This window comes from Myiozetetes cayanensis, unplaced genomic scaffold, assembly GCF_022539395.1.
Source record: "Myiozetetes cayanensis isolate MyiCay16 unplaced genomic scaffold, myiCay2020 scf48, whole genome shotgun sequence".
NCBI lineage: Eukaryota > Metazoa > Chordata > Aves > Passeriformes > Tyrannidae > Myiozetetes > Myiozetetes cayanensis.
The window spans coordinates 5,018-282,015 of record NW_026087720.1 but is presented as its reverse complement, the minus strand read 5'-3'; the positions used below and the strand labels follow the sequence as shown (position 1 = coordinate 282,015).

The window sequence follows — 276,998 nt, the reverse complement described above, 5'->3', positions numbered from 1 at the left end:
GACCGTGGGGCAGTGACGAGGGGGAGGGATGTGGGGCAGGACAGAGCTCCTGCTGGGCAGCTGGGGCGGGGCTGAGGGCTCTGCTCCCCACGTGAGGAGGGTGCCCAGGTCTGTGCCATGCGGACGTGCTGGCTGCCTTTGCTATTCAGGGTGAATGGGGTGAGGGGGGCGGCCCTGGGCAGATTCAGAACAGATGCCACAGGTCTCTGTTCAATCAGGGCTTTGTGTGGGATCACCTGAACCTGCCAGACCGGTCCTGGGAGCGCCGGGAGCCTCTCTCCTGCAAACCCACAATCCTGGGAGGCTCTGAGCCACTGCAGGAGCGGGTTCTGAGGGGAGGGTCCCCGGGACACTGCTCCCAGGTCTCTGCCTGGGCTGTGTGGTGGCTGCCATGGCACAGGAATGAGCCACTGCTGTCCAGGGGGGTCTGAGGAGGCCCCAGGTGGCCCTCTGTATGGCCTCCAGATGGGGGAACAATGGGGGGACACTGGCAAGGCCAAGACTCTCTCCCTGTGCCATCCAGGGCTGAGCACCCGCAGACCCCACAATGCTCTCGGTCAGGGGGGCTGTGCCGTGGACGACCTGGAGGTGGGAGACTCTTGGGGCCACACTCACCCTGGGCAGGGATGGGGACAGGGTGCCCAGCTCACCTCCTGGAAGCGACTCTTGGCAACCGTGACCCAGGACTTGATGGTGATGACAGAGTCGGGGTGGCAGGTGGTGAGGATCTCCTCCCCCAGCGAGGTGATGCACTCCAGCTCCAGCTGCTGGCACTGCAGGGACTGCATCAGCTCCTGGGGGGGCACGGACCATGGTACTGCCAGGTGTCAGCCCCCTGCATCCTGTCCGACCAGCCTCCACCCAGCTGTGGTGTTTGAGATGCCAAAACTCCCCACCCTGGGGTGTTTGGGGCCCCAAACCCCATGTTCTTGGTGTAGTGGGACCCAACATCCCACATCTCGCTCTGGGGACCCCACACCCCAACAGGGCCTGTCAAGGGCCAGCTGACCCCAGTGATGGGGTGTCCTTGGGCAAGGCTGGAACCACCCAGAGGTGGGGGCCAGTGGGGCCTGTTGGGGGCTGGCACCAACCTGTAGCTGGCTCTGGCACTCTTGCACAGCCGCCTCCTCCTCGGGGAAGACGCCGTACTTGAGGGTCTTCTCCGACTCGGAGAGGCGCCCCAGGAAGGAGTGCACCAGGGTGTGGAACTCCTCTGCCTGCCACGACAGTAGGGACCTGCTCAGCACCCTCCCTGTGGTCTCAGGTCCTGTCCTGAGTTCCCTGGCTGCTCAGACCCCTGGACAGACCCTGAGTCCTGCACCTGCTGCTCCTGCCTGAGGCTGGACAAACTGTGGCACAGGCCCTGGCACCACACTGTGCCTGGGGAGAGCTGCTGCCAGCCTTGCTCAGCCCTCCTGAGGGCACATCCCACACCAGGCTTGGTGCCTGGACACAATTGCCTCCAAGCCCCCCAGCGCCTCCCTGTGCCACGCAGCCCCCTGCCCCAGGCACCCTGTGCCACACGGGCACACCTGAAACAGGTTCCTGCAGCACCCAGCCTGGCACCTGGCCATGGCACCTCGTGACACAGCCACACAGAGCCCCACAGGCCCACACATCACCCGCAGTGCAGCCACACACCGAGCCAGGGCACCCCATGGAGAAGCCCGAAATGCACGGCCGCCCACCGAGCCTGGGAACCTCGTGGAGGACCCTGGAGCATGGCCATGCCAAGCCTGGGCACCCCACAGCGAGTGAGCCCCCAAACACACAGCCACCCACCAACGAGGGACCCCATAGAGAACCCCCAAACGCACAGCCACCCACCAAGAACCCCATGGAGCACCCTGAAGCTCAACCACCCACTGCCTGGATACCCCACACCCCTACGGCTGCCTCAGCCTTCCCATACGGGTGCAACAAAGGGTTCCCTTGCTGTTCTTACTGTCCCCCCCGCCCCCAGCCCCAACCTGTCACAGCAGACCCCAAACCCAGTGGTTCCCCTGCTGCCCCCCAAGACCCCTCCGTCACAACAGGCCCCAACCTGGGGTTTCTCCTCTCACCCCCCCAGCCCTCACCTGCCGCAGTGCAGCCTCCAGCCGGGCCTGCTTGGACAGGGAGAGTTTGCAGACCAGGTCCCAGCGGGTGCTGAGCTCCTCCACCTGCCTCTGCAGCCACTGCGAGTCCACGCTGCTGCTACCACGCGTCAGATCCCGCACCGAGCGCTTCAGCAGTCTTGATGCAGCTGGCACGCTTGCCCAGCTCCTTCTGGAACACCTGGCAGGGAGCACGGGAGGGTTGGGGGGTGCCGGGGGGTCCCAGAACCCTGCCTGGACCTTGTAACTGAGTAGGGTTCCTGCGCACCCCAAACCTCACAGTGGCGAGCACCAGGGTTCCTGCACCCCAAACCTCACAGTGGCGAGCACCAGGGTTTCCCTGCACCCCAAACCTCACAGTAGTGAGCACCAGGGTTTCCCTGCACCCCAAACCTGACAGCAGCGAGCACCAGGGTTTCCCTGCACCCCAAACCTCACAGTGGCGAGCACCAGGGTTTTCCTGCACCCCAAACCTCCCAGCAAGCGAGCACCAGGGTTTCCCTGCACCCCAAACCCTCCCAGCAGCAGGTACAGGGCTCCCATGTAGCCCAAACCCTCCCAGCAGTTGGGTACACAGGGCCCCCCAATGCTGACCCAAGATAGGGGGCACAATAGCTGAGGTCAAACAAGGACTGCTCTGGGTGAGTAAAGCCCTGTCCTGTGCCTGGGTCCGGTCCTGTCCCAGATGGAGGGTGGGCACAGCAGGAACAGAGCCCAGGGCTCCCTGAGGGCTAACACCAGGCAGAGCCCTCCCACACACCCTGGGACACCCACCTTGTGCTTGTCCATGAGGTCCCCGACCAGGTCCCGGTCCCCTCCGACAGGCACGTCCTCGCTGAGCTGCGGCTCGGCACGGTACAGCCAGTCCATGAGGGCCTGCAGCGCGTCCGTGAACTTGCCCGAGAAGAGCAGATTCTCCTCCAGCTTGTGCTGCCTGCCAGGGGGGCACAGGAGATATCACAGTGCTCCAGGGGTCACCCACAGAGCTGGATATGGCCATCCCATCACACCAGCTGGCAGTGCCATTATGGACAGGGAGAGATCCCAGCAGTGCCATTATGGACAAGGACAAGTGCTGGCAGTGCCATTAGGGACAGGGATAGGCCCTGGCAGTGCCCTTATGGGACAGGGCCTGGCTGCACCTCAGTGGCAGCAATGCTGGGTGTGGGGGTCCCAGAGCAGGGAGTGGGATGATCAGGGAGGAAGGGCAGTGCCATGTCCTTGCCTGAGACCCCCAGAGCAAGCAGAGAACACACCCATTTCATCCTGTGCCATTCCCCTCCCATCGCATTTGCATCCCAACCCCCTCCCCATCCCATGACCATTCCAACCCATGTCCATCCCCATCCCATTCCCACCTCTCTGCAGCACGGCTGCACAGCGCATCCCAGCGCTCCTTGAGCTCTCCCAGCAACTCCTCCAGAGGCTGCAGGTCCTGGGGGAGCCGGGCCCCCTCCCGCAGCGCCCGCCCGCTCCGCAGGGTCGCCTCATACACCGGCCGCTTCGCCCGCAGCACCTTCTGGAACGCCTGGGGGGCCCCATGGGCAGGTGCTGAGTCCTCCAGCTAGGGAGAGACTCCCCCTGCTCCTCCGAGTGCTGCAGGGGGGTTGGGGTCCCTTCCGGGTCTCCCCACTTTGCAGAATAGCCCTAGGAAGGTATCTGACACCCCTACCCCCTGGCTCCAGGGGATTTCCCACAGGGCGCCCATCTGGAGCCCCCAGCCACCCAGCTCTGCTCCCCACAGCCCTCCTGGAACCCCTTTGTGCCTGGGAGCAGGGCAGCCTCACCTTGTGCTCAGCCAGCTGGCACTTGATCTCCTCCTGGCTGGTGGGAGCATCCTGTGGCACCTCCAGGCTCTGCTCCACCTCATCCATCCAGTCCAGGAGCAGCCGCCGGGACTCGCTGAACTGCAAGGAGGGGAGGTTTGGGGAGGGCTGCAGAGGGCTGGGGGAGCAAAGTGTGGCTGGGGCAACCCAGGCAGGAGCCACGGAGCCACACAAGGGAGTGGCCCAGCCCTGGCACCACTTTGGGGCAAACCATGGGCCAGTACGGCACGGTGACAGCACCAGAGCCTGCTCCCAGCAGGACCTGTGTCATGGAATCATCAGGCCCAGGATGGTTTGGGTTGGAAGGACCTTAAAGCTCATCCAGTGCCACCCCCTCCCATGGGCAGGGACACCTTCTGTTATCCCAGGTTGCTCCAAGCCCCATCCAACGTGGCCTTGAACACTTCCAGGGATGGGGCAGCCACAGTTTCTCTGGGCAACCTGTGCCAGGGCCTCCCCACCCTCACAGCCAAGAATTTCCTCCCAGTATCCCATCTAACCCTGCTCTCTGGCAGTGGGAAGCGATTCCCCCTTGCTCTGGCACTCCAGGCCCTTGTCCAAAGCAAACCAAGGGGCAGAGTCCACTCCCAACCCATAGGGGCAGCGGCCCGTGTCCATGGTACCTGTTTGCTGCGCTTTCGTGCCTCCTCCAGTGCTGCCCCCCTCTCAGCTGCCCTCTGCAGCACCTTGCCCAGGCGCTCCCGTGCTGCCAGCACCAGGTTCTGGATGACAGCACCATCCTGCTTGCGGCTGAAATCCTTCAGGCGTGCGGCCACGGCCTCCAAGCCACCCAGCTTCTCCCCATAGGCATTCGCCTCCTTCACCAGGGCCTGCAGGGAGGGGGCAGCTGTGGGTGGGTGGTCCTAGGGCAGGTGGGGAGCCCCTGGGAACAGCTGATGCCGGGATGGGACACAGAGCCCCCAGGCACAGCTTGCACGGGGATGGGACACAGAGCCCACTCACTCCACTGCTTTCAGGGATAGATGTCCCACCCGCAGCCCAGAGATCTCTCTGTGGGTGCCACATGGGACCCCCCTTTGGGGAGACCCCAGCCCCATGAACCAGCCTGAGGGAGATCTGTCTGCCAGTGCCAGTGCCACACGGGAGATCTCTGTGCAGACCCCAGCCCCGTGAATCAGTCGGGGGAGGATCTCCCTGCGGTTGCTCTCCGGGCAGACTCCAGCTCCATGAATCAGCCCCCAGAGCACCACACCGGCTCCTCCCTCTCTTGCCTTGTGCTCCTGGATCTGGGCGGTGACGGTGTCGAAGACGAAGCTGGGCGGTGCCGGGGACTCCAGCAGCTCCTCGGCGTGGGCCACCCAGCGCAGCAGCTCCTGGGCAGAGCCGTGGAATTCGGTGGTGACCGTCAGCCCCTCGGCCAGGCGCTCCTGCGGGGGAAACAGGCGCTGACGGGAGCGGCCACCCACCGCCCCGGGGCCGGGACCGGTCAGTGTGAGCCCGCCCCCGGGGTCGGAGCCCCCACCCCACACACCTTCCTCTCCTGGGCCTCGGCCTGGACGCTCTCCCACTTCTGCTCCAGGAGCCGCAGGCTGTGCTCGGTGCTGCAGGGCCGCCCGGCGCGGCACGACTCCAGCAGCCGCTGCAGCCGCTCCCGCAGCCCCCGGTACGACACCGCCCGCGCCTCCAGCTCCCGGCACAGCTCCTGCCGGGCACACCGGGCACTCCGGGTCAGTGCCCGCCGCGGGGCCGGCGTGGGAACAGGCACAGGGAACAGGGAACGGGATGAGGACGGGGATAGGGACGAGGAAGGGGTCAGCGACAGTAAACAGGGGACGGGGACAGAGACTGGGATGGGGACGGGAAAAGGGTCAGGAACAGGGAACAAAGACAGCTCCTGCTCTGTCTCAGGGAGCTGGAGGAGAGTGGAGAGGGATACCAGGCTCTGCCTGGTCAGGGAGAGGAGGCAGCAGAGAAGGGTCTTGGCCCCTCATTGTGGAGAGGGGGGGATTTGGGGGACACATCCCCCTGAGGGACCTCGAGGCACAGCCCTGGCAGCAGGGCCCGGCCCACTGCCGCTGCTCACCAGGTGTGCATTGAGCTTCTCTTTGGTGGCATCCGGGTGGCCCCAGGCCGGTTTGGAGCAGAAGAGCTGCAACTCCACCTGCTCCAGCCACTGCAGCAGCTCCGTGATCTCCAGTGTGATGTCCTGCACCTGGGGGTGAGGAGGGGCTCAGCAACAGCCCCACCGTCCAGCAGCGCCGCAGCCCCACTCCCGTACCTGGCTGAGGTTGTTCTCCAGCTCCAGCTGCCGGCTCTCGGTCTCACTGCGCACCAGGTCCCAGTGCTGGCCCAGCTGCTGGAGGCTGCGCTGCAGCCCCTCCACGCTCTCCCCCAGGCTGGACAGCAGCAGCCCCTGCCCGGCCTCGGTCACTGACTGCACCGTGCGGGCGTGGGACATCACATCTGTCCGCAGCACCTGCAGAGGGACAGTGGGGTCACGGCTGGGACCGCAGCAGGGACACCCCATACCCCACCAGCTGTGCTGCACAAAGCCCTTTGCTCTGAGTGTCTGGGACACCTCTGCCATTCATGTCATTACTGCCACCGTGGTGATGGAGTCTGGGGGTGCCACACAGAGGGAGGACAACACCTAGGGGTGCCCCTGACTCTTGCTCTCAGCAGGGCATGGGGCTGAGGTGCCAGATTTGCCGATTCATAGCAGAGGGTTGGCCAAGACAGGCATAGAGGTGACAGGGTACCCTCTGCACAGCATCCCCTGGTGCAGGGCTAGCCTGGCCCTCGCAGAACCTCGCCTGCGTCAGGCACGAGCGTGCCCAGGCAAGGGACCGCGGCACTGGGATGGCACAGAGACAGCTCATTCCTTCCATGGTGTCACTGAGGGAGGGGACGCCTCCTCATGCCACAGCCTGCCCGGCCTGGCCACCACTGCAGCAGCCCAAGGAGGGGCTGGGCAGCACCCTGCAGCCAGGACACACACCCTGGCGGGGGCACCATGGCCAGGACCCCCAGGACCCTCAGCAACAGTCCCAGGCTGGCTCCCCACAGCGGGGTTGTGCTGTGTGTGCCCTGGGCCACGGCCCAGCCTCACCTTGTGCTTGGCCAGCTCGATCTCGCAGCTCTGCAGGTCAGGGCGCAGGGGCGCGGGGCCGCGCAGCTGCTCCCCGGTGCAGCTCAGCCACTGCAGCAGCTCGGCCAGTTGGTGCTGGAACTGCCCCAGCCCCAGCAGCGCCGCCTCCAGCTGGTGCTGCCGAGGGGAAGAGGCACTGTCAGGGGGAATGACAGCAGCCCCAGCCCCATGTCCAGCACCCACATGGACCCTTGCACCCACCTAGCACCCATTCAGTGCCCACATGGCCCCACACACCCAGTGTGCCCAGCACCTGCATGGGCACCTGGCACCACAGGGCACTCTGTGTCCAACAACTCCACTGCCTCATGCACCCTCCCAGCACCACACCCAGCACCCATGTAGAACCCCCTTGAACCCTGCCACGAAACCCTCCAGACCCACATGGCACCCACCACACCCACCCAGCCCCACACAGCCAGTACCCTCATGGAACACCCTGCACCCACCCAGCTACCTCCTGTCACCCCATGCAACCCTCTGCCCCTTGCCCCCTCCCACCTGTCGGCTGACGATCTCCTCCTCCAGGTGGTCCCAGCGCTGGCGGAAGTCACTGAGTGCAGCTGGGGGGTCCCCCTGCCCTGTGCCCCCGTGGTGCCGCAGGCTCTCCACATCCACCTTGCACTGGTACAGCTCCCGCTTGAACTCCTGGGGGCCAGCACCGGTGGGTGACCCCGGCTCCATACCCCAGGATGGGGTCTGCCTGCCACCAGGCACTGCAATGGCACGGCACGCGCCCCTGGGCACAGGGCTGCTCTTCGCAGAGAGCCGACACCCAACCTGCCCAGGGACCTTGTAGAGGGCAGGACTTGACCTCCCAGCACCCACCATGGAGGCACCAGCACCGTACAACCTGCCACCCCTCCGTTCCACTGCTGTCTAGAGCACCCCGCTGTCCCCTGCCTGCCCCATCCAGCGGCACAGGATGGCTCAGCACAACACGGCACGACATGGCACATCACGGCACCTTGAGCTCTGCCAGTTGCTGCTGCACCATGTCCAGGTCCCCGCCGACCAGGAACTCCTCAGCAATGCGCAGCTCAGCCGTGTCCAGCCACTCCAGCAGCCGCTGGGGATGAGGGGAGATGGGAGATCAGGATTGAGGGGTCCCATGGTGGCCTCACAGCCCCTTGTGCCCCTCAGCGGGGATGGGAGGGTGACTCAGCTCCCTCCGTGGGGGAGGTCTGCTGGAGAGCCCCTGCACCCACCTGCATCGTGTCCTGGTAGCTGAGGGCGGCCTGAAGCTGCTCCTCAAGGCGCCCATTCCGCTCCGTCCACACTCGGCTCAGGCTGTGCCAGGAGGAGTAGAGCTGCGGCCGGGCACAGGGTCAGCAGTGCCATGGGGGGGACAGGGTATGGGGTCTGGGGTATGGGGGTGGCACCATACAGGCATCCAGGCATGGGGGACAGTGGCACTGTACAGGGGCCTGGGTGTGAAGGTCAGTGGTGCTGTGCAGGGATCAGTGGCACTGCCCAGGGTCAGGGGACACCCCATCCCCTCAGCCCCAGGACCTCATCCCTCACTGAACCAAACCCCAGGGGCACTCACATCGTCCAGGCTCTTGGTGACATCAGGCTTGTCAGGGTCTCCGCAGGAGGCCATCAACTCCACGCCCAGGCTGCCCAGCGTGTCCAGCTCGCCCTGCAGGGCATCGATCTCTTCCCGCAGCGCCTGCACATGGCATGGGGATCAGGACCCTGGAATGAGGACTGCCTGTGCCGGGGGACTGCCTATGCCACAGCGCTGCCACCCAGGTCCCCACCCCAGCCGTACCTGCATGGTGCGCAGCCGTGTGCGGATGGCCTCGGGCTCCCCGTCAGCCTCCTCCAGCCCCAGCACCAGCTGCTGGGTGTCACTGAGTGCCAGCACCAGCTCGGACAGGCCGTGCCAGAAGCGCTCAGCCAGTGCCAGCAGCTCCCGCAGCCACCGCTCCTGCTCCTGGCAGCGGCCGCGCAGGGAGCCCCACTGCAACAGCAGCTGCTCTGTGCGCTCCTGGATCCCTGCAGGGCACGAGGAGGCGGGGATCAGGGTGCTCTGAGGGACCCAGCACCCCCACACAGCCCCGACAGGGACACAGACAACCACCTGCCGGTGGGGCCACGCTCACCCCTCTGTGCCGATACCTTTGGCTGCGGCGTCGGAGCTGACTGCCTGCATGGTGGCCAGCAGCTCTCTGCCCTGCTCCTGGATGCCCTCCAAGGCCACCCCTAGCTTCTCCAGCTCGCCCAGGGCCAGGCTGTTCTCCCGGATCTGCTCCCGCAGGTGGGCCGCATCCCCGCGGACGGGGGGCTGGCTCTGCAGCCGGCTCTGCAGCCGCTCCAGGCACTCCAGCAGCAGGTCCATGCGCTCTGTCAGCTGGGGACCAGCCCAGTCACTCAAGGGGACACCCGTGGGGACACTCCCCACCCCGGTGCCAGCCCCATACCTGGCTGTATCGCGGCAGGGCATCCTCCAGCAGAGCCGCTGCCTGGCGCACACGCTCGCGGATGCAGCCGTACTGCTCCTCAGCCTCCTGCCAGCGCCGCTGGAACGGGGCTCCCTGCTCTGGGCTCAGCTCCACCAGCTGCGCTGACACGCGCTGAAGCTTCCCCACCAGCGGCCGGTGCTCAGCGATGGCCTCCCGCAGACTCTGGGAGTGAGGAGCGGCCATGGGGCCCCATTGGGGTGGCATGTGCCCCATGGGGATTCATCCCATGGGACCACGTGCTGGTGCACCCTAGTGCTGCTCCCAGCAGACTCATGCTCAGCAAGTGCCCCAGCCCGGTGGGCCCCCGGTGATGCCGCCTCATCCCGTCACCTCTCCGCTCCCAACCCCACGGGACAGCCGAGCACGTCCCTCCATGTCCCTGCCCCTGTCCCTGCCTGCACCTGCAGCAGTGCCTGCTGCTCCTTGAAGGCCTCATAGCTGATGGCACTGGGGGAGAGCTGCACCCCCAGGGCCTGTGTCTCCTCCAGCCAGGGCAGCAGCTCCTCGAGTGCTTCAGAGAACTGGGTGAGCAGGGACTGGGCATGCTCCAGCTGCACGGCACAGGCGCCGCTGCGCAGGGAGAGCTGCTCCGTGCGCTCCCGCAGCGCCTGCACTGATGGCTGTAGAGACAGGGGGTCAGCAGGGGATGTGGGGCATGGCCATCCCCAGACGCTGGCAGCATCCCCTCTGGCAACTGCCCGACTCACCTGGAGGCGCTGCCGCAGGGGCTCAGGGCAACAGTGCAGCAGTGGGTCTGAGATCCCCAGCAGACGCTCAACCAGGCCCCGGCAGTGCAGGACCTCAGCAGAGAGCAGCTGGAACGGAGCAGCAGGTGGGTGCCAGGTCCTGGGGGTCAGTGTCGGGCCCAGCAGAATGGGGATGCCAAGCCAGTGTCCCTGGGACCCCTGGGCACCGCTGCAGACCCACCTTCTGCTCGGAGAGCTGTGAGCTGAGAGCCTCGGAGTCCAGCTGCACACGGCCGATCTCCTCCAGCCGCTCACCCAGCCCAGTCACACGGGCAAGCTGAGACTCCAGCACCTGCTCAAACTACGGCAGAGGGACAGATGTCAGACGGGCAGAGTGGGCACACACTGGGGCAGCTGCTCCAGGACAGAGACTCTTGACGCATCCCAGTCCCACAGGACTGTCTCCCATAACCCAGAGTATCCCACTCAGACCCAACTCCACCATCTCCCACTGCAGAGAGATGCCAGGAATGGTAAAGGGAGGCAGAGGGTGACAGTCCCCAAAGTGCCACGTCCCGCACCTTCTCCCTGTCACCGGCGCTGACCAGGGGCTCCTGACCATCATCCTGGCTCTCCCGCTTGCCCAGCTCCTTCTCCATGCGGCCCAGCCATAGCGCCAGGTCCTCAGGGGCCGTGCCCAGGAGGGATGAGGCCTCCAGGGTCTGCCCCAGCCGATGTGCAGTGTCGGTGCTGCTCTGGCCCACGATGAGGTACCGCATCCTCAGCGACTCCATCTTCTCCTGTACCAGCTGGGCCTCCTCCCCTGCGGCCACGCCACACCAGCATCAGCGCCTCCATCCCAGCATCCCCAGGCACACCATCAGCCACACTGACAGTTTCCATTGCTGTGATGGTCACTCTGTCCTGACCTTTCTCCTCTCCTGCTGCTCCCAGAGCTGGATCTGGCCCCTCATCCCACTGCCAGCAAAATCCACCTTCCCAGTTTCCCCTCACCATGGCTGCACCCTGTCCCACCATGGCCTTGACCCTCAGGTTCTGCCCTGGCCACTCTCCATCCCATGGAATGCTGTGCCTCATCGCACCACCCCACAGCTCCCAGTGGGGAGCAACACATTCCAAGGACCCCCAGTGCCCAGGGGTGCCATCACTGGGCTGGGCTGCTGCACTCCGTGCTCATCCCATCCCACACTCCACAGTCCCAACCCCGTGGCCGCCACTCCTGGCCATTGCCACTCACCTGTCACCATCTCCAGGACCTGCTGCCCTCTCTCCAGGGCACTGTCCAGCTCTCCCAGCCGCCCGCGGATCTCCTCACAGAGGGCCTGGGCAAGAAGGTCCCGTGGCAGTGACCGACAGTGACATAGGTGCCTGTGCCCACCCTGTGCCCACCTTGGTCTCACCTGGGTCTGCCGGTGGGCATCCTGCACACGGCTGACGCAGCCATCGGTACGCCAGAGCTGGGCCAGCTGTCGCTCCGTGGCACTGAGCCACTCCTGAAAGGCATCCACAGCCTCCTGGAAGCCCTGAGCTGCCGGCAGGATCCGCTCCAGGTGGCCATATCTGTGTCAGGAGGGCTGGGTGAGTCCAGGGGTGATAGTCTCTGAGGCTGGACTGGCTGCAGAGCCCCAGACCAACTGCCCCTGCGCAGCCCTGGCATGTGGCATGGGGATGGTTCCTCTGCCATGGTGGCCCTGATGTCAGCAGGGCAGGGCACAGGAGGACATCAGTGTGTCATGGTGACACAGCTGGTGAGGACATCAGTGGCTGGAGCCTGTGCCTGCCCACTGACAAGGGCCTGGACCCTGACCCACCTGGCTTCAGCCTCCTGCATCAGCTTGTCCCACCTCTCCCTGAGGTCGAAGAGGCTGGCACTGTCCTCAGGCACCGCCGTGCTGGTGCCACGCGCCCTCAGTCTGTCCGACAGTCTGTCCTGCAGGACGAGCTCCACACGTGGCCTTCGCTCCTCCAGCAGCCGCTTCAGGAGCTGCAAGGCAGGGGGCACTGCGCTGTGCCGGGGACCCCGCCCTGTCCCCGCCACCTTGGCACAGCCCCGGGCGGCGGCTCCAACCCCGGCCTCCTAATCCCCAGCCGGAGCGCGTGGGCGGGACGCGCCAGCCGGCCCTGCTGACCTTCTGCTCCTCCAGCTGCGCCTTCGCCACCTTCGCCTCCGCCGACGGCGGCTTCTGGTTGCTCACCAGCTCCTCCATGTCGGCCACCCAGGCCAGCAAGCCGCTCTAGCGTCTCCTGGGCCCGCTCCGCGCCCGCCATCTCCTCTGGGACAGGGACGGCCCGCGGGGACACCTGTGGGTAGAGAAGTGGCTGAGCCGCCCAAGTGGGCGGGCAGGGGTCAGCCGTGGGGCTGGGCTGCGACCCCACACTGTGCCCTGTCCGGGAGGTGTCGTCGGGGACAGTGAGACCCTGCCCAGCCCATGGGGTCCTCCCCGGCGTCCCTCGCAGGGCTCTCCAAAGCAGGGCCTGTGCACTCTGGACACACGATCCGCGCCAGCCGCGAGAACGGAGGGGACTCGCTGTCCTACGGCACCGGGCTGGGTGCCCAGCACCGGGGGTGCCACCAGCACCAGGGCACAGACCCCGGTGACCCTGCATGAGCCCCGGCCATGGGAGAGGAAGGGCAAGAGTCGCTGCCGAGAGAACCATGCCAGAGGGCAGCCCCGTGGTGCAGGGTTGGCACAGTGTCCTCCCGGCGAGGGTCCCTGACCGACAGTCACCTCGGTGGCATCCGCATGTCCGGCGCAGCCGGCGGCAGCGAGCTCCCCCACACGCTCCGTCAGCACGGTGACCGTCCGGGTGACCACGGGCTCGCCGCCCTTCTCGCCCACCGGATACTCGGTAACCTCCACGATCTCGGTCACGATGGTCTCAGTCACCTCCGTCACCTCCGTCACTTCCCGGGTGGTGACAGGCTTCCAGGACCAGGTGCTGCGGGGGACGCCAGCCCGGGGGGGTGTCCAGGCCGCGCCCCCCACCTGCCCCTTCACCGGAACGCCGGCCGTGCCCCCGTTCTGCACCGCCACCTCAGACTGGCTGCGCCTCAGCACCGGGCTGCCCGGCCGGCTCCGAATGGCACCGGGTACAGGGCTCCACCCGTTCTCCACCGGCACCGGCGCCTTCTCCGGCAGCCCTGGACAGGCCTCCGTGACGCCTCCAGCGGGCGGCTGCCCCTCATCCAGCCCCGGCTCCCGGCACGGCGGCTCCCGCAGGAGCTCCTCCGGCCGTCGGCTCTTCTCGCCCAGGCAGCTGGGCCGGCTCACCGAGTTCCCCATGGCGCGGCCGCCGGGCCCCCGCCTCAAATCCCGGCCTGCAACAAGCCAGGGGACACGCGCGTTGCCGGGGCCACCGCGGGGCCCCGGACTCCGTCCTGCGCCCGGGTCACCCCTCCCGCCCCCCTGCGCTGCCGGGTCTGCCTGACCTCCCGCTCCGGTGTGGGGGGGAGTTCTGGCCGCGCAGCAAAGGGCTGACAAGAGCCAGGGCACAGGGAAGGGAGGACGGGACGCTGACCGTCACCGAGGCCTGGCGGAGGGAAAAGAGTCCCCCGGGCAGTGCCCGGGTGCCCGTCCTGTGTGTCTCGGCAGCAGACGCGGCAGTAGCGGCAGCGCCAGGCACTGGGGACAGGAGGATGCTCCCGCCCTATGTCGCCTTGTGCCGTTGGATTAACGAGGGCGGCGGAGCCGGGAGAGGAGCATCTGTCCGGGGGGACGGGGGGCTGGGAGTGGCCGGGTGCACCCAGCGACGGGTGGGCAGGCAGGGGGCAGGCAGGGGACAGGCAGGTGGCCTCCCACCCTGCCAGCACTGCCGCAGCCATAAATCGCCCAGCGTGACCCGGCAGGACCCTCCCCCGGCAGCCCCCCTGCCAGCCCCCCCTGCTGCAGCTGCAGCGCTCCCGGTCCCTGGCCCCACATTCGGCCCTCCGGCTCGGCCCCGGGCACACGCCCCTGTGCACGTGGGTAAACACACACCCCCACACGTGTGTACACACACACACTCACACTCCCATACATGTGCACACACACCCCGACATGCACACCCTGCGCTCTCACTCCCGTGCAGGGGGCAGCGGCAGGACCCCCGCGCCTTTGTGAACCGTGACATGAAACGCACCTGCGACAGCCCCGCACACGCGTGGGGAGCGCATGTGCACCCACACGCACCCGCCCTGGCCGTGTGCCCCGGGGTGTCCCGGCCGTGGGCACCGAGCCCCCACGCCGTGAAACACGCCACGGGCACGGTCCCCGTGCACAGTCACCGCACACACACCCACAGCGGAGTCCCAACACTCGCACCCGAGGGGCATCACACACCCAAATCGTCCCCCCTCCCCGTGTATCGGGGTCCCTTGGGACCGCACGAGTGGGAGCACCACGACGCGGCGTGACTCGAGGGAACCCCTCTCCGCGCCCCTGCTTCGGGGGTGCTGCGGGGACACAGACCCCGCCCGGACCCGCGCTCCCGGACCCGCGCGAAACCCGCGCCCCACACTCACCCCTCTGCGGCTCCGGGCGTCCATGGGGCCGGGCTGGGACCGCCGCCGTTACCGGTCGGGGGGGACCCGGCCTGTGCGGGAGAGCGGGGTGGGGGCAGCGGGGTGGTTCGGTCCCCGTTACCGCCGCCCCGGCCCCGCTGCCTTTGTGCGCCGCACCCGCGGCGCGGGGGGGAGCGCAGAGAGCGGGGGGTACCGGCGAGGACCCTCGCACCGGCCTCGGCCCAGCTCGGCGGGGCTGGTCTGACCCCGGCCACGCCGCCGCCCCCGTTAACCCTCCGGGCGCCGATCGCCGCCGTTACCGGGGAAACCCCCGGGGCCTCGCAGCTATCCCGCGGGGGAGGGGCGGCGCCGGCCCACCGCCCGCCCCGCGCCGGCCGGGGGGGCGACACCCCGCACGGGCACCGGCCTTGACACCGACACCAGCACCTGCTCCTCCACCGCGCTGACACCGGCACCAGTCACCACCCGCACGGGCACCAGCATTGGCACCTGCCCCTGTCCCTGCACCATTACAGACACCAGCACCTTCCCCGGCACCAGCAGTTGCCCCGGCACCAACGCCGACACTTACAGTAGCTGCCACCTACACCAACACCAGCATCAGCACCGGCACTGACACCGGCACCTGCCCCCCCACTGCACCGACAGCAGCATCGACACCGCCCCACAGTGTCACAGCTCCTCCAGCTCCTCTCCCCCAGAGAGCACTGAGCCCCCACCGGCTCTGGCCCCCCGGCTCCAGCCCCAGGCAGCAGATGCTTTGGTCACCGAGGGGCTCGGCCCGTTCCTCAGGGCTCTGCGGGTGCGAGGGCTTTTGAGCCAGAGGCTGGGGGGACTCAATTGAGCAGGGGAGGCTCAGTGAAGCAAAGCACGGCTGGGAGGCCCAGGCTGGGCTGCCAAGATGCTGTGGTGAAGCCCACCCTAAAAGCCGGGGTGCCGCAGACCTGAGGCTCCAGGATGCCTTCCCGCTGCCACCCTGGGTGCTGGAGGAATCTGGGGGCTGCCGGAGGTGCCGGGGTACGGGTTGCTCCTGCCCGCGGTGTGAGCCCGCTCCCCACTCTGCTCGGACCCAGCTCCGTGGCCTCCCAGCCAGCGAGAGCCCCCCAGGGCAGGGGTCCTGACACACAGTGCTGCACGGGTGGCCCTCGCTGGGCCCCAGGAGCCGGGGGGCCGCTGCGGGCGCGTCGGCCGCGCTGATGGATGGCGCTGCCCGGGGTCTCCTGGGAGCGGCGGGCGGCGGGGCCGGGGGCTTTGTCTGCTGCCAGAGACGCTGCCGGGAATTAGCATCTGCCAGGGCCTCGGCGGCTCTACACCGTCCTGTGGCGGCTCCGCACCATCTTCCCCACCCAGCTCTGGAGCCTTCCACTGTTGGCACCAAGCGGCTCGGCACCCACCATGGGGCTGAGCCCCATGGCACCCCAAGCACCTCACAGCACCCCACGGGGCCCAGGCGGGACCCGCCAGGCAGGACCTGGCCAAGGGGTGACGATCCGCCGAGCTGTCTGCCGGCAGCTTGCCCGGCACGCTCCGCAGCCCCAGGTACCGGGCTCGGGGTGGCACGGGCGCCCCGGGCAGGGGAGCCCGGCGCGGGGCACCGGGCGGGAGCGGTCGGCTGGAATCCGCAGCCTCAGATCCCGGGAGCCGGGTGGGTTTCTGCGCGGCCTCGGCTTTGTCTGCTCCGAGGCCGGGATGAATGGCCCTTTCAGTTTGTGCCGTCATGTGTGCCGAGGGAGCCCGTGTGCCGGCCAGGCTCCGAACAAAAGGAGCCGGCGAGGGGCTGCGCGGAGGGGCCGCCGGCAGCCCCCACCGCGGCTCCTCGCCTGGGCAGGGGCACAGCGGGCACGGCCGCACAGCCCGTGCTTGGCCGCGCATCCCTCGTGCACAGCCCAACACCCCTCTCACAGCCGCACCCCCGTGCCCAGGCAGTGGTGCCCGGAGCCGCAGCTGAGCCCGGTGCAGTCGGTGGCCCTGCGGCCAGCGGGGCTCCGAGGCAGCGATGCTGCGGGTACTGGTAGGGCCACGGGGCCCACGGGCTCCGAGCCAACAGCACCGCCAGGCTGGGGAGCAGGAGCCGGGGACGGATGGCCTGACACCGGCTCGTTGTGGGGACGAGCCTAGGGGTCTCCCAGCCGGCCGTGGGGCTGTGCCGAAGGGTCTCCCAGCCGGCTATGACCGGGACTAAGCCTTCCAGGGACTAAGACCTCACCGGCCTCGGTACAGACGTGAACTGGTCCTGCCCAGCTCCGCGCGACCCGGCTGCAGCCCAGGGCCAGACGTTACCTGTGGGGCCGTGCCGGGCTCCGGCAGAATCGTCAGCCGCTTCTCCACTGCGTCCAGCCAGTGCCGCAGGGCCAGCAGCTGCTCCTGCACCTCCAGATTCCGTTCTGACCGCGGCCGGGCTCTGGGGAGAGAGCGGGGACACTAATACAGAGTAGGGGACATGGCTGCTGTCCCACCTGCCCACACCACGCTGAGCCCCGGCCTCACTGCGCACTCACAGAAGACCCTGCCAAGGGCGTCAAGGCCACACCAGCGCTCACGGCTGCGCCCGTTCCCACCCTGCTCTCCAGGGCAAAGCCGAACCGCGCCCTCCCCATCCCGGCGCTGACCCAGACCTCTGGGCGATGCAGGTTCCTCTCAGCTCCCCCGTCACGGTGTAGGCACCCAGGCACACCCACAGGCCCCGATACGGTGTGTTCAATGGTGCCCAGTGGTGCCCGTACCTCTCTATGTCCTCCCCATCCGGTGATGACCCCTGCACGCTCTCCCCGGCGAGCCTGGTGTCCCTCGCAGTGCGGTGCGTCTGCAGGGAGAGCAGAGGGACGGTGGGGATGGGACACCCAGGACTCGTCAGGGGACGAGGCTCCACAGCCTTCCCCCCTGGAACACCAGAGGTGCGGAGGTCTTGCAGCGTCGCTGTGTTTCCCCAGGGACGGCCCGTCCTCACCCGCCGGGGCAAAGCTCCCCTGCCTGAGACCTCTGACCTCTGTCCTTGCTCCAGCCGTCACCGGTACCTGCGGGTTTGGGCTCTGCTCCGCTTCCTCTGCATTCCTGCAGCGCTCCCCAATTTCCCGACCCTTTTTCACCCGGGATCACTCCCAGATCTCACCCTGCAGCCCTTGGGCTCCATCTGGTCCCCAGAGTCCCTACACCTGCTCTGTGCACTGCAGAGTCACGGTCCGGTGCCTGGCTGAGCCCAAACCAAGCCACGGCAAATTGACCCATGGCAACTTGAACAATGGAAAACTGATCCGCGACAAACCCACCCATGGAAAATCCACTGCACTGACACGGAGCGCTGACACCCACACCAGCCGCTGCCGGCTTCGGTGCTGCGAGCACGGTCGCTTTTCCGCAACGTGTGGGAGGTGACAGCGGGCAAACACCGAGATCTAAAACCCAGCAACACCTCGGCGCAGTTACAGAGACGGGGCATGAACAAGCAGCACCTACTCCGTGCCCCTGCGGAGGGTGGGGCTAGCAGGAGGAATCGCACCGCCCCCGCTCCCAAATCTGAGGACAATGCTGCTCCCGAGAGCACAGGGAGCCCTGCAATTAACTCGTCGTTAACCTAGGTGATTAATTAAGCCAGATCACCTGGCCGAGCACAACGAGGGGGAGATGCGTCTGGGGATAACAGGAGGGAAACGGGGCACAGTCATCCACAGACTTGCTGTGGGTGTGTGCTGGATGCGGCTGTTTCGGAAGGAGCCGCGGGCAGGGTCTGGTCAGGAACCCCCGCAGGAGCAGTAGGGAATTCCTGGAACGAGGGGAAGCGGCATCAGATAGGTGTTAGGTGCCGGTGCCGCAGCAGTCCCGCGTGGTCGGAGTGCCGGCAGGGCTCGGTCCCTTCGGAGACGCTCCGGGACTGCGCATTCACGGCTGACCCTGCGGGCACGATGCCATCAGCCACGGCAGGGTCCCCCCGCCCGACACGCTCTCAGTGTGGCCACCTGCCCTCGGCACTGGCACCCCCGCCAGTGCTCCCCCGCCAACTGGTCAAGCCACCACCAGCATCCTGCTTCCTGGTTCCGTGTGCCCCACTGTGAGTCCTCATCCCAGGACAGGACCGCGGTGCCCTGCTACAAGAGGTTGGGCACAGGGAACCGGGGAGCTGGAGGATGCTGCCGCAGGTGGGCAGACGACAACAGCATCTGCAGTGGGAAACGTTCTTCCAGCCCAAACTCAGTCCAAGTTGGCAGAGATGGAGCCGAGGATGAAGCCCCGGCGATCGCTGCGAGCCTGTCCCAGACACGGCGCCGGCGCGGCTGCACCGGCCGCTCCGATCCTGGGGACGTGCCAAAAGACCATGAGGAGCCCCGAACCCCAAACAGGCGCCGGGACACCGAGGTGCTGAGTGCGGCACGTGCCTGAGAGGGTTCCGCAGCCGCCGCCTGCCCCGGCACGCTGGCGGTGGGTCCGGAGCAGCCCCCAGCCCTGGCTCGGGCATCAGATACCTCGGGCTGCGCCGTTCGCCCGGGGACAAGACGGCAGGAACAAACAGATCTGGAGCTGCCCGTCAGCAGCTCCACAGTGCCGCGGAGGGAGGCAGGTCCCCGTACCGCGCTGCCCACACGGCACCGCCGCTGTCCCCACCGCGTCACCCTGGCCCTGTGCCCAGCCTGGGGGCTTCCGGTACCCCGCAGGACGTGGTGGCTGCAGCCCTGGGGGCAGAACCGTCCCCACTCGCACCCCTGAGCCCCGCGCCACGGACGGGGGGATTCACCGGCCCTGCCAACGCCGGTGAATCCAGCACAGACCCGACGGGCCACAGAGTTGCCGGTGACTACGCGAGGCAGAGCTGCCCTTGGCCAACGCAGCCGGGCTCCGAGCCCCAGCGGCGCGGCCGGGGGGTCTCAGGGTCCCTGCCCATGAGGAGGTTCAGCGCCCCGGCGACGGGGGGGCGTGGGAGAGGCCTTTCCAGCTTTGTGGAGGAGCTGTACAGAGCGTTCCCGGCGCGGCGGGGGCCGAGCCAGCAGTGCCCGGGGCGGTGGCACAGAGAGCTGGCAGCCGAGCCGACTGCCGCGGCCACGCTTGGGACGACGGCCACGGGTCCCAAGCACCGGACCGCGGCCAGGACGGGGCAGTGCTGCCGCTCGCACCGTGACGGGCGGGCGGCCTATGCCGATGTGCGCCGGGCGGGGGGCGACGGACCCCTCCAGGGCTGATCGGCACCACGGCCAGGGCCGCACTCGGTGCCTCACATGCTATGGCCCTCGGTGTTAATGCTGAGGGATGGTTTAGCTCGAGGGGGGCGAGGAGGGTGAGCTCCGAGCCGCACGGCAGCGGGACGGGATGAACTGCAGGCCATTAAAATCGGGAATGTCATGGAGTTCTCCATCGTGACAAGCTTGGCCCGGTTACACACCAGCCTGGTCACTCACAGCACGTGGTGCTGAAGGGGCTTTAAGAGTGATGGGGAGGTCTCAGGGCACAGGACGAGCCAATGGAGAAGGTCCATGGAAAAAAGACACTATGCTGGGTTGGGAGTTGCATGCTCACCCCACGGCACTTGGGAGCAGACAGCCCAGATCTCGGGGCATCCCCATCTCCTGTGCCCGTTTGCCAGACAAGGTGGAAGGATCCCAGCACCCCGGGCACACAGGGGAGGGTCCCCATGCCAGGGGCACAGGGCTGAGGGGGTGTGGGAAAGGGTGCGTAGGGGGTGGGATCTCCTCTGTCATGTGGATGCAGGTCCCGTGGTGGGGCCCAGGATTGGGGGCGTCTCTCACCAGGGACCAGAGCTGAACCCCACCAGTGTCAAGTGGTGACGTGGGCCTGGGCCATGGGGCTTAGCACTGGGCCAGAAGAGGGCTCTTGATGGCCTCATGAGCTTTGGGAGGGGTGACTGGCTGGGGAGCGGAGTAGGAGAAGAGGATCAGGAAGGTGCGGGGAGTAGGGAACGTTTGGGGGAGCAGGAAAGGTCCGGGGGACACAGGGAATATCTGGAGTGAAATGTGGTGTGGTCCTGGGCAGCCCACGACACCTCAGGGAATGTCATTGCTGCCCTGGGATCCCTCCTGAGCCTGCAAGCCCCCCTGTCCCCCTGGCCCTGCTGTGCCCAACAGCCACATCCCACTGCCGGTGGGGACAGATGTGGTTAATTGCAGACGGACAATGCAATTAACGTCCTCCCAGCCATCGCCATCTGTCCTGGACAGCCCGGCCTCCCCCTTCAGGGCTGCTGCCAGGGTGGACATGCTCAGCTGCTGCTGGCACAGTGAGACCTCACCGGCCCCTGGACATCACAGTGGTCCCGCAAGGGCCTGGACAGCTCCAGCACTCCCAGTGTGGTGCCCAGTGCTCCTGGCACTGCCACAGGATGAGCTTCCTGCTCAGGGAGCCCCAGCCTGGGCAGAGGGTGACACCTGGCTCACCAGGCTGGACAGAGGGTGACACCTGGCCCACCTTGAGCCACCCACACCTGCGCTGGCAGCTGCACTAACATTTCCTGGTTTGTTGGGGTTGTCCCTCCCAAGTGCTGCTGCCCTGTTAGCCGCCAGCACACCCTGATCCCCTCCAGCCCCTCATCCTCACAGCAAACTGCTGCCATCTGCCCACAACAGCTCACTGCCTGAAAAGGGAGGGCACAGCCTGCACTGGGCAGAGGCCATGGGACCAGTGGGTACAGCCCTCGACTAGCAGTGGTAACGGCACCCACGGGCACAAGGAAGAGTGCCATGGGGGGCAGTGTCCCTGCCGTGCCCAGAGCCCCACTGATGGGGCCGGAAGGGGTCTGTCCCCATGGGAGAGATGCAGCCTCGGAAGCCCCTACAGCCCTCACAGTCCCAGCAGTGCTCACTCCCCAAAACCAGGGATCTCCTGGCCAGGGGCTGCATCCACACTCACCTCCTGGCAGTGCCGGCTGTGCCACCAGCCCGGGACAGCCCTGGGGACACCCCTGCGGCCCTGCTCCGTGCCCGGTAGCACTGTGGGGATACCGAGGCCCAGCCCACAGGTGAAGCACCTGTGCCAGGAGCCAGTCAGACCCACTGTTCCCCCGCACATTCCACCATGACCCACGGCAGCACCAGCAGCCCACGGCACAAAGCCACAGAAGGCAGCGGACACCCCCAGCCCACAGCCACGGTGGCAAGGCTGGAGGGGCAAACAGACCACGCAGAGCTGCCAGCTGGTTTCAGAGGATTCTCCTTTACTGCCCTTGCAGGGGAGCCCTGGGTCCACACTGCTCCTTTTACAGACACTTTGCGGTATGTACAGGTCAGGATTTTAGTGTTTTGCCCCCAAAACACTGGTTTGGGTAATCGATGGGCCCCCGATGCCCTGATGAGTGATGGTCGGGGCATGGGGGGCCCCAGGGAGCAGGGAGCATCCCGGAGCCGCGTGCAGCAGCGCTTCATGCAAAGCCAAACGGGATAATGAGAGCAATAACGACACCGGAGGCGGAGGGTAACATGACTGGATTTACAGGGGGCAGATGAGAGCAGGGGGGAAGAAGGAGATGCCGTGGAGATCCGCGGTGAGCCCAGCACCGCGCCGGGAGGCTGTCCCTGGGGAGGAGGGGATGTGCAGGGCGAGGAGGGATTGAGTGACCCCGCGGGTGCCTCTTGGGCCGCTGGCTGCCCAGGCATTGCAGCCCCAGTCTCTGCCCGGGGACTCTGGCAAGTGCAAAGGGCGAGGGAGCACATCCCCGTGTCCTCAGGCGCGGTCCAACAGGCCCCGGGGCAGGGGACAGGCTCTGTGGCAGCGATGAGGGGAGGTGAGATGGACATCCAGCCACACTACAACAAAGCGAACAGAAAAGATGGGATGAGACAGGGAGAACGATCCATGAGATGACCCGGCCAGCAGGACCGCTGCAGGACCGGGACAGAGCGGGGAGCTTGGCATTACCTGTGCCGGTGAGCGCGGCCGAGCAGCTGCAGCCACCCAGGCTCCCTTCGAGCCCATCCACGACCTGCTGATGTCGGAGACCCAGCTCAGGAGCTCACCCAGCGGCACCGGGACATCTTTGGTGGGACTGGAAAAAGACGTCTGCCAGAGAGAGAGTGCGTTACTGCAGGCGCAGGGAGAGCCGGGGACAGGGGGTTGGAATTACCGTGAGGAAGGAAGAGGAGGCTGCTTTTACAGAATTTCACCATTTTCTAACAAAAGCATGTTCCGGGCTGCTGCAGCATCCCACGGCCCACCCCATGTTCCAGGGGTCCTGGGGCCCCCGCACCTCTCATAGGGTCGGGAAAGTCCCCATGGCCAGGGGGGCTCTGGGCACAGGAGCCACATGGAACCGGGCTGGGGTGTGGGTTCCGGTGGACACCTGCCAACGGGGCATGGAGCCACATCAGCATGAGGAAATCAACCTCGAGTGGAAGCACTTCCCAGATACACGGAGAGACAGACAGACAGACTGGCCGGCCACGGCGGGAGAGTCCCGGAGGGCGGGTGAGCGGGTGGGCTGGCGGAGGCAGGCGCGCAGCGAAGCCCCTCGGCGGGCGAAGCGGCGGAGCGGAGGCAGGTCCCCCCGCGTGGCGCAGAAGCACCGGGCAGCACCAGCGCGGCACTTACGGTCAGGGCACCGGCTCCGCGGTGCAGTGGCGGGACGTGCCGGGAGGCCAAGGCAGGGAGATGGGGCAGCTGGGGGGCTGGGCGCAGAGCCCCTCCTCGCCACGCTGAGGGTGGGTGGAAGGGGTCCAGGCAGCAGCTCCAGGGCCGGCGTGGTGTGTCTGGCTGTCTGGTGCCGGGGAGCCCGCGATGTCCTCCTCCGGCATGCCAGCTGCAGTGTGGTGCACCATGAAGCCAGGGTCATCTCCTCCTTTGGGGTGCGGGGGTTGAAGCCGGCAGGATAATTACAAAAGAGTGCTAAGTGGTTAGATCCAAACAGGGAACTGTTTTCCTGGTGTCCGGCTCGACCGCACCGTGTGTGAGCGGCAGCGGAGGCTGCGCAGCCGGGGCCTGGAATGGCATTCAGCTCCCAGGGCACAGGACAGGGAGGGTGGTAGTGTGTGTTTTGTCTTATCTCTTAATATACAAACACTGTCAGCACATTCGCATATATTAATTTATTAGTCTTGTCTTTTTGGTTAAACTCGAGGCACTGCTTTGGGAGAAGAGTGGAGGTTCAAAATTAAAAAATATACTAGTGATTAGCCAGCAGCGTTACCACATGCGGAGCGGGTGAGGCAGCGCCTCAGGGAGCTGGCAGGTCTCAGGCCACGTGGAGTGGAGGCCCACACACCCCGGGGTGCTCCCCGCTCGCCTCCTGCCCACAGCTCCCAGATGCAGCCAGGGTGAGGGCAAGGGCTAGAGCAGCTGCCTCCACAGCGCCCTGGGGACCCACGGCATATCTGCGCCCGAAGCTTGAGGAGGAGTAGGATGAGGAAGAGAAGGTCATAGAGAAGCCGGAGCTGGTGGCATCGAAGCTGCCGCGCCGGGAGCCTGAGCGGGAGCCGGTGCGGGAGCCTGAGCGGGATCCAGAGGTGGAGCCGGCACTGCTGACATTGTAGGGGCTGTAGTAGCCCTTGCTGGACTGGGAGGAGGCCTCCAGCAGCCGCAGGCCGGTCCCATCCTCGATCATGCTCCGGTCCATGGCGTCCTTGTAGGAGATCTTGAGCTTGGTCTTAGGGCAGGTGAGGTACTTGGAGTAGGTATTGACATCCCGCAGCTTCTGGGCGGTGCGTGCATCAATGGTGCCCTTCTGCAGTGCCTCATCCAGGGAGACACGGCCCGCAGTGTCGGGCTCGATCAGGCCCCCTGTCAGGTACTGCACCTCCAGGAACCGCTGCCCAGCCTCATAGTACAGCCAGCCCTTCTTCAGCGCCTGTGCCGCCGACATCTTCGTCTTGGTCCGCGGGTCCTCGAAGCCATAGAAGGCCTTCTGTGCCAGGTTGATGCGGTCCACCATGATCTTGTCAACCAGGCCCTTGTTGACTGCGTCAGCGACGGAGCACTTGTCGCCAGTGCTGGGGTCGATGATGCCCCCAGTGCAGGCCTGGGCCTCCAGCAGCCGCTGCCCCGTGATGTTGTCTACCAGGTTGCGGCGCATCGCCTCTGTGATGGACACCTTCTCGAGAGTGTCTGTGTCCAGGATGCCCGCCACTGGCCCGGTCTCCTCAGTTGGGTCGGTCCACATGGAGATCTGGGTCCGTGTCAGGGCTGGGCTGACAGTAGTGTAGGAGGAGGAGGATCCCACTGAGGATGACCGCGACCGGAAGCCACCCATGTTGCCGGAGAGCATGTCAGCAAACTCGGTGATGGAGAGGGTGCCTGAGCGGTACTGGTCCAGGGCCGACTGGTCAATCAGGCCCTTGCTGATGGCATCGTCGATGTCATACTGGCGCCCTGAGCGCCTGTCAATGATCATTGACTTCACCACACCATCGGAGGAGGAGGTGGTGATTTCTTCCCATTCGCACTCCTGCTCTGACAGCTCCAGGTAGGTCTGGTGGTCAATGAGGCCCTTGCGATAGGCTTCATAGACAGACATCTCCTTGCCCGTCTCCGGGTCGACGATCACCACCCGACGCTTGCGGACGGAGGACTTGGAAGAAGTCTTTCTCTCCCGCTTCTTCTCCTTCAGGGGCAGGAGGCAGAGGCCGGTCTCTGGGTCAGTGATGCACCGCTCCATGAGCTGCAGGTAGGTGAGGTTCTCCTCTGTGTTGGGGTCAAAGAAGCCCTTGGTGTCATCGCTGGGGTCCAGCAGGATCTCATTCATCTCCTCGTCAAAGAGGCCCCTCTTGTAGGCCACCTCCACGGGCAGACGGTGGCTCTCCTCGGGGTCAATGATGCCTCCCGTGGCGATCTGCGCCTCCAGCAAGCGGATCCCGTGGTCCTTCAGGATCAGACCCTTCTTCATGGCCTGGAAGAGGGAGATAAGCTTTCCAGTGTAAGGGTCCCGGTAGCCGGTGACGGCCCTCTCGGCAGAGAGCAGCTTGTCCTTAAACTCGGGGCCCACGATGCCCATCCGCACAGCTTCCTCCACTGTCAGCTTGAGGCCCTTGATGGGGTCGATCACATAGCCCGTGGCTGCCTGCGCCTCCAGGAGCTCGAAGGCAGTGCCAGGCCGGATGATCCCCTTCTTCATGGCCTGGTAGACAGACAGACGCTCCTTTGTAGAGTCCACAAAGACGCCAGCAATGCAGCTGGTGCCCTCCAGGAACTTCTTGAGGTTCTTGGAGACCTCCTCAACGGAGGTGAGGCCCTCTTGAAGGCGCTGGGCTGTGGCTTCATCCATCACCTGCGAACGGACAAGCTCCTCCACAGTGATCTGCTTCCGCAGCCCCCGGAAGGTGAGTTTCCGTGTGTCACAGAGCGGGAGCAGGAGGAGCCTGGAGTTCTCATCCTTCCGGCAGCGCTTCAGCAGCTGTGTGTAGCTGAGCTTCTCATCCGTGGAAGGGTCCACGTAGCTGCGCACCTCGCTGGGCTCCGAGAGCATGTCGTACGTCTCCTTGTTGATGAAGCCCCGCTGGTAGGCCACCTCCAGGGGCAGGTGGAAGCCCAGGTGTGGGTCGATGACACCGCCAGTCGCGATCTGGGCGTCCAGGAGCTTGAGGGCCTCTTCGCTGGGAATGAGATCCTTCTTCATGGCCTGGAAGAGGGAGATCTTCTGTTCGCTGTAGGGATCCCTGTAGCCGGTCACAGCTCTCTCTGCAGACAGGAGCCGGTCGTGGATCTCAGGCCCCACCACGCCCTTCCTGACTGCCTCATCGACCGTCAGCATCTCATTCTTCACTGGGTCGATCATGAAGCCGGTGGCTGCCTGGGCCTCCAGGAGAGAGCGGGCCACTTCAGAGTTGATCAGCCCTTTCCTCAGTGCCTGGTAGATGCTGAGTGTCTGCTTGGAGGAGGGGATGTAGATGCCAGCCACACAGCCTGACCCATAGAGGTATTTCCAGACAGTCTCCACTTCCAGGAGCTCCCGGAAGGTTTTGGAGCCCTGCTTCAGCAGGTTGTAAATGTCCTGAGAGATAATCTTGGCCTCGTAGAGGTCCTCAGCCGTGATGCGGCGCCGGACGTAGTCATAGGACATGAGGTTCTGCTGCCGGATGATCTCAGTCTTCTCGATGATCTCGATGATGATGATGATCATGCGCTCCTTGGACACGCGGCCTGACTGGAACTCCTCCATGAGCTGTTTCCGCTGCTCCTCGGGCAGCAGGTCCGAGTGCATGATCTCCCACAGCGACATGGAGGAGCCCGCCCGGCTCCCCACAGGGATGTCCACCTGCGTCTCCTCAAACACCTTCCGTGTCTCTGCCTCTGTGTAAAGCTGGGTGGTCTCCACCACTTTTGGCTTCTCGGGCTCCCGCAGAGGCAGCAGGTACAGGCCCGTCTCGGGATCCTCGATGCACCTCTCCTTCAGCTGCAGATAGGTGAGGTTCTCCTGAGTGTTGGGGTCAAAGAAGCCCTTGGTGTCATCAGTGGGGTCGGAGAGCGTCCGGTTCATCTCCTCATCGAAGTAGCCGCGCTGGTAGGCCACCTCCACGGGCAGGCGGTGGCTGTGCACGGGGTCGATGATGCCACCGGTGGCGATCTGGGCCTCGAGCAGGCGGATGCCGTGATCCCTGACAATGAGCCCTTTCTTCATGGCCTGGAAGAGGGAGATGGTGTCGCCCGAGTAGGGGTCCTTGTAGCCGGTGACAGCCTTCTCAGCTGACAGCAGCTTCTCGTGTAGCTCAGGCCCAACAACACCAGCCTTCACCGCCTCGTTGACGTACAGTTTACGGTTCTTCACGGGATCAATCAAGAACCCAGTGGCTGCCTGGGCCTCCAGGAGGACTGCAGCGGTGCTGGGCATCAGCAGGTTTCTCTTCATGGCCTCGTAGATGTTCAGCTTCTCCTTGGTGGCCTCCACATAGACGCCAGCAATGCAGCCACCACCATGCAGGAACCTCCTCACTGCATCTGTCTCAGAGAGGTCCTTCACCGTCTTCTTGCCTTCCTTCAGCTGCTCGTACTGGGCCTTGCTGATAATGCGGGACTCCAGCAGCTCGCTGGCCGGCACTGGCGCCCGCAGACCACTGAACGTCAGCTTCTCCTGCTTTTTGGTCTCCACCTCCTCAATGATGGTGATCACGATCTTGATGATCTTTTCGATGGTCACTTTGCCGGTTTTGTACTGTCGGAGGAGCTCCCGCCTGTGCTCCTCTGTGAAGTACTCAGAGTGGATCAGATCCCAGATGGTCATCGTCCGGCCCTTCATGCTGCCCACTGGCACCTCTATGGTGGTCTTGTCAAAGCACTCCTTGGCCTGGCTGTCTGTGTAGACCTCCTCCTGCTGCGACTGGATGGCCTTGTCAGAGAGGGGCAGCAGGCACAGGCCAGTCTGCTTATCACGGTGGCAGCTCTTCTGCAGCTGGGCATAGGTGAGGTGTTCCTGGGTGTTGGGGCAGTAGAAAGCCTTGGCGTCATCTCGGAGCTCAGTCAGAGCCTCGTTTATCTCCGGGTCGAAGTAGCCGCGCTTGTAGGCGACCTCGAGTGGGAGCCGGTGGCTCTTGACAGGGTCGATGATGCCGCCAGTGGCAAGCTGGACGTCCAGCAGCCGGAGCCCAGTGTCACTGGGGATGAGACCCTTCTTGAGCGCTTGGTAGAGGGAAACCGTCTGGCCTGTGTAGGGATCCTTGTAGCCGGTCACCGCCTTCTCCGCCGACAGCAGCTTCTCGTGGAACTCTGGTCCCACCACCTCAGCCTTCACTGCCTCGTCCACAGAGAAGAGCTTGTTCCCCACGGGGTCAATGATGTAGCCAGTGGCAGCTTGTGCCTCCAGCAGGGAGAGGGCAACCTCTGGCTTCAGCAGGTTTCTCTTCAAGGCCTCATAGAAGGTGAGCTTCTGGCCCGTTGACTCCACCAGGACACCGGCAATGGCATCTGTGCCCTTCAGGTACTGCTGCACAGACTCCATCTCTGCCACATCTTTCACGGATTTCTTGCCCTGGTGCAGTTGGTTGTAGAGGTCCTTGTTGATGATTTTGCTTTCCAGCAGCTCAGCAGCGGGCACGGGCGCCCGCAGGCCCTCAAAGCACATCTGGCTCTTTTTCTCGCTTTCCTCCACAACCGTGATGATGATCTTGATGATCTTCTCCACTGTGATCTTGCCAGTCCTGTACTGCTGGATCAGGTCTCGCCTTTGGTCCTCAGTGAAGTATTCAGAGTTGATGAGCTCCCAGATGGTCATTGTCTTCCCTTGGAACTTGCCAAATGGCGCTGTCACCGTGGCCTTCTTGAAGACGTCCTTGGCTTCCTTGTCAGTGTAGACCAGCTCCCTCGCTTTGGCTGCCTGGTCAGTGAGTGGCAGGAGGCACAGCCCTGTGTCCGGGTCAGTCACACACCGCTCCATGAGCTGCAGGTAGGTGAGGTTCTCCTGAGTGTTGGGATCAAAGAAGCCCTTGGTGTCATCAGTGGGATCAGACAGGACCTGGTTCATCTCCTCATCGAAGTAGCCACGTTTGTAGGCTGCTTCCACGGGCAGGCGGTGGCTGTGCACGGGGTCGATGATGCCACCGGTGGCGATCTGGGCCTCGAGCAGGCGGATGCCATGATCCCTGACGATGAGATCCTTCGTCATGGCCTGGAAGAGGGAGATCTTGTCCCCTGTATATGGATCCTTGTAGCCGGTGACAGCCCGCTCAGCCGACAGCATCTTGTTGTGCAGCTCTGGCCCGATCACACCCTCTCGCACCGCCTCATTCACCGAGAGCCTCACATTCCGCACAGGATCGATGATGAAGCCAGAGGCAGCCTGAGCCTCCAGAAGCACCAGCGCTGTGCCTGGGCTGAGCAGCTTCTTCTTCATGGCTTCGTAGATGCTCATCTTCTGGTTAGTGGGTTTGATCAGCAAACCAGCAATGCTGCTCTTGCCTTGCAGGTACTTCTTGATGTCCTCCCTCTGCGAGAGCTCGCCCACACTCACAGCTCCCTTCGACAACTTGTCCAAGTTCTCTCTGCTCAGAATGCCAGCATCAGCCAGCTTCTCTGCTGACACCTTCTGCCGAATGCCGTCGAAAGCAAACTCTGGCTCCCCATTCTGAGCTAAGCCGTCCATCGCGTCCCGGCCGTTGGGCACAGCCTTCATGTCCAGCAGCTGTGTCGTCGTAACTGCAGCCTCCCCGGGCAGGTCGTCCGTCTGGATCATGATCTCCCGTCTCTGGGCCAGGGCTGCCTTGTACTCCTCCTGCATCTGCTCAAGCCTCTCCCTCAGCTTCTTGTTCTCCTCTTCCAGAAGTTTCTCCTGCTGCTGCCTCTGCCTCTCAAGCTGCTGCAGCTCCTCCTGCTTGTGCCGGACATTTTCCTCAGCTTCTTTTTGATGCTTCTTGGCTTCATCCAACATGGCTTTCAACTGTTGCTTCTCCTGCTCCATCTCCTGCTGCTGCCTCTCCTGCTCTGCCTTCAGGTTCTGGGCTTTGTTCACCTCATCCTTAAAGAGCTTCTCCAGCTTCAATTTCTCCTCCTCAATGAACTTCTCCTTCTGCAGCAGGGCATCCTTCTCCGTCAGGAAGCTCTGCTGGAGGAGCTGTGTCTCCTGACGGAGTTGAGCCTGCTGGGCCACCTGCATCTGGGGTGGGAGAGAGGACAGTGTGGTCAGACACCCAGGAGGGCAGTGGGGAGGACTGAGGGTGGGGGGGATGGGGCATGGGGAGCAGGGGTGGCACCAGGGAACACAGAGTCACCCACACACTCCGCTATATTGGGTAAGAGTTAAAGAGCAGAGCTGGGGTTAGGGAGCCGCACACACAGCACAGGGCAGGACAAACAGGGGGAGGACACAAGGGATCCTCCAGCACCGAGGATGGGAACTGGGCACAGAACATGGCAGGACATACCACGGGACCAAAGAGCCGGCCCGGGTGGTGGGGATCCCCTGTCCACAGCAGGAGATAGGCTGGGGGTCCCGCTCCAACACTGCCTGTGGGGTTTGCTTCAGTGCCCCCAACTGAAGGGGGCATCCTTGACCCTCATAGGGGGTCCTGCCCCACCATCCCCAGTGATGGTCCCTGGGGACCTGGCCAGGGATGGTGTGGGGTGACTGGGGAGAGGGACGGCCTCCCTGTGTACCACCACTGCTAAGGGGGACCCACAGCCCAGTACCTCCTCTGCCTTCTGCTGCAGTAGTGCTGCCTCCTGCTTCAGCTTCTCCTTCTCCTTCTCCAGGTCGGCAATGGCCTTCCGCAGCTTCTCCGCATCCTCATCGCTCTGGTGCCTCTGGATCTCCAGGGTCTGCACCAGCGTCATCTTCTCCTGCGTGGCCAGCTCTGTCTCATGCAGCCTCTCACTGATCTCCTCTGCCTGCTTCTTGAACCGCTTGGCTTCCTCCTCAGCCTTGGCCTGGGCCATGCTCATCTCCGCCACTTGCACTTTGAGGCGCTCAGCCTCAGCCGTGATGTCCAACTGCCGCCGACGCTCGGCCTCCAGTGTCTTCTGGAAGCCTTCGGTCTCCTCAGCCAGGCGCTGCTGCATCTGCTCCTTGTCCTCCTGCAGCCGCTTGGCGTGTTCCTGCGCCAGGTCCTTCTGTTTCTGCAGCACCTCAGCCTCGGCCCGCAGCCGTGTGGCCTCCTGCACCGCCTGCATCTTCTCCTTCAGCATCTTCTCCGCCAGTGCCCGCTGCTGTGCCAGGTCATCCTCAGCCAGCTGCCGCAAGCGGGCGGCCTCCTGCGCCTCCACACTCAGCCGAGCCACCTCCTCTGCCACCTGCTTCATCTTCTCAGCCTCCTCCGCCAGGAACTTCTGTGTGTTGTCCTTGTCCTTGAGGATCAGCAGCTTGTTCTCCTCCTCAATCCGGTTCTTCAGCTTGGCCAGCTCCTCCATCTGCACCCGGACCTTAAAGAGCTCCTCCTCCACCTGGGCCTTCTGCCGGACGGCATCCGTCACCTCCTCCTTCAGCCGCTGCAGCTCCTCGTCCAGGATGCCCTTCTGATGGTCTGTCTCATCCAGCTGCAGTTTCACCTTGGTCAGCTCCTGCTCCACCTGCGCCTTCTGCCGCAGCGTCTGCTCAGCAAATTTCTTGTGCTTCTCCATCTCGGCGTCGGCCAGCTGCTTCTGCCGCAGGGCCGCCTGCTCCGCCTGCGCCCGCTTCGCTGCCTCCAGCTCAGCCTCCTTCCGAAGCTTCTCTGCGTCCGCCTGTGCCTGCGCCTTGGCCTGTGCCTCCTCCTCTGCCCGCTGCTTCAGCCGCTCGGCTTCCTCCACACGCTGCCGGGACAGGCTGGCGTCCTGCTCGGCCTTGCCACGGGCAAACTCAGCCTCCTCGGCAGCCCGCCGGGCCCGTTCGGCCTCCTCACGCAGCCGGTCCAGGAGGCTCTGCTCCTGCTGCCGCGTCTGCAGCAGCTCCTGCTCCTTCTGCTGCACGGCGGCCAGGTGAGCCTTCTCCTCCGCCGCGATCCGCTTCTGCGCCGCCTCCCGTGCCAGTTGGATCTGCCGCTCCGACTCCTTCTCGGCCAGCTCCTTCTGCCGCCGCGCCTCTTCCACCATGGCCCGCAACCGCTCCACCTCCTCCAAGGCCAATCGCCGCTGCCGCCCAGCCTCCTCCTCAGCCGCCAGGATGGCCTGAACCTTCTCCTCGGCCTCGCGCCGCCGGCCTTCCTCCTCCAGTGCCAGTGCCCGCTGCCTCTCAGCCTCCCGCTCCGCCTGCTCCCGGCTGCGCTGCACCTCCTCCGCCTCCCCACGGATGCGGTTTAGCTCCCGCTCTAGCTCGCTCTTTCCAGCTGACGCCCTTTCGAAGCTGGCCTTAAGTGCGCGGATCTCCTCCTCCACCTGCCTCCGCTGCCGCAGCGTGTCCTCCACCAGCCCCTTCTGCCGCTCCAGCTCACTCTCGGAGGAGCGCTTCAGCAAGGCGATCTTCTCCTCGATGTCCTGCTTGTGCTGAGCCGCCTGCTCCTCCAGCAGCTTGCGCTGGTAGGCCTCGTCCTCCGCCAGCCGCCGCAGACGCTCGTTCTCCGCCTCCTTCTCCTTCAGCGCAATCTCTGCCTCCGCTTTCAGCCGTGAAGCCTCATTGATGGCCGCCAGCTTCTCCTTCAGGATGCGCTCGGCCTCGGCCCGCTGCCGGCCGGCCTCTTCCTCTGCCAGCTGTCGCTGCCGCTTGGCTTCCTCAGAGAGGGCACGCAGGCGGGCGGCCTCCTCAGCCAGCTCCCGCAACTTGCTGGCCTCCGCCTCCAGCCGCTGCTTTGTCTTCTCACTGCTGGAGCGCGACTCCTCCTCTGTCTTGGCCTTGCTCTCCAGTAGGACCTCCATCTCGGCCCGCAGCTTGGCCAGCTCCTCCTCCAGCTCCTTCCTCCTCTGGATGGCCTCGTTCACCTCGCTCTTCAGCCGCGAGAGCTCTTCCTCCAGGAGCAGGCGCTGCTGTTCCCCATTCTCCATCTCTGCCTTCAGTCGGATCAGCTCCTGCTCCGCCGCCAGCTTCTGCTGGGCCGTGCCCTCCGCCAGCTCCCGCTGCTTCTCCAGTTCCTCCTCCGCCAGCTCCTTCTGCCGCAGGGCCGCCTCCTCCGCCTTGGCGCGCTTGCGGGCCTCGCGCTCCGCGTCCTCCTTCTGCTTCTCAGCCTCTTCCTGCGCCAGCGACTTCTTGTGGGCCACCTCCTCGGCCTGCAGCCGCAGGCGCAGTGCCTCGTTGGCCTTCTGCCGCCAATGCTCCAGCTCCTTCTCAGCCTCCTCCCGCGAGCGCTCAGCCTCCAGCTGCTGCCTCTTCAGCCGCTCGGCCTCCTCCTGCAGTTGGGCCACCGCATCGTGCTCCTGCTGCAGCGACAGCTCCAGCTGCGCCGTCTTCTCAGCAAAGGAGAGCCGCTTGCTCTGCAGCTCGGCCTCGGCGCTGCGCTGGGCCACCTCCTGGGCCACCTGGATCTGCCGCTCCTTCTCGGCCTCCGCCTGCCGCATGCGCCGCTCGGCCTCCTCCGCCTGCAGCCGAGCTGCTCCAGGTCCGCCACCGCCTTCTGCTTCTCCCGCGCCGCCTCACGCTCGGCCTGCACCTTGCGCTTCAGCTCCTCTTCTGCCTCCCGCTTCTTCTGACTCTCCTCCTTCACCTGGCGGCGCAGGCGCTCGGCCTCCTCCTGCGCCTGTCGCTTCTGCCGCTCAGCCTCCTCGGCGCGTGCCCGCAGCTCCTGCAGCTCCGTCTCAGCACTCTCCCGCTGTCTCTCAGTGCTCTCCAGCTGCAGGCGGATGAGGCGGATCTCCTCCTCGACCTTCTTGCGGTTGTACTCAGCCTCCTCAATCAGCTTCACCTTAGACTTGATCTGGTGGTCTGAGTTTTGCCGCAGCTGCATCAGCTCCTGTTGGATATTCTGCTTCTGCTGCTCAGCATCCACGGCCACCACCTCCCGCCGGGTGACCTCCTCCTGCATGCGGAGCTGCAGCTCCTGTGCCTCCGCCTCCGCCTGGGCCTTGGCTTTGGCGTGGGCCTCGGCCAGCTGCCGCTGCTTCTCCAGCTGCGCCTCCACCTCCGCCAGCCGCTTCCTCTCCTCCTCCTTCAGCTTCTCGGCGGCTTTCTGGAGGGGAAAGAGGGTACAGGGGACAGAGAGGGGAGAGAGAGACAAATCACAAGGGATGCGATCGCGCCGCGGCATTGGTGCCGGCCAAGCCACGCCCACTGAGCCAGTGGAGGGCTGGAGCATGTACGTGGAAGGGCTTTGGCCCCTGGGCCGCCCCACGAGATGGCGGCAGCTTCCAGAAGACATGGCATGACAGGGGACACACAACAGCGCAGGCAGACAGGCGACAGGAGCCAGACAGCAGCATGGGAAGCAGGCGGCCACGTACCAGAGAGAAGGGACAGAGGGCAAGCGGAGCCCAAGCGATGGAGACAGATGCGAACAGCGTGCACGCCACCACCACGGCTCCCTGTGCCAGGGGGCCGGCACAGACAGCGCCCACCGTGGGCGAAGAAGAAGAGACGGCCCGAGTGCCAAGAGTAGGAGAAAGGGCAGCCGTGCAAGGGCGATGCCAACAGAGGTTTCCCTGCCGGGAAAGCCTCGATGATGGAGAGAGCAATCCAACTGGTTCAAACCCCTCCCAGCCTCTTCCAGGTGCGAGCACAGTGCTCACACCACATGCACCACGAGAGAGGCAGCCGCACGCTCCGCAGGGCCTGGGCACAGGCAGCTCACATGCAAGGGAGTCAGACCCCTGAGCCAGACCCCCAATCCCAGGAGCAGCACAGAGGCTGAGAAGGGACAGAGGAGGACAGGGTGAGCTATGGGGAAGGCAGGGGGTGCCGCAGGGAGGGGGCATGCGCAGAGTGAGTACCTGGTGCAGGGCTGCCAGAGTCATCCTGGTTTTTTACCCTCCATTAGATCCCCACCAACACAAACATCCCCAAAGAAAAAGCACCGGCAAAGCGGCTCCGAGGGCAGAAACCAAGAGTTAGAGAGGTTACCCCGCGCCAGACCCCGCAGGCCGGCGCCCAGCACAGCGGCATGCGCAGGCGGGTGCTGACTGCACTACGTGTATCTGGGAAGTGCCTCCTACCACCAGTCACACCAGAGCCCCCGGTGACCAGAGCAGGCTCGGCTCTAAGACCCTCCAGAGCCAGTGGCCTCACTCCCGGGAACCCAGCAGGGAGCAGTTAGAGGCTGTGGGCCAGTGTTAGTGATGTGGCCAGAGTCACAGCCATGGGCCAGTGCCAGTGATGGGGCTGGGGCCAGAGCCATGGCTGTGGGCCAGTGTTAGTGATGGGGCCAAAGTCACAGCCATAGGCCAGCATTATTGATAGGTCCAGGGCTGGAGTCATGGCCATGGGCTAGTGTTAGTGATCAGGGCTGGGGCCAGAGTCACAGCCCTGGGCTGATGATAGTAATGAGTCCAGAGCTGGAGTCACAGCCATGGGGCAGCATTAGTCATGGGGCCAGAGCTGGAGTCATGGCCGGGGGCCAGTGTAAGTGATGAGGCCAGGGCCAGAGTCACAGCCATAGGCTGGTGTTAGTGGTGGGGCTGGAGCCCCCGTGAACCGCGCTCCCTGCAGTTACACAGCCGGCCATGCCGCCCCACGCTGCTCCCTACCTCCTCCTCTTCCAGCCGCCGGAGTGTCTCGGTGATGAACTTGATGTACTGGGTGGTGAGTGTGGTCAGCTCACTGTATTGCGTCCGCAGGTCCACATACTGCAGAGACAGAGGGTCAGAGGAAGGGAGGGGAGTACACCCATGGTCCTCTGGTCCCTCAGCAATGGTGGGCCAGACGGAGGTGAGTCTGCACAGCAGCTCCCCAAGCCCACCCCTCCATGATCATGGGGCACCCCAGGCCCATAGCACTGGGATCCCACTCACCTCCTGGATGATGCTGTCAGACGCCGACTGCACTTTGGGCTTCTTGGCTGGCGAAGCCATTGGCTCCACCTGCGCCTTGAAGCTCACTAGCTGCAGCTCATAGTCCTGCCAGGGAGAGGGTGCCCTGGTGAGACCCCCAGCCCTGACACTGTACCCCCGAGTCCCCCAAGGGATACTGTACTGCCTGTCCAGCCTCCCCCCAGCCCCGGCTCCCTGGGCAGCAGGCGCACCTTGATGGCATCGATGTACTGCTTGGCGTAACGCTGGCACTCCTCCACCTTCTCCTTGTGCTGCTCACATTCCTCCAGCAGTTTCTGGGGAGATGTGTGAGGGTGAGCCCAGGCACCCCACGGCCACCTGAGAGTGCCCCCAGCACATCCCAGCCACGCCACAGGTAGGAATGGCCAGTAGCACCCCTCAGCCTCCTGGGGATGGCCAAGAGCACCCCTTGCCCTGACACAGAGCCAGGGACAGACAAGAGCATCCCTCATCCCACCACAGCCACCCAAAAGCCCTCCCCACCCCACTGCAGCAGGGACAGCTGACAGCACCCCTGACCCCATCGGGGCTGGGTTTGGCCAGGTGCGCTCCTTGCCCTGTCAGGTATGGCCAGACACACACTCTGCACCACCAGGGATGGCCGGGTGCACCCCTCATCCCGCTGGGCATGACCAGGAGCACTCCTTGCCCCACAGCGACCAGGGATGGCCAGGCACACCCCTTGTCCCGCCTCTGCCTCTACCTTCTCCTTCAGGAGCTGCTCGCGCACGGCCTGGGTGTCGGTGATGGGCACGGCCTGGATGGCCTCCTGGCGCTGCCGGGCGTCGCAGATCCACTGGCGCAGGGCATCGCAGCTCTGCCGGTAGTAGCGCAGCTGGCGGCCCAGCTGGTCCAGCTCACGCTGGCGCAGGTCAGCCTGGCCCAGCACGGCCTGCCAGCGCTCCAGCAGCTGCTGCACCCGCTCCCGGTACCGCTCCAGGTCCACGTCCCTCTCGCTGTGGCCGCGGACCATCCGCTCGTTGACATCCTTGGCCTTGCCAAGGTCAGTTTCCAGGGTGCTGAAGAAGGGCTGGTGCCCCTCGGCCTGTGCTCGCAGCCGCTGTGGCAGATGGGCAGGGGTCAGTGCCAGCCCCAGCTCCCCGAGCTCCCCCTGGCACTCCCCAGAACACCCCAGTACCTTCAGCTCAGCCTTGCTGGCCTCCAGCTCAGCCAGGTCAGCTGGCACTGCCTGCACGTCCTTCAGCTGCTCCTCGTACTTGCGGAGCAGCTCCTCAGCCCCCTGCGTGCTCCGGATCACCAGCCCGATGGTCTTCAGCCTGTGGCAGGAGGAGAGATCAGCCAGGGGCAGGACAGGAGTGGGATGGCAGTGGGACAGGAGTGGGATGGCAGTGGGACAGGAGTGGGATGGCAGTGGGACAGGAGTGGGATGGCAGTGGGACAGGAGTGGGATGGGCTCAGCTGAGAGCGGGACAGCTCAGCTAGGGTGGCAGCACAGAGACACGAGGGAAGGAAAAGGGAAATAAAAGGGAGAAAGAAGAAGGGAAGGGCAGAGGGCAAGGCAAGGCAAGGCAAAGGAAGGAAAGAAGATGGAAACAGGGAACAGAAACAAAGAGGGAAATGAAGAGGAAACAGGGAAGGAAAGGACACGCTGGCTTCCCCCAAGTCCAGAGCCCCACCCAGGTGCCCAAGCCCATTCCCAGCCCAGGGTTCCAAGAAGCTGCACAGTGCCAGGGCTGGGATCACACTCACTTCTCCAGGTAGATGCTGGAGAGGCTGTACACCTGCTCCATCTTCCGCAGGGTGACCTCCAGCTCGGAGCGCAGGACAGGGGCTGAGCCCGCCTGTTCTGGCTGCGCCAGCACCTGCTCCGTCTTCTCACTGACCTTGGCCAGGTTCTTCTGGATGCCCTCCAGCTCCAGGTGGGTTTGCTGTAGGGAGGGAGTCCCTCAGTTCCTGCCGGCTGTGGGTCAGGGTGAACCCCCACCAAATGCTCCCCTGCTCCCCCTGGACCCGAGGAGGAGCCAATCAGGGGAAGGGTCTGCAGCCCACCAGAACAAGTGGGCAGGGGAGGTTTACATGGGATACTGGGAACAATTCCTTCTGAAAAAGGGCTGTACAGCCCTGGCACAGGCTGCCCAGGGCAGGGGTAGAGTCCCCATCCCTGGGGGGATTTAACAGCTGTGTGGATGTGGCACGTGGGGACACGGTTTAGTGGTTGACCTGGCAGTGCTGGGAGTGCAGTTGGGCTCAATGGGCTCAGAGGCTTTTCCAAACTAAACCATTCTGAGATTCCATGTCAGCCCCCAGCCCTGTCCTGGAGCCGAGGTCCGGATCCATGCATGCTGCACGCACGTCACACGCCTGCACACACGTGTCACACACCTGCTGCTCGGCCTGGCGCTGGGCACACTCGCGCAGTGGGTCGGTGTCCAGGGGCAGGCGCAGACGGTGCACGGTGCGGCTCTCACAGCTCTCCAGCTGCAGCCGGATGTCCTTCAGCTGCGAGATGTAGCTCTTGCACAGAGACTCATCCTGCTCTCCTGGGGGAACACAGGGATGGCTCAACACCGTGGGACACCACAGGGATGCCCTGGGGAGCTGAAGTGGGGAGGGGGCACCCTGGGGATGGCTCAGTGCCCCAGTGACACCCCAGAGAACCGTGGCAGGGAAGGGGGACAGGGAGACAGCTCAGCACCTGGGGACACCCTGGGGACACTGCAGGGACCCACAGCAGGGAGGGGACACCCACCTTTCTCCTGGCTACGCAGCAGCAGCTCGTATTTGTGGGTGCAGGCGTTGTAGTCACGCTCCACTTGCAGCCGGTCATCAGGCTGGAAGCTCTGGGCGTCTTGGCTGTCCCGCAGGAACTCCTGGTAGTGGCTCTCCAGGCTGCGCAGGACCTGCCGCACCTCCTCTGCCGGCAGCGTGCGGAACTGGGGGGGCACGGCCACGTCAGCCCCCGCCAGAACCCCCGGGACCCCCGTGCCGCCCTGGGACCCCTGGGGACTCACCGTGATGTGTGTCCAGGACTGGATCTGCTGGATGTCCCGGGTCAGGTACTGCCAGGCGCGGAGGCTGCGCAGGTCCTGGTACAGCTGCTGCCACAGCCCCAGTAGCTGCTGGTGGGTGGTCTCCAGCCTGCGGGGACACAGAGTTAGTGGGGAGGATCACAGGGCTGCCCGGGGAGGGGCGTGGGGTCACTGTCCCCACCTGTGCACGGCATCCAGAGCCTCCTTGTTGGGCGGTGGCAGGAGGAAGCAGACCGAGGGCACGACGGCCTCGCTGCCACCGGCGCTCAGCACCCGCCACTGCTGCGGCTGCGCGTGGTTCAGCAGGGCACACATGTCGTTCTTGTGCACCGTCACCTGCAGGGCAGAGGGTGAGAGTGGGGTACCCTGCATCCCCCCGTGTCCCCCTCTATGCCCCTCTGTCCCCACTGTATTCCTCTGTGTCCCCCCATGGAGCTGGAATGGTGTCAGACTGGGGTGAGGGACCCCTGTGTCCCCCACCATGTCCCCCCACGGGGCTGGGGCAGAGTTAGAGCAGGGTGAGGCTCCTCCATGTGCATTTCTATGTCCCCCGACATTCCCCTATGTCTTCCCATATTCCTCCATGTCACCCCCGTGGGGTGGGGGACCTCCAGTGTCCCCCTCCGATGTCCACCCCTGCGTCCCCCCATGGGGCTGGGGCAGCACCAGATAGGGGAGTCCTGACGGCCCCTCATATTTCCCAGTGTCCTTCCATAGCACCAGGGTGGTCTCAGACTGGGGTGGGTGGCCCCCAGTGTTCACCCTAAAGCATCCAATGGGGCTGGGATGGCATTAGAAGGGAGTGGGGGGCCCCCTTTTTCCCACTCTGTGTCCCTTCATGGGACTGGCGCAGAATGAAAGCAGGGTGGGGGTCCCCCCATATCTCCCTATGCCCCCCAGACTGGTGTCAGACCAGTGTGTGGATCATCCCATGTTCCCCTGTGTCCCCTCATGGACCCCACATCAGACTGGGGTGCTGGTCCCACCATATGCCCCCACGCATCTTCCCACCTCCCACCTGCACCAACCCAGCCCCTGTAAGTGCCCCACCTCCATTTGTTTGTAGTCACAGACGGCCTGGATGGGGGGGCGGCCCTGCAGGGGCGTCCCAGGGCTCCGCGGCTTCAGCTGCACAATGGTCCTGGCACGGCGGGCGAGACCCCCTAGTTGGGTCCCCAACTCTGCCAGCTGCTCCTTTTGCTCCTGTGGGAACACGTTTGGGGCACCTCAGGATTTTGGAAATCCCATGGTTTGTAAGGGCATCAAAATTTTAAGGGGATACCTGGTGTTTTAGGGGAGTTCAGGAATATTGGGGGGGTTACCCCAGGGATCTTGTGAGGGTCACCTGGGGGGATCCCCCCAGGGTCTGGGGGTCTCTGTGGGGGTGCCCCCCGGGGTCTGGGAGTCCCCTTGGGGGTGCCAGGCAAGCCCTCACCGCGAGGTCCTGCAGCAGGTCCTCGAGGCGTGTGGCCGTGGTGCCGCGGTCGCAGCTGAACTTGCGCCGCATCGTCTCCTCCGTCTTGCGCAGCAGCTCCTCGGTCTCTCGCACCTCGCTGAAGAACTGGGGGGGGATGGGGCAGGGGTCAGCACTGGGGTCACCCCCTCCCTCCAACCCCCCCAACCCTCCCCTAGCCCCCCTGTACCTGGAAGTAGTTGGTGTTTTCCTTCAGGTGGGTCTCGATGCAGCAGCAGAGCTGGAGCATCCAGCTCCACTGGGTCTGCAGAGCTGCCAGGAATGCCTGGAGGGGGTGGAGGAGCAGGGTGGGGACACATCAGGGCTGGCACTGAAGGCACCTGCACTGCTACAGGCACCCACATCTGCACCCTCATCTGTACCTGCACCCACATTGGTACAGGCACTTGCACCCGCACCCACACCCATACCAGTGCCACCCAGTACCCAGGCCTCCCTGATCCCCCTCCCTGAGCCACCAGGACCCCCAGGCCCCCCAGATTCTCCCAGCCCTCCCAGGTCCCTCAAACTCACCAAGACTCCCAGGTCCCCTCCATATTCCCCCCACCTTCCAGATCCAGATCCCCCAGACTCTGCAGCTCCCCATCCTCCTGTGCCCCCACCCACTTCCCTGTACCCCTCTAGCCCCACGCCCACCTCCAGTGCCTGCATACCAGGGTGTTCCTTGTGCAGCAACTGCTCCCCCAAAGCCTCCACCACAATGCCCCCCCATTATCTCCCTGTGCCCACCTCCAGTGTCTGTGCCCCGGGGTGCTCCTCACGCAGCAGCCGCTCCCCTGAGCTCCGCAGCTCCTGGATCCGACGCTCCCGCAGCTCCAGTTCCCTCATCAGCGCCTGGGGGGGAAGTCAGGGCTCACACACGTGCACAGCTGCAGCGTCAGGGCTCACACACGTGTACACATCTGGGGGTCCAAGGCTCACACATGTGTGCATGGGCTGAGGGGAGGGCGCTGTGCATGGTTCTGTGTGTGCATGAAGGGATTTCTGGGCATAGGGGTGGGCAGAGCAGCCACAAGGGCACAGGTGGGAGAGCAGGGGACAAGGGAGCTCAGCACTGTGGAGCAGGGATGGCACCATGTGGCACAGACATGTGTGTGTGCACATCTGGGTCCATGTCCATGTCCATGTCCGAGCAAGGATGGCACACGTTTCCACATCCATGTGTAGGTCCATGTGCGTGTCTGTGTGCACGTGCATGTGCAGCAGCTCTCCTCCATGTGTGCATGTCCATGTGCACATCTGTGTCTCACCTGTGCCCATCTCTGTGCCCATGTCCACGTACACCCCTGTGCCCATGCCCATCTCCATGCCTGTGTTCATGTCCATGTCCATCCCTGTGCCTGTGTACATGTCCATGTTCCCCCCCCGTCCATGCCCACCCCTGTGCCCATATCCATGCCCATGTGCCACCCCGCTGTGCCCATACCGAGTAACTCTCCTTCTTGGCAGCCATGGCAGGGTTGTGGTGGCTCCAGTCAAAGGCCACCTCCTCCTCCTCACGCTCACTCAGCCACAGCAGCTCCTTGGTGGCAGCGCTCACAAAGCCGTGGAGGCTCTCCAGGTGCCGCAGCCGTGACTTGGAGGAGTTCTGGGGGGACACGGTGGCGCTGCAGCCATGTCCTACCCTGCACAGCCACCCCTCCCCACCCTCATCCCCATGTGTGCCCCCCACCCCGTCCTGCATCCTCCTGCCAACACGTTCCCCCACTCACCATCCTCCTCCCCACAGCCCTCACACACCTCCCTGGCAGGCCACCCCCACCATCACCCCCTCCCACGTCACATCCACCCTACCAGGTCCCCACCATGTCATGTCCCCCGACCCCCAGGTCACACCTCCCCAGCAGGTCCCCACCATGGGCCCCCCTGTCACCTCCCAGGCCTCACCAGCAGCTTGGCGTACTGCAGCTCCAGCTTGCCCAGGCACTCCCTGTAGGCACCGCGGGGGCCAGGGGACAGCTGGGTCTGGGGAGGACACACCATCAGTGCCAGTACCCCACAAAGGACAGCAGCACCCCAGGAGCCCCCCTGCACCCCGCAATGGGGGTGATGGCAGAGGGGCACACGGGGAGGGCAGCAAAGGAGACAGACCAGGGGTGCAGGCGGTGGAGGGACCAGGGGATGCCCCCCAACCTCACAGGGCACCCTGGGGCACAGTGGGGGGCTCCAGAGCGGGGGCAGAGCCAGGATGGGCTGCTCTCCCCAGAGTCCCCCCCACCCTGCAGGGACCCCCAGGAGCAGGAAGAGGGGCAGCCATGGTGCTTTGGGGACTCCCAGGTGCAGAGCGGGGGCAGCCCCACCTGGGGCAACCCCATGGGAAATGCTCAGGAACACAGGGGTAGGGGCAGGCCCAGAGGTCCCCCAGGACCGGGGGATCTGCAGCACCCCATGGGGCTCATCTCATCAGCCCCAGGACTTGTGGGGCCCCAGGACTGGGGGCTCAACCCACTGGCCCCAGGACCAGGGGGACCTCAGGACTGGAGGGTCCCCAAAGCTGGGGGGTCCCCCACACCCCAGGGGTCTCACCCCAAGGACAGGGGGTTTCCAGCACCCTGAGGGTCTCACCTCGTCAGCCCGCGCCCGCTCCACCTTGGCGCGGAACTCCTCGATGGCGCGGTGCAGCCCACGGTGGGCGCCCAGGTGGGTCTCCACAGTGGGCAGGTCCGCGCCCCACTCAGCCGTGGCCACGCGCCGCTGGTTCTCCTCCACCCAGGCCAGCAGGTCCTGCAGGTACCGCAGTGGCGCCTCGTCCGGCTCTGGCCGCCGCTGCCCCGACGCCACAGGCACAGTCGTCACCGCCGTCACCGGGGCCCCCGACTTGAGCCGCAGGTTGTACTCGGTGCGGATGGACACCAGGCGCTCGTGCAGCCGGTACACCCTGCGGGGTGGGGGGTGTCAGTGGGCACAGAGGACATGGAGGGCACAGGGAGCTTTGGGAGCATGGGAGGTTTTGGGGTCACAGGAGCCACGGGGGGTTTTTGGAGGAGCAAGGGCTGTAGAAGGTTTGGAGCACTTTGAGGGGTAAAGGGGATATAGGGGACATGAGGGACACGGGAAACATGGAGGGCAGAGGAGTCACAGGGAGATTTGTGGGGCACAGGGGATATGGGGGACTTTGGGGGTGCAAGGAGCATGTGGGGTATGGGCAGCATGGTGGTCTTTGGGATGCTTCAAGGGGTACAAAGGAGATGGGGGACACAGAGTACGTGGAGGTCTTTGGAGGACATGCAGGGCTTTGGGGACATGGGGGCAGGGAAAAAAAGGGAGATATGGGGGACATGGAGGGCTCTGGGGGGCACAGGGCCGTGGGGACAGGCTGTGGGAACCTCCCCAACCCCCCGCCACGGGCCGCACCAGTGGTACATCTGCTCACCCTGGGGTGCCCTGCAAGCCCTGATGAACCCCCCACCCTGGGCCGTACCGGCGGTACATCTGCTCGCCCTGCGGGTGCCGCCCGTCCTTGAGGCTCTGGACATCATTGAAGAGCAGCCGGATCATGGCATCCGCCTTGTCCAGGTCCCGCTCCACCTCAGCCGCCTTCTGTGGTGCCTTCCCTGCTGCCAGCAGCCGCACGTCCTGCAGGAGGGGAGCATGGGGTCAGGGCTCGGGGCATGGCCAGGCTCAGGGTCCTGGCGGGGGTCCTGCCAGGCCCCCCCCACCCCAGTGCCATCATCACTCACCGCCTGCAGCAGAGCGTCTGCCTGGTTCAGCTGCTCCTCGCAGATCCCCGACTCCATCTGCAGCTTGGTGACCACACGCTGCAGCCGCTCCAGCCTGTGGAAACACGGGAGACACGGGAGACACAGTCAGCAGAGACTGGGTCCTCCTTGAGGGGCACCTGTCCTAGCCATGCACAGCATCAGTTCTGTCCCACTCTGCATCCTGCTCCCTGTCCCACTCCCCATCCTCATCATGCCCCCCATCCCACTCCATATTCACACCTTGATCCCCATCTCCTTCTTGCTTCCTGTCCCTTTCCTGCCCCCAATCCCAATCACAGTGCCACCCCATCCCCTTCCCAGTCCCTAACCCTCATCCTGATCCCAGTCTCCATCCCATCTCACCCCCATCCTGCCCCCCATCGCACTCCTCACTCTGCTTCCTATCCCTATCCCACCCCACTCCCCATTGCTCCCCCTCCCCATTCCCCCGTCCCGCTCCCGCCGTGCCTGCTGCACTCGAGGCCAGCAGCCGCGCTGGATTCTCAGTGAGAGATGACTCACGGCCCTGTGGTTCCCCCTCGGCAGAACTGGGACACCCCACCCCGGCCCAGCCCCGTGGTTTGGCAGCGGGAAGGGGGTGTAGGTGCCAGCACAGCCCTGCCCGCAACCCCCCCGCTTCCTCCGAGTCCCCTGGCCCCCCCTACTTGCCTCTCGAACTCTGCCCGCAGCAGCTTCTCCCGCTCCAGCACAGCCACGTGCAGCCTCCCCCACTCCTTCTCCACGTCCAGCGGGTGGTACCCGGGGGGCACCTTCAGCTGCCCCGACTGCACCGCACCCTGTGCCCCCCAAATGTCAGACACTGCCCGTGACCCCCGGGGGGTATGCTGGGGGCTGCCGTGGGACAGCCAGTATCCCGAGGCCCCAGGCACCCAGGACCATCATTCCCTTGGGACCCCTGGCACCCCAGGATGATCATCTCCTTAGGACCCACTCCCAGCCTCCCAACACCCCTGGCTCCCCAGGATCCCCAGCCCCCACAGGACCATCGCCGCCTTGGGACCCATCCCCAGCTCCTCAACACCCCCAGTTCCTCAAGACCCCCAGCCCCAAAGGACCCCAGCCCCAAAGGACCCCCAGCCCTCAGGAACCCAGCCCCAGAGCTCCCATCCCTTGGGATCCCAGCCCCCCAGAACCTCAAGCTGCAGGGCCCCTACCCTCAGGCCCCCCACCCCGTGGATCCCAGACACCCAGGATCCCCAACCCTTGGAAGCCCCCCAAGACCCCAGCGCACACACCTCCAGTGCCTGGAAGATGGCCTTGGAGCGGTTCTTGTCGGCCTCCCGGGCCGGCAGCTCCGTCTCCTTGAACTTGAGGAACTGGCGCCAGAGGATCTGCCGGAGTGGGGGGGCAGCTGAGCAGGGACCCCCGGCCAATGTTGACCTCTCCCTGGGAATCCGCTCCCCCCTCCAATTTTCCATGCGTGCAGAGCCGGTGGGAAGGAAGTGGCTGTGCCGGGCTTTGCCAGCGGTGACTCACAGCATAGCCAGGGAGGGTGAGTCAGGGAGGCCCCCCCCGACCAGACACCCAGCTCTGCCACGGCTCTGAGCCCCTGTGCCCAGCTCCACGGCCACGAACTGGTCTCCCAGTGACCCACAGCACAGCACAGCCGGCCATGTGCCAGCAAAGGGGCTGCCAGCCAGACACAAACTACCCCCAGTGGGGCCACAGGCCAGCTGGGACCCCACCATTTGCTGCCCCAGGCACTGCTGGTTCCTGGGGCCAGTCACCCCTGTGAGAGCACCGTCCCTGTCTCTGTCCCCAGTCCCCATGCCTGTGCCCCCCACTGACAGCAGCAGCGCTGTCCCACTCCATCCCCATGCCCGTGCCGTGCCAGCAGCACCAGCCCTGTTCTGTGTCCCCCTGCCCATGCTGTGCTGGTGACCTCACCTCAATCTCCTCGTAGCTGGCGGGGAGGCGACGCTCCTCGAAGAGCGTCGAGTGCTGCCGGCTCCACTGCAGCAGTCCTGTCACCACCTCGTAGTACTCCTGCCAGCGCAGCTGCAGCTCCTGGGAACGGGAACACGTGTGGGGCCAGGGCTCACACCGTGGGGGGTGGCAGCAGTGGTGACCTCCCCGGCTCCCCACTTGCCCAACTCACGTTGGCCTTGACGCCGTCCTGCACCTCAGGCACGCGTGGCATGGCATCATACAGTGAGGACACATAAGTGATGATGGACTTCTCGTCTGGCTGCGCCACATCCACATCTGCAGAGAGGGAGGGGTCAAATGGGAGTGCCCCGTGGCAGGGAGGGATGCGGGCTCTCTTGGGGGACCCCTGGTTCACCCCAGCCCGTACCTTCGGGGTCCAGCAGCCGCGTCACACCCAGGTCCCGCTCGGCCACGGTGAAGGCCTGGTCCAGGTTCTCCAGGTTGCTCTGACGATACACCCGGCTCATGTCGATCAGCATCGGCCTGTGGGCAGCAGGTCAGCGGGGGTCAGCAGGGCCATGGGGACCCCAAAACCCCAGGACAGCAGGTCCCTCCCCTCCCTGAGGCTGCCTTCACCCCTGCCTTGCCACCTCATGCCCCACACACCCACACTGGGGGCACAGCAGCAGTTGAGACTCGCACACCTGGCAAGGGGCACTGGGAGCTGGGGACACCCTGCAGTCCCCAGCAGGGACCCCAGCGCAGGTAGAACCCACATGGCCTGTGGGATGGGCACCTCAACCCCTCATGAGACTGACTCCCCAGTCCCCCATGGGACAGACACCCCAACCCCCTGTGGGGCTGACACCCCAGTCCTCTGTGGGTCTGACACTCCAATCCCCTATAGGGCAGACATCCCAATCCCCTGTAAGACTGACACCCCCATACCCTCTGGGGCAGACACCTCAGCCCCTCCTCGTGGCTCCAGGGGGTACCAAGTTAGGCGTGGCAGCGGCTCAGTGCAGAGCATGGCACAGATGTGACGTGGCACATAGAGGCTGCCTCCCCCCATCTGGCACAGGCCTGCACATATTTTCGCTCCCCAAAATCCCACAGCAGTCCAGGCAGGACCCATGGGGACCTGCCTGCCCATGCCCCAGCACGCCATGGTAGGCACGGCACCACCGACACGGGCCAATGGACTGGGGCTCTTTGGGAGCACATGCCCACATCACCCCGAGTGGGATCACCGGCCAGCCCTGCTGAACACACGCCTGCCCACAGGATCGATGTGGCTCATCCCAGTGAGCACACCCCACCCACAGGATCGATGTGGCTGATCTCAGTGAGCACACCCCACCCACAGGATTGATGTGGCTCATCCTAGTGAGCACACCCCACCCACAGGATCGATGTGGCTGACCCTGGTGAACACACACCTGCCCATATGTCATGTGGCATCACCGTGGCACTCACCTGTGCCGGTGGATGATGGCGTTGAAGAGGCGCCCGTCCCGCCAGCTGGTGGTGAAATTGTCGCAGCGAAGGCCCTGGTAATCCTCCACCATCCGCTGTGACCACAGCAGCAGCTTCTCCTTGGCCGTCATGTCCTCAGACTGCCCTGTCACCTGGATGTCTGAGATCTGCCAGGACATGACTGTTAGTCCAGGGACAGGCACCAGCACTGAACCAGCACCAACAAAGGTACACTCGCTCCACGGCAGCTCCCAGTGACACCACTCCTGCCCCACACAGGGACCAGACTGGCACCACAGAACCCCAGCCCCCTGGCATCACTGTCCCCATCCCCACCCCACCGGGCTCACCTGGAAGTGGAGGATGATGGTCCAGATGAGCCCCAGCGTAAGCTTGGGGTTGCCATCAGCGATGTCATCGTTCCGGATGTTCACCAGCTTCACCTGTGGCACGGGACACACATGGTTCAGGGGTGGGAGAGCATGGCACAGCCCCGGGGGTCCTGGGCATCCAGGGGGTCCCACCCCCTTCTCACCTGCCGATGCTTCAGGTAGTTGAGGGCAATCTGGACGTTCTGCAGCTTGTGGAAGCGCATCCGGCCTTTCTCCCGGGGCTGGGGGAGAGAGGGGCAGTGAGTGCAGCTGCTGTGGACACAGCCCTGCTGTGTCCTGCCACCTCGGCCTCCCGCCACGGCCCCACTGCGATGCCACGGTACAGACCCGGCCCGCTCCCCAGCCATGGCCCTGCCACGCCACCACGATGCTGTTCCGCCACGCCGCCCCCCCCTCCCAGCCCCTCCCGGCGCCACACATGCCGATGGCACCCGCCCTCGCACTTTGCCCCTGCAGGGGTGGGGACGCTCCCCATGCTCCCCCCGCGAGCCTGCCGGCACAGACTGTTCCCACCCCACACCTGCCAGTGCCGGGGCCACTGCGGCCATCCTGGGGGCAGCCAAGTACCCAGCATGTGGGCACAGCAGCCACTGCCCAGGCAGGACCAGTGCCAGCCTCAGTGCCACAACACCACGGTCCTGGCAGCGCCACACAGTCCCTCACCATGCAGCTCCTCAGCACACTCCAGTGTCCCCCCTCAGCAGGACCAGGCACTGCTGAGCTGGGTGAGCACCCCCAAAACTTGCAGGTCCCAGCTGGGGTCCCCTGGGCAGGTCCTGCCTGGACAGACGCCCCACACCTGCTGGCCCCACTATCTGAGCCTGGCTTCTACTGCTGGGAAAGCTGGGGAGCCCCCAAACCTCCCCATGCCGCTCAGCAATGGACCAGGGTTCCTCCCATCCCACAGCTGGGAGTCACCAAGGACCCACAGCCTGTCAAGGCCAGGATCAACCCTGGCAGGAGAGCCCGGGGCTGCTGCCCACAGAACCATCCCCCTTGCCAGCCACCCCAGGGAGCCAGTAGTACATCCTCTGTGGTGCTGGGAGCCAAAATCTAACTCCAGCCCAGTGGAACCTAGTGCAGTGGGATCCCTCCCAGTGATGCCATGCTTCTCTACTCACTACTCATGCTCACTACTTCACTGCCACCAACGTCTGGCCCAGGGAAACTCACTCCCATGGCACTTGGCATCGGATGGGGCACCGGGACAGGCACAGCATGCAGCCAGAGAACCAGGATGGCACAGCACACGGCACACGGATGGAACCCCAGGCCCCACGGACGGAGCCTCGGCACGCGCTGGCACTGCTCCGTGCCAGTATTGCAGTGTCGGTCGCCATGCAGGGCCATGCCGAAAGCTGACAGCAGAACCACTCACCAACCGCAAGGTCCGCAGGACGTCGCGCTCCCGGGGCTGCCCCGGCCGAGCAGAGCGGAGAGGAGCAGAGAGAGGAAGGAGAAGGAGGAGGCAAAGGCGGTGGTGGGCCGGGGCCGGCGCCGGGAAGCAGAGAGGGCACCAAAGCAAAGAGAGGTTAGAGGCGGGGGCGCGGGAACTTGGGGTCACCGGGACGGACCGACGGCCAGGCGGGAAGAGAGGGAGCAGAGGCGGGCAGCGAGGACGAGGACAAGGACGGTTGGCAGAGGGGTGCCGGCACGCGGCAGGGAGCAGGGGCAGCACGGGGCAGGGGCAGCGCGGCACCTACCAGCGTGTCCCCCGAGAGCACCTCCAGCAGCGAGATGAGGTTGTGCCCATCCCGCAGGTCCTCGTACAGGTCGTTGACGTGGCGCTGCGCCTGAGGGGACAGCGACGGTGTCAGGGGGGCTGGGGACAACCGAGCGCCCCCCATCCCTGCCAGTCAGCACTGGGGTGGGCGCCCAGTGACCACTCAGTGCAGCGGGCGCTCACACACGGCCCCAAGCACAGCTGGTGCCCCCAGTGCCACATCCCCCCAAACACACACAGCAACTCCCCCCACGGTGCCAGGATGGATCCACTATTGTTCTGGCATCACTCCAGCATCACTCTGGCATGCACAGGGTCCTGCTGCCCACCATGCTGGGTTGGACCTGCTGCCCACCACGCTGGCAGCCCCAGGGATCCATCCCCAGTGAGGGAAGTGGAAGGTGTGTGAAGAGGAAGAGCACGGTGGGACACACAGAGAGGAAGGACCTACCTCTGCTCGCCAATGCTGCACAGGGCAGAGAGAAGACAGCAGTTACGACAGAGCAAAGAGAGGACCCAGGGTGGACTGGGGGTGGTGGCATTGTGGTGGCACTGTGGGGCTGGGGACATGTGGAGGCACGTCACCACGGGGGCTGCAGGACATCCCAGTATGTGCTGAGTGCTAAGGTGGGGCTCTGCCCACCACACTGTAGGGATGGGCACCGGCACGATGGCAGGGAACGGGGACCACATGAGTGGGACAGAACCAAGGGTGTCAAAGCCCAGGACACATTCCCACATGCCAGGGGCACCATCCCCTCCTGGAACACATGGGAGGACAGCAGGGGGGCAGCTCCTGCCTGCAAGGACAGACCCCCACCATGGAGGCAGCCGAGAGGCCTCGACTACTGGTGAGGCACAAAAGAACTTGCACTGGCACGGGGTACCCTCCGCTGCCCACGTCCTTGGCAATGCCAGCACGGGGGGCTGCAACTGGGGGTGCTTCCAGGGCTAAGGTCTGGGGTCTGCTGGGGCAGCGGTGCCCACTGGACTGGCAGCGCCTGTACCTTGATGAGGTGCTTGTTGACCCATTTGGTGAAAGTTTTCTTCTGGACACGATCTCGCTCATCTGCAAGAGAGGAGAGGGACAGGTGAGCTGGCGGCACCTGGATCACAGCACAGCAAGAACCAGGCCCCGCTGGCGGCACCGCAGGGCACAGCTGGTGCAGGAAACGATGAACCAAGAGCTCTGGGGAACCACGGTGAGTCACGGGGTGTGGGGGAAGGAAACAGCTAACGGGGATCGGCCCCAGCGTGCCAGCACTGTGCCAGCACCCGCCAGCACCTATCAGTGCCCATCAGCAGCCACCAGCACCAGAGAGAGCATGGGGTACCCACCCAGCCCTGAGACTCTGGCACCACAGTGGGGAGGGAGCCCCAGCGCTGCCCTGGGCTCTCTAGGCACTGACCAAGTGGGAAAGGTACAGCATAGGGACAAGGCCATGGCATGTCTGTCCTGGCACAGCCCCAGCACAGCCCCAGCCCCATGGGCAGGGCCCTGCTGGGATGTGCCTGGGACCAGTATGAGCCCACGCACTGTCTGCACTGCCAGAGCCACAGGACACCCCGGGACACCCTACACCCCCGGGACACCCCTTGCCACGGGCACAGGGCCAACGGGGCCACAGTGAGTCATGGCACTCCCTGCCCGCTGCCTTGTCATTAGGGGATGGGATAGGAATGGTGACGCATCAGGATGGGCACCCAGGATTGCACTGGACCCAACCCCTCAGCACCCGCTACCGGCACCCACTGCCCTGCACCTCACTAACCCACCCACTGCCCTGCACCCTGCTAACCCACCCACCGCCCTGCACCCCACTAACAAACCCACCCCCCATGCCCCTCTACCAGCACCCATCCTTCTGTTCCCGCTGCCCCCTGGCCCCCAGTGTCACCACCAGCACCAGACCCAGTTTGGTGCCCGGGAGAGGTCGGTGACCAGAGGGGACACTCCGTGCATGTGGGGCAATGCCACCAACCCCCTGGCCGCCGGGACGCCCCCCTGCCCACACCACCGCAAGCCAGGTGCCGCGTGCCGGGTCTTGCCCTGCCGGAGCGTGCTGGGATCTGCCCACGCGGCACCCAGCACCCCACAGCCAACACCCCCCACCCGGGCGAGCACCTGGGGACGCCGCGCACCCAGAATTGCCCCACGGGCCCGAGGACGCTCAGCAGCTCAGCAGCACAGTAGCACAGCCAGGGCGTGCCGGGCCGGGAGTGGCCGCGGTGTGAGAGAAAGGAAGGAAGGAAGCGTGGGGCACACTGCGCACCGAGCGGGGGGCACTCGCACCGCGCCCCGGCACCCTCGCCGGGAACACTGACACCCAGAGGGTCCCCACGGCGGTGCCCACTCCACGGCAGCGGCGGAGCGACCGCCGCAGCCAGGCCACAGCGGCTGGGCAGGGCGTGGCAGGAAGAGACCGACGGGCACCGGGGATGGGGATGGGCGGCGGCGTGGGGGTCTGACCCACAGTCTGCCCCACAGCCCGCCCCAGGGACACTGTCCCAGCATGACAGGGGTCTGCCCCACGGCCTGCCGGGGACACCATCCCAGCCTGGGGGTCTGACCCACAGCCTGCCCCATAGGCTGCCCTGGGGACACTAATCTGGGGACACTGCCCCGGCGTGGGGGTCTGCCCCAGGGACACCGCCCTGGTGTGAGAGCTTGCCCCATAGCCAAGCCCCACAGCCTACCTGGGGGCACACCTCCCCAGGGACACTGTCCCAGCATGAGGGTCTCCCCCCGGGACACGGCCCTGGTATGGGAGTCCGTCCCACAGCCTGCCCTGGGGACACCGCCCCAGGTGAGGGATGCAATGGTGGGGCGGCTTCCCCCCCCACGCCTCGGCGCGGTACCTTTGCGGCCCTCGGCCGCCCGCAGCACAGCCAGGTACAGGTTGTCCTCGGAGCCCGTTCGGGTGGCCGCCACCGGAGCCTCCTCCGGGTTGCGCCGCTGTCGAGACATGGCTGAGCCCCGACACAGCTCGTCTCACCTCCCGCTCCCTTGCCGGTCCCGCCGCGAGTGGGGCGGCCGGGGGAGGAGACGGGACTCCATCCCCCCGCCCCATGCCCCGACCCTGCCCACAGGAAACTCCCAAGCCCACGGCGCCGCTTTAACCCTTCCCTTCCCGCGCCGGCAGCCGGAATGGGGCACAGATCCGTGGATCTGCCATGGGGCACCCCACGGGAAGCCGGCATCCCCCGCCGAACGTCCGGGGTCGCAGGACCTCCAGCTCTGCGAGAGCGGGGGGTGGGACCACCGGTCCTGAAGCTCGCGGTGCTCAGAAACCTTTATCCTCACAGCCGGAGCTGCTAGACCCTCTGCCCCACACCCCGGGACCTTGGGAACCCCAGGTCCGCAAGCCCGGGGTTTGGGACCCCCAACACACACACACCCTAGGGCTTCGGGACCCCTAGGTCAACAAGCCCTGAGGGTTTGGGACCCCCAACACCACAGCCCAGTGATGTCAGACCCCCAGTCCCCACATCTTGAGATCCCAAGATTTACAAGCCCCAGAGGCCCAGGATCCTACGTTCCCAACTCAGGACTCTTCCGGCCCCATACTGAGGGTTCCCAAAACCCCTCTGGCCCCATGGTCAGGGTTACCCGGCCTCTCAGCTCCCAGCTGGGACCCCCAGCTCCTCTGAGGGCCATGGCACCACCTCCTTCCCCAGCCCAGGGACCTCCCAGCAACCCCAGACCATGCCCTGGTACCAGAGGACTCCTGCTCCCCCACCCTCGGGCTCAGGCCCCAAAAGTTTGCCAGGTCCAGGTCTTGTGCTTGGGGGGCTCAGAGTCCCAGGGCCCCTCCTGAGGGGTTCACGGTCCCAATCCCCTGGGCTGCCAAGACCCTGAAAATGGAGAGGCTGAGCCCCACGGACCCACCAGGTGCCCCCTGCTCACACCAGTGGCTGCTCCCACCCCTGCCAGTGGTTCCACCCACACCAAGCACCCCAGGACAGCACCCAACACCCCACTCTGTGCCCCGTGGCACCCACGGGTGCTCACGTTGGGCAGGGGTATTGGCATCACTGGAGGAATGCCCCTCCCCAGGGACCCATCTCCCACTGCATTCCCCTGACAGGGTGACACTGCTGGCCATGGGAACCACAGGGGGATTTTGGGTGTTGCACCCCACTAGGTGCTGTATCCCCCTGGGACGTCCCTCCTTGGGGCTTTCAGAGTTGGGGATCCCCAGAGGAGCTGGCACAGGATGGGAGTCCCCAGCCCCTCAGAGCAGCACGGGGCTGACAGCTCTGCTGATGGCAGCACCCACGGCACCCATGTCATCCATGTCACCAATGTCACCCACATCACCCATAGCAGGGGTGGCAGCTGCTGGGGAAAGTACAGCCTCAGGCACCCTGAGCACTGCCAGCCTGACACAGCCTGGGCCCCAGCACCCACATCTGCACCCCAGCTCCCAGGTCTGTACCCCAACATACACAGCAGTGCCCCGAGGCCTATGTTCTGCACCCCAACATCTACACCTACACCCCAACACCCACGTCAGTTTCCACACCCGACACCGGTGTGGAGTCCAAGGACACGGGACCGCGGCTCCGTCTCACCGTGACTCACGGTCCAACCACGCGCCCGCGGCGCCACGGGGAGCCTCGCCAGCACCCGCCCACCGGTGACACCCCCTGTGACACCCACCCGTGACACCCCGTGGGTGGGGGGGCCCGTCAGGGAGCGGCAACCAGTGCCGGCCCAGTGCCCGCTGGGGAAGAGCCAGCGCGGCCGCCGCGGAATGCGGGCGGCACCGGCCCTGCCCGCCCCGGCCCCGGCCCCGGCACGCACATTTTTCCGCCGAGAGCGCATCTGGCACAGGCGCATCTGGCACAAGCACATCTGGCACAGGCACATCGGGCGTCCGGAGCACGATGGGAGCGCGGCTGACGCACGTCAGGGTGGACAGGGGCACCCGGGAGCCGCAGCTACGGCAGCCCATGGGCATCAGGACGCGAAGGGCGCAGGGCGGCAGAGGGACAGGGCAGTGGCCGTGGTACTGCCAGGGCGGTGATACAGGCGGCACCGCGCCGGATTGGTACCTTGCTCACACCGGCTGAGCTGCTCCGACGTGCCGAGCCGGGGCCGGAGGGTTCCACGGCGCGGCCGAGAGCCCGGGACCGCGCCGGGGTGAGGGGCGGGACGGCACCGCCGCTCTGGCACCCCCGGCACCGGCATTCCCTCGGCTCCGGCACCCTGGCACCGGCAGGTACCGACCGGAGGGACGAGGCGGGGGCGGGGCAGGCGCTTTGAAGACCTGACGGGGCGGCTCTTGGCACCGGCCTCCGCGGCTCCCAGGGCAGGCGGCTCCCGGCTCCCGGCCCCGGCGGCTCCCACCCCCGGCGGCTCCCAGGCCAGCCGGGCCGGCCGGGCAGGAGCACCACAGTCTCGCCCGCGGGTGCCGACGCCGCCGGGCCGGCCCGGCTCCCTCCCACGGCGTCTCCCGTCCGCCGGGCTCCGAAGGAGCCCCCGGGACCCGCTGAGCCTCCCTCACCTAGGCACCGTGCCGAGCACCCGCACCCTGCGGCACCCGCGGCCGCGGGCGGGGAACGGGAGCTGCCGGCAGCGGGGCGACAGCACCAGTTGCCTGGCGTCGGGCCCAAGCAGCACCGCCACGAACCCAGACGGGGCAACAGGGCAGCGGGGCACAGTGGGGACTCCTGGCACCGGTCCGGGAAGCCGCCGGCACCAGCGGGGCCTCGGGGTGTCAGCACCGTGGGGGGAGGTCAGCACCGGGGGAAAGGTGTCAGCACTGGGGGAGGGGGTCACCACCGGGATTACCCGTGGTGACAGGTGTGCAAGTGTCCTGATGAGGGAGAAATGGCACATGGGGCAGCGTGGATCCACACAAGTCCATGGGACCAGAGGGGATCCATCCTAGGGTGATGAGGGAGCTGGCAGAAGAGCTCACCAAGCCGCTCTCCATTATTTACCAACGGTCCTGGCTCTCTGGGGAGGTCCCAGACGACTGGAAGTTGGTGAATGTCACACTGATCTACAAAAAGGGCTGCAAGGAGGACCTGGGAAACTCCAGGCCTGTCAGCCTGACCTCAGTGCCTGGCAAGGTTATGGAGCAGATCATCCTGAGTGCAATCACACAGCACCTACAGGATGGACAAGGGATCAGAGCCAGCCAGCACAGGTTTAGGAGGGGCAGGTCCTGTCTGACCAACCTGATCTCCTTTTACGATCAGGTGACCCGCCTGGTGGATGAGGGGAAGGCTGTAGATGTGGTCTATATGGATTTCAGCAAAGCCTTTGACACTGTCTCCCATAATATACTCCTGGAAAAGCTGGCAACCCACGGCTTGGACAGGGCACTCTGTGCTGGGTTAAGAGCTGGCTGGATGGCTGGGCCCAGAGAGTGGTGGGGAATGGGACTGCATCCAGTTGGGATCCAGTCACCAGTGTGTCCCCCAGGGATCAGTGCTGGGCCCAGTCCTGTTTAACATCTTTATCGATGATTTAGATGAGGGGATTGAGTCCATCATTAGCAAATTTGCAGACGACATTAAGTTGGGAGGGAGTGTCAATCTGCTGGAAGGCAGGAGGGCTCTGCAGAGAGACCTGGATAGTCTGGAGAGTCGGGCTGATTCCAGTGGGATGAAGTTCAACAAGGCCAAGTGCCGAGTCCTGCACTTTGGCCACAACAACCCCTGCAGCGCTACAGGCTGGGCACAGAGTGGCTGGAGAGGAGCCAGGTGGAAAGGGACCTGGGGGTGCTGATTGACAGGAGGCTGAACATGAGCCAGCAGTGTGCCCAGGTGGCCAAGAAGGCCAATGGCATCCTGAACTGCATCAAGAACAGTCTGGCCAGCAGGAGCAGGGCAGTGATCCTTCCCCTGTACTCAGTGCTGGTGAGGCCACACCTTGAGTATTGTGTTCAGTTCTGGGCCCCTGAGTTCAGGAAGGACATTGAGGTGCTGGAGCAGGTCCAGAGAAGAGCAACTAGGCTGGTGAAGGGACTTGAGCACAGGTCCCCTGAGGAGAGGCTGAGGGAGCTGGGGTTGTTTAGTCTGGAAAAGAGGAGGCTCAGGGGTGACCTCATCACTCTCTACAACTACCTGAGAGGAGGTTGTAGCCAGGTGGGGGATGTTTTCTTCTCCCAGGCAATCAGCAATAGGACAAGAGGGCACAGATTTAAACTCTGCCAGGGGAGGTTTAGGTTGGACATTAGAAAGAAGTTCTTTACAGAGAGAGTGATCAGGCATTGGAATGGTGTGCCCAGAGAGGTGGTGATTCACCATCCCTGGAGGTTTTTAAGATGAGTCTGGATGTGGCACTGAGTGCCATGACCTAGTAATCACAGTGGGGTTGAATCAAGGTTTGGACTTGATAATCTTGGAGGTCTGTCTCTTCCAACCCAGTTAATTCTATGATTCTATGACACAGAGGCACCCCACTGGGGGGGGGGGCACCCCATTGGCGTGTGCACCCCATTGGCGAGGGCACGGGGGAGCCAGGCGTGTGCACACCCACGGACACACACATGCATGTGCAGCATCACACACAGACTCACACACATGTGCACACACACACTCACATGCATGCTCACATGTGCACAGGCACACACAGGTGCATACACTCCCCCATCACCCCCACACATGTATGCAGGGGCACACACACAGGTGCTCATATACACACCTGCACAGACACACACGGGTGCACTTACACACACAGAGACACATGGATGTGTCAGCACACAAATGTGCACACACTCACATTCAGTGGAGTACATACACATCACTGCTCCCAGATATGTGTGCAGGGGCATACACATGTACACACACACGTGTGCACAGATATACACAAGTACATACATGTACAGTCCCACCCACAGGTGCACACACACATGTGCAGGCATGCAGCAGCACACACACACACACACACACACACACACGCTCACACCCACAGGTACACACAGAACAACACACACACTAACACACGCACTCACATCCTCCCGGCTGAGCCCGTCCCAACTCAGCGCAGCTCAGCACGGCCCCGGGGCTCTGGGGGCGGGGTCACAGAGGAGGAGTGGCACAAATGCTCCGGGAGACCCCGCCCCTCCCCGTTTTCCCCCGCTGGCCCCACCGCTCCTGTGTCCCCCCGTCCCGCCGCTCCCGCGCTCTCGCCGCGAGTTACCCCCCGCCTCCCCACCCCGGGACACACCCTGGCCGCCCCCACCCTCTCTCGGCCCCGCTCCCCCTCGGTCACCGGTGCAGCAGAGCCGGGCGCTCAGGAACCGCCGCCGCTCGGGCTCGGAGCCGCCGCTCAGCCAGTCCCCGCCGGGACCGGGACCCGACATGGCCGCGCCGCTCCACCGGACGGGACAGGACGCACTGACCACTGACCAACCGACGGACCCACCGCCGGGACCGACCGGCGGCACCGGGCGGACGGGACGGGCGGGGGGGGAGGGACGGGCGGCACCCGCCCCGTTTCGCCCCGCCCCCCGTGGTCCCGGCTGCGCCACCACCCGCAGCACCCGGGGAGACCGGGGGTACCCGGGGGTGACACTCCACCCTGCACCCGAGGGAGACACCCCACTAAGCAAACCGGGAGAGCTGGGGGCGCACTCCGTCCCTGCTACCCCCGGGGGTACACCCCATCCCTAAAACCCGGAGGGACCTGGAGGGAAACCCCACCCCACACCCCGGGGCGATCTCCGGTCAGGACCTCTCCTTCTGCACTCGGGCCCCCGGTGCTGGAACCCTGCGCCCCCGCCTGCACCCTTCTGCCCCGTGCCCCCAGGACCACCCAGTACTGCAGACACGGGGCACCCCGACGTCTCCAGCACCCACATCCCGACCCCCTACCCACACACAGAGCTCCCGGGGGGTGGGGGCAGCTCATGCCCCCCAGCACCCAAACCTCACTTCAGCACCCATCCCTTCCGGCTTCCTCTCCCCATAGGCCCTACAAAGGGTCCCTGTGCCGAGGGGAGCCCTCAGTGTGTTTTCCAGTGGATCCCCACAGCACCAACAACCCCCGAGCAGCAGGGACCCCGTGCGCCCCATGCCGCATCCTACCATCCCTGCCCCGAGGCCAGATGAGACCCCCGGCACACGCCGGGCCGGACCGAGCTGTGCCGGGAAGGCGTCTGCGACAGGGAAGGGGGTTCTGGGGGACGCCAAGGTGGAAACACCGCCTTCCGACCCCCCGGCCCGCAGGTCACCTGTTCCTGGCCCGCAGCAGCACCCACAGCAGAGTGCAAAGCCCATCGCGCGTCCCGGCCTCGGCGCCCCCCCGCCCTGCTCGGCGTCCGGCCGCGTCTGGTGGGAGCGCGGCGGGATCTGTGCCTGGAGCGCGGCCGGAGCCACGGCCAGTGACTCACTCAGCCCACGGCCTCCGCCAGCCCGGCTCCTCCTGCTCCCAGGCAACGTGGAGCCCACCCACAGCTGCTGCACTGGGAACCCCCCGAGCCGGCACGGCCACAGGCAGAGCACAACAGGCAGCTAGGACAAAGCCAGAGGGGCTCGGACCACGAGCCATGGGCACAGGCACGGCATGGGCATGGCACAGTACAGGCATGCCATGGCACAGGAACCCTGGTCAGGGAGACACCCAAGTGGTTCAGAGTCGGTTGCAACCCCTGTCATCACCCGGAGTGCTGGAGGGCTCTTAGAGCTGGGCACATCCCTGCCAGAGGGAGCAAAGGGGTCTCAGAGGGCCTCGGGGGTCTTGTGTCAAAACCCAGCACGGCAAAAACCAGCCAGAATGAGCCAGGCCAGCAGCAAGGCCCAGGTGTGGGGGCTGGGCACGGCAGATCACGGCATGGCACAGTGCCGACCCACGGCTCAGCCCCACGGCAGTGGCCACATCCCATCTGTGCTGCAGAGATAAGGAGCTGCGGGCAGCAGGGGGAACCCGAGCCAGAGCGATAGCGCCCGGCGAGCGGGGAACACCGCCTGGAACAGGACACGTGTCCCGCGGGATGTGCGTGCCGCACCCGCCACGCTTCCCGCACGCTGCCACGGCTCCGACACGCTTCCCACGGCTCCAACATGCTTCCCACGGCTCCACCATGGAGAATGTGGGACAGTAGCAGGAAGAGCCTCCCCAAGGATGCCAGAGGCGGTGCCGGGGGGACCGTGCCGGGGATGCCCGTGGTTGCCAGCCACGGCCCCTCGAGGCCGGTGAGTCATGGCTGCGGCCAGCAGCAGCATCCGATCCTCCCGACCTGGCACAGCCAGAGCTGCCAGCACAGTGGAAAAGCTGAGTGGAGCGGAAAGGGGGGACAAAGGGGGGTTCCCAAACCTCTGGGGGCCCCCTCCGCCCACTGCCGCCACGTCTCTGGCAGCCTTGGAAACCGGAGCGGGGCCAAACAAACAGCGGCATCCTGCTGCCAAAACCAGCCGGCGCCGTCACCAGCCCGCTAAGCTCTGCCACGGCTCCCCCGCCCCTCCAGCCTTTTGGCCCCCAGCCCCACAGGCACGGGGACAGAGACACAGACAGGAGCTCTGGCTGGGCCGTGATGTCCCTTGAAAACATCTGCCCTGACAATGTGCCGAAACCGCCACCAAGAGCGCCTGGTACAGCCCCTCATTGCACCGGGCAGCACCCTGCGGCCACCAGGCAGCCCCCATGGGTACTGGGCAGCCCCCTCGCAGGTATCAGGCAACCTGTCGTGATCACCGATCAGCCTCCCGCGGGCACCGGGCAGCCCCTTGTTGGCACCCGGCAATCCCCATCCCGACCCCTCCACGGGTTCCAGGAACAATGTTCAAACAACCCCACTGCCCTGGCGAGGAGCAACCCAGCATAGAGACCACCGGTGGAAATCCCCCCGAGGGATCGCAGAGGTGCAGACCCCGGCACCACCGAGAGCGGCCAGTACTGCCGGAGCCTCCTGGCATCCCCCAGCTGGTGGGGGGGGGCTCGGCGCGGCGGGATGATGGGCCTCAGCAGGTGCGACCTTGGGGGTGCCCTTCGGACTGGGCCGGCGCCAGGGACAGCGACCCCCCCGGCAGGGAGCAGCGAGGGCTCCAGCCCAGCCAAGGTGCCCTGCCCGCCTTATCTGGCACCGGCACCGGCAGCGGCCGCGGCCTCCGCGTCTCCCACCGGCCGTGGGCCCAGCAGTGGTTTCCCAGCGTGGCGGCCGCGGGAGCGGAGCCGTCCCGGCACGGCGGCGGCCGCGTGACTGTGCCCAGTGCCGAACACAGATCTACGGAAACCGCAGCCAACGCCCTGGAAAGTACCGGGAGGGGGGGCCGCGGCCACTGCCAGCGCCCCGACCGCAGGGATGGATGCAGGTGGCTGGGTTCGCGCCGGCAGAGGGTGTGGGGGGGTCTCATGGAACCCCCAGACACCAGCACCCGCTCGGCCCTTCCCGGGCCCCCCTGTCACCAGATCCCTCTCCCAAAAAATAATAGGCACCTTCACATCTCGGGATGGGGATGCAGGGGGAGGGTTTGGGCAGCCACCTCCGCGCTGAGGGGCTGCTGCCGAGTTGCCCACTCCTAATGGTATCGCTGGGGGGAGGGATGTCACGCTTCATCAATGCTGAGTCACTTCTGGGTACCACCTAGTGCTGCATCCCGCCCCCCCATCGGGATGCTCCCCCAAGGCATGCTCCCCCATGGCAGGTGAAGCTCCCCAGAACCCAGGGCAGTAGGTCTCTTCCCTCGTCCCTCCCCGCACGGGCGGTGAGTCCCCCCTCAGGACCCCCACCCACTCAGGACGCAGCGGAGCTGCAGGTGTCGTGCCGCACCCCCCCTCCCCACGGCGGGTGGGCGGGGCGAGGGGCCGAGCCGAGCGGAGCCGGGGGAGGACTGAGGGGAGTCGAACTCACCGGTGCCCCCCGGCTCGTCCCGCCGCCGCCGCCAGTACCAGACCAGGGCGAGGGATGCTGCATGTCCCGCCGCCACCAGCGACGGGAACAGGGACCCGGTGTCCTCCATGCGGGACACGGGACGGGCACGGAACCGGCTGGGCTCGGCGGGGCAGGGACGGACCAGCGCCCGCCCCCCCGGGGCAGCGCCCGCTCCGCCTTAACCCCTCCCGGGCCGCGACGCGGAGGCGCCTCCTGCCCGCCGCACCGGCACGGCCCCCTCGCGTTCTCCCCGTGCCGTGTCCCCCCCCGCGTCGTGTTCCCCCCATCCTGGCTTTTTATATCCCGGGACAAGCGCCCCGGCGGCGCCAGCCCCCCGTCCCCGTCCTTTCCGCAGTCCCCCCGGTCTCACCCACCCGGTACGACCTTCATGGGCAAGGCAGGGTGCGGGCAGGTGCGAGCAGGGTGCGGACAGGTGCGGAGCGCGGAGCGAGGGCACAGCGCGGCTCCGCCGGTGGCGGCGGGGGCGGGGGGGCAGGCAGGGAGCGGGCGCCGATATAAATAACCAGGGCCCGTCACCGAGCCCGAGTTAGAACATGACACGGGTGGGGGCGGGACGGGGCGGCCGCGGCGGCACCCTGGGACCCCCGGGCCCCCCAGCACCGGTGGGGAGGGGTCACCCTACCGCCACCTCTGGGGACGTCGTGACACCGGGACTAAGGGACCCGGCATGCCCCCGCCATGAAGGAGGCTGCCCCGTCCCCCGAGCCGGGGAAAAAAGGGGGTGCCGGAGGGGCACCGGGATCCGCTCTGCCCCGCGGGGACCCCGCAGCCCCGCGCCGCAGCGACCCCGTCCCCGCCAGCCGGCAATCCAGGCCGGATTTTCCGGCAGCGCCTCGCCGGGCGGAGGGAAAACCCGGATCCGGATCAGCTGGCACGGAAGGACTGGACGGGACGGCCGAGGCTGCAGGATCGCGCCCCACCCGGGGGTCGGGCAGCGACCGCAGCCTCGGAGCCCGACGCGGGGTGCGACCCACGGGACAGAGCTCGGGGGAACTCCTCTGTCCCCGCGGGACGTGGGTACTGCCCGCGCAGGACCCGCACCTACGGGGCAGCAGCGCCGCGGGCCCGGCCCCCCCTCTGGCCGGTGACTCACGGCGCTGGCAGGGACCAGGCTCGGCGCCTCCGGGCTGGAAACTTGGACCGGCGGCGGCTGCCCACGGCCACGGGCTGACTCACAGCCCGGGGTGTGCGGGGGGGCCCTCACCACCGCCTCGGGGCGCCGCCGCAGCTGCCCCGCCCGGGGGGGGGGAAGGGGTGTGGGATACGGAACGCCCCGCACCCCCGCCGGGTCCAGCTGCCGCCGATCGTGTGTCGGGATCGCGTGTCGCGGGGGAGGCGGGGTTGGGGACCCCCCGCAGTCGCAGCCCCCTCCCCACCAGCCCTGCCCGCCCCAGCTGCTGCCGTCTCTCCAACCCACCCTGGGCACAGCAGGGGGCCTTGGAGGTGCAGAGTCCCCACGCACGGCCCCCCACAGCCCAGTTTCCCCATGACACTGTCCCCTCCCCACCATGGAGAGACCGGGGGGGGAGGCGGCAGCAGTGACACTCCTGCAGCATGCAGGGTCCCTAGCACCCCACCAACCTCTTGGGGACCCCAGGGAGTCACCTCACTGCACCCCGGTCCTCCCAGCGCCCAGGGACCATTCCAGCCCACAAGGTCCCCGTGGGCTCAGGGAGGCACAGCGAGGAGCCCCCCAGCACCCTCCTCCTTCCCCAGGCAGCAATGGAGTTGCAGGTGTCCCCCACCCCATCTTTGGCCGGGCACCAGGGGGCCACAGCCATCCCTGGAAGCAGAGGGGCTCAGGTGCCCCCACCCACAAGAGCACAGGCGGCACCCCAGGGTTCTGGTCAGTACCTGCGGCCAGGTTGGGCTGCAGGGACAGCTGGGACACCCCCTGCCCTGCAGCAACAGTGACGGGCTCCACGTGCTGCTCGCCCTCATCCTTCCTGCGGTAGAGCCGGTCGCTGCCGGTGGGACGTGCCCGGTGGGTGCCAGTGCCAGTGCTGGTGGTTGCACGGCGGGTGTCGGGGCGTGGGGCGGCGGGGCGTGGGATGCGCTGCAGGGAGCGCGGGACAACGTCGGGCGGCAGGCGCAGGTACTGGCGCAGGTGGGCGATGCCAGCGTCGGTCAGGTACCAGTAGAGGTGTCGCCAGGCAGCCGTTTGGCGCACGAGGCCGCGGGAGTGCAGCGAGGCCATGGCGCGCCGAACCTCCACATTGGCCACGCCGGGCAGCTGCGGGTGGGTGCGCCGGGGGCACCCGTCCCGCTCTCCCACCAGAACGCCCTCGCGGAACAGCAGCTCCAGGATGGAGCGGAGCCGCTCCAGCGGCATCAGCATCCCTGCCACCATGGCACGGGTGGCACAGCAGAGGGCACCGCACAGGGGACAGGGCTCAGTTACGCCTCACCGCTGTTCAGTATGGTCCGGTAGAGCTCCGTATGGTACAGCCCAGTACGGCCCAGCTCAGCCTAACCCAGTATGATCCAGTACAGTCCAGTACAGTCCAATACTGCTCAGTACGGTCCAGTCCAGCCCAGTACGGTCCAGTTCGTCTCGGTATGGCCTGGCACAGCCCAGTACGGTCCAGTACAGCTGAGTATGGCCCGGCACGTCCTGGCGCGATCCGGCACGGCGCAGCGCTGGCTGCCGGCACAGTCGGAACGGCGGCAGCTCCACCCCCGTTCGGGGGGGTCAGGGAGGCCGGGGGGGCCCCAGGCCCAGCCCTGACTCACCACCGGCCCCTCCCCGGCCTCGGCTTCCGCCCGGGGGGGGGATGGCCGGACCCGCCCCCACTTCTCCCCCCCCGCCCCGACCCACCCGGCCGGTTCCTGCGTGGGAATCCCTGCGGGTCCCGCCCCGCCTCCGCCCCAGGACCAGCCCCACGGAGCTCCCAGGGAGACCCTGAGCCGGGGGGGACCCTGAGCCCGGGAGGGGGACCCTGAGCCAGGAGACCCTGACCGGGGACAGCCCTCAGCTCGGGGAGGTCTCTGAACAAGGAGGGGGGAGCACCCTGAGCCCGGAGGATCCCTGAGCCCGGGGGAGAGCCCTAAGCCCGGGGGGAGCCCTGAGCCGGGGACGTGGCGCCCACGCCCCGCCCGAGCATCGCGCACCACCGGGCTGCAGGCAGAGCTGCAGGTAGGGGTCGGGCAGGGGGACGGTCAGGCGTATAGGCAGGGGCACAGGCAGGGCTGGGCGGCCACATCCTGCCACGTCGATGTTTGCTCTGCTCCTGCCCCTGTTTATACCAGGGGAGCAGCCCCAGGGGGATCCCACATCGCCCCCATATTCCCCAGCAGTGACACAGGCGTGGCAGTGGCACAGCTGTCCCCCACCACGCCCCCCGGGTGGCAGATGGGGACGAGGCAGCTGCCCCCTGCAGCCACCCTCTGAGCCCCCCCCCGGCAAGGACAACTGCCCAACACCCCCTCAGCGCCACCTGGCACGGCCCTTGGCACAGCAGTGGGACCCCCAAGCTCCATCGTGGGAAGAGATTCGGCACTGGGGACCCCCCATGGGCACACCCAGGCTCCGTGTGAGGTAGGAGTGAGTGTCAGCACTCACATCATGGAGCAGGAGGGACTCTGGGACGAACTGAGGTGCCAGGGGTTCCCCCTGCTGGGGGCTGCCCCATGCCAGGGAGATCCCAGCCCCACAGCCCCCAAAAGGGGATTAACCCCCCCAGGGCTCCTCTGGCCCAGCATGCTGAGGCTGGGGCACAGGGACAGTACAAGACTGCAGGAGCCCCCTGGCATGGGGGGGGAGGGGGGAATGCTGTGGTCCTTGAGAACACCATCCCTGGCACCTCAGTCCCTGCCAACGGCACTACTGGGACTGGCAAATGGGGTTCACTGGGACTTACTGGCGGGGGAGCAGTGACCTGAGCATGGCCCACCCCAGAGCTGACAGGCCACAGGGACACCAAACTCACAGATGGGTGATGCAACCACGCTGGCATCATGGAGGAGGGGGCCTACAAAGACTTGTGCAACTTCCTCAACTCCCGATCCCGGGGGCCAAAGGAGGGTGGGGGAACAGGACCCCCGTTGCTGAGGGCCCTCAACACCGGGCACCCCTGCTACAGCTGGTGCAGTGGCCAGGGGCACCAGGGACACTGGGGTGCCCATCTCCCCAAATGGAATCCCCTGGAAGAGCATCAATCAACTGCCTGAACCCCCACAAGCATGTCTGGCACCACAGAGCACCCCCCCAGCCCCATGGTACCCCAGAACCCCAGCAGGGAATAGATGGGGAAAGCAAGGGGGCAGCAAGAGGGGGCAGAGACGGGTGGAACAGAGATGGTGCAGCAATAGGAGAGTGTTGGGGAAATGATGGGGAACAGAGATGGGGCAGTGATGGGAGGAGTGCTGGGGGAGTGATGAGAGGCAGAGATGGGGGTGAATGATGGGGGGAGTGATAGAGGGCTGAGATGGGGCAGTGATGGAAGGCAGGAATGGGGCAGAGATGTGGGAGTGTTCTGAGGCAGAGATGAGGGATTGTTGGGGAAGTGATGGGGGGCAGCAATGGGGGGCAGCAGGAGCGTGTCCCCCCCAGCCGTGGCCCCGCACCCCCTGCCCGCAACGGGGTCACGGCCGCGCCGGCGGCTGCCACTGGGAAGTGCCGCGTCAGCGCCCGCCGCCCGCCGTGATCCAACGCGATGTGACAGTGAGGCCATCGCCAGCGTCCCACCGCTGCCCCGCTCCGGGCAGGGTGCCGGCACCCCTCTGCACCCACTGGGAAAGAGTCCCTCACGCTCTGCTCCACGCTGCCAGCGCCCCCGCACCGGCCCCACAGCTCCGCGTCCCGACAGCGTCGCACCTCAGGGGGGGCAGGGGACATCGGCTGCCGGCACGCGGCACTGGGGGCACCCCCATGCAATCCTGTGCACGCCCCGTGCCCCCCGAGCCTCCGGCCCACGGCGCCCTCGGGCAGCCCAGCGGGGGCAGCCCCCCAGATCTGGGGCGGGCAGTGGCTCCTGGCCACGGGCCCGGCGCTGCCCTCCCGGAGCCAGCACCGGTGCCGGTGCCAGTGCCGGGGTCTGGCGAGGCCGCAGGGCTCCCCATGGCCAGCGGAACAAAGCCGCGGCTGTTTGCGGAGGGCACCGCGGCCAGAGACCGGCTCTTAATGAGGCCGGGGCCGGCGGGGGTCCCAGCACTGGCGTAGGTCCCGGTGCCGGCGGGTGTCCCGTGGTTCCGACGGTTCTCACCATAAATCAACCTCATAGCAGCCCCGGCTCTGCGGGAGCGGACATCGCCTGGCATCCCCCCCGCGGGGCCTGCGGCTCCGCCGCGGCTGTCGGGTGCCACGACTCTCCCGGGGTCCATCCCATCCCGATTCTCCCGGGGTCCATCCCTACCCTCGCCGGGTCCATCCCCACCCTCGCTGGGTCCATCCCCACCTTCCCGGGGTCCATCCCTACCCTCGCCGGGTCCATCCTCACCCTCGCGTAGTCCACCCTCACCCTCACCGGGCTCCGTTCCAGCCCGACCCCGGCTCGGTGGCTCGCTGCGGTGCCGGGTGCCGGGCCCGCGGTGGCTCTCTGCCCGCTGCGGTGACACAGGAGCCAGTGGCCGCCAGCAGCCCCGTGACCGGCATCCACCGGAGCCCGTTACTCACGCCCCAGCGCCCCGGCTCTGCGGCGCGGCGTGGTAACACGGCCCGGCACTCTCATGGTAACACGGCACGTTAACGCGGCACGGTAACACGGCAGTGCCCCGGAGCCCGGCCCGGTGGTGCCTGGCAGGGCCTCCGTGATAGCGAGTGATGCTTGTGACACCGGGTAACACTGCGTGATGCCGGTGATGGCCCAGTGACACCCGCTCTCCTGTCCGCGCTGCGACACACGCACAGGAGGGATGCAGCGCGACTGGAGCCTCCCGGGACGCGGAACCCTCCCCGGCTCGCGGAGCCCCCGCTGGTCCCCTTGGGCTTGGCCCTGGGACTCCCCCCGTGTCCCCTCACCCCGGTACCTTTGAGGGAGGCGATCTCGTGGTGGATGCCCCGCGCCCCCTCCATGGCCGCCCCTGCTCCCACACGCTGCCGGCCGGTCCCGCAGCCCCGGGGCGGGTCCGTCCCGCCCCCGGCCCCGGCCCCGCCTCGCCCCCGCCCCCGCCGCAGCCCCCCGCCCCTGCGGCACCGACACCGCCCCCCCACACGCACACACGTCGGTTGGGACAGGCCCCGCAGCCCCCTCAGCACGGCCCAGAGCCCCAGCAGCACGGCCCGCCCAGACCCCTCATTACAGCAGAGATCCCCACATCAGCATAGACCCCCCAAAAGAACAGCTCCTCCGGCCCCACCAATACGGCCCCTCCACCAGCATAGACCCCTCACCCACTATCCAGCACACACAGCAGCCCCTCCATGACCAATACCCTCCATCCAGTACAGACCCCCATGCTCACCCATCCCCCTCCCCCCTGCCACTGGGGCCCATCCCCAGGGACTGGGGCACCAGTCCAGTTCTGCCCAGGGCAGGGATGCAGATCCCTTCTGACAGTAGTGCGATGGGTGCTTCTGTCCTTGAGGGGGGCAGGGTTGCCCCACAGCCCCCTGATTCCCCCACTGGCACCATTACCACAGGCTGGGGGTGCTGGCAGGAGCCCCTGGCATGGTGCCAAGCAGCAGTGCCAGGCCTCAGCCTCAGCTCTGCATGGCCACAGCAGCCCCCAGTCCTGCCAGGAATGGCCGTCGCACTGCAGCCACCGGCCATCCTTGGGGACCAGGAGGGACCCAGCACGGCCACCACACTGCAGCCACAAGCCACCCCCCCAAGCCCTAGGGACAGCAGAAGGGACTGCGGCATGGCCACCATGCTGCGGCCACTGTGGCCACCAGCCAGCCTAGGGACAGTGGGAGGGATCCAGCACGGCCACCAAACTGCAGCCACAAGCCACCCTCCAAGCCCTAGGGACAGCAGAAGGGACTGCGGCATGGCCACCACGCTGTGGCCACTGTGGCCACCAGCCAGCCCAGGAACATCAGGAGGGACCCAGCATGGCCATCAAACCACAGCTACCAGCCACCCCTTGAGCCCCAGGGACACTGGGAGAGATCCAGCATGGCAACCATACTGTGGCCATTGGCCACCACACCACAGCCACCCCCAGAGCCCCAGGGACACTGGGAGGGCCTCTGACCCTGCCACCACACTGCAGCCAGCCCCTGAGCCCTGGGGACACTGGGAGGGACCATGGCATGGACACCATACTGTGCCACCATGGCCACCACACTGAGGACACTGGACAGCCCTTAAACCCCAGGGACATAGGGACTCCAGCATGACCTCTGCCCTGTGGCCACTGTGGCCACTGGCCACCCATCAAGCCCTAGGGACACCAGGGAAGGACCCAGGCATAGCCATCACACTGTGGCCACTGGCCATCTTCTGAGCCCCAGGGACACCAGGACTGTGGCACCATACTGCAGTCACTGTGGCCACCATCTAGCCCCAGGGTCACCAGGAGGGTCCCCAGCACGGCCACTGTACTGTGGCCACCATGACCACCAGCCAGCTCCAGGGACACTGGGAGGGACCCTGGCATGGCCACCACACTGCCACCCCAGTGAAGGGCTGGGTGCTTCTGGGGGCCCAGCTGACCCCTGACAGGGAACAGCCTGTGTGGATGAGCACTGTGCTGAGCCCTGGGGAACAGCCCTGGCTGCCATGGTGGTAGCTGTGATGGTGCCAGGGGTGACAGTGTCCCCCAGCCTGGTTTCCCCCACTGGGCACTGTGCTACAATAACAGCTAATAGAGAAGTCACGAGGCATCCGGCAAACACCCCAACAGCCACTTCACCTGGGGATCCCAGCACCCTCAGTACACCAGTACCAGGTCCTGTTCCAGGGTCACCAACAGTTCCACCAGCCCCTGGCCTACAGACAGTGGCAAGCACCAGCCTGTGCCCCCCAGCACATCCCTGGCAGAGCAGGTGCCACATCCCTCTGGGCTCTGAGCCTCAGGGCTGGCTCATGCCAGTGTCACTGGCAGGTATCACCAGCCCCAACAGGTTCTGCACCCACCATCACCATGTCACTGCATGTGGCAGAGCCCAAGGCCAGCTGACACTTCCCAGCTGCCACAGTTCAGCCCTAACATCATTGTCCCCTCCAGGCCAACTGCTGTCCAGCCGTGATGGCACACACACCCACCCCATGGGCCATGGCTCCAAACCTGCCAACACCTGGCAAGGGGTGACCAACCCCAAAATTACATCAACCCTCACTCTGGGACCCATGGCATCACACCAGCACTCACCAAGCTGGCACCAAACCCACTGGTACCCAGTGAGGGGTGACTGCACAGTAACATTAAATCCACTCTATATCCCAGAGCACCAAACCCGCCAGCAGCCAGCAAGGTGGTAATCCCAAACCTGCCAGCACCCGACAAGGTGTGACTACCCAGTGACACCAAACACCTGCCTGGGGGCCCATGACACCAAACCCTCTGGCACACAGTGAGGTGGGACCACATGGTGACACTGAACCTTCCAGCACCTGGTGAGGTGAGATCATGTTGACACCAAACTCTCAGCCCAGACCCCATGTCACTAAACCCACCAGCACTCGGAAAGGTGGGACTACATGGTGACAACAAACCTGGCAGCACCCAGCAAGGTGGGACCACACAGTGATACCGAACCCCTGCCATTTGCCCAGGACCACCAGCCAAGCCACACTGACCAGTCCCCTGGTGCCCTGGCACCACTGAGGGATACCGGGTCCCAAACTGTGTGCCATCCCTGCCAGTGGTGGCACCCAGACCGTGGTGGGACCTACCAGGGTCAGACGTATTGAGCTCCTCCCAAAACAGCACCGGCTGCACTGGGGTCTCTCCCAGGGGACACCTGAGCTGTGGCACAACTGGTGGTGGCACCAAATGGGCTGCAGGCTGAGGGTACCCATTCCCATCACCCCAGAACTGGTGTCCTGCCCTGGCGGGAGCAGACACAACACCTCATCCCAAGGACCCTGCAGCGGGATCAGCCGGGACTCCCCCGGTGCCGGGAAGAGGAGGGGAGGGCTGCCCCCCCGCAGGCAGTACCCGCTCCCATGTAAGGGCATGGCTGCGGGCACTGCCGGCCCCACGCCGGGGCACCGGAGCCCCCTCGGCCACACGCAGGCACCGGGGGGCACTGTGGACAGTGGGGTTTGACCCACCACCCAGCGTGGGCCTTTACCCCCAGATGCCATGATACCACCACCAATGCCACTGACGAGCGTTGGAGCTCCGCTGCCCACAGCCGCCGGCCCCCCACCGCCCGTGCCCACTCTCCACCGGCCCCAGCCCCCCGGCAACACCCCCTGTCCTCAGCCCTCCCAACGGGACCCCCCTGCCCCACCACTGACCCCGGGGGGCGGCGGGCACAGCCCCCTGCCAGTCCGCGGGCACCGAGTCCCCGGTGGGGGCAGCGGTCGGGGGGGCTCCCCTCGGGGTCCGAGGTGCCACTCCGTGTCCCTCGGCCCCCCTCACCCCCCCGGTCGCGCCGGGGCTGGCGGCGCCCGTCGTGCCCAATTATGGGAATGAGCGGCCGCGCTCCCCCGCAGCCCCCCCGCGCCCGGCGCCCCACGGCGCCCCCCCGGCCGGCCCGCGGTGGGGTGGGGGTCCCGTACCCTTGTAGCGCTCCCGCACGTCCTCGTAGGCCTGGATGAAGTCCTGCTCTTCGGGAGCAGGGGGACCGGCGGCGGCCATGGCGGCGGGGGCGGCGGCGGGGGGCAAGAGCAGGGGGCCGGGGCCGGGGTCCGGCGTGCCCGGCGTGCCCGGCGTGTCCGGTGTGTCCGGCAGCTTGGCGGCCCCGCACCCCGCGGCTGGGCACGGGCACAGGACGGGACAAGGGACGGGACAGGGGACGGGACATGCCCCCGCCCAGCCCTTTAAAGGAACCGCCGGACACCGCCCCGACGCGCGCCAGACCACAGGGCAGGGCACCCACGACACGGCACCCCATGGAGCACGGACACGCTATGGGGCGCAGCACCCCATGGGGGATGGGGCAGGTGGAACCCTCTGCACCTCCCAAACAGGTCACACAGTGCTGGGGACACAGCACTGCCCGAACCCCGACACCACCAGCCCCGGCTGTGGAGCACCCACGGGTGCCCAGAGGAGCACAGGAGATCAGGGGTGAGTGATAAGGGACGGGGGTCGCAGTGATGGGGAACACTGGGGAGTGGGGGGCGCAGATGATAAGGGACGGGATGGAAGGGTGCCTGGTGGACCCCACAGCTGGCACAGGGACTCCTTTGACTTGCACTCTGACCTCCCCACCCTCGCTCGAGAGGCAGATGAGATGCCCCCTCTCCTAGTGAATGGTCAGCCCCTCAAAGTGATCCCTGGGTGCCCCCAGCCGGTGAGGACAGAGACGTCATGGCCCCCCCGGGGCCCCCACAGCAGCCCCATGAGCACCGGGGGATTTTTAAAGTTCCATCTCCCAGTGCCACCATCCCTGTGTGGCACTGGGGGGGGCCCACAGCGTCCCCCACCAACCCCCACCGGAGCCCAGTCACAGCCGTGGGCGAGCTGGGGGGGCGTGTGACACTGGCCCCGTGGGACAGGGCCTCGTCATCCCTAAAAATAGAGATTAAAGCCCCGAAACCCGAGCGAAGGGGGATGGGGGGAAGGAATGGCGAGGAAAGGACAGGGAGGTGTAACGGAAATAGCCCGGGAGGGGGGGCTGAGTGCTGTATGGGGGGGACACGCTGAGCGCTGTGAAAGCACACTGGGTGCCCCATGGTGATGCACTGGAAGCCGTATGGGCACGGCTTTATTTGGCTCAGCTTAACACAACACAGTACTGATCGGCCCAGCACAGCCCAGCACGGCACGTCTTGGCTCGGCACAGCATGGCAGGGCTACGTTCGGCTCGGCTCGGACCGGACCAGCATGAGCTCAGCTCGGCACGGTACTGGCACGGCTCGGCTCAGCACGACTCGGCACGGCATCCTGCATGGCGGTACCCCTGCCCCAGCCCCGGCACAGCTCCCAGCCCCAGTATCACCCTTCGGTCCCTCGGCCTAGCACGGAGCTCCCACATCACCCCACGGCATCGCCTCACGGTCCTCCGGACACCTCCGGCCCCTTCATCCCACTGCGCTGGAACCCCCTGAGCATGCTGAGACCCCCAGAAACGTCCCGGCCCCCCGGTCCCGGCTGTACCTGCGATGCGGATGACGGCTCTCTCGGCGGGGTCCAGCACTGTCCCGTTGCCCGCAGCAGCCTTGGCGCGCTGGGAGCGCTGGTGCTTTCCCAGGTTCCAGGGCAGCGTGTCCCCGGCGCCGGGCGAGCCGCTGCTACCACTCGAGCTCTCCTCCGCCATCGCCGCCGGCTCCCGGCTGCCCGCCGACCCCGGCTCCTGCGGCAGAGGGATCGCGTTAGGGACCGCCGGCACTGAGACCCCCGGCATCACCACCGCCCTCCTTCGGGCGTCAGGGACCCCCGGCACCGGAACCCCCGGCACCTGGCAGCACCGACAGCCCCCTCACGCTCCAGCCCCGCGGCAGAGCCGGGACCCCCCGGGATAGCTCCAGGGAAGCGGGGTCTATGCCGAGCCGTGCCGGGCAGTGTCGCTAGGGCCACGGTCAGCACGGGGCCACCGCGGCCAAGGGACAGGCAGGGAGCCGTGGTGATGACCGGTCCGGCACCGGGACGGCCGCGGGGGCACCGAGAACTCGTCCGTGGGACTCCCTTGCCGGTGCCGCCGCAGCCAGTGCGGGCACCCGCAGAACAACCAGATCGAAGCCGTACGGGACAAGACCGCACTGGCACCGTGGCAGCGGCCGGGCCGGCTCCGTTTCCGGGAGCGGCTGCCGAGGTTCGGCCGGGCCGGCAGCTGCCGAGGTTCGGCCGGGCCGGTGCCGGTCGCAGCCCCTCAGTGCCAGGAACGCTCCCGGGGGAGCGGGATGGAGAATGCTGGCAGTGGCGGGGATGGCTCCGTGATCCCGGCACCTCCGTGATCCTGCGCTCGCCACACGAGCACCTCCGCCATCCCGGCACCTCCGCCATCCCGCCTCCATCATCCCGGCACCTCCGTGATCCCGCCCCTGCCATCCCAGCACCTCCGCCATCCCGCTGCCTCCGCCATCCTGGCACCTCCGTGATCCTGCCTCCGGCATTCCGGCACCTCCGCGATCCCGACAACTCCGCGACCCCACCTCCGCCCCGGCCCTGCCGCAGCCGTGACATCGGCTCGGGCTCGTTCCCGCGGGAGCCGGCAGCACCGGGCGTTTGCCGAGGCGCCATTTGCAGAAGCTCCGAACACGGCAGAGCCACCGGCCCCGGCATCGCCAGTATCACCTGACATCACCGGTCCCGGCCCTCCTGGTACCCCCGGACCCCGACATCACCGGCGCCGGCATCACCGGCACCACAGGCATCACCGCACCGGCACCCCCGGCAGTGGGGTGGCAGGCGGGGCGTGGGCGTGGGGAAAAGATGGGGGGCAGCTGGAGGGAGCAGGTGAGGGGCGGGCTTGGTGCGGCCGTGGGGGCAGGTGAGGGGCGGGAGTGGGGGACAGGTGAGGCGGGCGTGGGGGCAGCGCGCGCGCGCCGGTGCCAAGCCTGAGTCACCGGCTCCATCGCCCACGTCCCCCCGCAGCCCGCCCCCGAACCTGACGCGCCGCCTCCCCCCACCCACAGAGGCACCCATAGGGACCCCGCCGCCCCTCGAGCTCTCCCCGCCCCGGGGACTGGAGCCTCAGCCGCCAAACGCCCCTCGCACCCCCAGCACAGCACCCCCCGCACCCCAAGTCCCCGTAACAATCCTCCACGCCGCAACCCCCAGCCCCCAAGGCTCCTGCAGCCCCCTCCACCCCCGCCCTGCAGCATCCCCGCAGCCCCCTCCTGGAGCTCTCACGCCGCTCCCGGCCCCACGGGAGGGTGGGTGAGGAGGGTTCTACGCGCGGGGACTCACCGTGCGCCGCGATGTCCGCCGGGGCGCGGCAGGGGGGCATGACCGGGGGGGGAAACGGCACCGGCAACGACGGTGATTCCAGGGGGGATGCGGCACGGGGTGGGAGCAGCGGCACCGGTACCGCGGAGGCTCCAGGGGGTGAACGGCCCCAGGGGCTCCGCCCGCACCGACACCGGCCCCGGCTCCGCGGCAGGGGCGGGGCGGGGGCGGGGAGCGGGGGGCCTTATCTCGCCGCCCCACCCTCCGCACTCAACGCACCCCGCGGGAGGGGGCACCCCCATGGGGCACCCGGTGCAGGAAGTGTTAACCCTGACCGGCGCACCCATCATCGGGGGTAACCCTGACCAGTGCTCCCAGTGCAGCCAGTATGGAAAGGGCTAACCTCGACCAGTGCTCCCAGTACAGCCAGCAACAGGGCCCGACCCTCACCGGTGCTCCCATTACACCCAGCATGGTTAGCTGTGACCAGTGCACCCAGTACACCCATATGCAGAGGGTTAACCCTCACCAGTGCTCCCAGTACATGGAGCATACAGAAGTTAACTGACCAGTGCACCCAGTACATCTAATATGGAGAGAGTTAACCCTCACCACTGCAACCACTGAGAGAGGGTGAATCCCACCCAGTGTTCCAAGCAAAGCTGGTCCCATCCTGCGCTCCCACAAGTGAGTCCCTGGCACTCCGGCACTCCTGGTGCTCCCGGCACTGCTCAGGGACACCCAGGACATCCCACCCAGGAGGCACCGAGGCGTGACCAGCTCCAGCTCCCCACCAGCTTCAGCTAGGCACACAAGTGCGTGCACATCACCAGCACATCACAGGGACACCACAGGCATATCACTGGCACATCACCAAAACACCGTGGATGCATCACCAGCACATCACCAGGACACTGCAGGCACACCACTGGCATATCACTGGCACACCATGGGCACATCGGAGGCACATCACTGGCACACCAGCCTGGGCAGCATAATGTTTGCTTGTGGCACGGGCTACCTCCAGCTGCTGCATCCAGAGCCCCAGCAGAGCCACTGTGGCAGAGGGAAGAGACAGGAGCCCTGGAATGGGCCTTGCACAGCTCTGGCAGGGTCCTGGCACAGCTCGGGCGTGGCTCCAGCATGGAGCTCACAACCTTACTGGCCACTGGCCTTTCCCCTGGCCACAAGACAAAGCTTGGCTCCAGCCACTGGTGCTGCAGGAGGGACCCAGTCTGGCAGCTGGGGAGGCATTGGGAGCCAAGGGGCCCCTGGGTGGATGGGGAGCTGAGAACAGGAGCCAGTGCTGGGAACCAGTGTCAGGAACCAGAGCCAGTGCCTTGATCCAGAGGCAGTGCTGAGAACTGGAGTTAGAGTTGTGCATTGGTGCCAGGAACCAGAGCCAGTGCCGGGAAATGGAGCTGATGCCTTGAACCAGAACCTGTGCCGTGAACCAAAGCCAATGCTGGGAACTGGAGCCAGTGACAGGAACTGGAGCTAGTGCCGTAACCAAAGCTGGTGCTGAGAACCAGAGTGGTACCAGGAACTGGAGCTGGTACCAGGAACCATAACCAGTGTTGGGAGCCGGAGCTGCTCTGGGAACTGGAGCCGATGCTGAGAACCGGAGTTGGTGCTGCCTGCTGGCCCCAGCCTTGTGATGCCCAGGAACCCTCCAGTGCGAGTGCCACAGGACAGAGTCATCAGCTTCCAGGTGCCCGATGGCATGGATAGGTGTGGATGCCCACGCAGACGTGTGTGCGCTCTCCTGCAGGTACACACCTGTGCATACACCCATGCACCAACCTGCATATGTTCCCAGGCACTCACACACACACACCCCCCCCGAATGTGCACACACCCATCTACCCCACCCACCCTACACACAAGTCACACACGTGCCTGAACGCACAGATGTGAGTGTGCATACATGCCTGCCCAAACGTGTGTGCAACCCCCCGCTGCACATGCACTCTTGGGTGTGAACACGGGTGAACAAGTATGTGCCCAGACCAGCCCCACCCTTTAGGCACACATGGCACACACCAGCACAAACATAGCTGTGTGCACACGCATAGGAACACACGTGCACGCGCGCACTCACGCGCAGACACACACACGCACACACGTACTGGGGGGGCTCGGGGGCTTTGATGTCTCCCGGTGCCTCCCGATGCCTCCTGCTGCCTCCCTCCCCATCCAACCGCTAGCGCGGCATCGCACGGGACAGCCGCCCCAGCCCCAGCCCATCGGGGGCAGAGCGTGCCAAACTGCCCCGGCGCAGTCGCATCCACCGAGGACCGCAGACTGGAGTGGCGTGAAGACCCCCAGGGACCCCAGACCAGGGCAGTGTGATGTCGCACCTAATGTGCCGAGGTCGGGGTCCCCTCCCAGCTCGACAGGACCCCAGCTCAGACCCCCCAGTCTGCTCTGGCTGCATCCATACCGGAGCTGCCGCTCGCTCCGTCCGTCCGGTCCGGATCCGGTGCTGGCGCAGCCGCTCTTGCCGCGATCATGTGCCCGTCCAGACTCGGGCGCAGGGAGCGAATCCCCCGGCCAAAGCCGGACAAAGGGCCCCTTTCAGTTCCACTGGGCCCCGAGGGCCCCTCGGCGCCAAGGGACAAAGGTCCGGCACGCTTGGCACCGGCAGCGCCGGGCGCTCCCAGCCCGGGTCACCCGCGGGGCGGGGGGCGCTGGGCCCCACCGGGGGGTGGGTGCGTGGCCAGGACCCCTTCTGCACTCCTCGTCCCTCTCACCTCTGTCCGCTGGCGGCTCCCCCTGGAGCGGGCTCGGCGCCACGTGCGCGGGGCTGGCACGGCTGGCACGGTGCCCCCGGGGATCCCAGAGCTGGCACACGTCAGCGGGGCTGGCACACGCCGGCGCGGTGCCACGGCCGGCCCTGCCCCGGAGCCGCCCGTGCCTGCGGGGCCGGAGCCGCTGGTGTCACACTCGTGCCCACTCTGTGTGGGCTTCCCAAATGGGTGCGGGTGCCACCAAGAACCCCAGTCCCGCAATTGCCCACCTGTGACCTGGGGCAAAACAGGCACGTGGAGATGCCTGGGGGAGCTGTGTCCCCCCCTACCCCCCTGCTGCCTGCCTGAGGGTCCTGCTCAATGGGCACCATAACTGCCCATGGCAGGGGCCCTGCCCACACCCGCAGGGTGGGCACCCGGGTATCCCCCAGCACAGCTCGGGGGGTAGCCTGCGGGACAGGGGAGAAGGCAGGGAGCAGGATGCACGCAGCAAGTGGGGAGCAGGCAGCAGGCAGGGAAAAGGCAGGATGCAGAGAGCAGGAAGCAGGTAGGGGTGCAGGAGGCACCCAGTCCAGCCCTGGGGTGGCCCAGAGTGACCACCCAATCCAGCCACCCCACGGGGGAACACAGCATCCCCACACAGCCCATGCCTCACCCCACCTCCCAGTGCTCCCAGCTGAGACTGGGACCCCATTCAACCTAATCCCAGTGATCCTGGTTGGGACTGATAACCTCCCCTAATCCAGTGCTCCCAGCCAGGACTGGAACCCCCACACAGAGTCTCCCCTCAGTCTCAGCTATATAAAAGGCTCCATTTTATTCCCAGTTTTATTTGCAGTTCTATTCCCAATTTTGCTGGCATCACACTGGTGATCCCAAGTCCTCCTGCCGGACTCCTGCCCTGGTATGAGGGCACCCAGGAGTGTGCCCAGGTAGGGACCCCCCCGCTCTGAGTCCCCGAGCAGGGCAGGAATCCCCTTGCACCCTGAGCCCCCATGGCAGGCACTCCTTGAGCACCTGGTGTGGGGGTGGACACTGAAACCCCCATGGTGGCACTGGTGCCAGGGGGCTCTAGAGGGTTGGGGGGGACCACATGGCAGAGCTGCAGCTAGACAGCTCAGGAGGTGCCCCCTTGGCAGAGCCAGTTCCAGGGGCAAGGACAGTGCCAGGAGGTCAAAGGAGGCCCCTGTAGCAGAGCTGGTGTTGGGGGGGCTCAAGAGGTGCCCCCTTGGCAGAGCCAGTGCCAGGTGGCTCAGAGGGGTAAAAGAGGACCCCCCCGGCACAACCAGTGCTCAGGGAGGTCAGAGGGGATCCCTGCGGCGGCAGGTGATCAGATACTGGGGGTAGGCCTGGGTGTCGTTGAAGATGACAAAGATGTCGGGCCGCTGGGGGTTGTCCACGACACTATGGTAGCGCTGGGGGCCCTTGGCCCCCTCCCGCAGTGGAGGTGCCCGCAGCCCCCGCCGCCCAGCCGCAAACATTCCAGTCAGAACTTTGGCCACGAAGATGAACTTGGTGCCGTCAGCGCTGGGTGGCGAGTACTGATCCCGCGCTGAGATGGCTGCACGCGCTGCGAAGTACACGCCGCGGCCGTAGAGCGTGGCTGTGGGGACAGGGCTCAGCTGGGGCACCAGGGACGTGTGCTGGCAGTGCCATGCATGGAGCAACACCCCATTTCAGCACTGATGGCACCGTGCCCACTTTGACCCTGCATTCCAATTCCCATGCTGATGGCACCACACTCCCAGGATCACCCCATTCCTGCACCGATGGCACCACGCCCGCCTCAGCACTCTGTTTCCATGCCAATAGCACCGTGCCCCCATTGTCACCCTGTTTCCATGCTGTGTCCCATTCCCACACCAATGTCACCATGCCTGGATCAGCACTCCATTCCCATGCCAACGGTGCCTGCGCCCTATTCCCATGCTGTCAGCACAATGCCCACACTGGCACCCTGTTCTCATGCCAATGACACCGTGCCCCCCTTGGTGCCCTGTTCTCATGCTGATGGCTCTGTTTCCACCTTGGTGCCCCATTCCCAGGCTGACACCATCCCACCCACATCAGCACCCTGTTCCCATGTTGATGGTTCCCTTTGGCGCTCTGTTCCCATGCCAAGGGCACTGTGCCCACATCGTCATCCCACATCTGCCCAGCACTCACCGTTCTTGCCGCAGAAGCTGCGGTTGAAGCCGTGCAGGCAGATCTCACGGCTGGAGGCCTTGGTGGTGCCGTGGAAGAGAATGCGCTCCGCGGTGGTGCCATCGGCACATGCCCGCTCCACGCTGCCCTTCTTCAGCTGGTACTGCTTATACAGCAGCGGGTGGATCAGCTTCTGCACCTGCCAGGCACCGCAGCGTCATTGCTCTGCCATGGGGGCACCCTAAGGAGTCCCATGTCCCCAAACCCACCTGCACAACGCTGATCCGGCTGTGCAGCTCCTCCAGTGTCCCATAGAAATGGTGCACAGTGTCAGCAAACTCCTCCGAGTCCTCGGCCAGTGGCATCAGCCGCACCTCCTCCTCCAGCCCTGGCACCTCCAGCCCTGCTGGATACAGCCATGGTGAACATGGGCGCAGCACAGGACAGGGCCAGGCCCACAGCACCGGCACGTACCAAGCAGGCAGCGGGCACTCTCAGTTGGGGGCTGGCTGCGGCAGACAGGCACAGCGCGGGCACTGCCGATGTCGTACTCCTCCATGCGCTCCAAGTCCACAGTGAAGGGCCGCCCGTCCAGCACCAGGTCCAGCCGGCGCTCCCGGCGCAGCCAGGCCTGCTCCAGCAACGCTGCCGCCTCAGGGGCGTAGGGGACAACAGTGCCGGAGGGGTCCCAGCGCACCCAGTGTGCGGCACCAGCGGTGGCAGTGGTGACAGCAGTGGCACTGTGCTCCACCAGCGGCCGGCGCCGCAGCAGCACGTCGAGGTCGCGGGCAGCAGCGGCTGTGTACTTGGCGAAGCCGTGCAGCGTGGCGGTGCTGCCGCGCAGGCTGAGGTGCACGGCATGCCGGCGCTGCAGCAGGGCCAGTGCGTGGTGGCCGGCGGCCGGCAGTGTCCGCAGCCGCTCACTCTCCACCTCCTGCACCCGCAGGTGCCCCGCCAGCGCCCGCTCCAGCTCCTGCGGCACCTCCGACACATCCCGCCTCAAAGGAGCAGAACACTGTCACCTGCGTCGTGTCTGCCGCCACCAGTGCCTCCTCCAGCGAGGCCTCCAGCGCGGCCAGCAGCCCAGCATCCTCCTCCACCTGCTCCTGCTCCCGGCAGTAGGAGCGCAGGGAGAGAGCAGTGGCGCGTGCTAGCTCCTCCTCCTCACGCCGCATGTTTTCCATGGAATACTGGATGGCCAAAGCCATCTCCGCCTCCTCCTCCACCCCAGTGCCCAACAGCGGCTCCCCGGCACCCTTCCCATCAGCTGTGTCAGGGAACTTGGCATCAGGGTCCCACTCGCTGCTGAGGACGGCACCAGGCCACACTCTGGGGTCCCCGTGGTCGTCGGCCTCGTCAGGGCGCAACACTGCCAGCAGCTCCCTGATCTCCTCTGTGGGAGCAGCAGGGCATCAACTGTGAGACCCCACCACGGCCTCGGGGAGAGCCATCCATGGCCCCTGAGCCCCACCATGGTACAGGGGGAGTGGGCATTGGAGCAGTCCCCCCGCCTCTCACCTATGCTGGAGTGAAACTTATCACTGTCACCATCATCATCAGCAGCAGCAGCATCACCGCCCTCAGGCAGGTCCTGGTGCCAGGGGTGTTGCGCTGAGGGCTGGGGGTCCCAGTGGTGGCTCAGGGGCAGCAGCTCCTCCAGTTCCTGCTGTAGAGACCAAGAGATGGCATCACCGGCACTGCTCTGGCATAGCAGGGACCGGCACAACAGCACCCGCCTGCCAACCCCACGAGGCTGCACCTGTGGGTCTGCGGGGCTCCAGGGGTCACCATCCAGGTGGATGACACACTGGAAGCGGCTCTCCAGCTGCTGGAGGAGGCTCTGCCCATCCAGGTCCCACAGGAAGCGGGCAACACCGGGGAAGTGCAGCATCACGGGTTGCGAGGCCACAGAGCCCAGCAGGCTCTGAAGGAAATCCGCTGCTGCCTGGCACCGGCCCAGCTCCCCGCTTACCTGTCAGGAGGTGATCAGAAGGATGGAGGGTTCAGCACCTGGGCACTGGCACCTGGTTGGCTCCCCACTCACTGGCCAGAAGTGCAGGCAGTGCAGTTATCACCATGGGGCCGGCAGCCACCACCAGAATGCGCCATGAGCACGGGGAGGTGGGAGCACCGCATGGAGCCCTGCCCACACCACACCTGCACCCCTGCCCACACCACACCTGCACCCCTGCCCACACTTTCCCATACCCCTGTCCAGATCCCTGCTTGCAGCTCACCCGGAATCCAGCGATGTCCCCTCCCTCCAGAGGCAGCAGGGACACTTCAGGGATGCTGCCAAGCAGGTCCTGGTAGTGCCACTGCAGGTACTGCAGTGCTCCTGGCTCTGCTGGCACCAGCACCTCATCCTGCGCCAGCAGCGCTGGCACTGGCACCGGCGCAGCCACCAACTCTGGGGCCACCACTGACACTGGCTCCAGGCCCTGGTCCTGGTTAGTCACGGCCTCAAGCCCCTCCATGTCCTTGTCCCTGCTGGGGAAGGCGGCTGATGGCTGCACTGGCACTGGGTGCGACGTCCGCAGCTCTGCTGGTGCTGCTGGCTCTGGGACTGTGGGGGCTGTGTCTGGTGCAGGGTCTGTGTCTGGTGCAGGGTCTGTGTCTGGTGGGGAATTTCTGTCCAGCAGAGGGGCTGTGTCCAGAGGGGAAGCTGTGTCCAGGGGGTGGGGGTCCATGTCCAGGGGAGGGTCTGTGTCCCCCTCCAGCAGCTCCAGGAAGGGATAGTAGGGGGTGAGCTCCAGCACTGCATCCTGCAGCCGGTGTGGCCTCTGCAGCACCCGCTCAGCGGCTGCAGGGAGACGGATAGATGGGTAGGCAGTGACCCAGCCGGGCCCCCCAACTCCCCCTGGCACCAGCAGGGGTTCCTTGCCTGCTCACCTGCCAGCTCCTGGAAGGTGACGATGGCCCTGTGCCCGCCCGGCAGCAGCTGCACCTCCTGCACAGAGCCACCGCCACTGCGCCGGTTCTCAAAGTAGAGCTCGAGCAGGTCCCGGCTCAGCGCCGGCCCCGCCGCCCGCACCAGCACTGCGGGGGTCTGCGGCACCCGTAGCAGCACCAGCCCCCGGCGCTGCGCCCGCTGCTCTGCCAACGCCAGCTCTGCGGCATGAGCAGCACTGGCACCACAGGACAACAGGGACCCCACGGCAGTGCCACCGCCCCCACAGTAGCGTCTGGGCGCTGGGTGCCCCGCAGACCACACACACCAAAATACCACCCTGGTGCTCTCAGATGCCCAGCCGATCGCCCCCCTGCCCACCAGTACTGCCACCCCATTGCATCCCCAACCTCCTGGGACCCCCACCCCATTGCCCCCCCTCCGGCAAACCCACCACATCACCTTGGCCCTCTGTGCCCCCACCCCCAGCATACCCACCCCATTACCCCCCCAAGCCCTGGTGTCCCCCCATGAGCTCTGGTCCCACCTTGCGGGGTGAGGGGGTCCCGCAGGTGCAGCAGCCCCCAGTCAGATGTGCGGCCCTGGCACAGTGTGACAGTGCCAGGGGAGACCCCCAGCACGGTCTCCAGGAGGAGGTCCAGGTGCTCGGGGGGGGTCCTGGGGTGGAGGCTACGCAGCAGCAGGCGGGTGGGGTCCCAGGGGGGGGCCAGGCGCACCCCTAGCTTTTCCCCCCCCAGCTGGTGGCTGCCATGGGTCAGCACGTTCTGTGCATCTGGGAGGGAATGTGGGGGTCACTGGGGTGGGGGGGCATCACCAGAGCCCACCCAGCATCCCTGGGGACACAGCACTGCTCACCAGTGCTCCCAGTGGGACTGAGATCCCCCAAATCCCATCCCAGTGCCCGCAGTGGGGCTGGGACCCCCAAAAACAATCCCAGTGCTCCCAGTGGGGCTGGAATCCCCCACAGCCCACCTCAGTGCTGCCAGTTGGGACTGGGACTGCCAAACACCCCGATTCCAATGCACCCAGCTGGGACTGGGACCCCTCACAGATCCCATCTTAGAGCTCCCAGTTGGGACTGCGAATCCCTTACAGCCCATCCCGGTGCTTCCAATTGGGTCTGGAATCCCCCACCCCATCCCAGCGCTCCCACTTATAACTGTGACCTCCACACACCCCATCCCAGTGCTCTCAGTTGTGACTGTGATCCCTCATACCCCATCCCAGTGCTCCCAGTTGGGACTGACTCCCCACACCACATCCCAGTGCTCCCAGATAGAACTGGGACCCTCCCTGTACTTACCCTGGGGGTCCTCGAAGGTGAGGAAGAAGAGGGGGCCGAGGCGCTGGCAGCTCTGCACAGGGCCACCTCCAGAGCGCCGCTGGCTCTCGAAGTACAGGACCAGCAGCTCCTCTGGGGTGTCCGGAGGGACTCCCTGCACCTCCAGCACCCCCCCTGCCATCCTGGGACACCCACACGTTGTGGGGGGGGATAGAATCCCCTTCAGCTGCTCTACCCACTCTGTTCCCACTCCCCTCAGCACTGATGTGACTCCCCGGACCAAGGACACCCCCTGCACCCACGCGTGACCTCAACCCCTCCCCAAACCTCACATCCGCATCCTTCCCCCGCACCTTCGTAGCACGGACACCCCAAGCCCTGCACCCCCCGGGGGCGGGACCCCCCTACAGCCCCGGACAGGACCCCTCCAGCCCCGGGGCGTCCCCCCGGGCAAAGCCCCCACCCCCATAACCCCGGCAACCCCTCACGGCCCCGGGCAGGACCCCACCTCTCCGGGGCAGGACCTCACCCCAGGCCCCCGGGGCAGGACCCCCACGCACCGGACGTCGCGCGGCCCCGCCCTGGCAGCGAAACGAAACTGAAACGGGGCGGGAAGGGGAAGGGGAAGGGCGGGGGGCGGGAACAGGGTGGGGACACGGGGCCGTACCCACGGGGACACGGGGACACGTGGTCGTCGCCCGCGCCTGACCAGCGGGCACGGAACCGGCCCCACGCGTGATAGTGGGACACTGGGCTTGTCCGATGCGTGACGGGGAGTACACGGAGCCGGCCCCACGCGTAACGAGGGAAACACGGGACCGGTCCCAAGTGCAACATGGTGACATGTTACCGGCCCCACGCGTGACCGGGGAACACAAGACCATCCCCTGCGCGACAGGGGGACACGAGACCACCCCCGTGTGTGACCTGGGAACACGGGAACAGTCCCACGCAGAACACGGGAAGACGGGAACGGCCCCACAGATGACGTGGGGACATGGTACTTTCCCACGTGTGATATGGGGACGCAGGACCAGCTCCAGATATGACCAGAGCCGGCCCCACGCGTGACAGAGAACACATGACCATCACCTGCACGCGACCACGGGACAGGGAACCGGCCCCAGACGTGACCATGGGGCACAGAACCGGCCCCACGCGTGACACAAGGACACGGAACTGACGCCAGACGGGACCAGGGAACATGGGGACAGCCCCACGGCTGACTTGGGTACACGGGACCGTTGGCTCTCGAAGTACAGGACCAGCAGCTCCTCTGGGGTGTCCGGAGGGACTCCCTGCACCTCCAGCACCCCCCTGCCATCCTGGGACACCCACACGTTGTGGAGGGGATAGAATCCCCTTCAGCTGCTCTACCCACTCTGTTCCCACTCCCCTCAGCACTGATGTGACTCCCCGGACCAAGGACACCCCTGCACCCACGCGTGACCTCAACCCCTCCCCAAACCTCACATCCGCATCCTTCCCCGCACCTTCGTAGCATCGGACACCCCAAGCCCTGCACCCCCCGAGGTCGGGACCCCCTACAGCCCCGGACAGGACCCCTCCAGCCCCGGGGCGTCCCCCAGGCAAAGCCCCCACCCCCATAACCCCGGCAACCCCTCACGGCCCCGGGCAGGACCCCCACCTCTCCGGGGCAGGACCCACCCCAGGCCCCCGGGGCAGGACCCCCCACGCACCGGACGCCGCGCGGCCCCGCCCTGGCAGCGAAACGAAACTGAAACGGGGCGGGAAGGGGAAGGGGAAGGGCGGGGGCGGGAACGGGGTGGGGACACGGGGCCGTACCCACGGGGGACACGGGGACACGTGGTCGTCGCCCGCGCCTGACCAGCGGGCACGGAACCGGCCCCACGCGTGATAGTGGGACACTGGGCTTGTCCGATGCGTGACGGGGGTACACGGAGCCGGCCCCACGCGTAACGGGGGGAAACACGGGACCGGTCCCAAGTGCAACATGGTGACATGTTACCGGCCCCACGCGTGACCGGGGAACACAAGACCATCCCCTGCGCGACAGGGGGACACGAGACCACCCCCGTGTGTGACCTGGGAACACGGGAACAGTCCCACGCAGAACACGGGAAGACGGGAACGGCCCCACAGATGACGTGGGGACATGGTACTTTCCCACGTGTGATATGGGGACGCAGGACCAGCTCCAGATATGACCAGAGCCGGCCCCACGCGTGACAGAGAACACATGACCATCACCTGCACGCGACCACGGGACAGGGAACCGGCCCCAGACGTGACCATGGGGCACAGAACCGGCCCCACGCGTGACACAAGGACACGGAACTGACCCCAGACGGGACCAGGGAACATGGGGACAGCCCCACGGCTGACTTGGGTACACGGGACCGTACCGAAGAGTGACACAGGGATACGTGACCAGCCCCACGGGTCACCAGAGGACACCGGACCGGCCCCCGCGCGTGATCGGGAGACACGTGATTGACACCTCGTATGACCGGGGAACACGTGATCGGCCCCAGAGGTTTCCAGGGGACCACGGACCGGCCCCGCGCGTGACCGGAGGACGCGTGGCTGGCCTCGGGAGTCTCCAGGGGACCCTGGACCGGCCCCACGCGTGACACGGCGGGGCAGGGCGGGTGACGCCGCTCTGCCGCCACAGGGGGGCGCTCTGCCGCCAGGCCCCGCCCCTCCCACGCGTCACGCCCCCAGACCACGCCCTCCATCAAGTCCCGCCCTATCCTACGCGGGGAGCGGCGGGTCCAGCGCACCATCTGCCTTGCTCCTCTCCAGGCCCCGCCCCGCCCTGGCCCCGCCCCTCGGCGCGCAGTAAGCGGACCCCTCGCAGCTCGGCCGGGCCGGTGAGCGGGGGGCGTGGGGGTCCTGGGGCTCCGGCGGGGGGCGGGCGGTGGGAGGGGGCGCAGAGACCCCGGCGCCGCCCCCCAGCATGGGTCTCCCTGCCACCCCGCGCTGCCGCATTACGCAGCGCACGGGTTCCGTGCGGAGAGCGGTGGGGGATGGGGGTGTAACAGGAGGGGGGAGCGGGGAGCGGGGCCGAGGGGGACCCCGCGGGCACGGGCACAGGGGAGGGGTCCCCTGGGAGCCCCTCCGCGGCAGCGCTCGGGGATTAGGCTCGCTGCTGCCGTAAATAGGCCGTGCCAGGGCTTTACCGACCGTCAGGGCAAAGCGGCTTACGGGGCTCCGGGAGAACCGGCGGGGGGGCGGGCGGCGGCACCCCCGCAACCCGTGATGCGGGAGTACCTGCACCCCCGCCCGCCTCCACCTCCCGCAGCCCGTGCTGCGGGCACCCCCGCAACCCCTGCTGCGGGCACCCCTACACCTCTAGAACCCCCCAGACCCCGTGCTGCGGGCACCACTGCACCTCCCGCATCCCCGGCACCCCTTGCAATCCGTGATGCGGCCACCCTTGCACACCGTGCCCCCTGCACACCGTGCCCCTCGCGCTCCCGCAACCTGTGATGTAAACACCCCCTGCACCCACGGTACCCTGTACTGCGGGCCCCCGCACCCTGTGCCTCCCCCAACACGAGCTGTGGACACCCCTGTACCCCCCCTAGCACCGCATGCAGCGTGCTCCCCATAGTGCCTGAACCCCATGCCCCCCGGGGTATCCCCCCACAACACGGTGCGCCTCCTGCCCCCTGCTCAGGGTGCCCCCCGTGCCGCGCACATCGAGTGTCTCCCGCACACCCCGCGCCTCACGGGGGAGCCCCCATGCCTCCTACACACCGTGCTCCCCCAGGGGAGCCGCCCAGGCTCCCTCTGCCCCCCTGCACTTTGTCCCCGGTGCCGCCCCCGCGGTGCCGCAGGGCCGAGCCCCCCCGTTCCCCGCCGCCCGCCCGGGGCGCGGGGCCGTCACGCGGCGGCTGCGGTTGGCGCTGCCCGTTGGTCGGGCCCGGGGCCTGCGGCACCGCACGGCCCCGCGACAGCAGCGGCACCGCACTGGTACCCCACGGGCCCGGTACCGCTGACTGCCAGGCCGCGGCACCGCATCGGTACCGCACCGGCGAGTGCGCGGTCCCTGCTTAGGGCGCAGCCGCCGCTCCCGCACTGCCCGGTTTTGTAACTGGGCCCCGGGAGCGGGGGCGGCCCCGGGGCTGCGGCGTAGCCCCCGCCCGGCCCCGATGAATGTGGGGCTGGGGCGAGGGCTGGCCGGACCCCACGGCTCCCGATGCCGGCTTGGGGGGGGGCAATGGGGCAGCGCCGGGGCTCCCCCGCACCGCTTCCGGCAACCGCGGCAGACCCCGGCCCCGCACAACGGCCCCTTCGCCATGGCCGGGTCCCCCAACCCCGCACACCGACCCCCGCCATGCCTGGGCCCCCGAATCCCGCACAGCGGCCCCGCACATCACCCCTCCCCGTCTGAGGGTGTGTTGTCATGGCAACGGCCCCGCCGCCATCTTGTGCGGGCCTGGGGTGGAGGGGGGCGGGATGTGACCCCCCATCCCGGGGCATTGCTGGGGACAGGGACTCCCACATTGTGGTGCTGAACTGGCTGGGGACCCCCAGGGCTGCCTGAAGGGCGAGCTGAGGGGTTGCAGGTGCGGGGGGGGTGATTGGGAAAGGGGGTGACAGCCATGTGGGGGTGATCTGGAGGGGGTAATGGCCATTGGGGGTGACAGCCATGAGGGGCTTATGGCCGTGGGTGTGAGGAGGAGTGGGATGGTGGCTATGGCGGGGCAACGCCATGGGGGTGGTGATGCGGAGGGGGGTGATAGCTGTGGGGGTTTGATGTCTGTTGGGAAGTGATGGGGAGAGGGGTGATGACTGTGAGGAGGAGGTGATGGCTGGGGAGGGTGGTGGGGGTGGGGGATGATGGCTGTGGGGAAGTGATAGCCATAGTGGGGTGATGACTGTGGGGGCTGAGGAGGAGGACAGTGACAGCCACAGGGGCTGATGACGCTGACTCTGATCCCCTCTTCCCCCTCCCCAGCACAAAGGCGGCCGCAGCCTGCGGGACAAGATGTCCCACGAGAAGAGTTTCCTGGTGACGAGTGACGGCTTCGCGGGGCAGCAGCCGACAGCCCCCCCAGCCTACGCGCAGCCCCCCTACCCTGTCGCCCCGTACCCCCAGCCCCAGTTCGCCCCTGCGCCCTACCCCCAGCCAGGCTTCACGCAGGGGCCAGGGCCATATCCGCCACCAGGGCCGTACCCCCCCGCCGGGCCATACCCTTCAGGGCCATACCCACCACCTGGGCCGTACCCCCAGGGCCCCTACGGGCAGCCGCCCTATGCCCAGCCCCAGCCCATGGTCCCCGGCGACCAGGACTGTAAGTACCAGGGAAGGAAGGGGGGAGTGGGGGCAGGGGGTATGCTCCAGGCTGGGGGACTCCAAATGAGTGTGTGGCTCATGCCTGGGGGCTCCCCATTTGGATTCCCTACGGGGTACTCCCAGGGGGGTGTACAACTGCCCCGGCTCCTTGCTGGGGGGCTCTGAATGGCATATACAATCCTCCCCTCTGGCTCCTGTTGGAGTTTGTGGGTTCCAGGTGTGTGGGCACTGACGGCAGCCCTGGCGGCTCCCCTGCAGGAGGGACCCGTTTTGGCAGCACTGTCCCTGTTGTGGCTCAGCTGTGTGGATGCTGAGGGTGGGTCTGGCAGGTCACACAGCTCAGGGGTCCTGAGTGGAGCAACAGGGGATTCCCCTAGAAATCCTGGCTCCTGCCCCACGTGTCCTGGGGGGCACTTGGGGTGGGCCCTGCCCACTGGGGATGGTGCTAGCCATGACCCTGGGTAGGGAGACACTGCCCGGAGCCATGTCAGCTGTGGCGCCTGGCTTTGAAGGGCACAGAGCCCTGCTCCCCATGGCCCCTGGGATGCCCCTGGGACCTCCAGCCCCACTCAGTGGTGTCCCTCCCTCCCTCCCCACAGCCCCCCTGCACAGCACCTACCACGAGGACGGGCCCCCCTCCTACTATGACAACCAGGACTTCCCGTCAGCGCACTGGGATGACAAGAGCATCCGACAGGCCTTCATCCGCAAGGTGGGACATGGGGAGCTCTAGGGGGGAGCACAGGGTGATGGGGGCCCCCTGTGACCTGCCCCTGTCCCCAGGTGTTCCTGGTGCTCACGCTGCAGCTGACCGTCACCTTCGCCTTCGTGACCGTCTTCACCTTCGTCAAAGGCGTGCGGGGCTTCGTGCAGCGCAATGTGTGGACGTACTACGTGTCCTATGCCGTGTTCTTTATCTCCCTCATTGTCCTCAGCTGCTGCGGCGACTTCCGCCGCAAGCACCCCTGGAACCTCGTGTCCCTGGTGAGCTGGGGGCTGGCCCAGGGGGGCACATGGCGGGTCTGGGGGTGCCGAGTTTGGAGGCACATGGTGGGGTGTGTGTGTGGGGGGCATACGGCAGGGTGGGTTTGGGGGTGCTGAGCTGGGGGGGTCAGCGGGGCAGGTTTGGGGATGATGAGCTGGGGGGAGTCGGTGGAGCAGGTTTGGGGATGATGAGCTGGGGGGGGGTCAGCGGGGCAGGTTTGGGGATGATGAGCTGCGGGGCACATGGCAGGTTTGGGGATGCCAGACTGGAGAGCACAGGGTGGGTTTGAGGGTGCCAGGCTGGGGTCAGTTTGGGGGTGCTGAGCCCAGGGCACATGGTGGGTTTGGGGATGCTAGGCCAAGGTGGGTGGCAGAATATGTTTGGGGGTGCTGACCAGCCTGACGGGTTCCCCCTTACCCCCAGTCCATCCTGACTGTCAGCCTGTCCTACATGGTGGGGATGATCGCCAGCTTCTACGACACTGACGCCGTCATCATGGCCGTCGGCATCACCGTTGTCGTCTGCTTCACCGTCGTCATCTTCTCCCTGCAGGTCAGTGCCAGGGCTGCCCTTGGCTGGGTGGCTCTAAACTGGGGTTACAACCCCCCTGCTTCCTGGCTGGGGTTCTCCAGGCAGTGGGTATGACCCTCCTGGCTCCCAGCTGGGGGTTCCCAGCGGGGTGTACAAGCCCCCATCAACTCCCTGCTGGCTCATGAGGGGCTCTGAATGGGGTGTATGATCCCCCATTCAGCTTCCTGCTGGGTCTGGGGACTCCAAACTGCGGTCTGACCCCTCTGCTGACCCCCTCTCCCCACAGACCAAGTATGACTTCACCTCATGCCGGGGCGTCCTCATCATCTGCCTCGTCGTGCTCATTCTCTTCTCTATCCTCTGCATCTTCATCCGGAACCGCATCGTGGACATCATCTACGCCTCGCTGGGGGCCCTGCTCTTCACCTGCGTGAGTTGAGGGGGCAGGATCCCCCATTCCGGGGGGCCAGTGCCACCAGGACCCCTGGGTGCTCTGGTTTGGTGGGGACTCAGAATGTGAGCGCAGCTGTGGGGACAGGTGGTGCAGGATGTGCTCAGGGGGTGCCTGGCTGGTTTGTGGGGGGAACTGGGGGACTGCTGGTGCCTCCCAGCTCCGGGCTCCCTCCAACACCCCCTTTTCCACAGTTCCTGGCGGTGGACACGCAGCTGATCCTGGGGAACAAGCAGCTGGCTCTGAGCCCTGAGGAGTACATCTTCGCCGCGCTCAACCTCTACACTGACATCATCAACATCTTCCTCTACATCCTCGCCATCATCGGCAGGGCCAAGGAGTAGCTTCCCCCGGCCCCTTCTGCCCCGTGCAGCCTCCTGGGTTTGAGCCCCCCCTCCCTGTAGCCGGTTTTGTTGCTGTTCTCATTGTGCCCCCCCAGTGGTTCTGCGTGGCCCCGGTTCCTGCCCCACGGGGCTCACTGGGACAGGGGTTGTCACCACACCCCCCCCAGTTCCCCACTCTCCCTGCTGTGAATACGATTCTTCCCCTCCCCCCGTTGCGTTGAACGTGGACTGGAAGCACTTTGAAGCCCCCTCCGTCCTGTCCTGCCCCCCTGCCACACTGCCCCCCCTCCTCGTGCCCCCATCACCCCTACGGCCGCGCAGGCAGGGGCAGCGCCAGCGCCAGCAGCTCTCCAGACCCCCCTTGAGCCACTGTCCCTGCCTGTCCCCACCCCCAGACCCCCTAAACCACACCCCTGCCCGTGGCACCTCCAGGCTCTTCCTGAGCCACTATCCTTGTCTGTCCCCCCGCCCGGACCTGCTCAAGCCACTGTCCCTGCCCGTCCCCAGATGCCACCAGCCACCATGCCTGCCTGCCCTACCCCCAGGAACCGCAGTCCCTGCCCGTGGCACCCCCAGACCCCCCTGTCCCCTCCCCACGTGGCTGAGGCCCTGTCCTGGTCCTGCTGTTAATAAACCGTTTCGTTCATCTCCCATGGCTCCGGCTCTGGCCTGTGCTTTAGGGGGACCCTCTAGGGATGGGCTGTCCCAATGTCACCTATCTCTTGGTGTCCCCATGTCCCGGTGTCCCCAGTACAATGCAGCTGGGGGTCAGGCCCTGGCGACATGGGGGTTGAAGTTGCTGGGGGGACTCAGCCTGAGGACAAGGAGTGAGGAGCAGGGCAGGACCCCAGAGGGACAGGAGGGGGCAGCCAGGTGGGGTCAGGCACTGCTCCCAGGTAACATGTGTCAGAACAAGAGGAAACAGCCTCAAGTTGTGCCAGGGAAGGTGTAGGTTTGATACTGGGAAAATTCCTCCTGAGAAAGGCTGTCCAGCCCGGCACAGGCTGCCCGGAGTAGGGCTGGAGTCATCATCCCTGGGGGGATTTAACAGCCACGTGGATGTGGCACTTGGGTTGTGGCGGCCTTGGCAGTGCTGGGGAGCGGTTGGACTCAGTGGACTCAGAGGCTTCTCCAACCCAAATGATTCCATGATTCCATGATGCCCAGTCCATCCCGGCACACTTGGCATGCTTCTTGGCAGCTGCCAGACTTTGCCAATGCTTCCGTCTCTCCGTGTTCTCCTGAACACCCTGAGAAACATTCCCTGCTCTTCCTTTGCTGCTCCCAGGGCTTCTCATCCCACAGTTTCTCAGTCGGAGCTCCTGTTATGAATGAGAGTTTTAAGGTGGCTCAAACCCTCGGTGATGACACTGACAGAAGGAAGTTTTGTGTAAAAGCCAAAATCAACCCAAAAATTATCTACATGGAATGAGGGGGTTGAAGGATAAGGATAGGAAAGAGTAAGGATACAAAGGAATAAGAGAGACCCTCCCATTTAAGGGTCAGAGGGAACTCCCTTGCTAAACTGGGCCCTGGACTTGAATGACATTTCAGGCCTAAAGATTTCACAGCACTTCAGCTTAACAGCACTGAACCAACAGCTTAAGCTAAACCATTTAACAAAGGATTCATATAGAATTTCCTGTAGCACAACAGCAACTCATGTAGGGGCCTGACTTAGGAATCGAAAGGACTTAAGAGTCTGAGAGCAATATTTCTGGGACATTTGCTGTAGCACATTCACACTCACACACACACAGAGCTAAAGACTTTGTACAAGGTGTGTACAGGTGTGTGTACAGGTGCTCATACAGGTGCACATGCAGGTGTATGTACAGCGCATGTACAAGGTATATTTATACCTGTGAAAAATCCCCCTTGAGCTTAGGGAAGGGCTCACATTGGTGCCTTTGCATCTTCTCAAGGGGTGAAAGGCTGAGCCTCGAGGAGTGGGGGATCAGCCCAGGCTCCTGCCTTGGTCCTCCCAGTGCAGCAAACGGGAGTGTTCGCTGGCTCTGAGAGGCTCTGCTCCAAGGGAGCTGCTGGGCACTGAGGTACAGAAGAGCTCCAAGGGTCTCCCTCAGGATGGCTGTTTACAAGAGAGAGGACTTTATCGTTGTGATTTTCCATCCTGGCCACAATTCGGGGCAGGAACTTTCTTTCGAAGTTCAATAACGAAAATGTTGTTGCACTTGGGTTGTTCTTCAGGCAGCAAAAATCAGTTCCCAAGGCTGTTTGTTAAAGCAGGAGCTCATTATCCAGCATGAGTTCCTGGGAGCAGACAGTGTTCCTGATAAGCTCAAGAGAAGCTCGGCACAGGTGCTGTTTGTCAAGGTCTGATGAGCATTTCTGAGATCACAGAACAGCCCAAGAGGAGTGGGGGGATAAAGCCCTGCAGCTTCATGTCCCACAGCTCCCAGGGCTCCATCTCTGGCTATTCCTCTCCTGGACTCCCCAGTTTTCTCTCACCTGCTCCTGATTCACAGAGCAGTCGCTGGCTCCAGTGCCTGTTCCCAGGGAACAGAGCTGCCCCTGGCAGCTTCCCCTCTCTTCTGCCCTCAGAATTCCATCCCACTGCCTCAGTTGTTTATTTTTGTAAATCCCTCCCCAGCACCTGTCACGCTACTGCTGTCCCTGTGCCATCCCTGAGGCCATGTGTGTGACTGACACAGTGATCCCCAGAGGCTGAGGCCGGAGCCACTGGAGCCACCTGGGTGCCCCATGAGGGGTGCTGGTGCCAGGATGGGAGCAGTGCAGGGACTGAGCCACTCCCACCATGAGACATTCCCACCTGGAGCACTGGGCCCCTAGCACAAAAAAACGTGCATCCAGAGGAGGCCACAAAGATGTTGTGAGAGTTTGAGCCTCTCTGCTCTGGAAACAGGCTGGGAAAACTGGGGGTGTTCCATCTGGAGAAAGCTCTGGGGAGAACTTAAAACCCCTTTCAGTGCCTAAAGGGGACTCAAGAGAGCTGGGGAGATACTTTGGGCAAGGGCCTGGAGTGCCAGGACAAGGGGAAATCGCTTCCCACTGCCAGAGGACAGGGTTAGATGGGATATTGGGAAGAAATCCTTCCCTGGGAGGGTGGGCAGGCCCTGGCACAGGTTGCCCAGAGCAGCTGTGGCTGCCCCTGGATTCCCGGCAGTGTCCAAGGCCAGGTTGGGCAGCACTTGGAGCTCCCCGGGCTGGTGGGAGGTGTCCCTGCCCATGGCAGGGCTGGGCCCGGCTGTGCTTTCCTGTGCCTCTCCCCCAGGCCGTGCCCGGACCCCCCCGGTGCCGGGACGGGGCGGACGCTCCGCAGCGGGATCAGCCCGCGCTGCCTCCTGGCCTCGACCCTCGCAGCTGCAGCCGCGGGAGGCGCGGCCGCCGCCTCGCTGCTTTCCCTGCGCCATTCCCGCCCCGCCACTCCACGGGAGCCACGGGCACGTGCGGGCTACAGGGGAAACCTGCCCCGGTTTGAAAGAGAAGGGGTTTCCTGAGGGAAAGACGAGGCTTGCCCAGAAAGAAATGTGCGGCGGTGCCTCCCTCCGTCCCTCCCCCGCGGGCCGCTCCGTGAGCTCCCAAATGCTCGTCAGCCCTTGACGAGCAGCACCTGTGCCGAGCTGCTCTCGAGCTTATCGGGATCTCGTGCTGGATAACGAGCTCCTGCTTTAATGAACAGCCTTGGGAAGTGATTTTTGCTGCCTTAAAAACAACAATATTTTCGTTATTGAACTCTGAAAGAAAGTTCCTGACCCGAATTGTGGCCGGGGTGGAAAATGACAACAAATAAACTCCTCTTTCTTGTGACCCTGTAAACAGCCATCCTGAGGGAGACCCTTGAAGCTCTTCTGGACCTCTGCGGGCTCTGCTCAGCATCTTCCTTGGAGCGGGGCCTCTCAGAGACCCTCAGAGCACTCCTGAACCTCCAGGGGCTGTGCCCAGCCCAGCAGCTCCCTCAGATTGGGGACTCTCAGAGCCAGCGAACGATCCCATTTGCTGCACTGGAAGGACCAAGGCAGGAGCCTGAGCTGATCCCCTACTCAGAATCATAGAATATGCTGAGCTGGAAGGGACCCGCAAGGACCATCGAGTCCAACCCGTGGCCCTGCACAAGACCCTCCCCAAGGGTCACACCATGCGCCTGAGAGATCATCCAAACACTTCTTGAGCTTTGGCAGACTTGTGCTGTGACCAGTGCCCTGGGAAGCCTGTTCGCCTTCTCCAGCTCACTTTCCGCTATCACATCACCCACACCTGGGGACTAAGACAAACAAGGTGAATTTTTAGTACTTTTCCTCAAAGCTTCCGTCTGCAGGCAGCAGCTCCCCGGCCATCGGCTGGCCCGCCTCCTACGGCTCCTGCTGCCGACCGGCACCGGCCGTGAGAGAGAAGCCGGGGAAATCCGCTAATCTCCCCGGGATGGAAAACTCCTTTCGGGCGAGATGGGAGCGAGGGAGGGCGCTGGGGCCGAGCGGCCACTCCCGCTGGGCCGGCCCCCAGCGTCTGGCAGTGTGAGGCGACGAGGCTCTGGTTGCCTTTCCCGAGGTACTTCCATTCATTCTCGTCCATGTTCTCCACTTCCATGCCCGGCCCGGGCCATGCCGTGCCGAGGGAGCAGCCGCCGATACGGCCGCCTCACACAGCCCTCGAGGCTGAGCCCTTCGCCCCTTGGGAAGATGCAAAGGCACTGACGTGAGTCCTTCCCTAAGCTCAGGGGGATTTTTCACAGGTATAAACCTGTACACACCTTGTACGTACACTGTACATACACCTACGTACCTTGTACATACACTGTACACACACCTCTACATATACCTGTATGTACACTGTACATACACCTGCACACACCTGTCCATACCTCGGTACATACAGCCCTATACACCCTGCACACACACCTGGACACACACCTGGACATTCCTTGGAGAAACTCTTTAGCTTTCTGTGCACACGAGAGTGAAGTGCTGCAGCAAATGTCCCAGGGATGTTGCTCTCAGGTTCTTGAATCATTTGGATTAATGACTTTCTTTCCCTAAGAAAGTCAGGCTGGCTTGATTTTGGGTTTAGATTGATAGATTTTAGATTTTCTTTTGCTTTTTCTCTGCGTACTTTGACCATCCAGTGAGTAGCAGAGTGACCTTTGCCAATGAACCTGGTCATGCTTTCGCTTTTGTTTCAAACCTGCTTTTGATGATGCATCAGCCAGTGGTTCTGTAAGTCCCCTCAGAACTCTCATTCACCACAAAACGTTAAATTGTGACATATGAACCACTTGTGGCTATACCAGCAGTTCCTGGCTGGGAATCCTTGACTACACTGGTAAATTGAAATGTTTTTGTAAATTGTCTCTTTTACCACCATTGGGGGATTAAAAATTTTGCTGATAAGGAAACCCTTGAGGTATTATATAGCTGAAATGATTCAGTGACGTTCCCGTGAGTTGTAGGTACAGCTGATGATGGACCTCAGCAGGGGAAGGAGCTCTATGGGGAAGCAAGCAGTAGCAGGAGGAAAATGCTTCAAATTTGCCTCATTTACTCCAGATTTTAAAATTCGTCCAGGTTTTTTTGTGAAGCACAAGAAAGATTCCCTAGTTGTGCTGCTGGACTTTAGTTCTTCATTGCAATCAGGGTAATGGAAGCTGTGGCCGAAGGAGTTACAGAATCATCTCATCTGTGGTGTTTAAATATTTTCAATTACTGGGATTTAAATATTATAAATTACTGGAAGTTTTTGTCAGCTGTCCAGGCCTGGTTTGCACTGGAAAGTATTTGTCAGTGGCATCATTTCAGTGAAGGAATTTCAAACAAAACATAATTCTGGGGTTTTTCATCACAGGATGTGAAACAGTCCGATCTGATGCTGAAAGAGGAGATCTGAGACAAAAGAAGAGAATAATGGCTAATCCCAGATTTCTTTTCCTGAGGCCAAAAGTCAATCCATTCTAGCAGCTTGGGTAGGACTCTGTCATTTTTGGGAAATGCCCATAAGCCTAGGACTTTATTTCTGTCACACAAAGTCTTCTGAAGAAAAGAGTTCCTGCCTGAAGGTTGGCTTCCTCTTTTAGTCAGTTTTTGGGAGAGCAGTGGAAAAACAAGATCCCTTTGCTTCAACAGAAATACCCAACACCATGGAGTGCAAACAAGGCTGTATAGGGAGAACTTGGTGGGTTTCAGTAAAGCTTTGTATCCTGTCTCTCCCAGGATCCTTCTGGACAAGCTGTCCAGCCCACAGCTGGCTGAACACATCATGGGGTGGGTGAGCAATTGGCTCACGGGTTGGACAAAGGGTGACAGGGAATAGGGGGACATCAGGCTGGCACTGTCACTAGTGGGGTTCCAGGGCTCCATCTTAGGCACAGAGCTCTTCAACACCTTCATGCGTGACAGTTTACTGTCCCCCCCAGTGCCCAGAGGAGCCACTGCCACTTCTGGCCCCAGGAACAGGCAGGAACCCCCCAGTAAACCCCCTCTGCTCCCACCTGGGTGTGGTGGGCTGAGATAACTGGACAAAAACAGCAGTAAAACTGAAAGGTTGCACAAGGAAAGTGAAAACCGAAAGCTTTATTCTGTAATTGCATTTAGCAGAAGATGTCCACCCCCTTCCCAGAAAGTGGGGCTCCAGCACGTGGAACCATTGCTCCAGAAAGCAAAGATTTGTAAATAATGAATTCCTATTCAAGTAATCCCATTCCTTCTCCTTTTCTGAGCTTCTGTGAGTGCAGGTCCTACAGCCTGGGATGTCCCTGGGGTCACTTGGGGTCAGTTGTCCTGGCTGTGTCCCCTCCCAAGCCCTTGCCCAGCCCCTGCTGATGGGGGTTGGGTTGTTGGGGACACAGCACTGGTGCGGTGCCATCCCTACTCAGCAGCACCACAGCACAGGTGTGTTATTGGCACCTTTCCAGGCCCCACTGCAGAGCCCAGGGCTGTGGGGACTGCCAGGGGAGCAGGAATTGCAGCTCAGCCGCACCAAACACACCAGGGTGAGGGAAGGTCCTGGCATGGGGCCAAGGGACAGCAGGAGAGACAGACGGATGGGACAGAGCCCGGGTAGGGCTGGGGCTGGATCTGGGTGTCCCCCAGGCACTAACCCTGTCCCCAGGCTCAGTCTCACAGCCTGGGTGAGTTTAAGGCAGCAGAATCCTTTGAAGGTCTCAACAGTTATTGATTAACTTGAATTTAGGCTCTGCAGAAGGATCAGGACAGGGCCAGGATTGATGGGCCCAAGACCCCAACAATGCCCATCCCCCAGTGCTGGCACTGCTGGGGCACCTCCAGTCCTGGAGGCAGCTTTGGCGTCCCCAGGTACAGGACACTGAGGGGCTGGAGTGTGTCCAGGGAAGGGAACAGAGCTGGGGAAGGGTCTGGAGCACCAGGAGTGGCAGAGGGAGCTGGTGGGGCTCAGCCTGGAGAAAAGGAGGCTCAGGGGGAACTTTCTTGCTCTCTGCAACTCCCTGACAGAAGGGTGGAGCATGGGGGGGTCAGGCATGCACAGATGTAGCTGCTAAGCCACTCTCCAGGATATTTGAAAAGTCCTGGCAGTCAGGGGAAGTCCCAGGTGACTGGAAAAAGGAACTCCATGGGAACTCCTGCCCCATCAACCTTAGCTCTGGGCCTGGGAAGGTCACAGAACAAATCCTTCCAGAGGCTCTGCTAAGGAACATGGAGGACAGGGAGGTGACCGGGGACACCCAGCATGGCTTCACCAAGGGTAAGTCCTGCATGACCAACCCAGTGGCCTTCTAGGATGGGGTGTCTCCCATCAGTGGGCAAGGGAAGGGCTACAGGTGTTATCGATCAGGACTTCTGTAAAACCTTTGCCACAGTGCCACAACAGCCTGCTCTCCAAATTGCAGTGATGAATTCCATGCCAAGAGGGACTGTTGGGTGGATTAGGAATTAGCTGGATGGTCCCATCCAGAGAGCTCAGAATCCCGATGGACATCAGTGACCAGTGGTGCCCCTCAGGAGTCTGTACTGGGACCAGTGTGATTTAATGTCTTCACTAATGACACAGACGAAGGAGTCGAGGGCACCCTCATCAGGTCTGCTGGTGACACCAATCTGAGGGGGCAGGTGACATACCTGAAGGACGGGGCTGTCCAGAGGCACCTGGACAAGCTTGAGAAGTGGCCCACAGGGATCCCATGAGATTCAACAAGTCCAAGTGCTGGTGCTGCACATGGGTCAGGGCAACCCCTGGGACCAGTCCAGACTGGGGATGAACAGATGGAGCAGCCCTGGGAGAAGGACTTGGAGGTGCTGCTGGGTGGGAGGCTGGACATGCCCCATCCCAGACCCAGCCCGTGTACTGGGCTTATCCCCCAGCGCGGGCAGCAGGGTTGGGGAGGTTTCTGCCCCTCTACTCTGCCCCGCCAGACATCGCCTGTGGGTGGGAAGTAGAAAATAAAATTGGGGATTTCATTTTGCTTGTGCAACTTTTGCCTTTGCTTGTGCAACTTTCGCTTTTGCTTCTGCTTCTGCCAAGTTATCTCAACCCACCACAGAGAGATAGGAGCGGAGGGGATTTGCTGGGGGGTTCCTGCGCATCCCTGGGGCCGGAGAGGGCAGCGGCTGCTTCAGGTGCTCTGGGGAGACAGTCAAATTACCTGGGACCAGGAAGGAGGGTCTGGATCCAGGCCCAACCATCCCGGCTATAAAAAGCCGGAGCAGCCCCGTGTCCCCCTCTGCAGGAGCTCAGTGGGGGGGCCAGGAGCAGCACCCAGACCCCACATCCACTGCAGGGCACAGGTAACACTTGAGGCCAGGGTCCCGGGGTGACGCCGTGGGGCTGCGGGGGCCGGGGTGCTGGGCACGGGGGGCGACAGCCCGTGGGACCAGGGTCGGGGTCAGGGCAGTGCTGGGACGTGGCCGGGGGGCTCCTGGCCAGGGGTGCAGGTGGGGGTGTCCCCCTCTCCTGGGGCTGACCCCGCTCCCCCTCCCCACCTCCCCAGGCCCTCACAGAGGAAGTGGCCGCGGCCCCAGCTGCGTCCCCACAGTGCCTGGACGGGTCCTTGGGGAGTCTCTGCCCACCATGGAGCTCCTGCCACTGCTGCTGGTGCTGCTGGCTGTGACCCCAGCCACTGGCATCGAGGAGGTGGCACTGGACATGGCCCCCAATGCCTTCGATGACCAGTACGATGACTGCAGCAATGAAATGGTGGAGGAGCTGCTGGCGATCAACCGCTCTGAGTTTGCCCTGAACAGCAATTACTCCAAGTCCTGGGACGATGCCACTGTCAAATGGCGCAGCCGCCCATCCCTGGGGTCCCTGCGCTGGAAGGAAGAGGCCATTGCCCTCATGGCATACACATTGGAGACAAATCTGTACAAGGACTTCAACAGGGCTGTGCCCATGGCCGGACGCTCCCGCCAGGAATATCTGGACAACTTCCCTTCAAGGTGGTGCATTTCCTGCTGACCGAGGCCCTGGATGACCTGCGGGCTGCCCAGCCCCAGGGCACCTGTCTCCACGTGTACCGGGGGGTCCGAGGTATCCGGTTCACTGCCGAGCCCGGAGATATCGTCCGCTTTGGCCAGTTCACCTCTGCCTCCTTGAACAAAGAGGTGGCCAAGGGGTTTGGCACCGACACCTTCTTCGAGCTGGACACCTGCCACGGCGCTGCAATCTGGGACTTCTCCTTCATGCCCTGGGAGGAGGAAGTCCTCATCCCGCCCTTTGAGACCTTTAATGTCACCAGTGTCACCCGTCAAGGGGCCAAAACCCACATCCAGCTCAGCCCCCACGGCGTGTACAGCAACTACAACTGCACGTGGCTCCGAGGTGACATCCCTGGGGTGGGGACACCTGAGGTCGGGCGCAGGGACAGGGCAGGGGTGGCAGCAGGGCATTGGCTCTTTTGGGACGGGGGGTCAGTAGTGGGGCAGCAGATGGGGGTGGCAGAGCCTTGCGTGTGGCGTTGCACAGCTCCAGCTGCTCTCCTGGCATGGAATGGGATAGGAAGGGATGGGATGGGATGACACAACATGGCATGGTGTGACATGGTGTAGGACAGCTGGGTCTGGCCTGGCACAGACTGGGGGGACACCCCACAACTCCGCTGACCTCTCCTTGGATTCTGCCCACCCTGAGTCCCCCTTTCCCTTGCCCAGCTCCCTCTGACTTTGTTCTCCTGCCCCCACAGGCAGCAGTGTCCCAAGGGACACCCCACACCTCGGGGGCTCCTCCTGGCAGCCCTGGCCCTGGCAGTGGCCACCGGCACCCCCTGAGCCACGAGGACACCGCTGTCACCTCTGCCACCGTGTCCGGCCAAGACGAGGGCTCAGGAACGGAGCCACCGGTGTCACCAGGACGGCAGGACGGGCTGGGGGGCACGGGGACCCCCCGCTGCAGGGGGACACTGGACAAGCCCAGCAGGCGCCCTCCCTGAGCCATGGCTGGGGTGTTGGGGGGCAGCTGAGGGGGGTCATGGAGGGGGGCACAGGGAGGATTTGCTTCTCTTTTGGGCTTTTTTTCTCCCTTCCAATATTTTAACTTTTCTTTGCAGTTATTAAAGTGGTTTTAGCACAACCCATGAGTTTCCTTCTTACTTTAACCCACCTGATCCTGCTCCAGTAACTTTTGTCAAGGGCCTGGAGTGACAGGGCAAGGGGGAATGGCTTCCCATGGACAAGGTTAGATGGAATATTGGGAAGAAATTCTACCCTGGTAGGGTCATGAGGCCCTGGCACAGGTTGCCCAGAGAAGCTGTGGCTGCATCATCCCTGGAAGTGTTCCAGGCCAGGTTGGATGGGGCTTGGAGAAACCTGGGATAGTGGAAGGTGTCCCTGCCCATGGCGTGGAGTGGAACAAGACGAGCTTTTAAGTCCCTCCAACCCAAATCATCCTGAGATTCCACAATTCCATGATAATATGGAAGAAGAAATCCTTTTCAGCTTTTTTTCCATACTTTGATTACTTCTTCCATCCTTTTTTTTAACATCTCTTAGGTTTATTTCCCAGTTTTCTTCCTCATGTTACAACAAACCTCATCTTGATTCCTGCAGATTTTTGCCTCCATCTGTATTAAAGTGAAAATCACTTCTTTTTTTTTCTCAGTATCAACCCACGTTTCTGCACATCCCATTCCCAAGGTATTAAATAAACACTAAAATAATCAGCCAAGAGGCTGCTCAGGATGGGCCTCCACATCTCAGTTCTGCAGCCGAGGGGTCACAAACTCCAGCTTCTCTTCAGTGCAGGGATCTGAAATTCCAGCTCTCCTCAGACTGGGGCCTCCCCGTCGGCCCAGAGGCCTCTCACCGGGGAGGGGAAGCAGCTGCAGTGGAGGTGGGAGAAGTGCCAGACCCCAGAGCCTGGTGCCAGCAGGGCAGGATTGGCTCCAGACTTTTGAGCTCGATCATTTTGGGGGAAAAGGAGCTCAGGGGCTCCTGCTCCTCTGCTGAGACATCTTCTTCCTCCATCAGGACTGCTTCCCTGAAAAACCAGGCTGGAGGTCTTGTCCCCAGTGGATATGATGCTTGAGTGAGCTCAGTCAGGTGTTCCATGATTGCAGGAGACTGAATTCACCTGAAACTGGTTCCAGTGCATTCCTGTAGCTGTCACTCCTGTTTCCCCCCATCCTTCCTGCCCCAGCCTGGAAACGCTTTCTCCCAAGTCCCTTTGGTTGAGATAATCACCAGGTGAAAGCCTGCATCTGGACACCCCACCAGAGCTGCATTCCACTGGCGTTTCCTTTGGCCCAGGGTCTGGATGCTGTTCCTGATCTAGTCCCTGCTGCTGAAAGTGCACAAGCTTAAATTCTGTATGTCCTGTGGATTCCCGGTGCATTCCTGCTTGGTAGATGAGCAGGAAGAGCCCAAATCCCTAGTGAAGCAGCAGCCTGAAGCAAAGCAGCTGCACAAGGAGGTTCCTTGGTGTCTCAGTGGGTGCTTGGACCAACTCTCTGCATCAGCTTCATTCAGGGTCAATGGTTTGACTCGGTGGGAATAACTGAAAATCTTGATTTGCCAGCGTTTTCCAGCGTGTGCTGCCTCGTGTGGAGATCTTCATTTCCGTGACTGTTGGGAGAGGGCTGGGATTGCCAACACAGGTGTGGCTCCCTGTCCTTTCAAAACCCCCTCCATCGGGAGGAGACTCGGCAGCACCGAGTGAGTTTGTGTTGGTGCTCTGGAGAGTCCTTCACCCGCAGCCAAACCTGCAGGGGGGGCTGAAATCACCTGAAATTACAGCCAAGGATGTTGATTTAGGTTTTTTTTGTATGAGCTGATTACCAGCCTTTTTCCTGGCAGGAGTGACCACTGAAGCCTCTGTCATCTGACAATTCCCACCTGGATCTCATCCAGAGTCTGGAGCAGAGCTTCAGCTCTATCCCACCTGTTGCCAATGACATCAGAGGTCTTGGGGATGGTCCTTGGTCCCTCCCTCCTGCAGAGTCCCAGGGCCACTGCTGCAGGCACAGGTCTCTCTCACATGAGCCTTTTGCACTGGGGGTGCCCTAACTTCATGGAATCCTGGAAAGGTTTGGGCTGGAGGGACCATAAAGCCCATCCAGTCTCACCCCCCTGCAGGGGTAGGGACACTTTCCACTATCCCAGGTTACTCCCAGCCCCATCTAACCTGATCTTGAACCCTTCTAGGGATGGGGCCACCACCATCTCCCTGGGAGGGAAGAAGAACATGGATATGGATGTATTCCATGAATATATTTTATGGATCCTTGTGATCAGGGCTCAAACCCCTTCATGCTTCCACTGCTAAAAGGCTTTGGTTGCTTCCGTGTTTATTTTCTCCAGCTCAGGTGGTCTGGGGTCCATGGCCACCCCTGGACAGGAGGGCACAGCAGGTTGTCCCAGCGGCGCCGGGGGCTCCGTGCTGGTGTGACCAGTGCCACCCGCTGGGCACACTGGTTCTCCCGCAGCAGCTGCTCCTGCTGATCCTGCAGCCGGATTTTGGCATCCCTGAGGACCTGGGAGTGTTGGATGAGGCCGAGCAGCTCCTGGCGCAGGCGCCTGTTCTCTGCTTTCACCTGCTCCACGTGCTGGATCAGAGCCCGCAGCGCCACCTCCTCGGCTCTCCAGGTGAGCCGCTGCATCCTCCGGTGCAATTCCCGCTCGCAGTCGGCCTTTTCCTGCAGGAACCTGCTCTTGATGTTGCGGGTTTCCTCGGCACACCGGATCCTGGTGACCAGCAATTCCTTCTCCAGCTCCTTCACCCTCAGCTCTGACTGGGCCAACACGTCCTTGTACGGCTCCAGCTCCTGCAGCTCCGTGTCCAGCTGAGAGGCCTCGGCCTCCGTGTCCCTCAGGGAGCTCGTCAGCTCCTGCTCCTTGCCAGCGTACTGCGGGATCAGCCGCTCCCTCTGCGCCTGGCTTTGGGCCAGATCCTGGCGATTCCGGTCGTTCAGGGTGATGATCAGATCCGGGTGCTCCCGGCTGAGCTTTGCTCCACAGGCCAGGAAAGTCTGGCTCTGCTCCCGAGTCCCCTGGGCTGCCTTTTCCAGGGCTTTGCTTTCCCGCAGGAGCTGCTCTGTTCTGCCCAGGTACGTGTCCAGGTGTTCCGTGAGGATCCTGCATTCCTCCTGCAGGTACAGTTTCCTCTCCTGGGGGAGCTTTTCCAGATCACTTATTTCTGTGGCTGTCTCTCCATCCTTGCTCCTCATTCCTTCCTTGGTTTTCCCAGCAGCCATGGGCTCTTCTTTCCCCTTGGGTTTGGATGCCATATCCCAGTCGATCTCTGGAAAACTGGAACAGAAGGAAAACAGACCAGTTCTGAGGGTGCATTTTCCCCTCAGCCCTCGGGTTTCCAGCTGGTTCTTCTGGCAGCTCAAATGTTTGACTCAGAACTGTACATGTTTGGGCCAGAAATACAGGTGCCACACCTGTATTTGCATTTCCCATCTGAAGTTGCCTCAGGAGAAACCCAAAAATGCACATTTTTAAAGATTTCCCTTTTTTGCTGCATAATGTGGGGATATTCCTGCAGTTTGAAGGAGAAAATCCAGTTCCATCCCATTCCTTCTTCACAGATTCTGGTGTTTAAAGAGGCAGCTGCATCCCAAACCGGTATCTCTCAGTCCAAAACAATATCTCCTGTCTCAATTTCAGGAGATTCGGAGGGGGGTGTGTGTGTTATATTTTTAAGCATTAATTTAATGAGATTTGGGTTTTCAAACATTTTTAAAGCATTTACTTCAGGCTTTTCTGAATTTCTGAATCAATAATTCCAGTGCAGAAGGCTGGAATTCAGGATTTAGAGCCAGAGTCTGACAAGTCTGATGGTTTTCATGAATATTTGCAATTAAAAATTCCTATTTCCCAATACAACTCATGTCAGTTTTTAAGGGAAAATTGCAAAGTTCCAGGAGATGGGTAAAAAACAGAATAAATCCACTAAAATCTCAGCTCAGGCTGCACTGACACTGGAATTTTGGGGGAATGATGAGTTATAAGGCTGTGTGAGGTCCAGAGAATTCCCAAGTCCCTGTGGGAAAAGGAAAAAGTTGTGATTGTACAATATTTGGGATTTTAAGGCACTTACCTTCCCTCCTCTGAGGTTTTCCAGCTGCTGCCCTGGCTCCCAGTTCACTGCTGGCCAGACTCCCAGTGTTTGGGAGCTGCGTCCATAGAGATGGGCACGTGAGGTCACAGGAGGAGTTCTGCAGTGGATCTCATTCTGTGGGAAAGCCTGTGCTGGGATCCCAGCACCAGGGAAGCTCTGGCATCCAGGCAGCTGCTCCCAGGAGCTGGGACACCCACACCCCAAAGCTCCAGCACAGGTGACACCTGGGGGGAGGTGGGGCCAGGGGAAGGTGACATGTCAGGGCAGAGGTGGGCTCAGTCAGGAGCAAGAGTGGAGTAGGGGGCTGGGAGTGGCCAGAGAGACTTTGGACAAGGGCCTGGAGTGCCAGGACAAGAGGGAATGGGTTCCTGTGGACAGAGGGCAGAGTCAGATGGAATACTGGGAAGAAATCCTTCCCTGTGAGGGTGAGGAGGCCGTGGTACAGGTTGCCCAGAGAAGCTGTGGCTGCCCCATCCCTGGAAGTGTTTGGACAGGGCTTGAACCAACCTAGGATAGTGGAAGGTGTCCATGACCGTGGCAAGGGGGTGGCATTAGATGGTCCCTTCCCACCCAAACTATGATTCCATGATTTCCTTTCTGGTCCTCTCAATAAGGAATTCACACACCTTCAGTCTTTCCAGGCTTTCTTTTCACCATGCCTGAATCCTGCCTTTTTCCATCTATTTCTGGGAGAACCAGCCATAAAATCAGCTCTGTGGGAGGGGATTAAAGGTCTATCAGCCCTGGAAACCCATCTCCCATAGGAACTAAGAGCAGGTGGTGTGGAAAACACACAGGAACAGGGTCAGCACTTCTGATTTTTCACCACTTCTCAGAGCCAATTTCAGCTCCAAGAGGCTCCGGAATCTCCAGCCTCAGATGGGTTTTGATGCCTGTCAAGAGCCTGACAGCATTTTGCTGTCACCAACTCACCCAGAGTTTCCCTAAATCCCTATCAAATTGAAATATCTGCGGCACCCAGAGGCAAGGAGTTCTCCAGCTCAGCTGACAGTCCATCACAGCCTCCTTCTCCTTTGGATCTGCTGCTTGTCCTTTGGCTTTGGATAAGAAAATCGATATCTATTGACTCTTTTCATGGAATCATGGAATCAAGAATGGTTTGGGTGAGAAGTGACCTTAAAGCCCATCCAGTGCCACCCCCTGCTATGAGCAGGGACACCTCCCACTGGAGCGGGTTGTGTGGGAACAGGCACTGTGGGAAGAGTCCCCAGTCCTCCAGGACCCACCCAGGAAGCCCCCAGAACCGGCTGCCCCAGGAGAGCATGGACAGAGAAGGACCAGGGGCTCTCGCCCAGCAGCAGGAGCAGGAATGGGGAGTGTGGGGGGGCTGATTCCCATCCCACCCCCTGGGGGCTGAGCCCTCATCTGTGTCCCCAGAGCCCTCCTGATGACCCTGCCTGGCACCCCCAGCACCAATAGCCACTGTCTGTGCTGCCCCCTCAGCTGGGACCACCTGGGGCAACACTGGCACCAGACCACATACCAGCACCCGAGCCCCTCGCTGTGCACTAAATCTGCTCCAGCACCCCCACCCTTGTCTGCCACAATGGCTGTCGTGGTATCACCAGTGCCACCATCACCGCTGCAGCTTCTGCTCAGTGACCCCCTGTGATGGGGCTCTGGTTGGTACTCGTGGTGCTGGGGTGGAGGAGGGTGGAGGAGGTCACACCCTGGTCATGACCATGGTCCTTTTCCTTATGGTTCTAGCCGGGGACACTGGTCAGAGGAAGAAGCAGGAGCTGGCAATTGGCACCAGAGTCACGTGGGGTGGGGGGATCCTCGTCCTGTTCTGTGTCACCCCCCCCCATCCTGTGGCACAATGAGTCAGAGATCAGTGAGGCTCTTGACAAGGCCAGCTGTGACCCTCATACCAGGGGTGCTGGGGAATGCTGTGGGGTTCAGGGACCAGGAAGCTTGTGGCAGAGGGACCGGGGTGCCAGCAGGGAGTGGATCTCTCCCTGCCCATCTGTGGGGCTGCTCACTGCTGATGATGGGAAGTGGTAGCTCAGGGTCAACCCACTCCAGAGGGAAACCACAAGCCATGTCACCCCGTGGCACACCTTGTCACACTGTGTCTCACTGTGGCACACCTTGTCACACCATGTCAAACCATACCAGCAGAACCAGGGCCCCTCAGGTGGAGGTACATGATTGGTGAGGGGGTGGTGTGGACCCCCGTGCTGGGTCTGTGCAAGATGATGTGTGCGTGTGTCAATCCCACGTGTGTCACCCCCATGACAGACGTGCTGTGGCTGCTCTTGCCCCACTCACTCACTGGACCTTGACGTCATGGTTTAAGAAGTGATAGTATTTGCTGTGGAATGTACCACAGAAACTACCTATAGCTAAGCTAAGTGATTTAAAGGGACTAACTCAGTTACTCTATAACCAGGCAAGCAAAGTAAAGAAACAATGAGAAGGGAACTGAGGAAGCCAGCTAATCAAGTGTTAGGATCTGATTATTAAAAGATGCTTCTGCCTGAATTAACATGAAAATGAGACCATATGCCAAAGTCAATAGTATGGATTTTATTTAACTTTAAATATGAAGTAGAGAGAGGGAGGTAGAAATAGGGAGAGAGAGAGAAGAGAGAGACAGATTAAGTAAAAATATATCACCACCACATGGATTCCGACAGTGTCTCACCGGGTCCTTCTTCTGGTCTTCTTAGTGGTGAGGGTCCCAAAGTTGTGCTTCTGGAATACCACTTTTATGCAGTCAAGTCTTGGATATTCACGGGGCCTGTCAGATGTTCCCAAAACTTGAGATGGCATGGGTGAAAGCAGTTGTTTTCTTTCCACAGATTGCACACTGAAATTTTGTCCGGTATGCTAATTTCAAACGTTCATTTAGGTCTGGAATTAATGCTTTCTTTTCTCACAGTTTTCCACAGTGGGAATTTTTGTTTGAGTAGGTTACCCAGAACTGCCTTACTAGGCCAGGTTCCCGTTGTTGTCATCTGCTCTTGTCACAAGCTCCTGTCCTGGTGGCTTATCTTCTGGGAATTTACTTCTCTGACAGTGTTTTGAGAAAATTAACTGCTTTCTTTAAGTCCTGACAGCAACATCCAGTTACTATATAATAACAGGTGCATTGTCTTCCAATGTCTGATTACCCTTTCCATGAATAAATTCTTCCTGATGTCCAGCCTGACCCTCCCCTGGCACAACTTGAGACTGTTTTCTTTTGTCCTGTCCCTTGTTCCCCAGGAGCAGAGCCTGACCCCTCCCCACTGCCCCCGGGTTCCCGTTCCTGTCAGGGAGTTGAAGAGAACAAGAGAACCCTTCTGACCCTTCTTTTCTCCGGGCTGAGACCTCCAGTTCCCTCAGCTGCTCCTGGTGCTCCAGACCCTTCCCCATCCCTGTTCCCTTCCCTGGACACACTCCAACCCCTCAGTGTCCTGTTCCTGGGACCCCACACCTGCCCCCAGGACTGGAGGTGCCCCAGCAGTGCCAGCACAGGGGACGGGCACTGCCCTGGGCCTGTGGCCACACTGTGCCTGCTACAAGCCAGGAGCCATTGGCCTCTTACCCACCTGGGCACACCCAAGCTCATGTTCAGCCACTGTCACCAGCATCCCCATGGCCTTTCCCAGCTTTCCAGCTACGCTGCCCTAAACCTGGAGCATTCCTTGGGGTTGTTGTGATCCAAGGGCAGGACCTGGCACTGGTCTCTGGGCAGTCTGTGTCAGTGCCTCACTTTTCTCACAGGGAAGAATTGCTTCCCAACATCCCATTTAATCCTGCCCTCTATCCATGGGAAGCCATTGCCCCTTGCCCTGTCACTCCAGGCCCTTGGCAAAAGTCACTGGAGCAGGATCAGGTGGGTTAAAATAAGAAGGAAACTCATGGGATGTGCTAAAACCACTTTAATAACTGCAAAGAAAAGTTAAAATATTGGAAGGAAGAAAAAAAGCCCAAAAGAGAAGCAAATCCTCCCTTTGCCCCCCTCCATGACCCCCCTCAGCTGCACCCCAACACCCCAGCCATGGCTCAGGGAGGGCGCCCGCTGGGCTTGTCCAGTGTCCCCCTGCAGCGGGGGGTCCCCGTGCCCCCCAGCCTGTCCTGCCATCCTGGTGACACCGGTGGCTCCGTTCCTGAGCCCTCGTCTTGGCCGGACACGGTGGCAGAGGTGACAGCGGTGTCCTCGTGGCTCAGGGGGTGCCAGTGGCCACTGCCAGGGCCAGGGCTGCCAGGAGGAGCCCAGTGAGGCTTGGGGGTTCCCTGTGGATGCTGCTGCCTGTGGGGGCAAAGGAAGGGAGTCAGGAGGTTACCAATGACTCCCTACTTTCCATGAACAAGAATAAAAAGTAGAAATCCCTCATCTTGGGGTGTGGATTGGCTCTGCCACGGGGAAATGAGCCCATTGTCAGGACAGCACCCTGACATCCCCCCCCGTGCAGTGCCAGGAGAGCAGCTGGAGCTGTGTGATGCCCAAAGCCCCACTACCCCCATCCCCTGCCCCACCACCATTACCCCTGTCCCAGCAGAGCTGGTGCCCTGGTACCACCCCTGCCCTGTCCCACCTGACCGTGGGTGTCCCCACCCCAGGAATGTCACCTCGGAGCCACGCGCAGTTGAATTTGCTGTACACGCCGTGGGAGTGGAGCTGGATGTGGGTTTTGGCCCCTTGGTGGGTGATACTGGTGACGTTAAAGGTCTCAAAGGGCGGGATGAGAACTTCCTCCTCCTCAGGGTAGTTGGAGAAGTTTCGGATGTTGGCGCCATGGCAGGTGTACACCTCAAATGTTGTGTCAGTGCCATAGGAGTCACTGACGTTTCTCAGCAGGGAGCTGGAGGCAAACTGGCCAAAGCGAATGATCCGGCCACGCTCAGTGGTGAAACGGATACCTTCAATACCCCGGTACACCTGGAGGCAGCGGGGGTGGGTCTCCTCATTCCGCAGGACTTCCAGGGCCTCATTCAGGAGGAAATGCACCACCTTGAAGGGGAAGTTGCGCAGGTATTCTTGGCGGGAGCGCCCGGCGCTGCGCACGGCCTTGTTGAACTCCGCATACAGGCCCTCCTCCATCGAGTACGCCATGAGGGCAATGGCCTGTTCCGGCCGCAGCTGGGACCCCACAAACTTGCGGCTGTGCCATTTGACGGTGGCCTTGCCCCAGGCCTCAGCGTAGTCATTGTTGGTGGCAAACTCAGTGCGGTTGAGTGCCCTCAGCGCCTTCGCCATTTTGCCGCGGCAGCGCAAGTACCGGTCATCGAAGGAGTTGGGGGCCATGTTCAGTTCAATCTCCCTAAGGGCACTGTTAAGGTCTGACCAGCGCAGGGGGATGCCAGTGGCTGGGGTCACAGCCAGCAGCACCAGCAGCAGTGGCAGGAGCTCCATGGTGTGCAGAGACTCCCCAAGGACCCGCCCAGGCACTGTGGGGACGCAGCTGGGGCCGCGGCCACTTCCTCTGTGAGGGCCTGGGGAGGTGGGGAGGGGGAGCGGGGTCAGCCCGGGGAGAGGGGGACACTCCCACCTGCACCCCTGGCCAGGAGCCCCCCGGCCACGTCCCAGCACTGCCCTGACCCCGACCCTGGTCCCACGGGCTGTCGGCCCCCGTGCCCAGCACCCCGGCCCCCGCAGCCCCACGGCGTCACCGCGGGACCCCGGCCTCAAGTGTTACCTGTGCCCTGCAGTGGGTGTGGGGTCTGGGTGCTGCTCCTGGACCCCCCACTGAGCTCCTGCAGAGGGGACACGGGGCTGCTCCGGCTTTTTATAGCCGGGATGGTTGGGCCTGGATCCAGACCCTCCTTCCTGGTCCCAGGTAATCTGACTGTCCCCCCACAGGCCCTAGAGAAGCTGCTGCCCCCTCCAGCCCCAGGGACACGTAGGAAGGTCCCTTCCCACCCAAACCAGTCTGTGATTCTATGACTGTGAAAAATTCCTTCCTTGCCTGTTTCACAGCCACTGCCCATTACAGGCAGTGAAACTGAAAGGCCCTTGGACAGCTCTTACCTCCTCCTGTCTGCACAAAGGCCAGTTCCTCACCAGCACCTCACCAGCACTTCAGCAGTGCCTCAGCAGTGCCTTGCGCTCTGGTGTCACTCAGTTACCGGTCACTTTCTTTTCATTTCTGACTCCACAGAAAGAGGGATGCAGAGCACACAGAACCCATGTCTTGCCCTGGGTTGGTGTCCCAGGTGTCCCAGGCTGTTCCCAGGGCACTGGGCTCTGCCCAGTGTCACACAAGTGTGGATGTGAAGGTGCCACTGTCAGGCAGTGAGGAGGGAGCATCTGTTCTCTGAAACATAAATGAGAGAGAAATGAGATAAACAACCACTGTAGGATCTGGTGTGGGGATGAAGAGCTGTATGCAGGGCAAAAGTAGCCAGGACAGAGAATTGTATCTGGAGAGGAGCTGGGTATAAGGGCTGCCTGACAGTGCTGGGCTGGAGCAGGGATGAACTTCAAAAAGCAGGAGAAACTGAGCAAGAAAGAGAAAGAGTGCCAAAGCAACCAGGAAACCGTGAAAGTAGTAGGGGATGGAACAGGGAGGTCCTGAGATAGTTCAGAGGTGGACACTCACTTTGCACTTTGGCTTTTGTCACAAAGCAGTGCCTGGGTGCCGTGTCCCAGAACGGACATATGTGTAGGCTTTGATCTATCTGTTGTGCCCTGCACAGAGAAAAGCGCCAGAGGAAGCTGCTCTTTGTCTCTCCTGTCACAGCACTTGTTTCTTCAGCTCTGCCACATCCCTTTGACTTCTGCTCTATCTGTGGGCATGGCCCAACCTCTGTTCATAAGGACCTGTTTCCTGCTCCTGGTTGCCTTTGTGCACCATCTATGGTCCCACCAGGGTTTTTTGCAAGAGAAATATCGCTGCACCACAGAACTTCACACTGTGGCAGGGGACTGTTGCAAAGTGTTTTCCTAAATCTGGAAAGCAGATTGGCCAGTTACATGTGTCCATGTGTGGGGATTGTAATAGAAGGGTTAACTTTGTTCATAAAATCTTATGTGTATGAAGGAATAAGGGATTTTTGTTATAATTCAACAAGATAAGTTTCATGGACATCCTGTTAATCAAGCAAGCGTCAGTAAAAATAATTGCAGACATCTTGCTAAACAAACAAGTATCAGTATCAGTAAAATTTACAACTGATAAGAAACTGCACCTTTCATCTCTGACAAATGCCAGATGACCACTTAAAAATGAGCTACAAACTCAAGCCTCAACGCAGCCGCATTCAGAACTCGGGACTTGGAAATGTATAAAAAGGAACATTTACTACATTTTGGTGTGTGCCTCGGCAGGGCACTTGCCTTCCAGGCCACCCAGCGCTGTTTTGCTTTATTATCGCTTGCTTAATAAATTTATCAATGTTTAATTGGAATTGAGTTGTCTAAATTCTTATACTAACTTATAACAGGGATCTCTGTGTATGTCTCTGGGCTGTGTCTCTGTGTGTCCATGTGTCTGTGTCTGTGTGCCTCTGTCTGTCTGTTTCTCTGTCTCTGCGTGTGTCTCCGTGTCTGTGAGTTACTGAGGAAATCCCAAGCCCTTGCTGTGCGAACACACTTGGGCTCATTCTTCCCTAGAGGTGTTTTTCCACAGGGATGTTTGGGGGGGGGGCACGCGGCTCCGCTCCATGGCCAGGGTGCCGTTCCAGGCCCTCGGGGCGGGGCGGGAGTGGACTCCATTTCCCAGGGACTCCGTTTCCCAGGGACTCCGTTTCCCAGGGACACTCGCGGGGGGCGGTGCGGCCCCGGGCGCAGGCCGGGAGCGGCTCCGGGAGCGGCACCGGGAGCGGCTCTAGGCCCGGGCGGCGGCGCGGAGGGAGCGGAGCGGGGGTGCAGCCGCCGCGGGAGCGCGGCCGCCGCTCGGTGCAGCCCGGTCCGGCCCCCCCACATCCGGGCGGTCCCGCAGGCCCGTCCCGGGCGCTCTCGGGCGGCTCGGCCCGGCGGCCCGGCCCGGCCCGGCGCGATGCTGCGCTGCATGCCGCCGCTCTGGCGCTGCAACCGGCACGTGGAGGCGCTGGACCGGCGGCACTGCTCGCTGCAGGCCGTGCCCGAGGAGATCTACCGCTACAGCCGCTCGCTCGAGGAGCTGCTGCTGGACGCCAACCAGCTCCGCGAGCTGCCCAAGGTGAGCCCGCGGAGTGGCACCGCCATCCCGTGGCCCTCGGAGCGCGGCTCGGCCCGGCCGGGACCGCCCCGGCCCTCCGCGGCCGCTCGGGCGCTGCCCTGGCCTGCGCGGCCCCGCTCCCGGGGCGGCCTCCGCCGAGCCCGGCATCTTCCCCTTGCTCTGGGGGGCCGGGCCGGGCCCGAGCGCCCCCGCTGCGGGGCGGGGATCGCGGGTGGGATCGTGCACCATGCGAGCACCGATGGCTGTGGGTGCGGTTCGGCCACCCCGGGCCGGGAACACCCCGGCTGAGACCGGGGGATAGAGTGAGGGGGAGAGCCCCCGGCTGTGATGGGGAGCCCCCGGCTAAGGAGGAACCCGCGACTTCGACGCGGTCCTCGGCTGTCCGGTGAGTGGGACAAAGGGGTCTCCTGCCCGCTGGGGTAATCGTCGCCCCTGTGTGTGTCACAGTCACTACCAACCAAAGCGCAGCGTGAATTTTAAAAGTCTGGTTTAATCCATAAATTTCAAAAAGTGTCAAGTAAGAGCATTAAAAACGATAGAACTGCTTTATAGTTATGATCATTGGATTACAGAGATGTTCCAAGGGCTGAAGCCCCTCTGCTCAGGAGACAGGCTGGGAGAGCTGAGGGTGTTCAGCTTGGAGAAGGCTCTGGCGGGACCTTAGAGCCACTTCTAGTGCTTAAAGGGTCTCCAGGAGTGCTGGAGAGGGTTTAGACAAGGTCCTGGAGTGACAGGACAAGGGAGAATGGCTTCTCACTGGGATACTGGGAAGGAATCATTCCCTGTGAGGGTAGGGAAACCCTGGCACAGGTTTCCCAGAGAAGCTGTGACTGCTCGATCCCTGGAAGTGTTCCAGGCCGAGTTGGACTGGACATGGAGCAACCTGGGCTAGTGGAAGGTGTCCCTGCCCATGGATGAGCTTTAAAGGTCCCTTCCCATCTGAAATCATTCCATAGTCTGGGACTCCAGCCTGCACTTGCAGCTTCTGCTGCCATTCTGTTCAGCTGCAGAGGTCTCTGTCCACACAGGGCACACCGGGATAAGCCCTCCATGTGCTGCCCTGTGCCTCTGTGGTTTCTCTGCAGAAGCAGAGGACCAGAGATCTGCTCATCTGCTGGCCCAGTCCAGTGTCTCTGACTCCTAAGGCTTTGCTTTCACAGGGCAGGGGCTGGGGATGGGCTGAGCTCTCGTGTTGGGTTCCCAGCATACCATTCAGCAGGAACCCAAGCCATGATGTCCCTGTTCTCTTGGGTTATCTGGAGCATGGGATGCTGTGGGCAGGAATTCAAACCTGCCTCTCAGGAAGCAAAAGCCTTAAAACAGTCCTGGGCTTTGGGATATTCCAGAGCAGGTTTTACCATGTATCCCTGTGGAAACCGTACCATTTTTAAAAAGTTAGTTAAGTACTGCTGGTACCAGAGAGACAAGGTGTTTGACTGCAGTGTGATGGAGAGATGCTCCTCAGGGAATATGGGCTGAGTTGCCAGTTTGTTAAAAAATTGAGAAATCAGTTATTAGCTTTTGAGTTTTTCATTGCATTACTAGCATGTTATGGAATTTGCCATCAAATGTGGGGAAAAAAACCCAAAACAACTTAGAAAACAAGAACTTGATTTTGATTCAGGCCAAAGTAATTTGGTTCAGTTTTGTTAAAATGTACAGTTTGCACATCTCCACCCAAACAGATTCTCTCGTGTGAAAGTGGCAGGTTCTTGCTCTGATATTTTTGGGTTCTCTCTGTCTTTCCCCTGAATCCCTGTGAGCTGGGCTGCCTGTGGGATTCGGTTGTGATGTTGTTAAGGTATGGAGACACCAGTGTGATACTCTCAGCTCCTTTGTTAGGTAGCTCACTACCTTGTTATATTTTAGGCAGGTAGATTTCCCTGGAAAATGTGTGTTATGGGCAGGTTGGGACGTGGGAATGGGTGTAAGTCCCATCTGCAGAGGAGGGTGATTGTGACACGCCTGCAGAGAACCTGCCAGTCCCTGTGCTCTCGGCTCTGTGTGTCCTGCTGAGCAGTCACAGCCCAGCCTAGTGCTACACTGAACCTCTTGGGACTGGGACAAACTGAGGTTTGTGAGCTTGGAAGACCATCTTTTGGATTATAAATGCAAATTTTATACTGACATTTTATTTAGCCTCTGATCAGGTGGATACAATCCTGCCTGTGATCGAGGTGCTGTGTGTGTGCCCTGAGCACCTTCCTGAGTCACCCAAAGTGTTTGTGTTTCACTCAGCTGTGATTGTTTGGCTTGAGCATTGGAGCTCTTGCTGTGACCTGTCTTGGGCTTATGGGCTCCTCTCTGTTGTTTGAGTTCCTCTTTTACACTCTCTGGCAGAGAATTATTAGAAGAACAAAGAGAACAAACTGATCAGATCCTGGTCCTCAAGTCTCAGGAGATTCAGTAAATCAGGAGGGGGATAGAGAACGAGGAGCAGCAAACGGTGTGACCAGACCCAATATGCAGCAGCTTTTGTACAAGGAAAATGAACATTTTTCAGGACATCTTAGTCTGTCTGGAAAAGGTAGTAAAAGATAGAGACATTTGTCATCCGACAGCAGAGATCTGGAGTGTCACTGATGGCCCAGAGGGAATGGACAGAGAGCAGCTGACCACTGCTGCTGCTTGCAGCAGGCATAGAGTGCATTGGGTGAAATCAAAAAGGGCTCAGTTCAGAGCAAATTAAACTGCATTTTGCATGAAAAATTATTTAACTGAGCTGTGAAACCACTTGCCATATGACACAGTGGTCGTCTAAGTTCATGTGAGCTCAGGAGAGAAGTGAAGCAGTTCATGTAGAAGATGACCAAAAATGAGGATCTGCAGAGATACCATCGTGCCTGTACGGCGTGTCCCAGGAGAGGCTTGGAGGGAGTTTGGCTTTGGACTCTCTGTACTCATACTCTTCCCTCTCAAGCACTGTCTGGAGCTGCCATGGGCTTTCTCTGGCTGTGCTGGTTGTCAACCCAACCCCAGCTAAACCTAAAAGCCCTCACAAGCCAGGTGAGTGTTAATTGCCTGAAGCTGGGGACAGGAGGGGAGACAAGCAGAGCAGCCCTGAGTGCTGCTACTCCTGAGAAGAGCTGGGGGAGTGCTGCCCAGAAGTGCTGAGACCTGGAGACACGTTGGCAGAGGGAGCAGAATCCCCCACCATGGTCTTTCCCTTTTCCAGCCCCTCCCAGGTTCCCTCTGGATGTGCCATGGCTGGTCCAGAGGCAGGTGAGGAGGAGGTCTGCGGTTGGTGGAATGAGGAAGCTGGTTTGATCCACCTGAGGTTGGACCCAGTGTATGTCCTGATGGCTTGTGCTCATGGCACTTCACTGAGCAGTGCCGAGGTGTGTTTGGTCTCAGGCACGCAGGTTGCTGTGGGAAGAGCGTTGTTTGAGGATATTGCTGTGGGTAGGGACAGATACCCAAGGCAGGAGTAGGAATCTATGTGGTGCAATGTGGATATGGGATGAAAATTGAAAATAAACTGCCCTCCAGCAGGGAGAGGGAAGGTGGGAACACTGGGTTTGGGCACATATTGTCCCTGAGAGAGGGTGGTGGGAGAGGTCTTTGGTTGAGTCAGGTGAACATTTTCCAGGTGAGGAGCCCTTCATGGAAACAAGCCTTTTGTGGGAAAGAGATCCTGGGAGGAAGGGTTTGTGCTTACCATGAGGCAAGGTGGGGAAAGGGCAGTATGCTCGTTTCACACGATGGGGCTACACCTGCCTGTTCTGTGGGAGAAGGTTTAAAGGACACAGATGAGTCTGTGGGAGCAGTAAGTGAAGATCTGTCAGAAAAACAGGAACGAGGGAGGATGTACAGCCTTGGACAGCAAGTTTGTGTTTGAGGGCTCAAGCAGGGCTTTTGGGGAAGGCTTCCCTGCGGAGGTGGTTTTTGAGGCAAAAGGATGGAGGGGTCGCTTTTGGAAAGGTCAGACAACTCCCCTGAAAATTCCTGACTTTATTGAGCTCCCCTTCTGAGGGGTGTCTTACCCAGTGCCTGCTGCCAACCCACATCTCTCCAATGGGCTTTTTATGTGTCCTTATCCCACCTGTTCCAGAAACACAGGATCTCTTGCTCTTGCTGTGGCACCATTTTCCTCTGCAGAATTTCCCTAGGCCCCTTTGTGCTGCAGCTTCGCTCTGGATCCAGCAGGATGCTCGCCCTTCTCCTGGCGCTGCCGAGTGGCACCGCTGCGCTTTCCTCACCTCTCCCTTCCCAGCCGTAGGAGTGAACCTGTGTTTCTCTCCATCCTTCTGTGACAGATACTCTTCTGTCTGCTCTTGCTTCTTTTTCACTTGTCCCACGTGGAATCTTGCCTATTTTGAGCCCAGGTTTTATCTTAGAGTGGTTTTCCTCAGGATGTTTGAAGTGATACATTAAATCTACGTGGGAGCATTTGCTGCCCTGTCGCAGGGATTTGCTGCCAGGGTAGTACCGTGTGACTTAATGGAAAACAATAAATTCCCTTTGGTAAGTTGCCTGTGCTCTTCTCTGAATTCCAGAGGTGGAAATGCCTTGTTCTGTGCTGACTTCTGCTCTACCTGTCTTGCACAGAGCCATGACTGAAGGATGTCTGCAGCAGTGGGATGGAGAGCAGGTCCCTCACCAGGGGTGTAGGTTTTTGGGAATACAGTGGGCTAAATCATTGCATCAGAGCTGCACAACACCTGACTCATCCAGGCCACTCCATGAGCACTTGAGAAGCACCAGTCTCACCAGGCAGGAATGAAAAGATTCTGGAATTTGGAGGAGGAACTTGAAAGTGGTGGATGGAGCTGATCACAACCCAGAAGGACCCAGAGGCTCTTGGAGTGCTCTTGGAGGAATGCTCCAGTTTGGAGTATGGGGAGGCAAAAGGGAGAGGTTGGAGGAAACCTGGGTGGAGCACAGCTGGTAGGACCTGGTATAGGAGGACGAGAGGGTGGAGCTGTGTAGGGACTGAAATCCTGAGCAAGTCCATGCAGAGGAGGGAGGAGATCTCAGAGCTCTTCTGTGTCAGCATGAGTGTGCAGAGGGACAGGCTGCTGGAGACCTGTCAGAGGGATGGGGACTGGAAGTGTCTGAGGCTGTGGGTAGGCTGGGGGTTGCACAGAGAGGAAATCCCAGGGCTGGCTGTGATCCCAAGGGTTTGAGCAGTGGTGGTGCCAAAGAGGGGATTTCTAGGCATTTCTAAAGGAGGGGCTGCAGTTCCTCTGCTTTGCTTTCTCCTTACTGCAGTTCCCATGACAAACTGGGCCCAGGGCAGAAAACACTCTTGCCATTGCCCAGTGAGATGATACCCACTTTCACTGGAAATCATGGGAGAGGGACACCAGGGAGAGAAGCCTGTTGATGTCCAGGGCAGGTCCCGCCCTGTTTGGGCTTGTTGCCGATTGCATCATGGTGAGGCCCTTTGAAACAGGACAGGTTGCAGCTGTTCCTCCTGTTTGGCTGTTGTGGCCTGGGGTGAGAGCATCCATGTCCCGTGTCCGGAGCTGGGATCCCACTGCACCAGAGTGAAACCCAAGGCCGTGGTTGTCACTTTCCCAAGGCAAGGTGGGGCCTCACAAAGCTAATTAAGAGCAGCTTTTAATTTCCTAGCATCTGGGGCCTGCAAGGAGGATCTTGGGTTTTATTTACTTCCATGGGGGAGTAAAGCTGCTCCTTCTAATCTCTTGGTGCTAATAGCCCTTCCCTGAGAAAGTCAGGGAGCCAGGAATCCTCTGTGGCTCACGAGCCTCGGAGACTGCCAAGGCTGAGTGTGCAGGAGGCACCTCCTCTGGCTCTGGATGTGATTCTTTCCATCCCAGGCTGTGTCAAAGCTGCAGCTGCATTTGTTTAACAAAACCAGTCAACAAACTGGTTTCACTTGCTGGTTGTGAGACCTGTGTGCAGAGCTGGCAGGGCTCTCTGTGCCTTCCAGGAGCTTAGGAGCCCTGTGGGTTAATGGTACAGCTGGAGGGAGGTTTGTCTCTTCAAAAGCCAGGATTGCTGCTGCCCAGCAGTTGAAATAAGTGCAGGCCATCTCCCCTGCATCTTTTTCTCTCTGAGCAGTAACCAGCTGTCCTATAAACCCTGCGTGGTGATATGGAGGCATGTAGGATCTGTCCTGGGGTGGCAGAAGCCAAGTACAGGCTCAGTCATGGAGGAATGAGCTGATAAAACTCTTGGACATACAATTCTTGGACATGCAATCAGGGGATAGGAAAGAGGAGTGCAGACAAATTTTAGCTTGAGGTCTGCAAATAGGAACTGACTGTTAATATTCAGTTCTCTGAGCTCCGAGATGTGTTCAGCTCCGTGTTGAACAGGTGTGGGTGTGCTGCCCTGCCTGGGTCTCCCCAGTAGCTTGAGTCTTGGAGGAGGTTTAGGTGCATGGAACAGTGAGTTACAGAGGCAGCTGGTCAGCAGAGAGGTTCAGTGAAGCAAAGCATGCATCAAGATTCAGGAGACTGTGGCCAGAATGGTGCTGCCTCTCACCAGACTTTCCTTGGCACTGATTTGGTGGGAGGTCAGTGGTGGAAACACCTGCTCAGTCTTCCCTGGGTTGTTTTAAACCTCTTGGTATGTCTCTGTCAGGTGATTTAGCACCTGCCCTGTCTGTAGGCACATCACTTCCAGCTTGGACTAGGTTTGCTCTTTTGGAGTTCCTGCTGTTCCTCAGTGACAGTTCCCTGTGTCAGTTCCCCGTCCTGTGCCGGCATTCCTGACACAGTCTCTGAAACCTGAACGTGGCATCACAGAGGCCTTGCCTGCACCTCTTACATCTCTCTGATTCCCTTTGGCTGCTGCTGAGTATCTGCCAGGAATGATTTAGTTCATTCATGGTTGGAGGTAGAGGCAGGGCTCGATTAACCTCTTCAGGTCTTCTTTGACCTGCTCTGTGTGTTCCTCTGAGTATTCTTGGATTTTATAACCCTGTTTCGCTGCCCTCCTGGCAGGAACTGAGCTGAGGCAGCAGTGGGAGCATGGTGGATGGAAGGGATGCTGCATACTGAGCTGGGAATGTGGCATCATGTGGGTCTCTGTGGGCTCTGACTTCTTGTTCCATTCATGGTTTGGGGCATTTACTGCTGTGTGTCTGAACTGTCCCTGGGAGTTCCTCTGGCACCTTCTTCCTCGACCTCTTCCTGCTCAGAGGAGATATTTGTGTCTGTATCCTTCCACACAGGGACACTTAACTCTTCTTCGAGACTTCTCTAGTCCCCTAGATGTGCTTCCTTGCATCCCGAGGGTACGGTCTGCCATCAAGTCCCCTGCTCTGGGGGGAGACGAGTTACTGGGCTTGGTCTCACTGGCTTGTCTCAGGTTCCCAGTTTCGGGATTAGAGCTGGTTTACTGGGGTTTTTTTGGTTGGTTGTTTTATTGTGCCTCTCAGTGCTGGAGATACATTGTTGGATAAACTTAGGTGTGATTTCTGCATCAGGAAAACACAATCTGATTGAAAACAATTGGGACAACTCTTGTCATTTTTCCCCTTGCTGATAGCTGTGGCATTGCAGATCAGTCAATTACTTTTTGTAGTTGCAAGTGGACCCTACTTTCCCAAGAAGATGGTTTAGAAGAAGATGGTTTCCCTTGGCTGTATGGGAGGTGATTGCTGAGGTGCTGGTATGCCAGGGAGGGGCCTGGGGGGGAAGAGGTAAATGGTAGAGCAGGTCAGAAAGGGGGAGAGGTCCTTGGGTAGTACTTGGGATATGTTAGGTTTGGCTGCTTTGCCCATAGTTGGGTTGCTTTCCATGAAATGACCTCTGCAGGTCTCTCCAGATTAATGCTTTTGCAGTAGAATCACAGAATCATTGAGGTTGGAAAAGACCTCCAAGACCATCGAGTCCAACCTTTGACCGAATGCCACCTTGTCAACTAAGCCACAGCACTAAATGCCACAATTATTTCATACATCCCAGTATTTCAATGGAAAATGCCCCTGGATGCCCCGTGCCTGCTGCAGGGAGTTCTGGTGGCATTTGTATTTCAGACTCGTCCTGTCCTACTGCACTGGACAAAGGTGGAGGCTGTGTGTACTTGGGTTGTGGTCAGGGCCTCTCTCTTCATGCAGCTGTACACCACTGCTGCTGCCTTGTGTTGAAGATCTGTCTCGGGGCATCGATAGCTCTCCGGTAACCCCCCAGTCCCTCTCAGCTGCGGGGTGTTAATTGTGGTGCCCTGATCTAATTCTGTTTTGGGATTGCCTTTCTGTGGCCCTGGATTGGTTTGTCGTTCCCTCTGGACCAGAGATTCTTCCCTGCTCCCACATGCCGTCCTGGCCCTGTGCTGTGTGCTGGGGGCAGCTGCTGCCCTGGCCCCTCCGGAGGGGACAGGCATTCCTCAGTCCTGCTTCAGTGCCTGGGAAGCAGCAGCTGCTGAGGCTTTGGCTCGGAGACAGCTTGCTTTGTCTTCGCTGGAATGTATTCCCCATGCTTAAGTACTTTTATGTATTTGCAATGCATTCCTCAGGGCCTGATACGGGGTTAAATAGTCGGAAATCCGCTGGTCTGTGCAGGGAGGGATGTGTCTGCGGGCAGGGAGCGACCTCCCTGGTGCTCTCGTCCCTGCGAGGCGCTCGGCCGTGCGCGGGGGCATGTGGGGCCACTCGTGTTCGGTGCCCTCGGCACCCTGCCCTGCCATTCCCCTCGTGCCTCTCCTGGCTGTGGACAGGCGAGGAGTATCCTCCCCTCCTGTGCCCTTTGCTGTGGGTCTGGGTGGAGACCCGAGCGTTGTTGTGCTGGTGCTTGATGTGGCAGCAGCGTCTCTTTGGAACTCAGTGGAGTAGTCACCTTTCAGTTGTTGATAATGTGGCCAGAAAAAGCTGAAGCCAGTTCAGGATCTGGCAGATGCTGAGGAGTGGAGAAGGAGACACTGCAGGAGCCAGCTGGGAAAATCTGGTGTTGGGGGGCAGGTGGTCTGCATCCACTGACTGTGGTCTTGTCCCACACCTGCTGAGGTGGTCAGACTGAGTCCATGGGTAACTAGCACGAGGGTCTACCTGGACAGTGGTTGTGGTGCCATTGCTGTGGCACCAGGGCTGCCCGTGGGGCTGGGGAGCAGCCGCTCCACTGCAGCTCCAAACTGATGTTCCCTCCTCTCAGCAGTGTGATCGCTTGTTTGACCTCTGCTCCCAGTGATCCAGCCTGGTGCTCCCTGGAGGCAGTGGGCTCTGCTGGAAGTGGACCTAGTCCTGCTCTGCTGAGGGAGCTGTGCAGCCTCCAGGGCTGGCATCCTGCCCGTGATACCCAGCCATGGGATACAGGTCTTTCTGGTTCTGTGGCCTCACCTGTGCCATGCTGGCTTTGAGCACGGTGGCTCGGAAGGGCCGAGTTTAACCTTGGAGCCGATCAACTCCCAAGTGTTTTGCTTTGCAGTTGCTGCTTCCAGCTTCCAGACTGGCTTTCCCCACTGGCACAAGTGTCAGAGGTCTTCTCTCAGCACAGGTATGAAAGGGTCTGGTCACACTTCCACTGCCTGTAGGTCTCTAGGCAGGCAAGGTAGGTGTGTGTGCTCCCACATCCCAGTACCTGGCTGTGGAGCAGGCGGAGTTTCTGCTTCCTCCAGGGGCAGGTCCTAGAATGTCAAACCCATGTTTAACTTGGAAAATGGAAGTGAAACACGAGGCTCAAATACATGAGCTGCTTTTACTGGCAGCATTCAAGGTGTGCTGCATTGCCCTTGCTGACGGAGGGAGAGATGGATTGACAGACAACTCCTTCCTGTGGTGCAGGGTTCCGTGCATTTGTCCAGGCCGGAGACAAACACAAAGATCAGCTGGGAGCCCAGCCCATGGTGGCTTGGGAACCAGGCCCTCTTGCTCATGAATCACTAGGAGAATTGTAATTATTTTCCTACTTCACAGTCTGATTCTGCCTTTAATTAAACCTGTGCTGTCCCGCTGGAGGCAGGGACTGTGCTGGCAGGGCTGGACAGTTGGACTTGAAATTCTCTGAAAAGAAATGAGAGGTGAGGAGGACCTGTCCTTAGCACAGGCACTTCCAGGGTTGAAAGGGTTGGCAAGGCCTCCACCTTGAATCCCTTTAGCCTGTGTTGGAGGAACTGTCATGCAGCAGGCATTGCTGGGGTGCTCGGTCCATGCAGCAAAATCATCTACTTCCAGTTCTGCTGTCTCAGGGCTTGTGTTTTGAGGCAAACCTGGGTTGTCATAGGTTGTTTCTGAGGAAGAGGAGGTGCCTAAGCCCTGCTGTTAGGGCAGCAGAGCTGGGAATACTGTGATGGTTTTGGCTGCAGAAACAGGAAGAGTCTGTGCCATTCCAGAGTGAAGATAATGTTTGCAGTGTAGACCTGATTCCTGTTCTCCAGCTGTATCAATCATCACCACCGTGTTTCAGAGCCGTTGACCTGTGTGTAAAATTGTTGTAGCTCTGTGGTTAAGCTGGTGCCCTGACTCCTCTTCCCATGTCCTGCTCCCCTCCAGCAGCACTGCCATGTCTCACCTCAAGGGATGCCCTGTCATTCTGAGGTGATGCACTGAAAGCTGCCTAAAGCCAGCTCAGCTGAGGGGAGGAATGACCCCACGGCCTGGTAGCACTAGGCAGCTGTGCCCCTGCTGCCTGAAGGAGGGGTGCTGGGGCCAAGGCAGTGCCCACGAGCTGTCCGTGCTGAGGACAGCACAGCTCCTTCTCCAGGGAATCTAGTAGAGGAGCCTGGGTGTCCATCTACCTTCCTCCCTCCCTCTTGACACATGGAGATGGCTCTCCTTCAGGTACAGGTGGGAACATGGGGGCTGGCCATCGGAGAAGAGCACAAGATGGTGTTGGGGAATGAAGACTCCCATGTCCTAGCCCTGTTCCCCTGGGATTAGTGCCAGGTGAAGCGGGAGCTGAAGGTCAGCCTCAGGTAGACCAGAAACCCCTTTTTTTATAGCCTCAGGAAAACAAAGAGTTGTGACGCCAACCTGGGAGGGGTGATCAGTCTTCATACAGACATGGTCGGTGTTTTCCAGGTTCCAGGCTCAACAGCCAAATGCTTTCTCTCCTTCCTTGGGAGTGAAGATGCATCTTCCTGCCGGTAAGACAGGAGCTGTAGGACACACGGGCTTGTGTTGCCATCGTGTGCACAGTGGATGGGCACAGGACTCTGGCCTTGTGACTGTGGTTGCTGCAGGCCAGGCGCTGGCATTGTGGGCACCAGCATTCCACACAGGAAGCTCGGTGAGTCTGTGGATCCATCCCCCTGAGCTGCCATGCACGTTCAGACTGCCCGATTGTTCTGGGACTGCAGCCCATTCCCCCCTCCTGTCTGAGCAGGCCCACCATGCCACTGTGGGGGTGGCTGTGGTGACCCAGCGCTGTTGTCCCCAAGCTGGGCTGGCTCTGTCCCTAATCCTGGCTGGGGAATAGTTGGCTTTCCAGCCCTGCCCTCGGGATTTTGTTGTTTCTGGGAAACGGCATAGCTGACTGGTGGCTCAGAGTGTTTGTCCTGATCCTTTTATCCATTGTCCTTTCTCCTTTTTTCATTTTCCACCTCTTGGTCTGACTGAATAAGTGAATGGGGGGAGGACCAAGGCTCTGCCAAGCATCAAACTGCAGCAGAAGGGAGCTGTGGGGGTGGTGTCTGAGTTCCCAGAATCACTATGTGGACACTATGGTTCTCTCAGCTTACTTAAGAGCTCCAGTAACCCTTCATTCATGTCCTGAGGCTCTGCTGCAGCCTCAGCACTAATGCTGGGGCTTCGTTGACATGAACACAGACAGTTAAAGAGGCAGGATTGAGTTTGGAGAACACGTCATGTCAGCAAGCTGGAGAAACACAATTTGGAAGCTTTGTCATGACAGAGAGGGGGATGGAACCTCCTCCAGATGGTTCCTTACACACAGAGGCTGGGCTAAGAGGGCCCCTTGAGAGACTACTGTCTCTGTACATGTCACATGTGACTCTGGTGTGTGACACGTATGTGACTTTGCTGTGTGTGTCTGTACCGCCCTGGATAACCTGCTGTAGCTGACCCTGCTTTGACCAGAGGTTGGACTGGAGGGTCTTGAGAGATCCCTTCCAATCTTAGCTGGACCCACGTCCATGGTGCAGATTACCTTTTGGAGCAAGCTGCTGTACTTAGCAGTCTTAACTCTCACCTGTGTCCCGCTACCTGCCCCTTTGCAGTTTTGGAGCTCTTGGCTCTCCAGAACTTCCCCTGCTTTCTGGATGTGCCTGTTAGCTCTGTGCTGGTGTCTGCAACCTGTGGGATGCCTGCCTGATGCTGTTCCGGGATGGGTGAGGACCGGGGTGGCTGGTGCTGTTCTCTCTGGCAGGGCAGGAGGTGGCTGGTGAAGCCAGGTTTGGAGTAGGACAGTCAGTTCCCCACACGGTGAATGAGGAGGAGTGGAGGGGACCCACTGTCCCTGCTCGGGAGTGGGGCATCTCCCTCTCCTAATGCTGGCCAATGCCACCTCCAGTGCCATCCGTGCTGCTAGGGACTTGTTGTGGCACAGTGGGGACATGAGGCCGGAAGGTCATTTCTGAGTTGGGTGGGTGTCTCCTCCCTCCTGGCAGCCCTCTGCTTTCCCCTGGGCCAGAGCTGGAGCTGTGCCCTGACCTGGCTGAAGTACAGGCTCAACCCTGAGTCCTGAGCTCCCTGGGGTCAAGGACCTTTGTGCTTGTGCCTCTCGCTGGGTGAGAAGCTCTGCAGTGGGTGTCAGGTATCTTTGTGTTATGAGGGGAAATCATGTCTGGGATAAGCAGCTGGACATCAACGTGTGAGGCTCTGGACTGCCCCAGTGCCAAGGTGTTCCAGCTCTTTGGCAGGAGCCAAAGGTGAATCTGCCAATGGAGCTTGTGTTTGCTGCTACCAGTGTGTCTTGTTTCCATAAACCGGCTGAGCCTGTTGCTGTTTCTCTGGGTAACCTCAAATCCAACCACAGTGTGCTGTGTGGGAGTGTTCCTCGGGCAGGACTGACCTCACCACTGAGGATGAGTGAGATACAACCAGGGCGGCTCTGCTCAGCTACTGTGGGGTCTCACTCTGAAGGGGATGTTTTGGGCACAGTTTTGGCTGTCACAGCATGATCCTGCTCTGGCCAAATTGACTTTAAAGGCAATGCTCTGAATCAAGAGGTTCTTTAATAATTGCACAGGGTTTTCATCTTTTCTCACTCCTGCACAGATCAACCAGTTGGAGCGAGGCCAGAGGAGGCCACAGAGATGATTAGAGGGCTGGAGCACATCTCCAGTGAGGAAAGGCTGAGACAATTGGGATGGTTTAGCCTGGAGAAGAGAAGGTTCTGGGGAGACCTTATTGCAGTCTTTCAGTACCTACAGGGGCTCCAGGAGAGCTGGAGAGGGAGCTGGGACAAGGGCCTGGAGTGACAGAACAGGGGGAATGGCTTCACACAGGCAGAGGGCAGGATTAGATGGGGTGCTGGGAAGAAATTTTTCCCTGTGAGGGTGGGGAGGCCCTGGCACGGGTTGCCCAGAGAAGCTTGGCTGCCCCATCCATGGAGGTGTCCAAGACCAGGTTGGACGGGGCTTGGAGCAACCTGGGCTAGTGGAGAGGTGTCCCTGCCCATGGTAGGGATTGGGACTGGGTGGTATTGAAGGTCCCTTCCTTCCAAAATCCTTCTGTGGTTTGGCATCTCAGAAGTGCCATCACATAACTTCCAGTCAAAACAGGGTCCAGCACTGAAAACCCATTAATGGATGTCTCAGTTCTCCAGTTAAGGAAAAAAAGCAGCACAGTAAGGAAAAAGGTGGGTTTGTAGGGGGAAGCTGTGTGACTGGAGGGTGTCACTGGGCAGGGTTTGGCACATCAGGGGCTCCCTAAGTTCTGCTGGTTCCTTCTCTTGGGTGATACTGGCCACACTCAGTATCTACCTGGCAGCAGCAAGGGACATTTACAGGTTTTTATTTGGTTCTGCAGGGGCCTGTGAACCACCGGAGTGGCTTGAGCAACCTGCTCTGACCTCATCCTGACTCTACCTTGGGCAGGAGGTTGGACTGGAGATCTCCCAGGGTTCCTTCCAACCCAAATCATTTCCTGGATCTGTGATAAAGGTCTGTGATGTATAAAGGATTGGAAGGATATTACATCACTGTCCCTTTTGACTAAGAAATCCATGGATCTGTGTTGCCTTTTTTTAAAGACTGAAGTAACTGAATTTCATTTCAGAACTTAGAGAAAACCCTTGAATGACTTCTCCTGTGTTTGCCTACCTTCAGCTCTCAAAGGGCTACTGAGGGAGGGTGTTGAAAACCTGCTGCAGAGCCTGGATTTCCATTTTCTGCCTTTCTTTTTTGCCATGTTGTAATTTTGTGGAGCATTTCTTATCTTTTGGCTCCTGGTGCTTTGCAGGCTCTTTATACCTGTCACTAATTAATGACTAATTACTGTATTACCAGTTAGTTACACTGTGGTTGCTCTGTTCTGGGTATTGTAAGAGTTTATGCCCCTAAATCTTAAATGCAGGACAGTTTTGTAACTGTTTTCTATCTTATCCACCCTGTGAACACTCCCATGCTCCAGCAGTGAATATCCTTGTAATACATCCTTGATTTACAAAGGCTTTTCCCACCAATTACCCAACTACTGTTATATTGGTACACTCCAATCTTTAGCTCTTTTGAATTAGTGATAACTTCCATCACACTCTACGCTGCTGGATTCCATTGTGCTGGAATCTGTCTGTGCTGCTCTGGGATTCCTGTGTGTTGGAATCCTTCTGTGCTGATCCATGTGGGCTTTGGGCTTCTGGGCTGCCAGGAAACAGGGAAAGATTGTACTTAGCTAATTTTCTTCAAACTTCTATTTTTGATCTTCTCTCAGTCCAGTTTCGACTCTGAAGGATCTGGGTCAGGCAGATTTGATGATGTTTTATTTTATATATCAGAAAACGTTGAAGTTATGGGAGTTTCGCCTTACTGGAGACATTCAGTGTGGTGCTAAATCCAGAACTTGTACTTTGCCAGCTCTGGGAAATGGGCTGAACTTTGATTAACGAAAGGGATCATTGCCAGTCTCCAGAGACATAGGCTTAAGGCTTCGCTCTCAGTTCTAGTGAAAATTTTTAAATGAATTTGTTCTAATTTTCCAGTGTCACAAGGGAATCTCCTGTGCAGCCCTTGCTTTGGGAATTGGGCCATTGGGCTGACAAGCTGAAGTCCCCAGTTCACAGAATACTGAGCTATAAATGACGTGGAAATTCGAGTCAGAGACAGCAATTGCAGCTCTTGGTCACATCCTCTTGCCATCTTTGGCAAATATGAAATCTGAATTCAAGCATGAGAACACTGTAATTCTCACATTTGTTTTTTGTGCCCACTACTGATGGCAATTGGCTGGTTTTATTTTTTGTCACATGTAAATATTTTATTCAGGTCCAGTGTAACTGACTCTGGCAGATGGGATGTGGCACTTGTGTCCTCCTCAGTTCCTGCATGGAGAGCTGTACCCAGCTCTGATGACGGTCTGGCAACACTGGGGGGTTTGGGAGCGTTTGGTTATCTTTTTATTTATTTATTTATTTATTTATTTATTTATTTTTTTATTTTTTTTTTTTTTTTTTTTTAAATTATTATTTAAAAAAAAAAAAGGAAAAGAAAAAGCTGGGTGAGAGAAAATACTGTGTGTAAATGTTTCCCAGATATATTGCTGTGCCACATATGGCATGGGTTTATTCCAGCTTATTCTAAATGTTATTTAGAAGTGTGCACATTTGTTCTGAGGCTGCCTGAACCCATAGGCAGAAGCACTGCAGCCTGAGCTGTGGATGTTCTGTCCCCGTGGTTATTTTCCAACATGCAGACTCTGGCAGGTCAGCATGATGTCTTGCCTGGAATTTCCTTGCATTCTAAAATTAGGAGAAGGCTCTAGGAAACAATAGCAAATCAAGTCTCTAAATTCCTGTTCCCCCTGAACCTTTGTTGTCATTTAGACTTTCACCCACTTCCTTCTCACCGAGCTGGTTTGCATTAGATAAACTAAGCTGAACAGAGCCCACAACGGTCAGTGAGGAGAGGGCTTATTTTTCATTTATTTACTCATTATACAATTGTTATGGTACTTTGGGACACCAGGAGTGTGAGTTTCTTATCAGTGCTGTTCGTCCCAGAGCGCTTTCTGTGTAAGGAGCACTGCGGAAGCGGGACAGCCACAGGGCACCAGGGGCTGTCCGTGGTTTGGTGCCCTCAGACACACTTGTGCCCAGCAGCATGTCCTGACTGGGACTTGGAAACTGCAGAGGTTTGGATCTGCAGCAGAAACTTCTCCAGATACACCACCAGGCCCCATGGTTGTCCCTGCTCGAGGGGTCAGCAGTTCGATTGTGCTCTGCACCTTGTGGGGTTTATGTTTGCTCCACCTCTTCATCCTCACCCCTCTCTTGTCTGCTCTGTGCTTGTATTCTCTGCAGTGTTGTGGGGGTCCCACTACCCCACACCTCATGGTACCTCCCAGTTGTTTGTGGGGAGGTCTGTCCCAGCAGCTCTTGTGTAGGTGGATACCTGGAAAGGTATCCCACTTGAGGAGGGAGATTCAGAGGTCACTCTGGTTTGATCCCTCTCAGCGTGTGCTGCATGAACAGCCCTGACTCTGTGTTTCTTGATCCGTGAGTGGTCTTAGGAGTCCCTGTGCTGCTGTGACTCCCTCCCTGCCTCTGCTGAGGGCAGACACAGGGTGATGTGGATTAGAAGTGGCTTCTGTGTGTCACTGCACAGACCTGAGTTTATTTCAGGTCACTTCTTAAACGATCTAATTTTCTGGAAGTGGCCCCAGGTTGTTTGTTTGTTATTCCCAGCGCTCCAAAACAATCCAGGAAATGCAGCAAACACCCCAGCCCTGGTTCCCACACTGTCCAGGTTCTGACCTCTGGCAATAGTCAGAAGCAGCTGCAGGATTTTCTCAGTTGATAATTACAGGCCATTGTGTTTAGAAAACTCACCAGGCCTGGTGGTGTCTTGGAGGAGTGTGATTGATGGATCCTGGAATTTGCCATTTGCAGCTTATGAGAGCCAGGGTAGGTGTGAAGAGGTTAGGTGTTGTGAGGCCCCTTCTAGTCACTGTTCCTATGGCTGTTGTGTTTGTAGAAAGGAATTTTCTTTCCTTCTCTAGTTCTGTGTTACCTGGGCTGTACAGCTTGCCTTGACCTTTTCCATCTGGCACAAGGAGCACAAACAGCCTCCCTGATTGTGAGGGGACCTGCCACTGATGTCCTGACAAAACATCCTGAACAGCAGATGTGTGTGATAGCAGGGGTAACACTTTGGACTGGAAATCTCCCTGTGTTTCTCCCTTGTTGGCTTGCCTGGACCAGACTCAAACTTGAGTCTCTGTCACTCTAGAGCAAGCTGCTTTGGAGTGACTTCCCCGTGGTGCTGGCTTTGAGAGCCTGAGGCGAACTGTTGTTGTAGGAAACAAGGAATGTCCAGTTTGTATCCTACATGGGAGGGAGAAGAAGAGTGGGATAACAAATGGTAAATGAATGATCAAGCTTAACTCATTTATGCCTCTACTCTTTCACCATCGTCCCTTGTAGCCCTTCATGGGAACTCTCATTCATGCAGTGGCTGCCCTGGGAGAGCCCGACCAGGACAGGGGTTATGGGAACAGCCAGGTGTCTCGGGGATGGCTCTGAGGCTTGGCCTGAGGTGGGCAGACGAGTTTCTCTCAGAACTGCTGCTGACCCAGTTGTGTCCTCTCTGTCACAGCCTTTCTTCAGGCTCCTGAACCTGCGCAAGCTGGGCCTGAGTGACAATGAGATCCAGAGGCTTCCCCCTGAGGTGGCCAACTTCATGCAGCTGGTGGAGCTGGACATCTCCCGCAATGGTAAGGCCAGAGCTGGGTGGGAGTGGTGCCCAAGCCCTGCAGTGTTCCTGGTGTCCTCCTGTTGGGAGAGGCAGTGCCCTTTCCACACCCTGCGGAGCGGTCCCCCGGGGATCCTCAGCTGTGACAGTGGGGTTGTCTTACCATGGCTCAGGCTGCCATCAGTACCTGCTGTCCCATTTTCCACATGATAGGCTTTTCTCAAGCCTCTTTTGTTCTTTCACCTATTTTTCCCAGACATTCCAGAAATTCCTGAAAGCATCAAATTCTGCAAATCCTTGGAAATTGCAGACTTCAGTGGGAATCCTCTCTCCAGGTAAGAAGGCATATGTAACCCATTAGTCCAGCTGAGTAGAAGAGTTGTATTTTCCCTGGCTTTCTCTGGTCTTCATCTTGTAACTGTCTTCCTGTGAAGCCAAGGCCTGGGATCGCCCTACCTGTGCCAAACCTGCAGGTGTCTGCTCTCCTAGCAGGTGAAACACTTGGCCCAGGGAGGAGCTGCTGTGTGCTCTTTCCTCTGCAGGGCCTGTGCCTTGGACTGATGAGCCCTTAGTTGTATTGGTGTCAGTGATGAGGACTTTCCCCCTCCTGGAATGAGTTTGTTGCTCCTTCCCCATCTCTTCACTGTGGTCACAAACCAGAATGGACATGGGCTTGTGCTGCTGAGGAGGAAAGGCCTGTGCCCCTCTGCACTGCAGAGGAGGAAGGACCTGCATGCTGTTCTCTCCTTCCTCTCAGCCCCTTTTTCCCTCCCTCTCTTATTCAGAACTGATGACAACCATCTTTTGAACACCATGTTAGGTTGTTTCCCTGATATCTCAGTGCCCCGAGCTGTGCCTGAGTGGGAATCTTTGCCTTGTCTCTCAGTCCTCTGTCTCTACAGTTCTTAATCCATAATGTTTGGGAGTTCACCGTGGCTCCCCTGCCTTGGTGAGCTGTGTTTCCGGGCACTGGTGTTTTGCTGCACTGTCTGCCAGGGTCCCTGCAGGGGCCACTGAGGCCCCAGGTGCCCCCTGGACTTTGTGCCCAGGGCAGGTGCTGCCCAGGTCTTCCTTTAGGCAGATATAACTTTGCTTCCCTCCTGTGGTTCTGGGCACTGCTAGAGTGGGACAATCCAGCACTTCTGCACTAGGTGTTATTTGTCAGAGCCCTTTCCTGGTCCAGGGTTGAGATGAGTGTGGGGAGACACGGGGCCTCCAGAGGCTGCCTGCAAACAGCAAAAGAATTTCTTCCTTCAGGGTTTTTCCCTATTCTGTCACACCTTGGATCTGTTGTGATGGTGCTTGGTCCCAGGGAATGCTGCGGTGAAATATCCTTTGTTGGGCACTTGTAGTGTTTGGGAGCCCTCCCTGCTTCCAGGTGTAAATGATCCCATGGCATGATTTAGTGTGGCATTCATGCTCAGTACTGCAGAGCTGAGTGTGCACACCTGGACAGGTACTGTCTTGTGCAAGGGTTTTTTGTGGTCTTGAAAACAGAGCTTGTCCTGGATCAGCAGCCAGACTCAGTGTTGGTTCCTGCCTGTTTCTTTTCCACGTCTTGATACTACTTGGGAGAAGACTGGCTTAGGGGTAATTTAGGTGTTTGGGGGCATTCAGTGCTTTGTACACAGGATTAATGGAATTTTGTTCGTGTTCTCACAGGCTTCCTGAGGGCTTCACCCAGCTCCGGAGCCTGGGCCACTTGGCCTTGAATGATGTCTCCCTGCAGAGCCTCCCCACTGACATTGGGAAGTGAGTATGGCCCTGTCCTGGCGGGGAGGAGGCTGGGGTGGGGACAACACACTCGTGGGATGGGGACTGGCAGGACCTGGAGGGATGAGCCAGAGGCAGCTTTGCACCAGTGCTGGCAGTGCTGTGTGGACACCTCTGAAGCCTTGGCTTGTTAAAAACCTTTCTACAAAGGTTCCTGTCCAGGCCCCAGCAGCTTCTCTTCCTGTGGTCTGTGGCACAGTAAGGAGGGATCCAGGCTTCTCAAATCCTGCCTTTCCCTATGTTCCTAGTTCCCATTTGCCCCTTTCCAAGCAAATGATGACTTTGGAATTATTTATGCTGCTGAAAAATGGCTCCGTGGGGCTTTGCCCATGGGGTGCAGTGCCCTTCCCATGGGATTTGGCTTTCCACACTTGCAGGATTTTACCTTTCTGGGCAGGCAGTCCTGTTGTGACAACGTGTTCCTTGTCCTGAGTGTGGGCACAGTGTTGTTCCCCATGGCTGCAGCAAGCACTCACCTCCATCAAAGCCATTTCCACCCCTGTTGTTTTTGTTCCCCCGTCTCCATCCACGAGTGCACGCTCATGCATTGTGCAGGACACGAGGGGTCATCCCAGGGGAAGGGAGATGAGCAGCTCCTTTTGTCCCTGAAGCCCTGTCCAGTGAACCTGGCTTTTTCGCTCCCTTTTCTCTTGCAGTTTGGCAAACCTGGTGACATTGGAGCTTCGTGAGAACCTGCTAAAGACTCTCCCCACGTGAGTGTCTGTCTGGGGGCTGTAGGAGGCTCCTGCCTGATCATTCTTGGTGCTTCCTTAGGGACTGAATCTTCAGGCTAGTGCAGGCTCTGGCACTTGGCTTGGGAGGGCATAGTCTGGGCATAAGTCGGCTGCATCTTGCTGAATTTCAGTAAATTGGGGTGAGGAGGGAGAGGATGGTGCAGGGCTGGAGAGCAGGGAAGGATGTTCAGAGCCTCTACTCAGTCTCTGTGTCAGGATTGCTTTGTAATAGACAGGGTTCCCCAAAAAAGCTGCTGGAAATAGTGAGAACCATTTTTCCTGGAGAGGTGGAGCAGACAATGGATTCTTTTGGAAAAAGAGAGAAAACTGTATGGATATGGGTGTAGGAGGAGCTCTGTGCACAGTGAGGTTCATGATTTGAAGAGCAGCAGGATACAGCTGAAGGTATCTTTTGCTTCTGACATCTGTTCTGTTGAGTATCCCTCCTGGTTGTTCTGGATGGGATAACTGCCTTCCCTGCAGCAGACAAAACATAAGCCAGCAAGAGAGAAGAGGTAAGTGTCGTTAAATGTTTCAGAGATAGGAACAGGGATGAGCTCCTGGTAGGGGACCTGGTTAGTGCAGGTGATGCTCTCAGGTAGATGAACGTGGAGAACTAACCAGTCCGTACAATAATCTCTTCTTTGAGCCATGAGAGTCATTTGTTCAGTTTTCTACCCTCCATCAGCTCTGTCAGCTTGTTTCCTGCCTGCTTATCCATCCCACTGATGATTCCCCAGCTTTTCCTGTTGGTAGGGGTTCTGCCTGACCCCTTTTTGAACAGCAATGTGTTTTGGGCCACACAAACTCCTTGGTGAAGGTGTGACACATGCAGCTGTTATCATCTCCTCAGGGCTGTCTTAACTGTTCCTGGTGGGAATTCAGTTCAGCTGCTACTATTTTTCCTCCCTGGCTCCTCTGGTTTATAGAATCATAGAATCATATAGAATCATAGAATAGAATGGGTTGGAAAAGACCTCCAAGATCATCAAGTCCAACCCCTGATCCAACTCTAATTACTATATCATGGCACTAAGGGCCATGTCCAATCTCTTTTTAAAAACTTCCAGGGATGGTGAATCCACCACCTCTCTGGGCAGGCCGTTCCAATGCCTGATCACCCTCTCTGTAAAGAATTTCTTCCTAACATCTAACCTAAACTTCCCCTGGCAGAGCTTGAGCCCATGTCCCCTTGTCCTGTTGTTGGTTGCCTGGGAGAAGAGACCAACCTCCACCTGGCTATAACTTCCCTTCAGGTAGTTGAAGAGAGTGATGAGGTCACCTCTAAGCCTTCTCTTCTCTAGACTAAACAATCCCAGCTCCCTCAGCCTCTCCTCATAGGACTTGTGCTCAAGTCCCTTCACCAGCCTGGTTGCTCTTCTCTGGACCCGCTCCAGCACCTCAACATCCTTCCTGAACTGAGGGGCCCAGAGCTGAACACAATACTCAAGGTGTGGCCTCACCAACGCAGAGTACAGGGGAAGGATCACTTCCCTGCTCCTGCTGGCCACACTGTTCTTGATGCAGGCCAGGATGCCATTGGCCTTCTTGGCCACCTGGGCACACTGCTGGCTCATGTTCAGCCTCCTGTCAATCAGCACCCCCAGGTCCCTTTCCACCTGGCTGCTCTCCAACCACTCTGTCCCCAGCCTGTAGCGCTGCAGGGGTTGTTGTGGCCAAAGTGCAGGACCCGGCACTTGGCCTTGTTATTTGAGGGAGAGGGCAAGGGAGGCAGCTGATGATCCTGTGTTCAGGCATTTGGGGCTTTAGTCTTGGCTGGTGTGATGGCTGTGCCTTCCTCAGAGATGCTGCTTTGATTCGAGCTCATGTTCTTCCCAAGGTTATTTCCCTTTGGGACCTGCAAACACAGGCTTTATGTGGCATCAGTTATATCTGCTTGTAGAATTCTGGGGCAGCTTCGACCCAGAGGACAAGAGCCTTCTAAAAAGAGCTGAAAGGACCTGCCCTCGTCAGCTCTCAGGCCTCAGGTCTGGTGGTTACACCACACAGAAGCACAGATCAGAATCACACGATCACCCTGTCTCTGGTGCCAGAGTCACCGGATCTTTTCTGCACAGAACTTGACAGCAGTGATGCTGTCACAGAAATGTGATAGGAAGGGACCAGCTGAGATGGTCCTGTGTGGAATATCACCACAGGGAGAAAACAAGAGCCAAAGCTCCTTATCATAGCATCCCAGGGTGGTTTAGGATGGGAGGGACTTTAAAACTCATCATGTTCCAAGCTCCCTGCCATAGGCAGGGACACCTTCCACTAGATCAGGTTGCTCCAGGTCCCACCTGGCCTGGCCTTGAATGCTTACTCCAGGCTGAGAGCAAGCAAGCAGGAGGAGTTTGGGTCCCGGTGTTGGGCCCCACTGCTCTCTGGGCCTGTGACTGGGTGTCCATACAGGCAGGTACCACTGCTGGGTTCCACCGTGTCAGTGAAGAGGTACAGTAGCTACATCCAAAGCTGGGCTTTCAAACTGCAGTGAAGATGGTCCCAATGGCTTTTCACCATCTCAGAACCAGCAAGTGTTTGAAGTCTGAGAATCCAGTCTGTGACCTAACCCCTTGGGTTTCCGGGGAGATCTCTCATGCCCAGTGCTCCCATGTTGCCCTATGGTAGATCAGGGTGCTGTGCACCGACATACTTGTTGTGTGCTATAAAGTGTTGGAGTTTTTCACTAGAGTATTAGTCCAGGCTCGATACTCATTCTGCAGTGCAATTCCAGCTTCTTTTCATCTTTCTCTAATTCCCCAAATTTTATTTTGGGATGACTTCCAAAAGTCAAAAACGGATCTTGAAGGCCAAGGCAATTCTGATCAGATCTGTCAGTCAGATACGAGATCGCAGTCAGCAGCCAAAGCCATGTCAGTGGTGCTGTTGGGTTCCCTGCCCATGCCCAAGGCTCTGGTACTTTCTCTGGCTGCACGCTGTGTCCAAGAATGACTCTAAATGAGTCCAGGTGACCTTGCCAAAGAGAAGAATGACTTACCCAAATGGCTGGTGCTTTGTTTTCAAGGTTCCTGAGCCCAGTGGGTAGATGGGCTTCAACACTGAGAATTTGGGATGGCATAATCCATCAATGTGTTTCTGGGGCTTGTTGTTCTGGTTCAGCTACTTGAAAGATTCAGCTTGCAGTGACCTTTACTTGCCAAAATTCCATTTCATTGGTCAGTCTTCTGCTGTTGACTGAGTTCTGAAACAGTTCAGCCTGTACAGCTTGTGATCACCCCTCATCTCTCCCACACAGATGGGACACAACCAGTGACTTGGGAAGGGCGGCTCTCAGCAGTGTGTTCTCAGGGAATAGTGGAGGGTGATCTATACTGAGGCCTTTTGCCAGTCCTCATACATCAGCGTGGATTTCACAGCTCACTTGTCCCTGTTTAGGGAATTCAAGCTGTGAAGGTGCAAAGGGACAGTCAAGGCTGCATCACCTTTAGAAGAGTCAGAATTGACGTACAGTCGTGGTGAGGGAGTGCTGTGTAACAGGATCCTTTGGATGACTCTGTTGATAAACCTTTGCTGGAGTTAATGTAATATCTCAAAGTCCACACTGTGTGCAGTAGGAACTTGCTTTTCCAGCGTAGCCCAAACGGTTTTACAGCCTGGCCCAGGCAAGACAGCTCCCTTTTATTGCAGCCCCAACAGCCTTGGTTTGGGTGGTGTTGACAGGTGGAGCTGTTTCTAGAGATATATGAGGGTTTCTGTTTTGGGACAGTTCCTTAGGAAGAGAATAAAGCTGTTCCCTGCTGGGGGAGTGGGCAGGGCTGGGCTTGCAGCACTGCCCTGGAACACAGTGAAAGACAGCAGCCCCCCTTTGGGGAGGTGGGGTTGGAGCTGATGGGTCAGACTCAGGAATGAGGATACATGAGCACCTGGGGCATGTCAGGAAAACTGTCCCCTGGGTTTGTGGTACTGCAGGTCTTGTCCTTCCCCAGGTGTGACGTGTGGGGTGCTCAGGATGTGTCCATGGGCCACTAGTGGGGACAAGGCTGTAGGTCCTGTTCAGTGTCTTCACAGTGAGCTTCTGTCTGTACATCGTGACCTCACCTGAGACATCATGCCACTGTTGTCTTTCTGTCCTCTTCAGCAGCATAGGCATCCTGTTTGGGGAAACTGGGACTGTTGAATTTGTCATTCCTCCCTGTCCCTGCAGCTGTGCTCCCCTTGCCCCCCAAACATGTCTTGTCTGGTCTCTCCTGTCATCTACTGAGTCCCTCCTGTTACCTGTCAGTCTGTGCCCAGGTCCCTGTCCTTGCTGCAGAAACGGGTAGTGATGTGAAGGTGTGGCTGGTCATCTGTTATGGTTTTGCTCAAAGAGTATTTTGTGGTGGGAGGGGGAGAAGGCAAACTGGTATCAGTGGAACTGGCTGTGCTGGGACTGCTGGTTCCTCTGAACTCAACTCCTTGGGGCCGAGGGTCTGGCTCAGGGAAGGTACTAGCTCCCTAAACTGCTGGGCTCAGAGGGACCGTGAGAAAGGTCAGGGTTGCCCCACCTGCTTTAGGAGTTATTAGAGATCATGCGATTTGTGTGATGTGTGTCATAGATGTTAACCTTCCGCTCTTCATTTCCTGTTTTATCTCTCTCCCCTCTCTGCCCCCTGTGCCTTGCAGTTCACTCTCCTTCCTTGTCAAGTTAGAGCAGTTGGATCTCGGTGGCAATGACCTGGAAGTACTGGTAGGTGAGGGCTGGTGGGGAGGGAATGTGGGTGGTTGGTAGGGGCAGACCCGCGGTGCAAGCAGGTGGGTTTTCACCTGAAATGCAAAGAAATAGACCTGCAGGTTGTTTGGGAAGATTCTGATTTACCCAGCATGGCCCAGTTGTTCTTCCCAGATTAATGTTCTCTTCATGTGTCAGCCCTTGTGTCTTGTGCCCTGTTGGCCTCACACACAGCTCGCTCTGCCTTTTCCAAGTTCTGGGGTGGTAATGCTTCCTGTCTGGCTGCCAAGGATCTTTCCGAGGAGACTCTCTGGTGCTTTCCTTCTCCTCTGTCCTGCACTGCCCCCAGCTGATTTTTCTTCTCATCCAGCTTCCTGCCTTTCTCCTTTCTGATTTGATTTCTGCCCTGTGGAGTCCTGGGCTGTTCTGTGTTGTCCCTGGCAGGAGGGGCAGCCTGGTGTGGGGGTGTCTCCACCCAGTGTGTGGAGAACCAGGGCACAGTCTCAGAATTCATCTTGTCTCGGGCACCCAGTAACATTCTGTAACTTTGCAGCTGTGAATTAAGCTGTTTCTGGATCCTGCTCTTTGTGTTCTGGAATGGGTTTTGGCAGAAAACCATTGAAACTGGGAGGCAAAGGGGTTTGTGCAACTTTGCTATGCAGAGGCTGAACTCACCTGTGAGAACAGGTGTTTGACACGTGAGCCCCACTCCAGTGGAGCAGGAACTCTGATCACTGGGGAGGTTTTTTGGGGTATGAAAATGTGTCTGCCGTGGCTGATGGTGCCGCTGGGTCACGTTGAGTTGGCCAGTGGTACCCAAGTGTTTGTTTCCATGTGTGAGAGGAGGAAGATCGATTTCATCTGTAAGGCCAGAGTTTCCAATCCCCTAGAATCATGGAATCATTTAGGTTGGAAAAGAACTCTGAGACCATGGAGCCCAACTGCTCCCTCAGCACTGCCAAGGCCACCACTGCCCCATGTCCCCAAGTGCCACATCCACATGGCTATTAAATCCCACGCAGGGATGGGGACTCCACCTCTGCCCTGGGCAGCCTGTGCCAGGGGAGGACAGCCCTTTTTGGTAGGAATTTCCCCAATATCCAACCTGAACCTCCCCTGGCACTACCTGAAGCTGTTTCCTCTTGTACTGTCCCTTGTTCCCTGGGAGCAGAGCCTGACCCCCACCTGACTTCACCCTCCTCTCAGGGAGTTGTGGAGACCAGGAAAGTCCCCCCTGAGTCTCCTTTTCTCCAGGCTGAGCTGCCCCAGCTCCCTCAGCTGCTCCCCATCAGACTTGTGCTCCAGATTTAGTTCTTGCCTTGCCCACTGCCAGACAGTTGCCTTCTGTTGCCTTCCATGTTTCCCGTGGGACCTCCTGCAGCCAGTGGGCTGTCCCAGACATTCCCAAACATGTGTGCTTCTATGTTGTAATAAACTATGCAGTGGATGGTCTTGGGAGGTGTGAGAACCAGAACAGTGCTGGCTTTGCAGAGTGTGGTGTATTTTAGTGTCCTCAAACAGCTTCTCCCTGTGGAGGGGACTGATGCTATAGCTGTCCTGTCTCTTACAGCCGGACACTCTGGGTGCGCTCCCAAACTTGCGTGAGCTTTGGCTGGACCGGAACCAGCTCTCGGCCCTGCCTCCGGTGAGTGCCGTTTGAGGCCCTCGTTCACCCCTTTGCCTCTGCCCCAACTGCTTCCTGGAGCTGTGGTGTCTCCTCTCTGATCCAGGAGCTGGGCAACCTCCGCCGCCTGGTCTGTCTGGATGTGTCAGAGAACAAGCTGGAGCAGCTGCCCAATGAGGTCAGTGGGCTGGTGGCACTGACGGACTTGCTGCTGTCACAGAACCTGCTGGAATGCATTCCGGATGGGATTGGTGAGTGTCATGGGATGGGGAGCACTGCGGGACTTCATTACCTGGACAGTGCTTCTGGGGGAGCTTCAGCCAAGAGTGTGTGTGACAGAGAATTAGGGCTCTGTGGACGCAGGCACAGTCACTGAGAGCAGAAGCGGTGGGTGATACAAGTGGGCAGAACTCTCCAGGAGAGTTCAGGTGCTGCTTCTGCATCAGGCATGGGTGAGGCCTGTGAACAGGCCTGATGGGAGGAAAGGCAGCCTGTGTTGTTGGGTTACATGATCCCTGAGGAGATCATGGCCAGGGGAGTGTAGAACAGCATCCTTCCCCTGGCACAGCTCACACCTAACTTCTTGTCCTGGCCAGGTCAGCTGAAGCAGCTCTCCATCCTCAAGGTGGACCAGAACCGGCTGACAGACATGACAGAGTCAATTGGGGACTGTGAAAATCTGTCAGAGCTCATCTTGACCGAGAACATGCTGACGGTGAGCGCAGGGCAGACATCTGCCCCTCCTTTGCTTTCAGTGTAGCCACCTGCCAGGGATCCCTTCCCCTCTTCTGCCCTCTGAGCTGGATTCTTGGGTGTGCTCCAGCTGCTGCCATGTAGAGTTTCACCAAGCTCACAGAGTCTTGGGAAGACCCTGGTGGAAGCTGCTTTCTCTCACTGATTTTTTTTTTCCCTCTGAAAAATTCTTTGGGATAGCTGGGATGCTGGGATAGTCATTCCCAAAGCCCATCCAGGCTGCATTGACAAGGGGGCCATGGGATAGTTTGATTGATAATGACCCTGCTGCAAACTGCCCGTTATTTGATTGGTAAAACACAAGGATTGGGGAATGGGCAGATGAACAGGAGGAAAGTCTTGACCAATGGTGGTCTGAGTGTGGTGTGCTGGGGGGAGGAGTTGGCATGGATCAGACTGTGAGCCCAAGGGAAAACCAGTCCCAAAGTTGTCCTGAAGAGCGTTATCCCAAATGAGTCTGTTTGTTGAGATAGGAGACAGCTTGTTACCCAAACTGTGCCTTTTAGCCTTCCCCAGAGGACTTTGTGCCTTTTACCTCAATTCTGCTGCTCCTTCCTCTTGCAACCACTGACTTGCCTCCTTCCCAGGCCTTGCCCAAGTCCTTGGGCAAACTGGCCAAGCTGACGAACCTGAACGTGGACCGGAACCGTCTGACGTCGCTGCCGGCAGAGATCGGGGGCTGTGCCAACCTCAATGTGCTGTCCCTGCGGGACAACCGGCTGGCTCTGCTGCCCCCTGAGCTTGCCAACACCACTGAGCTCCATGTCCTGGATGTGGCTGGGAACAGGTGAGCAGCAGGAATGTGCAGGCTAACAGGGGTGTTCCTGGGCAGGCTGCTGTGACAGAGATGCTGGATATGTGTGGATCCTGGGATCTGCAGTGTGGAGAAGCCCAGACTGGCTGCCAATGGATCAGCTTTTGCCTGGGCAGCCCTTCTCTGTGTCACCTGAACACAGGGTGGAGATAACACAAAGTGTGAGGGCATTTTGCCACGTGTGAAATAAAGATCAGGGGAAATCCCTGGTTACTGACTTCCTTCCTGCAGATTTTGTGGTCTGTGTCTGCCATCTGTCCCCAGGTGGTCAGTGCCAAAGCCTCATTCATGGTGTGCGGGTACCTGGGAGCTGTTCTGAGTTCTGCAGGTTTGGGCTGCAGTTCTGTTTGCTAGGGCTGGTATTTTTGGGAGCAGCTGGAAGCTGACCAGAGGTTCTGTAGGGAACACTCTGTACTCTGGGCTGTGAAAGCATTGTTTTTCTGCCTCCAAACCCCTCATTTCACACTTCTGTTGGGAGTTGTCCTCAGCTAAAGGCTGGTGAGGGTAGGTTACTGGAGCCCAGTTCACTGCCGTGGCAGAGCCATGGGCAGCACAGATCAGCTGCTCCAGTGGTGCAGGAGTGAGGGATCTGTAGCAGATTGCTCTCTCTCTCTCTGTTGAGATGGGGCAGCCTGGAGCTGAGGTGAGTTCCTTCCTGATGACGTAAGTTTAACCAGCAGTTGTTCTTCTCTTTTGCAGGCTGCAGAACTTGCCCTTTGCTTTGACAAATCTTAATCTGAAAGCCCTGTGGCTGGCAGAAAACCAGTCCCAGCCCATGCTGAAATTCCAAACTGAGGATGATGAAAAGACAGGAGAAAAGGTTCTCACTTGCTACCTGCTCCCTCAGCAGCCCTCTCCTAGCCTGGGTAAGAATCTGTGTCACAAGCACTGGCTGCAGAGACATGTGCTCCAGAGGGGGCTGAGGCCTTGAACCTTCCTCTCTGCTGGATTGGACTGTCCCTTACTGTGATTCCTATAGCAGATCCAGGCTCCTGAACAGCTGGGACACTTTTCCCAGGCAGAGGTCGTTAAAACTGAGGAATTGCTTCTCTGCCAGATGATTAAGAAGCTTCAGCCTTGTCTCTGAGTGTTCTTCTTTGATCTACTGACTGAGCAGTTCATTACCTATCGTCCTATCACCATGATATTCTTGTGTCAATACTACTGATTCCTGCCTTAATCCTACCTTTTTCCTTACTTCTTGAGTAAGGAACACTAGAGCTAAACCATCAGGCCCTTTTGTAGAGGTGGCTGTAGATCTGGTGGGAGATGTACAGAAGGTGACAGGAACTGGAGGTCACAGCCTTTGTCCTCGAGGCCTCTGATGCCAGGGGCAGATCCGGCAGACATGCCCTAATGGGATAAGCACTGGCTTTCATCCAAGCCTGGAACCCTGCCCCTTCTGAAAGGAGCTCCCACTGTGTTCCCTCTCTCCCCAGAGAACCTCCTGCAGAACAGTGTGGATGAGAGCTGGACGGACACCAACTTAAACAGAGTCAGTGTCATCCAGTTCCTGGACGAACCCAGAGGAGATGATGAGGAGGAGTCTGGAGCTGAGAGACGGGTAAGAAGCTCCTGGAGGCTTGCTGGCTCCCTGTGGAAACACAGGCACAAGCTAAGCTTTCCAACTATGGGGAGCCACTGTGGTGTCCGTATTTCACCCTGTGACACTGCTGCGGGCATGTGTGAGATTTTCACAGCCCAAAGGGCATTTGGTGCCCTGAGGAACCAAGCAGGAGTGAAAGGGAATGAATTCCCTGGGAACTGTGGTGCAGGATCTTGTTTGGGTGCTGTCCCATCCATGGGAGTGGAGCTGTGTCACTGAAGTATGCAGAGAGCACTGGGGATGTCCAGAAATCCCAGCAGAGCCCTGTCAGGATAGGGTTTAGCTGACCCCTGTCCTGGGGAAAAGCTGCCCAGCCAAACCCAGTCCATCCCTCTCCCTCCAAGCATAGAGCCAATGCAGTCTGTGCTGTGGGGAATCCTGTTAGTAAAGTACTGAATCCTGTAGGCAGCCTCAAAACCTGCAGGAGATCATTGTGCTTTCAGTGCAGATGCAAAGGGCGGGATAAAAGTTTGTTTTCAGCAAGTGCTCCAGGGGTTTCAGTCTCCTGCAGGATTTTTTTTTTCCTTTTTATCTTGTGGAAAGCCATTTTTGAAATCTGAATCCTTCTAATGAGTGATGTTTGCAGGTGTCCTGGCAGCATGTGTGTGCTGCTGGCTTTGGGAAGTTTGGGGTTTTTTTGATTGTTCTTAACATTTTTATTAATTTTAGAATGCTGATTTTCTTGACTCTTCCCTGGCTAAGCAGCACCAATTCTGGTGCTTTCGGACTTGGCAGACTTGTTAAGTAACTCCAGAGGGATTAGGGAAATATCCCAAGAAGATTTCCCACCTGTGTTCTGGAGGGGTTTCTGTGTCAACGATTTTGCATTTACTAAGCCTGAAGCACCATTTAAAACTTGCTGTCTCCATCATTCCTCCCAGTCCCTCTATCAGATGGAGAGCAGGATGATGTCCAGAGAGAACTGAGTGTTCCCTGCCTCCATCCTTTCCCCTTCCCTCTCAGCTACAGGCTGTGTAAAGCCTGGAGCAGATCCTGCAGCAGGACATCTTGGTCATGTCTGGCTAAGGCTCTGGCTCTCTGATAAAGATGTTAGTTACCTGCAGGGGTTCATTCCTGAGGCCTGGCACGTGCTGCCCAGGCCGGAATCCCTTTCCTGAGGGTTTCCCTTCGGCAGGGCCTGCAACGCCGAGCCACCCCTCACCCCAGCGAGCTGAAGGTGATGAAAAAGGTGATTGAAGTTCGACGCAACGAGGTGAACGCTGCAAAGGCTGATACTGACCTGAACTCTCCTAACTCAGAAGTGAGTACTGGTCACTGGGCAATGGATAACCATAGAAAACATGGAATCATGGAGTGGTTTGGGTAGGAAGAGACCTTACAGACCATCCAGTTCCGCCCCCTGCCATGGGCAGGGACACCTTCCACTAGTGAATCATGTAATGAATCTGGGGAATGGAGAGGCAGAAAGGACTGACTTTTGGGAAAGATTGGGAGGGACTGAGAATAGATTGTCTGGATTCCAAGGGTTGGGAATCTGCCTTGTGGTGTCAGGAGGGGGCATTTTGATAGAGGAGTAGATGGGACCAGGAGACAGAGAACGGTAAAGGGAACTATGTGTGAAGGTGCCACTTTTGTCATAGACACAGGGAGGGAAAGAGAAGACTGATATTCCCAGTAAGGAATGATGGGAATAGAGCACTCAGAGAAGGCACCTTGCTGCCCTGGGATACTGAGATTAATTGCCTACACAGGAGGTGGGCTGAGGTGGGCCCAGATGATATGGAGGAGGCTCAGCAGGGGAAGCCTCGGGCATCCTGAGGGAAAGCTGGTTCTCTTGGTGCTGGCTCATTCCCGCCTCACACCAGTCACACCACATGGCTCCGTTTGCTGCTCTGGGTTCCATCCTGACCATCCCAACTCTTTCCTCAGGAGAAGAGGCTGAGTGCCTCGTCAAATCGCAGTGAGGACTCCCACGTGTCCACCAGCACTGTCTCTGCAGACTGCAGGGCAGAGGAGGGCGACCGGGGCTGGCCCAACGGGCAGGTGCCCAATGCGCGGGACCTGGAGAAGGAGGCAAAGCCCAGAGCAGAAGAGGAGCATAAGGAAGCTGCTGGCCAGGAGGAGGATGATGTGGAAGTGGAATACAATGAGGTAGGAACCTGGGAACTGCAGCAAGGTCATGAGAAAAAGTGGAAGGACATGGAATTTTCAGAATAAGTGGGAAATGGATGTACAGGTAAAGGGGTATGGGATATAGGCATCACTGGAGGCAGATCCAGGGCATGGAAGGCAGCACAAACTGAGATTGGGCAACCTAAGCTGAGACTGAGGCAGCTTGTGGGAGATGGATCCATGGGAAACTGGGCTGGACAGTGCGGGAGCCTGACAGGGGGTATGGGAAAAAGGGAGTGACAGTGACAGGTTTCAGTGTCCTTCATCCCTGGAGCTGACAGAAGCAGGTCTGGGGGAAGGAGTGGATATGGAAAAAGGCAAGGATGGTGCAATATTAATGTGTTTCCTGCATGTCCCTGAGCACACAAGCAGTGAAACTGGCTCTGCCTGATCTGGGAGGGGGGACACATGGACAGCAAGTTCTGCACAGCCACACATCGGTTACCTGAGGCTCACGGCCTGCCTGGGGCTTTGTCATCACAGCCCACTGTACACTTTGCTGAGGACACACTGATACGGAGTGAGGATGAGGATGAAGATGAAGAGCGACCATTCCCAGTGGAGAAGCAGAGGCTCATCCGCAAGGACACGCCCCATTATAAGAAACACTTTAAGATCACTAAACTGCCCAAACCAGAGGCAGTGGTGGCACTTCTGCAGGGGCTGAACAGTGACGGGGTCCCTAAAGAGGAAGAGGAGTTGGGAGGCTGCAATAACAACACAGAGCCCGAGGATCAGGAGGAAGCGTGGGATGAGGATGACAGAAAGAATGGAGCTTTGTCTGCTCAGCCATCTGTGAAGGTAAGGTCTTGTGGGGAGGGGGAAGGTCAGAGGGGTGCAGACCTGCCCTTTCCTCCTTTGACCTGCCAACCAGGCTGATGTGGTCGTGAAGAAACTGCTGGCGAGAGGCTCCAGCACTTGGGGATGTGCTGGGAGTGGGAGAGCTGAAGGTTGTTGTGGGGCTCGTAGGGTTGTCCATTGTTGCTGTTTCTGACACCTTCACTGTATCAGATCCTTGCACCCTCCTTGTTCCGTGTGATGTTCCCTACACTGCAGGAACAGTTCTCTGTCCCATTGCTGATAGGTTCTGCTGTTCCTTCCAGCCACCTCCTCGCTTGCTGGTTGTTGCTCCTCATTCACAGCAGGATGAGCTTTATCCCTGAGTGGACCCAATCTCAGACTGACGTTTGGGCCACTGACACTTGGCTTGCTGCCACAGTGCTTCCAGAGTGTGTGAGGGGAACCCAGAGCATGCCCTTCCCTGTGCTTCCACCTAGGTGGAGCCTGATGGATGCTGTGTTGGGATTTAGGGCAGCTTGTGCTCTGGAGCTTTACCATGAGGCTATGATGGGCCTTCTTGGTCATACTGGGGCTGATGAGGTAGGAGGTCTTTGCTCTGCTCAGCCATTAGGGACACACAGAGGTTCCTGCTTGAGGGAGTTCATCACAATGGAATAGGAATACATGGATAAGGGACACTGCACGAGGTTGGAGCAGTTCTCCCTGAAGCTGGTGTGAGGTGTATTTGGCAGGCAGGGATTAGGATATGGCTGAGTCTCCATCTTAGTGTGACACCAGCAAATCTTGTGGGTGAGATGTGGGTCTCTGGACGTAGAAGCTGCTGGAGTAAAATCTGTTCCTGCTGCAACAGCACATGCTCCAGACTGTCAGGATCACTCCCACCCTCACTGGATTGCCCAGGGGAAAGTCCTTGCCCTCACTTTGCTTTGAAGCCTTACCCTCCGTGGGTGTTTGCCCTGCTCTGCCTGAGCTGATGCAGCTCATCCTGTGTTCCCTAGGGATGAGACGTACAGTTTTCCTGTTGGTGGTGAAGTTCCTCAGAAGGAAAAGGAGTTGCTGCTGCTTGTAGGAATGTGTGAAACTGTCCTGAGTCCCCTTCATCTAAGATCTGCTGTGCTTGGGAATGCCCTCACTCGGAAAGGTTCTTTTAGCCAGGAGGTTCTTTTAGCTGAGGAGGCACCAAAGCGCTGGCAGAGCCCTTGAGACCTGTCTAGGTGTGCTGTACTTGTCAGAAATTACCTTGGATATCAGCTAAGCCTTCTGCCTGGGAATCAGTTCTCCTTTCTGTGAGGCTGGGTTGGATGCCTGCTCCATGAAGGCATTTATTAGCTGCCTCCTGAGCTGCATTCCAAGAGTGGGGATGTGGGGAGCAATGGCTCTGTGCAGGGGAGGCTCAGGTAAGAGGTGATGCATGTGTTGAAGAAGGAGGCAGGACAGGCTGTGCAGGAGGCTGAATCCTTAAACCAGAGTGTTGTGTTGCCAAGACAGTTGATTTTCAGAAGAAATCCTAAGGTTTCCTGCACTTGGGGGCAGGATCCAGGGGGTCTGACAGGATGCGCTGTTTCACCAGAGAAAGGCACTGGTGCAGTTGGGTTTGGGATTGCTTTTTGCTGTGCAGCAGCTGGTGGCACCACAGGCCTCTCTTGGTGCTTTCTCCTATGTTTAACTCTTCCTCCTTCCTGGAATGACCTGGTACAGAGGCAGGGTGAGGTCAGCTGATGGTGGTCAGCTCAGGGGTCATGGCCTTGGTTTACCAGCACGAACAGAACCTGGCCTTAGGGGGTGCCCCGGCCACAAGCACGCTGGCACTTGGCATGCTGGAAGCCCAGGAGCAACCCTGGCACTGCTAAGGTGGTGGGCAGGAGTGGGGGCTGCCCAGATGCTGTGGAGGTCAGGAGTGACTTTGTGAGTGGGTTCAGCTCCAGAGCTGTAGAGGTCAGGAGTGACTCTGTGAGTGGGTTCAGCTCCAGAGCTGTGGTGGGCAGGAGTGACTCTGTGAGTGGGCTCAGCGTGGAGCTGTGGAGGTCAGGAGTGACTCTGTGAGTGGGTTCAGCTCCAGAGCTGTAGAGGTCAGGAGTGGCTCCGTGAGCTGGCTCAGCTCCAGCGCGGCGTGCCCAGGCTGCCAGCGTGGCGTGCGTGTGTTGGGTGGTGGTGGTGGTCGTGGTGGCGGGTTTGGTCGATGCTCCACTAATCCGCATGCCTCTTTGCTGGTTCCTGTCCTAACAGGGGGTGTCGTTTGATCAAGCCAATAATCTGCTGATTGAACCTGCTCGCATTGAGGAGGAAGAGGTCTGTACCACTCCTACTGTTCTCTCTCTGCCAAAAATCATCCAGTCTGCTTGATTTGCTTCCCAGCCTCACCCATTGTTGTAGGGGGAACTGATCTCTCTGGGTCAAGTGGCTTCCAGGCCTGGCTGATCACAAACATGATGATCGTTTCCTTCCTGCTTTCCCCATTTTTCTCCTTTTCCATCCCTGAGGTGAGAGTGGCTGCTGCAGAGCAGGAGTGAAATGGATGTAAAAAACCAAAGGGGCTGAGGGGAAAGTTTCTATTTGCTGTGTGCTGAGGGAGAAGTGAATTAAATAAATGAATATTTCTGGAAGTGTGGGTAACCCTGGAGGAGCAGAGGCCTCAGGAATCAGCCAAGTGCTGTGTGTGACCCTTGGGGATAGGGAGGAGGATCTCACTCATGACACTCTGCCACTGTCTGAGGAAGGGGGACTGGAGACAATGATTTGTGCATCTCCTGCAGCACCTCCAGAACCCCCTCAAGGCTTCACATGCAGCACCTTGGGGCGCCAGAAAGGGGCAGGTGGCACCAGGGTGGCACAAAGTCCCTGGCATGGGGACGGTGTCCGTGTCAAGGGTTAAAGTCCTGTGTCCGGCTGCCTTGGCTTATCCCCTGACTGTGATCAGCTTCCTAGGTTTGTCTCCAGGTTTTCAGTGCCTGCTCTGTGGGGTCAGTGGCTTTCTGAAGGCAGGTTTTCAAGGAGCTGCTGGAAGCAGAGTGCTGCTGCCACTGGCAAGAGGCAGAAACTGTGCCAATGCCACCGGCTCGCACAGAGGTTTCTCCTGAAAGACAGTGCAGGGGCACCAGACCTGTGTGTTACCTGAGTGTGTTACCTGGGACTGCTGGCCTGGGCATGTACAGGAACTTGGTCTGATGCTTCCTCACGTGTAAAATGGAGACTTTTTCCTTGGTTTTGGATAAGGCTTTCTGGGAGGGAGGTGATGAATCCTTTCCACTCAGGCAGAACATGAGTTGGCTCAGGTGTGGTCCCTGTTAGTGGGTCCTAAAGATTTCTCCATCTTTCTCCATCTTTAGGTCCCTGAAAACCACATTAACGTTTCTCGCATTTCCCTTTTGTGTAATCTTCTGTTGCTCAGGTTAAAACTGAGCATAACTTGGTGCTTCCTGATCCCTCCTCCCCCTTCCTTTGGGGAGTCACCGCTTCCAGTCCTTCTCTCCAGTTGTTGGTTGCCCTGTTCCATTTGCAGAGTTTTCCTGCTCCACCTGCATCTGATGGAAGGGCCTAGAACTGGAACTCCTTCCCTGGAGGTGTTCACCATCCCTGGAGGTGTTGGGTGAAACAACTGGACATGGCACTCAGTGCTTTGGTCTAGTTGACAAGATGGTGATCAGTCACAGATCAGACTCAATGATCTTGGAAGTTTTTTCCAACCTAAATGATTCTGTGATCCCTCAGTGTGGCTGGTTGGAGGTCCCAGGTTTGCTCTGGTGTCCCCTCATCACAGTCCCCTTTGCATGGATCTGTTTGTTCTCTGTGAAGAGGAATGTGGCTGTGCAGCTCCCAAGGACCAGCATGCTAGAGAAGCCCCAGACTGATGGTGGTAGCTGAAGTCACCTCAGAGTAGACCAGCTTTGGGAGGTTGATTTGGGACATTTGATTGTCCTGCAGCTTTGGGGAGTGCTTAGCAGGGAATCTTTCACTAGACCAAGTTGCTCCAAGCTTCATCCAGCCTGATCTTGAACACTTCCAAATCACATCTGCCTCATGTGTTCAGGGATGATTCCATGTGCTTGAGAAGAACCAGTGGGCTGCTGGAAACTGAGCAAGGCCACTGCAGAGCAGAGAGCCTGGTGTCCTTGAGCGGCACAGTTTAGGTTCACGATGCTGCTGTCACATTCCTTGTGTAATTTAATGCAGCTCTAAGAGAGAAGGATCTACAGACTGTGTGTTCCTTAAGCCTAAACCATAATCCTGTGCCAGAGACTGATCTTGCCAGAGCAGAACTGGAGACGTGCCCAACTTCTGCCAGCACCCAGCATCGGGGTGTGGGAGCCTGGTGCTGGTGTGCAGCAGGTATCCCCAGAGCTCCTGTAGCTGTTGGTGCCAAGGGGGTTCTGCTGCAGTGGAAGAGTAAGTTTGTTCAAATGTATGATATCCAGTGGTGGATATCTGAATTCCAGTGCTGGCTCTGTTCCTAGTGTTTTGTCTCCATCCCCATCTGCTCTGCAGAAGTGACTGTACTGGGATGTAGGGAGGCTTTGGGAGGAGAAAAGCAGCATGTGGATTGGCTGTCTGATGGTGAGGTTGGACCTGAACTGTTGTCAGGGGAACATTGATGGGGTTTTGTCTTTCCCTCTGCCCTGGACTGCCTGAACATCGAATTCTTTGCTGCTACTGCTCAGGTGTCACTTCCTGTTGGTCCACAGTCAGGAGTGAGTCAAGTCTTCTCCTTATGGAGTCTCATCCTGTGGAAACTGCTCAGGAATGTTGCCATTTGTGTTGGAATGCCAGCCTCAGGCCTGGCACCAATTAGTGTTTGCCAGTGGCAGATGTGACAGCACCGCCTGGTCCTGAAGCATCCTGTGCTCAGGAGTTCAGTTTTGGAGAGGCTGGCACATGTAGTGTGGGGCACTGGGATGTGTCAGGAGCAGTCCTGTCCCTCCTGGAGTATCCCATGCTCGGCAGTTCAGCTGTGGAAAGGGTGGCCCCTTGATGTGCAGTGTTGGGATGCATCAGGAGCCATCCTGTCCCTCCCTGTGGGGCTGCCTGGTGCTGCTGCACATGTGGAGCTCTGCCCCTCGCTCTGGTTTTGTGTTTGCAGGGTGATCGTGGGCTTCACTGGGGCACTGTCAGACTTGGAATTCTTTTGTAGCAAATTTGATTTTCCCACAATGTGACCCATAAATTTTAAACTCGGAAAAGATTAGTAGACTTCTTGTGTAATGCAAAAGAGGTCACATCACCTGTGTTTGCTCACCTGGCTTGACTGGAATATGATAGAGCAGGATCCTTTTGACGTTTGAGAAAGACACAGCACTCACATTTCTCTCAATTTTTAAAATGACGAAAGTTCCCATTGACTAAGAAAAAATGTGCCATATTTTCTGTTTTAATTTGTCTGGCTTTTAATTTCTTGCCATTGGAATGTTTTTGTCTACTAAAGTACTAAAGGGCCCTTTGTGTTCTCTATGGAATCAGAATGGTTTGGGTTGGAAGGGACCTTCTAAAGGTCACCCAGTCCCACTCCCTGCCATGGGCAGGGACACCTTCCACTAGACCAGGTTGCTCCAAGTCCTGTTCAACCTGTCCTTGAACACTTCCAGGAATGGGGCAGCCACAGCTTCTCTGGGCCAGTGCTCTGACACCTTCCTTACTCTGTGACCCTCTGGTTTGGATTGTGATCCCTTCCTTTGGAAGTACAATTTCAAGTTTGGGCGCAATAAGGCACAGTTTGGACCCAAGTTCCCCACAAAATGTTAGAGCTTAATGACTTGTGTGATTGCTGCTTGTTCATCATTGGTCACTGTCTGAGCTGTGAATTCTGTCTGATCTGCAGCTTCTCTAAGGACCAAAAAGCAAACCTGTGGAATGATTTCTTACACAAATGCAGATCTACCTGCAGAGTTTCCTTTACCTGCTCCAAGAGTGGGCCAAAATCATCTGGTTCTGCTCTGTCACACAATAATCTCGTTGGCGTTCTCAGAGAGAAGGAGCAGAAAGCAGCAGAGGAGTGACTGGCAGAGAGAAAATTCCGTGTTTAAACAAAACACTCCACAGCGAATCTGATTTTCCCTTCTGAACTAGGCAAATGCCCAGGATAACAGACATGGGGCTTTGCTGCCTGGGACCAGGATTATGTACAAAATTCAGACAATTAAAGTAACCACTGTAGAAATTGCCAGGACTGAAGCACTTATATGCCTTAAAATGGTCTCTGTTTGCAGCCGTGCGTTCTGAATGTGTCAGTGGAGAAGAAGGGTAACTCCCAGACAGTTCCAAGAATTTGTGATGGAAAACAATCCCCAGCTTGGATCCAGACACTAGATAGAATGAGGCCTGACTGGGATAGGTTGGCATTTCTGGAAGATACGATTGAGCCAAAAAAGGGCTGTGCTCAACTTGGGAACAGCAAGGCTGAGTTCGCAATGAACGTAACACAGAGGATTTGGAAGAAGTCTTGAGGTCAACTCTCCTGTCACCACTGTTTCATAAACAAACTGTTTCATAAGTCAGTCAAACTTTTCATGAGATACAGATTGCTTCCTCCTGTTACAAGACGTGCACACGCACATAGATTTCTCCTCTGGGGAGAAACCCAAAACTTCTCCAGATTTTTGCTTCTGGAATAATTAGAAAGCTTACTTTCAACTGGAACTTTCATTTGTTAGTTCATTGTTTTCATTGTATTTTTTCTTGTCCAGTCTCTTCCCTGCTGGCTGACCCATTGTCTGCTCGTCCTCAGTGTAATTCTACGAACGTCAGCCTGACTCCTTCCAGCCTCCCTTTTGCTGGATTTAGAGAAACCCAGTTCTGGTGTTCTTTGGTAAGAAGGATTTCCATTCCCTTCTTTTCTGGCTGCCTTTTCTTTCACCCGATCTACTTGAACTCAGATTTGGTGACTATGGACAACATGACAGAGTTTATTCAGACTTTAGTTCACTAAATTCCATAGCTGTTTCTCTATTTCAAATGTGGCAGTTCCTGTTCTTGGATGGGAGTTCTCTTTATCCACCTTTATTTGTGCCTTTATTATACTCTTAGCCTTTGTTCCTGTGCCCCTCAGGGTCCTTGGGGAGGTTTGACCTCCAGACAAGGTGTACTTAAGGATGTCTCTTGTAGGTTTTAAAGTGAATGATGCCAGGTTTAGTGCAAGAGTTTTGCGTATATCCCACTGTTCCTTGGACAAACACTCTCATCTTGTGTGGCTTGCCCTTAGCAGAGTCCCCAGTCTTTGCAGTCTTGTAATTATATATTAAATGATGGCCAAAATGTAGAACCCTCTGAAGTGGCTGGGCTGAGAGGAGTCTCCAGTGGCATTTTGTAGTGTAATGGTGCAAAATGAATGACTGCTCCAAGGATTTCACCACAAAATAAGAATAGGAATCAAAGTTCTTTGCTGCTAAAGAAAGGAAGTTGAACATTTTCCCAGTGTTACCCATTCCAGCTGAATCCAGGTATGGGTTTTTGTCCTGTTTCTGGTTCTGAAACAGTTTGAGGCTCAGTGGCTTTGGCCAGGGCTCATTTTGCTTCACTTTAAGCAGTTGAGTGTTTTCATTTCCAAGGGACCCTGTCCTGCTGCATTCCATAGTTTGGCCAGCCCAGATTCTTGCAGGATCCCCTCCTCCATGCCCATGGCAAAGCTGTTTGCCCATGGTGATGGGAGGAAGTACCAGCTTCCTAAATCCCTAGTTCTGGAGTTCATTAATGACATAAGTAATCCTGAATCGTAAACCAGCCTAGGCGCAGGGGACCTCGAAAGGCCCAAGGTTTTGTGGGGAAGGAGCCTTAGTGAGGATATCAGCTCCCCAGACCACCTCATCCAGAAACTCTCCAGGAACGGGACTCGGCACATCCTTGGGGAATTTATCCCAGAGAAGGATTGTTCTCACTGCAAACATTTCTTTTTATATCAAGGTGAAATCATATCTTTCTACAGACATATGTATCGATGTGAATATTTGTATATTCACATGACTCCTCTCCCTGATAGCTGCGTAACCATGGCCATAGAGATTCATATTGAGATTATCTGTAGGAACTTTGCCTCGGGTTTGATTTGTGCTTTGAATGTCACCATAGTTCATATTTTTAAAAGGCATCCTTGCTTCCTCCTCCCTTTGGGAAATGTAATCACTGTCCTGGAGTTTACCTGGGGAGGAATGTGCAGAAGGAGAGCAGAGCCCTGAGTGTGGCAAGTGCCCTGTCCTGTCTGTTCCCAGTGCTGCTGTCACCAGTGGGGCTGTGGCAGGTCCCCAGTCCTGTCTGCTCCTGGTACTGCTGTCAAAGGTCTCTTTTTGGGGCGCTCTGGTTTTTACTGGTCTTGTGGAGGTGTTTAGTGAGAAAACAGTGAAGTGCTTGATTCCTCTGCTGAGTGCTCACCATCTCTGCCCTCCAAGTACCTGTTCCCTTGGGAACTAAACCCACTGAAACAGAGAAAGGAATAACATCAGAATCAGGAAACTTCCAGCCTGTGTCCAGCGGCCGCTCCGCTGCCAGCGCAACTCTTCCCTTTGCGCTCCTTCTCCACTGTCCAGGTTAATTTATCTCTCAGCAGTCACACAGCAATGTCCCACCTCCCCTTTGCTCACCAATATTTTTGGCCCATCCCCTTGTCCTCATAAGCTGTCGCTGACCGAAGCCAGACAGATTTAGCTCTTCTCATCTTTCCTGGTGAGTCAGTGCCTCCAGCTCCTGCTCCTCCATGTCCCAGCTGTGTGCACCCGAGGTGATCAGAATCCTAGAATCATTTAGGGTGGAGAAGACCTCCAAGACCATCAAATCCAACCTCTGGCCAATCCCCACTTTGTCAGTAGGCCAGAGCACTGAGTGCCACATCCAGGCATTTCTTGAACACCAGGGACAGTGACTCCACCTCCCTGGGCAGCCCCTTCTGCTGCCTAGCCACCCTTTCCAGGAAGAAGTTCTTCTGATGTCCAACCTGAACCTCGAGGCTCTAATGTGTCAGTTATGAAGTGACACCTTATATTACATTGACTGAATGTGCTGTCAGTGTAAAGTAATGGAGGAGGAAGGGCTTTCCTTGTGCAGGACCCAAGGATCCTTTCACTGGTGGGTGTCCAGCTCCTGGCAATCTGTGGATCAGGATTTCTGTTTGTGCCAATGTACGAGGCACCATGGAACTACCACCCATGAAGTTGTCTGATTTCTCCCATCCCTTTTATATATTGCAGTTCCACAGAATTTAGTAGCAATAAATTATGTAATTTACTAGAGCTTTATGTTAAAAAGTATTTTTTGCATTAGATATCCTATTAAATTCCATTGAATATCCCTAATTCCTTTGTGGTTACAAACATCATCTTCTATAAAATTATTAATGGAAAGATAATTAAAAGATAAAAAGGGCCTGCCCCACCTCCTCTCATATAGAACTATTTCAATTCTGTCTGATTTGAAATAAGAGCAGGCCTGATGCATCTCGGCAGAACCCAAATAGTTCTTCCCTGATGACTCTTACGTGGTTCCTGGCTTGTGCAATACACACCTGAACCAGCATCAGGCAATGTCAGTGCCAGGTCCTGGATCACAGGTTCCATGTTTCACACAAGTCTGCTTAGTGAATCTTCACTTCATCAGCCAAGTCTGGAGTCTTGTCAGAATAAAATCGTTTGGGCTTTGAGGGACCTGATTTTCATAAAATTCAACTGTTTTTCATGAGAGCTATTTCTGTGCCTGGTAAGAGCACACTTGTTCCTCAGTTACTCCTCTGGAATGGTCCTTGGATGAGGAACTGATGGTTACAGGCATCTGTAGCCTCTCAGTCCCTCACCACAACGTAAGTACTGTCTTGGGGTAGCAAGAGACCAGAATTTTGGAAATGCTCTATAAGCATCTCGGAGATCTCAGGGAGTTGTTGGGTCTCTTGGACACAAGTTGTTCAGTCCTTTTGGATTTTGAAAAGATTACTGATCATTTATAAGTGGATTCTTCAGCTGCTGTTTCAGTGGGAACCCTCACCTTCATGTGATACGTGTCCATCATCACATGTCTGTCCCAACACCAAGCGTTTATTGCAGTTTCCTGTGTCACTGTGACAGTCTCATTTAGTTTCAGGGTCTGTAAATGCAGGGATTGGACATTTAGAGTCATGGAATCATTAAGGTTGGAAAAGACTGTTAAGACCATGAAGTCCAACCATCAACCCAGCACTAAACCATGTCGCCAAGTGCCACATCCCCATGTTCTTGAACACTTCCAGCAAGTGGGGTCTCCAACATTAGCCCTGGGTAGCCTGTGCCAGGACGGGACAGGCCTTTCTGGGAAGGAATTTTCCTCATATCAGACCTAAACCTCCCCAGGTGCAACTTGAGACTGTTTCCTCTTGTGCTGTCCCTTGTTCCCTGGGAGTAGAGCCCAACTCCCACTTGGCTTCCCCCTCCTTGTCAGGATGTTGCAGAGCCAGAAGGTCCCCCCTGAGCCTCCTTTTCTCCAGGCTGAGCCCCCCCAGCTCCCTCAGCTGCTCCTGGTGCTCCAGACCCTTCCCCAGCTCCATTCCCCTCCCTGCCCTCACTCCAGCCCCTCAGTGTCTTTCTTGCCATGAGGGGCCCAACACTGACCCCAGTTACGTGCATCCCCATGTACAATGAGTTACAAATCGATGCCCTCGTTGGCAGAAACTTGCTGTCTTCTCCAGCCCTTGAACCCATGTGTGCATGTGGAGGAAGAACTTGATCTTTCAGCAGCTCTGAATTACAACAGCTCCAAGCTTTGTCTCTTGAGTCCCGGGGATGTGATGTGTCTGCTGTGCCCCTGACAAGTTGCAGGAATCCCCAGCAGGCAGTTGCACAACTGTGAATTTGGACTGTCCCAAGTCTGTTGGGCAACGCCCAGGTGTCCCTGGCTGCTACTGGACAGTGAGTCTGTCCAGATGTGCAACACTTCTGGTGCCTCCAGAGCGGTGTATACAGTTATTCCCTGAAAGGTGGGAAATCTTGCAGGATCAAGTGAATCTGTTAATAGAGAAGCTGTGGCTGCCCCGGCTCTGGAAGCATTTGAGGGCAGGGTGGGCGAGGCTTGGAGCAACCTGTTCTGGTGTAAGGCATCCCTGCCCATGGCAGAGGATGGGACTAGGTGGTTTGGTTTTTGGTCCCTTCCCACACAAACCGTTACATGATTCCATGTAAAAAGACAGCTTTACTAAAAACCATATGCAAACTGGGTTGAGGTGGCCCCAGTCCTTGCTTGATGTGTCCCCAGAGAGACACAGGCAGAGCCACAGGCAGGGGAATTGCTTCCTGGGTCGTGTTTGGTGCCATTGCTGGTGAATGGGTTCCCAGTGGGAGCTCAGGGGAAGGGATGGCAGCGCGAGGCTGATGTGGCAGCTTTTGCAATTTGCCCACTTCTCTCCTCTTGCAGCTGCATTTTTCCGTGGAGGGCTGGACCTTGTCTGTCTGGGGGAACAAGGAATTCAGGGTTCGCTGCCCACTCCATGAAGGTTTGTCCTTTCTCCAGAGGGAAGAGCAGCAAGTTTTGGTGGGGAGCAGCATGGATCAGTTATTACATCTGAGATGGGCTGTGGGTGAATCCCTAGCTTTGGGGGAAAAAAAATAATAATAAATAATGGCCAGTCTTCGCGAGCGAAGATCTGGGGAAGGTCTTTACACCTTCCAGCCTGCGCATTGGATTTTTTAGGTGAGACACAGTGTGCGCGGAACTGAGCCCACCCTTTAATCCTATGGTTCATCTGCTGGGGCCAAGCGAGCTTGGACAGTGGCAGCGAGGTCCTTAGGACGTAGGTGGGTTGCCTTTAAGGGCTAACGAGCCCCACCTGCCCGGGAGTGGCCCTGACCGGGAATCGAACCCGGGTCTCCGCGGTGATAGCGCGGCGCCTTTACCACTAGACCACCAGGGGCTCCAGGGGGAAAAATACACAAAGAGGAAAATGCGCAGGAAAGTCCATGGCAAGAGCGATGGCAGGGAGGGAGCTGCGCTGTCCCTGTTGCGGGGTAGCTCTGTGTTGTGGCTCCAGGGTCAGTCCAATACTGTGGCAGTCCAGGCAGGTCTGGAGCAGCCTTAGGACAGAGGAGCTTTGGAGAATAACTTCTGGGTTCAGTGCAGGAAGCAGACTGGCCTGTAATGTGAAGGGTCAGATAAAATGTGTCCATGGGCAGGATGTGCTCACTGGCCTTCCGGTGGTCATCCTGGGAGAAGGACAGCTCTAATTTCAAACCCAGGCAGATGGAGCTCGCTTAGCCCTGTGAGGCCATCCATCCAAGAGAAGGATACTCTAATTAAACCTATGTCCTGAGGACCTCGCTGTCACCGTCCAAGCTTGCCAGGCCCTGGCAGATGAACCTCAGGGGTAAAGGGTGGGACCAGTTCTGCGCAAGCTGAGCCTCACCTAAAAAATCCACTGCGCAGGCTCGAGGGTTCTACCCACACTTGTAAAGCCCTGCAGCAACAGACGAGGGACAAAATGGCAGGTGATAAAGGTGCACTGGAAGCCGCAGTCCTAACCCTGCGGTTAGGACACAGGCAGTTCAGGACATTGGTTGCCTGAGTCTGACCCCGGAGATGACAGCCTCACTTGGCAGCATCCTGAATGACCAAGCAGCCTTTTTCAAGGAGAGCACTGCTTGCTCCACACGGAGAGGGGCCTAGAAAAGGTGGCCTAACCAAAGCTCATCTCCACCCTTCACCCAATTGGTTAACTGCGGCCAACGAGCTTCTTCTGTTGTGGTCAAATAAAGATTAAGAGTCAAAGGCATACACGTGCCTTCAAAGGTGTACTCAAATTAACACTCGCGTGCTGGAACATCAGAACCATGCTTGATACTGCCGACAGTGGACGTCCTGAGCATCACTCTGCTCTAATTGCCCACGAACTGTCATGACTCAGCATCGACATCGCTGCTCTCAGTGAAGTTTGTCTCCATGAGGAAGGCAGCCTTAGAGAACATGGTGCCAGTTATACACTCTGCTGGTCAGGTAAACCCAGAACTGAAAGGCATCTCTCAGGACTTGGTTCAGCACGCTCATAGCGAGCGTGGGTAGAGCCCTTCTCAAATCTTTGTTCGCAAAGCCTGGCCATGATGATGATACACCGATGGACAGAAGGTTCTTCCCCCTCAGGCCAGTTGGCTTTTCTGGCAGGTTTCCCCATGTTTTCGGTCTGGTTTCCTGAATGTGTGAAATCAGGGAGTTTGTGGTTTATCTTTCAGGTAGTTTACACAGTCAGCTTTCCATGCAGCTGGAAGTGACTTTCTGTGACGAGTGACACTGTACAGTCCTCAATCCTCATCAGGAGTCGTCATCCTGTCCCATGGATTCAGGCACTAAGCAGAACCCATCAGTTGTCTTCCTGGGAAATATCAGGATCCTGCTATTAGACTATTCTGTAATTCTTGCCTGGAGACCTGGTTGTCCATCATCTTTAGAAGTTTTTGTGTTAAATATAGAATCACAGAATCTCCTTATCGCCAGGATCATCAAGTCCAGCTCCTGGCCCTGCACAGGAAAATCCCAAAATCCCACCATGTACCTGAGGATGTTTTCTGAATGTTCCTTGAACAACAGAGATGTGAGTCTTCAGAGCATTTCTAGAATCCAGTGAGTCTGGAAGGAGAAATGTGGATTTTGTCATTAGTTCCTAAAAGACTTGGTCACATAAGAAGTGTTTGTCTGGTCTGGAGCTGGTTTGAGTTGGGCTCTGACACACAGTGCTGTCTCGTCTGTACCCCATTTATGTCTCACCTTGTTAATCCTTGTCTTCCAGTACTTTTATTTACTCAGTCTCTGATGGACTGACAGTGGGTCTGGAACCAGGGATTTCCATGGGAAGATCCCAGAGCATTCTGCTATGCTGTTGACTGGGTGCCAAAGCGACTGGCAGGGCACCTCAGATTGGTTTGTACTTCCTGTAGTGGGTTTTTGGTTTGGGTTTTGGTTTAAACATAGCAGAATGTGAAGCTCCACAGGCTGTTGCTTCTAGCATTGTAGAAGTGAAGGGGGGTCATAAGGGAGGGGTTAAGGAAGGCAAGTCTCCTGCTCCCTTTGCTGCCCATGCTGTGGCCACATGAGCTGACACTGACACTCAACTCCTTTGCAGCAGCCGCTCTCCATCCTGGGCCTTGTTTCCAGAGAGGTGACATCTGGAGGACAGCAAATTTGGTTCTCACCAAGGAGTCTGTGCATGTTTCTGTCCCTTACCTCATCAGCTCCTTGGTCCTTGACCTTGAGAGAGTCCTATCTATCCTGTTCCTCTTCCTATATCCTACCACATGCTCCCTGTCTTCCTTCTCGTGACTGTGGCAATGTGAATGGTTTGTGCTGGTGTCCTGAATAGAAGCAGCTTCAGGTCAAGTTTGACCAACTATTGGCAATGCGCATAACTGGGTATGTAGAGGTGGGAGGTAGGAAGGAGAAGAGACTTCTGGATTGCTCAGCTGTGATCCTGAGCAGCCGGGGCAGAGGAGAGCAGAGGAAGGAGCCCACTGGACAGAGCAGATGGGTTTTTTTGGAGTCATGTGTTGATTCCCATCAATACAGCAAAGCCAAGTATCCAATTCAGAGTACTTTGATGAAGTGCCCTCCTTGTCACTGCACGCTACACCAGGGCGACCTGGAATCCCCCAGTGGTAGATGGAATTACACCTCAAGGGAACCCTGTGGTAGAGCCGGGCTGTGATGTGAACCAGCTGGTTCTGTAATCCAGTCCCAGCCCAAGGCTTTCCAGTTTGCTTTGTGGTGGAGTCTCCTTCCGATGTGTCCACTGTGGGCAAACTGACTGTTTGGTCAGGTCTCAGCCACAGGAAGTGTGTTTCATTTGTTGTGACAGTGGTGCTTCCGAGACGTGCCACGGCTCACCGAGAAGTGCCATGGCTCACCCATGGGTTCCATGGCTGACCCAATGCACAATCAGATCACTTGGGGTTATTATTTATTATTTTAAAAGTCGTCCCTTGCTCTTGGAGATGTTTTGTCCGCTCCCCGCTCTGCACTGACCCATAACCACTGTCCTTCTGCTTCCAGCTGACACTGACCATCGTGCGGCAGACGGGGGGGCTGGGCATCAGCATCGCGGGGGGCAAGGGCTCCACCCCCTATAAGGGGGACGATGAGGTAAGACCTGAGCTGTGTCATTGGTGAGGCACCTGCTTTTGGGGACTGGTTCTCTGTAGCTGGAGGTTGGGTGTCCATATGTGTTGGCTGTGTGGGTTTTAGGGGCCAGGTGGGAGCAGCCCTGGATCCCTCCAAAGCAGGAAGCTGGTGGGACTGGCTGGTCTGACCCGGAGCGGCCATGGGAGCAGCACGTTCCTTCCCACCTGTGTCCTGGGGCACAGGACTCACGGAGCAAAGAGCGAGGGTTTGTTCCACATGTAGCGGCATCAGCTGTGTCACGTTCTGGTCCTGCTTGAAAAGGGTTAACATGTCATTCCCTGTTGTCCTGTGTCATCCTGGGGGTAGCCCTGCAGTGAGTTTCTGTCTCCTCTTCCCAGCTCCTGAACAGGGTGATGTGGCTGCCATGTCCCCACATCCCAGGACTGGCCAGGGACTGACCCTCTCCCCAGAGCTGAGGGGGTGGAAAGGTCTCTGCACTCCAGAGGGTTGAAGAATGGGCTCGACCTCTGACAGGTGATTTTGTTTCCAGGGCATCTTTATTTCCCGTGTGTCCGAAGAGGGTCCTGCGGCTCGTGCAGGGGTCCGTGTTGGGGACAAGCTTCTGGAGGTAAGGGCCTGGCTCCTGTGACAAAGCAAATGCTTCTAGATGACTTGGAGTGGAGGGAGAAGATGTGCATCAACACAAATTTTAGGCCAAATTAAGCATCAGGAGCTGTGCAAGGGCAAAACTGAATTCCTCTGGCTCATAGTTGTTTAATTAATGTTACTGTAAATTTTTTACTGCTTTATAAGGACAGGACAGCTCCTACATTCACTTTCCCCCAGCTCTGGAGTGTTGTGTGATGCAGGTGGGAAGAAACACATCTCCAGTGGGCTGAGCTCTGCACACCTGGAAGGTGCAAAAGTAGACTCTCTAGAATAACTTCTTACCCAGGGAGCCATATGTCTGTCTTCGTAGAATCATGGAATGGTTTGGGTGGGAAGGAACTTTAAAACCCACCCAGTTCCTCCCCCTGCCACGGGTAGGGAAACCTTCCGCTAGACCAGGTTGCTCCAAGCTTTGTCCAACCTGACCTTGAACACTTCCAGGGATGGGGCAGCCACAGGCAGCTTTTCTGAATAACTTGTGCCAGGGCCTCACCATCCTCACGGGAAAGAATTCCTTCCTAATATCCCACCTAACCCTGCCCTCTGTCAGTGGGAAGCCATTCCTCATGATCTGTCGCTCCAGACCCGCGTCCAAAGGTCCCCTCCACCTCTCTTAGAGCCCCATTAAGTACTGGAAGGGGCTCTAAGGTCCTCCCAAGCCTCCTTTATTCCAGGCGGAGACCCCCAGGTCCCTCAACTACTCCTGGTGCTCCAGTCCCTTCCCCAGCTCTGTTCTCTTTCCTGGATACACTCCAGCCCCTCAATGTCCTTCTTTTCATGAGGGGCCCAAAACTGACTCCAGGATTGGAGATGCCTTGGCAGTGCCAGCACAGGAGGACAAGAACTGTCCTGGACCTGTGGCCGTGCTGTGGCTGATACAGGCCAGATGCCATTGGTCTTCTTGCCCACCTAGGCACACGCTGGCTCATGAGCAGCCAGTTTCTCAGGAGAATGTTATGGGACATGGCGTCAAAAGCTTTGCCAAAGTCCAGGCAGACACACCCACCCACAGCCTTTCCCTCACCCATTGAATGGGTCACCTGGTCATAGAAGATCAGGTTGGTCAGGCAGAGCCTGCCTATCACAACCCCAGGCTGACTGGGCCTGATCCTGTGGTTCTCCTGTATGTGACACACATGGCCTTTCCCACATCAAGGGACTGTCACACTGACAGCTCTGCGTGTTTTGGGGTGTGAGCAGGCTGTGGGGAAGGTGAACAAGAAGTTGTGTCAACCCGAGTGGTGCTGAGTTTTATTGGTGGAGATGGTTCTGGGTGGGTGTGTTTGTCTGGGAGCTTGTTGCCTGCAGAGTTGATACAGGTGTAGGGAAGTTGGAGCTCCCTGTGCAGGGAGCATTCCTCTGAAAGGGCCTTTACTGGGCTGGCCTTGAACAGGCAGCAGGTGCTGAGGGAGCGTAGGGAAACTCCTTGGAGGCGTGGGCACACCTGCGGGAACAGGCTGCCAGCCCAACTCTGAGCTGCTGAGCTGCTTCGTGTCAGCAGCAGCGGCTGAGGCTGGAGCTCTGTGTGAGGTGAGGGCTGTCCCTGCTCTGTGCCCAGGTGAACGGCGTGTCCCTGCACTGCGCCGAGCATCACGTGGCCGTGGAAGCGCTGCGGGGGTCGGGAAGCTCTGTCTCCATGACTGTGCTGCGGGAGCGGATGGTGGAGCCTGAGAACGCCATCACAGTCACTCCACTCCGCCCCGAGGACGACTACAGCCCCCGGGAGCGGCGCGGGGGGTTGCGCTTCCCCGAGCGCCCCGAGGGAGCACCTGCCACCGAGAGATATTCCACCTGCCTCATGCGCAACGAGAAGGGCCTCGGCTTCAGCATCGCCGGCGGCAAGGGCTCCACTCCCTACCGGGCTGGGGACACGGTCAGTCCTGATCCCCTGGGATCCCTGGGTCTTCCTCACCTCTGGGTGTGCAGCACTGGCCCTGGGCTAGTGGGCCAGCTGGACTCTGAGAGCCAGGATATGCTCTTAAGTCAGGGAATCATGGAATCCCAGCATGGATTGGGTGGGAAGGGACCTAAAAGCTCACCTTGTTCCACCTCCCTGCCATGGGCAGGGACACCTTCCACTACCCCAACTTGGCCTTGGACACTTCCAGGGATGGGGCAGCCACAGCTTCTCTGGCCAACCTATACCAGGACTTCACCGCCCTCATATGGAGGAATATCTTCCCAATATCCCATCTAACCCTGCCTTCTGTCTGTGTGAAGCCATTTCCTCTTGTCCTGTCACTCCAGGCCCTTGTCCAAAGTCCTTCTCCCTCTTTTTTTATAGAAGGAGAGGGGCTGGGGCTCCTGATCTCTGACAGTGACATCTAATCCTGCTGCTGCCCTCTTGGCACATATTCCAGGCTCTGGGCCATGGGAAGGCTTTGCTGACAGTGGCTCTGGGAGCAGAGGGTTTGTGTGGAGTGGGGAACAAACAGGAAGCACCAGGGGCGGGGAAGGGTCTGTGGAGGGGAGAGGACTGGGACCTGCCTGGCACCCAGGAACAAGTCTGGAGAGCCAGGCCCAGGTGAAGGGAAGCCCAGGCTGTTCTGACCCTCCTGACTGCTCCAGGGGATCTTCATCTCCCGGATCGCAGAGGGTGGTGCAGCCCACCGGGACGGAATCCTGCACGTCGGAGACCGGGTCATCTCGGTGAGTGGATGTGCAGGGAAGGGGCTGACTTGGCTCCATGCCCTCTCTCATGCAGGGGCTGCTTCTCTGGCACTGAAGCTGGATTTTGGGGGGCTGTTTTTTAGCTCCTGAGCCTTTTTGGGACCATTTAATGTGGGTGGTTTTACCTGGTCTGTGACAGTTGGTGGGTGCAGTTACACCTCCTCTTTCCCTAAAGCCTGTGTGTGAGTGCTTCCCCCAGGGATGGCATGGAGAGAGGTGACATGGCAGCACTGCCCCAGCCTGATGTCCCTCCAGAGCTTGGGGGATAGCCCAAGGGGGCTCTGCCTTGGCGAGTGGAAGGGATGGAGCCCTTTCGGGCACAGTGGGGTCAGTGTGAGCTGGAGCAGAGGGGGCTGCCCAAGGATGCTGTGGAGCAGGGCAGGGGTAGCTCAGTGCTTCCCTGCTTCACTCTGGCCCGTTTCCCGTCCTGTCTGGGTCTCACTGCTCTAACCTCATGTCTCTGCCTACTGTCCCTTGCTCCTCTCCTCCAGGGAGCCTCTTCTGAGCCTCCCGACCCTCTTCCCATGCTCACATGCTGCCTCCGAGGGAAAGCTCCTGCATCCTGGTGCTGGTGGTGGGTTTCTGGCCCAGCTGCTGTGGTAAGAGCACGTGTTACCGCAGCGCTGGCGTGAGTAAACACTGATACAGCCTTGTCAGTGCTGGCTTCTGTCTGCTCTATCCCTGGGCTGGGGCTGTGTTGTATTTGCTCAGGCCCAGGTCCTACATTAGTTTCTTGGCAGGAGATTTCAGTTGGTACAGCATCACTCCCTTCTTGCTAGTGCTCCCCACTCCTTCTAAAATCAAGCCCTGACCCTGACTGGTGCCACATAGACTAAATTATTTTGGGTTTGCTTGTGTTTTAATGCTCCCTGGTACAGAGGCAGGACTGAGGCCCAGCATTTGGGGTTGGTTTGCTCTGTCTGTGGCAAGAAGAGAGAAAATCTTAAGAGTCGAAAGTCAAACCTGTCTCCACCCCCCTTCAGCAGCTCTATTTATATCCCTGGGCAGCTTTGTAGGAAAAGCAGATCCAATTCCCTAGTAATAGCTTGCAGTGAATTCCAAGCGGGTCGTGTGGGCTGAAGGCTTACAGGGCTCAGGGCCTGTGCTGGATTTTGATGTGGCTGAGGCCTTGCTGTCATTAGTCCCAACACCCCCAGTGGGGTCCCCTTGGTACCTGTGACAGGTGATTGTGGCCATACAGGTTTGGTGCTGAGCACGAGCTGCAGCCCAGGTCCTGTGCTCAGCCCTGATGAATGCAGGAGCAGGTTACTGCTTTTCAGGAGAACACTCACTGGACTATTCCCATAACTTCTGAGCCTGCTTTCCACACCCTTTTGAAGCACTGGTTGCCCATTTTTGTTGGAAAAGCTCCAGGCTGTGGTGATTCCTGGGATGTGGGTGCAGGCTGCGTGTGTTCCCTGTACCTGCATGGGGAAGGGGAGGACCCTCGCTAGGTACTGGGCTCATGGGTCCCACAGGCAGGGCCTATTTCCAAAGCTGCTGTCCCCTGGGCGTGCCTCAGCTCTGACTTTGCCAAGGATCTGATTTTCTTAGGGAAACAAATACAGCACAGCTTCGTGCTCTTCCCCTGTGCTCTAAACCCTCCTGGACCTTTCCACAAGGGAAGGACCAGAATCGCTCCTTTGCCTTTCCTAAGGGAGCTTTGAGCACATGGACTGAAGAGCCCAGCCTAGGTCTCCTCTCCGAGTTAACACCCCCAAAATTCCCCAGTGAGTGACACTCACTCCCCAGCTTCCCTGTATTCCCGTGTCTCTTGGGAGTCCTTTTGGTGGGGGAAGTCATGGGGCAGGGAGCTGCTGGGGGCAGTGTCAGAGGGTTGGAGTTGTGGGATGGGAATCTAGGAGGGAAGGTGCAGGATTGGGAGCAGTCACTAAAGACATCCGGTTTTTTTGGATGGGACTGGGAGTAGACTGAAGAAAACTGATTCCGGGGAGATTTAGGACAGTGGTAGGTGACACATGGAGTCCTAATGAGGCAGTTTGATCCCTGAGAGATTCGCCAGGATAATATAATTTCCTGTCCCTTCCTCTTGGGCAGTCAGAGAGCTGCACTGCATGGTTGACCTTGCTTTCTAGCTAGATAAAGACCATGGAAAATGAGCTGCCTAAAGGCTGGGAGGGCTCCAGCATTGCCAGGTAATGGAGATTTACTGGGTGAAGTGCATCGAGGGCTGTTACACCTGATACACCTCTAACTCTGGGAGTCCTGTGCCCTGATCCCTGCTCTGGGGAGGTACCTCTGAGCCCTTCTGGTCCAACCCCCTTTGACCACTCTCATTGTGTCAGGGACAGGAAAATAGCAGAGGGGATGTGAGAAGTCAAGAGTGGGTGATGCTGGAGCAGGTCTGTCTGTGGACTATCGTTGTAGAGTCAGAGTCAGAGCAAGGCTTGGGTTGGAAGGGATCTTAAAGATCATCTTGTTCCAGTTCAGTGATTTCGTTGGGCCTTGATCTGGTAATAGAACCCAGAGTCTCTCCTGCATGTCACTTTTGTTAACTATCTGAGGACCCAAGGGATCCTCCCTTCCCACTCCTCTGGACACATGGCTGCCACTTTCCTTGCTCCCAGGTCCAGCCATCAGCAGGGATAAGTGCAGATTCCAAAGGTGGAACACACTGCAGACCTGGCTGGCTCCAGATTCACACAAGCAGGAGGGGGGGGCAGTACCTTTACAGGTGCACACCTGAGCACAAGGAGTCCTCACAGGGCAGGAACAACAGGCAGCTTTCCCCAGGTCCTGCCAGCCAGCTCATTGGGTTTGCTGGTGGAATGTGCACACATTCCCTGCCTCTGTCAGGGAAATGCTCGTGTCTGTAGGTCTCCAGCCTGCGGCCCAAGCATTGAGGTCTTTGAGGCTCTTTGGTCAGACCCTGAGCTTTTCATCCAGCTTCTGGACCAGCTCTTGGCTCTCCCCGCCTTTTGGATTCCTGCTTGCTGGCTAGTCCAGCTTGAATTTTACCAGTAGCTCTCACACATGTACCCAGAACAGCGTGAACTGGCACAGTACATACAGAATGGGGGGAGAAGGCAGAGCAGATGTGGTGATCAGGCCCAGGGCTTGGCCACAGTGGCACTGACAGCAGCCTCTTGTTCTCCACCCTCAGCATTTCCCTGTGCTAGTTCCTCCTCTTTCATCCTGGACCACTCCCCTTTCCTTTTTGGAAAACATTCCATAATAAGTGCTGCACATTCCCACAACCCACCTTAAAGCTTCCTGCAGCCAGCTGACCCTTTCCACAAGAGCTGTGCTGAGATAACCCCTCATAATCTCCACTGCCTCTGTGGATGGATTGCCAAGTTTGGTTGCACTTCTCTAACGTGGGTGATTCCTTCGATGATCCATTCAGGAGTGTTCAAGCCCTGTCTCTGCTACTTGCATTCCATTAAGGTCTGTGCACCTTTGTGGTTAATCTGTTACCTTTCCTGCTTGCTGCCTTGTCACCTGTGCTCAGCAGCCACTACCCAGGTCCTTTTCATCCTTCCTCTTCCTGCGGGCATGTGCCAGCTGCTGCCTTCACATCCTTGTGGTTGGTGCCAGAGGTATCCCATGGGGACAGTCCCCTCAGCAGAGTTGATACCGTGGGGCTCAGATTTTCCAGCACAGCACAGGGTTGCTTGTGGTTCTCCTCCCCTGTCACAGTGGGAGCAGCACCAGTGACTGTGGGTGGGACAGGGCCGGTCGGGTTGAGTGCTGGGGGTGTCTCGGGGTTCTGGACAAAACCCTGTCAGGCTGTGTATGTCAGCTCAGTGCAGGAACTGCTCTCTGGGAAGGAGCTGGGGAGTAACGATTTTTGGGAATCAGGCTGTGAGGAATTGGGCTACAAAGCCCAATTGCTGTGGCTGTTACAGTCATGTTATTTCATGAGATAGTCAAAACCCATCTTGGCAGCTGCTGTTTTCACATCCTCATTCATTTTGGAAAGCTTTTACAGAACCTAATGACCAGAAACCTTTTAATTTTCAGCTTCAGCTTCCTCCTGGCAAGTTTTGTCCTTTTGGCAGTGTTCTTCCAGCTTGGCTCTTGGTTTTCTGCCTCTCATACATTTGTGGAGAACAGTTGCATCCCTCTGGTCCTTTGAGTTTCATGGGAAGCTGTTTTAATTTTGTAGGAAAGGCTCTCTGTGCTTCCTGGTTTCTCTGTACCTGGGGTCACTTTTAATGCCTTAGAGCTGTCATCTCCCCTGGGCTGCCATGACCTTGCCCAGCACAGGTGGCCACCGGTGGCCGGGTGACCAGTGACAGGTCCACCTTTCAGTGCCTGTGTCTGGGCTTTGGGGGGCTGATAAGATCAGGTGGCCCGGTGACAATGCAGCATGTGCTCCAGCACATTGATGTGTTGTGGCATCGTGGCTGAAAATTGCTCTTTTGGCATCTCCCATGTTGAGATGTTTGGCCCCATTCCTTTACTACAGCCTCTTGTCCCAGTGGGAAGCTGGAATGCTGGGAGTGCTGGGTGTTCTCCTGGGTGAGCATAGGCCAGGCCCAGCTGGGTTTGTTGGGGTGTGGGAGGTGGAGCATCACATGTGGCCTGTGGGGTCCCCGGGAGCATCAGTGCTGCAGGGTACCAGCTGCACAGGGAAGGTGGGAAAGGGGCAGGAAAGCTGTCTAGGAAGGGGATTGGGCTCAGGCAGGAATGAGCGGGCACCTGTGTCCCTTCGCCAGGTAGGAGGGAGCGGGATGAGTTACAAGGTGCTTTGGAGCACAGGCATTTGAGCTAGGGCCATGTTCCAGCAGAATGGGGTCCCTCAGGGGCTTGGCTGAGCGCTGGAATGCCGGGAAGTGCCGGGCAATGGACTGACACCGAGTTTGCGGGTTGTTCTAGATCAATGGGGTAGACATGACAGAAGCCAGGCATGATCAGGCCGTAGCGCTGCTTACCGCGGCCTCCCCCACCATCGTGCTGCTGGTAGAGAGAGAGGGCTCGGAGCAGCCCGGCGAGGGAGACTCGCCTGGCGCGCCCCGCGTGCGCATGCACTCCCCCCCGCCACTCCCCGGCCCTGGGAACAGCCCACCCGAGGAGACACCCGCGCCGCAGAGGAACCACCTCTCCAAAGGCCTGGAGGATCAGTACCCCATCGAGGTGAGCCTGGCCTGGGGATATGGGATAGTACAATCCTGGGTGGGTTTCATTTGCAAACGTGGTGTTGGGATGGGAGTTGGCACACTGGGTTCTCAGGGCATGGCGAAGTCATCACAGAAAAGCTTGGGGTGCAAGGGACCTGAAAGCCCATCCATTTCCACCCCCTGCCATGGGCAGGGACACCTTCCACTAGCCCAGATTACTCCAAGTCCCATCCAACCTGGCCTTGAACACTTCCACAGGGATGGGGCAGCCACAGCTTCTCTGGGCAACCTGTGCCAGAGCCTCCCCACCCTCACAGGGAAGAATTTCTCCCCAGTATCCCATCTAACTCTGCCCTCTGTCTGCGTGAAGCCATTCCCCCTTTTCCTGTCACTCCAGGTCCTTGTCCAAAGTCCCTTTCCAGCTCTCTTGGAGCCTCTTCCAGCTCTTCTCCAGGCTGCACTGTCCCACAAGGAGAAACCCCCTTGTCTTGTGGGTGTTCACCCATCAAAATACCCCTAATTCCATGGTTTTAGTGTTTGTGGTCCATATGTGATATCCCTCATCCCCTCTGACTCCTTTTCTTGTTCCCTCAAGGAAATTCACCTGGTGAAAGCAGGTGGTCCCCTGGGCCTCAGCATCGTTGGAGGCAGTGACCATTCCAGCCATCCCTTTGGGATTCATGAGCCAGGAGTCTTCATTTCCAAGGTAGAGTCTAAGGAGAGGTGCCCATCCCTGAGCTGTTGGATTATTGGGGTTAAGGTGAAAGGTTTTGATGCAAGTCCAGAAGTATAGGATGGATTTATGAAATAAAGGGATGGGAGGGGAATGTGTGAAGGGTTGTACTGGATGTGCTGCTGCTGCTGGAACCATCTAAGGGCACATAAAAGCCTCAAACCTGTGTAATCTGTGCTGAACCCTTTGGAGGGATCCCAGTTAGCTTCTGAAATTGCTGAGCTCCTTTTGGCTTTAGTGAGTCGCGAGAAAACGCTGGCATTGCAGACAGCCAGTCATCACTGGTGGGGTGAGTGCAGGGAGACCCAGAACTGCTCTGCTGCACTCAGGCCAATGTCCTTCGACCCCGCGTTCCTGTTCCAGCAGTGACATCAGCTAATGCCATTTAGGGACAGTACACAGGCCAGTCACTGGCTGCAGCCCATTCCCTCACAGTCCTGCACATCCATGCTCCTTAGATTAGGGATGCTGGAGAGGACATCCCTGCCCAGCCCTTTCTGCTTCCAACATCTCTTGTCCGATGGAGATGCTGAATCTGTCTCCTCTGACACCAATGGCTGGGAGTCAGGATTCAGACCTTTTCAAGGGCTGTTAGGAATTCCAGAAGTGATGCCTGCCAGATCCCTTCCTTCATGTGCCCATTGTTCCTCTTGCAGCACTTCAGCAGGTCAGTGGAGCAGGATTTGCTCTTCCCAAAGCCAAACTAACTTTTTCCCACCATCCCTGCTTGCCCACATGCTCACAGATGTCAGCCTTTCCTTGCTGACTCCTTTGTTTTACCAGAAACAGAGGTTTGGTGCTGTGGTTAGTCCCTCTGTAGCTCTCAGGATTCCCTGTAGAGCACTGGGTGAGGGCTGGAGTTGTACTGGTGCTGTCAGTCTTGGTTACAATTACAGACGAAAAAATGGCAAAGCTGGAACAGGTTTGGTTCAGATAAAATTGGGAATATGAGAAATGACCGTTCAAAGGAAACCCCACTTCATTCTTTGCCAGTGTTCACAGATATGTCACCTCCTGGGGAACTTTGGCTGCAGAGGGAGGAGTCAAAACAGACTGGGAGGATGCCCAGGGACACAGTCATATCTCCAAGGAGAGATGGAATTCCCTTCTCCAGTTATACTGATGGTTGTCCACAGGTCATTCCCCGGGGCCTGGCATCCCGCAGCGGGCTCCGTGTCGGGGACAGGATCCTGGAGGTGAACGGCATCGACCTGCGCCATGCCACCCACCAGGAAGCGGTGAACGCTCTGCTCTCCAATGCCCAGGAACTCACCATGGTGGTCCGGAGGGACCCGCCTCCGCCTGGTATGCAGGTGGGTTCTGAGTGAGAGGACTGGGGGCAATCACACAAGGTCACTTCTGGAGGCAGTTTCTTACCTGGCTGGAGGTCTGGGACTGGGACACAACCAGACTTCTGTTTGGAATTTCCTTCTTTGGAAGGATCCAGTCTCCTGTAAGCATATTTCCAGTGGGAGAGTGGTGAGGCTCTCTTGCCTTGCCTGTGGTGACTCTGTCATCAGAGAATGACCAGATTCCATGAAGACCACACCTGAGCAGGGAACAGAAAAGGGCAGAGCCTCACCAAAGAGAACAAACTGCCAGGTGAGGGACGGGATTAATTCAGGACCTCTTCAGGGCATTGAGAATATGGCCACTCCAAGGAGTGTTCCCCCAGCTATCCCAGCACGATCTTGTCCCAGAAACAAGAACACTTTTCTGTGTTTCCAGGAAATATGTATTGAAAAGGCTCCAGGAGAGAAGCTGGGCATCAGCATCCGGGGTGGAGCCAAGGGCCATGCTGGCAATCCATTTGATCCCACCGATGAAGGCATCTTCATTTCCAAGGTACCAGAGCATTAACTCTGCAGGTCGATGCCACGTGAGGACTGCCAGGAGAAGGGTGATCCTTGGGGGATCTGTTGGGTGTGCTCTCTCTGCTTTCACTGTTTCAGCAGTTCTAGAGACTCTTCCTCCACCTAAGGAGGCAAATCCCTGTCCTTTCATATTTCCTCCTCTACAACAGCTACACCATTTCTTCTTCCATTTTCTGTTTGCCTTTATTTTGCCTTGTGTTTTCTCTCACATTTTTTCTGTAATGTGAACCCACACATCCTTCCTTTTCCCCGCATTCCTGTTGCTTCCCACATGCCTGTGGCTTCCTGCCCCCTCTGACGCATGAGCTCTTCCCTCCTTCCATGGGAAATATCAGGAATTACTTCCCTTTTCCTCCTGTGCCATGCACCCTGCGTGCAACTTTGTTCCCTTTGTAAGTGACTGCTTGTGTCACACTTATTTCTCGAATCACTTTTCCCCCCGAAGTAACACATATTTTCTTGTTTTCTTCTTCCTCTTTGCATGTCTGATCCCTGCCTACTTCCTCCTTAGTTTGTCTTCATTTGCATTTCCATTGTGTCTCTCCCCCACCAAACGACGGTTTCCCTTTCTGAGATCTGTCATGATTTGAGAGCTTTTCCTTCTCACCGACTTCACTGGCAAAGCCAAAGTAGTTTGTTTCCTTGGGACAACACACTTCAAATTCACATTCTTTTATCTCCCATAAGAGATTCTTCCACACCTGTTTCCTCTACCAGTCTGTACAGGCTCTTCCTTCCCTGCTCTCTCCATGAGTCTACAGCAGTACTTGCAGATGCTTCTCCTGACTCGTTGTCCCCTCTCGCACTGTCCTCCCAATGGTCCCCGTGCTCTCTGATCTCCTCTGTCACCTCTCCAGTGACATCGTGACTCCCCGGTTTGTTCCAGGTGAGCTCCTCTGGGGCTGCGGCCCGGGATGGCCGCCTGAAGGTGGGAATGCGGATCCTGGAGGTGAATCACCAGAGCCTGCTGGGAATGACGCACACGGAAGCGGTGCAGATCCTCCGAGGGGTGGGCGATGCGCTCCTCGTGCTGGTGTGCGATGGCTTCGACCCCAAGGCTGCAGCTGCCATCGAGGTGAGGACTGGAGTGCAGGTGCTCTTGGAGTGACCAGGATCCCACCACGTGGATCCTGCCTCTTTCTTCACAGAATGCTGGATTTTCCCAACCTTTTGCTGTAGACTTTTTTTGAGGTCCCAGATTTCAAAGTCTGACCTGTGATATGAACCAGAGGTAGTTGCCAGTCCAGAAAAGCAGTGGTCCCTCAGGACTGTCTCGTTCCTGCTGGTTCCAGAGCTGTCCCATGCTAGCACTGCACTGAAATGAAGTTTTCAAGCTCACTTTCCCCAGGCTATTTGTGCCCATTTTTTTTGGCCAATATTTCCTTTACAGTCAGTTGTCTGGCTCTTTATTGTTGTTTGCCTTTCCCTACAGGGTAACTCTTCCCTGGAGCAATCCTGTGCTCTCTCAGATTTCTGTTTTCAAGGCTTAGCTAGTCAGCTTTTATTTCTCCAGGAGAACATGAACCCAATCCCTGCTCACCTCATCCCCTTCTTGCACCTGGGTCCATTTAATCTTTCTTAGATTATGGACCTGGGTCCATTCATCTTTCTTAGACCTCAGGTTCCTTGAGCACTTGTCAGCTGAAATGGCAGAGGTAGAACTGGGTGCTCATGAGGTCCCTTCCAACCCAAACCAGTCTGGCATTCTGTGGAATGAGGTTTCAAATTGTGAAAGAGTTCTGGTTCTCACAATCAGGGATTGTCCTGGTACACCATATCTGGCAGCCCAGGATAGGGAGTTTTTGGAATGGCACTCTGTGGACTTCCACCAAGTGAGATTTGCCTTTTGCTTTGCAGATGTCCCCAGGAATCATTGCAAACCCTTTTGCTGCTGGCATTGGGCGCAAGAACAGCCTAGAGAGCATCTCCTCCATTGACCGGGATTTGAGCCCTGAGGAACTGGAGATCCTGCAGAAGGTGGGTGTCCTGGCTGAACCGGGAGCATGTGAGAGAGTGGAAACAGCTTCTGGAAATCTCTAGTTAGTCTTCCCTTGGTGCATGGAATCTGCAACATAACAGGCACTGGACATGGCGTGGGATCAGCGGGTCCCAGCACTTGGATCAGGAATGCGCTAGGATGAGGCTGTGGTGCCTTCATGAGGTTCCAGGAGGCTCCAGGTGTGGAGAGAGCACTGGTTGAGGCGGCTCTAACTCTGCTCTCTCCTAGGAGATGGAAATGGTGAGAGAAGCAACTCAGTGGGAGAGAGAAGAAATGGAGAAAGTGGTGAGAGATTTTTTGTGTAGCAAAATCTGTTTGTGGCAGTGACTTTGCTGAGCCCGTGAGCCCCAAGGAAGGTGCCACAGGTTATCTCTGTCCCGTTGTCAGTGCCACGGCAGCTCTGGATCTCTGTCTCTTTGTCAGTGCCATGGGCAGCTCTGGGCATTCCCTCTGTAGAGAAGCACTCCATTACCCCAGCTGCTCTTTGGCTTTGCTGTACCTCCCTATGCACCTCTCTGGTGATGCACCTCTGGTATTCAGAGTCCATTCTTGTTACCTGCTGGTGCCTCCTGGCCAAGCTGCAGCTTTGAGAAAAATGGCCAGTGAGCTTGGAAGTCCCAAATTTAATCAATTCTCACTGTCCAGTACCCCATGACTTGACAGAGTTTTTGTGAGCAAAGATGAGAACGCACAGCTCAGAGCTGCCCTGAGTGGAGAAGTGACACTGTTAATTGATCACAGCTTTGTTCTCCTCAGTTCACATGGTCATTTCTCTGCTTTGCTGTGAGCATTTTGTGTTTCTGCCCATTGGTTCAACCTTGCACAGAAACAGAGATAGAATTTCCTGGGAACAGAAGTAGGATTTCCCAGAAATAGATCAACAGACTCGAGCCCCTCAAGGACTTGAGGTTTCCACTCGTCTCTCCTAAAACAGTAATTTATCCAGTCAGCATTTGGAAGAGAGAAAACTGAATTCTTTGGTGTTGTCAGTTGGGAATCTGCTCCTCTGGCAGATGAGTGTGTACATTTTGCAGGTGTTTCATCAGGTTTCCAGTTCAGTCCCACCTGACGTTTCTCTGGGTTCTCTCAGCAGTTGCAATCTCTCAGCCTTTTCACATTTGCTGCCCCACAAGAGTGGGATGGGGTTGGCAGTTCTGATGGAAGTGGAACGACCTTACAGAATAATCTTCAGCCTGATCCCGTGGGAGACTCCCTGCTCATTGCAGGTGCTGGACTAGATGACCCTGAAAAGTCCCTTCCCACCCAAACCATCCTGGGATTCTGTGAATAATTTATGCAGGAGGGACTTCACCAGTGCCCTTGGTTCAGCCCAGAGTGGAGCCAATTTAGATCAATTTAGTTTTTCGTATAAAATGTCTGGTTCCTTGCCTGAGAAGGAACTTAGAGTGGTTCAGCAAACCTGATTTCATTGTGTTTCTGTTGGAGCAAAGGCTTTTCCTGCCAGTTTTATGTTGGCATATTTGAATATGTATTTGAATATGCATATATGGATTTGAATATGGATATATGGAGTTGAATATGCTCCAGGAGACTTCAGGTACTGTGGGGTCAATATCAGAACTTCTAAAACCTGTGAATAAACCAAGTCTGGCCCCAAACTGCTGCTCAGGCTGAGCAGGTGGCATTTGTCCAGGCTCAGGTAAAGAAAGGTTTTGCCAAAGTTTATACTGAGATTACTTAAAAGTACTTGGCCAAAAAAAAAATAGAAAAACCTTTAGAATCGGTGAAGTAGCCTTGGGTATGTCTCATTTTAGAAATGCTGGTATTTTTTGGTACCCCTTCCCTTGGAGTGTCAGGAGGAGGCAGCAATGGATGCTCCAGGCTCCTCAGAGGTCTCGGGATCCATGAACTGAGGCCCATAAGAAAAGACACATTTTGCTGCTGGACCTTTTAATCTGGGATTGTATTGTAAAGCTGTTTCTGATGATAAAATTTATCTCAGGGATGGAGCCAGCACTGTGTGGGGGCCATTGGAATGCTGAAGGAAGTTCCCATCTTGGTGCCACATCCTCAGTAGTTTCTGTCACCATTTTTGGATCTTTTTTCTTGCTCTTCAGTGATTTGTGTTGATTCCTGCACAAGAACAATAGAGACCAAATGTGTCTCCAGCCTACAACCAGTTGTGAACTGAAGAACTGGGAAGAATTTTGATTTTGCTCTACTCACTGTAGAGGTTTTCAAACCCACTTGCTGCAGACATGAGTCCTTGGACTGATTCCTGGTGTATTTGTCTGTCCCAGCTCTGTGGCTCTAGTTATTTTTCTAATCTTAATCTAGATCCTTCCCAGATGTTGTCAGAGATGGACTTTGAGCATTCCACAGCTCCATGTGGGCTGGCTGGTGCTCCTGTTACTTCTCAGAGAAGTACTCCTGTACTCAGAGAAGGGTCATACACCAGATTAGTGTCACCTGGAACACTCACCCTACAGAGAGCTTGTCCAGAACCAAGCATAACTGGATCCAGAATAGACCTTTAACTATCCCTCAATATCCCTTTGGGAGTTGTGATCCTCCAGACCATTAGTGTCTTCTCCTGTGGAGGCTGGGGGCAGTGTGGGACACTGAGCATCTGTAGTGCATGCACGCTGTTGAAGAGAAGGGCCCAGGTGCTCAGCAGAATTTTCAGTTGGCTCCCTGTCAGCTGCTTTCCACCTCTCAGCCTCCCAGCCTTGGGACTTCTGGACCATCTGGTTCCTGCTTGGGAGGAGCAGCCGGGAGGGTTCTGTGGGCAGGAGAAGGGAAGGATGCTGCTGCTGTGTCCCCAGCTCTGGGCAACAAAGCACAGAGGTATCAGCGCCCAGAAATCAGTCAATCAGTCTTTAGGACAAGTCCCACACTGATCCCTTCCTCTTGCAGCCTGGAAGCGAGCCTGTGGCTGGGGCTTTCAGGATTAGTCACTGGTCACTCTGTAGTGTCCCTGTGGTGCTGAGTGACCATGGGCTGATGATCTGTGCTGGGCCTGGCCTTGTGCTAAGACTGATCTGTCCCTCCCTGATGTATTTACATTGCTGTATGTGATGCTATAAGCAGCATGTGAGTTTTAGGCCTTTTTTCCTTGGTGACAGCCAGGTCTGTGCTCTGTAGATTTGTTTTTCCATTCCCTTCCAACCTCCCTTGCTCTGTCAAGGTGTCTCTTCCAGCAATGAACAACCTCCTCCTCTCCCTTAGTGCTCTGTGTGGCTTGTGCTTTCCTTTGCTTTCCCCAGGATTGTCCCTGCTGAGGATCTTGGGGACCTCTGCTCTCCCCCTGCACTGTGGCAGCCTGATCATGTTGTCCGGGGTGTCCCTGTCCATTCTGCTGGTGGTAATCATACGGGTGCAGAATTCCAGCTCCTCTTTCCCTGGACCCAGGATTCATGCTGAATTTCTGCTCCCCCTCTGCTGGTGCTGGCACTGCTCCTCTATCCCCTTGGGAGTTCCTGCCCAGCATGTCTGACCTCTTTCCCTCTCTCTTGTCTCTCTGCTCTGGCTTTGTCCTGTCCCACGGAAGGAGCAGATGCGTAGGGAGCGGGAGGCAGCCACGCAGCAGCTTGAGGAGGAGGTGGAGGTGAGCAGCATGGAGGGAGGGCTGGAGAGTCCCAGAAAAGGGCTACATCTGGACTGGAAGGCTGGAGAAGTCCCCCAAAAGTGTTTGTTCCCTGTAGCCTGTGTTCTCCATTCCCTCCCCTAAAAGGATGTCACTTTGGGGATAGCAAAAGAGATTGGAACTGAAGAAATGTATAAATATATTGAGAGAGGGACGGTGGAAAACAGTGGCTGGTTTGAAACCTGAACTTCTGTTTGGGGTTAGAAAGACAACACATGACAAGATAAATTGAACAAAGTTGTACAGTGAGTGTGAGTTAAGGCTGAGAAAAGAAACTAGAGGAATTGCAGAGTTGTATTCTTCAACATGTCCAGATCCAGACTGGAACTGTTCTGGATGCTCTTGGAGCAAACGGGTAGGTACAGCACATTCTCCTCCCTCCCTGTGAGGGAGTGGATATGGGAGCAAGAGGAGTGAGGGGATCTGAGCAGCAGTGGGTGGCCAGGAGCCCACAGCGACATGTTCTCTGCAGGGTTTCTCAAGCCCAGCCCCTGCCATGGATCCCCATGGTTGTGTTTGGAACAACTCCAGCTCCTTTTCCAGGCAGTGGGAAGTCTGCAGAGTTTGGAGATAAGGCCTTGATTGTTACTGGGGTGGTTCCCTTTTCATTGCTCTTCCTCCTTGACTTAGTTGACTTTGGACCTGACCCATTCCTGGTGTCTGTGGTTTTTTGCTCCTCTCCAGAGCATCCCCAGTGAACCCCTGCGCCTGGACTACCGGACCCTGGCAGCACTGCCCAGCAGCGGCCTGCAGAGAGGCAACCGTGCTGTGAGTGGGGGCTGGGGGGGTCCCTGCAGGGGGGAGGCTATGAGGGCACCGAGGAGGTGGGGATCCTGTGGGGGAGTGGCCACGAGGGAGTTAAGGAGGTGGGGGTCCCTCTGGGGGAGGCACTGAGGAGCTGTGGAGATGGGGATCCCTGCAGGGGAGGCCGTGGTCCTTTCCTTACCTGCCCTTCACCTGTGCCATGCTGTGGGAGGTGACAGCATCCTTTGCAGAGGAAAACAGGGAAGCAGAACTGTGGGGTGCTCTGGCACTGAAACAGGAGGTAGCTGCAAAGAAAAGATGGGAATAAGAAAATGAGGATAGCAAGAGCCAGGTAGTTTTTCTTTTTGGGAAGAGAAGTTGCAAAGTTGCAAAAAACAAAGCCTGGAACAAGGCAGAAAGAATAGCCCAGAAGAAAGAGAAGAAGGGGACATGAGTTGAAGAGTGCAGGGATTTGTTGTGGAAGGAAGCAGCTCCGGAAAGCTGCCAAGGAGAGAGGGAAAGATACTTCCCAACACAGTGCTGACAGTGTTGGGTGCACAGCTCAGCTGTAAATCCATTTTGGGGTGGTGTTTAGAAAGGAGAAAGGCTGAAGATGCTGAGACTGAAAGTATTTTAAAAAGTTCAAGGCCGAGTTGGACCAATCTTGGAGCAACCTGGTCTAAAGGGAGGTGTCCATGCCCATGGCAGGGGTGGGACTGGATGGTCTTCAGGGTCCCTTCCAACCCAAACCATCCTGAGATTCTATGAAAACCAAGATCCCCCAGGCCTGCAGAAGACAAAGTGGCTGTGGTTGTATGTTGTGGCTGAGCCCTGTGGCTCATGTATCGTGTTGTGTGTCGTGACTCCAGCTGTGGATGCTCCTGCCCTGTGCTCTGCCTGCCAGTCCCTCATATGTGGTGGTGAGAAATTCCAGTTTTCACAAACTTTATGGATTACAAACTGATCTCCCTTCTGTGTTGTTTAAATTCTCCCCTTTCCATCTTTGCTTCCTTTTATCTTCCCTGCATCACCCCTATTCCATTGGGCTTCTGTCTGCTTCTTCACACATCCTCAGTCTCCACCTTCCTTTCCTTCTGGTGTGGCAAGACCTCCCTTTGCTCTCATCATCCCACTCCACTGTTTTGGGATCGTCTCTTTTACCTTTCTAGTCTCTATCCCATTCCATGCAAACAGGTCTCTTCTCCTGTTCTCTTTCCTCCCATTTCCAGGCCCTCTTGCTTTCTGCCTCACTCAATGACAGCCTTGCATTGTCCCCAGCTCTGGCTCCTTTTGTTCACATACTTCTCAGCTTTTAGGTTTCCCTCCCGCTGTTCACACAAAAAGCATTATCAGGAAAAGGTTTATTTTTAGCACCTCTGAGTGTAACTTGGTAGCTGGAAGAGGGGGAGAGCCAGCCTCAGGCAGCAGCTGCCTCTGTGCCGGACAACCCAAGTGTGGTCCAGAGCGGAGCAGCCTCTGGGAGCTCGTGCCTTGCAGCCTGTGTCAACCCGGGAACGCCTGGCATGGGAATGTGGGGCTGAGTGTGCCGGAATGCCGGGGTGATGGGCGGCATCTATAAATGTCCTATTTCAGGGAAGGGCCCAAGGGTGCCAATGTGTGGTTTTGTCCAGCTGTCACTGGCCCTGTCTTTGCTCTGGTTGGAAAAGTATGTCTGCCTGGACTGTGGGGACAAGTGAGATTCTGGTGTGGGGATAGGGAGGTTCTGGTGGTCCTTCAGGACAGGCAGGTCAGTGACAGGTCATCCATCTCTGGACAGTCTGACTGCATCCAGATGATCTGTTCTCTTGTCCTGTTCCCATTGTGGTTTTCTCTTTCTCCCTGTCTCCAGCCCAACTCTCTCACCACATACATTCTCCTCTAAAAACAGTGTCTGGGTATCTTTTACTGACAGAGTTCCATGCAAAGGAGCTGTTCCTGTCATTGCTCTGGGATAGGGGGAGCTGTAGGGAGCTGTTCCTATCCTCATCATGGTACACGAGGAGCTATGTGAAACTGTTCCTGTCCTTACTGTGGGGCAGGAGGAGATGCAGGGAACCATTCCTGTCCTGGCTGTGGAGCAAGAAGAGCTGCAGGGAATTGTTCCTGTTCTGATAATGGAGCAAGAGGAGGTGCACATCAATCCTGACCACTGTAACTGAGGGTGGAATTTATCATGAGGATTCTGAGAATGGCCCCTAGAGAAGGGAGCAGGTGATTGTCTGCCTTGGATCAATCTGTGTTGCTGCATCTAGGTCCCTTTGTGAGCAGGATTTAACAAAGGCTGATGATTTGCCTGTTCTGTTTGTCCGCTCTTAAAAGCCCAACTGAAAATTCCCTTCGGAAGCAGCATGGGAATGCTCGTTTGGGCAATGCTCTTTGGCCATGCAGCCAGTGTACTGCAATGTCTGGGTAGAAGCTGTGGCTGCCCCATCTCTGGAAGTGTCCAAGGCCAGGTTGGACAGGGCTTGGAGCAACCTGGTTTAGTGGAAGGTGTCCCTGCCCCTGGCAGGGGAGTGGAATGAGATGAGCTTTAAGGTCCCTTCTCACCTAAACCATCCTGGGATTCTGTGACTCTCTGACAATGCCCTTGCAGGAGTCAAAGAGCTGTTACAGTCTCTGTCATCAAACAGGTGGGAAAGCCAGACCCATGAGGCACTGATCACAGCAAAATGATTTAAGTCTAGCTTTGCCTTCTGGACTATGAGAAGCAGAGAAGAACTGACATGTCTCAGGACCAGGTCACCATGATTAGTTAATTAACAACGTGTACTTTCTTCTCTGAATTTGTTTCTCTTTGGTTTCTTGCCACTGATTCTTTCTCTGTACTTGTTCTGCAGATTTCAGATTAGATTTCTTTCAGTGCCCTGGAGATTGCAGGGTAACACATGCTTGTCCTGTCTGCAGGCTGGGAAAGCTCACTGCATTGCCCAAATCTTTGCTAACCCAAAATAGAAATTGTGGCTTGTCTGACAGAAATAGTTCCTGTGGGGCCAGGGAGTGAGAAATCCCCACCGGGACATGCCACGACAGTGGAAGCTGGAGCTTACAGCTAGGGGCAGATCCTACCCAGTTCCAGTCAGGTCCAAGAACAAAACAGGGATTAAGACTCCCCACGGACTATCAAGCTTGATGGCCCCCTGGGAAAAGGCAGTTGGAATTAGGGTTTTTACACTGGAAAGTCATATAGCCACAATGGCAGGATTCCTCAAGGTAGCACAGACTTTGCTGCTCAGGAAACATGATATGAGCCAGGGCTCTGCCGACCACAGAGGTTGGGTTGGGGGGGTTAGGGGAGGGCCTCCGAAATTCCTGAGCCTCCCAGCTGCCATTGTAGTCACCAGCCCACCCCCAAGAGCTATTTTGGTGACCACTGCCATGACACAGGAGCTGGAGAATGTGTTCTGAACAGGAGAGGTCTTTCTGCTCCCCAGAGACACTTGGATGGAAGGTTTGCTCTTTGCTCTCTGCCTTTCTCTGCTCTCCTGAGGAAGGCTGTGGCTGGGGTAACAAATTTTCTTCTATGGCATTAAGAGGAAGGGTCGGGGCTTTGCCTGGACTGGGTGCAAGCCCTGGTAAAGCTAGGGCTGCCTCAGTCCTGCCATCAGCAAGAGCCACCCAAGGGGTCTGTGCTCCATCAGCTCTACTGAGCTCTAGTACTTTGGGTGAATTATGATGCAGTGGAGCCATAAAACCATGTTCACCTGTACAGGTGTGATGGAAATGCACGGGGTGGGTGTTGTGTGACTATGTGGCAGTGTGACAGCAGAGGCCAGGCCATGGCAGGGGGAGTGTGAATGGTGTGGGAGTTGGACTGGTTGATCTCCAGAGATCCCTTCCAACCTGAGCTGTTCTGTGATTCTGTGTGCTGTGGTGGGCAGGGGGAGGATGTGTGCTCATGCAGGTGTTGGCAGTGAGTTTGGCTGGAGAGCAGCTGGAGAAATGTGTGAGTTGGAGCAGTGCAGGGAGCGCTCGTGCCTTTCAGCTCCCCAGGGTACGTGTGAACAGCAGGGTCCTCTTCTGAAAGTGGCATTGGGGGTCACAGATTGGTGGTAGAGCAGGAGAGAGGGATGGCATGATATGTGGGCATTAGCACTGGAATTCTTCTCTTCCCTGTCCTTCAGCAGCTGCTCTATATTTTCTTCCTCCTCTCCTTTATTCTCTTCTCCTTATTTCTGTCTGATCCTTCTGTTTTCCTCTCAGCCTGTTCAGTGTACTAAGCCCAGCTCCAGCATGGAGGGTGACTGCACGGTGCTGTCCCTGCCCACAGAATGGGACAGCCGGGAAGCGTCCCCGGACCTGGCAGCGGGTGCAACCAGTGGCAGTGTGGCTGGGCCCCCTCAGCACTCCACGTCACCCCATCAGCACACGAGCGGGGCAGAACAACCCTGGGGAGACAAGCAGGACTCCTCAGGGTGTCCCTTGTCCCAGGAGCAGCTTCCAGAAACGCCAGAGCCAGAGTGTCTGATCGACTCACAGCCCATTCCCTTCAGTGAGAACCCCTTTGTGGTGGCCAACCGCAGGGGCAAGGCTGCAGGCACAGCCAGCCTGGGAGGGCCTCCCCTGGGCTACGGCAGCGGGGGCGTGCTGAAGACCAGCCTGTACTGCAAGGCAAGCGGTGTGTGCCATGTGGTGTTTGGCATGTACTCACACAGTCTGGGCTGCCGCCCCCTACTAAACCCCAGCGCCGGGCAGCACGGTGCCCGCGGGCCGGGCCCCCCTAACCCGTGTGCCCCAGCACTGCGTGGGGGGGCTGCTGGTCCCCGAGGGTCGGTGTGTTGTCCTCCAGCCACTAACGCACCCCGGTCATGGCCATGTGTGCGCTGCCGAGCCCCGCTGAGGGGACACAGTGGTATCTGTGACTTCCCTGCTGTCCTTCTGAGGCCAGCTAGGACAGCAGTGTCCCTGCCCACTCAGCTGGCAGCACGCGACTGGCAGGGCTTGTGGGAGATCGGTGCTGGTGCCACCTGGGGCCTGAATGGCCCTTCTTAGAGGTCTGAAAAGCAAGTGGAGAGCAGCTGCCGTGGTTGATCCACAGCCCAGGAGCTGCTCCTCCAAATGACACTTTTTGGTAGGATGAGACTGGGATTTCAAGGGAGAACTTTGCTTTCTGCTTTGGGAAATCTGTTTCTGTTTGACATACTTGCTTGTGCACAGGGAACTTTTGGCAGAGCAGAGACTAGACCCAAAGATGGGTCTAGTCCATCCTCTGAGCTTCACGTTGCTTTTCCCTTCTTGCTTTCTCAGCCTTTTGGGAGGTCTCAAAAGCTAAACAGCCACAGATAAACAGCCCCACACGGAGGAAAAAACAATCAATCAACCAACCCAGCCCCTAGCTGTATTGATCTTGGAGATGTTTTAGGGAATTTCACAGGTGTGTAGGCAGGTCAGCTTAGAGCAAGGCATGTAGTGGAATCTGTGCTCCAGTATGAACTTCAGGTCACTTCAGACTTTGTCAGATTAAACACTGTTGCCCAAGGCTGACTTGAACCAACTGACCAGTGGCTGTGGAATTAGTGACTGGGAACCATAGGTTTGCCTAAACAGTTCTCTAAATTCCAAATGACCTGCTTTCATCTTTAGGCATCTAAAATACTTCTGAGATGTGCTCCTCACTCCTGCAGTCACAGTGCAGGTGGTTCCTGGGACTCTGCTCTCTGTCCAGCTGTTGGGATGGGCTGTCGGCTGGTTCAGCCAAGCGTTGGTGCCAGAGGTTCCTCTGGAATTGAGGAGAGCCCTGTCTCTCCAATGCTACTGGTTCTGCCACCAGGCCAATAGTAATGGATGTGGCTGGGGATGATTCCTGTCTCCTTCCAGTTGGAAATGGCAATTTTTGCTCAGTGTCTGTACAGCAGGAGGTTTGCCTGGACTGTGGCCCTGCCCGTGAGGGCTGTGAGGAGTCAGGGGAGAGGATTCTCAGGGCTTGGTACGAGGCTGAGGCTGTACCTGATCTAGCTGGCCTTGCAGGGTGTTTGGATGTCATCCCAGTTCCAATTCCCTTGCTGTTTCTAGTGCTTTTTGGAGTTTCTGGCACATTCCAGCTGCTGCTGGTCCTGCTAACCCTGCTCCCTGGTGAGAAGCCACGGCTGGATGTCCAGGGTGTCCTATGCCTCCTGGGCTCTACGGACTTTCTCCTGCCATACAGTAACTCTCGAGCTTTGTCTTCTCTCTTTCAGGCTCCTGTGGGCGAGTCTGGGACAGGAAATTCCAGGCGTGAAACCCCCTATTCTCCCAGTAATCTGCAGGTGAGACTGCCCTCTGGATAGGTGATATGGGAAAGGCAGGGAGGCACTTCCAGGGGTGAAATGCAGAGGAAGCTGAGGGCAATTTTCATCCTTCAGTGACACTGTCGAGGTGGAGGGGATCTGTCACAGGATGCAACTAGAGAGCAAGGGAAGAACTCCCTCCTTCAAAATGCCTCAGGGAGCCAGGAGGGTGATTAGCTGGTCATAAATGAGCTCTGAGAGGTGGCTTAATTCCAGGGTGATGATGTACCCGGAGTGGTACAACCTGTAGTTGTCAGTATTTTGGGAATGGCCTCACCAATGCCTTATACAGAGACCCTGGCAACTGGTATGTGGTAAGAAATGGAGGAGTCAGGGTTTGGAGAATAATCTCGGGTCTGTAAACCAGTGCTGCTTGCTCGGAGGTTTTCCTTCTGCAGTGGAAAGTGTCTATTTCTTGTAACTTCTGATTATTTTTTCTTTATGAATATTACCTGTCCTACCTCACTGTTCTTACTCATTATATCAACTCTGATCTTTCCTTCTCAGTCTCTGAGTCTTTGCTCCCACTGTCCATCCTGTGGCAGGAGGTGTCACAGCTCAGTTGAACCTTTTGAAGTTAAATGATCTTAAATGGAATTTTTAATTTCCCTTCACAGCCATTATCTGTAATTGGGTTTTATACTGGGGGCTGGAGTGAACTGCAAGTTGTACTTTGTCTCTGTCTGTAGTCATTTTGGGTCTGTTGTGTTCCTTTTGGAGCTGGACAGCTGCTCTCCAGCTGTTTGAGAGCAGCTGTCCAGCTGCTCTCCCCACTGGCTCTAGCACTTCCCTGATCTTCAGTGGAGCCATTTCAGTTCTCAGAGCTGGAGAGGACTCTTGAGGTGAAGGGCTTTACCTTGGGGTGAGGTGACCAGTGACACGGGCTCAGGAGAAGGATCGAGACCATGTGCTGAAACTGTAGGAGCAGCACTTCAGTCCATCTCCTGCTACTTCTCAGTCTGTCTCGCATCTCCCTCCGTTCTTGGATCCTTTGGAATTGAGTGTCAACACAGCAAGATTAGAAGAGGATGAGATTTGTTATAGCAACACTATTTCAAGGCACTTTGTTCCAACTGCATGTGTTTCTCTATTTGCATTTCTGACAGCAGCTGCAAACTTGGTGAGGGTTGTTTTGGGCTGTTTGTAGTTTTTCCTTTTACCACAATTGCCAGTTTTCTTTGAGATTGGTTTCCATGGATTCCCAGGATGGTTTGGGTGGGAAGTGACCTTCAAGACTATCTCGTTCCACCTCCCTGTCATGGACAGACACACCTTCCACTATCCCAGGTTGCTCCAACCCCTGTCCAACCTGGCCTTGGACACTTCCAGGGATGGGGCAGCCACAGCCTCTCTGGGCAACCTGTGCCAGGGCCTCCCCACCCTCACAGGGAAAAATTTCTTCCCGATATCCCATCTAACCTTGCCCTCTGTCAGTGGGAAGCCATTCCCCTTGCCCTGTCACTCCAGGCCCTTGTCCCAAGTCCCTCTCCAGCTCTCCTGGAGTCCCTTTAGGCACTGCAAGGGGCTTTAAGGTCCCCCCAAGGCCTTCTTCAGGTTGAACACTCCCAGCTCTCTGCTTTTCTGAAGATTCAGGAGTCTTGTTCCTCCAGAGCAGAAGTTCCAAGGAATTGCATCTCTAATTCTTTGGCTTCATCTATTTTTAATGTTAATTCTTTGGTTTCAACATCTTGTAGTCCAGCCAGAATTTATTGGCTTATTTCAGAGAAGTCCTGAGGGAAATGGAATCCTTTGTCCCGAGTTGACGTCGTGCCTCTGTGAGGGGGTTGGGGGAGGCAGGAGGTGTTTGTGGTGGGTCTGTGTGTGTGCTGAGCAGGGCAGAGGGGCTTCCCCCATAGTGGGGACCCCAACAGCTCCAGGTGCTGCAGTCTCTGTGCTTCTCTCCCATGGAAAACCCAGTCTCTCCATTTTCTCTCCCATTCTCTCCCCTGCTGATGCCCCTCTCCAGGTGCCTGCAGCCCCCCGGCCTCCTCACCTGGCCGGCAGGGAGACCCGCTTTGTAAGTGCTGCTGGTGTGCGGTGTGCGCTGCTGCTCCGGCTGCTCCCGCTGCCCACGCCCCGTGCTCCAGCTCCGTGTCCCTGCGGGGCTTGGGGCTCCCCTGGGGCTCGCTGAGGAAGCAGCGCCCTGGTGGCACCTGAGGCACAAGGGGCTGCTCCTTGTGAGCTGCTGCTGTGATGGCACCTGCAAGCGCTTCTGGGGAGGACCTGCGGTGGGATGGCTTTGCTCCGGCTTGGGGGCAAGTGCAGAGGGTGGGAATATGCCCAGGGAATGTGTCCATGGTCCAGGAGCAGAGGATATGCCCAGGGACCAGGACCTGGGGATGTAAGCAGGGAACAGGACCAGGGGCTGTGAGCCGGGGCCAGGAGCAGGGTATTTGCCCATGGGCCAGGACCAGAAGATGTGCCTGTGGGTCAGGACCAGGATCAGCCTAGAGGTCAGAACCTGGATATGTGCAGAGAGCTGAGGGTATCCTCGCATAGCAGAGGAGCTGGGAGGAGCTCTGGCAGATGGGCTCTAGCCTGTCCCCACTCAGAGAAGCAGGTGTGGGGGGTTTCTGTGGCATCTAGGAGTTCTCCACACACGGTAGGCAATGGGGCAGAGGTAAACTAAAGGTTTTCAGGGCAGACTCCAGATTCACACCTGTGTTTCTGTTTGCAGGCTTCCATTAACTTCATTACGTCACAGGATGACAGTAAATCAGTGAGTACAACTCAGTTCTGAGACCTGACTGTGGTGTTCCTGTGCATCCCCTAGCCACGTGGAGCTAGTCTCTTCCTCCTGTGGGTGCTCACTCCCACCCAGACTTGCAGCTCAACTGTTGGCTCCTATTCTATCTCCTTCAGTCCTCCACTGTGCCTCCAGTTTGTACAAATGCACCAAGTTCTTAAATATTATCAATTTGAAAACCCAACACAATTGTTTTAGCAGCTTATATTCCTGTTTCCCCTCGCAGCTTCCACTCCTGGGGTTTTTGCTGGCTTACCCAACTCCTGCTGCCACTCTCTTTAGTGTCCGATGCTCTGTTCAATTCCACACAATATCCAGCAGTGATGATGATGCCTAGGTCAAGTCTTAGACTCTTGCCTCTGCTCCTATAACTGCATTTCTAGTCAGAGCCCTGACTGGGTCTGGTTCACTTCCATCTACAGCTTCTGCCAGTTTCCAGTTCCTGGCTGATGTTTCCCTACTTCCATCCTCAGTGCTCACATTCTCTGAATTTCATCACACTCACACTGACCCTTGTAGCTGCTTCTTGTGTGGCAGATGCTCCCTTGTGTCCTGGCATTCTCCATAACCCACTGGTCCTGCGTGACCCTGACTTGGCTGAATCTCTTCTGGTGGTGGACCCAGGAGCTCTCCCTGCCGGTCTGGGTCTGGTAGCTGGAGCGGGCAGCACAGCTGAGGAATGAAGCTGGGGTGCATGGATTTGCATAGATTTGTTTATTCACCTGCATGGCAGGCACCTTGCTGCCCTAACTGCTCGTTTCTCTTCTCTCTTTCTCCCTCCCCCTCCTCTTCCTCTGCTTTTCTCTGGGGCGCTGACATGAGCAGACCAAGCCTGGCGTCATTCAGCCTCTGTCCCGCGTGCGACAAAGTGCTGCCTCACACACTGCGGAGGAGGGGGACAGCCCCAACCCCTTCCAGCAGCCCGAGCCATGCTTCAGGATCCACAACTCTGTAAGTGGCTTGGGGTTCCTCCCTGAAAGCCATTTCCCTGCCTTAGGTGCCACCTGGCTGGACACCTTCCCAGCAGCCATGGTGTGGTTTGACATCCATGTGCCTGAGCTGAGGCTGGTGGTGTCCATGCACCGGTCTGGGTACCCCAGGGAGGAGCCCTCACTCCTGACAGGCAGGAGTCATCAAAGGTGGTGCATCCCACTTGTTTCTTTGGGCCTCCCCAGCTGCCCTGTGTCTCCCCATCCCAGGAGTCAGCAATGCTGAAGCTGTTGTGGCCAAAATCCCCAGAGCAGGGAAAGGTTTAGAGCCATACTTGTGAGGTGTTAAGTTCTGTGGAGGCATAAATCCTACAGAACCTTTTTCAATGTCTGGCACCTTGGAGCAAGAGTCAATAGCATCCTGCTGATGGATTTTTTGATTTACAGAATTATTATTTTTGAAAAGTTCATATTTTCAGGACCGTTTGTTGATGGGAGAGAAAGATTCAGGTGTTTTGGTCTGTCATGCCAGAAGACTTGTGTCCCTTAAATATGTAAGTGGAAGGAATAGTGAAAGGTGTCCCTGTCCACAGCAGGGGGCTGGGACTGGATGTGGTTTAAGTCCCTTCCCACCCAAACCATCCTGGGATTCCATGGATCCAGCCCTTCTGTCTCTATTGGAGCTTGTACGACATGGTGCCAAAACAGAGGCGTGGTTTGCAGGCAAAGAGCTGTACAGAACCCATGGAATTGGTCATGGTCCACATTTTACAGTCTCTTCGGATTTCACTGTGCTGTCCTTTAGCCTGTGGAGAAGGAGCATGATCAAACAACATAATTTAGCCTCAGTCCAGAACAAAGAAAAACTACAAAGGGCTGGAACTAGGTTAGTGCAGCTGGAGGGTTAGAGTGATGAATAGCAAAAGGGTATTTGTTTTCCAGCAGAAGGAAGGTTGGGATGTCATAGCCTCCCATCCCAATAATTTCTGTGGTGCTTTGAGCAGGTCACCCCAACTCTGCTTCCCCCCAAACATGGCAGGAGGGGTCATGGGGAAGGTGGATGAGGAAAGGACCAGCAAAGACAGTGATGAGCAATAGGAAGGTCCCCTCAGACTTTGTCAGATGTTTCTGAGTAAGTGGAATTCTGCAAAGGAAATATTTGAGATCAGAGGCAGATCTCCTCCCAGGTCACAAATGCTTGAATCAGATCATGGAACCACAGGGTGGTTTGGGTTGGATGGGACCTTAAAGACCATCTTGTTCCACTCCCTGCCATGGGCAGGGACACCTTCCACTAGAAGGAATCTTGTTCAACCCTTAGTAGGGGTCAGAGTCAACCATGTAACTGTCCTGTTCCAGCCCCCAAACCCCTGATTCAGGTAGTCACATGCTGGTTGAATTGGGTGGAAGTCCTCAAGGACTGTGACAGCAATGTGGTCCTTGGCCAGGAGATCCATCACAACATTCTTGTCAGATCAGTGAGGATCTGTGCCACTGCAAGTACCATTCCTCCACCATCCAGGAAATAAAACAGGGCTGTGACCCATGTGCTGCTGTGTGTAGTGTATGTGCAGTGCTTTGCTCCTTGTGTTCCTGCCCAAGGCTCAGGAAACAGCCTTGGCAAGGTTTACATATTCCATTACACATTCTTTTTCATATCCCACTCTTCGAGCTCTGCAGGCCAAGAGTTGGGCTGTGTCTCCCCCGTGTGGGTTTTTTCACACCACCTGTGCTCACCTTTACCTCCTGTCTGTCCCTGTAGCAAAAGCCACCGTCGCCACCCTCCCCTGACGAGGTCCCCATCAATGTCAAGCAGGCCTACAAGACCTTCGCAGCAGTGCCCCTGTCCCACCCGCTGCTCGGGACTCAGGTAACTTGTGTTGCTGGGGGGTTGCTCCAGCAGAGGTGTGAGCAGAGCAGGTGTGAGAAGGGAAGAAGGTGGTGATCTGTTCCCTCCAAAGAAAGCTGCTGTGGAGAAGGGGGATGTTGAGGTCCTGTGGAATTTGGCATCTGTTCACCACGCCTGCAGAGTCCTGTCTGTGAGTGTACCAGGTCCTGGAATCTCACAGCATCATTACTCTCCTTGGACATTGGGATGTTGATGTACCACCAAGCTGTTCTCATACAAAGGAACTCTGAAATTCCAGAGTCCAGGGCCAGGCTAAACTTGCGCTGAGCTATTTTTGAGTGGATTTTGATTTTGAGCTTCACTAGAACTATTTTTTCTCCCCTCCATGTAGCTGAATCATGGAACAGCTCAGGTTAGATGAGGCCTTGGAGGTCATTGCCTTAGTCTCCCATGCAAAGCAGGACAACCTTGAAAGTTAGAATCATTGAATCATGAAATGTCCTGAGTTGGAAGGGACCCACAAGGATCATGAAGTCCAGCTCCTGGCTCTGCACAGGACACCCCCAAGAATCCCACCATGTGCCTGAGAGCATTGTCCAAATGCATCCAAAATTGTAAGAGGTTGCTGAGCCCATCCCCTTGAGTTCTGAATTCCCAAAATCAGAGATTCTGAGGTCACTATGGGCACTCTTGAACCATCTCTGCTGTGAAGAGGTTTTTTTCTGTTTTACTGAATTTCTCTTACCACAGCTTGTGTCTTCTGCTCATCCCTTGCTGGCCATCTCCTGAGGAGCCTGACCTTGGCTCTGTAACTCCTCTAGGGATGCAGGAATTAGATCCCCCTCCCTTGAGCCTCCTCTTCCAGGCTGAACAAGCACAGCTCTCTGAGCCTGCTCTCAAATGTCACCTCCTGCAACCCCTGTGCCATTTTGCTGGCATCCCCTTGATGTGGCATGGTTTGTTGGTGTTATCTCTGTCCCAGGGAGCCCCACACTGGGCTCGCTGCCCTCGAGGTGCCCTGAGCCTGCTGCCTACCCTCCCATACCGTCCTCCCTGCCCATCCTTCCCGAGGAGCCTGTGTCCATGCATGGCAGCTCCATCTGGGTGAGAGCTCTGGAGATGTCTGATGTAGATAGTCATTTAATAAAGGAGCAGAACCCTATGGCAGAACCCCTTTGGTGCTTCGGGGCCCTCTGCTCTTGGAATCACCTCACTGCTTCCCTTTTCCCTGTTCCTGTCTTGTTCTTGCTGGCACATTCTTGCCGCAAATGAGATCCTGTTTCACAGATGGCTTTCTACTGGGGTGTTGCTTCTTCCTTTCCCTTTCCCTTTCCCTTTCCTTCCTTCCTCTCCCTTTCTTTCGTTTTCCATGCTCATGCTGGAAGCTGTGGCTATCCTGCAGTGACCTGTGACAGCCACTTTGTGCCTTCCCTTATCCCCAGCTGCCCTCACCTTGATCTGGTTTGGTACATCAGTAGAGGTCACAGTCTGTCTCTACTGTTTGTAGGCTTGACTTTTGTCCATTTTAGCTTTATTGACTGATTTCCTCAGAGTTAATGACTGTCAGACAACCTCAGGGAAGATGTAGCAAAGCCCAGGATGAACAGGAGGTGGAACTGTCTCTGTTGGCACCTGCCATCCCCAGGTGACCCAAACTTATGGTCAAGTGTGCCTTGTGCACAGAAGCGTTTCCAGCATCACCATCTCCAGCTAATGCATTGCGGGTTGAGGAACAATTTCTGCTCCTGTGGGAGATTACCTGGCAGTTTGCACTTCTGAGGGAAATTCTTTTCATCCTCTTAAATTATTTTTGTTTAATTACATTTGTCCATTGAACTTGGACAGACTGATAACTCCACTGCTCACATTATCTCTGCCTGCTTCTGGATTTTTAGGAATATATCAGCTACTGTTTTAGGCATGAACTTCCACTCAGTTAAAAAGTCCATTAAAAATCCGTGCTTGTCAAATGGGCATTGTCACAAGTCATTCCACTCAGAGTTATTGTGCAGGGATTGTTCTGGTCCTGCACATTTGTGTTGAGTTCTTGGCTTTGCTTCTGTGGTAGCAGCAATAATTCCTGTTTCCAGGCATTTGCTTCTTAGCTAGAAGCTATTTTTTGCCTTTTTTAGCTCCTTCCCTTCTCTCTTATTGTACTCCATATTATACAAAATTAAAACTTCCTATTAGTTTTTGGAGTGTGTTTGGATAAAGCCAAAGGTCATCTTCTTGCTCTGTTATTGTGGGTCCTTTCAATTTGTCTAATTAAAAAACTTACATCTTTTCCATAACTTGTTGGCAGTTCTCAGTTTACCCCTATGGATTCCTCACTCACAGATGGGTTTTGTGGACTCTCTCGTCCCCCTGGAGTTTTAGTCATCCAGTATTCTGTTCTTTATCTTTGTAAAAGTGGTAAATTTTGGGTGGTTTTATCTTTGATGTAAGGAAAGTGTAAGTGAGCCCCTTCCAGCTCCTGTGAACTCCCTCCAGCTCAGCCCCTGCTCCTGTTCTCCACCTGTTTCATGTTTTCATTTTCTGCTCTTTCAGAAGTTGTTACACCTGGTTCTGTTTAACCCTCAATTTAATGTAAATCCTCATTCCTGACTATCGCTGATCTCATCCTGACTTGTTAATTCTGTGCGAATTGCGGGACTGTTTTGGGAGCCTCTGTCAGCTCACATGGCTGGAAGACGGGGGTGGGTGGAAACTTTCCTTTTAAAATGTTGCTGTTTCTCTCTGTCCTTAGGAGTTGTCTGGTCAGAGCAGCACAGAGAACCCCAAAATGGCCTCGGAGGTGAGTTTCGGGCCTGGGGCTGGAAAGAGGGTGGGAGTCAGGAGGATCTGGGAGCTGTGATGAGGAGATGGGCTCACAGCATGGGGGAGCTGGGGAGGAGGAGAAGGGTGTGGAGCAGGTGGCAGAGAAAAGGTTGGGGTGACGTGGGGAGGGTGGTGTGGCTGAGGGGCCCATGGACTGTGGGGGTGTGACTGGGGGGCCTGGGGGCGGTGGTCTTGGTTGGGGGGCCCCATGGGCAGTGGTGATGGGGGTGGAGGGGGCTTGTGGGCAGCATTGTGGCTCTTGCAGGTGGCTCTGCACAGGCCCGGGGGACAGCACAGCCCCGAGCAAAGGTCCTTCCGGGAGAGGCAGAAGTATTTTGAGATCGAAGTGAAGCAACAGCACCTGGACAAGCCTCCTAAGCGTGTGTCCTTGGTGGGGGAGGATGACCTGAAGAAAATGAAAGAGGAGGAAGGTATGTTGGAATCTGTGCACAGAAATTTGGCCTGTTGAGTGATGCCTTTCCCATGGAAATGCAGCACTTCCAGAAGAGAAGCCCATGGGTGGTTATTAAAAGGCCTGGGAATAACTTGAAGTAAGTGAATGTTGAGGAGTTCTGTGGATGGTCCACTGATATTGTGTAGGCTGGTGGAAGTGCTCTGGTGTCAGGGTGTCCTGTGTCACAAACCAGTATGATTTGGATTGGAGGGCCTTAAAGCTCACCCAGTCCCACCCCTGTCGTGGGCAGGGACACCTTCCACTAGCCCAGATTGCTCCAAGCCCCATCCAGCCAGCCCTGGAACACTTCCAGGGATGGGGCAGCCACAGCCTCTCTGGGCAACCTGTGCCAGGGCCTCTCCACCCTCACAGGGAAGGATTCCTTCCCAAAATCCCATCTAACCCTGCCCTCTGGCTGTGGGAAGCCCTTTTCCTGTCACTCCTTGTCCCCATTCCCTCTCCAGCTCTCCTGGAGTCCCTTTAGGCCCTGGAAGGGGCTCTCAGGTCTCCCTGAAGCCTTCTCTTCTCCAGGCTGAACACCCCCAGCTCTCCCAGCCTGGCTCCAGAGCAGAGGGGCTCCAGCCCTCAGAGCATTTCCATGTCCCTCCTCTGGACTAACTTCAGCAGGTCCCTGTCTGCAGTTGGTAAACACTTCAGTAACATGTGATGTGGTGCTGCTGCTCCAGACAATAATTCTGTGCCAGCTGCCCAGATGGGCAGCAGCATGGCACCGTGACACCTACACTGGGTGCAGACTGGCAGCAGAGCTCTTGGAGCTCTCAGTGCTCACCATGCTGCTCTGGGTTTGTAGTAGGAGGTAAATTGCTGCTCTGTTTTTTTATATCACTTCCTCCTGCTTGAGAGTTGTTATAGGAGGTGATGAGGAACAGTGTGAAGTGGAAAAAAGGGCTTTTACTGAATTTTCCAGCCACTCCTCTTCAAATTATACCTGGGCCTAGCATTGCGCTGTCCCAGGTGCAGAACCTGGCATTTACCCATGTTAAATTTCATGCCATTAATGGTTGCTCAATGCTCCAACCTGTCTGGATCCCTCTGCAAGACCTCGTAGCCCTTGAGAGCACCTCTCAGTTTGGCATAATCAGCAAAGTGTTACTGGTGCATTCTGCCCCTGCAGCCAAGTAGAAGTATTAATAAAAACCTTGCCCAGAACTGGCTCCAAGACTGAGCCCTGAGGAACACCCCTGGGGACTGGTCACCTGCAGGACATCTGCCTCAGAGAGCCACCTGCTCTTTGTCTCCTTCTGTCCCTGACCCTCTCATGACCCGATGTTCCCAGGGCCACTGCCCAATGTGTGGGGCCCGTCACCAGGACCCCAGGCCTTGGTTCCTTCAGGAGGCCAGTGGGAAGATGGAGATTCCCAAGACTGTTTTCTCTGGGGAAGGGGCAAAAGAGTCCGTACCCAACGTTCAGTTTGAGGATGGGAACACTGGACATGAGAAGCTGCTGGAAATCTGCCCACAGTGTCCAAGAATGGAAGTTTGGTGGATAAGGAAGGAGGGACTGAGGGAATGGTGTAGAGTTTGTTCCATCTGAAGCATTAGTGGAATGGTGGAGGAACAAAGGTGTCCATTGAGAGGGAATGGACTGAAACCAGCACAGACTTGGAGCGATGGGGAGCTAAAGGCCCTGCCCAGAGGTCGCATCACTGGGGGTTCAGCGAGTGCTCTGTGGTATAAGCTGGCTCCTGTCTTCTTTGGCAGCCCGCAAGCTGCAGCAGCAGCGAGCCCTTCTGTTGGAGGAGGAGGCCGAGGAGGAGGAGGAGGTGAGGCAGGTGCCCGAGGTCGTGCAGTCCAGTGTCATCATCGAGGGTGTCGAGTACAAGGTCGAGAGGCTGAACGGAAGGAGCGTCCAGGCTCCAGCAGCTCGGTAAGACAGGTCTACAGGTAGCTCTGTACCACCTACGTTGTATCAGAGGTGTCCCAGGAATTAAGGAAGAGGATGGGCCAGATTTCTTCTTCAGCACAGAAGGGGGCAACTTTCCAGCTCTGTCTTTTCAGGGGACAGCTCCTTCAACCATGCCAGAGGGTATGAAGCGGTGTTGATTCTTAGAGACAGCTGATTCAAGATAAGCTGAATGCTGAACAAAGTTGAGGGTTTTTTAGGCTTTTGTTTCCCAGTTCTCTGAGTCTTGGCCTCCACATTGTCTTGATGGTACTTTTCTAATTCTTGGGCACAGAACTGAGGAATAAGAAAAGGGTTCTCAAAGGCTCCAGATAAAATAAGGCTGCACTGGAAGGAAGCTGAAGCCGTCCTTATCTCTCTTTGGAGTGTTTGGGAGAGACATTCTCCTCTCCACAAACACTTCCCAGTCACAGTGGCTGAACACATGTACCCTGGCATGTGGAGTCTCATTTCTCTCTATTGTTTCTGCCCAGTCTCAGTTGAGGACCTTCTCACACAATTATGCCCTGAGACTTCCCCCTCCTGTGCTGAGGCAGCTCCAAGGAGGACATCAGCCGTGTGCAGCTCCTTGGCTTTTTGGGAAGTCCCACTTACTCCTGTTTTCATATTGAAATGTGGGAGGCTGAGGAACAGGAAGGCTGGATCCATCAGATGATTTTCAGTTGTTTATTATTTACACTTAAATATGGGGGAGGCAGTGGAAGAGAGTGAATTTGTGTTTCTTGAAATAATTTTTCTCATGTTAGAACAGAAACTGAAATTTAACCAAAATAAACTTGAGAGAAAAAATCAGGGCTGAGTGTCACGATAAACTAAACACCCCCAACTCTCCCAGCCTGGCTCCAGAGCAGAGGGGTTCCAGCTCTTGGAGCAGCTCTGTGGCCCATCTTGTGGAAGAACTTAAAATATATCAAATTAATCTGTAATGAAGGTATGTGCTTCCAAGTTGAATTTCTCTCAGACTCCTCTGTCTGGAATGCCTTTGTGCCACATCTTACAAAGTCAGCTGTGAAGTCCAAGTTCCTGGGACTGAAGGGAGAGATCCAGAGGAAGAGAAAGCCCAACAAATATTTTTATTAAAAAAACTGAGGCAAACATTCTGTGTGTGTCTGTTAGTGGCTGGCTGACCTCCAACTGCAGGAAATGAGCTCTGATGTTAGTGTGGACATTTAGGAGATCCCCATGGGAATGCTCACAGCGATGGTGGAGAAGCTGCTGAGCAAAGCCATGGAGGGCTGTGACTTCACCCTGAACCATTTGTTGCTTTCTGGGGGTGTACCTGTCCCACCCTCTCTAGGTGTGCACCCTGTGGTGCTGCAGCTCACAGGGTTGTTTTCTCCAGGCCTTCAGAGCTCAGCGAGAACAGCAGCTTGCAGAGGAATTCTCTGGAAGAGGGGATCAAACCTGAGCAGGGAACCAACTCCATGTCAGGGTGAGTGGGGCTGCTGGGGCAGCAACTGGATCGTTCTTGCTTTTTAGCAGCCAGAGGCTGCAAGGGAAGGATTTGGTGGAGAGAGGGAAACTGATTGGGACCAATTTCATAGAATCCCAGGATGGGTTGGGTTGGAGAGACCTTCAAGACCGTCTGGTTCCAACCCCCACCATGTAGGGATCGCCAAGGACAGTTGGTCCAAGCCCCATCTAACCTGAAACTCCTTATGAGAAACTCCCCTGTGTCCTCCCAGGGTGATACCCATGGATGTGGCACTGAAGAGGTGATTGGAGTGTCACTCACAGGCAGGTGAGCTGTGTGGACCCCGCCATCCTCCCTCTCACTGCTCCTCTCCCTGCCCAGGCTGAGCCCGTCGTTCCTGGGGGATCCCGGGGCTCCGGTGCGGACAGCCAAGGCCGAGCGGCGGCACCAGGAGCGGCTGCGGATGCAGAGCCCGGAGCTGCTGAGCGGGCAGGAGAAGGAGAAGGAGCTGTCTCCAGCGGAACGCCGGGCTCTGGAGGCCGAGAAACGAGCCATGTGGAGGGCAGCACGGTGAGCCAGAGCCTCCACTGCTCCTGTGCCGGGCTGGAGCACGGAGCGGGAGCTGCTGCATGTCTGGAGCTTACGGGGAATAAAACTAGGGAATACAGGACCCTTCCAAAGGGAGATTATGAAGGATCAGTTCAAGCCATGCAAAGCACCCGCTGAGCTGAGCTGAGCTTGTCTGCTTCCAGGGGGCTCCCAGATTCCCAGAGTGCTTGCACATTCATGGACACAGGGGGGTTCATGACAAACAAGAACACACCCTTGTGTGATGGTGGGTGTGTTCTTTCCCTCAGCACCCAATTCCCACCTCCCGTGTAACCCATGTGCAGTCGTGTTATTGAAGCTGCAAGGTCACATATTCGAAATGAAAAATGGGATTCCACATATCCAGCGGTGCTGGGCTGGAAAACTTGCTGCAGCCAGAACATTAGTAGGATGAGGCCATTTTTAGCCCCGCAAGCTATTCCATCAGCATGAAAGAATGACTAAAAATTCTTCTGGAAGAAGGAAAACTTTCTAGCTCAGAACTTAAGACTTGAAGCTAGTCCAGGCATTTACTGTGTCCTAGAATTCCTTCCAAAGATTAGTCGGGCTGCTCCCATACCTAATGATAGTTTCCTGTAGAAGACATTCAAAGGACAGTCTGAAATGTCTTTTGGGTTTGGACGAGGCTTGAAGAGGAACAGGGCTGCTAGATAAGATACTGGAGGGATCACCGTGAGTTGTGATTCCACTTAGCAGTTCCAGTGTTTGTGCTTAGACATGGGTGATCACAGGGCTGTCCCTGCTGGGGAGGCTCCAGGAATGGACAAATGCCAAGTGGATCCTCAGTCAGAGCTGGACTGCTATTCCAGGGCTTTGAGTGTACAAGCCTCTTTGCGCAAGTTTTCTTTGAGATCGGTTTTCGTAGAATCTCAGGATGGTTTAGGTGGGAAGCGACCTTCAAGACCATCCACTCCCACCCCCTGCCATGAGGCAGGGACACCTTCCACTATCCCAGGTTGCTCCAAGCCCTGTTCAACCTGACCTTGGACACTTCCAGGGATGGGGCAGCCACAGCTTCTCTGGGCAACCTCTACCAGGGCCTCCCCACTCTCACAGGGAAGAATTTCTTCCCAATATCCCATCTATCCCTGCACTCGGTCAGTGGGAAGCCCTTCCCCTTTGTCCTGTCACTCCAGGTCCTTGTTCTCCAGCTCTCTTGGAGCCTCTTTAGGGACTGTCTTGCTCTGCCATATCCTTCCTTATGAGGTTGGAGAGACCACAAAGTCCCTTCTGCTGCAGGTGCTCTGAGAGGGCTGGAATCACACGTCTGTCTCAGGGAAGGCTGTGAGTGTAGAGTAGTGCCAAAAGCAGCTGTCAGTGTGATGCTGTGCCAGCACCACAGTGTCCCCAGGAGCAGACAACCTGCACAGAATCTTTGGACCTAAGAAAAAACTCCACTGTTGTATTTAAGCCAACAAATCAGAAACTGCCTGTCAGGCTTCTCCTGGAAATCCACATCACTGTATTTGGAGAGGGGTAGGGCCTGATTTGCCATCTCTTCCCAATGGGACAGGCAGGAGTTTCACTCCCTTGTGCCTCCATTTTCCAGGCACATTCCTCACATGATGGGGCAGCTTTTGTGAGGTCTGTCAGCTCTGATTCATACCTAAGCATGAATATATACAAGGAATGCTGTAATAGAAGCTTTTTTTTTGAGATGAGTGTCAAAAGGAGAAAGAGGATGTTGCCTGCACAGATCTTTGGAAGCAAAGCAGAGTCCCTGCAGGGACACTGCTCATGTCCCAGATGTGCAGCTCTGGTCTTGGGACTGCTCTTCCAGGAACTTACTGTTGCCAGCAGATAAACCTGAAAAATGCTGGGAGGGGGTAGGATGATTTTAGGACATGATTTGCTCCTAAAACATTACTGTCCATTTGACGTGCTCTTGGGCCAGCTGGAATTTGGCTGGAATTGCTCAGGGCACAGTTCCACATGACACTGTAGGAGAGTTAGTGAGTGTGGAGCACCGTGGGTGCACCTGTGGGTAGGGGAGAGATCCCTCATCCCAAACCTTCAGTCTCTTCTAAGTGTGTTTTGACCATGAAAAAAGAGGCCAGCAAAAGTGGAGCCTTCCAGAGGTGGGAATACCTGGCAAGGACGAGCTGTTTGAGCTGCAAGGTCCAACATTACTGGGTTTAAGTTCTGCAGAACAGGGCCTAAACTCCATTCTACTTCTGATGCTGAGGTGCAGCTTTTTGTGCAGTTCTTGGAGAAGTGCCTGGCTGATGCCTTGGGCAGGAATCAGTCAGTCACTGTAATGTGCTCCTTTTTGTAAGACAAGGAGGGACTGTTCCCTGCTGCCACGGGTCTCCCAGGAGGATCTGGTAGTCTCAGGGTCCCTCTTCCCTAGCTCTGGGGCAGGCACAGCGACATGAGGGCTGGCAGGCTCAGGTCCTGTCTCCAGAGGCCCCTGTGCTGTGGTGGGAGGGGGTTCTGCACAGCCCCACACACAGGCCTCAGCCCCACTAACCCGTGTTCTCTCCAACTGCCGCAGGGTTTGTTCCTCCCTTTCTAATCTCCTGTCTTCTGCTTCTTTCCAGTTATCTACTCTGTGCTGTCAATCATGACCCCATCACTTTGCACCTTCTTGGGCTTTCCCTGTTCTCCCTGTGTCATCAGTGCTCTGCCAGGACGTGTGATGCCCCTCCTTTTCCCCCTGGCATCCCCGTGCTCTTTTGGGATGCACCCAGAGACCCCCATGTTACACACCTGTTGTGGGCACACACAGCCCCTGGCATTGAGTCATGGAATGGTTTGGTTTGGAAAGGACCTTAAAGCTGATCTGGTTCCACCCCTCTGCCATGAGCAGGGTCACCTTCCACTATCCCAGGTTGCTCCAAGCCCTATCCAACATGGCCTTGAACACTTCCAGGGATAGGGCAGCCACAGCTTGTCTGGGCAACCTGTGCCAGGCCTCCCCACCCTCACCAAGAAGATTTTCTTCCTGATATATCATCTGATCTCTTTCAGTGGAGATCCATTCCCCCTTGTCCTGGCACTCCAGGCCTTTGAGCCATGGAGTGAGTGAGGTCCAGAGGCACAGGTACAAGCTGAGGGACAGGTGCCCAGCCATGGCTATGAGCATTTTGGGAGTTTTCCTCCCATACACACACTGGTTTAGGAACTCACTCACCCCTCAGTGACACGTGTCCCAGGGCAAACACCATATGTCACATGCTTAGCCATTTTGTTCCTCTTTTCTATCATCCAACAAAGGTGCCTGGAACAGGTGATCAGGTGCATGTGCAGGTGTACACTGAGAGACCGTCCCATGTGTGGCACACACCCACCCCTGCCCATACGCCTCAGTCTGACACACACACTCTGTGACTGCCTCACAGCCTCTCCCGTGGGTCTGAAGGTGTTCCCAGCCCCCTCCCAGCCCGTGGGGAGGGCAGCTCTGGATATGGGGCCTCTGAGCTGATGCTTCTGGGCACGCTCCCAGATTGCCGCTGGGGGTTCCTGCTGCCTTGACAGTGGCCGAGGTTGAGCAGGATCAGATCTGGAGCCCAGTTTAACCAAGGCTGCCCCTGTGTTAGACCCGTATTTCCCCTCACCAGGGTATGTTCCTGTATCTGTTTCTTTCTTTCCCTGCGCTTGTCCGCTGCGATGTTCATCACCATCATCTCCTCTTCCTCCTCTTCCTTTTCCTCCTCCTCTTCCTTCTCCTCCTCCTCCTCCTCAGATCCTCAGCTCTTGAAGACAGTATTAAACAGTACGAGCAGGATCTGGCCAGGAAGCTGTACCAGTCCCGGCAGTGGGCACCTGCTACCGGGGCCAGGCCAGCTCAGATGTCTAGCCCAGTGCAGAGTCACGCCTCAAGAATCCCTGGGTCAGGAGGCCAATCCAGGTGTGCACAGCCCCCTCCCCACAGCTGCATGCTCCTGTCCGTGTCCCTGTGCCCCAGCTGGGGCCTCCTGGGGCAGAAGGACATGGGAGTGGTCCCTGGTGTCCATTGCCCAGAGAACGAGGGGGGATGCTGGGGCTGTCTGATGGGGAGAAGGGTGCAGACGTCTCTGAGAATCCCAGACTGGTTTGGGTTGGAGGGACCTTAAAGAAAGGTTCACCCCCTGCTATGGGCTGGGACACCTTCCAGCAGACCAGGTTGCTCAGGGTCCCATGCAGCCTGGCCCTTTATGATCTCCTGATGGCTGAGGAGGATTAAGATGCAACACACTGAGCACAGAGGACAGTGAAACCCTGAGAACTGACCCTACTCGTGATCCCTGCAGTTCTGTCCCCAGCTCAGGTCCCTGTCCCATCATGTGGCACCTCTGGGACTGCCTGCAACTTCTCAGTGCATTGATGGGTAGCTTCATGCTCTGTCTGTTTGACACATGGGATAACGTGTGTTTTGGGATGGCAGCCAGCCCAGCTGTCCTGCCCTGCCTCGGGGACCCTCGGGGGCTTCATCCCGCCCATCTGCACTCAGCCCGTGGGCTCGGGCCGGCCACTGGGTGCAGATGGCGTGTGGTCCCTCACCAAGGGGGCAATGGCTGACATTTTTTTCTCACCCCCTCATTCCTGAGGCAGGATGAAATCACTGGAACAGGATGCTCTGAAAGCCCAAATGGTTATTGCCAAGTCCAAGGAAGGGAAGAAACGCAGCACACTGGAGCAGCTGGCAGAGTCACCATCACCCGCTCCGACGCCGTCCCCAACACCGCTGGAAGGTACTGTACAGCTGCCAGTGCCTCCAAAGGACACAGGCAGTGCTCCTTGAGCTTAACCTGCTCAGAAGCAGAGCTGCAGGAAGCAGTTCCTTCCTTCAGCTTGGTTGGAAGGTGCTTGGGGGCATGTGACATCTCTCAGCATAGGGAATGGGCCTGAGCTATAGAACATATGAGAGCACCTGAGGCAGAGGTGAGGTTCCAGGGAAAGCCAGCATCCTGACTTTCTGAATAAGCAGGGAAGAGGTGTTTGTTGGGAAGGCAGAAGGCAGGGCCTGCCCTGAGTGTGATCTCACCACACTGAAATGCTGCTGAGTGGAAGGAGCAGGCTTGGCCGGGGAGGGGAAGGATATTCACACAGCTGGTCACTAACTGTGCTTTTCTGTCACCCCTTGCAGATTGCAGCCCCAGGAACGTCACTTCCCCAGGAAGGCTGGTATGACGTCCTTCTGCTTGCTTTTGTCACCTCACCTTACCTAGATCCTGGGATTTCCTGGTTACTCGGCTGGGTGTGGGCTGTGCTTTGGGCTGTGGGTCCCAATCAGTCCTTGAGCCAGGCCTGGCTGCATGGTCCAGGGAATGCTGAGGAGGGTGGTGGGTGGAGCTGTACTCCTGGCTAGAGGCACCACCTTTATTGCAGCTCCCATGTAACATCTGTGCTTTTTTTTCCCATTTTATTATGTCATCTGTTCTTTGGTTCTTCATGTCCATGTTCAGAAAGCTTTTCACCATAGTCAGGAAGCCTTTCCTCGTGCTCAGAAAGCCCTTTCTTGGTTTCAGAAAGCCTTTCACCACAATCAGAAAGTTTTCCCTGGGTTCAGAAGGCCTTTCCCCATGTTCAGAACTACTTTTCCTGGGTTCAGAAAGCCTTTCACTTTAAGGGACTTTGCCCCATGTTTCCTCAACAGCATAAAACAGACCTTACAGACCTTCAGCTGCAATCAGCATTTTCCTTTTCCTAACCCTTTGTAAATGCCAGGGGACATTGTTGTACAGAACTGTCAGAATTGGTGAGACAGACCAAGGGAAGCGTGGGAGCAGCTGCACAGAGGGGACCTGGTCCTGTCAGGTCACACCATAATCTAGACCAGGATTGGAATCCTGACTGCTCCCCCTGTCAGTTCTGCCGTGAATTTCCCAATGAAAATAGGTTTCCTACCTGACTAGATGTGCATGAGCATTTCACTGCACATGATGTTTCTCCTCTGTGACTTGGAACCCCCCACCCTGACATGAGAACAGCTCCAAAGGCAGTGTCCCAGGGATGCCCCATGTTCCAGACTCTACCCCAGCACTCCTGGCTCTCCCCAAGGATGTCCTCCTGCTTCTGCTCTCCCCAAGGATGTCCTCCTGCTTCTGCTGTGATCTCTGCATAGACTGCTCAGTTTGCTGCTACTTCTCCCTCCATTTCTCTCCCCTTACTTTCTTCTCTGTTTCTTCCCTTCTGCTGTCCCTTCTAGTCCATGTCTGAAAAGAAGTTTGACTACCGGGAATTTGCTGCTATTCCTTCCTCCAAACCTGTTTACGAAATCCAGGTATAAACTGCATGCTGAGCCACCTTTAGATTGGTTAGGGATAGGTTTGAAGGAAGAGTTGAGGCTGAGGGCTTTGGGGAAACCCTTTGCAGAGGCCTTGCCTGTGTGGGGGCAGTGACACCACCCTTGATGAAACCTGAGGGTTTATTGGAGGCTTCAGACAAGTGGAATTGGGAAAAAGTTGGTCTAGATGGTTTTAAAATGAATGACAAAAGCTTTGCAGTTATAAAGCAGCTGCATCTTCACCTGAATGGGTCCCGAAATATTTTTAAGTGAAAGGTGAAAACTAAAAGGGAAGGAAAAGCTATAAAATTATTGCCACCAGAAGGCAAATTGGAGCAGATGTGAACTTCCAGGTGGGTGTGTCTGGCATCCTGCCCAGGAAGCAGCAGGGTGTCAGTTCTCATGTTCTGCTGTTGGTGAGCTGTGGAGGAAACACCCAGTTCCAAGGGTGAGCACCATGGCGAGGTGCTTCTCCTTCCTAAAATAAGCTCATTTAAGCTGCTTTGTCACGGAATCCCAGCTGGAACTACTCATCCAGTGCTGGAAGCTATAACTGCCTGTGTCAGTCAGTCACTGATGGCATTTGTGACACCTGATCTGAGCAGATATCCTGTGTCTAAATGTTTTTAGGTGTTTTTTTAGCTTCATATAAAGACAGTGAAGCAGATACCTGTGTGTGGAGAGCCAGCAAGCACTGCCACTTGGGCTTCAGCTTGCTGTGGGGCACAAAGATTGTTGTTCCAAAGCCAGGCTGGCTCCAGCAGAGCTGTGATTAGAGAATTCTCAGTCAGTTTTACATGATTTGATGTCTATTCTTCGCTGACACTTCTCCCTGGTGGTATTGCTCAGCCCTTGGAAGTCACTCATCTTTTTCTCAGAGTTCCTTCCTTTGGGATGTGACCTTCTCCAGGTTCTGTAGCAGGCAAGTTGGAGGACTGGCTGCTCGAGCCCTGTGGCAGCTCCAGACCACATGAATTACCCCAAGTGCAACAGTGGGTCTTCATAGAGCTGAGAAGGTGCCTCCAAAGGAGGCTGCACCTCCAAATCCTCAGACAGTGCCTGTGGGCCTCTCAGCAGTGCAGGAGTTCGTAGAATCCCAGAATGTTTGGGGTTTGGGGGGACTTTAAAGTTCCTCTCATTCCACACCCCTGTCATGGGCAGGGACACCTTCCATTAGACAAGGTTGCTCCAAGCCCCATCCAACCTGGCCTTGAACACTTCTGAGGCAGCCACAGCTTCTCTGGGCAACCTGTGCCAGGGCCTCTCCACCCTCACAGGGAAGGATTTCTCCCTAATATCCAATATAAATCTCCCCTCTTTCAGCTTAAAGCCTTTTTGTCCATTCTTTACGCTTTCTGTCTTTTGTGTCACTCCCTCTTCTCTCTACACACAGGTCAGGCAGCAGGTGCTTGACCTGGGCACGAGGGGCTCGTTTGGAATCAGGAGCCTTCTCTGAGGGCCATGCCCCAGCTTTGGCAGCACCAGCACCTCTGAGGGCAGCAGGTTCTCCATAGGGTGTTGGAAGGCTGGAGGTGGGGAATTACCTGGCACAAGTGTTACAGGGGTGGGTGGTCACATTTGCCGTTCTCTTCCAGTCGCCTGATGCAGCTGATGACCTCAGATACGTCGACGACCGAAATAATTCAGGTAAGCCCATGGCCAAAGGAGTTGTCTTTGTACTACTTGCTCCCCACCATGGTTCTAGAGGGTTCTCCTTTGCTTGTGGAACCACCCAGAAGACTTCACCTTCTGCTGCTTGACACAATGTCCTGTTTTGTCTGTTCTAGAATGAAAAGTCCACACTCACCACATTCATTTTGGGTAGGATATTTGCATTGTGCTTTAGTGAAGACTAATTTGCCCAGCGTGATGTTTAATAAGCATGCCTGGTTTTCTCCAGATTTGTGTCCTGGAGTAGAGTGGTAGTAGGATGGAGCAGGGAAGTTTTGGCCTCTGTCACCTGCTGGAGGTGAATGATGTCTCTCGTTCAGGGCTGCCTTGTGCCCCTTCTGCTGGAGAGGGAATCATGGAGGTAAATCCATCCTGGTGCAGACTTGGAGCTCTTGCTGCTCCAGTACCTTGATGGCTTGTGCGTCTGTGGGCATAATCACCTCAATCAGCAGGACTTAAAAGCTCTGCAGCTGTATCTCCAGGCTGTCCAGCTAGGGTGTGTCTGTCTGTCCCCAGCCGTAATGCAGAGGTCAGACTACCCCCGGTTCATTCCACTGCCTGTAGCAGCCCTGTGGAGCTCAGCAGAGCCCACCTGCTCTGTAGGAGCACTTCTGTTTCTCCAAAAGTTGGTGCTGGTTTGCTTCTACCTGTTCTGCAGATTTTCCCCCTTTATTTGACACAGGAAACAGTTTCTTGTATCTTGACAAATCCTTCTGAGTACAGGCTGCACCCTGTAGACAGCTGGGCTGCTTCCAGAAGAAGGTTCTGCTGCAGGACTTAACAAATCATACTTTCCTGAGAACAGCAGCTGTTCTTCATCCCTCAGACTCATCCTCTCAGCGCTGGATTATTCTCTTGAGGTCATCCATTCAGTCAGTGCAGGGAACTGGGAGCTCATGGTAGATCTGGGAAATACCAGCCATTGCTCAGGGCCTTCAGACCTCACTGTTGCCTGACACTGCTCTGTTGGGCCCTCAGATGGGATAAAAGCCAGGAAAAAAAGAGTGTGGTGCTCATTGAGAGTTTCTTAACCTGGTCCTTAGTCCTTAAGTAATCTTTAAGTCACCTGTGATATGTGTGAGGCACCAAACAAATGCAAGTTTTCCCAAATCAGCTGTCAAGGATGGCAGGTGAGGATGCAAGTAAACTCTTTTGGGATGGGACAAAGCTCTCCTGTTTTTTATAGATCCCCCCACCCCACCTCACTCTTTTAGGCAGTGCAACATCCCAGCCAACATAATCAGAATTGTTCTTGATCATGGAATTATGGCTTTTTGACTCATAGCAATTCTTAAACTTTGTGTTAGCAAACCATTGTAGCAGGAACTCTGAGGATATCCAACTGCAGGAAAGCGTTGGCATCTCAATCCTCCCAGCACACTCTTGTCCATGCAGAAACAGTTCCCTCCATTCTGGGTCCGACTTTATGGTCATTGTCTCTTAAATGTATTTTAAAACCTTTATTTCAAGGTTTCAGTGGGGCCATGGAGTTAGTGAACTGCAGAACAGCATTTTTAGGGTGGAACCATGCAACGTGCTCGTGTTACGACATAACTTTTCCAGATCACCTGGAGCCAGAGTCTTTTGCTTCCCAGTCCTGTAACTGCCAGGTTCCAGAAATCTCCCTGATAACTGTGTCTTGCACCTGTTACTGGAAACCTGCTTATGGGATGCGAGAAGCTGCTTTTATCCCCGTGGTCTTTGTCCACTCAGGCTGTCTGGTATCTGCAGCAGCTCCCATGGGAACTGTGCCTCATCATCCTACCTGGCCTGTTTGCTGCTGGATAATGAGCTTTGGCAGCTCATACCCACAGGGAAACCAAAAGTGTTCTCTCTGCCCCCTTGTGTCTTTCATTTATTCCCATCCAGACTTTTTAGCCACATCCCTACTCCAAAGACTTGCATCCATGCTTTTCTTCTCCAGACTTCCATTTCACAGATTCTTTCCCACCAAAATGCCAACATTTCACAAAACTGGAATCTCTGGATTCATACCAGTAGCAATGCCTGTGTTCTCCTTCAGTATTTCCTTGTTTCTCTCAGGGTGGGAAGCATGTAAGGGAGGTTTGTACTGGTCCATGACACACCAGGATCCTGTTTGACTGGAAGTTGGCTCTTAGGGTAAGACCAGAAGAAACAGAGAAAATGAGCTTGCATAGATGGATAGTCATGATTTTCTGGAATCACTTATTGCATAGGCATGTCTTAAGCCAGGTGTTGTGTCTGGATCAGCAGTGGAACGAGCCTCTATAAAAACTGTCCAGATATTGTTTACCTTTCATGATACTTCGTTCCATAATGAGGCATTTTGTTTATTTTAATCATTTCTTAATAATTCCCTCAGACCTTCTGGGAAGCAGTGAGTGACTGTGTCTCACTTGCTCTGTCTGTGCCAGTCATGTCAACCAGTATCACAGCAGTTCCCTTCTTTTCAGGCTGAGGAATCCCGTTCCTCTTAGTGAGAGTCGTTCGCACACCCATCTGGACCTTTTTTATTTCGTCTGTTTCTAAGGTAGAGGAGGAGAACTGGGGCTGCCTGCAGTGCTCAGACATAGCTGTGCGGTTTGTGCAGGACGAGAGAGCATTCTAAATTGTGTTCTCCCACCTTTTCCAATACCTGGACCTGAGAAGTGAAATGGGGGGATTGCTGTGAAATTGCCAGTGTCTACAGAAAGCTCTCCCAGTGCCTACAGAACCATCATCTCATTTAAGGATGGTGCAGGTTTTTTATGCAGTCAGGATTCTGTTCCTTTTATTGAGTTTACACATCATTTACATAAGTAAAACTGAACTTACTGAGTCAGCACAGGGCTCTGCCTGATTCTGTAGCTGATCCAGGGTCCAATGGGAGCCACTGGGAATGCCAGAAAAGGACATAAAAGAAGAAAAGCAGGAAGTGGTTCTTTCCAGACCTGCTCCAGGCTGCAGTGATCAGTGGGTTTGCATTTTCTAAGCCAGGGGCTTTGACTTTAGAGTTCTTTCTTTCCTGAATCTATTCACATTTGCAGTAAATTTCCCCTTCCACATCATTTCCCCCTGAACTCTATGGATCCTGATGCACTTGTTATAGCTGAGCTTCATTTGACTCCCTGATAGAGCTTGGTGGCATCAGAAGTTCCTCCCAGCACAGCCTTCATCACTCCTCCTCCTCCTCTTCATTAGTTGCCAGATACTCACCCTGGTAGGGTCCTGGCTGCTGGGTGTTGTGGTGTCAGGTAGCACCTTCCTGCCCTTTTCCTATGGTTTCACCACTGATTTGCCCACCAAAGCTGCCCCATGGAAGCTTGTTTTCAGTAGAGCTTTGCTTGGGGAACAATCCAAGGGTTTTTAAAGCTCAGTGTGCTGCGTGGGGATCACTAAACCTGCATGTTTGGGGGTTCTTTTGGCCAATTCCAGCCTTAGGGGTTCTGAAAGAACTGACTTCCCTCTAAGCCACAGGATTTTCTTCTCCACCCACCACCCACCCACCCAGGCTGGATTTTTCCTGCATGTGCCCATGACTTCCTTTTATATCTGTTTGTCTTGTCTGGGAATCAGTCACCTGCTTCCCAACCCCAGGGTTCTGTCAAGGGGTTGGACAGGCTGGGAGAGCTGAGAGTGTTCACCATGGAGAAGAGAAGGCTCTGAGGAGACCTTAGAGCTTCTTCCAGTGACTAAAGGGGATCCAAGAGAGCTGGAGAGGGACTTTGGACATGGGCCTGGAGAGCCAGGGAAGGGGAAGGGCTTCCCACTGATTGGCCTGGCTCTGGAGCAGAGGGTGGGACACTGGGCAGAGCTCAGCAGACTGAGCCTTTTATCTGACAAATCTTCATTGATTTCTCTATTTGAGGTTCTCTGGTACATCCAGGCTTTAGAGAAGCTTCCCAGGAGCTCATTTGCACTTGAAGCTCATGGATTGCCTATGCCCTGCTGGGTTGTCCCTCCAGCAGATACTGGGGTGGTTAAAGTCCCCCATGAGGCCAGGGCTTGTTAATATGAGGCTGCTCCCATCTGTCTATGGAGACCTCATCCATTCAGTCTTCCTGGTCAGGAATGTCACCTGTTCCTTCAATCCTGACTCATGAGCTCTGGTTGGCTTTTCACCCCTCACCAGGTGCAGTTCCAGCATCCAGCTGGGCACTGACACAGAGTGTGACCCCCCCCACACCTCATCTCCCCTGCCTGTCTGTCCCTAAGAGCCTCCAGTGCTCCAGTCACAGGAACCATCCCACCACATCTCTGTGACGCCAGTAAGTTTAAAGCCCTCCTGACCATCTGGGCCAGTCTGTGACTGAAGATGCTACTCCCCCTCACTGACAGAGGGACTCCCTCATGCCCTGCAGACCTGGGTCAGGGCGGCTCTGTGGTCTGTAGAGCAGAAGCCTTTCAGGACACTCCATTTTTCCTAAGGCTTGGCTCTTCCAGTCATGTTCAGTGAACGGCGGGTGTTGGAGCCTGGTGTCTTCTTACTCATGGGACTTCCTTCCCAGGATCCACAGTGGTCACTACATGACCTACAGGTCACCAGAAAGTTCTGGGCACAAGGTTGCTGTGAGTCACTGAGACTTCTAGCACCTGGAAATACATTGGAACATTCCCTGGAAGTGCCCAAGGCCAGGTTGAATGGGGTGTGGAGCAGCCTGGGCTAGTGGAAGGTGTCCCTGCCCATGGCAGTGGGTGGAATGAGATGAGCTTTAAGGTTCCTTCCCACCCAAACCAGTTTGTGATCCTGTGATACCCTAAACATCTGCATTAACTGTGCCAGTTGAGTGCTGACAGAACCACGGGGTGGTCTGGTTGGGAAAGGACTTGACAAATCACCCAGTCCCACGCCCTGCCCTGAGCAGGGACACCTTGCACTATCCCAGGTTTCTCCAAGCCCTGTCCAACCTGGCCTGGAACACTTCCAGGGATGGGGCAGCTTTTTTGGGCAACCTGTGCCAGGGCCTCCCCATGCTCACAGGGAAGGATTCCTTCCCAGTCAGTATCTTATCTAATTTAACCCAGTGCTTTCTCTTCAAACCTAAACATCTCTTGTCCTTGCAGTTCCCCGGGAGCAGGATGGGCAGCCAGAGGAAGAGGACACGTTAGGACCACAGGATCCATCAGCACCAACTCCCTCAGCCCTGGAGGACATGGCCCTGTACAGCAGCAAGCGCAAGCTCCGACACAGCCGGCGCAGTTTGGAGACCGCTGTCCCCACGTAGGTGACCCGACACACCTGGGCGATGGACGAGCCCGGCACAGCCCTTCTGAGCTTCCTGTGCTCCAGGGACAGCACCGGGCTGCCACCCTGCCACCTCCAGGCTCTGGATGGGACCTGAACACCCTGGGAGCTCTGCGGCCAACTGACTCCTCCGAGGCTGTGAACCACCCTCGTTTCTCACCCAACAGTGCACTGGGGCACGTCCCGAAAATGGGACAACACTGGACTGACTGCTGGCAGATGGAGAGGAGGAGTGGGCAGGACAGTGGGCAGCTCGTTAGCCTGTATATATTGTGTGTGGGGAAGGGTAGGACAGGGAGAACGTAGGAGTGTGAGTGTGTTGGGCTCCAGCTGTTACTGCCTCAACTTGGTTTTTGTAGGGGTTAAAAGAGCTTTTCCTCTGGTGGGAATCGGGAGGGAGGTCCAGCCTGCCTTTACTCCTATTTAATTTTCAGTCTTTTGCCAAAAAGCATCTCCTCCCACCTCCTGCACTGTGTCACCTCACTTCCCTTTGGGAGTGTGTGGGAATGGGAAGCTTGGAGGCAAAAAAAAAAGGTAATAAAAAGGAAAAAAAACCTGCAGAATTCCAGCAAAGTGCCTCCCTCTGCCACTGACACTGTGCTCAAGGAACATGCCAGAGCCTGGGCCAGCTCTGTGCCACCTGCCTCTGTCCTGGTGGGACACTGCTCCTGCTGGAACTCTGTGCAGTCCTAGGGACAGGACCTTCCCTGGATGGACACGTCGCTGTGTGTGACGTGGTGTGAGCAGCTCCACGAGCACACACGTGTCAGAGGAGGCCAGGCTCTGTCTTCTTTAGCACTGGGGCTGAACTGGTGGACTGGGGCAGGAATGGGACGGAACCGACAGCTGTAGCAGGGGTGTAGGGTGTGTGTGACAGCAATGGGGAGCAGGATAGTTGAGGTAGGACACAGTGGCAGAGGTGGGAGGTGTGACTGCAGTACCTTAGTGGGTAGGATTCAGAAACTCGGAATGGGTAGGATGTGGCGTTGCTGGGGTCAGATTGAGAATTACAGGGTCTTACAGGTAGGAATACTGGTGGGGAGTCCACAGTGTCCATGGCTGGCTGTGAGGTGGAGTAGGGTGTCACGGGATGCCTGACATGGGGCTGGCAGGGAGCATTGGGAGCACCACGGAGCAGGACGGGGCTGGCCTGTGCCTTGCAATAACTACACAATTCCACTTTGCCAGCTCGTTGGCTTCAGGCCCCTTTCCGTGGAGAACAGGGACAATGAATGTTTGCCCAAACAAGAGGGGAAAAGGAAAATGAAAAATGAGCAGGGGTGTGAGTCCTGGGTGTGAGTTCTGGTTTCCACATGTGGAACAAGGGCTGCAAGCAGGTTCTGTATCACGTGAGCTCTGCAGATGTGGAGGTCACAGCTGCTGCTCCCAGCTCTGCCATCAACCTCTGCTGCCACTACTTAGGGGAAACAGCCCCCCTTTTATTTTTTATTTTTATTTCACTGCCTCTAACTGGGAGGAAGGTCTGAGCTCGGCCTGATCCCGTTCCCCGTCCATTGGTGCTTTCTGATTCCCCAGCAAGACCAGGGTTGCACCTTGAGCCTCACAGTGGCTGGGCAGCGACAGGCACATCTGCTTGTACATTTGCTGAAGGAAAGAAATGGATGCAGTTTTCTGGGTGCAGTTTTTTGTTGAGCCTCTCCCTTCATGCCAAAATCCAGTGGATCATTTTAACTGGCCCTGTATGCTTTGATTTTACAGATCTGTGAAGGGGGAACTCTGATAATCTCTCATTGCAGCCGGGGCTGCTTCCATCATCAGCAATTTGAGCTTTTCCTTTTTAAATCTAATTTTAGCATTTGCTTTTTAACAACAGCAGTTTTGGAAACAGTCCTGGCTGGGTTTTGGTGACTAACTTGTGATTCTTCTCTCCTTTCCCTGTGCGGTACCTGGTGCCAGGCTCTGGGTTCTTTCCCGTTCTCTTCTGAGAGACTCTGAGGGAAAATTAGCGCATCAAGACTGTAACTAGTGAAATTTGTACAACCAAAGAAATCTATTTTGTGGTTCAAGGATAATAAAGTTTACTTTACATTTTAGAGCCTTTAGTCACTGTGGTTTGCTCTGTGTGAAGTCTGCAATTTCGGTACCAACACTTTGTTGGTGCAGAGATGCTTCTGATTTTCCTGCTTTGGGGATCAGAAATTAATGCTCACTCAAATCAAAGCCAGTAGTGAGAATATCAAAATTCAGAGATGGGAAAAAATCCAATATGAAACACAGGGATACCAGCAAGATCTTCAGCCTCTTGGCATTCCTCACTTGACTCTGTTTAAAAAAACCTGAAACACTATTTTGTTTACATTATTAAGTTTTTAAAAATATAGTTTGACTGGTAAAAACTGACCTTGTTTCCTGTAGCCCAAACAGGTTTTCCTTGGTCTGGCTTAGTGGATGGGCACCATGCTGTGCCAGCCCAAGGAAAGAGGTGCTACCTCAGCAGGGAGAGGGTGGAATTCCTTTTCCTAGAACCAGGGTAGTGCCAGACCTCAGCCTCATTCTCCCACCTGTGCCACAGGTACAGCTGGAGAAGGGACCTTGGCTACACCCTGTGGTACCTCAGGAACAGCCTTGTCCTAGGTCAGCATGGGGGTTTCAGGATCTGAAGTGGAGCCTCACACAGGCTCAATGCACAGGTCCTTTCCCGGGTTTTATGTCTGTTTTCTCCATATTTAGTTTCCTTGGGTCAAATTTACTACCAGGTTTATCTCCTTGTGCATATAATTTATTGGCCACAACTGAACCCTGAGTAGCACATGGGCAGTAGCTACCCCATCAGACAAAGGTAAACACAGGAGTATCATCAGTCGAGATAACTTTTTTAGGGTTTTTATTTAGAGAGATTTATTTAGGAATTATTCATGGAGGGTTGGAACTAGATGGTCTTTAAGGTCCCTTCCAACGCCAACCATGCAATGATTCTATGACTTTGCTATAAATAGGAATAGAAATAACACAGTTAAATATATAGGGAGAATGCAAAGATCTTCAAGGTTGCACAGAGACAGAGCACAACTGGCTGGGTGGAAGGTTTTCAGGAAAGACCCTTACAGCTGAATGTCTTGTGTAGCAGCAGTGACTCACAGACATGTTCTGGGAGTTAGAGGGAAAGGGAATGTCTTACCAGGACACAGCTCTAGGTGTGAACCTGCATAGCCTGCCCCTCAGGTCCTGCTAAATGCAAGTTTTCTTGGTTTCAGGAGTCAATCCCATCTGGTATTGGTGCACAAGGTGAAGGATTGCTGTGTTCCTTCCCTGCATCTCCCTCTATATATAACAGCAGGCAGGTGTCTCGAATACCAATAGGATTCTCTTCAAGGACTGACTGCTGAGAGAGAAGGGGCTGTCATGGAAGCTGCAAACCACAAATTTCCCTGTGTTGTAGTCAGCTCTGTGAAACCTATCCCTTGGAATACCTGGGATAACCGGAGAGTGGAGAACACCGGTTTCCAGCCTTGTTCACCTGCCACCAGCTGCTTCTGGAGACAAATGGCTGGAGGAGATGAAGCTGTGCTTGTAATTCAGTGCCACTTCTGCTGCTGGTACATTTGGTTTTGGTTGAGTCTGCTTACAGTCACCATTAGTGGCACCACGAAAGACCCCAAAGCCAGAGTAGTGCGGGATCCCCCCCCCATGCCGCAGCCATCACCACGGGAGTTCTGTTTGCCCATCTTATTAGGGCCCTGGGCAAAGCCACCTCACTGGCCTCCAGGTCCATGTGTCCTACTGAATCATGTCTTGACAACACAGGAAAGAGCTTGTCCAGATGGGAACAGCCCATGGCTGACTGCACCTGGACACAGAGCAGGTATTGTCCTCCTATGAAAAATGAACCACACACCTAAACCAAAGCTAAAGCCTATTCCAAAGTCTGTACCAGCCCCCAGAGAGCCTTCCTGACTTAATGGAGACCCATAACTCCCTGTGAGACATCCCACAGCCCTTTCTCTAAGGACAAATATCCCCTCCCCACCATAAAGGGCTGATTCTTCGTTTTCTCCAGCCAGAAACCACCTGCCCCCACCCCAACCTCATTCCCTCCCTCCTTTGAGTTTTCCTCTGCTTTTCCTTTTACCCTATGGAGTGACCAAGGCACAAGCTGATTTCACACCTAGCATCAAAGGGAGTAATTAAAGTGTTACTGAAATCAGCCTATTTCACTCTGAAGTGAAAGCAGGCTACAAATAAGTGCTCAGATAATTGGCATCTATATCTTACCTGAGGCAGCACCACAACACATCGGACTGCAACTGCAACAATACTGGAGGATGGAGCCTCCCAATGGTGCCTGTTTCCCACGGGAATGTGTAATCTTACCTCAAATTTCATATGTATAAGAAATCAATAATAGAACAATTACACCTATAAATGAGAGACCTTTCCCCCCACCTCTCCTCCCATGGCACACAAAGAGTTTCCCTTAACAGGGCTGCTGGGAAGGCAGGCTCATGGAGATTCCTTTTCTGGCCATCCCAGTGGTCTTCTCTATATCAGTAATACTGTGACATCTCCTCACCATATACAGATAAAATGACTCCAAACTCACTGTTCATTCCACGGATTTTGTCTCCAGCATCTCCAGCAGCATGTCATTCCTGTTCTGATCACATCTCTCTATGCAGAAACTAGAATTCCATAATCCATACAAAACAGCTGCAATGAAGGTAAATTTGGAGCTCTATTGCAACCCCATATTGCACTCCTGCTCTGGCAGCTGCACCTAAGTATGAACTGACATTTACTGTAACTTCACTATTCCCCCCCCCCTCCTCCCCTGGCCTTTAATTACCCCTTTGGTCCCAGTTTTGCTCATTCATACCTAAATCTGGTCCTTCCAGTTGGGTTTCCTGATCACCTGCCTTTCCACGGTGTCGCACCGATATGGTGACCTGAGAACTTTTGTCCTATTCTGCCCACAAGGTCCCTGGCACCCAGTTATCTGCAGCATCCCTTCTCTGTCCCTCATGGGGTTTCCCTTGAACTCCTGTGGAATCCAGCCACTCCTCCCAGCACTATTTGAGCTTTCCTCAGCTTCTCATCTGCTACCTCCACATCTTGCAATTCCTCACGTCATGTCCTGTGCTGTCTCATGTCCTGATGTCTCAGCCCCTGCATGAGAGAATCAAACGGGTTTTTGATTCATTACTGGGGTTTCTTCTAAGACACAGATCTTATAATCATCACATGCCCTTGTCCATAGTCCCTCTCCAACTCTCTTGGAGCCCCTTTAGGCCCTGGAAGGGGTTCTGAGATCTCCTCAGAGCCTTCCCTTCCTCGAACAAGGGCTGGAGTGACAGGACAAGGGGGAATGGATTCCCACTGCCAGAGGGCAGGGATAGAGGGGATATTGGGAAGAAATTCTTCTCTGTGAGCATGGGGAGGCCCTGGCATAGGTTGCTGAGAGAAGCTGTGGCTGCCCCATCCCTGGAAGTGTTCCAGGCCAGGTTGGACAGGGCTTGGAGAAACCTGGGATAGTGGAAGGTGTCCCTCCTCAGGGCAGGGGGTGGGACTGGATGGGTGTTAAGCTCCCTTTCCACCCAAACCATTCTATGGTTCCATGATTTTGTGATTCTATGAATGATCCACTGAGAGCCGATTTTCCCTTCATTAACTCCAAAATACATATTGTTTATGCACTCACACATGCTAATGAAGCAAAAGCTGCACATGCTTCACTTGTGCGACTAAAGTTGCTCAAACTCCACCTAAACGTGAATTGACATTGACTGTAACTTCATTCAGAGAACACACTATGAACAGACATTCCTACATGGATGTTTTCCTGTATTGGTGTCCTCACCTCACCAATTCCCAAATATTATGAATGTATCCATATCATAACCATGGGAAAGCATCATCACTGAATTAATGGACTGGGCAATCATTATTTGGCCAAAGCAACCTGAGAACTACAGAACTTTCTTTTGGGAGAAATGCGACAGGAGTGGATGGTAACATTTCCCAGGACAGGTTCATAGAATCTCAGAATGGTTTGGGTTGGAGTGACCTTAAAGGTCACCCAGTCCCACCTCCTGCCATAGGCACATTCCACTAGACCAGGTTGCTCCAAGCCCTGTCCAACCTGGCCTTGGACGCTTCCTGGGACAGGGTTGCCACAGCTTCTCTGGGCAGAGGGCAAAGTCCTGTCCAACCAGCTGATAACCAGCTCCATTCCCTCACGTGACCAGCTCTCCCAGCGAGGGGGACTGAGGGGAGCCAGCAGAAGATATTTTTAATTTTAGCAAAGCTTTGGACCCTGTCTCTCCCCGGATCCTTCTGGACAAGCTGCCCAGGGCAGAGCCGGACCATCCATCCTACAGGGAGTGAGCAGCTGCCCGACGGGCTGGGGGGTGACTTCAGGCTGAATGCCACGGCGGGGGGGCCCGGGGTCCATTCCAGGCTCAGCTCGTAAATGTCTTCGGGGTCTGGATGCAGAAATCGACGTTCTTTAACTGAGTCGGCCGACGATCCTGCATTAGGAGCTGTGGCTCCCTGGAGGGCAGAGGCCGTTCGGGCGGTACCGGAGGGCTGGGCGGGCACCGGCAGCGTGTGACTGAACAGCGGCGAGTGCCGGGGCGGTCTGGCTGCCCGGGACGGGCGGGGACGGGGGCACACGCAGGACCGGCCGCGGAGCGGGAAGCGGGGGGGGGCGAGGGGCGGCAGGGAACAGCTGGCAAGGGACGCCACGGGTGACGCGGCGCAGCCGGGAAGGCCTGGCCCGGGGCCGCGGGGCGGGTCCCGGGGGGGATCTTGGCGTGGGGCTTGGGGCGGATCTTGGCGCGGATCCCGGGTCGGATCTTGGCGCGGATCCCGGGGCGGGTCTTGGGGCGGGTCTTGGGGCGGGTCCCGAGGCGGATCCCGGGGCGGGCGGTCTGGCAGCGCTGCGGTCTCGCCGCGGGGCCGCAGTCCCGGCGTGGGGGTAGCGTTTGCTGCCGGCCCATTTAAATGGGTCCCGGGAGCTCCGGGCGGTGCAAGTGGAGGGCCCAGGGCCCGAGCTGCGCCCCCGACAATAAAAAGGTGCAGTTTCTTCGGCTACAGAAGCCATATACTTGCGGTTCTGCCGAATTCTCAACTATTTGATTCCCTTAAACCAGCGTTCTAAACCAGGTCTCGCTGCGCAGCGAGGCTGTTTCTCGTTTCAGGGAGGACAGGAGAGACGCGGTGCATCTGCCAGCAGATGGTTTGTATAAATATATAAATATACAAACCAGTACTGGTTTGTATAAATAATGTCTGGGTTAGAAATGAAAATGTGACTCCTGTGACTGAAGATGGAGGCTCTGCCAGTGGAGGGATGAACTCTGGCCCCGGAGATCCTTGTTCCTGTGGGGAGGCGTTAATTGGCCCAGCCAAACAGATAGGAGTTTTCTCTTAGTTCTTACTGGATGTTCTGAATCCCTCGTCTGCACTGGCGGCTCTCCAGTTTGGTCACAGGTTAAGGCCAGGTGACCTGATCCCAGGGATCTTCCTTAGGTCACTCCTGCGTTTTTCCACAGAAAGGAAAGGATGGCCGTCAGAGCTGAACACTGGTAAGAAAAAAAAAACACTAAACAAACAAACAAAAAAAACCACCAAAACCCAAAACCACCCTCCCCCCTTCCCTGCCGCCCCCATGGTACCCAAGCAGTGCTGCTGTACAAATACAACAGTGACTCTTCTCAGGTTATTCCTCATTGAGCCCATTAATTTAAGGCAGTTTTCATTTAAAAAGTGAACAATTTCTAATAAACTTTGCAAGACCAGGTTTCTGTTCTCACTCCTACAGTTCCATTCAGATGTCACTCCTGCTTGTTATAATAAGATGGGATTTCTCCACAGTTCTTTACAATAAAAAGTCACTGTGAAGAACTGGAGGGGGATGACTCGTGTAACCACTGAAGAGACTTCTCCATTGCTGTCAGCAGAGCAGGGTGTGGGAATCAGGACTCTCTGAGTTCACGAACACACCGAGCATGCGGGCACTGTAGAAAAACTCAGCTCAGTGTCAGTACCTGGGAGTTCCTGATACGGAGTTGCATAAAAACAGGCAGATCATGTTAAACAGCTTCAGAGCAGACAGATAAAGGGAGAAAGCGAAGCTGCACTTAACCCAGTTAATCTGATATCTACAAATGCAGAGCCTGAAAAGATCAAACCTAGAGTGGCAGCCGGGGTGAGTCACCAGTGTGGAGTCAAGGGGAGCATTCACCGCCTTCTCCTCCATTATCCAAGAGCCCAGGGATCTGCACTGCTAAAGAAGCGATTCGAAGAACAAGTTCCTGTTCTCCAGGTCACCTTGTCTCTGTTCATGGCACCATTGGGGCAGGTAATGTGTCTGTTCCTTGTACTCTTGTCAGGGGTCATAAAGGGCTGATGGCTCCATGGTGGATGGAGCCAGGGGCAAAGTGTGATAATCACAGAACCACAGAATGGCTTAGGTGGTAAGAGACCTCAAAGCCCGTTCAGTCCCACCCCTGCCATGTGCAGGGACACCTTCCACTAAACCGCATTGCTCCAAGCCTCATCCAACCTGGCCTGGACTGTAACACTTCCAGGGATGGGGCAGCCACAGCTGCTCTGGGAAACCTGCCTTCTCTGTGCCAGCTCCCATCAGTTCAGATTTCCATGTGTCAGTTTTAGAATCATGGAATCACAGAATCATTAAGGTTGGAAAAGACCTTTAAGATCATAAGTCCAACCACCAACCCAGCACCACCACCGTTAAACCATGTCCTCAAGTGCCATATCCACATGTTTGTTGAATTCTGTGGCACTTGAGGACACAAATTTGTGCAATGCCCTCCTGATTGCTGCTGGGACCTCTCACAGCTCCTGTTCAGGCTGCTGCCAAAACTGGGGGCCACAGCAGTACCCCAGCATGCCCTGACTGATGCCTGAGGGCTGCGTTGGTTCCTGAGGAGAGCAGTGCAGCTGCTGCCCTCCTGTTCAGAGTGTTCACTGCCATGCTCTGCAGGCTCTCTCACAGCTGGAGCAGCTGCCACAATCTGAAATGAGGTCTCACACTCATTCCACGCTCTTTGTTTTATCCCATGTCATTAACCCAGAGATCAGCAATCTAGGGCACGAGTGTCCCTTGTTTGCAGGCCACAGCAGAAGGAGCCTGCTAAGACACTGAGGACAAACAGTAATTACCCAGATTACTGCCCTAATCCAGTGTAACAATGCAGACACACACCGTAATTAGTGAAAACCAAACAAACACCATTGACACATGTACATTACATTTGTGAATGAAGATTCCCTAAAATAACCAATATTATTTTGGAAACAGAACACGAAAATAAGCACAACCAACCTTCAGAATAGAAAACCATCAAAACTTTATTACTGATTCCCAAATGGAAAGATGCAGGTGATCCCATTTTGTTATAGTGTGATGATTAAGGCCCTTTTATTCCCTTGGGAATAGCTTTGAAATCAGCCATTCCAGGCAATTTTCATTCAGGAGAAGGCAAACCTACTCTAATAAAATGTTGGTCAGTTGTGTATACAGCAATATGAAACTGAAAGTAAAAGTGTCCAATTTCATAATCAGATTTGAATGTAAGTTTTGAAAAGCTGGAACAAAAAAGGTTCACGAACATGGTTTAAATGATGGGCAAAAGAGAAAATAAGAGAGTTTTTACATGTTCTCTTTATTTAGTAAAGAAGACTGAAAGGTGATAATTATAGTGACATTACTGAGAAATACTTTAGTCAAATGCAAGTTATGATATTTAATGAGGTAGATTAAATTCTATGTATGGTGGGACATAAAGGTTGAAACACGAGTCTAGGGAGTTGTTCTGACCACAAACTCTGAAGGCAAGTGCATTTTCACTGGAATTTCTCTCAAATAGTAACATCCCAGAATAACATAGGCTCTTGCTGGCTGATAGAATCTAGATCTGAAGTTCACGTGGATTTTAAGTTCCTTTACAGGTCATTTTAGACTATTACAAATCATCGATATTTAAGGAATAAAAGGTCTGTAAAGCCACACACTGAAACCTTGTAGAAAAATTAGTGAAGCAGTTTAGGCTTGACTTTCTGAGGAATTTCACCAATTCACATGTCAATATTGTACAAAGAAAAGCCCCAAACTCATACTGAAACTGACTTTCCTTACAGGCAGGGTTGGTTCAGCTCAGCTGGTCTTGAATCGCAGCTTCAGACCAGGAATGCTGCTTATCCAACCTAAATTATATCTGAGATATCAGATAGATGGTTTGGCTCCCTTGTACCCTGTGAGGTTCAGCCACAGTTCATCTTTTTGGTCTGGAAGATCTGAACTGCACCCATGGACATAGTGACACCATTCCAAAATATATGGCATGCCTGGCCACGATACAGCCATCTCCGTAATCGTCACCAAAGTCTGATAAATCCTGCCTTAAATATCTGTATCATAACCATGGCACTACCAGCAATGTCATCACTTTTGGGGCCTCAAAACAGAGCCTTTGCAGTTTCCTGTTGACAGACAAGGTATTATCTCAAAGATGTACATAATCAAAGACAATACTACATTCCATTAGAGAGCAGAAGTGATCTGTCCACAAGAAGAGAAGCCAAGGAGCTGATGAACTGTTACCACAATTCCAGTGCCTGAAGGGGCTCCCTGAGAGCTGGAGAGGGACTTTGGCCAAGGGCTAAGACAAGGGGCAATTGCTTCCCACTGCCAGAGGGCAGGGTTAGATGGGATATTGGGAAGAAACTCTCCCTGTGACAGTGGTGAGTTCCTGGCACAGGTTGCCCAAAGAGGCTGTGACTGCCCCATCCCTGAAAGTGTTCCAGGCTGGGCTGGACAGGGCTTGGACCAACCTGGTCTAATGGAAGGCATCCCTGCTCAGGGCAGGTAGTGGAATTGGATGGGCTTAAAGGTTCTTTCCAACCCCAACTATTCCATGATTCGATAACTTGATAATGACAAAATCCAGCTGCTCCCACAGCACTGCCAATGCCACAACTAACCCATGTCCCCAGGTGCCACATCCTCATGGCTGTTAAATCCCCCCAGAGACAGGGACTCCACCCCGACCTAGGCAGACTGTTCCAGGGTTGGATAGCCCTTTCTGGGAAGGAATTTTCTCAACGTCCAACCTGACCCTCCCCTTGCACAACTTGAAGCTGTTTTACCTTGTCCTGTCCCTTACTCCCGGGGAGCAGAGCCCGACCTCTCCCCCCCCGCGCCCCTCCGCCGGCTCCCCCCTCCTGTCAGGCGGTTGCAGAGAGCAAGAAGGTCCCCACTAAGCCTCCTTTTCTCCAGGCTGAGCCCCTCCCAGCTCCCTCAGCTGCTCCTGGTGCCCCAGCCCCTTCCCTGGACACGCTCCAGCCCTTCAATATCCTCCTTTTCATGAGGGGCCCAACATTGACCCCAGCGTTCGAGGTGCCTCAGCTGCGCGAACACAAGGGGTTCCTTCTGCCTGCCCGCCCGCCCCTGGGACCCCCGGCCCTGCTCCCTCCCGCCTCCCCGCCATGGCGCCTCCCCCGCCCCCGCCTGAGTCACCGCCGGCCCGGCCCTCACAGCGGCGGCGGCTGCCGGGCGGGACGAGCTGGGACATGAAAGGTGGAACAGGCGCTGCCACGCCCGGGGCTGCGGGGAATCTCGCTTAACCCTTCCCCGCCCGCGGGGCCTCGGCTCCGGGAGCGAGTACAGCGATGGGGGGAGGCAGGTGCTGCCTCACACCCCCTTCTCCGGCACCCCCAGGGACACGGGGGGACAGTCCCGCCGCAGGGTCCCCGTCCCGCCGCTGTGGAGATGCGGCCACAGGGCGCTGCCCCCGACCCCTCCTCTTGCCACCGTGCCATTGCCAGGAACTGCTGCTCGACTGCCGCGAACAGACCCCAGAGTAGAGAAGTGCCCGAGAGCCCAAATCCCCCGTCCCTGGGAGCCGCAGGGCCAAGCCCTGCCCGGGGCTGGGGCCAAGGTCCGTGATCGGGGCTGTGGTGCGGGTCCATGTCAGGGGTCCGTGTCTGGGGCGCTGCTTGGTCCCGCTCCCAGCCCCGAGCTGGTCTGACAGGCTCGGGACAGACGGGAAGGGAGAGGCCTCCGGCGGCTCAGGAATGCGCAGCCCTTATCTCTGGCTCCCTGCGCCTGGGGAGGGAACAAAGCTCCGGAGTTTGCCTTTCTCTCGCTCTTACTCACCCCCGCTCTGCCCTGGGTGGAGCCTCGCTCTCCAGGCTCCCAGGTGAATCAGGTTGCAGGCACGTCCAGGTGAGCAGAGAGTGACCCACCATCTGTCCCGGCTCACCTGGGAAGGCAGGAGAAGGGCAGGGACCTTGCAGGTACCTGCATGGCTGCCTGAGCCAGAGCGACCCACCACCAGCCCGGCTCCCCTGGGAAGGTAGGAGAAGGGCAGATACAGCCGGGGTACCTGCATGGCTGCGTGAGGTGGAGGGCAAGGGCTGGGGAGGGCCTGCCTTGCTTCTCTGCACAGGGCTGGGCATCTGGGATCTGGGACAGGCAATTCTGCAGGCATTCCATGGGCAGGAGATGGCTGCTTCTACGCAGGAAGGCTCCAGTGGCAGGAGCTCCCAGTCATGCCGTGATGGGGAGAAGGGAGAGACACAGGAGGAGAAGAGAGAGGCAAGTGGGGAGGAAAAATGTCCCAGCACTGGCAGCAGGGACTGGGGATCGCAAGGGAAGGGATCCAGAATGTCCCAGTAGTGGCAGCAGGGATTGGGGATGGGAAGGGACCCATCTGTCCTCAGATCAAAACTGCTCAGTGAACACTTCACACAACTGTGTCCCATCCCTTTGAGAAATCCCCAAGGAGTGGGTATTCCCAAACTCAGCCTCAGTCTTTGGGAAGAGTCTTACAGCCTGACTCAGCTCCCCATGACAGAGCCCGAGTTGGCCTCTTTCTTGGATCAGGAATGCAGTAGGGACGTGGTCAGGAGGTTGGGACAGAGGGGACATCATCGGTGGTCATGCTGGGAGGTCTGAGGTCTGCTGTGTGCAAGGAGCTGGGAAGCAGTTCCAAGGCTCCTGCTCTCCACACGCATGAGTTGGGTGTGCAGCCGAGCACCGACACAGCCCGCGAGCCCTGACATAGTCGTGCACGTCCAGGCAGGAGCACGGACGGATGTGCGTGGACACGCGTGCACAAGCACATGTACCGACACTCAGTGAGTTTTCCACAAGTGTGAGCCTGACAGACCTCAGGATTTGTGTGTGAGCAGAGGAAGGGGACGGTCCTGTGTTCCTCACTCTAAATTGGCTGAGGTCAATAGGGGTCAATTATGGCTCTTGCCTGGCCTGAGGACCAGGTTCTCCATCTTCTAGAACAATTAGAGAGGGAAGAGGCACCTGCGAAGGGACAGAAGTGCTGATCAAATCCTTCTGCTACTGAAAACATCTAATTTTTGGAAGCTGCAATAAGCTCAGCTGTGAGAGAGGCCAAAAATATGTCAGTAACAGCACAGTACCCCAGAGCAGAGCAGTGACAGTGGCAGCAGTGCCAAACACGGCTTCCCAGTTCCCTGTGCACATGTTTTCCCTGGATCAGGAGGCAGGAGAGCACAGCGTGACCTGGCTCCATTAGAGGGACACAGAGGGACTGTAGTTTGGGGAGAGAAGGTTGTTCAGATTTTGTTCTCACTCTTATTTACCTGAGGGGCTTTAGAGTTGTACTTGAGAGATGAAATGAGAGCTGGATTTGCTGTCACCTGGCAGTGGGAATAGGAGTATTCAGAGGGGGGAAAAAAAAGTTATGCTCTCTGTGTGGCTTAGGGGAAATCGCATGTCAAAGGGAAAATTTGTGGCTGCCCCATCCCTGGAAGTGTTCAAGGCCGGGCTGGGGCTGGGAGGAGCCTGGCCTAGTGGAAGGCGCCCCTGCCCATGGCAGGGGATGGAATGAGATGGGCTTGACGATTCCTTCCCACTCCAACCAGTCTCTGATTCTGAGAGTCTATAAATGTGGAAATGTCACATGCCACAGTCTGTTTGTGGCAGAGCAGGGTTATGGATCAGGACAGGTTCACCCATATTCTAGACGTAATTTTTCTGGCAATCACAACTTTCCAAGCAACTGAAGTTCACCTCCAAACCTTGCGGGATTGGACTTCTTTGCATTTTATGGTTACATGGAACACTTCTGGACTGCTTATCAGGCCCAATATACTGGATTTTTGTAGCTCTAATGAGGAAGAGTTTGATCAGGATGGGGGGGAAATAACAGCAAAAGGCAGAAGGTGATTCTCCTTCTCCATATTAGACCTTACACTGCTGGTCCTTTTCTTGAAGTTTTCTGGTCTAGACTTTGTTATATCTTCTACCTTCTGAATAAAATCCAGGGAAAAGCACTGGCTGAAGGAAAGAGTGTGGCATGAGCATTGCTATCACAGATGTGGTGCCTGGGGACGTGAGTTAGCGGTGGCCTTGGCAGTGCTGGGGGAATAGTTGGATTCGATAGGCTCAGAGGGCTTTTCCAACCCAAAGAATTCCATGATTCCATGATTATTCAAGTAATCTGATCTCTAAGAGACCCCTTTTGCATGCGGGATAGCATTTCATTTTCAGCAGCTGTAAATATCACAGTGTGTCCTGGAGACTCCCCACAGCTCGGATTTCCCCATCCACCCCGTACCCTTGTTGCACAGGATAGTTAAGGCTTACATGCTGACATGCGTGACAGGCTGCCATGCTGTGACATGTTGACATGCTGATTGTGTATGACAGGCTGCTGCGCTGTGATGTTAACAGGTGTCTCAATAACCACTTCACAAGGAAAATTATGATGTAATTTTTCTGCCGCTTTTCCCTTCCTCTGGCCTGCAGGAAGATCCCCTGGACATTCCCCATTCTCCAGCAAGGAATGTTCTGTGGGATCCCTTGCACTGGTAAGCAGAGGTGAACAAGAGTCCAGTGGGTGTTTGAGGTGCAGACTGGGCTTCCAGTTTCACTCTGCCACATGTCTGTAGCATTCAGGGCATTCCCTTCTCACCTGAGACACAGAAAGAGCTTATGGAGCCATTTGTCAGGTTCAGGTGCTACAGATGTGAACCTGGAAGATGCAGCTGTGATCCAGATGCAGAGATCCAGATGATCTCTGGAAGCTCAGTGAATAATTGATTAATTGAACCAATTTCTCATCTGATGGCCATGACTTCTGATGACTTCTATCTTTTTTGTAATGACGACTGAGATCCATATAAAACCATCCAGAGTAAAAAAATGGGGTGATATTCACTCAGATTATTAATGTGGAGTGATCAACTCATCAGATGACCAAAGGAAAAGGCCTGTGGGGTATTGTAACAGGAGTAACAAATTCCAACCAGAAATTTTAACAGTAACCCAGGCTTTGAGCCTACTGCCTGAAACTGAGAGGACACTGAGGATGAGAACATGGCAAAACCCAACAGAAAATGCAGAGAGGAGAATGGAAAGAAGAGAAAAAAGGATTCGGACTTGGCAGAGGCAGTTGTGCCTACAAAAGGATCTAATCCAGTTTATTGCTCACATTTCACTGTGCTGTTTGGGGGAATGTGCCTGAGCCCTGCTTGGTGAGAAGAATTCTAGCATCTGTTTTCATGGAATTACAGAATGGTTTGGATTGGAAGGGACCTTCAAGACCATCTTGTTCCAACTGCCCTGCCATGGGCAGGGACACCTTCCACTATTCCAGGTTGGTCCAAACCCCATCCAGCTTGGTGCTGGACACTTCCAGGGATGGGGCAGCCACAGCTTCTCTGGGTGGTTTTCTCTTTGCCTCAGCTCTTGTACAATTCCACAGCCATGTGCTTTGGCTAAAGCAGGAAATTCTGGGGTACTGTGCTGCAAGTACAAGTGCTGCATCACTGTGAGACTGACAAGTGAAAGGCCTTAACCTGAGAGATCCTTTTCAGGAGAAGTCTAACCCTTAGTATGGAAAGTGAGCACATGCAGGAGCAGCTTCTGGAGAGGACGAGCCCGTCTCTCTTCATACAGGTTCTACCTCTGCTGCAGCAAGATCAGAAGGCACTGGCTGTCCTTCCATCACAGTGCAGAATTAAAAACCTCACACCTTAAACCATATTCCAGGAGACAGGTCCCTCCCCAGATCATTTACCAAGTACAGCATTTTCTTGAGAGCAAACCAACACTTTCCATGTCTCATTGTCACTATGTCTGCTCCAGTCGTTTTCCCTCAGGGATTGCTGTCCTCTGCTAAACCCAACCCTCCCAGAATGACAGCAGCCTGTTTTCACAGGATCTTTTCTATTTTTTCAGACCAAATAATTTTTTTTTTAAATAATTGATCTCTAAACTTCAGGTGTTGAGACATTTGAAAACCTGCATTTTTTTTCACAGCCTACCCTAAGAGACATAGCTGATGCCAATGAATATGGTAAATGGGCCAGCTGGGGCCCATCAAATGGATCAAAATCTCCTTGACTAACTTCTTGCCCAGGGTGTGGAAGTCTTCAAGTGTTGATAGCATGGAGGGGTCCGTGGCTGGCTGTGCAGAGTGTGGGTTAAAGAATAGACTGTTTGTGTTGCCTTCTTCTTCTTGGTGGTACCCAGAGCAGTGAAAAGATGAGGTGTTTAAACCCAGGAAATTGTGTCTGTACTTGCACATAAGCAAGGAGCAGGGATCAGGTCTTCCCAGCCTTTTCCAGACGAAGGGATCCAGCCCTGCTTCCTCCCAGGCAGTTCCCTCCTCAGTGCCTACAGACCTTCGGCAGCCTCAGCTCCTGGGAGTGTCCCAAAGCAGCGGAGCAGGTCCAGCCAGGGAAGGGATCACCTGAGCGAGGCAGCCTGGGAACTGGCTGTGCAGGCAGAACACGTAACAACAAGCACTGGAGTCAGCACTGGGGAGGCAGATGGAGCCAGCCCCAGGTGCTGAGGCATCAGCAGAGCTGGCACCAGACACAGCAGATGAGAGAGAAAGGGAACACTGAGCCAGTTCCCTTTTGCTTAGACTGGGCAAACACAGCCCAGCACCCTTGATTCACACCTGAGACAAAGGCTCAGGAGAAAGGCAGGTCCTGTTACTTATTTATTTTAATCTGTAGGGCTTTGTGGTGATCACAGCCTGGCTGAAACTGATTTCCTGCTGCTGTGTTAGGAAAAAAACAGTAAAATGGAACATAATATGAACAGGGAGCAAATGCTGCCCAAGTCAACAAGTCTGTACTTTTCCCAGTTTCTGCCCTTAGTGTGAATCCAGAGGTAAAGGGAGAGTTTCTATATCCAGCTTCATCTGTCAACCACTTTTCCTTTCATTAAATATTCCGTATGGTTGAGCGTTTTTTTGTGCAGAGGCAGCTGAAGGCTGTGATCACATCACTGCTGACTCTTCCCAGTATTAAGGGGGTTTGACAGCTTTTGGGGATCCCAAAACCGAATGTGTGTGATGGGTATCACAGCCAGTCAAGTCACTCCCAGTTACACTGGTGGGAACAGAGGCAGACCACAGGCCAAGCCAAATTTCCCTTGGAGACTCCCTCCTCAAAACCCCCTTGATAATAGCACAGGGGTGGCTGAGGGCTGCATGCTCGTTCCTCTCCGCCTGTTCCTCACCTGCTGGTGGTTTTTTGACCAAGGAGGGGAGTGACTTCATTAGGACTTTCCATATACTGGCACAGCAGCAGCCAACCAGTGTCTTTGGGACAGCCCAGGCAGACGGGTGGAGGAGACCTGAATCCGCCTCTCACCAGCCCATTCTATCAGCCTTCATCTCCCACTTGTTAAGTTTCCAACAAGCTGCTTTGCGCTCTCCTTTATCCACTGCCCCCGAGCATGGGAGGAGTTACTGCAAACAGCCACAGAGCTGCCTTCTGTTCTCCTGCAGCTTCCTCCTGCAAAACCCAACTACCAGCACAGAGGAGTTAACACGGTTTGGGGTTTCTGGATCACTTCAGACCAGCAGGGGTTCACAGCTGAGCTGCAGTTTCTCTCATTGTGCCCAGTGGTGTATCGGCCGAGCTCAGGGGTCAAATCACACAGACACACCAGCTGTGGGTGCTAAAGCTGATCTACTTTATTTTACAAAATGGAGGGTTTTTATATGCAGATAAGGAAGGTTCTGGAAAAAGGAGATAGGTATATATAAACTTGGACAGGGCATTGGATAGGATTTAAGATTGATATACATAATAGGGGGGATACGTGCATCTTCAGATAACTACTAGGTTCTTAATTGGGAAAATTAACTGCCTCTGACTGAACTTTGGCCAATCAGAGAAACCTGCTCTCTCCCGTGAAAGAGAGAGCTCACAATCTAACAGACAGTCTGTCTGTCTGATGCTGTCTGGCCCGTATTGCCAGAAGTCATTTCTTTCCACCTTCTAAACTCCTCATCCTCGTCCAGGTTACCCCCAACAAGGAGTGTGTGAAAGAAAGTGCCAAAGAGCCAGGGTACCCATACTTACTTCCTTCTTTCTGTGGGATTCTTGGGGCTGTCCTGTGCAGGGCCAGGAGCTGGACTTGATAGTCCTTGTGAGTCCTTTCCAACTCAGGAGATTCTGTGATTTTTTTCAATACCCTTCTATGTACATGTCTGTGCTCATCCTGTATTAAGAGAAGGATTTCTTGGGGAGGAACTCAAGTTTGCAGGTTTGGTTCAAAAGGTTCTGATCATGAGTGGTGTTCTTGATACTTCTAAATTTATGGATATGATTTTATGGAATGATTGCTTAGGATAGCAGAGAACAAAGCCAAAGGACAAGCAGCAGATCCAAAGGAGAAGGAGGCTGTGATGGACTGTCAGGCTGAGCTGGAGAACTCCTTGCCTCTGGCTGCTGCTGATATTCCAATTTGATAGGGATTTAGGGAAACTCTGGGTGAGCTGGTGACAGTAAAATGCTGTCAGGCTCTGGACAGGCATCAAAACCCATCGGGGGCTGGAGATTCCAGAGCATCTCGGAGCTGAAATTGGCTCTGAGAAGTGGTGAAGAATCAGAAGTGCTGTCCCTGTTCCTGTGTGTTTTCCACACCACCTGCTCTTATTCCCTATGGGAGATGGGTTTCCAGGGCTGATAGACCCCTGATCCCCTCCCATAGAGCTGATTTTATGGCTGGTTCTCCCAGAAATAGATGGAAAAAGGCAGGATTCAGGCATGGTGAGAAGGAAGCCTGGAGAGACTGAAGGTGTGTGAACTCCTTATTGAGAGGACCAGAAAGGAAATCATGGAATCATTTGGACTGGAAGCTTATCTTGTTCCATCTCCCTGCCACGGTCATGGACACCTTCCACTATCCCAGGTTGCTTCAAGCCCTGTCCAACCTGGCCTGGAACACTTCCAGGGATGGGGCAGCCACAGCTTCTCTGGGCAACCTGTGCCAGTTCCTCACCACACTCCCAGGGAAGAATTTGTCCCCAATATCTGATCTAAATCTAATCCGATTCATCCTCCTGTCAAAGTTATCGCCTGTCCTCTAGGTAAGTTCTGGTATGAAGTATTGACAGTTTGAAGCAGGATTGTGTGTCGGAGTTAAAACAAGTGAGGTCTTAGCACTGAGGCTTTAGAAGGCTGATTTGTTACTGTTTGGGAGAAAAAATAACAGAATAGTTGGCCAAATGTGAGCATCTCTGTTAGAAGATGAATCCTTGGATATTACTCACTTATTTTCCATCACCTCTAAGGGGCAACACAAGCCTTGCAGGTAGGCACATTATACACCTGCATTTGGTGACTCTGACCCTTGAGTAGCAATCCTGGTTCTGAAACTTGGGGGGTTTGGGTTATTTTAGATGCCTTTGGGCAGCTACACACAGCAGGTGTGACAGCAGCCCTGCAGAGACCCACAGCCTCCTCGGCAGCAGCTGGAGGCCAGGCCAGGTACCTTCAGGTATTGCGAGTGACATGGAGCACCTGTGTATGAACACCTGAAACCCCAATTGCTGCCCTGGTTACGGTTTGCACTTTATTTGTATTGACTTTCCCAAGACTTAAGGGTTTGGTGCCGGGAAGAATTGGATTTCCCCCCTGCTGACTAATTTGCCTCTGAAGATTTTCCCCTAAACCACCAGGGCCTGGGCAGTGGGATCAGTGGGGGTGTTGCCAGTGGGATCAGTGGACTGAAGAACTTCTCAGGTCCCGTATCTGTGTGTTTCTGCTCAAAAAAAAAATTGCTGAAATTTTTTCCCCGGGTTGTATTGGCAGGATGTAGCAGGAGTCTTTTGCTGTCCTGTCCAATCCTGGGGCAGTTCTCTCCCACTCTTCCTGGGAGGCTTTTCCTGGTAAAATTGTGAAGATGTGAAGAACACTGATGATGTGCTTGAGCTTTTCTGTTCCCTCCTGGGGGGGCATTGCAGGGTTTGTGGCTCTGGGGTTTTGGACTAAGACTTTTCCAATATTGTCATGGAAATGGAAGGAGGGATGTTCAGGGGTTCCCTTTGGCCTGAGCATGTCACACAGCTGCTCACAGCTGCAGGTGCTGGGTTGACGTGAGCTCTTCTCTTGTACCTACCAACAGTTCGGTGCTTGAGCTCTAACTGGACACAGAATATCTTGTTACCCTCTATAAAGATCCCCAAGGGAATTGTGGAGGTGCCACACATTATTTTTAGCATCTTCATAAAATGAAATTCCTAATTAAATAAAATAAACAACCATATAAGTAAAAATCTCTATTACCCAGTAGTTACAGGCTGAAAATCTACATTTGGTGTATTTTCAGTTTGTGACTTGGTTTCTTTGCCATTTGTGATGGTTCAGAATTCCAAAAAGACAACGTTTTTCTTTCTTCGAGGTGGAAGAAGCTGCAGGAAGCAGATTTGCAGGTGAAGTTCAAGCAAGGAGCCAACTCCTGCTTGGCGTCCCTCTTAATTGAGCTGCCCTGATCGAGGAAAATCCAGCCATCATTGAAGAGTACTAATAGCTAATCTGTGTCCAATCTCCTGTCCCTCTGGAGTGGGGAAACTTGACATGGTGTTCCCTGAACTCCTGTTAAAGGAGCCAAAGCTAAAAGCACAGAATGCCTTACAAAATACATGAAATACACAGTTCTGGGATCAAAAAAAAATAACAAGGCAATGCTGCACACTGAGTAAACTAAATATCTTTTGAGGTTCTGGTAACTTCTCCCCGTTCACTTTATCTGATAGAGTTTGGAGGATTAATGGAATAGCCGTAATTTTGTGCACATGTATATATATATATATATAAATATTTACATATATAAACCAGCATTTTTCATGCAAGCTGAGAATTCATCAACATGGTACAGTTCTTGTTGTAGCTCAGGGAATTAAAGGATGCCAACAATTAATAGAATCATGGAATCACAGGATGGTTTGGGTTGGAAGGGACCTTAGAGTTCATCTTGTTTCACCCCCCTGCCATGGGCAGGGACAGCTTCTACTAGACCAGGCCCTAGAACATTTCTAGAACTGGGACAGACACTTATGGTGGCAGAAACAGAACTTCTGTTTTTAATTTCATAGTTCTCAGATTTGTGGGTCTATTTTGGAGGAAATAACCCCATCTCCCAGGAATCGCAGGGTTTTCCAGGCCCCCTTCAAATATCCCTTGGAGGCTCCCCCTGAACATCCCTCCCAGGCCAGCAACCCACCTCACTCCCAGTGCTGTGTTCAGTGGCACCAGGTCCCCATCAGCTCCATATTCGTGTTCTTCCAGAGACTTGGAGAAACCTACGAGGATCAGTTCACTTTCACATCAAATTTACTTCTTCATTGGTACCAGCTGTCCTGCTTATTTACAAATATCCCGAGCACCACATCACTTGGGGAACTGAAGTGACTCCTCATTGCAAAAAACTACCTCACTTCAGCTTTCCCCTGTGTTTTCTGACCTGTTTCTCCAGCCAGCAATTGTAGGGTGTTGTAAAAGTGTTTTGTCTTGCCTGTACATACTTTAACCATTCCAAAATGTCTGGTGGGAAGGAGTTAGAATCACGGAATTAGAGAATTGTTTCAGTTTCAAGAGCCCTTGGAGCCCATCAAGTCCAACTGTCCCCCAGCACTGCCAAGGCCACCACTGCCCCATGTCCCCAAGTGCCACATTCACAGGGCTGTTAAATCCTCCCAGGGATGGGGACTCCAACTCTGCCCTGAGCAGCTGTGCCAGGCTGAACAACCCTTCCCAGGAAGGAATTTTCTCAACATCCAACCTGACCCTCCCCTGGCACAACTTTGAGGCTGTTTCCCCTTGTCCTGTCCCTTGCTCCCTGGGATCAGAGCCCAAGCCCCCACCACCTCCCCCCTCCTATCAGGGAGTTGTAGGGAGTGAGAAGGTCCCCAGGCTGAGCTGCCCCAGTTCCCTCAGCTGCTCCTGGTGCTCCAGACCCATCACCTCATGAACTGGAGTTACGCAGGGCCTGATCCCCACCTGGCTCCACTCTCAGGGAGCTGCAGAGCAATAGGAGAGTTCTCCCAAATCAGCCCAGCTGAGCACAGGTGTTTTCTGGTGTCTTACAAACCCACCACCTGCCAGTCCATTTTCTGCCCTTTTAGTTCGTGTGTTGAACGTGGAGAGGCCCAGCTGTCCCTGGGCACAGTTTGTGGATGTCTTCTCTAGACTGAAGAGAGTTCAGGCATACCAGCTTTTTTTGGGGATGTGAGGAATGAAACTGCCATATCCCCAGCACATTCCAGTTGCAAGTTGCCCCTGAATGTGTGCAGTGCTGTCTTCTCTGATCCTACCCAGTAACACTCAGCATTACCCAACACTTCTTTAAAGCTTCATCTCCTTCTTAATTTATAACTGTTGTGAAATAATTATATCAATCAATATCAAATTAAGGTTGTTTCACCACTGTTGGATGGCAATGACAACAGGAGTGACCCTCACCTTCTGTACTCACAGTCATTAGTGTAACTTAGCAGGAGTCACTCACTCTTTTTGGGGCTCATGAGGAAATCTCTGCTGGCACTTCAGTGCTGGGGCACAGTAAAAGAACATCCCAGCATTGCCATTAGTTCAGGGTGTGAAGCTGACTGCTTTGAGTCTTTGCAGATCACTCAGATAATGATTCCGTTTGTGGCACGACAAGCTTTTCTTTCAAAAATTGATTAAAATCAGATTTGTCTGTAGTCTCAAATAATTAGTCCCCTACAGACAATTACCAAATAATGAATATGAGCCCCTTTAGCTCTGATTTTTCTCAAGAGATTGAAGAAGCAATCCCGTCCCTTGTTCTTTATTTCTTCATTCATCTCATGAGGACTCCTCCGCCTTCTGACTGTGTTACACCCACCCCCTGCTTCTGTTCAAGTGCTGAGGTGATTATAAGACTCAAAAGGATTCAGAGGGTGCTCTTGTGTCCAGGCACATGCTTTTGATGTAGGACCACATTACACACAATTGTAGTGGTTTTGAACCTGGCCGGATTTCAAATATCCACTAAAAGCTGCTCCACTACCCTCCCTCTGCGACCTGGAAAAAGAGAGAAAAAAAAAACAGCTGAGGTTTTCTGAGTAGAGATAAGGGTTGAGAGAAGTCACTTGCTTTCATAGGCAAAACAAGTTAAAGTGGGGATAATTTATTATTTATTATTAAATTTATTACTAACAAGATAAGAGCTAAAGAGTGAAAAATAAAACAGTCTTAAAAACACCTTCCCCCCCACCCCTTCTTCTTTCTCAGCTCTCCCCCCTTCCCCCCAGCAGTGCAGGGGGACGGGGAAGGGGAGTTTTTGCACTCAGGGTGTTGTTTGAGTCTATCCCTCAGGCAGCAGCTCTTCCCATTCTGTTGTCCTGTGGGTTACTCCTCCATGGTCCATAGGGGGACACCTACATCCCCATGGTCTTCACCACAGGCTACAGGAGGACCAAATCACTGAGTCCTTCCCCTGTTCCCGTGGAGGTCCCTCCCACAAGAGACAGTTATTGATGGACCTCTCCAGCGTGAGTCCATCTTTCGGGCAGCAGTTCTGCCCAGTCTGCTGTCCTGTGTCTCACTCCTTCATGAATGAGCTGTATTGGCATGGGTCCCCCACAGGGCCACAAGTCCTACCCAGGAAAAACTTGCTCCAGCGTGGGTTTCCCTCTCCACAGGCCACAGGTCTCCTGCAGGACTCTGCTCCATCCTTGGGCCTCCCAGGGGGTCACAGCCTCCTTCATGCAGCCACCAGTTTCAGCATGGGCTCCTCCATGAGCTGCAGGGGTCTCTGCATCCCAATGGTCTTCCACCAGTGGCAGAGGCCTTGGCTCTCAGTCTTTCCCCTGCTGGAGAGGCAGGAGGGGCCCAGGGGTCCCCCCACCTCCCTCTCCTGCTGCACTGATCTTGGAGTCTGCGTTGTTATTCCACGTTCTCCTCCGCTCTTCCCGGGCTGGAATTTCTTCTGCACACTACCTTCTGTTCTTAAATATGTTAACACGGGCTCACCTCATTGGCTCAGCCTTGGCCAGCAGCAGGAAGTCCCTCCTGGAGCTGGCTATCATTGGCGTACAGTGGAAGCTTTTAGCAGCTTCTAACAGAAGCCACCCTATAGCCCCCCCCCATCAGAACTCAGCCACATAAACCCATGACACAGTAAATAATTTTTGTAGCATTTGGAAATGAATTTTAACTGACTGCAGAAAATAATGACTCAGCTTTAAAATAAATGACAAATTTAAGCCTAGCAACCAGCAGCCTAAAAGAGAAAGGTGGGCATTCTGTCAAGTGCATAGGCCTTAATCATCCCAGGGCTGCCTGATTGATTTGTTCCTTATTTTGGCTCAAAACAACTGACTCTGTGAAGGTAATGGTTCAGTGACTCACATCTTTGCCTAATTAATGCTCCCATCCCTTTGAATGAACTTTCTCCAGCATTGCTCCACGTACTTTGAATCTTTTCCCTTTGCCTTTGCTCTGTGAGGATGTGCTGCTGTTGTGACACCACTCTCATGGCTGGTTTTAATTTCCTTACAGCTCTCCCTTCCCTCATGGCTCGTCGGTCCCAAAGCTCCTCGCAGGGGGACAATCCCCTTGACCCCAACTACCTTCCACCCCACTACAAGGAGTATTACCGCTTGGCGCTGGACGTGCTCACGGAGGAGGGCAAGGAGAGTTACCAGCGCTTCCTGGCAGAGGAGGCAGCCCCCGATTTCCTCTGTGGCTCTGAGGTGGATCACATCATCCAGAACCTCCAGAAGCCCCAGTATGCCAACCAGGAGAGCAGCACAGACACCACAGGGGACAATGACATGGATGGATCCTCTGGGACCTACTGGCCCATGAACTCAGACCTTGCCGTTCCTGAGCTTGACCTGGGCTGGCCGATGGTCTTTGGGTTCAGGGGAACGGAAGTGACAACCCTGGTGCAGCCACCTCCCCCAGATAACCCCAGCATTAAGGAGGAGGCTCGCAGGATGATTCGAGCAGCTCAGCAGGTGAGACAGGGAGAGCCCAGCTAGAGCAGAGGTAAAATCATGCGTGTGCCAGAGAAGCAACAGAACAGAGAATCAAAGAATGGTTTGGGTAGGAACGGACCTTAAAGCTCATCCCGTTTCACCCCCTGCCATGGGCAGGGACACCTTCCATGTTGTTCCAAGCCCCATCCAACCTGGCCTTGAACACCTCCGGTGATGGAGCAGCCATCTTGTCTGGGCAACCTGTGCCAGGAACTCACCATGCTCACAGGGAAGTGTTTCTTCCCAATATCCCACCTAATCCTGCCCTCTGACAGAGGAAATCCATTCCTCCTTGTCCTGTCACTCCAGGCCCATGTCCAAAGTTCCTCTCCAGCTCTCCTGGAGTCCCTTCAGGCACTAGAAGGGGCTCTAAGGTCTCCCTGGAGCCTTCTCCAGGCTGAACATCAGGTCCTCTGCCAATTTCTTTAACTTTGCTCCCAGGACCTGACAGAGGGGCAGGATGATTCCAACCCCACCACTGACTGCACCAAAGCCTGTCTCTGCTCTGCTCTGCTCTCGCCACACTAAAATACACCAAGAGTTCACAGAATCCCACAACAGCTGAGGTTGGATGAGGCCTCTGGAGCTGGTCGAGTCCAGCTGCCCTGCTCAGAGGAGGTCAATTACAGAGGGTTAATCAGGATGTGTCCTTGAGCATCGCCAAGGATGCTCCCTCCTTGAGCATGTTCAAGGGAACAGGACAGCCTGCTCCCATGTTCAACCCCCTCTTACAGTCCCAGAGACTTCCCTCATGTTTAATTGGAATTTCACGTTCTCTTTGCATCTCATCCTCTCCCTGGGCACGACTGAAAAGAGTTTGGCTCCTTTCTTCCTTATGCCCTTTCCATCAAGTATTTATACTCACAGATAGGAGTTGGTAAGGACAGGGAAGAAGACCTGTGAAGCTGCTTCCCATATTATCAGCACATGGATGTAGCTGGATAGTGGCTGCCTGAGTGTTAGCCAGGAAGTTACCTAAAAATGGCAAGAGGGTTTTGGAGGGGGGGAGCAGCTCCTTACACCACCCACTGTGGTTACAGGGCCAAAAAATTCATGGAATCATTGGATTGATCAGTCAGGGAACACTCAGGGGCAGTGAAGTTTTCCTTCACCCTCATACACAGAACATGTACCTTCCTGGACAGAAATTTTGTTTCCAGTTCTCAGGCCCACAGTAGTTAAAGGAACCTTTAATTGGGACGTTTGCTGTTCCAAAAGGAAGTTGGAATGAAAGTTCCAGTTTCAAAAGGGAGATGGAAACAGTGCAGGTTTGGGGTGTGAGGTGCTGGGGAACATGGTCAGTCAGGGCATGAGATGGCACAGGTGGCTGATGTGTCCCTGCATCCCTTCCCCAGGTGGTGGCCATCGTAATGGACGTTTTCACGGACGTGGATCTGCTGTTTGAAGTGCTGGATGCTGCTTCTCGACGAGTGCCTGTTTACATCTTGCTGGATGAAATGAACTCCCAGCTTTTCCTTGATACAGCTGCCAAGTGCAGAGTCAATCTAAACTATGTGGAGGTGAGTGAAGACCTGCCCTGCTTGAGTTGTGGCCTGAGGCATACATGTCCTGAGACACAGAAGGCTAGTGTGGCAGGAAACACCTGAGAAAGGGGAAGGCAGGCCAGAGCCTGGGAAAAGATGAGTGTGAAGAAAGAGGGGAGAGCTGTCATGACAAGGGTAAAGGCTGAGGACATACTGATAAAGGTTTGTCCATCTGTGTGTCTGCAGGCAGAATCACCAGAGCTGCAGGATAATCCCGGTGGCAGGATGGAATTTCAAGGAGAGGGGGAAGGAGGAGGGGCAGGGGAGGAATGAGGGTCCCAGCTGAGTCATTGCCTTTCTGGTTTGCAGTTCCTGAGGGTGAGGACAGTGTCTGGCCCAACCTACTACTGCCGCACAGGGATGTCCTTCAAAGGGCACCTGAAGGAGAAGTTCCTGCTGGTGGACTGCATGGTGGTACTCAGCGGCAACTACAGGTGAGGAGCCCTGCCATGGTACCTGTCCTTTGGTGAGACACTCAGGTGCTTTGGGCAAGGAGTTGGCTACAGAGGTGCCCAGCTCCCATCTGAGCCATGTAACTTCCAGGGAGAATTTGCTGTAGTGTATGGAGTGTAAGATTTGCATCTTAGTCTGACCAAATGAACTTTGACCTCCACTCCTAGAATCATCAAATCATAGAATGGTTTGTGTGAGAAGGGACCTTAAAGCTCATCTTGTCCCACCCCCTCCTGTGTACAGGGACACCTTCCGCTACACCAGGTTGCTCCAAGCCCCATCCTACCTGACCTGGAACACTTCCAGGGATAGGGCAGCCACAACTACTCTGGACAACAGAGAGGTGGATGGTTTTAGTTAGGATGGAGATCACCCATTAACATGTTACCATCCTTTTGGAACAACAATCTCTCCAGCTAAGGCATCCATTTTTGGCAGAAAAAATGTTTTTAGTGAGTTCCAATATGAGAATTTCTCCTTCAAGTATTAAGGGGTGATGGGATAAACACCTGTCATGCTCTAAGCATGTAATCACAGAATGACAGAATGGTTTGGGTTGAAGGGACCTTAAAGTTCATCTGGTTTCACTCCCTGCTCTTGGCAGGGAGACCTTCCACTAGACCAGGCTGCTCAAAGCCTGCCATGAGTTAACTTCTCATGGTGGAAGATAAGCAAATAGAATTAAAGGTATTTTAAAAAACAGTGTATGAAGATAAACATCCACAATATAGGCATCTGAATAAAGTGCACGTTCTTTGTAACAAGATTCCACTTTGGCTTTTTTCCTGATGTTTGGAAGGAATTATTGTCAAACTTCATGCTTTACCAAACAACTAACTGTTCCAATTAGATAATTTTTTGCTTATGAGAGCATCAAGTTAATTGTTCAACACTACTTCTGTCACACTCTCATGTGCTTTGGGTTTTCAAATATTGTATCTTTTTTGGAGTAGGAAGTTGTGGAAGTGTTCAAATAGAGGTTGGATGGGGCTTGGAGCAGCCTGGGCTAGTGTAAGGTGTCCCTGCCCATGGTAGGATAGTGGAACAAGGTGGTCTCAATGGTCCCTTCCAGCCCAAACCAGTCTGGGATTCTATGAGAGAAGCTGGTGAGTTGGTGAAGCAGCATTTTGGCAATTCCACATGGATATCAGGGACAAAAGTTTTCCTCACTGAAGGATACTGAGCAGCAATTTTTCAGGAAAAGTACACCATATTGCAATGGAGGTCAATACACCCATTAAAGAAGTCCTCGAGCCCAGACACCCCAAGCCAGTCTTCCTTCACATCAAGAATTTAAAAAAAAAATCTGTAAAAAAACAGACAGTAATTTTAAGGGTTTTGTTTAACCCCAGCAGACAGCTAAGCCCCACTCAGGTGTCCCTCACGCCTCCTAGGAGGATATGGTAGAGAATCTGAAACATGGAATGCTCCTGGGTGTGATACAGTTTAACACCTACAGCAAACTTGCACGCACAGGTAAAACAAAGTAAGAGATCTCTTTCCTGCTTCCAACCGGTTGGCGGATATCCAGCCATTCCCAGAAAAGAACTTGACTTGGGAAGACAAAGGCTGCAACACTGAACATCTTCCTCCCTCATTCTTAGCCCAGTTCCTTCTGTCCAGTCCCCCTTAGCCTGTGTGGGTGGAAGGGTTGTGCCACCTCAGGGGCAAGATCCTGCATTTGCCTCTGCTCAATTTCCTGAGGTTCCCATTGGCACATCTCCTCAGCCTTTGGGGTCCCCTGACTGGTGTCACCTGCCACGTGCAGAGGGCAGATGCTGACTGTTGTCCCAGTCGTTACTGACGGTGTTAAAGACAGAAACATCTACTTCACATAACAATAATCATCACCTCATTCTCTGGTTGTGGACACTACTGACTGGCTTTTTAGAGCAGAAATAATTTGTTGCCTTGTAAAATCCTCTGCAAAGATGTGATCCTAAATCAATACATGACCGTGAGGTTTGGGAACAATCATGTCTAACACGTGGCTGCAGAGGAATTTTCTGCCATTATTTTGCCATATTTCTGCCTGAGTAGAAAATTCAGGACAATTTCCTTCAGGCAAGCAAATGCTTTAATGAAAAGGGGTACAGCTGATTTACTCAATGCTAATACCCTCCATCACTTCTGTTCTCTCTGTAGTTTCATGTGGTCCTTTGAGAAGATCCACAGGAGCATCGCGCACATCTTCCAGGGCGAGCTGGTGGCCAGCTTTGATGAGGAATTCCGCATTTTGTTTGCACAGTCGGAACCTCTCGTTCCTCCAGCCAATGTGCTGGCAAAGGCAGAGAACGCCTTTGCCATGGCTCCCTTTGGCAATAACATGCCTTTCTTTCCCAAAAAAGGCCCGCTGATGTTCCAGAGGGATGACAGTCTCTTCCCTTCCTTCATGGACAGAGTGGATCCGGACAGGTACTTCCTCTCCAATTTTCGGCGGGATGACATGCTGCGGCACACCGTGGAGGGGTCAGCCATGCGGATGTATAAAAAGGTGGAAATGGAGAATTCCCAGATGGATCCGGTCAGGGGCTTCCTCCGTTCCAAGCAGCTAGAACTGGATGCCTTTAAGAGACACAGTTTTGCAGAGGGAACATTTGAAAATTTTGCTTCTTCCAAGCAGTACGCCCGGCAGATGTTCATGAACAACATGGATGAGTTCAAAATCCAATCCAGTCATTTCCAGAAGGACCAGTTCTACCAGTACCAGTTTGAACATCCCCATCTCTCTGGCAGACCTCAGGGATTCTTTGAGAGGATTCGAGGGGGAAGGCCAGGATTCAATGAACTGGAAGACTATGGAGAGGGACCCCGATACCCTGAACTGGAACCCAGTTTCTCACAGGAGGGTTTCCCCTTACGGCTGGATTATGTACCCTCAAATTCTTCCAGGGAGGTGAGACATGGCTCCGACCAGCTGAACCCTGCAGGCAATGGCCCGATGGGAATGATGTTACGGAGGCAGAATATAGGACAGAAGTTCATTTGCCAGACTTCTCCCACACAGAAGCAGAGCCTGGAGCAGCGCCTGTTCCTACAGGACAAGGATGAGGACCAGGACGATGACAAGAACACACAGGAAAACAGAACAGGGTTACGGAACTGGAGAATATCTTCATACCTCAGCGCGTACCAGTCTGAACCAGATGAAGGGCTCCCGATGCCGATGGAGTCCGAGGCATATAATGATGCTCTTGGGGATCCCCTCACAAAGCACCCCACTGACCTCGTGCCAGCCTTCAAATCCCCCACATCTTTCAATAGCAAGGCATTGGGAATTGACAGTGCCAAGGAAGTTGTGGATCCTGATAGAGCAGGTGAAGAAACCTCGATAATGAAACCAGATGCCTTCAGGTCCAGGATAAATCCCTTGATCCAAAGGAGTTCCAGGCTCAGGTCCTCTCTGATTTTCAGTGCTGCCAAATTAGATCAGCCCAACACCACAATAGAAAAGGTGCAGATGATCCAAAAAGAGCAGATGTCCAGCGAGTTGACAAAGGACAATGAAACCATCAAGATGGCTGCCTCCTCCAAAGTGGCCGAGCTGCTGGAGAAGTACAAAGCCGTGGGCAAGGACACGGAGCGGGGCACAGTCACCCACACCAAAGCTGTTTCAGGTTACCTACAGGAGGAATCACAGAACACGGAGAAGAAATGTACCAAATCCGTGCAATATAAGATTCTGGAGAGCAGGGTGCTGGACTCCAAAGACTCCTGCAGTACTTACAAAATGCACGGAGAGTTGGACAGAGCATTTGGAATGGCCTCATCCACCCCCCAGCTCGGGGATGCCTTGAGTAAGGATCCCCTGGCACATCTTGGTACTAAGGTGGACAAGCTGTCATCCCGGTTTTACCCGATTGAGAACAAACCTGCTCTTCCAGAGAAGGAGAGTCTGATATATGTAGGAGACACTCAGAAACTGGCTCTTCCAGAGAAGAAGGACAGGGTGACCTTCAGAGAAGACACTCCAAAGTTAGTCAACACAGAAATGAAGAAACCACAAGTTAGGACAAGTACCACATCCTCAGCTCTGGAAAGCCTGTCTAGGAGTCAAGGATCTGACAGTTCTCTCAATAAATCTGAGGAAGACTGTTCAAAACAAGAGCAAAATCCCATGGAATTTTTAAGAAAAGGGTCACTACGACTGAAGCAGTTTTTAAACCCAAAAGGTGAAAAGAAATTTGAGGAGGAACCTGCTTCTGAAAGTGGGAAATGTGACAAGCAGGCAGTGGTGCTCAAACGATCGTCCATAGGGGACTGCCAGGAAGCGATGGAGGAAGAAAAATCTCACAAATTCGCAGCACCACTCCCCCCCAAGAGCAGCCAGACAACGCAGGGGAGGTTCCCTTCCTCCACAGCCAACATCCTGTACAGCAGCAACCTGCGTGATGACACCAAGGTGATCCTGGAGCAGATCTCTGCCAACAGCCAGAAGAATAGAGCCGAGCTGGCCAAGCAGCTGCCATCCACCAGCAACCCTGACCTTTCCAGGTCAACCACAAGCTTGGAAAGGAGAGGGGAGAAGGAGAAAAGCTGCAACATCCACAGGTCGGAGAGCTTTGGGAGCCAGAAACGGAACCTTCAGCGACAGCCGTCGGAGGACAGAGACACCCTCCTGAAAAAAATGGAGAACATGCGGAAGGAGAAGCGAGTCTACAGCAGGTTTGAGGTGTTCTGCAAGAAGGACGAACACATGAGTCCGAGTGAAGAGGAATATGACACAGATGCCAAAGACAAGAAGATGGGAAAATTCATGCCCAAAATCTTGGGGACCTTCAAGACCAAAAAATGATCATAACAATCCTATTTAATTCCATTTAATCACTGACTGTCACAGGGGAAGGAGGAAGAAACTTGTTTATGATGGCTACAAACTTCACAGGCAATGCTCTTCTTGGTAAGTGAGCAGAAACATGTCCAGCATGAGCCTCCCATGGCACAGTTTTCTCCATAAAGTCAGGTGGTATCAAACAACCTTATTACACTATGTTCCAAATAAAATTATTGAATTGCCAACATGCCTAAAACACAAAAGTCTCTTTTTTAAAAAGAATTCTCTGTTCTGTTACTGTGCAAAACTGAAAGTCTCTGTTACACCCAAGGAATATTTTCAGCTGACAAAACAATTCCACTTTCAGAAGAAAAGAATTAAAAATAGAAAATTCTATACTTGAGTTCAGGCTAGGAAAGATAAATACACACAGACACACACGTGGAAAAAGTGTTTAAAAAGTGTTGTTTCTCAGGTACAGTTATCCTTTCTCTGTATCTCACAGTGAATCAGTCACAGGAGGCATCTTTTTGAAGATTTACAGACAAAAAAATATTGTAACCAACTTTTTGCCCTAATTTGTGGCTCTGGCCTCGTCCAGCAGCACAGGCCCAGCTTTTGTATTTACCAGTTCCTGAGCCTGTGGGGTCTGGTTTGCTTGGGATTTGTTCTCCCATGTGTAGGGAATTTTTTGCTTTAAGGACTCAGCTAAAGGAGCAGCTAAAAAGGCCATGAAAAAGGCATTGAAGTGCTATTGATGGTGATGGGCCTGGTTTTAGGAGGCCTTTTCAGCTTGAGGAAACTGCCTCAAGTTGTGCCAGGAGAGGTTTAGGTTGGATATTTGGAAAATTCCTTCCAGAACCCTGGAAAGGATTGTCCAGTCCTGACACAGGCTGCCCACAGCACTAGTGGAGTCTTTGAAACTTTAGCTTTTCCTGGGATGCCAGCTCCCAGGGCAGCATATCTGGATGGAACTTACATATCTGTAACAGTTAATGATTATTTTACTGTTTGCTGAAAACCTTGGGAACTGGATGTGCAGAACGACTGTCTAATCTGGAAAAAAAAATTAGAGCCGATTTCCATTTTAATACAAATGGTGGTAAAAATCTGCAGGAATCAAGAACAGCTTTGTTGTAACATGAGGAGGTACATTAAGCAATAAAATTAAGAGAAGACAAAAGAGGAAAAAAAGGATGGAAGAAGTGGCCAAAATTGGGAAAAAAAGTTGAAATGGATTTCTTATACCCATTTCATAGTATTACAGAATGACAGGATGGTTTGTGTGGGAAGGGACATTAAACCCACCTGGCCCCACCCCCTGCCATGGACAGGGACATCTTCCACTAGCCCAGGTTGCTCCAAGCCCCATCCAACCTGGTCTTGGACACTTCCAGGGATGGGTTAGCCAAAGCTTCTCTGGGAAACCTGTGCCAGGAACTCACCGCCCTCTCAGGGAAGAATTTCTTCACAATATCGTTTCTAAATATCTCCTCTTTTAGTTTAAAACTGAACATTGTGACCCATCTCAGATACAGCCCATGATCTTTTATACATGTCCACAGCCATAAATGAGTTATTTTGTCTGCTCTGATTAATCATTCAGATTGAGTTATGATGGGTCCCAAAAGGAACTGCAATGGTCAACAGTTGTTCTCTGTCAGCCAATACAGAGATTATTTTACTCTAGTGCAGTATGTACATATATATTCTAACTCTGTTTGTGCAATTCATACATCATTCCACACCTTCCTGGCCCTTCTCAAACCCACCTGCTCCAGCCTCATTCTGTAACAGACAAATTTGGAATTTGTGACAGTGAGAGGTTACATTAGCAATTTAGAATTTTGCTGTACTTATTTAGATGTTTAGGATTTTCTCTTGCTCAGGTGGAACACATGCTTCTGCCCAGAGCCTGAGTGACACAGCTCTGCTGGTGACAGGTAGGTGACCACTTGCTGCAGGTGGCACAACCAACTATTGCAGAAGAACCAATTCCCTCGGCAGCAACTAAAGCTATTGTAAGAAGACCTTCCAGCCCACCACCTCTAAGTCTGGGATGGGGGTCACAGAGGACCTTGGCTGTCATGCTGTGAGGGGCCAGGATCCAGGGGAGGTCACAGCCGGAATTGGATGCCCTTCTCCGTGCCTGACAACTGGCATTTGGACACTCAGGAGCCAACCCACTGACCAGAGCTCTGCCCACACCACAGGCTCACCTGGCACTGCCACTCCTACATCTTCCTGTACCTCAGATAGGCAGGAAACACTTGTGCTATGAATATATCACAATAAACCTGGACTTCCCTGTGAGCTGCACTCCTGGTTCCCTCCTGTTACCAGACTCCAATGACCACACCTGTGACCAAGGGGAAGGCATTAATTTTTAATTAAGTAGCCTTGGGTGTTCAGGCACTAGAAGGTAAAATGGCAATTCAGCCAATGGCAGTGGTACTCACATGCTGCAATTCAGCACCTGAATCCCCTTGGTAAATGCATTCCCAATGTTCTGGAATAACAGTCATTTATCACAGGTGGAGTATAACTTCGGGGACATAGACAAGAACTTCAAGTTAATGAGGAGAACGTATCCAAAATCCACATTAAAATAAGAATATAAAGTTTCCTGTAGTCCCACTGTAGGCTGGTAACACCTTCGTGATGTCTCAGCAATAGTATCTCATGGAACTCTGCTTTCTGAAAGCAAAAAAAAAACACCAAAAAAACCCATCAGTTATTCATTAAAGACAGCCTTACCAACAGGTACTTTCCCTCTCAACACAGTGAATGCTGACTGAAAGACAAAGATTTTTTGCAGTGCAATATAAACTATTTATTATTGCAATATTTACAATATTACATGGTAGGGAAGCTGATAGATACTGTAGCAGAGCCCACCTGTATTTCAAATGCTTTCCTACTTGATTTTATCGAAAATAAGCCACAATGGTTTTATTTATTTATCCCAGAAGAGATACAGAAAGGAGTGGAAATCAGAATGAAGGTCTGTAAGATCTGTAAAGAGTCTGATCTCCACGGTCTTCAGAACACGGTTAACTGCTCTGCTCAAAAGCAATCCACATTTAGGTAGACTGCTGAAGAATCCTGGAATGGCTTGGAAGGGACATTTTAAAGTGCATTCAGTCCCACTCCCCTGCCATGGGCAGGGACACCTTCCACTAGACCAGGTTGCTCCAAGCTCCATCCAACCTGGCCTGAAAGACTTCCAGGGATGGAGCAGCCACAGCTTCCCTGGGCAACCTGTGCCAGGACCTCACCACACTCACAGGGAAGAATTCCTTCCCAATATCCCATCTAACCCTGCCCTCTAGCAGTGGGAAGCCATTGCCCTTTTTCCCGTCAATCCAGGCCCTTGTCCCCAGTCCCTCTCCAGCTCTCCTGGAGTCCCTTTAGGCCCTGGAAGGGGCTCTCAGGTCTCCCTGGAGCCTTCTCTTCTCCAGGCTGAACACCCCCAGCTCTCCCAGCTTGGCTCCAGAGTAGAGGGGCTCCAGCCCTCAGAGCATTTTCCTGGCCTTGCACTTGGCCTTGCTAAAATTCAGGAGGTTCCCCTGGGCCCTGAATATGTCTAAAACCACTCAAGTATTACAATATTGCAGTTTTCTGTATTTTTTTGCAACAATTCAAACAAGGAGTATGAACTGACAGTGTTCACTGTTCTCACAAGAGTGGGAGCAAACATGCTGTGCCCTTGTCTAGTGAGACTGGAAGGCAGATGGGTTGGATTCCCTTTCCTGTGGGCTTGTCCAGAGGAAAGGAGGATATTGTCCCATACAGTGAATAAAGCATTTCCTCATATTTCGCTCTCCCTTGTTGTCCCTGCTCAGTCAGGGGCTGAGGGATGAGCTGTACTTCACCTGGCTGGAACATCTCCACATTCACTGCTCAGGGTTTTGGGAGGTCTTTGTTATCGGAAGACTCTGCAGCGCAGATTTACTGATGGTTCCATAGGCCTGGGAGTAGCTGCCCATCGATGCTCTTGGATCACCTGCAGCTCCCACATTTGCAGTGATCTGGAACATCTTTTTACTGGGCTTCAGAAGGGGACGAACATCTTTGCTGTGACACTGAGAGTTTCTGGGATTCTATGTGAGAAAGAAGAGCCAAGATAAGTTAATAACATGGAATCATCTTTCTGGAATGCAAATAAGATACAGGTTTGGCTTTGGTCAGCATGACCCTCTCAGGGAACAAACACAAAGCTCAGGGCACACGTTGGCTGATCATCTCCCTATTCTGCTTTTCCTGTCACAGAAAGTTGGTCAAAATTCCCTGAAGATTCTTTCAAAGTCATTGGTTATGTGTACACATGCACGCACATCAAGCTCCACAATCCCATCTGGGGATTGGCTCCTCTCACTCTCAAAACCTATCCATTTTGGATAGGATTCCAAAGCAGAGGGGCTGAAATGTGAGTTGCAAGTGGGCTCCTGGACATGCTTGGAGTTTCTGGCAATGTGGGCTAATGAAAGTTGTCCCTGCCCATGGCAGAGGGGTGGAATGAGATGAGTTTAAAGGTCCCTGCCAACCCAAACCAGTCTGTGATTCTGTCATACTATCAATCTGTGGTGCCTCCTTCCATACTTCCATACTCTTCCATACTCTTCCTCTGATCGCTTGTGCAGGTGCCATGAGTCACCAGGCAACAGACAGCCAGCTCAGGAACAGAAAAAGCAGGAGCAAGAAGCAATTAAAGAACCTAGCCAGGGTTCTTTTAAAGTCTTTTACAAGGAAGTATGGCCAAGAACAGGGAAGAGGGAGGAGCAGAGAGGAGAGGACTGACACCTTGCTCAGCAACAGCAATCCATTAGAATCATGGAATCATCAAGTCACGGAATCGTTTGGATTGGAAAAGCCCTCTGAGCCCAACAAGTCCAGATGCTCCCCCAGCACTGCCAAAGCCACAACTAATCCAGGTCCCCAGGTGCCACACCCACATGACTGTTAAACCCCTCCAGAGATGAGAACTCCACCACTGCCTTGGGCAACCTGTGCCAGGCCTGGACAGCCCTTTCCATGAAGAAATTTTCCCAATATCCAACCTGAACCTCCCCTAGCACAACTTGAGGCCATTTCCTCTTGTCCTGTCCCTGGTTCCCTGGGAGCAGAGCCTGACCCTCATCTGGTTCCCTCCTCCTGTCAGGGGGTTGGAGAGAGTGAGAAGGTCCCCCTGAGCCTTCTTCTCTCCAGGCTGAGCCCGCCCCACTCCCTCAGCCACTCCTGGTGCTCCAGCCCCTTCCCCAGCTCTGTTCTCTTCCCTGGACACGCTCCTCAATGTCTTTCTTGTCGTGAGAGGGCCAAAACTGCCCCCAGGACAGGGGACGGGCTCTGCCCTGGGCCTGTGGCCACACTGTGGCTGCTACAAGTGAGGAGCCACTGGCCTCTTACCCCCCTGGGCACACCCAGGCTCATGTTCAGCCCCTGTCACCAGCAACTCCAGGAACTTTTCCAGCTTTCCAGCCACTCTATCCCAAGCCTGGAGCACTGCAGGGAGTTGTTGTGACCCAAGTTACCGCAAGTAAGGATTAGACGTTAAGCTACTCACATTGTAAAGGTTCTGCACATTTCTAGGAGGGAGCCCAGTGTTTGTCCATGAGATTTGTCTCCCCCCTTTCCCAGTGTTGGAGATTCTGGGCTGTTGAGGTGGTGCAGAAAAGTTCCTGATCCCAGCAGAAGGATTTGCATTTCCTGCAGAAGGAAAAACATGAGAGGAAGTAAGAAAATGGTGAGGACACAGAACCCCTGCACTGAGGCAGGGACAGTCACACACCACTCATTCAACAGTGTTTTGTTCTTATGTCATTTTCCTCCCACACTTCCACCCCCTCTTTTTACCGTGCAAATTCCCCTCATTCCTCTTACAGCATTCAGTCTCTCTTCTTTCTTCCCCAAAACAATGCCCCATGGTGTGTCACACCCTGGTGTGGGAGGGTGGTACCTACTGTGCACAGTGGTGTGTGTGATGGGGTTGTACATCACCACACTGATCTGTGATCTCTGACACACAGTTCTGGCCAAATCCTTGCTCTGGCTGGATCCTGTTGGCTGGACTCCAGCTGTGGCTCCAGCATGCACATGTGAAGGGTTTGGGAGAGGAATTGTTGGTTCTTGCTGGTCTTTTCTGGTGGGTACAGTCACTGAGCTGAAATTTGGGAGAAGTGGGCTAGATTCAGACTGGCTCAGCTGAATGTTTTCTCTCCTCCCTTGCTCCTTTAGAAGGCTCCTTGATTTTTTTTCAAGGATCAACTGCAGAACAGAAAAGCTGGCTAGACTTAATGCAGCAATACAACAGAGGAACAAAACATCAAAACAAAGAGGAATACTTGTAAATATCTGGAATTTATTTCACAGGATAAGTAACAAGTATAATTTTGGAACTCTTTAGGCTTTCTTCCAAGCCAAACCATTCTGTGATTCTATGATTCCATGGCTGTTGGATCCAGCATAGTATATTTCCCTCTAACCCAGTTTTTCTCAGACATCATGCTTCAGAGACTTTTCCTTTCCCAGCGGGAATTTTGATTTAAAGGTCTCTCAAAGATTCTGACAGTATGGAACTGACTGACCAAACACCAAGGTGTAACTGTGTCAGCAGGTATGGACAACCCAGGGGAACACAAAGACAAGACAACAGAATTTGTTAAGTGTGTGCAAGAATGGCAGGTTACCTGGAGGATTAGTATTTGGGAAAACAAGATGAAAGTACCTCATATAATTTATTTCGATAATCTGCCACAGACAGTTGGACATCATCACCCAAAGGAAGGACCACATTATAATCCAAAGAGGGCTCCCTGGAAGGACAGTGGAATCTAAGGAGATGAGAACACATCATGTAATTCACTGACTGAAAGCAGCACCACAGAGTAATACAATTTAAACAGTATTGTTAAACATGTATGTTAAACATCTCATGTAAATAGCATAGGAGAAAATGAAGAATTAGCTTTGGTTTTTTTTTCTATAATGCATTTGGAGAAAACTTGTGCCAGGAACAGGTTTGTAATGTCTCTGAAGACATCAGGGGAAGCTGCACACTGGTGTCACTCTCACCTGTTCACATAAGGATGCTGCAGAGCCTCCTCTGCTGTGAGCCGTTTGTCAGGGTTAAATACCAGAAGTTTCTTCAGCAGATCCAAGGCAGGCAGTGGAGTAGAGGGTGGGAAAATCTCCTCAAATGTTACTCGCTGCCTAGAAGACAGAAAACAATAATATGAGTTCGCAGCATCCAGTTCCCAGTGAAGGTAGGAATGACAGTTATGGGGATCATGCCAAGGTGACACCTGACCCCAGAGTTCACTCACAAAGATAATCACTGAATCCTAGAATTGTTTGGGTGGGAAGGGACCTTGAAGCTCATCTCTTGCTAGCCCCATGATCCCACAAATTCAGACCTGAGACCACAGAAACACATTTCTGTGTAATTTGCAATGAAAAGATGAAGTTTGACAATCTAGTTTTGTATTTTGAAACCCTAAATATAACTGTAAACATAATCAACAAGAAAGTATCTTATGCATTTGAAATATCAGTTCTAAAACCCAAATCTTACCTATATTTTAAATAATTTCTATTTAAGAAGAGACTTTGAAGTCCCTTCCACTGCCTAAAGGAGCTCCAAGAGAGCAACTTCAGACAAGGGCCAAGAGTGACAGGACAAGGGGGATGAGCTTCCCACTGGAAAAGTGGGGATTTAGATGGGATATTGGGAAGAAATCCTTGCCTGTGAGGATCATGAGTGACTGGAATGGATTTCCTGGAGAAACTGTGGCTGCGCCACCCCTGGAAGTGTTCAAGGCCAGGTTGCACAGGGCTTAGAGCAACCTGGGATAGTGGAAGGTGTCCCTGCCCACGGCAAGAGGTTGCACTGGATGATCTTGAAGGTCACTTCCCACCCAAACCATTCTAGGATTCCATGATTCCATGGTCATACAGTAGGTGATCTGAGACACATAAACACCCCAGGCTTACCGGGAACTCATGTGGTTAATAACTGAGGCCTTGTACTCTGACTGCAGAGCCAAAATATCTGCGATAATAAAAAGATAACGATAATCATCTTGTTAATGCCAAGATGAGCATTACCAGAGCTACACAGTTTATGAAGGAAAGCAAATATTATTTGATGTTAGTACAGAAAATTACTCTCATAAAACATAATGGGAGATCTGTGGAAGGGGAATGGAATATTTACTTACAAATTTTCTAACGTGATTTCTGAATTCATATTTATTAATCATAGGCTTCATAAACCTGCACTCTCACACCCACAGAGGCAGAAGCACCAAGATATCTGAATTTCTTTTCCTCTAACACTAACATTCACAATTAAGTCTCTAATTTCCTTGGAAAGGTGCCAGAATGACCCACAAGAGATACCTTCTCCTCTTATCCATCTGCGCTACTTTCTTCCCCCCTTTAATCCCTCCTCTAAATCCCTTTCCCCACAGCAGAGTCCTACCTTCTGGGGACGGAGCAGGGATGACCCTTAGGATCTGCTCTATTTGATTCATTGTTGATGTTCCAGGAAAAAGAGGCTTCCCAAGCAGCATCTCTCCCAGAATACAGCCAATGCTCCACATGTCTACACCTTTAGTGTAACTACAAACAGGATTAGAATAGAGTTGGGATTACATCAAGCAACTGTTTTCCTGTACCTGCTATTCACATCATCTACATTGATCTATTTTGCTAGAAAACGTGCTTGGTGACTTCTCAAACATGAATGCTCACATTTGAACTATAAATTGAATGACATTTGGGAATCATGAGACTGACAAGCATGAAACAGAAAGGAGATTTAGCCTGCTCAAAGGCTAGTCTAGGAAACCATAAAAGGAAATATATAACAGAGAAATGCTAGAACAAGGCAATATATAAAAGGTAAAGCCAGAAAAAGGTAAAATATACTTTTCATATGACCAAGAATGAAAATACATGTTTATCTTTGGAAACAACTGAGTTTTCAAGGCATAATGTAGGTATAAAGTAGTTACAATTACTTAAAAATTATATTTTTAAGCAAGTAAATACCAGACAATCAGTATAGGACAGTTTGCAAGACACCCACATTTAAATCTGGGATACTACCTCAGTCTCTATTTATTTACTTTTCTGATTTTTCATCTTTAAGTCAAAAAAAGGACTAAACCTGACTAAGAGGCAGCTGGTTTAATGGTTGATTACAGGGTATTTCCTGAAGATCTTTTAAAAAACACTCCTTTAAATTGGAAAAGAGAACTTAGGGTCTCAAGCAAAGTTTGTAAAGATGTGGGTTTAAAGGGTGAAAGAACAAGTCTAGTGGAGAAAGGGTGACAAACAGATAAGCTGCTCATGTACGTACATGAACTCTCTAAGAACACAGGAAGGATACGTACATATTAATGAGAGTTTTTTATGTTGAAGAACTGAAGTTTAAATGTATATTGAGAAAACAGACTGACACAACATTGCATCCAGTGACATCCAAAACTAAATGATTTAAGACTTTTAGACAATCAGTTTTCCAGTGATGAAGAAGTTACGGACTCCCATTGCTTCGCTCACCTGCGAGAGGCCAGTAAGATCTCGGGGGCCCGGTACCAGCGTGTGGCCACGTACTCGGTCAGCGCAGGGCTGGCCTGGTCCTTGCCCTGCTGGCACAGGGAACGTGCCAGCCCAAAGTCACACAGCTTCACACAGCACTCTGCATCCAGCAGGATATTGGAAGGCTGGATTGAACACAGGAGAATTAACTGGCTTTTGACTCTCTCAGTAGCAGAAGATTATTATCAAGGTTCTTTTATTAGTCTCCTACTTGCATACTTTTTCATACTTTTCCTATGAAGCCAGGCTGGGAGAGCTGGGGGGTGTTCAGCCTGGAGAAGAAGAGGCTCTCAGTAGACCTTAGAGCTCCTTCCAGTGCCTACAGGGGCTCCAGGAGAGCTGGAGAGGGACTTTGGACATGAGCCTGGAGGGACAGGGCAGGGTTAGATGGGATATTGAGAAGATATTCCTCCATGTGAGCATGGTGAGGCCCTGGCAGAGGTTGCCCAGAGAAGCTGTGGCTGCCCCATTCCTGAAGGTCCAAGGCCAGGTTGGATGGGGCTTGGAGCAACCTGGGCTAGTGGAAGGTGTCCCTGCCCATGGCAGGGGAGTGGGACTGGATGCACTTTGAAAGGTCCCTTCCATCCCAAATCAGTCTGTGATTTTATTTAGCGTTTGACAGAAAACTGGAGTGAAGGATACAGACAATGACTGAAATGTACCTTCTGATCCCTGTGAATGACATTCCCTGAGTGGATGAATTTAGTTGCCTTCAGGAGCTGATAGAGAATGTAACACTTGTGGATATCTTTCAGCAAATTCCCCTTCTTAATAACAGCATGTAAATCTGTCTCTGTAATATATTACAGCAGTAACATATTTACATCAGTAAATATCAGTAGTATCACGAATGCTCATGTAAATCACCAGCACACCACTATCAAAGTGGGAATAAGGATAACTTCTAAGAGAGGTTGGATTGAGACCAGCTCCAATGCTGAGCCTTACCCATGGACTCGAAGATGAGGTAGATGTCCTTGTCATTCTCAGCTTGGATAACATCGAGCAGCTTGATGATATTTGGATGTTCTCCAAATTCCTGTGCAGGGAAGAGACCCAGCTGTCAAAATCACATATTTTGCTTGTGAATCACAAAAAGGGACAATAACCTATTTCAGTTTGTATTACAGTCTTGAACAAACATTAACATGCTGTTTCCTTGATTAGGCTTCTTCTGAAATAAACTTTAAAAAAGAATTTAAGCTTGTTCCATAGTAGAAAACCAGACAGTTAATCTGAAAAATAATTTCTGTTGACTGAAACATTGATTCTAAAACTCCCTCTATACCAGTTAAAATAAAATCCGGTCCCCTTTATGCACCTCTCATTTCCTACTGAATCAAAGAATTATTGTGGTGTGAAAATAATAGATCATAGTGTCCATCAACATTCATAGTTAAAAACCCAAACAGCCATCACGTGTCCACCTGAGGGCTGCTTGGAGATTCACAGGTTATATTGAGAGATCAGACAGCTTAGATACCTGAACACAGGTGTCTCACACTGGAGGTGGAGTTCATGCTTGCATTTGCAGATTGCCAATCTGCAGATCCTGATGGGATCATTCAATTCATCCCCAGCTTTAACAGCTTTTATTTACCACAGCAAACACGTCTGTGCAACCAGAGACACTGCAAACACTTCATAACACACCAATGTTTTCATGAACTACTGTGAGAACAAAATTATGAATTGCTGCACCATAAAACCTGCGCTTGTATCTAAAATACATAAATAATTTATTTGAACCGATACTATGGACTCTTTACCTATTTCCATCACAAATTCAGTTATAAACAGTATCAAAAATCCTAATAATAAGCTATCCGCAGCTTACAACAGGATCATCTTCCTACACTCTGAGGCCAAAACAAAACTTGGTTATAACGTGTGACATCTAAAAAGTCCACAAATCAACACATTCACGTGCAGCAACCTGTGAAAACACACTCACAAAGCAGTGACACACAGCCAGACCATCACATATCTCGTTTTCATTCTGAGGACAAGAGTCACAATGCCCATCCAAATGATCTAAAGCAGGTATTTACACAAAAGGGGATATTGTTCTAGAGATGCAGATCAATTTTGACAGTGTTACTTGAGTTCTATTTAAGAACAAAAACACCACTGTCTCACACTGCCTTGCCCTGGAACTGCTAAGGGAAAGTCATGAAAAAATTTCAATCTGTACTAAAAAAACATGTTACCTTGAAAAAAAAAACCCTCATCAGGCCAGTCCTGCTAATCTTTGCTTACAGTGCTGTCACTAAAGTACTTACCAAAAATGACATTCTAAAATTGGCCTAAAATACACCGGTAGATCTACAACTACGCTGAACAGCAAACACAAAACCTGCAAGCAATGGCTAGTACACAGCAGAGTACCAGAGAATCATCCAAATCCCAGATTCTACAGCAACGTCTCAATTACAGTAATTGAGATAAATAATATAAAACAATAATCCAGTTCATCAAATTCCCTTGTGATAGAGATTAAACAACGTAATTATTATTCATGGACAAACAAATTAAGACAAACATCCAGTTACAAATAGCAGAGTATTTCTTAAATCTTTTCTTTTCTGATCCCTCAGTCTTGAACCTCAAGAAAGATGTATAAAATAGGAGGGGAAACTAAAATGCTTAAGTTTATTGAGCACCAAAAGTCATGGAAGTACAGGCTGAATAGCACATTAATTTCCCTCCCCAGCCCCCTGCTGTCAAATGACTCCTCCTTTCCTTCAGTTCAATATCGATTCTCCTTCAGGAGAAATATCCTTCTTTTCCCTGCTCCTCCTCCACCCATCCGCTCCAGAAGTGCTGCACTTTCAGAGATGATCTAACTTACATGTAATTCACTTCTAAGGAATTGTTTATATTTTTAGTTTTTAAGTTTGCAGCTTCTATTTCAGGCTTCAAGAATGACTAAAAAGTAAAAAACCCTCATCTCTTTACTAAGACTTTTGGCAGTCTTAGGAAATACCTATTCCATGAGCCCTGTCTCACTTGTGTCCTTAGAAAATCACAAGTTATAACAACACTATTTCAAAATATTGATGTTTCTACATGGTGAGTGTGAGGAGGAATGGACAAATAATTATAATGCCACTGATAAGGTCAATTATATCACAACAAGCACAGCTTTAAGTTACTCCTTGCAGATGTTCCCTTTTTGTTTTGCTTTGATTATTTTAAGTGATCAAATTGCTTCCCACATGATGGGGAAAAGCAATTTTTGCATGTAAATCCCCCCCCCATCTCAGGCCCCCTCTGATCATGGCAGTTAAAATGTAAGAGAAAGAGTTTGTGTCCATAAAGAAGCAAGAAATGACAGAAAGAGCAAGTCTACCTGTTGATGATGCAGGAGACACATTGCTAGAAATGGGGAAAGACTAAAGAGAGACTAAAAAGAAGCGCAAATGAAGAGTGTTTCATTCAGGTGCATTTGCCCTGAAAGGCTCTTTGCCAAGATGGCGCAGTAAAGAAATGAAAGAGTTGTCAACACTAATCATTGATCCCTGCATTTTGGGAAACAATAGGAAGAAAATACGTGGACGTCAGAGATAATAAAAAATCACAGTGGAGGAGGAACATGGTCATTACCTGCAGGAACATAATCTCTCGAAATGTTCTCTGGAAATAAAGAAAAAGTAGTTTATTATCACCTCAAGAGAATGGCAGGGGATGCACTTCAATGAGAGGGTTACATCCAATCCTCTTTTGTAGATGCCATGATACACAAAGCTTGACATTTATTGTTCCATTTTATCCCAACAGAGCTGCAGACTGTATTATTACACACATAATTATTATCTTTCAGAGACGAAACTCTTGAAAACACCTATGGAATCCCACCCCATCTCACAACACATCAGGACAATGATTTTTCACCTGAGCATCTGTCCTGTTCCTGAAAGCATCAAAAATCTTTTTAACAGCAACTATTTCTCCTGTCCTGCGGTCAATTGCTTTCCAGACGATGCCATAGGCCTGGGGAGAAACAGAGACATGTGAGGAGTGTGCTGACACCCTGTCCCAGCTCAGGCCTGCAGAGGAGCCAGAATGTACTCAACAAAGGACTGGAAGAGATCACCAGCTACCTGGAAGAGAGAGAGAGAGATCAGGCCAAGGAGCCCCTCTGCTCTGGAGCCAGGCTGGGAGAGCTGTGGGGTGTTCAGCCTGGAGAAGAGAATGCTCCTGGGAGACCTTAGAGCCCTTCTCAGCGCCTAAAGGGGCTCCAGGAGAGCTGGAGGGGACTTTGGACAAGGGATGGAGGGACAGGACAAGGGGGAAGGGATTCCTACTAGAAAAGTGTGGATATACATGGGACATTGGGAAGAAATCTTTGCCTGTGAGCGTAGTGAGAGATTGGAATGGATTTCCTGGAGAAACTGTAGCTGCCCCATCCCTAGAAGTGTCCAAGGCCAGGTTGGATGGGGCTCTGAGAAAAATGGTCTGGTGAAAGGTGTTCTTGCCTATGGCAAGGGGGTGAAATGAAATGATCTTTAAAGTTACTTCCCACACAAACCATTCTGTAGTTCCATGATTCCATAGAGGGAGGAAGACTTGGGGGTGCTGCTGGATGAAAAACCGGACATGAGCTGACAACATGCAGTAGCAGCCCAGAGAGTCAATCGTGTCCTTGGCTGCATCAAAAGAAGGACAACCAGGGGATCAGGTCCAGCCAGCCTGGGGTTGTGACAGGCAGGTACTGCCTGACCAACCTGATCTCCCTCTGCGACAGGGTCACCCCGTCAGTGGCTGAGGGAAAGGCTGTGAATGTATCTGCCTGGACTCTAGTAAAGGTCTGACAGTGTTTCCCACAACATTCTCCAGGAGAACCTGGCTGCTCCTGGCCTGGACAGGTGCACTGTTTGCTTGGTAAGACCCGGCTGATGGCTGGTCCCCGGGAGTGGTGGAAATGCGGCTGGGCACCAGTGGGGTTCCCCAGGCTCAATACTGGGGCCAGCCCTGTTTAATGTCTTATCGGCTCACTGGACGATGGGATTGAGGGCACTTCAGTCAGTTCACAGAGGACACCAGGCTGGGTGGGAATGTGGATCTGCCAGAGGGCAAGAACCTCTGCAGGGGGCTCTGGGAAGGCTGGATCAATGGGAGGGAATCGATGGACCAAAGCCAATGGTGTGAGGATCCACAAGGTCAAGTGCTGGGTCCTGCCCTTGGGTCACAACAAGCCCAAGAAATACTGAAGGCTTGGGACAGAGCAGCTGGAAAGCTGGAAAAGAACCTAGGGGTGCTGGTGACAGTGGCTGAATAGGAGCTCAGGTGTACCCAGATGGGCAAGAGGACAGTGGCACCTGGCCTGTGCCAGCAACAGTGTGGCCAGCAGGTCGAGAGAGGTAATTCTTCCCCTGTACTCAAGTTTGGTGAGATCCCACCTGGAGCACTGCATCCAGCTTGGAGCTCCTCAGTACAAGAAAGACATGGACCAGCTTGAGCGGGTCCAGAGGAGGCCATGGAGGTTCCCTGAGGGCTGAAGCCCCTCTGCTCTGGAGCTAGGCTAGGATAGCTGGGGTGTTCACCTGGAGAAGAAAAGGCTCCAGGGAGACCTTATTGTGGCCTTTCAAAACTTAAAGGGGGCTGAAAAGAAGGATGGAGAGAGACTTGTTACCAACATCTATAGTAACAGTATCACAGCATCACAGAATTGCAGAGGTTGGAAAAGCCCTCCAAGACCATCCGGTCCAACCACTAACACACCTTTTTTTTTTAATTAAAAACTGTATTATCTATTAGGGCAATGGGAACTTCTACCAGAGTTTTCCTTGTTCTGGATGACTGTGATACTTGCAAATGGTGATTGTTCAGTCTCACTTGTGGTAGAGATACCATTTTCTTATTTTAGGTCATAGATTTGCATCTTGACTTTCCACATTCTAGGAGCTGCTTTACTTCTGCACAAGGGGATCGTGCCCCACTCAGAAAAGCCCAGTTAATGTTTAAGTACTTGTACAAAGCAAAACAGCTGCAATGTGTAATAGCGAGTGACTTTAGTGAGTACTCACATATTTGAGTACCATGACATTGAGCCAGACTTCCCAGGAACATGTGTGGTCCTGGAGCATAGGTTCATTTGCCATGCATCAGGCAGTTGTACAAGTACCTCAGATAAGTGCTACAGTACTTCCCTGTTGGCAATTGGGATTTATCTTTTTTCTCCAAGTAACATGTGACAGGACAAGAGGAAACAGCCTCAAATTGTGCCGGGGAGGTTTAGGTTGGACATGAAGAAAATTCCTCATTGAAAGGGCTGTCCAGCCCCGGCACAGGCTGCCCAGGGTAGGGCTGGAGTCTCCACCCCTGGGGGGTTTAACAGCTGTGTGGATGTGGCACTTGGAGACACGGGTTAGTGGAGGTCTTGGCAGTGCTGGGGGAGCAGCTGGACTCGATGGGCTCAGAGGCTTTTCCAGCCCTCTCTCACGTGCCCCCTTGCAATTGCACATGAAATACTTAAACACTCATATCAATGCAACTAACCAACGACAAAGAGCTGCCAGAATAGAAATGCAGATAATTGAGGAGGGTTTGGAGACTGTCTGAGGAGAAATATCTTAGAAATTACCACTGGCTCATGTATAGAAATACATTCCATGCAGAAGACATGACTTGATGCAGCATGATGTGTGAAGTGAGAGGGTTACAGGAAATGCAGAAGGATTTGGCAGGCACAGAGGGAATGTACTTTGAGACTCGAATCCATTTTACTATTTACCCCCGAGCTCCCACGCCCCTCCCTCCCGAGCTCCCCTGGGTCACCTGGAGCTCCCACGGAGTCCTGAGCTCCAGACAGGGTCCCTGAGCTCCCACGGGCACCTGAACTCGCCTTGGGCCCCTCAGCTCCCCGGGCCACCTGAAGCTCACACAGGGCTCTGAACTCCACACGGGACCGACGAGCTCCCACGGGCCCCCCCAGTTCCCATGGGCAGGCGGGCACTCACCCCCTTGCCCAGCCGCCTCTTGATCTCGTACTTCTGGCACACAAGCGGCTCCACCTCAGGCGGGCTCATGGCGGCGCCTCCCTGCTGGCTGCCGCTGCCATGGAAACGGCCCCGCGCCCCGCGCACGCGCAGCGTGGGGCGGGACGGGGGGTGGAGACGGGAACATGGCGTCCCTTTCCGGTTAGTGTGCGCTGCAGTCCTGGGGCGTGCGGGAGGGACAAAGGAGGATGCAATAAAAACGAACTAATTTCTTGAAGGAATCATGAATATTCATAAAATACTTAAGTCAGAAGCCGTGGTAATTTCTTCTACAGGTTTTAATTTGGACGAGATAAACGCGGAGACCAGTAATACCTGACGCTGTATACATGCAACAGCTACAGGAAGGGGATGGATGCCAGGATTTAAATTTTGCATATGAGTAACATGCTGATGTTAGAAACGAGTTTTGGGAGATCATGATGTACCCTTGTCACAGTGAGTGTTATACCGAATTTAGGTCACAGGAACACAAATGCTTTTAATTTATAACGAATTACACCAGCATAGTAGTAGAGTCATGCTCAGTGCCTACACTGCCAGACTCAAAACATGGTTTGGCTTTGGACAGTCTGGTACGATGCTGACATTTCAAACCCTGCAGCATACGAGTAGTACATCACGGTCTGTTTACATAACCTCGGGGCTCTGAAATTTCTTATGCTTTTAAGTTTGAAGCATGGAACTCTGCTCTTACTTCACTGCTTTGTGCCACCTCGAAAGTCACAGTTTTAGGAGACTGAGGTAAATGCCAGTGGGTAGCTTTTTAGTATATCTAGTGAATTATTAACCATTGTGTAAAAGGAATACCATTCTATATTGCAGGATGAACAACACAACCCTGGGCATTAACCTCAAATATACTGGTTTTATAGACTTGCTGGGGCCTAATTTTACTCTGCCATGGGAAAAAAACTCTGCTTCATCTACTCTACATTTCTGTGAAGCGTCAGTTTCTACAGATCGATGTTTTTAATTTTCTCATTTATTCAGGATATATGACTTAAATCCTGAACAACCAAATATATTCCAGGAGGAGCAGCTGGAACATTTATGAAAGAATTTCCAGAGTGGAAAAGCTGTGTGTTCCACAGTCAGCCATTTAAATCCATATCTCCATGTAAATGTCATCGTAGTTGCCTGGAAGAGAAATCTATAGATAACTTAAAGAGTGTTGAAATGCAGAAGGATTAATTCTAGGTGTAATGCTGGTTTGTATCTGTTTAACTTTCACCACTGGAACAGTTCTGTCTGTGCCTTCTGGTTGTTCATTTTATTTTTAAGTCCCCACATAACAATAGCTGTGTTCCTGAGAGTAGTTATTAAAATTTCAAACAATTTTGTTATAAGTAAAATGAAACTGAGTTGAAATATAGTAATAAAATTTATTGAAGATTTATGAAAAATGCAAATAAGCAAAACAGCACTGCTGGGCGGCCAGGGAGACTCCTGCTCCACTCACGGCACGCAAGCCCAGTAAGTAAAAACAGTAACTTTTATTCCCTTATCAGTTTCCCTCCCATAGTCACTTGTTATCCTTCTATTGGATTCGAGTTTGCAGGTCTGATTCTGGTTGGTTTCTCTGCAAGCCCGTTTTAGTTGCCAGGTGCTTTCCTGTCCATAGTTTTAATTAATCTTTAGTCCTTGAAGCTTGGTGTGTTAGGTATTTCCAAATTGTGGGAGGAACATGATGAATGTGTGAGCAATTTATATTGTGTGTGGTACTTTTATAAACTTTCATATAGTTTTATAGGTACTAAAAGTTATAGGTGTCAAGATGGCCGCGGGTGTCTTTGCTAGAACAAAAGGAAATCAGTGCCAAGAAGAAGGTGGAGTTTGATAAAGTAAATAATTGCCTTGTTACCTGTTAATAACCAATTATAAAGGTATTTGTAATGCATGTTTACATCTGGACAGTGACCTGTAACCAATTATGTGCTTCTTGTCACGAGACCTTGTATACAGATGCTATAAAAACCCTGAGCTATCCTAATAAATCGGACATATTTTAGATCTCATAGGTCGTGTATGTATGTCTCAGAGCCTCCCCGTCAACACCAGATGTCCATCTTGGATACTCTGTATCATTCTCGCTTCTGACTCTTTGATTCCTGTCCTTCCCTTCATTACTTTATGCTTGCTATGAGACAATAAGCTTTGTATAAAAGTAAGATACAAAATACTTATTCAGTAAAGCACAATAATTTGTCTTTCCAGCTTAAGAACTGCAAACTGCATGACTATTAGCTCAACCATTCTGTAACTTACAGTCTCCCAATCTTAACAGAACATTGATTATAATAACATATATATGTATATAAGAATATAACATGCAATACAATTTAATGAGTAAACTACTACTACTAATTTGATGAGTAAATTAGATTACTACTACTATTACTTATTACAGTGTTAAAATATTCAGCCATTTATAATTATCGTTCCAATATACATGTCCAGTTTTAACTTTTTTCCCATAATCAAGTCTCAAATCTCGAAAAAGAAAATAAATGCTTGTGTTTTAAAAAAAGAAAAAACACCAAAAAACCAAAAACAAAACAAAAAGCCAAAACAACAACAACAACAAAACCAAAACAAAAAAACAAAACAAAAACCCAAACCAAAAACAATCTTGGAAGTGGAAGCTCAGAAACTAAATTGTAGGGAAATTACAATGATATGATACTGAATATGCTGAAAAATTGTTTTGAATTTGATTTTACTTACAGGCTGACAAGCTGTACCAGTTATCTGACAACAGGATATTAAGAGAGTGATTGCAAGATACACATAAATAGATCTGACCTGAATGATTGGTGCCTCATATATTTGTGTTTGCACTGACACATCCATCTGTACAAAGCTTTGTGCCGCTTTAAAAGTAAACTGCAATGCATATAAATTCATTTTCTCCAACACTTCATTGGCTGTCTGGGTTCTGCCATTTTTCTTTCATTTGTTGGTGTAGAGGTACAGGGCCTGTGTACACCATCAAGGGTGAGCTACAAGGACAATTTAAGTCTGCTAAACTTTAGGGATGTTTCTAATAACTTTTAACAGTATTACAGAAACATCCTTGGTGGTTGAAAATCCTTTTTGCACAGTAACCTTAATAAACAGAATATATATCATGCCCAGACTCTACAAAAAGCATGCTTAGCTCCAAAGCATGAAATGTAGGTGTTTGCCAAAGTCTTTGCACCTTTACAGTGCTGCTTATGTGTGAAGAGTGCAAGGACCAACTCATAATCTTCATCTTCCTTGCCTAAAACCATAAACCTATTGTCAACAAACATTTGAAGAAAAGGCTGAACCATATATGGTTTGCCTTAGTTACGTAATGCAAGCTCGTAGCTTTTCTATTTTCATTGGAGCAAGAATCACAAGTGTACTGAAGTCAAATAATTGGTATTCTGTGGGCTGGTATATCTGTCCTCTGTAATTTATTACAGAGTCAAGTTTGGAGGTCTGAACAGATCTGTTTGCCTCTCCTTTTTTCCTCTGAAGTTGTAGGTCATGCCAACACAACATCTGGAACTTCCTATTGAAGGTTCATGTAGAATAACAATGGAAAATATTTTTTTCTCTTGTAAATTGACAGTGAAAATAATTGTGAATACTGTGTAGTATGTATGTATATTCTTTATATACAGTCATCGCTATACAGAACTGATTGTACAGAGAGTAAAGCCATCGCAAGTGCTTGAGGCTGCCCTGCTGAGCAGTTGGAGACAGCTTGCACATTTCAGCACTGAAAATTCGTTTGTCCTGCACAGACAGTACTGTTACCATTGGGTATCTGGAAGCTGTCTAAAATAAAATAAAATGAAAATTAAAAAAAAAAAAAAAAAAAAAAAAAGACCAGGCGCGTTTAAATCCCGTTCTCCGCGCCTGTCCGCTGCCGGGGCACCGCCCCTGGGGGAGGCCTGCTGGGCCGGGCCTGGGATATCGCCAGTGGGGGGGCTCCGCCGGGCAGGGCCGGGTGCCCCGAGATGTCGCCGTGTGGGCCCGGGCGGTTCTTCTGCACGGCGGGCCGCGGGCTGGAGCCCTTCCTCGCGCGGGAGGTGCGGGCGCGGCTCGGCGCCACGGAGGTGAGCGGGGAGCTGGAGCCCGTGCCCAGCCGGGAGGTGCGGGGCGGTCCAGCGGGGGCAGTGCGGCCGCGTGCGTTCCGCGCCTTGGAGCCACCTGCGGGCCCCGCGGTGCCGGACCCGGTCGGAAGGGCCTCTGCACCGCGGGCCGGGGGAGCCGCCCGGGGCCGTGTCCCACCGCCACCCGAGGGGCTCACCCTCAGCTTCCCGGCGGCTGCGGGGGGTGCTCTCTCCGCAGGTGGACTGCGTCTCGGGAAAGGTGTTTTTCAGCGCGGCGGCGGGGCCGGGCGAACTGAGGAAGCTGCGGTCGGGGGAGCGGCTGTTCCTGCTGTTGAAGAAGCACAGCCCGCTGACAGTGTCTGGGAACAAAGGTACGGCTCGGCGAGGGTTGCGCGGGAACGGGAAGCCGCAGTTCGAGTCCTAGTAATAAAACTTATATTTTAGGTATTTGTCTTTTTACTGATGGCTCTAGTTCTAATTGACAACAATCGATTCTGAAGTGTCTTCCACTCAGATATGTTTTCAACAACTTTTTTTACCTGAAAAGGGCTTTTAAATTATTTTCAATAGATACCTTCCAGACTACATTCTGATGGCACTGAATGTATAAGAACCACCCCCACCCCGACCGCTCCCATAAAAGAAAAGAACAAACACCTTACCCAAAGTCCAGTTCTGGATCCCTTGTGTTCATTTTAACAATAACTCATTTTCTGTTAGAGTGGATCCAGGCCTATATCCTATGTCACTTGTTCAATACACAAGTTCCTTGTAAATGTCAGCTACTTGGGTCACATACTCTGTCAGTGTGGAATAAGAATTTCAAGTTAGATGAATTGGTATCTACCTGCTGGTGGGTTTTTATTTGGGAGATCACGGATCACTAATATCCTTCAGCTTTGAGGATCAAATTTGAGATTCTAAAATTTTGAATGAGAACTAGGAAAACTTTCTTTTTTTTTCCTCATGAGCAGGTTTGAAGTGTTTAGGTGAATTGACTTTGTATTGCTTGTGTCTCTCTTGTAGCTAGCTCAGGAGGACTGCCCACATGTGTAAGTGTAAGTGCATGTTGCAGGATTGAAGGCAGGTTGATGAATGTAAGGAGAGACTTCCTTTCTGAAAGAACAAATATGTGGCTTCTTGCCTGAGCTGAATCAAAGTAATTCATGTTTATATCTGTCTTTCAATCCTGGAAAGTGTCATACATCTCCTAATCCTAGACCAAGTGCTCTCTGGGGAAGATGATGTGGTAGGCTGTCCCTCTGTTCCTGCTGGGAATGACTCTCAGAGGTGGTGTGGTTTTCTAGAGCTGTTGAGTTTTTGTAGCTGTAGCACAAACAACAAAAAGCTACAACAGAAACTTCGTGACATCCAGAACAAATGGTGGACCAATCTAACAGAAAAAATCCAATTATGTGCAGATACAGGTGACTACAGGGGATTCTATGAGGCTCTGAAAACAGCCTACGGTCCTACACACCAGGTTCAAAGCCCTTTACTCAGTGCAGATGGCCAAATGCTTCTCACAGATAAAGTTTCCATTTTGAATCGATGGTCTGAACACTTTCAGACTCTCTTCAGTACTAACCGTGTAGTTCAAGACTCAGCAATGCAGTACATTTCACAACAACCAGTGAAAACTGAACTGGATACTGCCCCCACCATGGGAGAAACTCTTAAAGCAATACAGCAGGTGAAAATTGGCAAGGCAGCTGGGGTTGATGGAATCCCACCTGAAATCTGGAAGCACTCCATGCTAAGTTTCACGAATTTGTGGTGCACTGTTGGGAACGAGGTGAACTGCCTTCAGACCTACGTGACGCTGTCATTGTCACCTTGTACAAGAGGAAAGGAGATAAATCAGGCTGCTCAAATTACCGAGGTATTACTCTGCTCTCCATTGCTGGTAAAATCCTTGCAAGAATTCTGTTGAACAGATTAATACCTGCCATAGCAGATCTTCTGCCTGAAAGCCAGTGTGGTTTCCGAGCCAACAGAGGTACCACAGACATGGTATTTGTTCTCAGACAACTGCAAGAGAAGTGTAGGGAACAGAACAAAGGACTCTATGTAACCTTGGTTGATCTCACCAAGGCTTTCGATACTGTGAGCAGAAAAGGTCTGTGGCAGATTTTGGAACGTTTAGGATGTCCTCCCAAGTTCCTCAAAATGATCATCTCGCTTCATGAGGACCAGCGCGGCCAAGTGAGACATGGTGACGTACTTTCTGAGCCGTTTCCCATAGCCAATGGTGTGAAGCAAGGCTGCATTCTCACACCAACTCTATTCACAGTCTTCTTCAACATGATGCTCCAAAGGGCCACGGCAGACCTCGATGATGAAAACGGTGTCTACATTCGATATTGTACCGATGGGAGCCTATTCAGCCTAAGGCAACTGAATTACCTGGGAAGCATCATCTCCTCAGACGGTAAGATTGATGCAGAAATAGACAACAGGTTAGCAAAGGCATACAGAGCTTTCGGTAAACTCCATAAAAGAGTGTGGCAAAACAAACACCTGAAGAAAAGTACAAAGATCAGCGTTTACAGAGCTGTTGTACTGTCTACTCTTTTGTATGGGTCCGAATCATGGGTCATTTACCGGCACCACTTGCGTCTCTTAGAACGCTTCCATCAGCGCTGCCTCCGCACAATTCTAAACATCCACTGGACTGACTATGTGACCAACACGTCTGTCCTTGAGCAGGCAGCATTCATGAGCATTGAGGCCATGCTGCTGAGAACACAGTTGTGCTGGGCAGGGCACATCTCCAGGATGCAGGACTGCCGCCTCCCTAAGATCGTGCTCTGTGGGGAACTTGCCACTGGCTGCCACAAGAGAGGAGCCCCGAAGAGGAGATACAAGGACTGCCTGAAACAATCCCTCAGCCTTGGCCATATTGATCACCCCCACTGGTCTACCCTGGCCTCCAATCGGGAGGCCTGGAGACACACCATCTATAACGCTGCTGCTGCTTTTGAGAACACACGCAGGATCACTCTCGAGGAGAAAAGACAACGCAGAAAGAATCGCGTCTCGTCGATATCACCTGGGGAGTCTTTCTGCTGTGCCTTCTGCAACCGGACTTGTCTATGTCACATTGGCCTTTTCAGCCATCTTCGCGCTTGTAGCAAGCGTGGGGAGAGCCCTTTCAAATCTTCGTTCGTGAAGCCCAGCCATGATGATGAGTTTTTGTACAGAGTTCATCCCTTGCATGAATTAATCTTGGTTGTGCAGAGCTTTTAATCGGAGGGATGCCTGTGTGTCTGCTGGTGGACAGGTGAGTGCTGAGAGCTCAGCTGTGCCTGTGGTGTTTGTTGCTGGTTCCTGGATTCACACATTAAGGAGTCTGAACGAAGTCTCTGTTAACAGCTGTTCTCAGTCTGTAGGAAAATCAAATACTGAGACTGAACTACTTAGCACAAAACTGCTTTTTTCTTCCAGGGAAAATGCTGCATGAGATTAAAAGCCTTGTAATTGAGGAACCGAAATATTGGTTGGATATTATCTCTGTTTGGAGAAACCTTCATGGACATGAGGGGAAAAAAGGTGATGTCACTCGAGAAAACCCATTGGCTCTGAAGAGAAAGTCAGAAGAAGAGACAAATACTGCAAGTAAAAGGCAGAAAACAGAACAAGAGAGAGAGGTTATGTCTGAGGAATGTCAGGTGGAACCTGGAGAGAAGTGTGTGGTGCCAGAGAGAATCGGTGATCAGGAGAGTCGGACTGAGAGCAACACTTCCTCAGAAGACCCTTCAAAAGACAGTAGAGAGAATCATACTGCAAATGAACAGCTTAGCTTCAGAGTGTCTTGTCGTTGTAGTGGAGCAATTGCCAAAATACTGACTTCACAGGTATGCTGAAGTGTCTGTGTTTTAAAAGAATTTAGCAAAGGTGAACAGTGTCATGTTCTAGAATAACAAACCGATGTAAGCCTTTTTTGTGTTTTCTCAAAAAGCCCTTAACCTGCATTTTCCTCAAACAAGTGGAAATACAAAGGCTGTTGTTAATTTCTGGGCACTACTGTCCTGAATGTTTTTCAAATCAAAGCCTTTTATTGAGAATAAGCAAAGGTACAAGGTTGAGGTAGCTGGGCCTCTGGAGGTTGAGAAGTGGTCAGATAAGTTTACAGCTGCTTAAAGGGCCATTGTAAGAACTGTGGAGCCAGACTCTTCTCAGTTTTGGCAGGCAGTGTAGAAGAAGGGTCAAAAGCCAGAACTTGCAGCTTTTTCTTACTTGAAGCTAACAGTAGTTAGATTTTTTTTCCTGCTAAAACTAGTACCTTTAGTACTAGCTAGTACCAGTAGAGGTGGGACACATGAGCCTCCCAACAAATTTGTGTGTTTGAACTCTTATTCTCTGAAGGTAATCAGAGCTTTCTAGATGTAATGAAAGCATTAAAATTGTGAGTTGCAGCTGGGCATTCACAGGTTTTCTGTTGAGTAATCTGGTTTAGAGCCTTGGGAAATATTTTGTGCATGCGTTTTAGAATTCGGAGGTGGTGGCAACTTCTGTTGTGACTTGGGCAGGACTTGATCTCCAGCCTCCCTCACTCCAGTTGGGTGATGGTCGTTTGTCCTGTGGTATGTTTACTTTGCCCCTCGCTCACATGCTCTGCCCTCTTGTGCCTCCTCTGGTCTTTGTGTGAATTGTTCTCCTAGAGATAAAGAGAGACTCGTTCTTTTCCATGGGATTTCTGAGAGTTGTTCAGTGAAGGCTGGAAATTCTGTTATTTTTATTGCCTGTGACTGTCCTTCCTCCTTTCAGGAAATCGGAAGAGCCGTTGGCATAGCACTCATGAAGCAGTGTGGGTGGCGTGCTGATCTGCGGGACCCTGACCTAGAGGTAGTGGGCTCATCTGCCAGAGGACCTGTTGGTGCTTCTGGAACTGCCCGTGACATCTTTTGTTTTGTTCTCTGCTCCCTTCTCATGGAGGACTGTGGCCTCTTCCCTGTCATCTTTCCACTGAATTTGAACTGGAAATCACCTGGTAGTGCTGAGCAAGGAGTGTCTGTAGCCCCTGTGTGTGTGCTTTCCAGAGCACTAAAATAAACTCAACCCATCCACGTGGGCCTGCACATGAGGGGAAGGATCCGTTCAGGAGGTGTCTCAGGATCTAGTACTCTTACAGACTGCTGGATTCTGACTCCATGCACATGGAGATCCCCTGAGCTGTGGGGCACCTGGTTTAGCCTCTCCAGGGGAAGAGAACAAGCAGCAAGGGCATGTTCTTGAGGAGCTAGACATGAGAATGCCATTTGTGGAAGAACCTCCCCCTGGGCCCTGTCCTTGACAAGCAGCTTGCTTAGCACACCGTCGACGGTGCAGGCTCCTGAAGACCTTGGAGAGGATTTCTTGACAAGCTGTTTCTCCATCCCTGTGTCTGGCCTGTGGAAGCTGCTCTCAGCACTAATGCTGGGAGATCTGAGACCTGTAAAACCTCTTTGAGTTCATCTACCGGGGCTGATTTTCCCAGGCTGACCATTAGGTACAGCTTTGTTGAGGCTTAGATAGGGCTCCTGTTCTTGCCCAGATTTTGCTCTGAATCTTGCCCAGATTTTGTTCATTCAAGTGCTGAGGACTAGAATCATATTTTCCTCCGGACTTCCTGGGGGCAGGGATTGTAGTCATGCAAGACTTGTTGGGGAGCTCAGTCTTCTTTTGGGATGCTCCCTGTGTGGCAGCAGAAGAATTTCTTTGACCTGTCTGTGTTTCTGGAAGGATTACTCAGATTTACCTTCCATCTGCAATGGCTCCACTGTGGGTGTTGGGGTTTTTCTCTGTGTTTGTTTTTTAATATATATTTATTTAAATGAGGGGGTATGTGAATTGTTGAGTATACAGTGAATAATACTCTCCCACTTAAGATAAATGGATTTATTATTATAAATTTCCATGCTGTGTTACGAAAAAATGTGTTGCCTTATAAATTCAAGTGCTTGCTGATGGATTCCTGGCTGACAAAATCCCCTTTCAACTTGCTTAAGCATTAAATCCTCTTTAAAGTGGCATTCAGATTATCTAGTGGAATTTCTTCCAATTAATCATAATTACCTAATGCATGCATTTTTGTTCTTAAAAACTAGGATTGGAAGTTTGTAGAAACATCTGTGTCTGGTTTAAATGAGTTAAAGCTGTTGTCATGTCAGGTTGAGAGTTTAAAATGTTTTTGGTTTGCTTTTTTTTTTTTTCTCTTATAGATCTTTGTACATCTTAATGACATTCACTCTGTGGTGGGGATTCCTCTTTTCAGGTAGGCATTCTTCTCACCAGATTTGTCTTGGCAGTATCAGAACAGGCAGGATTTGTAAATAGTCTTGCTGTCCGCTGTGTCCATCTTCTGGTTTGATACTCACTGGATTGCCACATAAGTCTTTTGATCTGCCTGGAGCCTATGTGAGGACACAGGCCAGACTCTGCAGTGAGTTATGGTTTAAAGCAGAGTCTGGTTTCAGTCTCTCTGCAGATCTTTCCAGTCCATTTGTTCTTTGATATTACATGGGCTTTTCTGGGTGGTTCTACCATTCCTTTACATAGAATTTTTTTTTTTCTTTTCCTGTTTGCAGGTTTCCATTGGCAAACAGAGAGTATATCAAAACAGCAGGACTGCGGTCAACAGTCGCATGGGCCATGGCATCTCTGGCTGAAATCCATGTCAGTGAATGTTCCTAGTAAAGATACGGAATCCTGAATGAAGGAAAAGGGGGATGCTGCTCATCAGGGCTGGAGCTGGAGGCTTTGTAGGAGCATGGGGATTTTAATGCCCTATCCTCTAATGCATGAGGACTGGGTTTGCCTTACCTGTGGTCAGCGTGCTGTCACCTGCTGTTTAGCAAGGTGTCTGCTGTAATTCCAGGTCCTTCTCAGCAGAGCTGTTGTTCCTTATACAGATACACGTCTAAGTGGCAAGATCTTTTTCATTGTACGGACTTCAGACCTTGTTTATAGTTGTTTCTCAAGGGAAAACAGGAGCAAATGTGATTTCTTTCCACAGATTAGTTTGGTACCAATGTCTGTCTGTGAACAACTTATAATGTTTTCCCCTGAATGTCACCTCAGGGCTGGATGCCTTGAAACACTGTCTGAAGTGAAGCTAGTGATACTCTTGACTATATTCTCTTACAAGTGACTTTGGCCCGGTAAACCAGCGATTATTGTTACCTGTGCTGGATTCAGTGGGAATATATACATCCCCTTCCTGGGCAGATGGAGCTCGTTAGCCCTGTAAAGGCAATCCATCTGCGTCCTGAGGACCTCGCTGCCACCGTCCAAGCTCGCTTGGCCCCGGCAGATGAACCATAGGATTAAAGGGTGGGCTCAGTTCTGCGCACACTGTGTCTCACCTAAAAAAATCCAATGCGCAGGCTGGAAGGTGTAAAGACCTTCCCCGGATCTTCACTTGCGAAGACTGACCATTATATATTATATACATCCCTGAGTAATCTTTGTCCTGAGGGAGGAGTCTTGTCTTGCTTGGGATGCAATAACCCCTTTGTTTTTGTAGACTGGTGCCTTTGTGCTGGATCCCATGTGTGGGCTAGGAACGATACTGCTGGAGGCTGCCAAAGAGTGGCCTGTAAGTATCCCAGCTGCAGCTGACTGGGCCTTTGCAGGACAGCTGGTAGTTACGGTACAGAGTTTTCTCTGTATCGGTTATGCCAAAGTCCATTGCTGGAAAGGTGAAACCAAACTGATCTTTCTAGGCAACTCCTAAAAGGGTGTTAGTACAAACATTCCTGTACAGGAATGTGAAACCACGTCCTACAGACTGGTGAGCCCTGGGTTCACACTGCAGGGTTTGTGTGAGGCAGCCATGGTTTTCTAATGCTGCCTGGGCTTCTCGCAGGACTGGAGGAGTCAATGTGTCTGTACAGTTAATTGTCAGCGTTAGAGGCAGCGTAGCTGGCTGTAGCCACCTGGGCTCTTGCTGTTAGGACATACCCTTGATATTTCTGTAAGTTACAAGTGTCTTGAGCAGACCAGAACATCAAAGGAGTGAAGACAGCACATACTTATCCTATTCCTCCTAGGTTGGGAGTTGCTCTGTGTAATGGTACGCGACGGGGTTGTCTTGCAAGAGCTGTGCAACAAGGCAATTCTGAGAACGGTTTATAAAATAAATAACCTGAGTGTTAACAAAATTACTTTTCTCTCTCTCTGAACAGGAAGCCTGTTACTGGGGTGCTGATATAAGTGATTCACAGTTAGAGGGTGCAGATGTGAATATTAGAACTGCAGGCTTAATGAATAAGATTGAGTTGCTTAAAGCTTCAGCGAAAGGTATGTCTGTAGGGTTTCAAAGAGAAATTTTTTGTGGTTCTGGGATTATACAGGTAATTAGGTCCTCTTGAGGTGATATGTTGTAGAGCAAACTCCCAGCAAATAGCTGAGCAGTGACTCTGTAGTGCTAGTGAAAGGATAATTATTTGTTCTCCCTACCTTGCTGCCTGCTCCCAGGAACTTTGGTAAGAATGAATGATGATGCCTTTCTCCTGTAAGAGGGAGTCTACTCTTAATCCACAACCTGGTCTGTAGAGAAGGGAAAAATTGTTTGACCATATTATGGACATCAAATCTGAGGCTAAATTATCCTTGTATGAAATTCATGACAGGCAATCCCTGTGCATGGGTGATCAAGTATGCATTTTTTTTTCCTTGCAGTATTTCTTACCCGAAGGTAAGAAAATAAGAAATATTATTTATTTTTGTATGAATACAGGTTTATTTCTTAAAAGCTGTGTTTGAGTTTGGCTTCTAGGATAATGGAAAGTACTTAGGTGTCAGGTTTTCCGACACTGAACAAGTAATTGGTGTCTTCATTACTCTTTAAAAACTGTTATTTCTGCTCATCTTGAAGAGGGCTGTGGGTGACTTGTCCTTCTGTTTTTGCAGATAAAATTGTTATAAAAATTGTTGCGCTGCAAGTGTTGATAGAAGGATGGTCCAGGAAACATCTCCAGCTAGTTCTGGAAAAGTTGACGTAGAATCACAGCACGGTTTAGGCGAGAAGGGACTGTTGGAGGTCTTTGGTCCTGTTGTCTTCTGAGAGTGGGGCTAACTCTGAAGCTGTGTCAGATTGCTCAGGGCCTTGTCCCATCAATTTTGAGCACCCTGATGGATGGAGGACCTGTAGTTTTCTACTTTCACATGCTGGCTATGGGATGGAGCACCCATAGTTTTCTACTTTCACATGCTGGCTACGCTCTGGCCAGCACAGCCTGGTATGTGGCTGATCATTATCACCACAGGTTGTGGTGCTTCATTGTGGTCAGGAGAACTGACTGTTCCTGGGATGCAAAAACTCTGGGAAGACTCTAATGACACTAGCTCTGGCAGAATGCCAAGTGATGCTGGCTGTAACCAGATTCTTGGGAGGGACAAAAGGGGATTAAAGAGGAATTTATTGTGGTTCCTTGCCATTCATGTGTGTGCATTTGAATATCTCTGCTAAGTGAAGTGCTCACAAGCTTCTTTTGTATTTTGCTGAATCATTTTCACATTTACGATGTACTGTGTGTTGAGAAGCAGTGGTTAGTTTGGAACAATGCAGTACCCTATTCAAAGAGTCTTACTGTTGGGACAAACATATGGCCAGTAACAGGGAATGTGCAAACTAAACCATGCTGTCATGCTTTTGTCTCTTCCCAGTCTGCAGACTGGTAGTGCTGTTTGCGAGGGCAAGTGCAGAAGGAGCTGTGAATCTGGGTGCATAACCCACAAAAGAGCCAGCAAACAAAGTGTTCTAAGGGGAATGGGGTCATAGCTGCTTTGCATTTTTCAGACAGACAGAGGTAAAGACCTGCCTTTATTCTGCAGCACTGCCATTGCCTTCAGAAAGCTTTGACGCTGTGATTTCTGATATTCCATTTGGGAAGAAGTTCAAGATCAGGAATGATGCCCAGTTTCTACCAGATATTCTTCAGGAAATGGAGAGGTATGTGTGGCTTTGATATGCTTAGGGTTTGGTGTAAATGCAACAATGGTGGCATTTCTCCTGTTTCAGCCTGTTTTCTCTCATTAAGAAGAGGCGTGAAGATAGGGAATTTAAATTCCATTTGGAGGTGTAGCTTCCTGGGTTGAATCATGACACTCAGGTGTTTTATTGAATGCAAATGGCATCTGAAGTGTCAGCAGTGTGGAGTTCTGCACAGGCAAAGGAATGCCAGGTAGGATGAACACCTAACTTCTATCTTTCTTGCAATTGCCAGAGTGATCCGTGTTGGAGGGACTATTGTATTGCTGCTGAGCCAAGATCTCCGCAAGTGCATGGATAACCTGACCACGTGTGCTGGAAGTGACTCTCCTGAGGCCATTGCTGATGGCACCAGTGAAACAGCCACTGCGAAAGCCCCGAGTGTTGATGGGAATCCTTCCGCTGTGGCCGATGGTGTTGGAGAGTCCTTTTGCAGCAGCAGACAGATGCGTTTTGGGTCTCTGGTACCAGATGGTGTCTATGGAGTTAGTCTTGGGAAGACAGAGGCTTTCATATACAAATACAGGAAGATCTCTACTGCCAGAAACCGGTAGCTCACATTCTTTGGATGTCCTCAGGCACTGCTTGTCTCTGGTTTTTAGGAGAGATGGAAGGTGCCTACTAGAGTTTCAGCTGGTTTTCCAGTATTGTGCACAGTGAAACAGTATATGGTATATTTTAATGAGGCAAAGTCCTCAAATCCTTGTTAAGGCAAAGCTGCTCATGTTGGGAGGAGTTTCTATGGGAGAGAAAGTTTTTACTGAACTGCAAACTCAAATGTGGTAGCATTAAATGTAAATGGACTTTCACCTTCAACAGTGTTTATCAGGAAACACATTTTGTCTGAAGAAGTCTCCATCTCTTTTTGAGGGGTAGATATATGCTTTACCTGGCAGTCTTCTGTTTTAAAGCATGTTTCTGGTAAGTTTGAAAGATCTCTTGGAGTGGAAAATAAACTATTTTGTATGTTATGTCTTTGTATGTATGTCTTTGCAGCATTTTCATGTGTGATACTGGGCATCGCATGTCTGTTTTGGGGCTTCTCACTCTCTCCTTCAAAGCAGCACACCCCTGGCATTTTTGTCATCTTGGCTCACAGAGCACGAGGTTCACTCATAAGAAATAAGCTCTGCCAGGCCTGAATCATTCTACTGGGTCACAGTGTTTCACTTGATCTCATCGTCATGAGGCTCTTCCAGATCCTCCACTATCAAATCCACCCAATTCCCTTTTTTACCTGACTTCCCCTCCTCCTGGGCTCTTTGAGAAGTGGGTGTCAGTGCCAAAGGCATTTCAGCGACCTCCCTGAAACACTGCTTCTCGTGTCCTTGCAGCAGGACTGCCGAGGAACACGAGATGACTCTGACAGGATCCAGGTGGCTGCAGTGGGAACGGTCAGCTCCTGCACCAGAACCTGTGGCAAGGACACTGGCGACCTGTGTGGAGAAGCTTTTTAAGGAATGGTCCGTCACCTAGGCAAGTGTGCACACACATGGGAGTTGTCTGGTTTTTAAACAGCAGCGATGGAATCAGCTCCTTACCCTCGGGAGCAGCCGCTGCTCCTGCTGCTCCGCTTCCCCAGGGTAGGCACTGCCACCTCTGCTATCCCCAGCTGAGGAACAACCCAGTTCCAGGCAGGCTGGAATAGCCCAACTGTGCCATCTTTAAGGGAGAGGAGCAGTGGAGGAGCAAAGTGCTGTGGCTGCTCGTTTGACGACCCTGCCACGTTTTGTTTGGCTGAACAGTCTTAGGAGCAAAATAGATGGAATTTATTGCGATGTTGGGTGGGCTAAGGATGGGGACGTGAGTGATGGTCACAGACTCATCTGGCCACTGCAGCAGCAGCCAGGGTGAGACAGAGGCAGAAACAGATGCCTTGGTCTATTGCCCTAATCTTTTCACACCAGGCTCCCAAAGGGCCTTTCTGGAAGGAAACAGGCAGTTGGAATTGCCACTGTCTCACTGCAGAACTCTGCTTAAAATTCTTTGCTGTCTTCCCTTTCCTGAGTAGAATTACAGACTTGGGGAAGGGTTTGGGTGGGAAGGGACCTTAAAGATCACCTTGTTCCACCCCCTGCCTCTGGTGGAGACACCTTCCACTAGCCCAGGTTGCTCCAAGCCCCATCCAACCTGGCCTTGGACACTTTCAGGGCTGGGGCAGCCACAATTTCTCAGAGTTTCTTGGCACAAGAAGAAATTGCTGCCGTGGAACTGTGACATTTCATTTGCTCTGTCCAGCCCCAGCAGGAGTTCGGGAGGCAGATGGAGTGGGAACAGGCATTTTACCAACTGCCTTGGGGGAGTCTGTGATGTTCCAGAAACCAGCAAAGCAAACATTTGTGGTTTAAGGTCTCGCTCCAAGGAGATGCCGAACCACGGATGGGAATGGGCCGTGGGGCAGGGATGGTGCCCAAGAAGGAGGGCTGCCTGTGTGGAAGGTCCTACCTGTCAGTGGCTGATGTCCAGGTTCAGGGTGACTGGGTCGGTGACTGGGCCTGTGTTTGCTCCACAGGATGATGATGCCAACCTTGCTAAGGAGGCAGGGGAGTGTCGTGGGTTTACTTTGGGCCAATTTTCTCTCACCTCCCACACAACTGCTATAAGCTGAGAGAAGGTTTATGCAGACAAAAGAGATCTGATGTGGAGAGAATAATATTAGGATTTATTACCAGCAAGATAAAAACAAAAGAACTATATACAATAATTCTAACTAGGTAAAAGTGCTATGTATTTACAGAAGTACCCCTCTGCCCTTGTATCAGTTTAGGAGGAGAAGCAGTGTTTTTTCCATTTCCAGAGCTACAGGTCTTCTAAATAATTTTGCAGCACTTGAAAGTTCCTCTTCTATTATCTCTAGGACGACAGCTCCGATTCATCACAGCTGGAACTGTCCCTCTCTCTCTCTCTCTCCAATGTCGACCTCAGGGCTGGGCCTACCCCCTCCTGGGCTAAGACTGGAGGCTGGGGGTTACCCAGGCCCTTTGGGGTCCTCCATGGACTGCAAGGGGACACTTGCCTTACCATGGTCTTTTTTTTCCACTCTGTTACAGGAGAGAAGGGGGCCTGGCCCCCCTCATCCAGGCCAGACTTGGCTCGGGGTGGGGGGCTCACACCCAGGCCCAGCAGGGCCAGTTGCTGCACTGGCTCTCCCACTTTTTTTTCTACCTCATGGCTTCTATCTCTTCTGCCCCCACAGCTTCTCTTCCATTTTCTTAAATATGTAATTGGCAGAGGCGTTACTAAAACTTTTGATTGGCTTTGCTCTGAAATCCACTTGGAAAAACTATTTTCAGCCCCAAGAGGGCTGGTTGGCAAACCCACGACAGGGAGGAGGGATGGGGTGATGAAGACAGAATTCCACGTGGGAGACGTTGCCTTCCAAGGCAAAGTACTTGTCTGTCCCATTCTAATTGGGTGCGTGAGGCCAGTCAAACAAAGGGTTTGAGTCCGTTTGCTTCCTTCTTGCCTTGGAAGATACTTGTGAAAAGGTCGTTTTAGGGAGTTTGCACTTGGACTGAAAGAATGTGACCCCTG

The 276,998-nt window shown here is 55.7% G+C and overlaps 10 protein-coding genes across 45 annotated transcripts in view; 5 read left to right on the top strand and 5 right to left on the bottom strand.

Moving 5' to 3' along the window:
* The window catches only part of PLEC (plectin), a 68,284-nt gene extending 4,298 nt beyond the window's left edge, over positions 1-63,986 (bottom strand). Inside the window, 66 exon segments of the mRNA XM_050331079.1 lie at positions 651-794; positions 1,092-1,217; positions 2,079-2,237; positions 2,239-2,277; positions 2,871-3,030; positions 3,455-3,624; positions 3,884-4,003; positions 4,546-4,752; positions 5,155-5,310; positions 5,415-5,585; positions 5,967-6,095; positions 6,162-6,359; positions 6,993-7,148; positions 7,533-7,679; positions 7,999-8,100; positions 8,240-8,341; positions 8,581-8,703; positions 8,806-9,032; positions 9,156-9,387; positions 9,458-9,661; positions 9,901-10,119; positions 10,207-10,314; positions 10,427-10,546; positions 10,767-11,008; positions 11,444-11,528; positions 11,607-11,766; positions 12,018-12,190; positions 12,336-12,437; positions 12,439-12,507; positions 16,988-17,108; positions 17,431-17,510; positions 22,562-22,702; positions 23,231-23,467; positions 23,877-30,212; positions 30,746-33,549; positions 33,552-34,125; positions 35,636-35,734; positions 35,900-36,004; positions 36,130-36,213; positions 36,642-36,998; positions 37,077-37,215; positions 37,649-37,827; positions 38,282-38,439; positions 38,649-38,832; positions 38,911-39,037; positions 39,110-39,264; positions 39,979-40,131; positions 40,364-40,489; positions 40,572-40,667; positions 41,132-41,236; positions 41,829-41,990; positions 42,290-42,367; positions 42,968-43,280; positions 43,824-43,978; positions 44,083-44,176; positions 44,773-44,900; positions 45,360-45,455; positions 46,012-46,131; positions 46,223-46,329; positions 46,421-46,536; positions 47,470-47,636; positions 47,820-47,912; positions 48,005-48,082; positions 49,565-49,654; positions 50,592-50,653; positions 63,288-63,986. Of these exon segments, the coding sequence (XP_050187036.1) occupies positions 651-794; positions 1,092-1,217; positions 2,079-2,237; positions 2,239-2,277; positions 2,871-3,030; positions 3,455-3,624; positions 3,884-4,003; positions 4,546-4,752; positions 5,155-5,310; positions 5,415-5,585; positions 5,967-6,095; positions 6,162-6,359; positions 6,993-7,148; positions 7,533-7,679; positions 7,999-8,100; positions 8,240-8,341; positions 8,581-8,703; positions 8,806-9,032; positions 9,156-9,387; positions 9,458-9,661; positions 9,901-10,119; positions 10,207-10,314; positions 10,427-10,546; positions 10,767-11,008; positions 11,444-11,528; positions 11,607-11,766; positions 12,018-12,190; positions 12,336-12,437; positions 12,439-12,507; positions 16,988-17,108; positions 17,431-17,510; positions 22,562-22,702; positions 23,231-23,467; positions 23,877-30,212; positions 30,746-33,549; positions 33,552-34,125; positions 35,636-35,734; positions 35,900-36,004; positions 36,130-36,213; positions 36,642-36,998; positions 37,077-37,215; positions 37,649-37,827; positions 38,282-38,439; positions 38,649-38,832; positions 38,911-39,037; positions 39,110-39,264; positions 39,979-40,131; positions 40,364-40,489; positions 40,572-40,667; positions 41,132-41,236; positions 41,829-41,990; positions 42,290-42,367; positions 42,968-43,280; positions 43,824-43,978; positions 44,083-44,176; positions 44,773-44,900; positions 45,360-45,455; positions 46,012-46,131; positions 46,223-46,329; positions 46,421-46,536; positions 47,470-47,636; positions 47,820-47,912; positions 48,005-48,082; positions 49,565-49,654; positions 50,592-50,653; positions 63,288-63,783 (19,065 nt within the window). The 5' untranslated portion in view covers positions 63,784-63,986.
* A 13,778-nt stretch (positions 63,987-77,764) lies between these two features.
* Positions 77,765-83,716, bottom strand: PARP10 (poly(ADP-ribose) polymerase family member 10). The gene is given in 11 exon segments (XM_050331104.1): positions 77,765-78,674; positions 79,238-79,415; positions 79,486-79,619; positions 79,691-80,213; positions 80,215-80,609; positions 80,735-80,882; positions 80,976-81,188; positions 81,454-82,019; positions 82,109-82,327; positions 82,654-82,899; positions 83,431-83,716. Coding segments are annotated over 11 exon segments (3,084 nt in total). The 5' UTR covers positions 83,591-83,716; the 3' UTR covers positions 77,765-78,372.
* Positions 83,717-86,119: 2,403 nt separating this feature from the next.
* Positions 86,120-91,662, top strand: GRINA (glutamate ionotropic receptor NMDA type subunit associated protein 1). Its single transcript, XM_050331098.1, has 7 exons — positions 86,120-86,264; positions 88,358-88,694; positions 89,296-89,408; positions 89,480-89,680; positions 90,105-90,233; positions 90,499-90,642; positions 90,858-91,662. Exons 2-7 carry the CDS (start codon positions 88,388-88,390, stop codon positions 91,005-91,007), a joined length of 1,044 nt encoding a protein of 347 aa, XP_050187055.1. The 5' UTR covers positions 86,120-86,264; positions 88,358-88,387; the 3' UTR covers positions 91,008-91,662.
* A 7,820-nt stretch (positions 91,663-99,482) lies between these two features.
* LOC126648309 (erythroblast NAD(P)(+)--arginine ADP-ribosyltransferase-like) lies at positions 99,483-101,309 on the top strand. Its single transcript, XM_050331101.1, is given in 5 exon segments — positions 99,483-99,736; positions 99,940-100,377; positions 100,380-100,769; positions 101,131-101,166; positions 101,169-101,309. Coding segments are annotated over 4 exon segments (831 nt in total). The 5' UTR covers positions 99,483-99,736; positions 99,940-100,019; the 3' UTR covers positions 101,216-101,309.
* A 2,419-nt stretch (positions 101,310-103,728) lies between these two features.
* CCDC166 (coiled-coil domain containing 166) lies at positions 103,729-104,667 on the bottom strand. Its single transcript, XM_050331107.1, has one exon. It carries the CDS (start codon positions 104,665-104,667, stop codon positions 103,729-103,731), a length of 939 nt encoding a protein of 312 aa, XP_050187064.1.
* Positions 104,668-109,681: 5,014 nt separating this feature from the next.
* LOC126648303 (erythroblast NAD(P)(+)--arginine ADP-ribosyltransferase-like) lies at positions 109,682-110,871 on the bottom strand. Its single transcript, XM_050331092.1, has 2 exons — positions 110,088-110,871; positions 109,682-109,767 (listed from the first exon to the last, which is right to left on the bottom strand). The coding sequence occupies exons 1-2, from the start codon at positions 110,869-110,871 to the stop codon at positions 109,682-109,684; spliced, it is 870 nt and encodes a 289-aa protein (XP_050187049.1).
* Positions 110,872-113,255: 2,384 nt separating this feature from the next.
* SCRIB (scribble planar cell polarity protein) lies at positions 113,256-212,796 on the top strand. Of its 25 annotated transcripts, none has more exons than XM_050331135.1 (46): positions 113,256-113,617; positions 131,237-131,354; positions 131,589-131,667; positions 132,995-133,084; positions 133,762-133,818; positions 138,463-138,526; positions 140,079-140,153; positions 140,239-140,383; positions 140,729-140,847; positions 141,473-141,672; positions 142,399-142,565; positions 143,139-143,263; positions 144,441-144,566; positions 145,196-145,417; positions 145,922-146,239; positions 148,466-148,528; positions 161,204-161,293; positions 161,823-161,900; positions 163,500-163,814; positions 164,510-164,590; positions 169,454-169,711; positions 170,291-170,401; positions 171,565-171,741; positions 172,157-172,273; positions 173,189-173,377; positions 174,160-174,279; positions 174,530-174,586; positions 177,813-177,869; positions 178,593-178,676; positions 182,853-183,260; positions 184,826-184,894; positions 186,882-186,932; positions 187,593-187,634; positions 188,487-188,612; positions 190,353-190,460; positions 193,186-193,233; positions 193,522-193,687; positions 195,433-195,598; positions 196,977-197,066; positions 197,430-197,618; positions 201,343-201,507; positions 202,191-202,330; positions 202,726-202,763; positions 203,788-203,862; positions 205,461-205,512; positions 210,562-212,796. In XM_050331135.1, exons 1-46 carry the CDS (start codon positions 113,456-113,458, stop codon positions 210,720-210,722), a joined length of 5,958 nt encoding a protein of 1,985 aa, XP_050187092.1. In that variant the 5' UTR covers positions 113,256-113,455; the 3' UTR covers positions 210,723-212,796. The 25 variants fall into 25 exon arrangements, with proteins under 25 accessions (XP_050187092.1, XP_050187072.1, XP_050187078.1 ...); XM_050331130.1 differs by lacking the exon at positions 182,853-183,260 and adding an exon at positions 127,455-127,588 and having other exon boundaries at positions 113,480-113,617; XM_050331110.1 differs by lacking the exon at positions 182,853-183,260 and having other exon boundaries at positions 113,258-113,617; positions 177,819-177,869.
* A 4,143-nt stretch (positions 212,797-216,939) lies between these two features.
* On the top strand, positions 216,940-242,817 carry FAM83H (family with sequence similarity 83 member H). 4 transcript variants are annotated; one of them, XM_050331140.1, is made up of 8 exons: positions 216,940-217,080; positions 217,879-217,937; positions 218,231-218,286; positions 218,875-219,062; positions 235,544-236,004; positions 237,381-237,545; positions 237,879-238,003; positions 240,168-242,817. In XM_050331140.1, exons 5-8 carry the CDS (start codon positions 235,558-235,560, stop codon positions 242,815-242,817), a joined length of 3,387 nt encoding a protein of 1,128 aa, XP_050187097.1. In that variant the 5' UTR covers positions 216,940-217,080; positions 217,879-217,937; positions 218,231-218,286; positions 218,875-219,062; positions 235,544-235,557. The 4 variants fall into 4 exon arrangements, with proteins under 4 accessions (XP_050187097.1, XP_050187096.1, XP_050187098.1 ...); XM_050331139.1 differs by having other exon boundaries at positions 217,865-217,937; XM_050331141.1 differs by lacking the exon at positions 217,879-217,937.
* Positions 240,077-259,446, bottom strand: MAPK15 (mitogen-activated protein kinase 15). 5 transcript variants are annotated; one of them, XR_007630781.1, is made up of 15 exons: positions 259,362-259,446; positions 256,294-256,392; positions 256,006-256,035; positions 253,348-253,438; positions 253,062-253,192; positions 252,361-252,524; positions 251,276-251,415; positions 250,786-250,843; positions 249,868-250,005; positions 249,521-249,626; positions 248,757-249,060; positions 248,360-248,502; positions 246,672-246,899; positions 241,895-245,493; positions 240,077-241,644 (listed from the first exon to the last, which is right to left on the bottom strand). XR_007630781.1 is itself a non-coding variant. In XM_050331142.1 (13 exons), exons 1-13 carry the CDS (start codon positions 259,428-259,430, stop codon positions 246,693-246,695), a joined length of 1,680 nt encoding a protein of 559 aa, XP_050187099.1. In that variant the 5' UTR covers positions 259,431-259,446; the 3' UTR covers positions 245,543-246,692. The 5 variants fall into 5 exon arrangements, 2 of the variants coding, with proteins under 2 accessions (XP_050187099.1, XP_050187100.1); XR_007630782.1 differs by having other exon boundaries at positions 245,016-245,493; XR_007630783.1 differs by having other exon boundaries at positions 245,256-245,493.
* A 3,902-nt stretch (positions 259,447-263,348) lies between these two features.
* THUMPD2 (THUMP domain containing 2) lies at positions 263,349-275,421 on the top strand. 5 transcript variants are annotated; one of them, XR_007630778.1, is made up of 11 exons: positions 263,349-263,491; positions 263,727-263,859; positions 266,936-267,345; positions 268,259-268,336; positions 269,692-269,744; positions 270,058-270,145; positions 270,996-271,067; positions 271,657-271,771; positions 273,308-273,425; positions 273,700-274,385; positions 274,799-275,421. XR_007630778.1 is itself a non-coding variant. In XM_050331086.1 (10 exons), the coding sequence occupies exons 1-10, from the start codon at positions 263,393-263,395 to the stop codon at positions 274,016-274,018; spliced, it is 1,485 nt and encodes a 494-aa protein (XP_050187043.1). In that variant the 5' UTR covers positions 263,349-263,392; the 3' UTR covers positions 274,019-274,435. The 5 variants fall into 5 exon arrangements, 4 of the variants coding, with proteins under 4 accessions (XP_050187043.1, XP_050187044.1, XP_050187046.1 ...); XM_050331086.1 differs by lacking the exon at positions 274,799-275,421 and having other exon boundaries at positions 273,700-274,435; XM_050331087.1 differs by lacking the exons at positions 270,996-271,067; positions 274,799-275,421 and having other exon boundaries at positions 273,700-274,435.
* Positions 275,422-276,998: the final 1,577 nt, after the last annotated feature.

Coding starts and splice junctions, on each gene's coding strand:
- SCRIB (XM_050331135.1), top strand. CDS start 113,456: ATGCTGCGCTGCATGCCGCCGCTCTGGCGCTGCAACCGGCACGTGGAG. Junction 140,848..141,472: donor TGACCGAGAACATGCTGACG/GTGAGCGCAGGG, acceptor CCTCCTTCCCAG/GCCTTGCCCAAGTCCTTGGG. Junction 161,294..161,822: donor CCTATAAGGGGGACGATGAG/GTAAGACCTGAG, acceptor TTTTGTTTCCAG/GGCATCTTTATTTCCCGTGT.
- LOC126648303 (XM_050331092.1), bottom strand. CDS start 110,871: ATGGAGCTCCTGCCACTGCTGCTGGTGCTGCTGGCTGTGACCCCAGCC. Junction 109,768..110,087: donor CAACTGCGCGTGGCTCCGAG/GTGACATTCCTG, acceptor TTGCCCCCACAG/GCAGCAGCATCCACAGGGAA.
- THUMPD2 (XM_050331086.1), top strand. CDS start 263,393: ATGTCGCCGTGTGGGCCCGGGCGGTTCTTCTGCACGGCGGGCCGCGGG. Junction 267,346..268,258: donor CCAAAATACTGACTTCACAG/GTATGCTGAAGT, acceptor TCCTCCTTTCAG/GAAATCGGAAGAGCCGTTGG. Junction 273,426..273,699: donor ATTCTTCAGGAAATGGAGAG/GTATGTGTGGCT, acceptor TGCAATTGCCAG/AGTGATCCGTGTTGGAGGGA.
- FAM83H (XM_050331141.1), top strand. CDS start 235,558: ATGGCTCGTCGGTCCCAAAGCTCCTCGCAGGGGGACAATCCCCTTGAC. Junction 237,546..237,878: donor TCAATCTAAACTATGTGGAG/GTGAGTGAAGAC, acceptor TCTGGTTTGCAG/TTCCTGAGGGTGAGGACAGT. Junction 238,004..240,167: donor GTACTCAGCGGCAACTACAG/GTGAGGAGCCCT, acceptor TTCTCTCTGTAG/TTTCATGTGGTCCTTTGAGA.
- GRINA (XM_050331098.1), top strand. CDS start 88,388: ATGTCCCACGAGAAGAGTTTCCTGGTGACGAGTGACGGCTTCGCGGGG. Junction 89,681..90,104: donor CCTGGAACCTCGTGTCCCTG/GTGAGCTGGGGG, acceptor CCTTACCCCCAG/TCCATCCTGACTGTCAGCCT. Junction 90,643..90,857: donor GGGCCCTGCTCTTCACCTGC/GTGAGTTGAGGG, acceptor CCTTTTCCACAG/TTCCTGGCGGTGGACACGCA.
- CCDC166 (XM_050331107.1), bottom strand. CDS start 104,667: ATGGCATCCAAACCCAAGGGGAAAGAAGAGCCCATGGCTGCTGGGAAA.
- MAPK15 (XM_050331142.1), bottom strand. CDS start 259,430: ATGAGCCCGCCTGAGGTGGAGCCGCTTGTGTGCCAGAAGTACGAGATC. Junction 256,036..256,293: donor GGAACAGGACAGATGCTCAG/GTGAAAAATCAT, acceptor CTTTATTTCCAG/AGAACATTTCGAGAGATTAT. Junction 248,503..248,756: donor CACACACACCACTGTGCACA/GTAGGTACCACC, acceptor TTCCTTCTGCAG/GAAATGCAAATCCTTCTGCT.